Source organism: Telmatherina bonti, assembly GCF_933228915.1.
Source record: "Telmatherina bonti genome assembly, chromosome: 12".
Lineage (NCBI taxonomy): Eukaryota > Metazoa > Chordata > Actinopteri > Atheriniformes > Telmatherinidae > Telmatherina > Telmatherina bonti.
The window spans coordinates 29458459-29746816 of record NC_136610.1 but is presented as its reverse complement, the minus strand read 5'-3'; the positions used below and the strand labels follow the sequence as shown (position 1 = coordinate 29746816).

Genomic DNA, 288358 nt, shown 5'->3' with positions numbered 1-288358 from the left:
ATTTTAAACAGAAATGTCAATACTTGGTCGGGCTTCCTTTTGCATGAATTACTACATCAGTACAGTGTGGCAATGGAAGCGATCAGTGTGTGACACTGCTCAGGTGTAATGGAAGCTCAGGTTGCTTTGATAGCAGCCTTCAGGTCATCTACAGTTAAATCTGATGTCTCTCATCTTCCTCTGTACAATACCCCACAGATTCTCTCCCCACAGAGTCCAGCTTCAGGCCACTGTGGTCACTCCTTGTGAAGCTCCCCAAATTCTTGAATGGATGTTGCATGACAATCCTCTCAAGGCTGTGGTTCTGACTTTTGCTGATGGACCTTTTCCTTCCACTCAACTTTTCATCAATATGCTTGGATACAGCACTCTGTAAACAACCGGCTTCTTTAGAAATGACCTTTTATGGCTTTCCCTCCTTGTGGAGGGTCAATGATCCTCTTCTGGACATCTGTCAAGTCAGCAGTCTTCCCCATGATTGTGTCGCCATCTGACCCAGACTGAGAGACCATTTAAAGGTGGAGTATGTAAGATTTTCAGTATTTTCTTAACTAAAAAAAAAAAACTACAATCATAATTAGATAGTTTATTTTTAAACATGTAGGTTCCAGTCTGTCCATATTTGATGTGTTCTTAAATTACAAGTTTAATTAATGACAAAGACCCTTCTTAAATGTTTGCTTACCAGTAAAAAAAAAAAAAGTGTCATTTGTCGTCATTAATTAAACTTGTAATTTAATAACGCATCAAATATGGACAGACTGGAACCTACATGTTCAAAAAACTTTCTAATTATGATTGTAGTTATTTTATTAGTTAATTTTTTTAGAAAATATTGAAAATCTTACATACTCCACCTTTAAAGGTTTAGGATACCTTTTAGGATACTGTACAATACTATTATTAGTATTATTCTTTTCTTTCCTTATATGTGTGTGTATTTATATGTATAGGTATGTACATATATTTTCTTTTGTTTGAAATCAATAAATTAACTAGCTATTATTTAGCTTCTTTCTCTTCACAGCTGTCTAATACATGCTAAGAGGCTTTATTTAATAATAATTGCTTTGTTGTACCATTTGCATTTGTTGTTCATTCAGGTTGTTCCTTTAATTTGTCACTTTCCCACATACTCACTGTTCCGTTATAATAAGAACTACTTTTGAGGCAGTATAACACAGCTTTGTCCAACGTAACATCAGGTCAGGTAGGTACCTGGGTCTCTATATTTAGTCAACTTTAGATTCCACCAAGTCTTGTTACACATTGTTTTGGTTGTGACGTTGTTGTCCAAGGTGGAAAAGGCCACACTAGACAACGCTTGAGAACCTACCGGATGTGATATAGTGTGTTTCAGAAGCCAGAAATACATATCTTGTATATTCAAACTCATAGCACCGCTTAGCTTTCAATATACAGCCTGTGCAGAGTTACTATCCTATCACATCATATAAATCACATAAGTAGTGGTACCAGCCAAGAAAGCAACCAGCCTGAACAGTTTCAAGATAGAAGCTTAGAAAAATGCAAGATATGCAACCAAAGACCATTTGATGAAGTCATGACATGGGAATTATTGCAGAAATTTTGGAAATATAAGATTTAAAAACAAACATTTAAATCAAGTAAAAATAGACATTGCCCAACCTCTGAAAAACACCTAGTCATGCACTATCTACAGTGAAACCTTTAAAAGACACAAAACATGCTTTGCAGCCGTTACTCCTTTTGGTTTCAGACATGAAATGAACAGAACCTGTTGAGAAACTGTATTTTGAGACACTTTTTGTTCTTCAAAATTGAATTAAGATTTGCATTTAAAGGAGGTTTGTACTTCTTAAGAGCCCGCAATAAAAGGGAGGGATGTACCTTATCTCTGCCTGTACTCCCGCTTGCTTTTATTACAGAGGTAATTTGCATTTTAATTCGGAGCTTGAACCTGTGTTTAATAGAATTAAACTGAGAGACACATTGACATGGTTTTCTGACCCCTTCAAGGCCTGTAAGTAGAAAAGGGCAAAATCACTCAAATTGTAGGTAGGCATGAGGTTGACCCCAGTTGAGATAAGCTCTATATGTAAACACTGGTTTCTTAAATGCCAATTATTACCATCCCCTTTTGAAAAAACTCTCCATGGATGCCGCACATCAACCATGCTGTGTTTTGCAGTTAATGCAGATATTTTGATGTAGCTCTCCCTAAAAGAAATAAAGGCTTTTTGCTGTAAAATAGCGCTGTGTTTTAGCAAAAATAGCCGATAACTCTGTATATGTGAAACTGAGAATAATCTTAACAGACGTTGGAAGATTTACTAGAGCTTTGTATTTCCTTTTCAAGTCAATATTAGGATAGACTATGGAGGAAATAAGTTGATATGGAGGAGAGCTATGAAGCATGAACAGCCTAGCTGTCAACCTAAGAGAAGGAGGACCAGACAAAATGAAGTTTGGCATGTTATAATTAGCGATGAAGAGCCAAACCAGCAAACAAAGCATTTCATCAGGCATACATCAATGCCCGCCTTCAATACTAAATACAACAGGTCAAGTGAGATGTAGCATGAGATGGTTATCGCAAATAATATGAATAGAAAGGTACAATTGGCACACAGGGAAGTTGTACAAACAATAAATAAATAGAGAGCACAGGTCTAGAAAGGTTCTTAAATGGCTTTTACGTACATTTGAGAAAATTTTGGATAGATAATGCTTAACAATAAATTAGCCTAAAAGAAAGACTGACTAATATGAAACAAAAGAAGAGACATGATGGTGTGTTCCAACTACCAAGGGATCTTATTACCATGGGAAGCAGAATGTCAGGGTATTTTGGGGAATGGCCTAAGCAGATGTAGATGTATGATGCTGCTTATGAAATTACAATGACCTCTTGTTAACGTTATGGACAACATTGTAGTTGCCCATAACCTCAAAAGTAGAGGGGAAGTGTGCAATGTTGTGTTGGTCATGGAGCACTAGACCAGCTATTGAGTTTTGAAAGGATTCTGTGAGTTTGTTCAACCACCAAATATAAAGAAGGCTTATAATGATACAGTGTGCTGTTGGAATTTCTTTTAGGATATGGTTTGTTGGATTCCTACAGGCTGTTCAGTCCATGTGATCAAAGTAGTAATTTGGTTCTTTTAACTGGCATAAAAGCAGCCATCTTTAGGTGTATGTTGGTATCTACGTGTGTCCTCAGCTCCTTAGTCCATCTGTTACCCTAAAAATCTATTTTGCAATAAGAAGCAGAACATGGACGGATGAATGATGAAAATAATAATAAAGTTGATTTTTTTCGAGTCACTTTCCACCTTGATAACAACATCCAGGCTTTGGCAGTGGGACGGAGGAAAAGAGCTGGTGGCTATCAGGGTAAGGCAAACCTGTCTGTAATTGCTTCGGACCATTCATCTTTTGTCTTGGGATCCATCAAAGTGTGTCTAGGGTATCATCAAAACTCTTGTATTCTCTTTACGTAATGCAGGTGTGTATATAGTTGGTCCCCAGGGACCACTGTCCTGTAGGTTTTATTGTTTCCCTGCTGTAACACATCTGACTTACCTTTCAGTGGCTCCAACAGAATGAAGTTCTACACATTGACTTATTAATTTGAGTTGAAACAGGAAAACATTGAAAACTTGCAGGATTCAGGCCCCATTGCAGAAAGAATCAGTGGTGCATCAATGTTCACAACAAGGAGTTGTAGCTGTAAACATGTTTGTGGAAATTATAGAATTGGTGGGAGGGGGGTGGGGTGTTGGAGCAACATTGTGTGCTTTATTTGTATGAATATGTGAGAAAAGATGAATGGTTAATTCAGTTAGGTTACATATTTGGGAATGTGACAGCTTATTTTTATTTTGATGTTAAAATTATTTTCATTTAATATTATAATATTGTAGTTATTATATGAAAAATTGCTGTTCTTTGGTATTGAAATGCCATTGGATTTGAAAATTGTGTTTATATACATGTGCACACATGCAAGTTTATGTTCCTGCGCCAACTGTACCTGCAGCACTGAATAAAACAGTTTGAAGCTCATCACTTTTCAAACTCAGTGGACTCAATAAAACTAATATTTGATGCTTTCATGCAGTTATTTTTCCTCTGTTAACTGTCTGTCAATGGACATCCATACAAGACATGTAAATGCCTGTAGACGTACCAAAAACCACTTTCATATTAATTCTTTAGCCGCACGCACACAAAGACTTACAGTGATCATTCCTACTTTGAACTATTTTAAATGTGCATACATCACAACCTTAACAAGCTTCTGTGTATGCAGGTATTTAATTCAGACAGTCGCTTCTGAATAACTTCCAGCTTTGCCTACCAAGGCTGCATTTGCATGTAGCTTTTTGACAATTTTTGCAGTTTCAGTTCCTTCTCTAATACAAATATGCACATTGCATAAAAATGCAGGTGGAAATCTGGAACATCAGGGATTTAGTGGAATCAGGGTAGCCCTTGTTTAGTAATTACGCATTAATAACATATCAGACACGAGCATTTCATTGTAATTTTTTAAAAATTTATATTCCACATAAAGATTAAGCTACATAAAATGTTGAACTAGGTCTTTTTATTGTTAGAACAACATCATCCTGCAGTCCTAATAGATGGCCTACATCCCTGCACAGAACTGGGCTCTGCAGATGGCACAGCTGGTTGGGTGAACAGATTTATAGGAACGTAACACAGCTGCAGAGGTCTGGCTATAATGCCATGGGTGTATCAGTGTTTGTTGTCTACTCATAAATGAAAAGTCTAAACAACAAGTTCTCACATAGTGAACTTAGTTTTGCTTTATTAGCTGGTTCTCAAATATTCACTGGCTGTGTCTGAAATCCTCCACTTGTCAATACTTACTGTTCTTTCAAGTAAGACCAAACTCTGAATCTATGTTTCATATACCCTTTATAGCAGGCTCAAAGTATGATGCAAGTTAAAAATAAGGCCAAAGCACTGACCCAGCAAAGACATTCTGTAATTATTTTACAAGAGAAAAAAAGCTTGAGATCGAGCAGACCTGCTGCAGCTCCAAAACATATATAAAGCCAAAACATTTTTTTCACATATTTTCAAATTTGTTTTACAAGTTTTTTAGCCATATGAATGAACTTATATAGCAAATTTATACCAGTAAGTTATTTATCTATCAGTTCAGTTTAATTTGTTACAATTTAGTGAATTAACAGAAGGTATTAACTTATCTATAATGTTTGGTTCTTACTTTGTTGTCTTTTTTGATTGGAACCACTGGCACTGACAAAACGTGCTCCTTAAAATGCTCCAATTTCCTTATAAACAATGAACTATGTTGAAGAAATTTGTGATTAACAGGTTGTTACCTGATTTACAATTACATGATAAATATGAGTGTATTCTCGAATTTATCAACTAATGACTTATTAACACTAGAACCGCCAAGCAGGTCATTTTTACCTCGTTGGCTCTTCAAACACTTATCTTTCTGTTAAAATAAAATCTCTATTTCTCCAAATTCATTACTTTTCCTGATATGGGTCCAATTAACTTTTAGTGAATTTTGGTGAGTGTGTGATCATAACAAAAAGAAACCCGAGCATAAATATCTAGAACCGCCGGCGGGGTCATTTCTACCGCCTAATGAAATGCATTGTTTTCATCTGTCAGATGTTTTTCGCGCCATGCCCATTCGCGCCACTCCCGGTTACTTCGTAACGCACGTGAGTTTGACAGCTATCAAAGATTGAGTAAGAGGGTTTTATGATCGCTGAATTTGAGAAATGAATAAATACAAAGATATATGAATGCCAAAGAAGCTTGGTTATTATTTCAAGAACTGAGTGACTGTGGAGGATTCTGACGAGACGGTGGAGGAATCAGTAGCTGGAGAAAGTGATGATCCGTCTCCTTTACCTGATAACGAGTCATCTAGTGAGTAAGAGGAGCTGATCACAAATCGCCACATCACACGTCGTGTTTGTATGCGAGTGAATGAAAAATAAGTTGAAGAGCAGCGTTTATTTATCTTACTGTAAAATTATTTAGAATATTGAAACATGTTATTTTGTTATTTAATATATGTTTTTTACTGTTTAGCTAGTTTTTTTAAAAGTCTCAATTATAACTATTAACATAATTAATGGAATCAAACAACTTCAAAGCATTTTTGCATTATTTGCGCTGTTGCAGCAGGGGGTGGTAAAAATGACCCTTCTCGGCGGTTTTAGGAGTATTGGAATGTTGGCGGTTCTACTGTTAACAAAGAATCTTAGTTCTTTGGGGGGCAACATCTCTTTAAAATGTTCTTTTTGGAATCATTAGACAGGTACTTAGTAATGAGTAATTAGTTATCCTAATCCTAATTAGTTATCACTTCCTTATTGTTCACAGCACTTGAACTATAATTATCAGTCTATTGATTAAACCAGGTTACAAGTTCAGGGTTATGAGTGAGTTACTGAAATGTACTGTAATTTAAAGAGTTACTAAAGTACTTAACTGCTTTGGGCAGTGAGGAAAAGCATAAATGAACTTTTGCTTGATATATGCTATTTATGAACCACCAAGGTCTGTACATAAGCCTACATCAGGGGGCAAGACAAATTTCAGGTCCTCTGTGTTTGGCCACATGGTGTGTAAGCCTTGGCAGGCTTTTAGGTCCCATCTAGTGGGTTACTATGTCCTCTTTGTGACATTTGGTGTGCCAGGTAGTAAAAATCTGTTGTGTTTCTATTGCATACATTGTTAAACGTCACCCCATGTAAGGTATTTTTGCGGGGTTTTAGTTGTGGTATATTAGTAATTAGCCAAATCAGGTGATCCAATGCTTTGCTTGATTATGTAAATAACCAACCAGGTTGAAGTAGGAGTCACCATGTACATGTTTTATCCTATACACTTTATATTATTACTATACATATTAACATGCACATGTTGCTGTTTTGTAGTGATTGTATAATTTACAAATACATGCGTAAAGTTCTAAAGCCGCTAGAAAAGACAGATTAGACACATTAGAGCTATTCTAGTGATTTTGAGCTGCTTGACTGGATTGACCCTCAATGTAATGCCAATTATAATGGAGGCAAACTGTGCTGTTCCCTTTATCTTCTTTTACCCCATTAAATAAAGTAGCATATTCCATAATATCATTTTGTATTTTCTCTGCACCCGTATAAACTTGAGATATTTTCCTTATTCTAGCTAATTTAGGTAAATGCGTGAAGTCCTAATAAAATTAACAACGTCCTTTTCATGTGAGCAAAGATGGAGGTTTAGCTGCACCTAGTAAAAGGCTGTCTTAATAAGGTAAACAAACAGCTCCACTAAGTCCTCTGCATATGTTTAATATATCAAGGCGCTGTGCAGTGTTGCATGTACATGTAAAAAAGGATATACACCATTCCTATGGACTATTTATGCGCACAGCCTTATGCATTGCAGATGGTACTGATTTTTTAAACTCAAATTTGCAATATCAGCAAGTTTTTTGTTAACATTTTGCTTTAAACAGGGTGTTTTATTAAGATTGGAATAAAACATTTCATTCTACATCTTTCTTTTTTATTTACATAAGTGAAACCCATATGCAACAAAAATAACAATCTATGTTTACTTCAACTATGTTGGCAAATAATAAAGAACTGACCATTGATGCAGGTAGTGACAAATTTTTCAGGTTGCTGTAGCAGCTTTTTGAGTATTGGTTTTGACATTCATTGTCCATCTAATAGTGATGGGAGGAGACACAACCAAATATCAGTCACCCTAGAGATCTCAAGGTAAACAAAATTTTTCACTTAAAACATGACCCTGCACCGGCAGTAACTATGACATTTGGTTCAGAAAGTGTGTAAGTAAAATTAGACAGAGAAAATAAATCAGTTATCTTGCATTTCTGTTATTTTGCAGACAAGCACTCTTAGAATAGATCATTCAGTCAACATATCTATATTTAGTCAAATTTCCCAGCCTTACAAGCATGTTATTAACATCAAAGCCTGCACCATCATGCTCTTAAAATATGCCTTTTTAAAGCTCAGAAGTCATCTGAGCAAATACATGGTAGTTTCACACAGTTATTCACTTTGAAGCTGCATCTTCAATGAGCACCTCTCCCTCCAATGCTGGTGAGCTGTGGGTGAAACTATCTTCCAACCAGAACACGCTGACATGATTTCAAATGCTCCCTCTCTCTCTGGATGCTGCTGTCCTCACCGCAAGCAGTTTAGAATTTGAATGTGTTCTGTGTTTGTTTTGCTGAGGGAGAAAATGTATGCACTCCAGCCTAGCATGATCTGAAGGAAAGTAGATTGAGACGGGCACAGCCTAGATCTATAATTGGAATCTGTTCTTGGATGTGAAGAGTTTGAATGCCTATTCTCCAAAACCCTCGCCCTTCCTAATGGGAAGGGAGCGCATGGACACGTCTTTGTAGATTTCTGCCTCTGTTTGGCAGGCTCAATAGAGGACTGCACTAAATATTAATGCTGCAGTGAAGAATTTCTCTTGGTAATACCACAAAAAGCTCTGATTTATATGGGTCCACATGTGCATTTTTAATTGCTCTCAATTCCTTACACTCCATGTGCGAGTGTCTATAACATATTTACAGTGGAAAATATGAAACATTAGTCTTGGAAAGTCATCATTACTGCTTACAAGCCCTTGTCTTTGTGCTTCGGAGGCCCGAGTCCAACATTCGCATTGATTGGCCCATTAGCAGAGACCCAACACGGAGCAGCCTGTGGTGCTAATGGCGGGCTCTCTCATTCATACAGACACTGAGAAATGGTAAGCCATTATAGCGCACATATTCTCAGCATATCCTGTCACTGCAGCCACTCATTTAACATCCATCCTCTCCAGTAGACCAATGATTGTTGTAGAGGGAAATGATACTGCATGGGGATGTTAACATTTTTTTTAGAAAGCCCCATGACAATATTACTCCTTTTCCACTTGTTTTTCCAACTTGTAGTCATGCGGATAAATATATCAAATATGGTCACTATTACAATTGACCCTCAGTGGATGAATACTTGTGATGGAATACCCCTCCGTAATGTACATCATTGCCATGGCTAAAACCAAGGCTGACATTTATCACCTTAGAGTGAATAAAAAACTTGAAATCTCTGAGGTCAGCCTTACTTTAATCTGTTTTGGATTATCAGAAATCCCCTGGCTTAGACAGATTTTGCTCTGTAAGGCTGAAAAAAATGAGAATGAAGCCCAAGCAGAGAAATGAAAAAGTACAGAACATAGGAGGAAAGGTGAAAATTATGGATGCTTTAAGTACACAACATAGAACATATTCACAGATACATTTAAAAAAGGAATACTTTTGTAGCAAGTATAAGTAAACAAAAAGGAAAAGGATTTATAATGAAATGTTTAGTTTGCAGTTTTTAGATAAAATGCTGATGAAAATGTGTTGGGAATATGGTTGTTATGCTGTTCATGTTCTGTTTTTCTGTTTGTTTGGAGATCCTACTGGCATAGTGCTGATTGGATGTTCCCCTCACCTGGTGCTACTGGGAGACGCCGCTCACCTGCTGCTGTTCGGCTCAGCCTACTTCAAGCCGTCTGCAGTCCACCCGTTGCCAGATCAGTACTCCATGTCCCGTCAGACCACCAGGACTTTGGGCTCATTAAATAAAGCTGTTACTGCTTTTTCTTATACCTCTTGCTTGCTTTGTCCTGGTTCATGCCTGATTATCCTAACAAAATGCATAATATGTTTATCATCTTTGACAACCACAGCCTCTAAATGTTTCGTGTAGATCTAGAAACTCATTCTGTCACAATTTCAATGTAGTCCTTTGAAACTTGTTCAGTTTCATAAACTTTCCAAAGGTTTTCAATGGAATTTCAAGAAAGAAAACCTTATGGGCTGGTTCAACACAGCCCATCCTTTCCTTTTAACCTTTCCTCTGCGCTGCTGGATGGGTGATCCAGGTCAAAGTCCTGCTGAAAAATCTGACCCCTGCTCATCAGAACCAAATATCTTAACACCTAGCAACATGTTAAACTTATTTAGAGGCAGCATAAGACTTGGAAGGGCTCATCACAAGAGGAAAACGATAATATGGGCATGCTTGGTGTAATAATGCTTCCCGTCATGTGTCCCATGCAACCATTCATCTTCAGATTTCAGTTATCAGCTCTGGTAAAATGTAACCAGCATCACACAGTGACTTGAACAAACAGAGCGTAAGGTTTACCACTGTATGAACAATATCTACATCCGTTGTCAGGCATTAATATTTCAGATTCATCTGAATCATATTTAGTGAGGAAGTATTTAGAAATAGTTTACTAAGCACAGTTACATAGGTGATGTGTGGTTTCACAGAGGCCATCGGCATACCTCTACTGTATTTCTGAGAAACATTCTTGTCTATGGAACCCCCTGTTTCTCCCTGTTTCAGGGAGTTGCATGTGAGATTTTATGATTTGATTGATGCAAAGCTTTTGAAAGCAGTGAGCACATAGGGTATAATCATTATGAACCATAATCAAACCAAAACTTAGAGGTAGCTTATCAACAGAACTCCCTGTTTATTGTTTTCTAGGCATAAATGTCATTTTTATTTATTGGGAGTTCATATAATAATTTTTAGTAAAATGGTCTCACTTTTTCCCTGTATGTAAACATTATTATCTTTGATAAGTTAAAAACAGATACTGTCTTTAGTTTCTGAGTGGCAATTCGCTTGAGACTGTACGAGCTCCCATTTTATGCCCACAGGCTGCAATAACAAGCTGCAGTGCAAACAAGTGCATGACTTTCTTCTGCCATGTATATTGAACCAGCTGTAAAGAAAGATCTGCCGCTGGGCTCAAAGCTGGATTGTTTATTGCATCTGCAGAACTCAGGGAAGATGAGAAGGAGGTTTCCTTTTAATAATTTGTTTACAGTTTTTGCAGACTGTAATTTGCAGAGAAACTGGAAACATCTGATGGTAGCTCAGCTGGTTGTGTGGTCTGCCGATAAGAAGGTGGCCCGTCTGAACTGGGTTCAAATTAGCATGACAATGCAGACTAAAGTGGCTTGGACCATCTTTGAGTGTGGTGCGAATGATTGAATGTCCTTAGTCTATTCACATCTGTACTCGCCGTTGTCCACCAAGGATGCATGTTTGCACCGGATCTGGACAACCCCTGGAATACTGTACCTCAACTAAGCATCTGCTTCCATTTTAATATTTTTACTTCCTTCCCACCAGAGAGAAGTCTGAAATATGATGAAACGTGCCATTTTATACTGTTGCTTGGCTTTCCTTTTCCATTGGCCTTGTTTTATATGTTTTATAACTTAAACATTTTTTTAAATAATTAAGAACATTTTAGAGGCTTCAAAAATAAATTAAATGTCAAAGATATTTTTACTGATGTTGTGGCCCTGAGTCTGCTGGTCTGCAGGGCTTCATGCAATTGGAGATACTCCGGAGCTCACAGGTGATTGGCTGTCATCCCTCGGCTCCACTTTTACCACCATGGCTCAGGATTGATGGACAACAATGCAAGTTTTTTCCCCATTGGCCACATATGAGGACACAACATATTTAAGGGTTGTTATCCCTGGGATTCAGGGCAGCTGTGTCTGGTTTGTTACTCAGTTTGCTACATTCTGCTTAGCATTGACTGCTAAAGAGCTGTAGATTTACAGACATTGGACTATAGTTTGTCTTTTGCCTGGGTTGTTTTGTCTGTAATTTCAGAATTTTGGTTTAGCTTTTGGAGTTTTTGTTAAATAGTAAATTTTGCTCCAGTCACAGGATGTTTTAAGTTGTCCCTCACTGTTTATCTGGTTTGAATCCCTTTGTAAATAAAATCCCATCTTTTATTGGAACTTGAAGTTGCCATTTTTCTGTTGTGTTGCAACCCCCTTTTCCCCTAGACACCACAGGGGTCGTAACAACTGAAACTAAGATAGGAAGACTATTGTAAAGCTTTGTAGCTGCTATGGAAAAATACACTATAATCCTAACTTATTTGTATTGATGAAAAAATCATTAAACTGTAACTTTCCAACATCCAAACTTCATGCTTCGGGTTCGTTTGACGGCACAGTGACATTTACTATACAGCAAAAACGTTATTATTGATTGGCGGTTGTTGTTTTACCATACATCTGAGAGCCCTGTTGATACTGAGGTTCTGTCATTGCTTTGTTGGCTCTGAATTGAGAGAAACCTGTGTGTTCTTTAGATGAGCTCAGAAAAGTTTCAGCAAATTTGGAGTTTTTGCCAGCACTGTCAAAATGTAACCATTAATTCAGAGAGAAATATGTGAAATTTGCATTTTTTTTTTTAATAGATAAACAACATGTTAGTAAACATGCCATGTTAAACATCTGGATGTGGCATTTTCTCCCTGAGAGAAACAGCTTTTGGGCCCTTCATCTTTCTTATCGATGACAATGATTCTGACAACTTTCCACCCTTACAATCACGCTTTAGGATGACCCATTTGATACATCACACAATGGCTTATTCATTTCATGGATGGCATGAAAACCAGCGTAAGGGGTCGTGCCTCAACAAGTTTGAGAATCACTGTTTTTTACAAGTCAGTAAAGCTAAGGTGAAATCATATCCTGGATGAATGGATCTACACAGATGATGGAATTAACTTTCTTTTTACCTATGGCAGGCTGCTCAGTGGTTACTTTCCTAAAAGCAATAAGGTTCCTGACTCAGTCCTGGATGGAGCCTTTATGTTCACCATGTGCATAATTGACTTTCTCCCTTTTTGCAAAAAAAAAGTTAATTGTTATGTTAAACAATGATTCTATTTTAAATTAATTAAAACGTGATGGACCCAAAATAGCATTTTGCAGGTATAGAAAATGGATATACAAACAAACATACAAGTTATTCAGCATGAAGTGGAATACGTTTGTATGCGGTTATTCCGTATTTATATCATAGTATCCAGAAGAACTCTGGAGCATGGTGACTTCCTTCCTGCCCCACACAACTTTGTCTAAAATAACACTGCGGTAACTTGAGATCACGACAATAAATGCTCTTTATATAATTTCACCAAAGGCTGATAGGAACAACTCTGTTGGTCATCTCTGCAGGTCCAAGCCCTCCTTCTTTAAATTGCTCAGATACCTGTAGATTCTAGATAGGGTGTAAGATGGATTCTGAATCAAACCTGATTTAGCTGATAAACCTGCAAAGCTTCTGTAATGTGTCTTTAAGAGGAATTCATTTGAAGATCTAACATGTATAGTGGTATTATAGGTGCAACATTGCAGTAAAATGTATAGGAGAATGATATTAGTTTTTATATGACATATGTGGTTATGGGAGTAGCTGCAGCGTTTTACACCAGCTGCAGATGAGCCAGAGAAACACTGGCATAAAGAGAGTAACAGAAATCAAGCCTTCAGGATATAAGTGCTGTGGTAACAGATCTGAAGTTTTTGAAATAGAGAAGCGGCTTGACTACAGAGTTGATGGGTTGATCAAATGCTAATTTCGAGTAAAAAATAACCCCAAGATCTCTGGCCTGTTCATGGAGGCGTCAAGAAGTTTTAAACTCTACAAAGATTTAACTCAATACCAGTGATATAGTATAGATTAGTAACATAATGACAAATCAGCGCACTGGAATATAAAAAAAATTTATATCTAACATCATAATACTATTTTGACACAGAAACAACATACAACAGGAGTGTGAGGCATATCTGTTCTCTGAATGACAGGAAGAGATACATCAGTTAATGGTGAGGTTCACAGACAGACAGAACACAGATCAACTGCCTCACAAAGTGAAAAGTGAGAGAAGTGCTACTTTGTGTACACAGCGATTTACTGTATATAGCCAGAGTGGCCGATGACAGCGCTCGAAAGGCTGTCAGAGGATAAAGGCACAAACCCTCTCCCATGTCACTATTTATAGTTGAGCCGGGCAAATGTCAATGATTTATACTGACACGTGTAAATACTGCTGTCACATTAATAATTATGTTGCTAAAACAGTCATGTAAATAGCATGCAGTGAAAATAATAGGTATGGAATGCTGTTCAGAAATGTCAATGATGCAGTGGAAAGCTGATCGGCACCCATGGAAAGCATTTAAAATGATTTCAAAGGTCAAGTAAATATACATGAAACTGCTGACTATGCTTGATCATTTCTGTTGCATCACATAAATCTAATGAAAATCAGCAGCATACACACCACGTATACATGAGGTTTATTAAGAAATTTAGATGCCCGGGAAGATACCTAGACCATCTGTTGTATAGCTGTTTGGTGAACTATACGTGACCTGCGTTACAATGGACACACCAAGAAAAGCTTGCCGATCAATATTTCCCTCACTAATTGAAATGCTTTTTATCTTGTTGGACTCACAGTGGAGTGTGTTTTTTGTGTGCGTTTGTTTGAGGTGCACTTGTATATTCATCCCCATTGCTGTCCACTTCACTTTGTCTGCCCTGTCCTTCCTCTTAACTCTGCCTGTGGAAGCGCACGGCTCTTTTATCAATATTTATGCCAGACTGCAATTTGGACTCAGGTCACGAGGATCCGCACTACTTACAGTGAATGCAATCATAGATCATCATAGATGTATGCCTTAGCCCTGAGTTAGTCTGACACTCTTTCCTCAGTCAACAGAAGAGTGTTAAGGTTATAATTGTGGTGCATCTCAACTCATTATTCTTTTCCACCCCTCTTTAATTTCTCTTTTGCCTAATGTATGTATTTTACAGTATTAAATATGAATAAAATCCCTCCTGGGCAATCATAAAGCTGATCCGTTTCTCCTGGATGATTCAGAAATAGTTGGATTTTCATGTTCAGATACTCTACATGGCACAGCTTTTCAAACTTGAAAGTCAAAATCAATAAGAAGAGTCACAGTTAATGAATACAGCAACTGAAAGTCTAATTCTTACATCAGGAGAAAGAGCAGACCAGTGTCCTGACAATTAACTTATCAAACATAGCCTCCAGAAATTTCTGAGATCTTAAGGGTTCAAAGTAGAAGCCATTCTGAAGAGGACAAAGACAGGGGTTTGTACAGTTAAGTCTCTTGTTCTGAATGGTATTCCATGTGTTTTACCAAGCATCCCATTTCCTGCAACTGAGTTCGGCAAATAACACGGATTTGAATGCACTATGTATTCAAATAAGTCAACAGAGAAGTTTGAGACAACCGTCTCTGCAGATGTTCAGTACAACAATCACAACTTTCTCAGCAAAATCTTCAAAACCTCCTCGGCAAGTTACATTGCAAATATCAAGTCCCCCCAACCGGGAAATTTTGTCCGAGGCTATGCGTGTGTGTGGTAATCTGCCAGACTTTCAAGTGCAATCACTTTCTGCTGGAAAGTCCTGCTCCTCATTTGACACAGGGTGTTACTCTGGAGCAGCAGCTAATTATGCTTGTCCAGTGATTTAACATTTGAAGGAAACAGTATCTTCAACGTTCAGGGAAATGGTTGCATCACAATATCGCTCAAGGGGATGCTTTTCTGTTTTTCTGGTGTTTTTGTTTTCTTGTTTGATGTTTTACTGTACGTCTGCATGTCTGTGTCTGGTGTATTTTTTATATATATATATATTTTTTTTTTTTCTGTTCATTTTTATTTGAAACCCAATTACATGCAAGTCATGTTAGGTTACCTGTAGCAAATCATCTTCTGGTTCCGGTCCAAGAATACACACAATATTTTTCATCTTATCCAAGAAAGAAAGCTTATCTTTCCAACCATGGTATTTGTACTCCTTTGAATTTCACATGTTAAAGCATATTTATTATTGATGCAATTTGTCACAGAGCAGCCCTAGTAATACGCTGTTTGTAAAGAAAGGTCAGTCTGTGATACAAAAGTATGACGTTTATCAACCCAGGTTGGATTTCCTCTTGCTATAAGTTAGCACAGCAAACAGTTACATGAAGATAATAAATACATATAGTTTTTAGTACAGGTCGTATAGAGCAATGTTTTAATGGCATAAGTAGAAAAAATGAAGTCTTTAAAATCAGAGGAAAAGCTGTTGGAAATTTGCATCAAACATGATATATGTGCTGACAAAAGCTGACCGAAAATGATATTCTGCTAAATTCAGGAGTTGGGCAATCCATGGGAGTTTGAGGTCACCACACTCTAAGATGATTTTCACATTTGAGTCTGCTGAACCTGCTACAATTGGGACTTTGGTTTGATATTTGGTTTCACAAACCAAACACTATGAACAACATAGTCCCTCCCTCACTGGAAGCAGTGATGCATCAAAATATTACTGAAGGAAAAATCAAGACAAAAAATGAACAAGAAAATTTTCTTTCTTATTTTGATATACGGCAGCTGTGGTTTCTGCCACCTAAATTATAGTCTGACGTTTTTAGGAAGACCAAAGTTTGGTTGTACATTCGTAACGCCTCCACACTAGGCAGATGTTCTGACTTCCAAAATCTACCCTGCATAGTAGCAGAAATACTGCACAGAAGTACACAACAACATCCGAGGAATTTGTGCTTCCTCAACATAAGACAATAAACATTTATTACACAAACTTCAAAGTTTCTTTGAATTGTTTGCTGGAACATTATTCTGTACATTATCATATCTGCTTTTTATAGATTTGCTACAGTTTGTTTGTCATGAGTATACCTGCATCTATAAGCGCATCACATGCCTTTCTGATGGGAAATTGTGATGCATAAGAATCTAACGTTTTGTGTCGCTTAAAACATCTTGCAAAAATATTTGACATGAAATTGATACTATACCATAGTAGTAGTCTACAGTTATATATTGAAAGCTATTGTAAACAATGGAAAGTCACTCATTCTTATTATCTGTTGACCCTTCAGTATATACTATATATATGTATGATGATCTCTGACATTTTCGTTCTATTTTTGCCACCATTTTCAAAGGTTGCAATGACTGGCACATACAAGAACAACACAATTAAATCTGTCTTTGTGGATCAGGATGAAGCTAATGAATACTGTCAAGATAAAGAACAGAATGACAAAAACATAATGGGCACAGTTTGCTGAATAGATCATTGTATACATTGCAATGTGAGCTATTATTCTTCACAATAAAAAATACCCTAGTATGTGTGGCACCTTCTGGACTGGACGGGACACCGTATAATTACAACCACAAATTATAGGTCTCAACAGAGTTTCATGTGCAGTTGCTCTACTAAAACAATTGTCCTTTTGAGGTCCATTGTTTTCTGGGATTATAATGGTATTCACAGTTTAAAAAGTACTTTAAAATGCTAATTTGCATTATATTTGTCTCTACATTGTGCAGCAAATGCCTCTCAGTTCCTGTTGTGAATCTGCTCCTCAGTGAAAGCATCTTTAGATAATATTAGTGATTGAAATTTGAAGTTTTTCAAGGTTTTGAAAATGTTTTACACTCTGTAAATAAACTCATCTCTATAGATTGTAGGAAGTCGACTCTGCAACTGTAATCAGGCGACAGTTTCTTTTTATTTATGCCAGTATGAACATTGGTAATCTGTAATGCCCAGTTTAAGATTTCATAGGCTGCCATTTGATGTCTTTTTATTTTGACAAATTTGGAAGTTGTAAATAGTGAATGTCCGTATTATATCCAGCAGTTTCATCAAACATCATAAAGCTACAATTCAGATTGGCCTCATCTGTATCGACATAGTCTATTAAAAAATGTGAACTCCACCAATTTCTTCAGTTGTATATAATCGGCTTCTTGTCACTTTGTGGCAGTTCATGTGCTGGAAGTAGAAAGGAACATACTCGCTGACAAAAACCAACATGCTAAGCTAACACTACAGTGTGACACTACACTACTACAGGACACCCTTTCAGTCACAGGACCTGTGTATGTCAAATAGATTTAACGGCAAATTTGCAATGTACCTTTCGGGGAAAGTATAATTCTGCTACCTTATTGATAATTACATATAAAGGCAGTACTTACCTTGGGAAAGTAAATGTTGTCATGTTTATGGATTAGTCCCATGTCGCTACTCAGTGGCTCTCATTTAAATCAGCCTTAATGACCAGTTGAAACATATTTATATAAATATTATAGAAGAGAATGTTAACCTTAAAGGTGGAGTATGTATTTCAAAATAAATTTACTAAAAAAAAGTAATTGCAATCATAATTAGATCGTTTTTTTAAACATGTAGGTTCCAGTCTGTCCATAGTTGATGTGTTATTAAATTACAAGTTTAATTAATGACAAAGACCCTTCTTAAATGTTTGCCTACCAGTAAAAAAAAAAAGTGCTTTTTGTCATTGCTGTTAATTAAACTTGTAATTTAATCAAGCATCAAATATAGACAGACTGGAACCTACATGTTCAAAAAACTTTCTAATTATGATTGTAGTTATTTTATTAGTTAATTTATTTAGAAAATATTGAAAATCTTACATACTCCACCTTTAAATGAAAAATGTACATTTTACATTTTAAACAAAGTAAACATTAATACTTTTAATAATTGCTATATGTTCACTTTATAAATTTTTTAAAATATATATATGTTTATTATTTATTCTAGATAAATGTTGATGATTGAAGTGTCTACTTTCTTCTTCTTTTTTTTTTTTTTTTTTTTAGTTTTTTCTGTTTTTTTCTCTTTAAAGTTATGCTTGATCAAAAACTAAGAGTTGGCTAGTTTAATGTCAATTTCTTAGTTTTTTACCATATATTATTACTTTTTCATTTTTTCTCTCACCCCAGGGAGAAGCTGCTACATCATATCTTGACAGACTATTGTCTGACAAAGTTCTTGCAGTGACCATAAAATATTCATTTTGTTTCTAAACTGAAATGAAAGATTTAACCATGTGTAAAATGTAATTGTGATGTTAGTTCATATAATGGGTTGTATATATTAATGGGATAGTTGTTAAATATATTATTAGCCTCAGAGAAACTATGTCACTTCTATAAATTTGAGTCACCAACCATATGACCAGAAAACATGAGCAATTTTTGTCCATGCTAGAGGATTTGTACTTTAACTGAAGCGTCACAAACACTTTCCCTGGTTGAACTGCCCTGGTAAGGGTAGTTTTTCTTTAAAATTGCTACTTGCTTCGTGGTCGCCTGGAGATGTATCAGCTCAGTCTCTGCATTGCTCTTGTATTGTCAGATTTAGCCTGTTCTTTCATTTCTCTGTGGTATCTAAAAGATGGAAGTTTAGGACTGATCTTGCAGACGGTGCAGCAAAAACAAATGGCAAACACTCACCAGAGCCATTTAAAATCGACAACTGCTGCTGGATGCATGGGCCAGAAAAGTGGAAAAGAAATCTTAGAAACTAGAAAAGCACTCAGAAAGCACAAACCTCCGCAAAGGCCCACAGTTCTAAAAAAAATTCCTAAAGCCAAATGGTGATCCGGATCACCACCAAAATAAAAATCAGTTCTTCCTTTTCACATTTCCGACAACCCCTGAAATTTTCATGAATATCTGTCCATAACTTTTTGACTTATCTTACAGCATAGAAACAGATAAATGCTGGTAAAAACCGAACCTCCTTAGTGGAGATATTTAGTCTTGGATAATATTGCTTGTTTACTTGAGCGTTATTACACCTAAGTTAGCTGGTTGCAGTATAACAAACACAACAGGAATGTTGAAGGCTAAACAGGAAAAATAAGACAGACATTGTAAGAGTCACACAGAGTGGAACTCTGTGGTTCTAATCTACTGGGTGGGACTTGAAGAAAGCTTTGTTCATCATTCCAGCCAACAGGAGTGGTTGAAATTTGCAGTTTCACCTGGGAGATCAGTTCCCGGACTCAGACACATGGTCTGATATTAAAGTCAGATTAATATCAAATACATCTCTTTCTTTATTTTCTCTTGTGGAAACATCCCTATTTAGACATTTGGAAAATACATGTTTAACCCAGAAGAACCCAGCATATGTAATATGATAATACAGTTTCTAAGACTAGACTACTGTCCTTACAGGCCTACCTAAAAAGTCCATCAGACAAAACCAGACACAGAGAGGCAGCATTCAGTTTTATCCTGAAAACTGCAGGTCTGCTGAAACAGCTGTTTTAAATCAAGATTAAAAACTTTATTTGCCGTTGTTTTTCTTTTTTTTTTTTTATCAGAATAGATCTCAATTCCTCTCACTGTCATTTTTATTCAAAGCATTTTTATTCCCTCTCTTTTTATTTAATCACTTTTTTCTTTTAAACATTTAGTTTTTTTTTAATGCTCTCTGCATCTCACTGTAATGCTTTAAAGGGTCTCTATGATGCTATTTCTAGTTTTCTGAGCTTGTAGCAGTGTTAGTGTTGAAGCAGTACCGTTTTTCTCATCACCTAAACGCACGTTTGCATTTTCCAGCACTCTCTACGTTCAGTTTCTATGGCGACAGAAACGATGGGTTTTAGAGAGTTTTTTTCTACTTTGAAATTTTAGGGGCGTCCTGGGGGAGGGACTCTGTGATTGGTCATCATCTTCTCTAGGTTGTGCATGTTCACGAGAGGTAAACCACACCCACCTTCACTGCTCAGTATAATTACTCCTAATAGTTGACCAATCAGACGCAGGACATGGGGCGGAGCTATTTGCTTGTTTCTGGCAGAGGCTGATCTGAGATGATCAAAACAAAATGAATGAAGAGGTTTTTGAAAAATGCTTGATTATTTCTTGCCCTTCTGGACTTCCAAATTAGAATGAATTAGACTGAAATGTGCATATCAGAGACCCTTTAGTGTTTTTATGTAAAACACTTTGAATCGTCTTGTACATGAAATGTGCTACACAAATAAACCTGCCTTGCCTTCCTGGCGATATTTAGCATCACTTTATGGTGTAAACTTTGTTCAAACTCCCGGGGAACACAATCTAATTTTTGTCTTCTGCCCCTAATGGACACCAGAAAAAATGGACACCTCGACAAAAAGGTACTTTCTTAAATTTACATTTTGTTAAAGGGATAACTAAAGACCTCCTACTTAAGAATAATAACCTTGACATTTCATCATGGATTGGGTTTTTATGTGTTAAGTTAAATGGTATTAATATAATTGATACAAGACAAATATTAGGCATTATTGACACACTAGTGTGTGATGTGTGTTTCTCAGAGCAACTTTCCCTTGAGTGGACTTGGGCACTTCTGCTACAGCCAAAAATTTAGCAGCAGTCATGTGTTTTCCTTTGAGACCAGTTAAATCTCTGGTCATCTGTTTAGTTTATGATGAAATCCTTCCATTAATAACTCGGAACAGTGTGCTTCTTTGTCACTGGTTATACCAGATTTCACGGGAGCTTTTTTTAAACTTTAAATTTTAGTCATAAAGACAAACTGAATTAAAAGTTGTTCTACTTTTCCTGTGTGTTTTACTTGATTTGTTATTCTTTGGCTGCAGTTTGGCAGGTCTGGCTGGAGATTAGAGCAGTTTTGACTAAGCTTATGACAGTGTAGATGTAAAGTAAATAGAGGGTAATACAGCAACACTTGCATTTTCTATGGTACGATAATTAAAGAAAATACCTGTCTATTGAAACTGCTATGATATCTCTTAGCATGGCAAGATGAGCCCTTGGCAGCAATTAAATTGTAACGTTAGCTCAGCCTGGGAGGAACAATGCTGCGTACACAGTTCAAGCTCTAAAGCAGTTGACATGTGAGAGATGAGCATGTTTAAACAAATTTAAGCCCATCTTACAAAAACATCCCTGCCTGTGCTTCATTTCATCACCTCAGGCCCGTAAGCTACTAGATAGGGGTCAGGTAGTGTTCAAATTCATCGTCTCAAGCTGCTGAAAACAGTGAAGAGCACCAATGAAGGGTTTGCCTGCTAAAAGAGAAAAGGGCTCCTATACATATTAAACACAGCCCTGAAGAAGGCTGTGTTAATGTCAGGTGTTCCCCACGGTGTAGCGGCATCAGGAGCATCTGCCTCATTTCAGGGAAGAGGGAAGCATTTTTTTCTTCCCACACAGTGTAGCACAAAGGCAGAAATTTAAGGGGAGACAACTGCTTTTCTACCTGAGGTATGAACAGCAGAGCAAATGGGGTTGCGCTTCGGTACAAGTTCACAAAGGCAGATCCTGATGAACTGCAGAAAACTGAGGAAAAGGAATGGAAAAAAAAAACATCAAGACCAAAGAAATGTCGTGATCAGGCAGCTCACAGGAAATCGTGTGAGACTGTAGGAAACTCTGAGCTGTAGGAGACTTTTACCTTCACCAAGGCCGAGGTCATGCATCCAGTGGTGTTTGTCTGTCTGTCTGTATGTCAGAAACATAAATCAAAAAGTTCAACATGTTTCGATTCAGTTTTCAGGAAATCCCAGAAATGGAGTTAGGAACAAGTAATTATATTTTAGGGATGTTCAAAGTAAATCTGTACATTTTTTAAAGAATTCTTCCAACAGGGAGATTGGGATATTTTTGCCATTAGGTCTCCTGGTTCAAAAATAAACCCCACAAACACTGGGAAAAAAAAAAAAAAATGTTGCTGGGCAGCTGGCGTTTTTTTTTTTTGTTTGTTTGTTTTTTTTTACTTAGTTTTCAAAGTTACTCCCTTTTGCCATCTCAAGATAAAAATATGGAGTTAACTGCTAAATCTAAAAAGACATTAGATAAAACCTAGTAAGCAGCAGCAGAAGCATGCTGCGCTGTTTGTGCTTTCTAATCATATTCATCCAACCCTAAACATGAGTTTTTGCTTTCACACAAGCCGGCAAGACAAGAGCTGTCTTCACACATGAGCATCACCAAAGATTTTCTGAAGAACTTGCAAATAATTTTGGTCATAACTTTTCCCACAGGTGCTGTTTACATGTGTGCTTCACAGTGTTAGACATGCAACCAGAGACAGGCTCTCACTTTTCATACAGGTAGGGATGCGTTTCACGTGAAGCTGAAGTAATGCTGCAGAAATCACCATCTAGGTTATAATAGCAGAAAAGTTCATATTGGGTTGATTTCTCATGTATCTGAGCATATATGCACAACAATGAAATGTGAGTTAAAAGCAAGATACAGGTCAGTAAAAATGAGGATGACACTGCAACTTCTAAGAGGACACACATTTTAGTCACACAGTGGCAATAAATTCTTCAGCAGACTTGCTGGTATGTTTGTACATGATCAGACTTATTGATCTGTTGGATACTGTACTTTAAGGCCTGGTGGAAAGTTAAATGTCTTTACACTGCAAAAGGAAGTATCTTGAGAACGGCCAGGCATGGAGAATGTGCAAAGTTAACAAAGGAAGGTCCCTGCAGACCTTCTCTAAAAGCACAACCTTGAATGCAAAGTATTTAGCAGATTCAGTGACTTTTCATTCATTTAAGACTTCATTATTTCTTGGCATCAGTCAGTAGCTCTGCAGTGGGACCGTAACTTTCTTTTTTTTTTTTATTCTCTTCAATTTTCCGTAGATGAACTGATATAATCTTTGACCTACTCCAACTAGATCTCACACTGCTCAGCTACTCATCTCTTGCTCCAGCTTGAGTCAACACTCTGGAAAGAAGACAGACATGCAGGGTGTGTGTTCAGTACATTGCCTGGCCAAAAAAAACGAGTCGCCACTGAATGAAAGGTCACACACTAATATTTTGTTGGACCGCCTTTGGACTGTTGAACTGCATAGATTGTATAGACATGGAAAATGATCAGGAAACACACATGAAATCATAGAGGTTAAAGTGTTTTTTTTCCTTCTAAATGAATACAAATTGGATCTTAAGCCTGTATCAGCCCTCACTAATAGTTTAATGGATTCTTAGATATTATTTTTTCCCTGGAGAATAAGGATCACAGTCACATTATGAAAATACACAGAAAATCCTCAGTTGTTGCCTTTATGTGACAGCTTTCCTGATCAATCAACTGGCCAAATGTGCAAGGTTTTATCGAATAAAACTTTTTAAGATACATATATATATATATATATATATATATATATATATATATATATATATATATATATATATATATATATATATATAATTACAGTCACACTTAGCAATCCCCAGCTTGGAGACAAAACAAAGTAATTCTTAATTTCCAGCAGTTACAAATGCCAGAACCCAAGGCGCATGGAGGAGGCAGATAAAGTTGTTATTGGCAAATGTCCTTGGTGCAAGCAGAGTGAGCGCTCAGTAATCCGACTGTGTTATTAGTCTCCCAGGACCCTGGGACTCGACGTTACTATCACAGGCTGGTACCATGTAGATAACACCAGCTCCATTCACCCTCACATCTACTTATAGCTAAATTGTCTGCAATTATCAAGAATGTGGAGCTTATTATTGCCCTCTTTTATTTGCATGCAGACTCTCACAAAAGCCCCAAAGTTTTTAATGCTGGACGTTTCATAACATGTTTTAATTTCCCATTCAGTCCTCTGGTAGAGCAACACTGATCCCATCAGCTTTCCCCTAAGCCTAAATTGACTGTAAAAACAATCAGGTATTGTTTAGTCTGCATTTTCTTTCCACTGTTGACCAGTCAAGAAAGTTGCAGAAACTTGAGGGGCAATTTAGATCTCAGTGTTTAAACATGTTTCAAAATTTTGCCGTGCACATTCATCAGTAAGTCGATAGTATTCCCCTGTTCTTGTGCTCACATTTGCTCCAAATATTTATGGCACCCTTCTATACTTCCCATTCAGTGTTAAGGGTTTCGTTAACTCTGGCAGCTGCTCTGAAAAACAAACATGCAAGGGCCAGTGCCCTCACTTTCAGCTGCTGTGCGCACAAGACAGAGTTAAAAAATAAAATATATAATAATAATAATAATAATAATAATAATAATAATAATAATAATAAAACACAGAAGAAAACCAGAATAAAAACCTACAATATGCTCCAGATAAGGCAAGCTGTCATGTGCTAGGGGAAACAGGTGAGGCCACGACCCTCTCTATCAAAACAATGACACTTGTGGTCATCTGAGCTTGGTGAGGGCCGTAACCTTGTTGTGGTTCCAACACCAGAAAAAAAAACGAAGAGGCCTGTCTGTAACCGTAAGTGTAGGAAGACATCAGGAAGCTGGAAGGAAAAACACATTAAAACTTATCATTTCTGACACAACATGCATTGTAGCATTCTCAGACTCATTTATATTCACTCTTCCCAGAGGCTTTTCTTTCCATTCACCCGAGCATGCCAGCTGAAAGGCGAAACTGAAATGAGGCTTATACATATGGGTAAACTGACATACGATTGGACCACAAGCAAAGTACACAGGAAAATATTTTCTTGAAAAATGATAAACATTAATATCCTGGGGGATATATAACATACTAAAGTGCAATGTAAGAAGAAACACATCGATCATATTACTTGTATTTAAAAATGTGGAGCCCATCGCCCATGCATGAGTTTAAGTATCAGACATTATCTCTTACAGGGAAGAAAAAAAAAAACTATCTTGTATGAGCTTTAGTAAGTGACAGCTACAATCTTACAGTAATGGAATTACAAAGCATGAAATAACAGCTGATGGTGCTCAAACAACTTCCAAGTGTAACTTTCTTTGGTGCTGGATAACGGTGAAGCGCTATCATGCTTTCATATCTAAATAGTCCTGTCCAGCTGAAAAATGAACACTGAATCATTTAACTGTGGCTCTAAAACAGACAAAACGCTGACATTTCATTTGCATAAAATGGTTACCTCACAGATGGGATAGTCATCAAAGACATCACTGATTTGGGATATGATTGGATGCACTCATACATTATTTAAAGCCTCAAAATAGTGAACCTTAAGATCTCCTCGAGCTGACATATTCTGGCTGACCTTTTGAAAATTTAATCTCTGATTACTTTGGACAGAAAAGAAAAATAAATAAAATAAAAATAAATAATGTAAACAATGAATAGTTCTCATCTGCAGCCGAGTCTGCGATTCACAGCTTTATTTGTTGTATGTAAAATACTGTTTCTCATTTTCCATGTTGCTGTTTTGACCAAATAAGCTATTTAAAAACAAGCCTGACAGACCTATCTGCTACTGTACTGACCTTTGAGAGCTGATACGTGTGAGTAGTCCAGCTGAATAGGTATGCAGGGTGTGTGCTTTTTGTTTGTGTGAGGTATTGTTCTGCATCTTATCCCATTAAGCTTGTTGTAAAATTGTTTTAATCTCTGGAGGGACATATTTGCTTGCGTCTTCCTTTCAGATTGTATGAGACATGTCAGTTTTCAGTGATTTTGCTGTTTTAAACAAAATCAACTAGTAATTTTTTTTATGAATGAACATGAGGGTAATGATTTCCAATAAAAGTGCAGCAGAATCCCCTTTTCAAGGAAACATTACACCTTTATGACTTGAATAAAGAAACCGTTAAATGACTTAAACATCCAGAAAGAATTGATCCATCCTCCACAATTTCCGATACCCAAGCTCTACCTGAAACAAAAATTGCACAAGTATCGCACAAAACTGTGCATTAAGATGAATAATTCAAGAGGATGTTTAAAAACTTGCCATCTTGCTGATACATGTAAATGGACTTGCAATAACTGTTTAAATATTCATGCAATTAAACACTGCATGCAGAGTACAGGGCTGAGAGGAGGTTAAGTCTCACATGCATCAGGTTAACTTTGAAATCCTTAAAACACAAAGGGAAGCTCACCCCTATAATATTTTCTTAGCATGATGTGCTATACATATACATTGTATATTTTTCTGCAAAACAAAATGCTCGGTCATTGCCACGAGCATGCAGAGTTGTTAATCGCCCAGTATGAATGTAAATGGGACCACTCCAGGAGATATCCAGGAGATTTTCTCCATAGGCGTAATTAGATGTGCATCTGCCAAAGCATCCCCTATAGAGAACCTGCCATGGGTAACATTTCCTCCCAGTGGATGCTTGAAGAAAGATAATTGGTGTAATGTTCATGCCCAATGTTCCAAGCTAATTAAAGCTCGGAGCACTGGCTATTCAGTTTTGCAAACTTCATAGCAGATTTTTTTAAAAGCATTTGTTCACTGGTCTGCAAAATTTGGTAAATTAAATCTAATGATTTTGATATTTAAATAACATATTACATCATTTACAATGTCCATTTTTTCTGTATATTCTCACATGTGCTTTAAGTGGAATTATGTGTTACGTGTGAAAAAATAAGTAAAACTAAAGAAATAATTATTATTTTAGGTGTTTCTCTCATTGGCAGGCATTGTGCCAGATCCTGAGTCAATTTGATGAGTTCAATCAGTCTCATGCTGTGACTGTTTTACCATAGCACTGCACTGAGATGTAGTTTATCTGTTAATGAAGCTCGTCTAACTTTGTGATAAACTTTTTCAGCATGAAAACATCCTTCAGTTTGTCAGAGGGGGTGTTTGGAGAAAGCAGAGTCAACATTACACATCAGGTTTAAAGGTTTAAAAGCTTGTGATGTTGCTAGAAAAGAGTAATTAGAAGACCTGATGAAATAAAAATGGCACATAATAGAAACTAAAATTCCACTCACAGACTTTACAGAGCTAAATCTTCAGACTTCATCACAGTTTTAGTCCAAAAGACAGCAGGTGGTTAATCTCAAGCATGTGTAAAGCAACATATCTCTATTTAGATATTTCCTGCTGTGAGGCTGCAGGGAAACCAGTTGCTTTCTGATTGGATGTCAACACAACTGATTGTCAGCAGTAAACTTGGTGATCTATGAAAGAGGCCACATAAAAAAAAAAGTATTACTGTTAAAATGATCACAGATCAGATGTTTGCAGACAATATAGAAAAGAAGCTAATCAAAATAACTTTGATAACTTTTTTTAATCAAAAATTCTTTGTTTTTCATGCAATTGAAGTGCTTTTTCTTTGAAAAGCAGCAGTGTTGGCAAAACAGATAATTACAGTGTGAGCGTGAGTGCAACAAACAAGCTAAGTGTGTGCAATCAGCAGCAAATGGGCCAATTCTAGCTACACCATTAAAACACACTTCCTCTATTGCAGCTTTGTAACTAACTCAGTACACAATTCCACACGCTTATGATTAGCTCATAATCTGGTTTAATTAAGTTGAAAGACTGATTGCAGATTCACCTTGGCACCTCAAAATACAATGCTTCAAACAAATACAGTTTCACATTTAGTAAATAACTGCTTTATTCGTACACTCGACATGAATTGTATAACCTTATATAAACACACATTTTCTACTTATATCAAATATTTTAAAAGAAAATAACAGTAGTGGATTTTTCTGTTGTTTAAAATGAAATGGCTTTACACTACCTGAAGGACTTGCTTCGTGATATAAACATATTTTTATTTGGATAATGACTCAAAATACTAATTTAATCACTGCAGATAAGCCAGCCAGCCAGTGCTATAGCACATAAAAATCATCCATCAACAAGCCTCCATCATGATCAGCTGAATTTGCAGAGCCACACTGACTTGCTGCAGGAACAAGGTCTCTGGTTGTCTGCGTCACCTCAAGATAGACACGAGGTGAGGCAACATTACTGGCATGAGCAAAGATGTGTAAGTGCAGCAAAAGAGCTGAAGCTGGCAATATGGCTTACAACTTACCTGTGTCATTCATGACTCCCTGACCTTCAAAATCATTAAGTAGATGACAGAATCATCAAGTGCATAAAAAAATTATGGACAAGCCATGTTTTTTTATGTTGGACTGAGGGCAGAGTGGCTGCTGTACTAAAGAATAGAGTTACACCTGGGAAATGTGTGTATAGTCAAAAATGATAAGCACAGCTTGGTGAGAACAGGTACAACCAGCTCATTTCCTCAATGACAAAAGCAATGTACCAGTCAGGAAAAATAAGAGTTGCCAACAAGGAAGCTTGTGGACAACCAGTTGCCAGCAAATAACCATTAACCATGATGCTGCATGCTTCCTGTTATACAAAACAATAGTCATAGATATGATGACCTGATTTATAATATATAAATGTTGCTTGGCTCTGATAAAAAAGGAAAAAAATGTTTTTTTTTGGGTGTACTCTGATATAGAACCTCATACTTCAATGATAAGAAGAAAACAAAAAGAGCTGCAGAAAGTTATCTTAGATTTCATCCACTTAATTAAGAATCACATAGTTGGACTGCATTTCTGAGAGTATCATTTTTTGGAAGTTTAAATGAAGTGATTACAACAAAAAGCCTCTTAGTCCACACACTTTGTCCCTCTGACATTTCTGCACAATATTTGTGTTTTCCTCTGTGCAACAATCACATATGTTGCATCAGACAAACTTAATACCTTCTGTTTTTGTGGAAGTAAATAGAACAGTTAATAAAAATTTGACAGATTTAGTCAGTTAATCTGTGCATTTAGAAAATTCCCTTTTACATGTCTAACCCTGTCTAAAGTTTGTACAAATAAAAAAAAGGGACTAAACGAAACCTTTTGCTTTTTTATTTTTCTTTGGTCAACAATAACAATCAGTGTTTTTTTGTTTCTTTTTTATTTTTTGTTTGTTAGTTTAGGAAGAAAAGGGCATCATGGAGCCTTCCTGTGATTATATACCCAAACTATGTGGAAGAAATGGGTGAGGCTGGCTTATTTCCACAATTTATTATGATTAAAATTCATGATGAATATTACTGACAAGTCATTTTTCCAACCATGCTAACAATGCTAACCTGGAAGTAAATGGGAGCTGATCAGCTAACGGGAGGTAGAAGGGCTAAAGCTAAGTCATGCTATTACAAACCACGACACTCCGTCTTCTTGCAGCCAGCTATTGAGTACCTGTCAATCAAAGGGACATGGCCCCAATTACACCAAACTTCAAGATAAAATTACAAAAAGGACTAAAAAAAATACCCACCAAGTTGTCATGAAGGTAAACTTGACCTATTAAACCTAAAAAAAAAATTGAACCAGGCTGTAAACCTGTTTATGTCTGCTGTGAAGCTGCTGTTTTAACATAGGAGTCTATGAGGATTGACTCCCTCTTGGAAGCCTTAGTGCACTTTGGAAAACGCTTCACTTTTAACCTATGGAGGTTTCTCTTTGAATATACTTAGCATGTTCATTCTTTCATTCATTTTCCTAACCACTTAGTCCAATTAAGTGGGGGAGCTGGAGCCTATCCCAGCAGTCTTTGGGCAAATAGCAGGGTACACCTTCTTTGTTGACTTCATTGAATACTGTTGCAACATAGTGCATAATCAACAGTACATCTCTAATTTAACGTCTGATTTTTCTTTTCACTTTTCCCACAAATGCAATCATATTTTTCTTTTGATAAAAATAAGTAGCTTCAATGAGAAAATATTAGGTCTGTAAAGAAATTCCCTTTGCCACCAGCCATTCACGATACCCTCTGTGCACATGATGTTTTATACCTCAGAGAAAACATACTCAGGAGTAAAGACTAAAAATCTATTTAGCTTTATTTCTAAATTAGTGTGTTGGATGAGCTGCATTTGATTAAAGTCTGATGAGGCTTCTCTTCAACAATTTAAGAGCTGTCCACCTTCCTTTTACAGATGATACAAAATTTATGACCAATAAAACAATAAGAGGGTAAATGCCCAGTTTAACCTCTATAAAGACTATTCAAGGAAACAAGGTGCTTGGCTGTAATTGCACGAGGGTGATTATGGCTTTTATTTAGAAGCATTGCAGAGAATGAAAATGAAACACCATTATCTAGTCCCGATTACACCCTTCTTGTCATCAGCAGGGTAATTGCCCACAAGTTCATGATCTGTGTATAGTACTGACAGAACAGATTTTAAAAATGACTGAAGATGACACACACACACATATATATATATATATATATATATATATATATATATATATATATATATATATATATATATATATATATATATATATATATATATATATATATATTGTATCTATATATTTATTTATTTATTTCATCCATTTCTTAAAGTGGCTCTATTATGCACATTTCAGTCTAATTTATTCTAATATGCAAGTCCAGAAGGGCAAGAAAAAAACCAAGCATTTTTCACAAACCCCTTCATTCTTTTTGTATTGATCCTCTCAGATCAACTTCTGCCAGAAACAAGCAAATGAGACAGAATATGTCTTGCCAGCAGGCTGTGTCTGATTGGTCAAGTGCTAGGAGTACTTATACTGAGCAGTGAAGGTGGGTGTGGCTTTCTTCTGGTGAATGTGCAGAACCTAGAGAAGATGACCAATCACTGAGTCCCTCTCCCAGGACGTCACTAAAATTTTGTATGTAGAAAAAATTCTCGAATACCAACTGTTTTCCATCGCCATAGAAACCAAATGTAGAGAGTGCTACATACATACATATATATATATATATATATATATATATATATATATATACATATATATATATATATATATATATATATATATATATATATATATATATATATATATATATATATATATATGAACATAGAATGTGGAATTTGGTGCTTTATCTGGTGTAGAGCTCATCCATCATAGGGGCAACCACAGTAGTGCCGGAACACTATTTTAGAGTGTATGAAATGTTATCAGAATGAATGCGGTGTTGAGACTGAAACAAGAAAGTGTTCAGTAAGCTACATAGCTCACAGCGTACAGCCACCTGTTAATATTCCTGTTGTTTTTGTGTTTCAGAAGTGGATGTAATGTTTTCCACACTCATGCACACTTGGAAGTCCATTCTGTTTTCAAGTGTGCAACACATTGTAAAGAGAAAGAAGAAATAGCTGAATCAAATAAGGAAAGCACATCTGCTGGGACAAGCAACCAGAAAGTATTATCTGGATAAAACTTTGTTGCCTGTGAGCAACGGAAACATCTGATTGAAAAAAAAAAGACTGATATGTTTTAAATAATACAGTATTAAGATGTTTTTAAAATGAAATGTGTGAACGGTTACTTCTAAAATATATATATATAAATATAAATATATATATATATATATATATATATATATATATATATATATATATATATATATATATATATATATATATATATACACAGGGTGGATGTCACTATTTACTGAAAATTATAAAATGTATTTAGTTTTTTGTTTCAATTTTGCAGCTAGTCTACAATACTTATTTTGTGGAAATACTTGTGCATTGGTATCTAAGCCAAAAGGAAATATAAAAACTTTATTTCCACTTTCACTTGTAGGGAGAAATAAGTTCTTACCTTCTTGATACTGAGGTTTTGCCAAAGGGTCATATAGAATGGGAATACTTTCCAGCAATGCTCTCTGATAGCAGAACTGATGAGGACAGCAGACTGAGCACTGCAGCAATCTGGCCTCCTTCAGACAGGCTCCATGGACATCAGCAACGAGATCTCCATTACTCAGTTAAACTGTGTCTGAGAACACATCCTTACTATTATGTCAATGTCAGGGGCTTAATGCTGATTCGTAGGGCCGCACAAATCCCAGCTTAACCTCCAAGCCGGAAGACCTTTTAGCAGTAAACTGTATGGCAAACTTCATGTCCAGAAGAAGAGGTTATGTGATTCGGCTTCGATAACAGAACCACACAGATGTGTAAATCCAGATACTGACATACACAGGCTAGCTGGCATACCACAGGACCAAATGAGATCCGTTTTTTTTTTTTGTTTTTTTTTTCTTTTTAAGTAATTGCTATCACAGGAATATTGCAGCTAAATGTACATTATTTAAGATATTCCACAATATAGAAAAAATATGATTCATTACGTTAACTGTCAAATTGTGATTAAACATGAGTTGTGTTCATTTCTCAACGGCAAACAAAAAAATGTCTTAAACCAACTCTTTCTTTCTCAGAGATCTAGTCCTAAAATCTGAGTCACTATTGTTGAATTGAGCTTTGTGTGCTGCAGTGCGCCCCCACCCTTGTCTCACTAGTTGGGCACTAAGAGCTGCAGTGTTCTTGGAAGAATGAGCATTAAGCCATTGAAGGGTGTGTGAAGAATTTTTGACTGCAAGCCCTTGTGTGCCGCCCAGTGGTATCCCCCTTCTTTTGCAAAAAAGAAGCCAATGAAAATATTGTTTGGACTTAGAAATACTAAAATTAACACAAATTTATGATTTTCTCTTGTGAAAGCTGATAACATACCAGCAAATCCACCGCCAGTCGGATTACACCTGAGTTGAACATTTCTGTTATTTGTAAGCATTATATATGAGGGTCACTGATAAGATGGCTTCCCTTTTTAGATGACTTTATTTTATCATACAGTGTTATCAACATGTTGGAGCTTGCATTCGCCGAGTGGTGCTGCAGATGCTGTCATTGCTCATGAAGTTTGCAGAGCCGTTCAGGCTGATTATGAAGCCGTGTGACTGAGACACGTTGAGGCATGGTGCCGGATATTGCATTGCATCTTGTGTGAATCAACAAGGCTCTAATCCTGGTGAACAAATGTGTCCATGTGGAAATGGGCGTCTGGTGAAAGAAGTGCAATACAGCAATCAACAACAAGAAGGCATGAGATGAAAGTTGCTCTCTGGACAATGGCTAGGAGGGTTTACGTGAATAAATTGCAGTTAGGCGAAAGAAAGATTCTTGTTGAAAGACTTCCTCAGCCACTTCCTCAGTACGGGGGTAAGCATCAAACTTTGAAATATGATTAAGCATTTGGAATTCATAAATAATCAGTGACATGGACTCTGGGTGGCCCAACTGCTCACAGCCTGCGTCCCTCCACCCTCAGTGTCTCTGAGGAGTTATATTTTCACCCTCTGGTTTGCGTGGATCTGGCTCATTTGATGGTCTCACATTCATTTCCTTTGACAACAAAGTCCTCATCTGATTCATCTATGTTTTGAAGAGTCCTTCATTTTGGCTTTTTTTTTTCTTTTTACCTCTTAATGACAGTCTGGAAAGGATTTAGAGTATATAAGCAACACAGAATATAAACACTTCTCTTCCAAAACACCGTACAAGACAATTACATACAACAAAACATGATGGCAGAGCAAGCCCTAGCAACTTAGGTGCCCTTAGGCAAGATTATGGTGGCGCCAGCACTACTTTTATACTGAAGTCCTCCCTTAAAACTAGTTAAACTTACTGGCTCTGCTCTTTCTTTTCATGCTGATATGATTTGCTGTCCCAGCTGTCCCTCACTGTTCAAAGTACTAGCACTTCTGGCTAATGCTAGCTTGTATCAAAGAGTGACACTGACAAAGTGGATGTCTTCAGTCTGACGTTGAGCAGTAAAAATTGAAAGGTGGACATCAGAAGTTATTTTAGAGTGAATCAGTGTAAAAGTTTAAGTCACAAAAACATTATTTTTGAACTGCTACTGCGACATAAACAATGGTAATAAGGTCAAACAACGTTTTCTGAGAATGCATCAGCGTGTTATTTAATTCGGGTGATGGAATCAAAGCAGCCAGGCAGGTGAACTTCAGTTTTCTGAGAAATGACATGGTCTATATATAGTTAGCTTAAATGTAATTGAAATTATAAGCACACTGAAATGTTTATCTGACTTTTACTATTATTGTGCAGGCTAAAACAAAAAAGACATTTTTGTCTGGTACAGATCCCTGTGACAGCCTGGACCATATTAGTTCCATGTTTCTTTTAATTTAAATTTTAATTATCATGAACATCCCCTCAAACATCACAATATCTGTACAGTTAATGCATCAAAATGACCACATGTAGATTTTCTTTTTCAAAATTCTACAAATTATTATACATACCATTGCTACAAATAGTGCAAGTTTTATTTCATCTTTGCATTCTATGGGTTAATGGTCATACTTTCCCTGGAGGGTACATAAAGTTCATGAAGCCACGTAGTGAATTTCTTTTGCTGTATAAAAGTTGTTTTGACATTATTAATGTGAAACACACGCCAACAGATGTTTTTAGCTCATAAAATCAGAGAAGTCATCAATCAAAAAACAAAACAATAAAAGAAAAACCTTACTGTCATCTCTGAATTTAATATTTTGCATTATAAACTTGTGCTTGCACAGATGTCCCAACCACTCAGTTACATGATACTGCAAATAAACATCTATCATGAGTGCAACAAACACTCGCATTTCGGGGGACTTATTCAGTAGTTGTGCCAACTGAAAAAAAGTAGGATTGGCTTCAACCCTGTTGCTGCATTATCTAACTTCATCTGGGAAAAGGCATCTCTTGTAACAATGTGAATGTGGGCAGAGTTGGGTGGTCTAACTCCATCTTCCAACACAAGTAAAAAACACAAACAAAAATAAAAACCTTGAGGTGAAAAAATCACCAGTCAACTTCCACAAGAGGGAAATAGAGTGAGAGCTCTTTGTGAGAAATTACTTTAATTTCTGGGTGTATCTGGGATATTATATCTAATCAGGGAGATGTTGAGTCATGAGACTTTATTGTTAGCTTGCTCAGACCAGAAAGAGTGAGTGAATCATATTATTGTAATTTTTGTCCGATCAAACACAATTATTAAATTTTCTATTCTCCTTGATGTGCATTATTGCCTTCTACAAAACAAGCAAAAAGAAACACATGGTTTTTTTCATGAGTTTAGTTTTTATTGTAACCATTTCCATCCATCTTTTCTCAATAATGTGGCCTAAATGTAAATTTAAAAAAGAAAAAGAAAATGCCAATATAAATTGTCCACTGATTATACTAGAGTCCAACTTTACTAGAATAACTGTTGATGCACATCCACTTCTTTTCCTCAGCTGCTTTGTTTCCTGCATGTAATATTTTCTCTGTCGGTGTTAGCTTTTTCAGCAGTAACTTATGGCAAAGTTGATTTTGTTTTTTTAAGTTTCTCAGGAGTTGAATCAAAGTTGAATCTGCAGAATTATCCCTATTATTCTTCCCAGAATAGGAAAAAAAAAAAAAAGAAGAAAATCACACACAAAACCGACATGAAACAAAAGAATACTTTACTGACTTCCCTCCTAATTGCCACATTCTCATCTCCAGCTTTAAAATCAACCAAAAATACCAGCTAATAGTAAAAGCAGTAAGCTGTACTATGCAGATAGCCACTTTCAGCCTTGCTGGTGATGGTAATGACGTCTTCGCTCCATTCCTCAATACTGAACGCCGTTCTCTGATAAGAGTTCCCCTCATTAATCTCACATCTATTACAGCGTATCACTCAAATACTTTGCTTCCTCCTATTCTGTACACCCCCGGTCTCCGGACACACTAGTTAGTTCATACTTAATATTCATCCCTATAAATCTGGCAGATATTTAAACTGAGACTGGATACACTCTGACAATACCAGTTCTCACTCACCATGACTTAATCTCTTTCCAGGTAATGCAGAGAGAGGGGTATAATTTCTTTGAATTGCAGGTTTATCAAGACACCCTCTTCCTGATAAGAGTTCAAGAGAGTGGTGTTAAAATATTGAATGTTGTCTCTCTTCAAAGCTCAGATAGTGGAATCAAAGACAATGAAAGATGGCCTTGGTTGATAATGTAGGACGTGACTTGAACTAATGTGCTTTGACAAAAAAGATTGCTAATATGTTCTGACATGTATGTTCACATAAACTTTTTTTTTTCTTAACATTTCCAAGTCAAATTAATGAGAGTAAAGCCAGTGTCATTTGAAATGACAAATGGACTTTGAGCTTCATCATTGCTTATTGTTAATAAAAAAGTCCTTCATTTCCTTGCATGTGCTGTGAAAGGGCATGCGAGTAGCGGCAACTGAACAGAGCGGGAAATGGGCCCAAATGAAGCGCGTCAGCAAGCAAAAATAGGCTGTACGACGTGGAGATATTATAAGGCATTGCTCCAAGGTCGTGGAAGCCTTGGTTTTGGCGCAAGCAAACCACAGAGACAATGAAGCGTTCACACAAAAATGTAAAATGGCAATGATACCAAAACAGAGACCTGTAAGATGTTCCAGAACAGTTTCCCAAGCTAAATGGGGTCCATGCAGGAAATGTATGAAGAAAAAAAAATTTCTGGAAAAGCTGTCATTTTCTTTGGTTTTTTTTTTTTTCTTTTTAAAAAAATTTAGTCAAATTCATTAGTTTTTTTTTTTTGTTTTTTTTTTTTTTGCAAATATTAAACACATTAAAACCCCTAATGTACTTTTTACCAGCCTAAACGTCAATCATCCAAAAATCAAAGCAGCTTTTCTCAAAGCAGCAGCCTAATAAGGTATTGCACAACACTCCAGCTGTGATAGTTACTTTCTTCTTCTGTCTTTTCATGCAGCTGAACAGGTCATTCTATGCTAATATTCCCTTTGCTTCAGTTAATTTTGTTTTTGGATCACTGAATGGCTTTCAGAATAAGCCATCTGTTCCATCTTAATGTACTTCTGGCTGCAAATTAATTTTTTGATGTTCTTAGATCAGCAGCGAGGATGGTTGGCTGACCCATCACACTCTCATTGTAGTTTCACTATCATATTGTTTCTGACCTTCTCAATGCCAAGTTAAAAAGCAACAGGATCAGCTTATAATGGCTGTTAGAAACTTATAGCACAATCTAAATGTTGCTAAAAGTGCTGGTTTGGTTTGTGCTATGAGGGGTTGGAAGCTGGTGTTACAACAATGCTCTGTAAAGCAAATAAAAGTTTAGGTTTCTGTTGCTCTATTGATGAGACAAGGAACAGTTCAACTTGAACATATACTTTGGCACAGTTGTGGGAAGGAATGGTTGAAGATAAAGGTCTCTTCCCTACGGTGGGTTTCTGAGCTCGTTCTTGCAAGACATTCTAAATCATTTGGTAGAAAATTGTGTAAGGGTCCCAGTCATGACCGTCCCTGGACATAGGTGACTGCTGGAAGGGATGTACATTAATTCAACAAAGTACAATGACTGCAGTACAATTACTTTCTCTGATGTATTTATTTAACAATTATTAGATAATATTCAAATCTGTAGCGAGTAGACCTAAATAAATGCACAGTAGAGAAATGGCATAAAGATGGTTGCATTTAAACAGACTTCTTTACAGACAGGCTGTTTTATGTGGTCTTGTTTCATTATTTATTTGAATCATTATTGCAGCTGTTTAGTGTTGATTGCACCGTTTTACATTATTATAAGATGGACACTGGACTTTTGCGCTAGCTTTAGTTTTGATAAGTATGTTTCTGCGTTGGGTGTGAGCAAACCTCCTCTTTGCCTTGGGCTCCTGCCAGCCCAGAGCCGACCCCGCAGTGGACACCTGCAAGGCTATAGCAAGATGGACAATGAAGTATGGTGCCAGTGAAGAGCACAGTGAACTTGCTGGAGCAAAGACCTCACCAAAATCCTCACCAATCAAAATCTGTGATGAAGGACAATTTTTCTGAAAAGGAGGTCTACAAACATTTTGATGGGTTTAAAATATGCTCTTTTTTCACAGAGTACTGCTAAGATGAAGGCAAAAGGCGGAACAATACAGAGGCTGAATAATACAATGCAGAAGTGCAGCACCTGGACCGTCTGAGGCCATCTGTATCAAAAGGGCTTCTATGGATGGCTTTGTTTGCTGGGAAAGTCAATTTTGTTTGGTGATTGTGCAAAAAAAGTCAGATGCGAATCACGATTTAGGCAAACTATAGGAATATGTTGTGGCCCAAAGTAGAATTACACAGTCGAACATCTGATAGAAATATGGTTGACTAAAGACCACTAGGATCTGATGCAGCTCCATGGTTTGCTCTGTGATGGAAACAGAAGTCCTCCTGCATTAACCAATAGATGAGCGAGTTTTCCTTATTTGTCATGACAAATATTAGAAGCTATGTTGCATGTTCTGTGATGGACTGCCGAGCTGTCCAGGGTGTACCCTGCCTTTCTCCCAAAGACTGCTGGGAGAGGCTCCAGTTTCCCCATGACCCTTAATCAGACTTAGCGATTAGGATAATGAATGAATGAATAAATGAATAAATGTTAGATGCCATGTTGCATGTTATGTGATGGACTGGTGATCTTTCCAGGGTGTACCCTGCTCCCCGTCCAGCAATTGCTGGGATAGGCTCCAGCTTTCCCATAACCCTTAATTGGACTTAAGAAAATGGATGGATTCTACATGTTTCCATTTGGACATTAGAAGTAGTCAGGAAAAGAAACATGTATCAATAATTGTTTTATAAATGCATCACAGCCATCTGAATTGAAACTGAAACGAACTGTGATGTGCTTAAAGATTGCTACCCTTATCACTGATGTTTTTCCATTTATTCGCATACTTTAATTAAAAAAAATAAAAAATAAAAAAAATAAAAAAAAAAAAAGAGGATACTGATAAAGTAATAAGAACTGGTAAGTTTCCATTGCTGTGAAGGGAATCTACTGAATCTATGGCTACAAGCTGTTTGTTCCAACAAATGAAATAAAAAATGAAAAAAAAAAAGAAAGAAAAATGCTTGATTTATTTTTTGTAATAGATTCTCAAATCAAATGATTCCTTTAATTCCAGGACACATTTTACTGTCAATCTACATCATCCTCCAGCTGTGTAAATTAAATATTTGGTATGTTGAAAAACAGCAAGGATTATGACACTGAGGATTAGGCTTAACCAGTTAAGCTCGCCTAATCAGAGCATGTTAGACATGATTGGGGAATGTGCTCAGGTAAAGCTCTTTTATTAACATTTATTTCAACCCAAAGAATACAAATAAATTGAGAAAACCTCCTACACCACTTGTATGCATTCGCTTGCTCTGGTGAGAGATGGTAACACTATAGGATTCAGAATCCGGCCATTCATCACCGGCTGCGGCACCATTGTGCGCTGACACAGCTAGATTGCTTGAACACCTCAGAATGGATGTGCAGAATTTGGTTGTTAGTTATTAAAAGGTAGGGGTTTACAACAAACACTGAACTGCCCTTTTTGTTTTTTTCCTTCCCTCTCTTCTGCTCTAGGGTTTACTGTGCTGGACAGAGGGCTAAAACAGAAGAATGGCATATGGAGCTCCAGGCTGTTTGTTGAGGCTTATAGGACTGCTAGTGCTCATAAGCCCTGGGTTAAAAGTGTTGAAAGAAAGACAGACTGTGCTGCATTATTTTGTTCCAATATTCTTATTGTTTAAAATGACTCAACTGTTTGTTTACATAACAAAATACGCCGATGCCAGGTGACAGGTTTGCACATGACTGCACTGGCTTATGTATGCACATGAGTGCATACATAAGGACACTCATCCTTGTGACATAAAACACATAGATAAGAACTAACCAAACATATGTTTAAGAATGATTTCTATGTTATTTACTTGATTTTGTGTGCAAAGTTATATAATTATGACTCACACCAATTATTATGCCACAGTGGTTATTTAGATAAGCTTGAGCAAAGTTAGAGTTAAACGGATGGGAGTCTTACATGGTGTAGCGGCCCAAATGTTGGATGGTGTTGATCCATTAGCTTTTACATATCCACTCTTTGGTGATGGAAGGGTGCATAATGCCCTGTGACAGCTATGAAATAAAGTAAACCCAGCACTGCTGTGAGCAAGTATTTATCTATAAAGTCTTACATTTTGATGGCACAAACATTTAAAAAAGATGACAAGCGGCCTATTTTTTCATCTTGAACAAAATATAATTTCACGCTGGATTAACTACATATTGACCAGAAGTGAGAAAAAGTAGTCTATGGACACAGTTGAAGCCCATGGGCTAGGAGATGTTCATCAGTTCAGTGTGTTTCTGCACACTGCTGAAGGAGAAAAGAGACAGAGGCAGGAGAAGGGAAGTGAGTCTGATTTTGACTCGTAACCTGAGGGCTGCTGCCGTATGCTTAATCTGGAAACATTACTTCTGACATTGCAGTCTACATTGCCACACACATCTATGATTAAATTCAACTGCTTTACATTTTAATTGCTTTATTACCATGATCAGCATATAGGAAAGGCTTATAGGTTATTGATAGTGAGACATCCCTGCATAAACTCCATTACTGAAGCACACAGCTGCAGACAGGGCATAAACAGAAGCTGTCAGTCATGCAATAGTGCATGAATCCAGCCAATCATGTATTGTTGTTATGTTTGTTGTTACATATAATACAGAATTGGGTTTTTATTGTGAGTTGCATTCAAACATATGTGAGAATCACTGGGTCAACTTGGCTTTGACAATTCATTTGATTTGGAGCAGATTTGGTTGCCCAGGAATGGAAATATCTGATGCACGTGCTGTTTGCTGTTCTAATCAACAGATTAAAGCGTGTATTAGGGGTATTCAATTTGGTCCCACAAGGTCTGCAATCCAGCAGGTTCTCCATGTATTCCTGTTTCAAATTAAATGGATCTAACAGCCTATCAGGTTCTGCAAAAAGTTTCATTAATATAAGTCAGCTGTGTTGGAACAAAGATATATTAAAAACCTGCTGGATTGCAGCCCTCGTAGGACCGAATTTAGTACCCTTGTATGTTGCATCAGGAAGAATGTTTACAACTTTCGGTCTCTTCACTTCCCAGACATTTAGAAACGATTGTTTAAAGAAGAGGAAATGGGATACAATGATTAACATCACACTGTTCCAACTTTCAGACACAAGTTAATCTTATTAAAATTTTTGTGTTTACATGTTGTTTATGTTCTACTCTTAATTAAACATAGGTTTAAGTGTTTGTTTTTCAGCTGGATAGCCCTGCCTTATGTAATAAGGGAATAAAAAATCTAATTTAAGTAAAATTTAAGGAATCACAGTATCTACTGAAAAATAATTTCCAATCAACTTAGGTATAACTCATGAGAATGTCATTTATTTGATTTAATCTTTTAAATAAAACTGTGCAGAGAATTACAAGCATTAATACAGCACTGATATATACCTGCCACCATCTTCTCAACAGAGGACACGCCATGTAGTCTTGTTGAACCATTAAACATATTTAGAGTTTGCAGATGCACAGTCTTTTTAGAAAATGACATTACAAATAGAAAATACATTTATTCAGCTTGTGCATCATATTATTATCATAGAGAATCCAAATAAGTATTTGATCATGTGCATGGGACTAAAAGTACCAACTTCAGTTTTGAACTTTGTGTATTTTAGTGCTGCACTGTCAAAAGAGTTTAAACCTGGCTCTGTTACTGGGACAAATATTGAAAATCTAGTTGCTTTCTCATCACTAAACTGGGATTTAAACAGTGTACAGCAGCTGGGATTCATGTGGGATCGTATGGAGCTGTCCTTTTATGTCGTACATCTGGGGGCCTCGGGCCCTTGGTCCTTTACGCTTAGAGCTGGGGCCAAAATCCATGAAGGTTAGCTGTAAACTGACCAATGACATATTTTTCCATCCATATCATGACGTGGAAAATTCACATTTCAGAGGTCGTGGTCAAAATTAGATCATTTTCCATTCTTACCAACAGCAAGCAGCATGTCTCTAAAACAAGAAATCCACGTTTGAAAAAAAAAAAAGTTGCAAGACCTCACAGACGGAAATGTTTCTTTGAAATGTAACATCTGTTCTGTTACTTTCACTTGAGCAGATTTGAATTATTCATGTCTAAATTTGAGGTCATGCAAGCAGAGAGCTGTGCAAATGTTCCCCTTCTCATTTAGTTTGTGCCTCATTCTGTTGATTTTTATGAAAGGGTTACGATTTCTTCAGCTGTACGCAAAATAATATTGAATGGCCCTGGAAAACATCGCCGCTCCTCTCACTACTTGCACCAATTAAGAAAAATACAAAACAATTTCATGGGTTGTATCACAGGCATCAATGCCAGCCACACAGTGGGGAGACAACCCAGCTTTACCTGCCAATTTTCTGTTTTAGTTGCAAAATAAACATGAATGTTAATCACATTAAACAATGCGTGTGAGATGTTATAACATGCATGAGATATTGTTCTTATGAGAGCGAAAAGGAAAATAAGACTCATGTAATGCCATCTCCTATGAGCTACAAAGTCCAGCAGGAGAAAAACCAGCAGAGACCGTAAATAAGAAAGGTCTAAGCCATTTGAGAATGGTTGAAAACACTATCTATTATTTCAAATCTCCCTGAAACTTTTTGATTTACTGCTGACATAAGTTGTGTACCAATTGAGGGTCTTACCTGTGTGTCTAAATTACAAACATGAAGGCAGCCTGGACGAGCTCTTTGCAGGCTAAGAGGAAAGTGTCGCTCTCTCCTCTGGCTGACAGCTTATCCTGTCAAGCTGATGTTAACTTCAGTGAAAATTTTTTCTGGTTGGATGCATGCAATTAAATTCATTTGTGGTAAATGGACACAATGCCGCTGTAGTCCCAGCTTGTCTGCTGGGACAAATATGTGTATGTATATACAGTTAAAAAAACAAAACAAAGAAAAACCTGCACTAAAACTCTGCTGATAATTCTTTTCTATTAGGCGCGCAATGAATTCTGGGAGGAAAAAGATTTGTAACCAAACAAATTGTGGATTTGAAGGGAGGATAGGAAGGAGCCTTTGAATTTGGACAGCATTTGGCACGTCACAATGACGTAGGCAGCTGACAAATCCATACTTCGAAGTGTGCAGACCGTGAATTGGGACACAGCCATTGAAGTTTAAGACACTTGTACATCATGATAACTTCCATTTCCTCTGGCCTCAGTTATCACAAGAAACTCAGTTCCTGCTCTTTATTGGTTGCCACTTGAATGATTTAGTTATCTGGTTGCAGCAATTAGTGATTTGAAATTGATGGAGAGAAGGGTCTTTTTGCTGAAGAGAATTTGCATGTCTGGTTCAAATCAAAAAGCACATTTGTCTAAGAGTTGTGAAAGGTATAGTTTGCATCAACCACGCTTCTCCCACCTGTATCCTTCCACCATAAAGTGAGAATCAGTAAGTCCAACCCTGCCACTAATTTTATATAGTTAGTTTCATAACAATACCAACAGCATGACCAAAATCCTGTAAAGATTAGGCAATGTTGTTGGTTAAGTCTATATTAAACCACATTATAAGTCTGTATACAGCAGGAATGTGTGTCATGCAGATCTAGCAAATGTGGCAAACGTAATCATCATTTACTACCTGGCCCAAAAAGAACACGTTACCACCTGGTTGTAACAAAGCAAATAGGTTTCTTATTGGATAATTACTCTACTGGCGATTATCGTTCATCTGGCAACAAGCAATTTAACCCGAACAGATGCAATGAGTAACTTCTCATATTTTAAGCAACCATGTGGAAAGACACATCCTGTGGTTGGAGAAAAGAAGCTAGTCTGTTTAAAAAGGGTCAAATTATTGCCATGAATTAAGCGTCTAAGGCAGTGGTGTCAAACTCCAGTCCTCATGGGCCGGTATCCGGCAGGTTTTTGTTGTTTTCCTCTACCAACACAGATGATTCAAATCAAATGGATCCAGTGGCTTCTTGTCAACCTATTTATAAATTTCAGTCAGGTGTGTTGGAGCATGGAGACAACACAAACCTGCAGGATGCCAGCCCTGGAGGGCTGGAGTTTGACCTCTGTGATCTAAGCCCTTGAGGGCCAGCCTCCTGCAGGTTTTTGTTGTCTCCATGCTCCAACAAATCTGATTGACATGAATGAATAAGTTGGCAAGCAGCTGTCGGATACATTTGAGTTGAATCAGGTTTGTTGGTGCAGGGTAACAACAAAAACCTACTGGATACCATCCCTCGATGACTGGAGTTTGACACCCTGAGGAGATTGCAGAAGTTACTAAACTTGGTCAACAGAACTGTCCGACACAGTATTAAAAACTGGAAGGAAGGTGGGGAACTATCATCTTTGAGGAAGAGATGTGTTTGGAAAAAAGCCAAAGGGTGATCATAAATTCATGGTGAAATCAAACTGAAGAAAAACACCAGTAGAACTCAGAGATAGGTTTAATAGTGAAAGTAAGAGCATTTCCACACGTGCAACGCGAAGTAACTCGGGGGATTCAAACAGCGGCGGATCCTTAAGAAAACCACTAAACAGTGAGACTTGTTCGGGTCTAGGTTCAGCAAAATTGCATGACCAAAGAAACGGGGTCAGCTGACTACCTGAATGAGCAGGTTATTCCATCAATGGATTTTTTTTCTTCCCTGATGCCACAGGCATATTCCAAGACAACAAGCCAGGATTCATCGGGCTCAAATTGTAAAAGAGTGGTTCAGGGAGCATAAGACATCATTTTCTCACATGGATTGGCCACCACAGAGTCCAGAAGTTAGTTCTATTGAGAATCTTTGGGATGGGCCAGAGACGGTTTCACACAGCTGGTGGACTCTCCCATCATCACAACATGTTGGTGAAGCATGAATGCAAAACCAAATAGAAACATATCTTGTCACATTGAAGAAGCTTATCAAAACATTGCCACAGTGATTGTTGCAATAATCAAAGCTGAAGTTGGTCCAACATGTTTGTTTTTGGTGACAACTTTTTTTTTCCTTTTGGCCAGACAGTGTACTTCAGCTCTGACAGACAGTTAAATCAACAATACTTTGACTGATAAGTTGCTTGCAGGAAACACAGATGAGGAGGCACAGTATATGATTAATACTCATACTCCAAATATATCTGATCTAAACAAAGGTACCAAATGTAATAAAAATCAGCTCCAAATCAGGAAATGTTTACATCAGTAAAATAAAAACTCAACAATTCAATTCAACTTTATTTGTATAGCGCCACTTCACAACAACCCTGCGATGGACTGGCGAGCTGTCCAGGGTGTACCCTGCCTGTCGCCCAAAGCCAGCTGGGATAGGCTCCAGCTTCCCCGCGACCCTGAATTGGAATAAGCGGTTTGGAAAATGAATGAATGAATGAATGAACTTCACAACAATGTTGTCACAGGGCACTTTACATACACAAATCAACATACACAACATTTCTAGCCAATTCATACATATCCTATAATAGAAACCAACTGATTGCATAGAGTCATGACTTCGATCCAACAAGTGTCATTTTAAATGGTATTAATTGTTATTTTGCATTTCAACCAGCTTTTTTCCACCACGAGGAACAAACAGAAAAAAGTTGTCCTCATATTTTCATTGGACGAACTTGTTGCAACTCCGTTCTCCTGTGCAAGGAAAAGTTTTAAACAGGTCTCCTTTCAGGGGGTTCGGGGAGATGACCAGTCTCCTGCAGGACAAAGTATGTGTCTTTTTCATTTTAGCAGGCTGATTTAAGTTTAGATAAATTCCAAAAGCAATCCAGAATAAAGCAGCAAACTGTTTTAAATAACTCAGATTGTACTCCTATAATCTATGACGAGTTGTTTGTCAAGCAATCTCAGCTTGATAATTACTTCTGTATAGAATGTGAAATCATTGCTTTGTTGTTGACATGCTGTGTTAAGCTTCTCTTTCTTGCTCTGCAGCAGAGTTCACACAAAACATTGCAGACGGCTTGAAATCTTGCCGACATCACGTGCAGTAACTGTTCGTAACTGGTGCTGCGTTGCAAGAAGGGGAAAGAAAAAAAAAAAAATACGGGCAATTACCATGCATCCACCATCACAGTGAACAATTTCCATGATCACCAGCTGCTGCCTGTTAGCGTGTACACCTGTCTGACTAAAGCCTCATGCATGGTGGAAGTCACAGTGGCAGTCAGTGGCTCTGTGCCCTCTGACTGCTCCTAGTTTTCCTAGATTTCTGCTGAGCTGACAGGCAAGACACACAGACCAGATGGTCAGGGCCCAGAATCTGGGCTTAGAGTTTACAAGGCCACTTCCAGAAGTGATACATGATGATAATAAAATGGATGATTTATTAAAAGCTGTCGCATCAAATAAATGCCCAGTCAGCAGAATTCCATGGTCTGACCTTGACACCTGCACACTGAGTACAAACAAGAACTTTTGACTGATATTATTTATTAATAACTTCTGAGACTTAAGGGAGGCATTTAATAATTTAATTGTTTAAGAGACAATGAGAGAACATGTAAGACCTCACATGTCTAAGATAAGGTGAGATAAGATCAACATCATAGGGGTGATTTGTCTTGGGCACACAGTACTGGTACGACTGCATAACAATGTAAAATGACAAGACAACAGATGCAATATGACATGATCAGTGCAAAGTAAAATATAATAAAACAATTGAAAAAAGTTCAGAATATTGAGCAACACTGTGTATAACGTAAATCACAATGCAAGAAAGAAGGTAAAAAAGTACAAAAGAAAAACAAGAAAGTTTTATTTGTTTGGATAATGCACAATCTTTTTTTTTTTTTTTTTTTTTTTACAAGAAGCGTGGCCAGTATTGAGGGTATTGATGGAGCCATAAGTTATTAATTGACTTTGAAGTGGACATAATTTTAACTTACTTTAACTCAGTATAAAAGCTTGAAAACAGAGTTTTCCTCTTAGGTGTATGAATAATGGAGGAACTATACAGTAACTCTCTTTCCCAACTCCAGAGATTTGAGACAGGTTCCTCGAGAAATGGAGGAAGTCATTGGCGTCTACCAGCCTCAGGTCAAACTCATCAACACGCTCTGCATTGATGAAAGGGGAGCTGAATGCTAATGAAAGTGTCCTTGCTCACTCACATCGAGTTAGGTTATCTGTCTTCAGATCATTTGAGAGGAACTTAACTACTCAGTGTTTTAACTTTTTCACATTTGTTCTCTCTTTATTTAACTCAACTATCAAATAAAGAAAAAAAACTTGTCCATACAAAGGTACCTGAATACTGTAACCACACAATTATCTGGTGACATACACACATCATGACTGTTTCAGCTGCATTAAATTTGACTTTTATTCACCCCAAAAAATACCTCAAACAATCACTTGGTGACTGCAATATATATATATATATATATATATATATATATATATATATATATATATATATATATATATATATATATATATGGTTTTATACAGATTCATGCTCCCCTGGTAATGTTTATAATCACTTTCCAGCCGTCCTAACATGAAGATGACATTTTTGGGATTGTGGAATTCCTTGATGAATTTCTTTGACCTTTCCTCTTGTGACACCAGCGACTCAAACCTGTAATTTAGTTTACTTTGAATTCTTCTTCCACGTCAGCAGACAGCTCTGGTTCCACAAACACACCACACAGTTCTTCTTTTCCTGAGCTATGATGCTTCCTTTGGTTTAGTTTTTTTTTTTTTTTTTTTATAAACTTTTGTTGTAACATAATTCTTGAGTAAATATTTCAGTAGATAGATTTACAGCAAAATAATACTGTTAAAAGCCTCAGAGGTTCTACCGTTTGCCGTTGTATGGCTTTGATCATTTGCTTTTTTTTTGGCAGCAGACCGCATCACCCGGCTCTCTGAACAATAAGAAATATGGCAGAAACTGATCATATCACAGTTGTACCGGCCTCCACACAATGATCTCAGTTTAGGATCTAGTTTTAGGTTTTATATCTTGTCTGTCTGAACAAAACCCACAAGAACAGCTTTGACATTCCTGCATCCCTGCTCACAGAGAGGTAGGAGTGTTTTTACCCAAAAGAACTAATATAATAAATAATAAAAAATAAAAAAAAAAGCTATGTAAACAGGCCTGCAGTGGACTGGCAAGCTGTCCAAGGTGTGCCCTGCCCTACACCCAAAGACTGCTGGGATAGGCTCCAGCTTCCCCACAACCCTTCATTGGACTAAGCGGTTAGGATAATGAATGAATGAATAAATAAATAAAAACAACAACTCATGACTTTTTGGCTGCTACTAGGACCGCTGCTGATTTTCAGGCACTATAAGCAGAATGTTTCCCATCAGACATATAATAGAAAATATATTTCACCCACTACAAAATTATATGTGCATATTATAAGTTATTTTATGCACAAATTTCCACATATTTAAAAAGTGACATTAAAATTGCGGACTTGCCTACAAACTAAGAATGAGCATTAACTTAACTTACTTAACTTTCTTCTCTTCAGCTTTTCGAGGTCTTCTCTAGGCCTTATGTAACTGCTGATGTTTATTTAAGTTGAGTTTGAGTCATAGTCGAACAGAAAGAGCCACTGGGAAATGAAGGGGGCCCCAGAAGACGATTGGAGAGCAAACACAGTTAGTAGTTAATCTTTTTTTTTTTTTTTTCAAACAAATATGGTCACTTGTATGACTTGTATGTGATTTGACATATGATTATCATAGGTCTAGATATTATTATTTATATTTGATATTATTATAAGTGTGCAGGTTTTTTCATTCACCCTTTTTTCCCCACATCCACTGGCACCTCATGTCCTACATGCAGGAAGCTGCATGGTGAAAACAGCAATTATCACTGGTTGAACACATCTTTGCTTTTATCATGCATGCACAGCTAATTTATTTTATTTTTATTTTATCTGGTATATTGTGCATATTTACGCATGATTTGACACCGCTTTGGCATACCCAGGTTAAGGGCACCTCACCTAACACGAAGTGTAAAGCACTTTGACTTGTCCATGTACATATAAACAAGCTCTTCCTTGCCTATTGCAACCTGTCTGCTGTCTAACTGCAATATTTGCAAATGACTATGATTAAATTTCCAACACTTAATTACCACCTTTGTCAGCCTTATTACAAGGCTGTTTGGGAATAAACAAGTCAAAGGAAATAGCTCAGGTCGATGTAAATGGTTTGTAAAGATCTGAAGTGAAGAGGTCACTTCAGGAAACCAGCCGGCTTGAATTGTTCTGTATGAAGGAATGTGTTGAAATAGTGTTACTGTATTACACTATGGAGTTCAGTTCAGCTTTATTTGTATAATGCCACTTAACAGCAATATCATCTTACAGCCACTCACAAATAATGAACATCAGAGCATTGTTTTCATGGGCAAGCATCAAATTTAATATATTTTTCTCTTCAGCAGATGAAGAAAGACGTCGCTCAACTGTCAAACCAACTCAATATTTGTACAAACTTCTCCCTTCATACTTGCTCGAACTGTATTTAGGCACGTTCACTATGTTGTTCTTAAAGATCGCACAACCCTCTTCATCTGGATTGTGTTTCCTGTTTGTCTGTGAGGAATGCCCGCGTCTACGGAGCCACTTGGAGGATTCTCCATGCAGAGGATCAATAGAGCGTGTGATATCTCCCAAAGGCGTTTTGTCAGAGACCTATTAATAGGTTAAAGGGACATCCTCCATCCCCCAACACAAAACACTCCCAACAGCTACACCCCCCTTAACAACTGTCCACAGATGGGTGAACCTCTCTTTTGGCGTGCCCACTGAAAAGGCGATGGGTAGTGAGCCATGATGTTGTGTTTATTTGAGGGGCACAGCGTGGTGAGATGCTAGTTTCATACCAGGGATAGGACTCCTTTTGAATTGCAGAACACAACTCAGCATATGATTGGGATCTTTTTCAACATTGCATACTACAAATAATCCATTTTTTTTTCTGCTGCAAACATGTGACTTGTCTTTTTACTGCATTTGCTATTTGCAATAAATGAATGAAATGTGTGTGGATCTCTACACTGGAACTACACCATATACAGCTTCATTTAAAATACTTAAGGATGTCTAATAAAATACTCAACTTGATTGCTTTTGTGCGTCATAATTCAAAACTTGGTATGCCACCCACATGTAGTGTAAAGCAGAACAGATGATGGATCGCTTTTTTCTCACTGCTTACTTAATTCCCTTCAGGCTTGTTCTGCATATGTCTACATTGAAATGGTACTTAAAAAACAAATAAGCTAAATTATGTAATATGACAAGATTTATGATAGATATGATAGAATTTATTAAGTGGTGCTTTGCCTCTTGATATCGGTAATATTATCTATAAATCTGTAAACAGTGCATAATATCTGTTTTTATGCTATAAGTAGAATTGTGTTAGAGTTTATCAAAGTCTGGGAGTCATATTTTGTCTCCATCCTCAATTGTTAATAGTCAGTTTCAACAAGAAAGGAACCTGGAGAGTGGAGCCATTTACACGGGCACCATTATCCTCAATTGGGGGTGCCCAGCAGATACTCTTGAACACAAGTTGTCCATCTATCGGGATTTTTTGTGTGAGAGTGTGCAGGGAGGTTAATGAATTCACGTGCAACCATAGTTAAACATTTGCAAGTCAGTTGCAAATACTGCAAATTAAATCTTCTGAAAAAGAAAGCGTGACGAACTTTTACGTATTTCAATTCCTCTCCTTTTTATTAAATCCAAACCTTCTGAAACTGAAACACAATATGAGACGTATTTGAACCCAGATGCATCAGCAGAGTTTTCTCTGCTTTTGTACTCACACCAAGATATGAGCATTCAATGTGCATTTCACCAAAACCCACGCAACATCACAAACTTCTGCCTTAAGGACATCAAGGCGAGTTGGTCTGATGGCTTTTAGCATCTTTCATGGGGTTACTTATCTTTACCAGAGACAACAGCGCTGGTGAATATCATACTGTAGCTTTGTAATCATACCTGTGGTAAATATTTTTTCAGTAACTCAACAAATATTAGCCTCAATGCCTCTTTTTTAATTGTTGTTAGTTAAAGAACTCACCAGTAAATGTTTGCTAACAGAATAAGCTAGTGTCTTTTAAATTAAATATGAATCTGAAAAGCTTTTTTCACACAGGTGTTTCACATTAACCAATGTACATTTATTATGAAAATGAACAGTAAATCACTTCAGCGTGCGTTGTGAGCATGCAGCCTTCTACAAAGTACAGTAAGCTAGAATTGTCTAGTTGTCCATTGAATTCTAGATGCAGAGGGTCTATGCAGCTGAAGGGTTTAGTGCTCAGTTTTCTGCAGAGGTGCTGTGTATTACTTGAAATGCATGAACATATGTTAACTGTGACTTTGTGCCTGAAGGCTTCAGTTAATCTGTGCCAACTAAAACTGTTAAAGTGACTTTTTCCCCAATACCAAATTTAATTGAGCCAATTCTGGTCTCCTTTCATGTAAAATGATGTCGTCTCGTATGGTGCACATTAATGTTTATGGAGTGCCAAAATCATTTACTACTTTTTCCATAAGAAAATACTTAAAGAGCTGCTGCAGCCTTAATTTTTTTGCATTCGTCCATCGTTCTGTCTTTTTATGAAAAGCAACATTACGACTGGCTTGTGAGAATTTCTATTAGTTTTGCACAAATCACTGAATGAATTTAGTTATTTGACAGGAACGTGCACAGCAATACTTTGATCTCAAAGGAAACACATTTTGTGCCAAGTTTGAGCAAAGGTCCTAAATATTTTTATGATTTAAAAAAAAAGGAATATGACTCAGTGATTAACTGTTTATTTTATGGTTGTCAAAAGCAACTCTTTCTTTCCACCTGTTCTGTTCTTACAATCATCAAACGCTTTATCATAGCCAATGCAATTGATTATATTAATAAAGCTAGTAATAGTAAGAGGTAATGTTTGTAATGCATGCCAAAATAAAAGCTGTTATATGTACTGTAGATGTGATAAAGTGAGATTTACTAAACTGCATATGTAAACAAATCAGGCAAAACCTTTAAGCTCCAGGTGGTGTGGTAGGAATGTCTAAACAATAAAACAAGAGGGTACATTCAAAGCAATGCCAGCACCGAAAAGAAAAGAAACATTTACTATGCAAAGTTTTGAAAGCTACTCATAAATAAACAAGTTACTTGTTTGGCTGATATAAAATATATTTAAAAAAAAAAAGAAACTTGCTACTTTTATTCATGTCTGTATTGTGAAAAATAATCCCAAGCGATGCATGTCACTGTTAACTAAGATAACTTCTGTCAGTTGTTTGCGAACAGTTGCGTTGCTACCATTAGTCAGCAAAATCAACGTGAATGCAATAAACTGTAATCAGAATTTCAGTTTTAACACAAAAAATGTCATCATCAATAAATTATCAAATTTGCATTAAACCTAGAAGGAGCATGCTGGGAAAAAAAAGAGGTTCATGAGAAGACACATATTCAGGTTTGCAGCTCCTAGCCAGGAATTATAGAGAGAAATTGTTGGGTGGTATCAGTATAATTCTTAATACGTCTGACCTTTAAAAGTCAGAGTGTTTGGTGTCTCTGAAGTTTCCTTAATTTCATGTGAACTTAGTCAGAGTTAGTCTAACACAATTAAAAAGAACAAAAACTTGTGTTTTCAACATAGACCAACTTTTCAGTCTTTGTAAGATAGTCACTTTTTGTGAGTATGATGCCGAAGCAAGCGAATGCAACATGGACACAGACACAGGAACGAAACCCTACCAGGGGGTAAATGTGGGGGTTGTCGCATTCCTACCAGTGTTAAGATCAGGCCAGTGCCCTTGATCTCTGTATGAACACTCAACATGCACAGACATTATCTGAATACTAATAACACGTAATGGTTAGTCCAGGGACCACAATGGAGAATGTCTCCTTGGTGAGGTCAGTGTGCATGATAATGGAAACCTTTTACTCAATAATTAAGTATATTATTAACACAATAAATCTAGAAACATAATTAAAATAGACCGTTGGAATGTAAGCAGGAGAAGATTATTGCATAGGCTAAGGTTAGGCTAATTTGTCAATGTGAATCTGTCAGTAATGACAATACTAACCTTGATTTGCTCTTCTTGGAGTTCAATTAAGTCTGTGTGATTGCTCATATTGTTGCTGCATGTAAATCAGCGTCTGCTTTCACTGCTTCTACTTTTGATACTCTGCACTGCAAAAAAGGAACAATGTAATTACAATGATAATGCACAGCACCGCACAAGTTTCTTTCCTGAACACAGCATTTGTTCAGGTGTTTATGCTCTGTTCAGTGTTATGGATTTACTACTATTTGACCTTTATCATAGTTTGCAAACCACCAAGCAACTCCTCCAAACCAATACTTGCCATGGTTTCCTTGTTTTTAATGGAAATTTTGTCAGAAAGGAAACTGACTCTTTGCATATTCCTCCTAAGAGATAGATACTTGCTATCAAGCTATCAATCTGTGTACCTGTGTACCTAATAATAAATCAACAACATAACTCGGCAAACTGAAATTCTGCAGCTTCCACTTCTTATGAAGAAATAATATATTGTACCGTCTCAGACAGATATGAAATGTGCAAGTCAGATGAATGTTTTAGAAGAAGCTGTAAAGTCATTTGCTGGCTGGTCTATGGAAGTTGAGCAGAATTTGCTGTTTGTTAAACGTACTTACGATGATGTTTACAGCTGAAGTCTATAGGTGAACACATCGGTATTTAGAAATCACACAACAAGGAAAGACAGGATACATTCACTTAGCTTTTTTTTAAAAGAGGTCCATGTTTTATTTTTTGCTATTCAAAACTGAAACTCTGAAAACTTTACCCCTCTTTCTAAATATCCAAGTAGCTTAGCTCTTTAATCCTCACACGCTGTACATTAGAATTTAGTCAAGCCGTCAAAATAATTGAAACTAACTAAATATCTTTTCCCCTCCCTTCTCTTCCAGGAGAAGAACAACAGCAAGCTGTTAAAACCCTGAAAACCCTGTGGTGTGTCCATCCTGCAGTATGGCAGAAACATAGCCACGCAACTTGGCTCTGAGGCAGAGGATCAGAATCATTTAGAGCAGGGGTGCCCAAACGTTTTGCCTCAAAGGGCCAAACTGATTTTATTTATTGTTCAATAGTTAATACAGTATATTTTTCCTATCTGGGAAAATAAAATGTTACATAAAAAATCAACATGGCAAAAGAACAATAAAGCCACAGTTAAAGGGGCAAGAAACAATAATTACAGACACTAAACTTCAACCAAGAGCGACATGTCAACAAGAAGAAACTGTGCATGTTGAACAAGGCAAGTTACTGATACTTAGAGGGACACATGAAGTTGATCTTTGGACATCACCAGTCTCTCCATGTTGAGTTGCACCTGGCTGAATGACAAGATGAGGATGTCACTGAGGTGTGAGTCAGTCAGGGTCCCTCTGAGTCTGGACTTATTGAGGTTCATGACACTGAGAGGATTGTTTTTTCATCAGGCTCTGCAGCGTAATAATATGAACAACTAGCGGGCCAAAAGCAAAGTGCTGGCGGGCCGATTTTGGCCCCACACTTTGGGCACCCCTGATTTAGAGATCTGAATCACCCAATGTTGTGAGAAAACAAACAATTCTCATTTTTAGGCATCCCCACTATAAGAAAACCTAATTAATGGAATTCCATTGAGCATGTGCCCATACGTCCCTGAAAATTGGCAACATACATTAATCCAAGGTGGGTCTGACTATGTTCTAAAGAGCTTTCTGTCATGTCAGGAATGTTTGGCTTCCTCCGTCTTTAAGTGTCCCATAAATATTAAACAGGGTTGAGGTCAGGTGACTAATGAGGGATGTTCATGACAGTCAGCACTCCTTGGGGTTCTTTGGCCTGCAAGTGTGTTTAGGGTGGTCTTGGGGACATTATACAGTTGCAGTATAAATCTCTACACAGAAGGTAAAGTCTAAACTGAGAAACTGAGCAATGCTTCTTATATATATATATATATATAGTAGTGGATAATATGCAGGTGTATCACTTCAGAATAGCAAACACAGACAAATCCGTCCCCTTACATTACTGTTACAAACTTAAGTCGGTTACTGTAGACCACAGACATCATAATAGGCTAAGCCAGTAGTAATAAAGTGTATAAAAACTGTAGGCTTTTCATTTTGTCTGCCATGGTTCGGCCCACACCTGTACTTTGGCCTGTTTCCCCTCCTGAGAAATGCTGTTTATTTCAGTACTGGTTCTTATAACATTCACAAGCATCCCTTTGGTTTTGCCAATAAATTTCAAGCTGGCAGAGTCATCTGAAAACTCCAGCAGATAACAGTGTGTCCTGTTGTCATCTAGAGGCTGTAACAAACCGTTTTATTTTAGGGCCATGTCATCTCCACCATACAAAATGTTGTATTGGAGCATACAGCATGATGCTTTAGCATCAGAGCCTTGGCGCCCTGTAGTATTAGATGCTGACAACAAATGTCCTTTCAGTGTTTAGACATGAGCAAGTGGCACGGTGTTCATAAAGATATGGCAAACACAGGAGAAGTCACAAACTTTAGAGACATAGACATGAGTTTCAGTCACCGCTGGCTTTGTAAAGATTTCATGACCACTTGGTTAGTTTTAGACAACATCATATTTTGGATACAATTAGACACTAATTGCAACTTGATTTAGTTTTTCACTTAACACAACTTGGTTTGAGTTAAAGTGAAATTACGCTCGGGTTCAAAAAATCCAAACCTTTGTATTGTTAATCAGGTTGTATAATAAATGTACCCACACACTACCATCCCCCAGCATAATACTGACACTAAAGAGGTCCTTGTGCAATCCCTCATCATGCCATCAACTCCAGGTAAAATGGCAGTATCTGACACCTCCTTGACAGGCTGCTACAGTTCTCCTACACCACTACACCATAAAACCATGACCTTTTGTTGAATCATCTGCAGACAGCTACAGCTGCTCTGAACAGTCAGGGCACAGTCAATGGACACCTGAGGGTGTCATGGAGTTTCTCGTACAAGGATGTTGACAAAAGACCCTTTGGGCTCTCTGGATTGTGATTCAGTTTTTGTTTGCCTTGGGGATATTTCCCACAGATTCTATCAGATCCTATCAGTTTGAAATGCTGGGAGTTTGGAGGGCGGGTGAAAATCGTGTGTTTTTTGAGACTTTCTTGAGTAGTTTTTGCCGTGCCACTTGGGAAGGCTGCTACTGTAATGGAATGAGAAGACTCCACTTGAACATTGTACTGCGATGGTCAAGCTTTGTATGAGGATGATTGATGTATGCCACGAGATAGTACTACTGCAATTTGAATTTCAGCAGAATTACATGACTATGAGCCAGCTGGGATAGGCTCCAGCTTCCCCGCGACCCTGAATTGGATTAAGCGGTTCAGAAAATGAATGAATGAATGAATGAATACATGACTTTGACCAAATTTTAGTATCAAGCTTTAAATTAAAATGAGCAGATTTACAAACCGATCATACTGAAGCTAAAGCAGCAGCGGGGGGGAAAGATCTGCACCTCCTATGATATGGCATTCCCCGTTGAGTATTGGTCCAAAAACTCCACACTCTCTAGCATCAATTATAAAACATCTGTTATAATTTGTGTTCTCCAAGCTCAATGACATCATTACGATAATATCAATGTCATGCTTTCATAATTCATAAAGCTTCCCCAGAGCCACAAAAGGATATTATAAAGCCGGAAATTGGTGAAATTCTCCTTATTTTAACAAAGTCTACATCCCATGATGTGTCAGTGGTTTCAGTTGAAGGACATAGATTTGCTCTTGACCAGTCAGAAGGATAATCTCATGAACTGTACCATAATCACTATTCTCCAGCTCAGTGTAGCACAACAGAATTTGAGTGTGTGTGTGTGTGTGTGTGTGTGTGTGTGTGTGTGTGTGTGCATGAAATCAACAGTGAATATCCAGTTTAGCTGACTTGCGCACATCAGACTGCAAAGCTGCAGCAAGTCTCAGCGACTTTTCTTTGTAATCCAATGAAAGTGAAGCACTCCATCAAGGAGAAATTGAAAGACGAATGTGACAAAAAAAAAAAAAAAAAAAAGAAAAACGAGTTTGTGGTAAAGGTCTGATTCATAACAAGGTTGACAAAGGGGCATCTATTTCAGAAAAGGCTGTTATTTTCATTTATGTCTACAGAGGATAGATTGGTTAGTGTGGAATGAGAGAGGCATGGGGCAGCTTCATGCATGTTTCCATTCCCATCATCCTGTCATGCTTGTTTCATGCTACTGAGAGGCTCAAACCCATCAGCGCATTATTATTCAAGTATAGCTGTTGTCTGAGTCAAGGACATGGGCATTATCAGGAGAATAAATTTCCAGCTTACATCAATAGAACAGCGATATCTTTCCCCGCCAACGTTCAACATAATGTATCTCATTATTCTAAAAACGTTTTGCAAGGTTTTAGTTTCAGTCTGTAAGTTAATCATTAAAAAATGAAAATACTTACCAGGTGGCAGGCACTTACAGAACATCAAAGTTATTTGATTGCACGTGGAGTAATGCATTGGATGCTACATTTGGAAGGATGCAGAATCAGTAATGCTAAAACTGTGTATTTCATCATGTTGCTGAAGAGAGGTTGTTTGATGTAAAATGTATGTTGGACACACTGGTGTTCCAGCACTGTGGGTGGGAAACGCTCCTCTCTGCTTGCAACCAGTTTCACTCTGTAAGAAAGCAACCCTGTGCTATTAGACATGTAAATGTAAATTGCAGGTAGGCGGTTCTGCTTTTCTGCCTCTTGAGCTGTGCAGACTCCAGATTAGAAGACCAGTGCCACCTAGTGGTTTCATTCAGAAGTAAAGTTTAGAAACCGGAGTATGGTTTAGTTCAGGGCTACTCATTTCAGTCCTACTAGGTTATCAATGCATTCCTGCTTCAACACAACTGATTCAAATGAATAAGTTATTGCGTAGAACTTCAAAGATTGTTGCATGCATTTAATATGAGTCATGTGTCTGGAGAAGGGATGCAATGAAAATCTGCCAGACATGGGCATGATCAAAGCTGCAATCCTACCCCAATCTTCATTGTTCATTCCACACATTGTTAGACTAAATACAGTATTTTAAGAATGCAGCGATGTAGGATTTCCATAATGAGGACTGTGTGGTTTAAAGATGTGACATTTTAGCACTTAGCTTATTTAATTTAGCTGCTCCACCAACAGTCCTAATGCTGTAGCATGACAAAATAACTAATTTATGCATAAAAAAAACAATAAGTCAGATATTTTAAATAATTTTGTGCCAGAAAAGCTGAAATGTTTAGTAACTGCTTCAGAGTTTGCATCCTTTTCTAATTAATCTTTGCGTAGACTTTAAACAAACAGCCTGTTGTGGGTTCATGATTCTTCACATGTGTCATCTTGCAAACCCACAAAGCCATTCTGGGTTCATCAGAATAATTATGTTTAGTTGCACCCCCAGAAGTGACTCACAAAAGAACAATTATGTTCACAGTGAAATTCAGGCATACAAAAACAGGCATGTATGTTTGCCTTCCTTTGCAAGTTTTTTTAGAATTTATTCCAAAAGCCTCATCAGCTCAATCTATATATGTGCTGCATTAAAATTAGAGTAAAACAACAGCTCAAGACTCAAGACTTTCAGCAAAAAGGGAGGGGACTAGTAAAGGAAGCAACATAAAATATAAGTAAGTCAAGAAATACACTCAAGCATCTCAATGTGCAGCCTTTAAAAACACACAAGGATATTCTTTCACTCCCTCAGGCTCAAATAAATCAAGAAGCAGTACAGTAATGCCATGAAACAACTCATGAATTATACATGATAGGCTATTTCCTTTTATGTTTTTAAATACTCACTTGGCACTTAAAAAGGTAGAGTAGCAATGAGTTGGTTCAGTAGCTGATAATAAAATTGTTCTACTTCTCAATACAAATTGTCTTGAAATGCAAATGTGTTTCAAACAATGTTCAGCAAAGTGCATCTCCTCACACAAATATTTGTCAGCAAAAGCTTAATAAGGGAAAGGTTAAATCAGGATCTTTAAGTGATGCACTTTTCATGTCTTACTTGAAAGCTGAAGGTGCAAATGAAATCCCCACTCAGCAGAAGAGCTCCTGCTCAGACTTTTGCTTGTCACTGGAATGAATAATCGAAATGAGGAACTGATTGTCCATTAGGAGAAACTAGCACCTCTAATTTGCTTGTAGAAATGTGTCAGAAAATAAATTTGCATATATATTACTAAAGCTTCAAGTTCTAAGTAGCTTGGGCAGAATTCAAAATGGTTTAGTTGCAAGATTGAATTATATGCTAATTGAATCCATCACTTTTTTCGTTTTTCAGATATACATTAGATTGAATTGTGTTTCTGAGAGGCAAAAAAAATGGATCAAATCACATGTTTTTGTCATTGTGGCTCAAAATAGCTTAAAAAGATGTCATTTACACACTAAATATCATTATCCCTATTATATTAGCTCCTATTCTAAATATTTTAGCAGTTTCTGACTGAAACTTGTGTCTCCTCTTCCTTCTTTTTCCATGTATCTAATCATTCTCTTCACAACGCACTGTATTGTTCAACTCATGATGAATGACCATGTTGCTGGGCTGCCAAGATGGTTTCTCGCGGAGACCACATGAACGCCACACTTTCAATACCTCCCCAGAAAGATTCATTACAGCAATTAAAGTTGCATTTTCTCTCATTCTTCCACAGAAGTCACTCCTCGCAGTCGTTCCAGCCTCTCAACAGAAGCAGCGGCTGCTTCAGTTCCGTTGGCATCGGCAGCGCCGTGGCTAGACTGGTTTTCTATTTTTATCGAGGTGGACATCAGCAGCTCGGATAATCAACTCCAACAGATTGCTCTCTGAGAAACAAATTGCTTCATTTAGGCATGAAAATGATTGAGCAAAAGGATGACAAACACAGCGGAGTGCATTTATCAAAGCTGTTTACATGAGACACAAATCACAGCTGCTGGATCTACTTGAAGAATTGCTTTGTTATAGTTACAATTTGTCATTGACATGTTGCATTTACTGAAAAACAAATCTGTCAGATGGTAGTCAAGATGGATTCAATAAGTCAATTATTACCTCTGAATGAAATTACAGAGAACTCTTATGTCTGTGCTGCACATGCTGGAGGATTACAGATCAAAGTATTAGCAGGTTTAAAACATACTCTGACTAAACTAGATGGAAGTTTTAAGGCACAGTTAGTTTGTCCTTTACCAATTAGATATCAGCGTAGTGTGACATGTGATGTGCAACTTTTTACCTGTATCTACAGGTGACACATGACAAACAAGAATGTGAATAAGTGAGAGCAGAAATAATTACATGCAGATGCTCAAGGAAGAGTTTAGATTTTAATTCTTAAACAAAAATGTTCAGTACTGATATTTTTAAATGTTTTATACCTTACAAGTACTTGAAGATCTTTAGAGCTTTAAAAAAAAAACAAAAAAACACACTACTTAACTTTCCGACATTAAAACTTCTTCCTTTGTTGTTTGATGGCACAGTTATGTGTATTTCTGACTGTCACTGCCATGAAGCATCCATAACTGTCAATAACCGCTTTACCCAACTTTTTCTTCCAGGACCCACAAAGATGTTGCTGCAAATTCCAATTTATGCACCGAGTCAAGTGATGGCAAGCTGATTTAAACATACTGACTGTTTTAAATAAACACTGTGGCGGACTCAGCAAAGAAAGGTAGGAAGACATTAAAGAAAGCAGTTCAGAATCCAGATAAGACTCCTAACCCTTTATGAGGTAAGTGACTATTTTTGATCATTTTGTTCTCTTTCATATTCAGCATTAAACTTTTTTTTTGTTAATTTAACAACAGAATGGATGTCTTGGTACATACCAGAAGGACAATTTTAGGTTAAAATTTCTCATTTCAAGGTATTTTATTGTAGTGCCCTATGAAGGGTGAATGGCTGGAGAGAGCTGCAGGAAACAACAGATGGATGCTTAGCTGTTTCTACGGGGCGCATCCCTGAGAAAATCTACAAGAGGAAGTTCTGCAGTGCATCTTTAAATACTCATTCCCCAGCTGTTTTTACAATAGGTTTTTTTCCTAAGTCCTACTCGCAAACATACCTTTTTTTCTGTCTTTTTATGTATGCTGGATTTGCTCATAGGGTATACGATATCCTATGAACACTCAAAAGAACTCTGAGAAACATTTGCGTGTCAACATGTTCAAATAAAGTCAGTGTTAATGTCTTCTGTTGTTCAGTCAGTTAATAATCTTTTTTTTGCTTAATCTGGAAATTAGATTCTGCATTTTACCACCTGGGATTTTACAAGAGTGCAGTGAGCTGACATGTTTTGGTTTTTGGGGCGCCATCGGTGGGTTGAGAGCCTGGCTCAAGGAGCCATATTGGTTCATCTCTGCTGGTACACATGGGACTCAAAACTGTGTCCTCCAGACCCAAGTTCTCATCTGTAACCACTTCTTTTTTTTTTTCTTTTTTTTTTTCTTTTTTATAGCGTCAAATCACGGCAATGCCATCTCAAGACGCTTTACAGACAGAGGGGAAAACATAATGAAGGCCAGTTCATAACAGCCTATATAAGGAAACCAACAGATTGAGTTGAGTCCAACTCAATCTCCCATCCTGAGCAAGCACACTGGCAACAGTGGGAAGGAAAAAACTCCCTTTTAACAGGAAGGAAACCTCCGGCAGAACCCGGCTCAGGACAGGCAGCCATCTGCCTCTGCTGTGTGGGGGGAAGAGGACAGAAAGACAACAGACAACAGGAACTGCTACTCCCGGCCAGGGAGACCTGCTGAGACAGGAGACATACATGTTAATGATGCAACACTGTTGGGGGGGTAAAAGAAAGAGATAAAGAGAAAAAGAAAGAAGCTCAGTGTATCAGGAAATGTCCCTCAGCAGTCTAAACCTATAGCAGCATAACTAAGGGATGCTAACCATCCCTAGCTATAGGACTTATCAAAAAGATAAGTCTTCAGCCTAGTCTTAAAGGTGGGGAGGGTGTCTGCTTCCCTAACACTAACTGGGAGCTTATTCCATAAGAGAGGGGCCTGATAACCAAAGGCTCTGCCTCCTGCTCGGCTCTTTGAGACTCTAGGAACCACAAGTAAGCCTGCAGTCTGCGAACGAAGTACTCTACTTGGTATATAAGGAACAATGAGGTCTTTGATATATAGTGGTGCCTGGTTGTGGAGGGCTTTATATGTAAGGAGAAGGATTTTAAATTCTATTCTAGATTCAACAGGCAGCCAATGAAGAGAGGCTAAAACTGGAGAAATATGATCTCTCATGCTGGTTCTGGTCAGGACTCTGCCTGCAGAATTCTAGATCAGCTGAAGGCTTTTCAGGGCATATTTAGGACAGCCCAGTAATAGAGAGTTACAGTAATCTAGTCTTGAAGTAACAAAAGCGTGAACCAGTTTTTCTGCATCACTCCAAGACAGAATGTCCCTAATTTTGGCTATATTACGTAAATGAAAGAAGGCTGTTTTAGTAACCTGCTTAATATGTGGGCCAAAGGACAGGTCAGGGTCAAATATTACTCCAAGGTTTCTCACTGTAGCACTGGAAGCTAAAGTAATGCCATCCAGGTTCATTACAAAACCGGAAAATTTAGCTCTGAGTTTTTCAGATCCAACGAGAATTACTTCAGTCTTATCTGAGTTTAAGAGGAGAAAATTTCTAGACATCCAAGTCTTTATGTCTATGAGACAATTTTGTAGCCTATTGGGCTGATTTGTTTCATCTGTTTTAAAGGATAAGTATAGTTGAGTATCATCTGCATAACAATGAAAGTTTATTCCATGCTGTCTAATAATTTTGCCTAAAGGGAGCATATATAGCGTGAAGAGTATTGGTCCAAGTACAGAACCTTGAGGAACTCCATGACTTACTGTAGTTTGGGAGGAGGACTTGTCATTTACATGAACGAACTGAAGTCTATCAGATAAATATGATTTAAACCAGCTTAACGCTGTACCTGTAATTCCAATCACCTGTTCTAGTCTTTGAAACAGAATGTTATGATCGACTGTATCAAATGCAGCACTAAGATCAAGCAAGATAAGTACGGACACAAGTCCTTTGTCTGAGGCCATAAGAAGGTCATTAGTAACTTTCACCAATGCTGTCTCAGTGCTATGATGAGCTCTAAATCCTGACTGAAACTCCTCGCATAAATTATTTCTGCTCAGGTGGGCATGTAGCTGAGCGGAAACTATTTTCTCCAGAATTTTGGACAAAAATGGGAGGTTAGATATAGGTCTATAATTTGCTATCACCTCTGGATCCAGAGATTGCTTTTTAAGTAAAGGCTTGATTACAGCAGTTTTAAATGATTGTGGTACATATCCTGTCACTAAAGACATATTGATAAGATTTAGTAGTGATGTATTAATTAAAGGGAAAATGTCCTTAAAGAGGCTCGTTGGGAGAGGGTCTAAGATACAGGTGGATGGTTTAGATGAAGCTATTATTTTAGTTAATTCAGAGGGTTGAACAGGACAGAAACTATTTAGACACAAGTCAGATCCTGGTTCTAAGGATGCTTCGGAGACCACAACAGGCTCAACATTATAGGTAAAAGGAAGAGTAACTAAACTATAACTCTCCGTAAAAGGTATAAATTTATGATGTACTGCATTATTGATGTCAGGGGCGTGTGTGAGAGTTATAAATGTTCTCTGTCCTGTATGACACTTAGCTCCATGTTCCCTCATATTAGAAGGAAAGATGTGAAACAATGTTGTGGTCTACAAAAAAGTTTGTGAACCTGAAAACTAAACTTAAAAAGAATTTTTTTTATGAAAATAATAGTGGGTTTTTTTCTCTTTTCACTTTAAGTTAATGAAATTTAGTCAAAGTCTTATTTAAACTAAGGCTTATTTCCACATGTTTGAACAGGAACATGTAACCTGGAAAACCACACCAGAGCTAAATATCCATAATTCATCACACTTTTCCATTCGGAAATCACTTGTCACTAAATAAAAAGCTTGTAATTCCATGTGGCAGTAGCTTGTCATTTTTATATTACTTTTCCTTACCACATAGCATGCAATGACTCATAATGGATGAATTTACATGTTGAACCTCCAGATAGCATTAAATTGCTCAAGTTGTATTTTCAATTTTCATACAATACTAATGCTGACTGTGTTTTTTTATATGAGCTGGTTTGTTTCTTGCCTTGGTTTTTCTGACAGCATAGTGGGTCGCGAACACTTGGTTTTGAAAATAAAATAGTGTGCACTTTTCAATTTTAGTGTAAAAAGAAGAAAGATGATCTCAGCACTTGAAAAATAATATTTGGAATCTGTCAAGAAAACTGTAAAAATATGACACTGTATCAAAGGGAATTCATTCTCATTATACATAGTTTTGCTAAAAACTATGCATAAATAGTTTTAGTAAATCTTCTATCAGCTATATGTCATTGTGATGGGACTGTAAATGGATATGTTGTATCTGAAAGATTTTTTCTTTCTGTTTTGTGGCTTATAACTGTGTTATTAAATGAGACTCATGCAATTTGTTTATTTGACCTAAAATTTAAAGAATGTTTTAATAGAACGTCAATTATTGTGCATCAGGTATCTTTCTGCACAAACTGTGGAGTCTTGACATACATTTAGTTTTCATAACAAAACAAAACAAAAGAGACATGACATTGATCCACCACAACACTTACAGGAACAAGGTCACAGTTGGTCATTTGGTAAGAAATGCATGTGAATTTGATCCGCCTTTGATTTCCGTCTCATTTCTTACCAATAGTCAACATTTCTAACCATGTGAATATTTTCCCAACCTCAGCCACAGAGCCTTGTGAATCACTTGTTTGTCAAAACATTTTCCAAACATAAACATGGAGTTAGCAAATCAGAAAATACTTTTCATGTTATCCATTTTTGGAATAATCATTCAGATTTACAATCGTGGCATGGCCGGCGTGATCATCTTTTCCATTATGGCTGCTTTAAGTTTCATTAACCGTATACTGTTCTACTGTCACAGTATAACAATGGTTTGGGGAGGATCTCAAATCAAAAGTGATGGTTTAATCTTAGGAGAGTTTAGCATGCTACCCGATCTTTGCACAAATTCTCTGTCAACATTTGCTGTACTTGAGAGATGATTATAAAACAAGCGAGAAGTCTTTATTTCCTCTACCTGCTTCTGTCCTTGAGCCTTTCCTCAGGCTTTAACCCCAGCCCACACAGATTGACACCCCAGAGCCTCAATCCATAAGAATGTACACAGCAGGCTTATGCAGCTGTAGAGACACTGATGAAAAGAGACTGAAGGTCGAATGAGAACTGTGCTGTAGAGAATCTGATTTAGGAGCAGAGTTTCAAGATAACTACAAACAGCTTCTCCTAAAGGCGAGACCTATGGTTTCCAGCAGACTTTACTGAGCGCGGTGAGACCGCACAGAGCTAAACTTTAAATGTTTAATACATTTATCAGTCATAAAACTTACACATTTACTATGCATTTCAGGTTTTGTTCTTCCTTTTCCTTTACAAAGAAGACCATATCATTTGGTTCTCTCACTTTTAAAAAAAAATTATGCCGTTAGCCGTCGTGTTTATCAGAGCTTTGAGAGTTTACCACCACCCTCTGCTCGAGTGAGATTTCATAAAACATTGTCTGTTCCCAAAACAAAGGCTTAGAAAATTGGCAAGAAGATCAGAGAATAAAGTCTGTTTTTCAAAGAGTGGTGTGCATGCTTGAGAGATTTCTGCAGAAGTCTCCTCGTTTCCCTGGAAGCAGCATTACATCCTATTCACCCAAACCCACTATACATTGAAAGAGTCCAGTTGTTGCCCCCGTCGGGACTGACTGTTTCTCTACTTTACAGTTTTAAGGTGCTAGATGAAAATCTTCTCATTCTAATCAGATTTACTGTTACTAAAATAGAAAAAAAATGTTATTTTATCATGGGTTTGCGAGCGTATGAGCTTTTGCTTAATTTGAAATGAAATTTTATTAGATAAAAGCTAATCTAAAAAAAGATTTTCTTTAAGCATATTTACTATTTCAATGACCCTGAATTGGACTAAGTGGTTAAGACAATGAATGGATGGATGGATGGATGGATGGATGACATATCTTACAATTGATTGCTGTACTGATGTCTAATCTATATTTTTATTTTGGGACCATCATTAGATTATCATATCAATGTAGACTGATTGATTATTAAACCCTTAGCAATGACATCTATGTCTCAGTTTGACACCAGTTCATATCATCAACACACAAATCTTTTTAAAATAGCCTGGTTTTATGTCTCATAATGGGTCTCAAAGAGTATAAATGAAAAATTAAAGATGAAATACAATAAAATAAAGTAGAAAACATAAAAATGTGGGAAAAAAACATGACTCAGGATGTGAATCGTGATTCAGACACAGCTTTTCTATTATCAGTTTATCGCAGTAAACTTGCTTTTGAGCTTCTCAAAATCTGAAGTTCTTATGAAACCAGCAAGTTTTCATCAGCGCTACAGGCCTCAGGTTAGACATCTGCCAGCCTGACACAGCACAATTTGTTTCAGAAAATATTTGACACTCGCTAAGATTCTGTATCTGTCAGACCTTAGTTGGCTTAGCTATAAATTGCTTTTTGTGAGACAAGCCCAAAGCTCCATTACCCTCGGTGGAAAACCATCTCATGGAAGGAGTTGTCACCTTGAGGCTGATCTGTTCTCACGACTGTCTGACACCGTTCCCTCGCTCCATCTCTCTGCCTCTTCCTGTCTCTATTCTTCTATCAGCATTTTCCATCTCTCTGACCCCTCACTCTGCTGTGTGTTTGGATCAAACTCCTACTGCAAGCATTTGTGATTTTTCAATCGATTTCAGGAACAGCTCCTCTCATTGTTGCCAGCCTGTCAGTCTTCAGAGCACCCACTGCTGGAGGGAGTGGATGCTGAATCCATTAAAGTCAGAAACTGATAGAATTTACCATTTACATGCAAGTCTGAATAACGCTCCATGACCACAGAAGTACTTTCTCCCCCTCAGTGCTATTTTAAGTGTACACCAACTTGGCTACAGGCTTAAAAGCCAACTAAAATGCAAAGTAAGTGGTGACACACTGTTCACTTTATGGAAATTAATTCTATTTTGTCTGCAGATTCCTTGATAGTATGTGATGAGAATCTGGAGCAATGTCCAACTTTCACCATGATTGTATGCCATCCTAACAGCACAGAGTTCTTCATGCATCAAATAAATCTGTTTTTTCTGACCAATTATTTTATGAAATACCCTCATCTATTGATGATTTAAAATAAATAAGTAAATTAATAGATGAATACATATATATATATATATATATATATATATATATATATATATATATATATATATATATATATATATATATATGGACTTGTTAAACAAAATGAATGTTTAAAAGGGACGAGCATGAGGTAAACTTAAATATACTATATGATGCAACCTTTTGCAACAGCAGTATTCCACCACAGCAGTAATAACGTGTACCAGTAAGGCAGAATACAACGCTGTCATCTTAAACAATTAACATATTATTTCTTTTGTCTCTGATTTTTATGAGTATCAATACAAATCAGATTGTTAAAGCAACTGAGTGCATTAAATTACACATTGGGTTGAGTTGTTTTTATTTGTCATTTTCATTAAGTGACATAAATAACTTTTTTTTCTTTTGTCTTGATACACTTGAAATCAACAACTTTAGCAAAAACAAAACAAAGAAAATTGAAAGTAATATTTAGTTCATTAGGTATAGACATACAGAAGAGGTCAATTCTCAAGTTTTCAGCTCACCCAAGAGTAACATCTTGTAAACAGTTAAAAGCTAAATCTTAAATAAAACCACAATTGTGCTCATGTAGTGAAGGCCAGTTTTATTTTGTAAAATATCACAGTAGTTGGCTACTTAGCCAGCTAGATTCTGTGCCATATTAATAAAGCTCCAGAGAAGTAAAGAAATAAATTTTCTGCCCTCAACAGGACCATTTCCGCACTGGTGGAGCAGGAGGAAGCTGTTGGGTAATGATGTGTAGATCACAAGGAAATAAATACTCACAACCTAGAATTAACAAACCCTGACATTTCATGGACAGAATGTTATGACTTAAGGGTGATGCATATCCCAGTCTCATTAGGGCACCTCAGATGCTGAAAGAAATGATGAAGATTAGCTATATGCACTGAGGGTAATAGATGGACAGTCCCCAATAAAAACATGAATTACATCTGGGGTTAGCAAAAGTAAACCATAAACTAGAGGAAATAAAAGACGCCGTCGGGTTCATCAGCGCCGAATGAAGAAAATTAAAAAGGCATTGTAAATACACTTGCAAAATGAATGTAACAAGCTATTTATTCGTCAAGATGGCGCACTGGAGCTCAAGATTTTCAGTTTGATTAGAGGATTATAACAAGAGGAAAAGGATTATGAAGCGAATCCTTCTTAATTGGGTCCACTGGGTGAAAGTCTCAGGAACAATAAACTGCAGAGGATATAAAAGTCAAGGTGATTGAGCACAGAAGTAAAGCAGAGGAGGAAAAGATATTTACATGAGTTTTTGTTTCACCAGCTGACCGAGGTATAGATTTTCTCCAGGGCACTATCATACAATAATTTCTTTTATTGAAGAGAGAAATTGGCCCTCGGTATCTTTGCTGAAGTCTTCATCTCTCACCTGTGCTGTCTAGCATCATCTTTTCTGTTTGCTTTCTGTCCATTTTGCAACACAGAATACATCTACAAGAAAGGTCAGAGCAGACTCTACTTCTTAAGGAAGCTGAGATGGTTTAACGTCTGCAACAAGATGTTGCATATCTTCTATAAGTCTGTTGTGGAGAGTGCAGTCAGCTTTGCAGCATCTGCTGGGGTAGTAGCATCAGAACCAGAGACTTGGAGAGAATCAACAAACTGATCAAGAAAGCTGCTTCTGTGCTTGGAGTAACTCTGGAGCCACTGGAGCTGGTTGTCCAAAAAAGAATGCTGCACAAGCTGATGAAGATGATGGAGGATTCTTCACACCCTCTCCACAGCACAGTGAAGAAACAACAAAGTGTGTTCAGTGAGAGGCTTCTTCAGGTCCGCTGTAAGACTGAAAGATACAGAAGATCATTCCAGCCATCAGACATCAGCCTTTCCATCAGAAAGACCTCCTCTAATTAACAACAGTTATCTACTACAATATTGAAGTTCCCTTTGGGGAATAATAAAGTATTTTTCATTTCTTTTCATTAGAACCTTTGAAATTTCTCAAAGGTCCCATCCTAGTCTTCCTTTGTTTCCTGCCTGCTATGCAACAAGATAAAAAGGAGTATGTCCATGTTTGTCCTCTGTAGCATCAGCTGGAACTGCCTGAGTCTGTGGCCTGTGTCCATTCATTCACTGGATTCATAGCAAGCACCATACACTTGAAATGCTCTGCTTCCTTTCACTGCGTATGTGTCCTTTATCACCTTTACCATTTACCTGGCGATGGCATGTGGCTGCAGGCACCATTAACGTGATTCTGACAATGCAGTTACTTTTCCCTTTGCTCAGTACAGGCCTGAAGGAGCTGAACCTGAAACACTAATCATATAGACCGCTGCACTTGCTCACCTGCATTGATGATTAAGGGACGAGGGTCCCCTTATGGGGCAAGACAGTTGTGTTCTCTGCTAATGTTCTACACACAATAGTCCAGAATGTTAATTGTGTGAAAAGGAGCTTTAAAGAGGTAAAACTTCTTCAGCCTCATATTTCTAATTACCTTCAAGACCTGATAAATAGATTTGAAAGCTTTATCGTTAAATTGCTAATTTTATTTTGACATTACTGTAGCATGTCTTCACAAAACCCTGCTGTTGACTTCCCAGCAGCGTGGGATGGGCTACAAGGGCTGGTGCCTCTGGACTGGCAGACTGGGGTGGTGGTCCTCCTCTTCAAGAGGACTGGCTGGAGGGTGTGCTCCAACTACAGAGGGGTCAAACTCCTCAGCTTCTGTTGTGAGGTCTGTTAAAGGGTCCTGGAGAGGACGGCCCATCGGATAGTTAAACCTTGGATTGAGAAGGGGTAGTGTGATTCTTGTCCTGGTTGTGGAACAGTGGACCAGTTCAACTTGCTCTTCGGGGTCTTAATGGGGTAATGGGAGTTCACCTAACTGGTCTACAGAGCTTTGTGGACTTCTACAAGATGTTCAACTACATCCCCTGGGGACTCCTGCAGCGTGTGCTCTAGTATGGTACACTGCGCCTGGTCCTTGGACAACTGGTGTCTGAGCATTGGTCCAGATTGTCAACAGTAAGTTTCCAGTGAGGGTTCGCTTTTGCCAAGGATGTCTTTTATCACCAATTCTATTCATTTATGGAGAGAATTTCACAGCTTTAAGATCAATTATGGAGAGATTCCATTAGTTTGTTTTACATGGCAATCGTGTTCAAGAGCAGAAACTGTGGTCTTGTTTTAAACTGGTATTTTCTTACTATTTCTTGTTGTTCCCAGTGTCTCCCCCAACATTTTAACTATCAGGTTGAAATAAACAGTCATCTAGTCTTTGCCAAATTGGAAAAGCAGATGAAAAGCAAGAGAAAGCATTATACTTTACTGTAGTTACTGACTTAACAGGGTTAAATTATGAGGCAATAATGGAAAAGCAAAATACACCCAATAATTTGACCGTTTTTTCTCTGAAACAACTATCGGGATATGAAAATAATATTTTCGCAGCATGATGACAATATTCTCAAATTACAGAGAAGAAATGTGATCTGACTCTGTTTTAAAATAGTCATAGGGAAATATTTCTTTTGTCAGTTTGAAATAAATATTATTAGAAATTGCGGACACTAAAATGATTTTTTTTAACCTGTTTTTAAAGTCTTCCTATACTCATTACACCATTTAATCCCCACGTGTTTCAAGCATGTGCAGAAACAACATACACCACAGAATTTCTCAGAATGAACGTACAGGATTTTGTTTTTATTGCTGATCTGATCTTTAAAAGGCTGACATCCCCCACCCCCCTGAAGCACATTAAAAAAATCTTTGTGATTGGGACTTTTCAGGTCAACTGATATGCTTACATCATGTATCAAATATATATTTTGGTGGGATGTTTAATTATCTCAAAAATACTTAATGGAAAAACTACTAATGTTTTTTTTCAGGGTGGCATCAATTTACGTGCAGCTCTCTTAAGGCCCAACAGCCTTTCAGTTAAGTTCAGATCTGGTCAATTAGAGCATTACAACATTTTGATTCTCATTCGCAGCTTTGTTTAGGATCTATGTCCTGTTGTACAATTCAGTTTTTATTCTAAAATAGTTTGGTAGCAGCCATATATGATAATACTGAAGTGAATATCAATTATTAAGTATGTTAACTTAAACCTAAAATAGATTATGAAAACATACACTATCACCTTCAACTAAACTATGTATAATCCAGTATATATTTATGACAAGTGTTATTGAACAAGACAGGTTTTCAATGTACAGTTTAGTTTGATAAATTGACAATAACATGCAGAAGTTTTGGTACAGAAAACAAGGATGATACTTTTATATACAAGCTGTGTCGCTATTTGAAATCCTACATTTTTTCTTTTCAGTCAATTCACAGTTTTTTTTAAGCCTGTATACCCAGCAGTAAAATAATAAGCTGCCTTGAAGAAAAAAAAAGTTGCCACCAAGAAAGATCTCATACTGTTGGGCCGCCTTTAGCTTTGATCACAGCACACATTCGCCAAGGCCTTGTTTCGATAAGCTTCTGTAATGTTACGAGATTTATTTCCATCCAATGTTGTACTAATTTTTCTCCAATAACTTGTTTTTGGGTTTCGTCAAACTACTGTGCGAAATCTTCTCCAGCACATCCCAAAGATTCTCCATGATATCAATGTCTGGAGGCTGTGGTGGTCGATCCATGTGTGAAAATGTCTCGTGCTTCCTGAACAACTCTTTCACTAACTGAACCTGAGAAATCCTGGCATTGCCATCTTGGAATATTGCTTTGGCCTCACCAAATCCATAGGTGGAATAAGTCGCTTATTCAGTCTATTCAGGTAGTCAGCTGACTTCAATCTCGGACACATTATGTCGCTGAACCTCAGCCTGACCGGCTGCAACAGCACTGTTTTTTCTGATCACATTTCCTCCTGAAAGGAATCATCATTATCCTTCCAAATATGTTGGACAGTTCTTACCCCAGTTTTAGTTTTTGCAATGTCCTTAGATTTTTCCGCTTGATGCATGCCAATGCCTGTTAAACTGACAAACATCTTTTCCATGACTGCAGGAAGTGTCCTTTTACATGGCTGCTTGAGAAAGTGCTAGTTGCACTGGTTGGAGATAAATAACTTTCTGTCTGTTAAAATGTGCTAGTGCTGTAATTATCCAACCTCGTACCAATTGTATGACTACGTTGGTAGTGTATGTCATTTAAAAACATAGTTGTTCATTATTAACTGTATATGTTGCTGAGAACAGTCTGAAAATGATCCAAGTTCATATTTGTGGCTGCAACACCATTTCTATTTAACTAACGGTTATGCAGTGACACCTAGTGGTTAGATTTGGTTCAGCACTGGTTGTTTTTGCACATTAATTATGAGATAAAGAAATCATAAAAGAAAAAGGGGGGGAAAAAAGACTTAATTTGTATTTAACCTACATCATTAACCCCAATTTTGCCTGTATTTTTGGCTTCTGCAGTAACAATGACATTAAGTCTGCGTTTAGCCTCTGATCAGAGTGGATTTTATTGCTTTGAAGCTGCACTATAAGCAATAAAATATGGAAATTGCAGTAAAAAAATTATTTCATCCACAGTAAATGGGACTTTAAGCAATTCATTTTAAAATGGTCTAGTTAAAATGACAATGAGGCCAAATAAGAAATATACAGTGGTCTCTGTGTTAGTACTTCTTTAGGTCAGTTGGTGGTGCTGTCTGCCCATGCTTTAAAAATGCTGCTTTCAGTAAATCATGAATGACTGAGTAATATCCATTTATCTTCATGATAGATTCTGTAAGAAGGATGCAGCCCTGGATAATGAACATGCATATTTATGAGCTTTTCCACTCATGACTTAGATAATCACAGCACATTTAAGTTATGCTTTGCAGAAGCCAGTTTGCCTTCATTTCCTGGAAGCTTCTGTAGGTCACCCACAGCATGGAGCTCCCACCGCCAGACCTTTAACCCCACTCATTTCTCATGGGTCCTTGCAGCACAGAGAAGCATATAAAAAAATGGTAATTACTGGTGTGTCGGACTACCTGCATCTTATATCAACGAGATGAATCAAAATTAACATTTAACTGAATACTTTTCCACATGGGCTTAAACCCAGCATCACTCATCAGTTATTCAAACAGTTCCTTGATGATCCATGATTGTTTTTTTATATTTGTCTTTTAAGCAATAAGGCTCTTTTTTTTGTCAATTTATCTGTATTTCTGTGTCTCCTCTATATGTTGATTTAATCCTAATATTATAACTGCTACTACAGCTAAATATTCAAAGAGTAATAGAGAATGTAGTGTCCCTGTGCTCTGGGCACATCAGATGGAAATAGCAAAACTTTACATGGATTTGTAAAGTTTGGCAGGCACAATCTTGTGATGCTTAGGGATGCTTTGTACAATAAAAATTGTTTAATAAGTAAATACAAGCTGACTTGCAAACCTGTTATCGTTCAACTTATTTAACAATAAATTGAGTATTATGATAATGTTTGCAGAAAGAAGGAGCAAACCTTTTAGAAAAATCTGTTTTATCTATGTACATAGATGTATATTTCATAGATGATCAGCTCTGTATTGAATGTTTTAAGACCTACTAGGATTCAGATTTGCTAATGAGAAAAAAACTTCAATTATTAAACCACTTTAAAGAAAAAAAAATAATGTAAATTTCTCTTTTAATTAACAACATTCAGTAAATCTTTAGGAGGTGGCTACATATACAGTCATAACATCACAGCTTCTTTATTTACAATCAGCAGACTGGAGATATGTTTCAGTAAATTAGTCATTTAATGTGATGTCCTGCTGTTATTTACTGTTGCGCCAACTAACGTTGACTCTAATTACAGGAATTTTCTAATGAAAATACGTTTTTTCCCCCATGTAAGACCTTATATAAAATCTTTACTTGAATCAAAGAATCATTTCAGTCTGCAGCAAGTGTCTTCAGTTGCCTAGCAACTCCAGCCCTGGTGTGGACTAATGCTGTCTGGTGTGTGGAGGTAAATTGGGGGGCAATCTGATTTTGAAATAGGTTGAACGTAGGCGAGGGTCAAACTTTGTTGTTGCTCTAGGATAGATTTCCCAAACAGAGTTGGATTTTTGCTGTTCATCTGAAGAAATAAATAAATTATGTAACCCACAAGGGGAACTGTGCTTCAATTAAAACAAGCGGAGAGAGTCCAAGGTCAACAAAATCAGATGATATGTAGTGATGGGAAAGTAAGACTTAGCTACTGACAATGGCAGGTAAAGCTTACAAGTTTTCCCAAACAGTGAAAATGAACCATACTCGCCACCTGAGCAGCAATGTCCCCAGGCAAGCTTTGTGACTGTTCAAAGCATGGAAATTTGTTATGTGGACTGCAGTCATGTCCTCACTCCGTGCTATGTATAATTGCAGAGGTGGCTCTTACATGCACACATAAAATGCAAAAGCCTATAGCAATTGTTATTCTCCCAGGTTTCCTGCTTCTTGTCCGTTACGCTTCACTAAAACAGCTCCACATTGCCCTCAGCAAATCAGCTTCTCTTTTGCATCGCTCCTTCTTGTTCTTTGTTCATTAAAGTTTCATGCCAGATTTTTACTTTGATAACATATGCATATTGTATGTCATGCTACTGAATGCAGGTAGCATCACACGGGTTGAAGAAGATATGAAAGAAGTCCACATCCTTAACACTGAGGCTTTCAGATGTGATACTGCAACTTATGAAGCACTTTGACAGCCAGAAGGAAGACCAAATTCTGTTAAAAATCATCCGGGATATCAGGAAATATTAATTATTATTTGCATTTGCTTTTTAAATTCCACACATCATGTTTTCTGACATATCACGTGATATGGTATGTACAGAAGCGTAGAGCTGTCATCCTTATAAAAAAAAAAAAGTTAGGGCCCTAATATGTTATAACGTGATAGTTTATTGTAAAAACGTGAAACTATCAAGTTATAACGTGATAAGGCCCAAACTTTTTTGTAAAAAAAAAAAAGTTTGACTTGTAAAACTAGTTGCAAAATCATTTTCAAAGGAAAGAATATTAGAATTGCAGTATATCATAAGAGCAAAGGTCTAGTAAAAATTATTAGGCATAAGTGCCGAAGGCACTGCAAAGGTCCATTGAAAATGTAAGTGTTTATTATTATTCTCTTCATCCTCTTCCTCTTCCTCCTCCTTCTGCTCTATTTTTCTGGAAAATGAATTGCTTTTATGAAGGTCTGGGTATCCCAGAAACCTTAAGAAAATCTGCAAGGCTACCCCACAAAAGGGAAAGAGAAAACTTCTACTCATGAGTGTGAGGCGAACAGTGTTTCCAGCACCATCTACAGAGAATGTGCACTCAATGTGCTGCTGCTTTGTCCACCATTCTGGGAGAACTCTGCTTTTGGTTTCTAACGAGTGAACTGCATTTAAAAAAACATGCTGAAAATAAACTCATAAGAGAGGTGACTGGAGCTGCACCATGACATAACCAACACAGAGAGACAAACACTCAATCAGACTCACACTCACTCCTGGCAAGAATTTAGAGACCTAAAATCACCCTACTATGTCTTTGGATTGTGGGAGGAAGTCGGGAGAGGTTCCATACGGGAGCTTACTTGTGGTTAATATGTAAGAATAGTAAAAATAAGAAAAATAAAAAAAACTTGTAAGTATACTAATAAATTTTATTGGATTTTACTGAGTGTTTTATGGTCTACTAGGAGCTGTGATGGTTTCTGCTACAGGAAGCTCTGGTAGGGTGGTCCTTCAGCATAGATGATAGTTTAGCCAATTAGGCTAAAACAAAGAAGAAGTTGGATCCTTAGAAAAAATTGTAGTTTTGTTGGTAAAGTTACAACTGCTGTGTTACTGTGCACAATGAAACTTTTCATTAAAAGCATGTGTACAACAAACAGGAACCCACAATACGTCGTTTCACAGATCACACCTGTTGAGGTTGGTTTGAATTGTCAGTTTTCTCTTATTACCATATCCCTGCCCATTGCAAAGAAGTTCCTTGTATTTGCCTACAATTTAGCTGTACAATCCAAAGTAAATATGTTGCTTTAATCTGTGGTTCAAACGTGACTGAAATCCTGACCTTAAGATGTCCAGATTTTCTCAACACCGTAGTCCCTAAATAAGCCTAAATGACGCGCAGAAAATAATTCCTATACTGACTCATGTCACTCACTCTCACGACTTGAAAGAGGTTAAAATGGCCTTCATGAAAACTGAAATGCTGTGTTGTCAGTGGCAGAAACCATAAATACATAATGCTGCTTGCCCCAGGTTAGGGTACCGTGGCAGAGAGGTTGCCAGGGGACGAGGTTGCTGCATCGGCCGAAGAGGCACTGTAGGTGCAAAGGCCTTCATCACTGCTTGCGGCTTTAATTATCTCTTCTGATGTCTTTTAGCAAAGGAAACACTTTGTGATAAAAAGTAGATAATTCCATCCCACACTTCCTTGTGGCGGTAACTTTCAAAGTTATGTGGATAAATTTGAGGGCAGCTGTGAGTGTGGGTAACTTGTGTCAACAACATGTTGCATTTTTGTGCTGTTTTCTTTCCTTTTTAAATGACCAATCTTGTTAAGAAAATAATATCTGATATTATTTCTGTTATACTAGTATAATTATGTAATGGAGCCTTTGTGTAAGGTTGCATTCAAACACATCGTCTAAAACACTTTTTATAAGATATTTATTGGAAATCAGAGCTGCAGATTGACATTCGGCTAAGTGTTGGTGTAATTCGAGTCTGACTGCAGATAAATCATCTTGTCCTTTAAAAATTTTACTATCTTTTCATCCTTCTGATCCAACAAAATCAAGTAAAAGAAAGAAAGAAACTGTTAAGAATTTATTGGCTTATTGTTTTGAGCTGCTGTTTGTTTTTTAATAGAGGTGTTCTTCCTCTCCTTCATTTCGTCATCCTCTTTTCTACCTCATACTGTTTTAAGCCATGTAAGTTGTATTCTGCACACAGACTATTCAACACAGGGTAAAAGGTCCTCACCCGTCAGATTTATTTTATAAACCTACTGAATTGTATTTTATGTGTTTTACTGTTTATTTTACGTGACTCAACATAAAGCTCTTGCACCATCTGGGATACCTATAAAATTCAAGAGGAACAAGAGTTCAGCAGAAGACAAAAGTAGATCCTGATTTGAACTTAGTACATAATGCAAAAGCAGGTAAAGATATATGAACGGACTTTAAATATAAAGAAGTAAGGACAGTTAATTGGAAAAGCCAAAAAAACAGTTATTGTCGGCGTGACTTTTCACAGACGGAAATCAATAAAAACAAACGTAGAGTACTGCAATGTTTGGCCGAAACTGCAGGTTTTCTCCTTAACACATTATTTTACCCACCATATCATTACAATTTGTTTCTCAGTGGTATTTAAGATAATTGTTATTTTTATTTTTGGTATGAGATGTGATTGTCACACAATGTTACTTTAAAAGTACTGATATTAATGTTAAAAAATTTTTTACTCCGATTACAGTAATTGCACAGATCAAACTTTACTCATTGTTTCAGCTTAGTTAAGCTTTACTCTTCCGGTGTGTGAAGGAGAGTCAGAGCGGCATGAAAATGATTTAAAGCTGCCCAAATTGTAACAAAAAAAAAAATATTACAAGAAATCTATTAGTGTTTATTGTGAGGCCTGACAGGTTAAGTAATTTGATGCTGTCAAAGTCTGTGAACGCCTCAGCCTCTTTCTCCTTCTCCTTCTCCTCTCTCAATCTGACTTTTTTTTTCCTAAAGCTTTTTGATGCATTTGCGCTACTTTCTGCTAGCCCCGAAAAATCACTTTGTCACATAGTGACGCATCATTTCACACGCTGAATTTTTAAAAACTGGAACTGAAAATCCTTTCTCAGCATGCAACATCCATTAGAGAGAAAAATTATTCATATGATTCCCTTGCATTATTTATCACCTAATGAAGAAAAATATGTGCCACTCAAGCCATCACCATTGTTACCTGACAATACGTTTTTCTCCCAGGATTTTAGGTGTCTTTACAGGATCCCACTGTGGGAATTGACTTTTGATCACATAGTAATGGGATTTTAAGTGGCCTCCTTGCCACAACACCTCTGGAAAATCCACTTGATGGATGCCTGGTAAATCTTTTCGAGAGTTTGTTGAGATCAGCATTCCTTCTTTTTAGCTTTTTGCCTCACATTTGATTTTCTTTTGCGGGACTATATGGAAAGTTCTTTTGGTCTGAGGGCAGACATACATGAATAACTAAATCCAGGCCAGAACCTACACTTTATATTTTCCCTCCCATCTCATCTATTTGCGCCGTCGTTTGTTGCTGATGCACTGAAGACAATCAGTTTTGAAAGTTGAAATACAATATAAAAACAGCAGGCAGAATGTAATTCGGAAGGACAGAAAAATATCTTACAGCACTATCAAATGCATTTATTCTAGAAACATTTGTATGTGCTGAAAATAACTTTGAAGCGTCGAGCGGATATGGCTGTGTCAAATACAAACTGTCACAGGGTGTTAGAGTCAAGGTTGGCTTGACTGTGTATTGGGTTATGGGTTTTTTTGTCACTGCGCTGTGCAGAGGGAGCAGATGGAGCCTTTGCAGGTGGGAGAATCAGGCTTCTGTTCTGGGTAGAAGCTGCGAGAGGAGGAGCAGCTTATATCCCAGCCTCTCTAGGGTTCCTAATATCACAGTATTGAGGGTAATAAATGGACCTGCAAAGGCGACACTAACCGCATTCATGGTTCAGTGACTTGGTCACTCTGTTTTCTTCTCTTGTTAAACGGAATGGATTGTAATTCGTAAGCGACTCACTGTCAAAGTGGGGCTTACAAATTTGAGAGTGTATGTTTGTGTAACTCAGTGACATTGCTTCTCAGTGTGTGTTTGTTAACCTTGTCAAAAGCAAACTTTATGAACCTGGACAAAGGGCAGTATATGTTTACAGTGAATGTGTTTTTACAACACAATATGTGCAATAAAGATTGATTGTTTGTGCGCATACGGTTACATGTTTACCCATTGAGGTAAATACCACAGACACTGTAAATGTGCAGAGATTGACCTTTTACTGCCAACAAGTAGCAGCCACTTATGCTGTCGGTTCTCCATAACCTGCAGCTTTTATGGGTCACAAAGAACACTTACGTCGGGGTATATGCGTGGGAACGTTAATGCTTTTTGCGTAAACAAATTTAGAGCAATGCAGATAAACTTTACTGTGTTGTGGGATTGGAAGATCTGGAATTTTCTTTTGCAGCACCATGCAGACCCCTTTACTTTTGTTTACTCATCTACCTGTCTGGGTTTTCCTCACTTTGATAAATAATTGACATAGTCTTCTCCTTTGATATGTACTTACTTTAATGCTTTTTTCACCAGCCTTGTAGAAAATCTCGCATAGTGCTCCGTTCCTGCTGAGTTCAGAGTGCACCTCAGTGCAGGCAATGATTTCATGGCGACAGCCTCTTCAGTCTATTATTTATATAGGTTTCAATCTGTTTTCTTCTTCTTTTTTTTTTTTTTACATTTTTCACAGAAGTAAAAGATGAATAAGAAAACCAGTGCACCTCCAAAGACACCAGTATCGCCAGTTTTATAACAGTGTAGGCCTATATGTCACTGTCTCTTAACTTGTCTTTTGTACCTTGTATGTTCTATTATTTTTGGTCCAAAGGGTTTTAATGTGGTTGTTTTGTAGGATGTTGTTAAATGACACTGTGCACACCTCCTGCTCAAAACATTTGGTGGATTTTTGACAAAAAAAAAATACTGCCTGCTCACCGGAGCCTCATTTATTGTACGCTCCAGGCAAGGAGTATTTCAAAGTGAGAAATTGTTATTGTCCGTGACAAGTGTTGAATTGCATGACATACAGAACAGTTTAAAAAGAATTATACGTGCAGCATTTGAAGTGTTTAAATCCCCTGATGTTTAAAGAAAGAATCCGTTGTTTATGTGTTTTGTTTTTATTTTTATTTAATCTGTTACTTCTGTGCATGTTTATTGGATGGATTCAATTAGTACTAGTGGGGCTATGCAGCAATGTTGGCTAACTAATTATTTATTCATTTGTTCATATAAATAGAGAGCCATGTCAATGAGAAAGGTGGTGAGGCAAAATTTTCAGGGATGAAAAAAAAAGTTGTTTATTTTATTATTCTTTTTACTCTCTTTTTTTACCTTCCTTGTGCTTATTTGGTCACAGCCCAGATACAAAAGCAACTTGCTAATTAGTTCCGTCTGTTGAGGGACGGGTCGCCAAGTGTCCCCAGCCGCCATTACTGCTGATAATAAAAGGAAGCTCTGAGGGGATATAACTGGGCATTACAGTGCTTTGGCAGTCACTGCTAAGTGTGGGCAGTAATGACAACAGGCTTTGGTTCCTGTTTGTACTAAAATTAAGGGGAAAAAAATGTAAAATGTAAAAAAAAAATGTATGAAAATCCCACATCACACACTCCAGGAAATCCCCTCAAGGAAACACCAAGTCTCAGCAAAATTTCAGGAAGAAAAAAAACAAATAAATAAATAAAAAAAATTCTTTATTTGCATCTTTTTCTGCTTAATATACCTCAGTGAAGACAATTTAACCCAAAAGTGATTATGCATCCAGGCTGGGAAATGCGAAATAGCTACACCAACAGGACGCAGATTCATCAACAGCTAGTGAAAGTGATATTCTGTTGAAATGCAAATTGTTTGAAGGTTTTGTTCCGGAGGCATGCAGGGTGAAATTGGCCTTTAAACACATTGGCATATTAATGCATCCACTCTCAGCCCTTTCAGAATAACCATGGCATCATAATTGACTCATGGTTCACATGGCGATGCATGTGTAGCAGTGCCAGCTTTTCAGGATGCTCTCTTGGGCCTGCCTAATAATTGTCCTCACCTGGCAAGTAGTCAGCCTCATATAAGAAGGGTAGGGCAGTGATCAGAAACTACAATGCTCTCAGCACATGCTGGTTGACACTTAGTCTTAGGTGACTATTTGCCTTTGGGGAACTTTGAATTTGTTGTTTGACTGACTTTGGTCCACTGCGGTGGATCTGGACTTCTTTTATTTGTGTAGTTTTTGCACAGTATTTGTGTATGTTTCCATGCATGGGAAGCACATAAGACTAGCACCCCACCACTAGGTCTGTCTTTTTAACCTTTTTTCTTTTAATTCTAACAAAATACACATGTTGAATGCTACACCTCATTATGTAAGTTGGCACCAAAGTCAATAAATTCAAAGACAACAACCAGTTAAAAACACAAAAACTGACCCTCTAAACTGACTCGGTAGGTAAAAAGCTTATCTGGCCTCATCTTATTCATGCAATTTGATTACTCAAATCAAAGATGTGATGAAGCATTAAAGAACTGCAGGTACATGAGTCGAAGAATCTGTCTTTCCAACAAACTGAACCAAAGTTCAAAGAACAGTCAACGTTGGAGCCCATCAATAGCTCATAGATCCCTTCATCAAGGTAAAAACTGAGCTACATGCACTCATGTGGGAGACAGAGAAGGTGGATTAGTCACTGAGACAAAACAGACATTGTGTGGCATGCATCTTTGCCTCAAAACAAGAGACATTCACAGAGAGAGGGGCTGTGCAGTTCAGTAAGAACCCAAATGCACCACTGTATGTTCACATGGAAGTATATGGTTTCCTATGTTATGTCATGTATATCATGTATGTAGCCTCGAGTAATGTTACAGTATGTTAAATGATTTATTGTTAATTACTGCAATACCATTTGATGAGTGGAGAACCAGAACATCTTTAACAGCGAATGAAAAACCAATGACAGGCAAGCAAAATGGAGCATAGCATTACATTGACAGAATTTACATGTATCTTAACATTAAGAACGAAGTACGTACAGGATCCTGCATTCACTGCTCGTCGTCATTTTTCAGCCGTTTGTTGTAGAAATGTTATAAAGCTTAACGATAATTTTGTTTTGTGAAACAGGTTTAATATGCGCTAGCCTTCTTCTAAAAGCAGTTCTTCCAGACTTTATTTTCGTTTTTAACTTTGATCACATCTTTTAACTGAGTTTTGTTTATTTATAAAGTAAGTGTATCATATTTTCATTTCCTAATTCATCTTCCAATTTAAATTTTAGTTCAGAAAAGCGCTGTGTAACCTCATACTAAACTTGTTGTTGACATAGAAACAACACTAATCAACAAGCTTTCTCATTGTTTTCTTGCTGATACAATAAGCTACTTGCTCTTTGCTGTAATATTTAGAATTAAAAGATTAGATTCAAATTAAATAAGGTTAACACGGTGCAGGGTGTGTTGCAGGGTGCAGACTGCAGATGCATTCTTGTCTCAGTGAGTCAGCTCTGCGATTGGCATTCAGTTGAACTCCCTGCAAGATTTCAAGCAATAAATATGGAAATCTGATTTTGAGAGCCAAGCTCTTGTCTTGCTGCTTTTTGCCTATTGCACAGTTTAGTCAAGTATCACTTTAGCATAAACAGACTAACAGTAAATAGTGAGATTGAGGTTTTCACAGCTGCCAACTATTCAACATCATTTGGAAAACCTTTTAGACACAACAATTAAATGTTTCCAATTTGCAAAATCCTTGTTACCAACACTACTTTCCTTTGCAGTAATTATGCATGACAAATATGATCATTGGAACAGAGAAATTATCTGTGTACAATAGATTTTGCATGTTAGATTTAGGTATTTGGAAGATTCGTGGAAGGGAAAAAAAAAAATCAGTGGAGCCTCAGGCGTTTGGCACAAAAATATCCGTAAATCCCTTCTGCCACCCTGGGCAGTGACACACACTGTGACTAACCCTTTAACATGATAATACCATTAAAATTGTCATACTGAAAAGCATGTCCTAATAAATAGAGTGTGGTCGTAAATGTTAAAACAGAGCAACGAATGTTTGAGGAAACCATTAGTATTAATATCATACATCAGCTGCTTGATTAAAACTCTTTCTTTGCTGGAATACTGGAGGTCCCAGGGAGATCTCCTGATTTCTGAGTCTACATGGGGACATGCCTAAGGTGGGATGTTGCAATCAGCCTCTTCCTGAGACCCAATCACCAGAATGGGGGGAAAAGGTTTCAAAATACCACAAATGTGTTCTGCAACACAAAAAGCAGTTCAGACAGCCTGAAAAATGTTAAGCTTCTCTTGAAATCCAAAAAAGAAAAAAAAGAACAGCAATTAACCAACTTATGACATGAAGGTTATCATCCTTTCATAAGTGTGAAAGCAGCCTTGTTTCTGTTGGCTTGATTTTTTCTCCTGCTTTAATTTCTCCTTTTCTCACTTCAGTATTTTTACCTACACAGTTTTACACTAGTGTATGTGTGTGTGTGTGTGTGTGTATGTGTGTGTGTGTGTGCAAAACCTACATCAATCCACAGCACACAAATTCTCCACTCCAATTTATTAGAATTTCTACAAAATCCTTGAATCACCTTAAATCACCACATTTTCAAGGTTAAAGTTATCTACCCATAATTTCATTTTGCCTGCAGAGATGTTTTTACGTTGCATGACATGAAACTGTGCACAGCTAAGTCAGTTGGACCGAAGAGAAAGCAGACGATGGTCATGAAAGAGAAATCAAGTTCAAGTCCAACCTAAACTAATCTCCATAAACTTCTCTCTTCAGCTTTGGTGTTGTTCACATTTGGCATAGTGTTAAAAAAAAAAAGCATAACATGATGTGAATAATAATAATGATACATACACAGTTACAAGTTTGCTTTGTTTACCTGGATGCTTAATACAAAATTACAGGATATGAAATACGATACCATCTCACAGTTTCTTTACCATTAGTGTCACATTTCTACAGTCTGAACGTGTGGACATGTGCATAAAATACATTTTCTTCTGAGACTGGGAGGCATTTGATCTGCAAAGCAGTGGCAGAACAGGTCATAGCAAAGGTCATGAGTAGGATTGTCAAGCGCTGACATAAATGTAGGTCACAAGAGTAATCCCAAAACCATGTTGCTAATCACTCCAAATGAAGCAGAAGTTATTCAACGGTGCCCATATGAGGACTGTGTAATGCTCCGCACCGGACATCTGTTACAGACAGAAGTGGCAGAAGCCTTCAGTTCATCCAACCATAAACAACAGATCCTCCTGATTAATTTGTAAAAGATTCGACTGAAACACATGATGTCAGCTTAAAGCTGCTTTTGACAGTTTCACTTTGTTACACAATTTTACTCAGGAGTAAATCTAGCACGCTATAGGTATGTTTACAGATTTTTTGACCATATTGCTGTGTATATGGACCTGTAATTTCGAGGCATATTTTACTTCACTGCTCCGGTTCTTTGCATTAGGGCTGAAATGTTGCTGCATGTTTTTAAACATGAAAGTATGGGTCCAAGATTTCTATTTCTAGTAATGTGTCCCACGGACTAAGTGGGTTGTCAGAGCCAGACATGGCTTGTTTTTTGTGCATGACTGTAATTAGGTAATTTTTGGCTTACATCTTTGATCAAAGCATTGATTTTTTTTTTTTTTTATCAAATAAAGGATTGTTATTGTAACTGCACCCTTCTGAAAAAGTACTGCAGGAGGGATCCACTAAATGTGCAGACTACAGGACACAAGAGACAGTATGTGAACATAACACGTGTCATATGGCTCTGTGATTCAGCCATGATCACTTGTTTTACCATTAGAACTGTGTGTGATGCTGTAAATTGGTCTCCTCTCAGTGCTTTCATCCATGCATAAAGCCACTCCACCTCTTTGGAGACCCCATATAAAGTATTTTGCTGTGTTTTTGAGAAACTCAACCTTAAAAGTACCTGATCACAACGCCTGACCAGTCATAAATGTATTCTATGATTATATGCAATGTGAAGCAACATTATCTTGCTCATTGCAGTCACTTTCAGATCAATTCATATGAGAAATGGATTTTTTCTGATTATATTACAAGCTTTAATAAAATATGAGCTCATGGGGAACAGGATTTTTGCAGAATTTAAACCACAAAAGTGCCAGATGTTGTCATCCATTAAAATTTATTTAAGTTATTACAGCTTTTCCACAAAATCACGCAAACAGCACAAGTCAAGCCAGTGTGTCATTGCTAAAAGTTTTCATTCAAAATAAACAAGACTGTGGCACAAGGACACTGGAATGGTGATACATAGATGCTGATGCTGATAGATAGTTTGAAAGGGAAAGACTTACAAGGCCACCAGAAACACAATGCAGAGTTTAAAGTAAGAAAATGAGCTGCTTAGCAGGTTAAACTTCATTGCTTTGTGTGCTTATATCCTTTAAAAACATGATAATACAAGTCTAACCTTTAACCTTAGGGTAAATACTTAGTAAGGGTTTAATTATCTTTAAATGGCTAAAACAAAAACGTAAGAAATCACACCAAAAATGAAAACAAAGATTAACGTCAGTCTAATAAAATGAGTCTGATGACATTAGTTTGCCCTTTAATTTTGAGTTATATCATAGTGCTGTGCTGTTTTAGTACGAACTTCATTTGTAACTACTGAGTTTTCTAAAAACATGGCATTCTGATATGAATAGAGACTCTACTCAAATTAAACTAGATGTACAGCAAAGCTTGGAATCTTTTCATTCTTTATGACAATTCATTGGCAGTAGATGAACAGATTAACATTCTCGCTATAAAACATGGTTAACAAATAACAGAAAGCGGACGGCAGCCGGTTACTCTTCTGTTTTTTCAGTTTCCTCATTAGGGATGGAATCAGCGCTGCTGCAGCTGACCTCACATTAAATCACTGTGCATAATGAGGTGCAAAAAATCTTTCCCAAGCTGATCATTTTGCTATGTGCACAAGTTGCAATGTGAAATATAGAAACATGGAAAGTTAAATATTCACGTAGATTAGAAGTTTCACAATTAGGGGGAACATGTTTTCCATGTGCAGTGGTTGATGGTGCTGTGCTTAACATGGTGAGCCTCAGCCATGCTGATGGAGGAAGGACATTTGGTGCTTTTCCTCTATATTGTAAATTATCAAGGCTCTTTTTGAGCCATTTGGATGTTTTGGTTTTTTTTTGAGAGAAACCAAGCGACCAATCTCAAAGCTGGCTGTGAGCAATCTTTGTTAATCATTTTCAGCACCAGCAGACCAGAATTGGATAAATTCAGAGAAACTATTGATCTCTGGTTAGAGATAAACACGTAGCAATGGAGTATTGTGACAGCAGCAAACATAGAAGATTATTAGAGGGAAAACACAGAATGTATATCTGTAAATGAAAATGCTCAAAAGCTTAACATTTATAAAACAGTACTATTTAAAACTCATTTAGATCCACATATCTCGGATGTGTGTTCCTCTAATCGATTTGAAGTGGTAATCAAGTTGCTCTGTAAATATGTAACTAAGTGCAACAGAATAAGAGAAGGCCCGTTCAGAGAAAACTATAAACATAAAGGGGAGTCGAGGGACATATTAATGCAACTGGATATTAGGTTATTCCCCGGTTGTATTCTTTTTCTCATCTATTTCTTTCTTCCTGGCATTCAGTGAAGGTCTCCTTTAGACGACACTATCAAGGTGGCACAAGCAAATTTGCTCCAAGCTTAATATTTATGATACCCTTCCTTTTTGCAGGTCTTTTTGCAGATAAACAGCCATGGTCATCAGAATGTCAGTTGTCCTTTTCCCTGCTTGGCTGACTCTCTCGCCCTGCTGACCTGTCTTGTTTATTTGTCTTTTCCTTCTTGTATCGCTCACTTGACTGAAAAGAATTTGACGGATATGAGCTTTATTTGTTCAATGTTCTTTTTTGCTCTTCCTTCAAAAAAACTAAAAGAATGAACTGTTCTCCACTGTTCAGTAGCCTGTAGTTACCTTTATGTTTCATGACTAATGCTGCTATTATTTCAAAAACACATAACTTTAAAAAAAAAAAAAAAAAAAAAGAACCCAAATAAAATATTTGAAATTCAATAATTGAGATTGTTGGTACTGCTGCTTTTTTCTCCAAATTGTAAAATGAAATTCTTTGGTAAGAGTTGTTTAGTGGAAATCATCCAAAACATTCGGAAAGTATTTTCAACAATGCACAATATGTTCAAAATCCCATCTATGCCAAGGTTTGCTCCATTTCTCCTGAATGTTACAAACTCTCATATACTAAGCTGTAAATTGTCTAAACAAGCTGCTTTTCATATGATTATATTGCCGATATAGTTTTCAGAATGCAGTGGTGCATATATATATATATATATATATATATATATATATATATATATATATATATATATATATATATATATATACATACATATATATATATATATATATATATACATATATACATATATATATACATATATACATATATACATTTACTAGTTTCCTTTTTAGTTATACTTGTATAATTACTTTTGTAATAAATAAAGATGTTGTATCCTCATTCTTGAGCCATGGAGTGTGGTACACTGTGACATTGATTTGGACACCATTCACTGTTTTGAGACCGTAATGCTTACAGTGATGCTCACGCTGACTGCCTCAAGCTTCCTTCTGAACTCACCCATCAACCTGCCTCGGGTACAATATTCATCTATTTGTGACTTAGTTGACTCTTGTGAGGACGGATGACTTGACTTGTGAAGCTCAGGACTTTGCTCATGTCGAATGTTGCGTTTGTGAATGTCAGCCTCAAACCACACACACACACACACCCTTAAAGCTTTGTTGTTGCTGTTTCATAAACTGGCCATTTCATAAAAGGAACAGTGTATACCATCGGCCATGGGGGGGGGGGGGGGGGGGGGGGGGTGCTGTTCTATAATTAAAAGGTTTCTGCACACAAGAGTGGCATTAACAGTCATATGGATGTTGGTTTCTGTTCCATAACACAAAATCTGGTTGCAGTGATCATAGCAAACAATGAGCATTTAAAAAAAAGTTGCTGTAATAATTGCTGTCTTCTTCCACTGACTGTGTTTATATCTGTGTTTTCAACTTGAGTTGGCTTATTTTCTGAGGTATAAACTTGCTTATATTTACATTACGTCATTTGGCCTTGCACTGTCAGAAAAACACAATATAAATGCTTTTTTCAATAGCTTTTACCTCTGCTGGATTGCAAAACAAGAACTCGAAATATCGGGGGGAGATTTTAAAAGGCTGCTGCTCAAACCAAATTCCACCGTTTATGAATGAAACATTCAAGACAAAGTGTTAACCTCATTGCTGCACTTCTTTGGTACACAGCTTAAAAACATACACAGAAACATCCAAGGACAACGAAGAAGTGACATGATGATACATTATTGATCTAAATTGGTTTTAAAAGCCAATAATGAGAGACAGGCTGTCAAACAAGTTGCACAAATGTCAATAGACTCAGCAAACGGCGGGATAAACAGCTCCATGTATCCATCTGCACATTTATATAATTTAGAACATTGTGTACAGTCTCATGAGGAGCTCACAACAACTGATGCAATTGTTTAAAATGTAGAAATGAATTCAGATGTGTTTTTACTTTCTAAACAAGACATCTATTCGACATTTACTGGATACATGTCTTCTCCCCAAAGAGGAATTCTGTCATGTTCCACTCGAGTGATTTTTTTTTTCCCCCTCTCTTCAAAGTTGTTTTTCTTTCTTTTCTGTATCTGAATCAAGGCCAAAAGGGTAAACATAAACATTACAAATCTATTTGAAAGGAGCATTACGACGAGAAACAGCTGAATTGATGGGGCTTGCTTGACCCGGTTACACGGCATGAAACTCCTTTTCACACCCTGTCACTGCAGGCCGACTCAAATTGCAACATCTGTGTTATGAACTTTGAATACACACTGTCTAAAAGCTGAATTATTCTCTAAAGCATCGTGTGGCAGCTGCTGTGAAACATTCAGGTAGCAGTGTAATGATTTTTAACAGATTAGCAGAAGCTCAAATGATCCATCAGCCTCGTGTACAAACTTTTTATCGCATTATTTATTTATTTTGTGTAATTTATGTAAAGGACTTGATGACTGCCTATGAGTGCTGGTTATTATTCACAAGCAATTATACTATGATTTCTGTAGCTCTGGAGGAGCTTTTTTTTCCCTAGTGAAGAAATGACTCTGATGTCATAACGGTGTGATGTATAACAGAAAACTGGAGGCTGTAATAAAAATGTGGGCATATTTACTGTAGTGCTATTAAGTCAAAGGGAAAGCTGGTTGCATTAGGTCAATGCAACATTCTATCATTTTTGCCTCTCGTTGGGATTTCAGACATTTTCACCATTCCTCCTTTTACTGAACTTGTTCATAGTACTTCTTTATATTCTCTGCATACTATTATTAGCTTAAACCCACTTCTACTGCATTTAAAGTTGCTCTTTTTTGTACATCCATCCATCCATCAATCCATCTTCTGCCGCTTATCTGGGGCTGGGTCGCCGGGGCAGCAGCCTAAGCAGGGAAACCCATCCTTCTCTCTCCCCAGCCACATTTGCCAACTCTGCAGGGGGGAACCCCGAGGCGTTCCCAGGCCAGCCGAGAGATATAATCCCTCCATCGTGTCCTGGGTCTTCCCCGGGGTCTCCTAACCAGGGAGGCGTCCAGGAGGCATCCTGACCAGATGCCTGAGCCACCTCAACTGGTTCCTCTCAAGCGGCAACCTCTGGCGGTTAAAAGTGAAGCCTATGCGGAAGTGCATAAAACTGCAGTTCCCCCTTCATCCACTAGGGGCTGGCTCCAAAACAGAGCAAATTCCCATAGACTCCCATGTTAAAAAGGCCAACTTCATGGCAGAAATAGACATGTTTACAGCCTGGTTCAAAAATCCATTTTTTGGTTTATAGGTCAGGTTTACCTTCATGACAACTGTGGGGGGAGTGAATTTTTTTCTAACTTGCCCTTTTAAAAGTAATTTAATCTCGAAGTTGGTCATATTTAAGGGCGTGTCCTTTTGATTGACAGGTACCAATCTCCGCTTCAAGTCAGAAGAATGTAGAACAACCACAGTTTTAAGACAGTTAGCAACATGACTTAGCTTTAGCCCGCTTACCTCCGTTAGCTGGTTAGCCCCTGTTAGCTCCGAGTTAGGAGCAGAGGCTCTACTCTGAGCCTCTCCCGGATGACCAAGCTCCTCACCCTCCTCGCTCTCTTTTCTGTACATACTGTGCATATTGTAGCTATTGCACTTGCTGTTCTTTACACTTCTGATTAGATTCTAAACTGCATTTCATCATTCTGTATTTATACATGTGTAATGACAAAGTTTAATCTAATTTAAGCTTGTCTCTTATGGCTTCTCCAAAGCTTCACGGGACTTATTTTGTTTCCAGTTTCTCACCTATATTCTATTTTGCTCCATTTTGTTTCATTACAAACCGAAATGAACAATAAATTCAATAAGCTGCAACTTCTTTGAGTTAATTTAAGTGTGAAAGCACAAAACATTGGCTACTGTTATAATTATTAGGCTTCTAACTTGCCTGCTCAGCATGTGAGGAGCTCACCGCCTCCTCATTCATTAATTTTCTCCAGGCTCATGAAATTCCTCGCGCCTGCTTCTGTCATGTTTGTAAATAGCTCATCAGAATTTAATCATCGTTTCAACATGGAGTTCCTCAAAGGATGAGGCCATTTGGTGAGACACTAAAGAATGACCCATCAGTGTCATAAAATAAGGTTATTTTTGATGAGCCGTCAAGGAAGGCAGAGCAGATGGGCAGAGCGTAGTTAGAAGGCATAAATCGTCTGCTCCTTTTCGTGTGTGATGCGTGTGCCCTTGGTTACCTAGTAACTCTTCTCTCCATCTTCCAGTTGGCGCTCCCGAATATATTCATGCGGGACAGCGCGGCGCGCTCCCGCGAAGCTCGTGTTGAGCCGAGAGAAGAGTCAAGGCAAGAGCGTCAAAACGCACCAGGACTGGGAGGAGAGCTCTCCGCTGGGGTTAAAAATAAAACTGAATAAAATAATATGGGAGAAATCCGGTAATATGACAGCAGAAGGAGGATAATGAGAGTCGGTGTCGCTGCACAGGAAGGTCAATCCCGAAAAAACATCCAAGCAGTGTTGAGACTACACGGATATTTGGAGTACATAGGCTGCGAGCCCGACAGCAAGTGAAAACCTCGACACGGCCAAACTGCCCCGGCTTTTTATTCTGAGAAAGGCATGGGGGGATTTCCACCTCGACAAGGCAGGTGAGTCATTTAACGACACTTACATCTGTCTGCGTGAGTGGCTCTGGAGGATGGAAGGGAAATGGCCACATCTCAGTTCTTTGACTTTGACTTCTGTCTTTTTTTTTTAATCTGCGAAGATGCAGAGTTGTGTACTGAAATGCAACATCGACGCAGCACTGGTTTGGGTTTTGTGACTTAAGCGGACCAGTCCGAGTCCTGTTGGGAGATGTGGATGCGCATCAACATGCACTGTTTCTTTTTAACGCACTCTGGGAAATGGTTGCGATACACTAATCTGCAGACGTCAATGTGCTGAATGAATAAATTTAAAAAAAAGCCTTAGAGTAATGTTCAGGGGGCACTTGTTACTTGGGCATAAAGACATGTAGTGCGCGTGAGGAGCAGTGACGCGCAACCTCTCCGTCACTGCGCTCCCTGGAAGAAAATTCTTTTTTTCCCCCCCAAAAGAAGCTGGATGACTTTCCGTGGTGGAAAACCAAATGGCAAGCTCCAAAATTTGGGAGAAATTTAAGACAGATAGATTGAATTAAACGTGTGATTTCTGAAGGCGAGGATCCGCCGACAGTTTGTGGCGAGCTGAGTCTCCATCTGAGATGAGGAGGAGCAGAATAATCTGCCACAGGCAGACATGAGGATTCCCATTTCCCTATTCTTTTAAAGTTTTTTTTTTTTTTTTTTTTTTTTTAAATGCACTTATCTCTGTGTGTGCTTCAGTGCCGATTTCTCATTTAAAATTAATATTAATAAAAAAAAAAAAAGAAACACTCAATTTAAATCCCCAACTCTGAAAACTCAAGGCTCAACATTGAATAAATGGCTTATTTTAAGGTATATATTCAATTTAGCAACTAAAAAAATTTGATTTCCCCAATTTCTTGCAGCATTTTCATGTTCTTTCCATAAATTCAACCATTTTAATGTAACTATGACACTGGATCTTCTGACTCAGTTTTATTGTATTCCCCCATTTTTTTCCTCACACAGCTTGAAAGAAGCGTGGCTTAAGATTCATAAGGAGCTGCAGACCTCAAATATGTTTGTTCTCATACAATATAACATTCCTGGACACCATGGCACACATTTTTTTAATAAGTGCTCTCTTTGTAGTCAGTGTTAGAAAGAAGAAATAACTGCGAGTTGAATTCCAGAGAGAAAAGATGGAGGGAAATCGTCAAGAAGGAGTTGTCATGGTGATAAGTTGAATAAGCAATGCTTCCCCGTACCCTAAGCATTTTATTCGCCTTGCACAGCACACTATTGATGAAAGAGGGGCTTAATTGGTGATAATAACACACACAAGGCACACACATACCCACACACATGCACACACATATGGAATTCCTGCTTCTTGTTGCACAGATTTAAAAACTACCAGATGAAATTTGATTAAGACTTCTTAGATTATATTTTAAATGCAAGCAAATTGTGTTCAACCAGCGACTATGCGCGTTGCTAAAGGCTTGTTAATTCTGCCTTTGGCCTATCAGTGTTTGGATTTTAGTCCAGCAAACTGCTATTTTTCAAGTTCCCTGCTGTTTTAATCTCTACTCTTCGTTTCTTCTCTGAAATTTTCTTGACTACACTTGAGCCGCGTAACAATCATGGCAGCTTCGTTTTACGACAAACGCAGAGCTTTGGGTTTGAGCTGTGGGAGAGTAATTACAGGGAGTGTGGCTCGCTGAATGTGTTCATTTACCAGTCAGATTACCCTGGGTTGAGCCATCAAGAGGGGGTCGACATGCGATCACTGAAAGACACACACACAATAACACACTTCCTAAACACATACGTTGGAAAGTGCAGCATTGAGTCTGTTGTTTACCGATGTGAGTCCCTGGGCTGCTCAAGGAAAGCTCCATGAGACTCTGTATTGGCTGCAAAGGTCAGCAAGGCTTTGTCCTGACCTAAAGTGAATACACCTGAGTACGCCTTGGCCCGACTTAACATGGATGAGCCACTCGTTGGTCTCTGGCCCGAGAGGCCTCTTGTTCTTTAGCCTTCAGTTTCCTTTTTCAGCATGCTCTCGTTATTGCCCTCACATTCAGACACACCGACAGGAGTGTGCAAGTATATGCGATGCTGTGTGTGTTTACACATAAGTGAACCGACACACATAGGAGTACGGCTGCGGAAGATTATTCCTGTTTTCTAATATTCTTCATTGTGTTTGATGTGTTGTTTGGAAGCAGCAGAAGCGGGAGCCGAATAATTTCCCAAATGGTTACCGCTGACCTTCTGAAAAGATGTCAAACCAACGCTCACGTCTTCTGCTGCGGAAAAAAGCCACCGTTGTTGTAGGACTGTTTTAGCAACTTGCAGAGTCGCGGGCACAAAGAGAAAAATTCTGCAGGCCGCACACCTGGCTTTGGTTTTGAGTGTTTCTCTAAAAGGCACATGGTTTAGAGCCATCTGTCTGAACAGACTCAATTTAGATAATTGCAAGAGTAGATTCATGTAAGATGGAGATTTTTTTTTTTTTTTTTCACTTTATCACAATGCTACTAAGTTAGAGGCTCTCAGATTTTTTGACAGGACTACATAATGGATAAAATTATAAGAATTCTTATAAAATGAGGCGGAAAAAAAAAAAGGCTAAATCTGTTTAAACAAAACCAAACTGTGCATCTTGTTTGTGTGTCAGTTGCTCTATCATTGAGCATTTAGCATAATTACTCACTGACTCTGGGAACATCTTACAGCACTTCGCTGGCATTTCTTTTCCCTCGCTGGACTTCAAAGTGTTTCTAAACAGCTGAATTGATTTTACCTTTCTTGTTGACCAAGTGCAGTCTTTCCACTGTCTTGCTTCAGGATGAACTCCACCTGGCAGGGAGTCAGATGAGGCTTTTGGTGGGTTTACTGTTTTTAAAGCAAAAGCCAGTGATGAATTTCTAAAACCTGACATAATGATGGCATCATCGCAAAAACTAGATTGCAACACAATAATTGCTTTGTATCAGCTATCTTGTTTTCATAATCATTGAAAGCCAAAATCATAATTGAAAATCAAATTCAATTAATTGCACAGCCGCTCTGCTGCCCTTCACAGACATGGCTGTACTGTGACTAATGAAGGAGGATCAACTTGTCTCTTCGTATTTGCTCACGAGGATGTGCTTTCATCATCGTCAACTCACACCTTTTGGAACAGAACCACTGAAAAATAAAGAGCGACAATCCTCGACTTACACTTTGTTACACTGTTACACTCATCTTATTTAATGAAGAAGACATAATTGTTGAAAGTGTCTAAAAAGATTAAAGGGCTTTTGTGTGATTTACAAAGTGGTTTTGGCCCCAGGCACAAAGATATGCCTCAAGTCTCCTGCACATAACATATTTAATAGATATTACATTGTTCGCGGCCCAAAAAACATCTCCCCTGACTAACAGGTTTCTCTGCCAAAGACCAATGTCTGCTTAGTAAACAAGATTCTTTTGGACATCGTCGTTCTAACTACAAAGCAGATGTCACACAGTATGTCTCTGCTCACTGTCTGCCAGAAGTTATCTACTTATTAATTATTTATTAATTAGGCCAGCTACACTCCGTAACGCGCAGATGAAGCCCGCTGAGTTCAAATCAGAGTTTAAAACCAACAAGTTGCAGCAGCATGGAGTTGTTTTTTTCATCGTTGAATGAGAATTTTTCTTTTCTTTTTTAAAAATAAATCATAGGAAATAATGGAAAAATAGAGGGAAAGTCAGAGAAGGTACAGAGGCTGTGCTAATGTGGGCTCACATGCTCAGTGTGGAATAAAGATGAGCTTGTTTCAGTCATGTAAAACACCCCAAACAGCAAATCTGCTTCTCTGTTTGGAGGAAGTCGATCCCCAGAGGCAGTGTGTGCATGCTAGTTGACATTCCATACGCTGAGAAACTGTTGCAGTTTGATTTCTGCTTCTTCCTCAAGTCATACCACCAGTCAGGCCCCCGGTGTCAGATAATGTTCTTTTGTCAAAGTTTGTGGTGTGTTGGAATAAAGTTGGCATCTAAATGGAGTTTTGACTCTCAGGCAGAAAATAATAATTTTGGCTTCAGTTTAGCTAAGCTAATAGTTTTTCTTTTATTTTTATTTATTTGGTTTTTTTTTTTACTTAAGTCCCTTATACGCCAAACAGTTGCATAGTGGTTGGACAGTGTGGATCAGTGTTTGTCATCTCTTCTGTGTTGAGCACCATACACACTGTTGCAACCTGTTGTTGTTTTTTCAGCTGATTCAGCTGGAGAACTTGAGATTTTGCCTGATTAGTGTAGTTTCTCCTGATTTCCTTTGTCTCTGCCTCTTCCTGTCCTTCTCCACAATCAACAAGCCGCTGTTGCCAACTCCACCAGCAAAGCAAGGCCCTCACTAACAATGTCCTCAGATTTCACACACACTTGCATGGTGTAGTTATGCAAAAGCATAAATTACATTTTTTTCAATGCCCTTTACAGTTTTCCCTTGATAAATTCCCCATCGATATGTCCTCCTGCATAGGCTTAGATGGTATGTCCTGGCTGGCAGTTGTATGTTGTCTTTGCGGAGTGTTTTATGGCTGTATTATTTGCTAGGCAACTGAATAGTTACCCTTTTATTGCTTTGAGGCTCCTTATGTCAGCCTGGTGTATAAGATCTTTGGATTTCTCTTTCACACATTGTGCCATATTTTGTTAGTTACTCTTACCTTATATTATAATTTAGAGGTTAGATTAAAGAACCATGATTATTATTTGTACTAAAAAACATAACTTTTATTACATTTCCACATAAAATTTGCTGTTTGCCTTTATGTAACCAGGCGGTGGAAGAAAAGAACAGAATATGTGGTGTAGAAATAGTTTGTAAAATCCACTTTATCTAATATTGCCTGTGAGACAAATCTAGAAGTTTAATCCCGATTGTGAACAGCTGGGGGCCTATACATGTATTAAGACAGGTGATATCCTGGTTTCAGGTGCTCATGGGAAAATAATTCCAGGAAGTACTCTGGAAGGGGGAGATTGCGCATGCCAATGGTGAGGAAAGAACTTGTTAACCATCCTATGCTACTTGATAAGCAATCTGTAAAATCCTGTTTTATAATATATTGATTTTAATGTATATTTTGGTGTTGTTGCACTACTAGGAGTGTTGATGCTAATGAGAGAGAGAGCATATGTGTGTTGGATGTCATTGCATGTGCTCGGTAGGACATTTTTATTTGATTTTAAATGCTGTTTTGTAATTTTGCATGGGTAACATGTTATTGTATAAGATGGTTTGATGTAAAGATAGATTTTTTTTTATGTTTGGACAGCAATTGAGCAATTGTATTTAGACAATGAGGCAGTGTGGTGATTATTCTTTTTTTTTTTTGTCATTTATCCATTTAGGTGCCACTGCCGTATTGTAATACCAAATTAGTACCCATATTTAATATTTTCTGATGTATCACGGTTTTTCACATATTGTGAATCATCTGGCATTGTTAAATGTGCCTAAAGTCTGTTGGTGGATTCTTTTTTGTTTATCAGAGTTTAAATGCACTGGCAATAAAAAATACGGGAGATCAAGACCCCCACAAAGACGAGCTGTATTTGAAGATTTGTGTGTTCCTTTTAACCTTCATTTACAATTGTACGCCAATATGCTCACTTCTTTATTCATTTATGATATGATAATATGTGATACGATGGTTGTGAGGGTGGACTTACACACAGGGAAGCAAGAGCAGCAACTGTCTTCTAAATGTCCACATGTGACTCACAGACTCCTCCTTAAAATATCTGTCAAAAATCATTAGAGGCAAATCTGAGAAGGAGCACATCAGTCATTTTTCTTCTTACTTCATGGAGCTGACAGGGGTGAAGCCCAACCTGTTTGTTTTCCAAACGTGCAACTTAATCTGCACGATGCAAATTGCATTTTTCTTCCACTTAATCCACCCTGGAAATACAGAAAGAGGTGACAAGAAGTCAACACTTTCTAATCCCAGGGATGACAGTTAATGTCCAGGTAAAGTTGAAGTGGCAGAGTGTGCCGTCCTTTCTGTCAATTCCCACAGCTTCTTATCCAACCAAGCAATCACTAAGCCCCTTTCTCTCCTCATTTTCTTAACATGGAGTGAGTATTGTGTGGGTCTGGCAGGACACAGAGACAAGGGTCTGTCTAATTCATGGGCTAAATTAGTGGAGATAAGGCCTGAGTCAGTACCTCCAGCCTACCATAGATCCCCTGGGGCAGGCTCTTAAGGAGCTTAGTAAAAGCCTGTCGTATGAAGACATGACATGGAGCTGGTTAAATGGACTACGTCGGAGTGTCTTCCATCAACCTAATATTTATATATGGGTCACTGTCATTCAAGCTTTAATCCCATTCAATTTATTCAGTCTTGGTTATTAATTCCGAGTTTTAGGAAAATACAGCACCGTGTGTGTGAGAGAGGTGAAAGAGGATGTATTCGGGAATCACTAATGTCATTGTGCACCAAACTGACACAACACTTAAGCTCACTCAGAAGAGTATGTTGTGTAAAAGGATGAATGTATGCCACCAAATCAATAATGAATGCTGCTTTATCCGTAGTAAAGGAACAAGGAAGAACTCCTCAAGAGTCACTGGGTCACATTCACTGGGGAAACAATTAGAGGCTTCTTTGCGCTTCACACTGATGCAGCCCCCCCCCCCCCCCCCCCCCTCTTCTGCTTTCAGCTTCACGCATTTCTTCTTAATTTTTCTCAAGGGTCCAGCAGCATGTCTGTTCCGCTGTTGAGAAATTACAGACACCCGGCCGCAAAGTCTTTTCCAGGCAGAACGACAAAAGGCCGTGTCAGGTCTGTGTGATATATGCGTGGCCATGTGAAGTGGGAAGCAAAATGACGGATAGGACACCAGTCTTGCGGGTGTGTGTTAACCTCATAATGCTGACAGATTACAGATTTAAATATTTTAAATCTCACAGAGCACATGCTGCCAGTGATGAAGAGAGTGAAAATGACTGCAGTAATGCAAGAGATTAATAGAGATTCTTCCTCTCTCTCTCCCACGTACACACACATTAACACGCACAAACTTCCCGATGCTACCGGTTGGCTGCACATCTTCACACACCCCTGCTCCACAAGTAGTCTTGAATTCCACTTGCTTTATGTTCCTTTGCATAGTTGCATGTTCATCTTGGCCTTGTGGGTTTGTCCTTGATTCTTTCATTTGCACATCAACACACTACTCTATTATCTTTTGATTTTTTTTTTTCATTTTCTTGACAAATTCTGGTTGACATTAGGTCCAGAATCAGTGTGATGTTGCTTCATGTGACTTTCTCAGTCTTGGGTCATATTGTAAATAATGCATAAGCATTTTTTTTTATCTTTCATGGAGGAAAAAAGCATTTTGAAGCAAACTTGTCTCCACACTTTTCGCTTTTTACTTTTTGAAAGTACACAGAGAAGGCATTAAGCACAGTTCCAAGCTCTGTTTTTTATTTAGCATTTAATATTTCATCTCACTATTTTGGCCACAGAAGAGCCTGTAGAATTGCATATAATCTGTTGGGTTTTTGTTTGTGCCGAATGCGGTTTTGTCGGCATAATTTTGTTTCCAAGAGTTTATTCCTAAAACAAATCCTACCTTTTTTTTTTTTTATTTGTTTGTTTGTTTTTATTCCAGTGTATATGGCATTAAAAAAATGCTGTTTCCCTTCACACTTTTTCAGATAACCCTGTCTGAAACGACAGAGGAAGGACAAGAGAAAAATGATATCTTTCAATTTTTAAAATCTCCGATATAATTTATGAGCAATGGTAAAAGATAATCTCCTTCGGTCATTAACCTGCTAAATTTTTAGTTGCATCTCTGAGTGTGTGTGTCTTTTGTGTCTTCACACTGTGGTGGTATCTCAGCCTTTCCTCCTACATTCCACATCAGTTTTGTTTGGAGACTCTGGGTTGCCTGTAGGGCTACTATGAAAGGACGTGGATGTATGTGTGTTAAAATTTTGATGGGTGTCCATAGTGTCCTGTTCTAGTGGTGTCCAGTAATATTTATAAGGTATCTGTTGCAGCTGTAGCTCAGAGGCGGCAGAGGCAGTGTAGGATGAGAAGGTCAGCGGTTGGTTTCCCTGCCTGGCAGGTACAAATGTGGGAGAGGATGATCAGAGCTTCTTTCTAAGAAATGGATGAAGTGCCCCTTAGCAAGGCACCTAAAACCCACCAACAGTTCCTTAGGTGCTGTAACTGTAGCTGCCTACTTCTCAGGGAGTGTGTTTCTCTGCTTGTGGTAAATTGCGTTTTGCTCCTAGTTTGTGTTTGTGACTTGCAGATGGGTTAAATGCTCGGGTCACAATGCTCCTTGGGTGGGAGAAAACTGGCTTTTTTTTCCCAATACAGTGTTTTATAAGATAGAAGTTTCTTTTGTGAAACTAAACAAATCTTATGTTTATGCCTTGATATTACCAACATTAGGGCTGATTTATTTTAGTGCTTACATGTAGACCTGCTCCCGACTGTTGTGTATTTATGTCCCTTGCCAGCTTGGCAAAACTTCCTGGTAGCCTTTGAGAACAGAGAAATTTCTCCATCGAGCTTGGGGTCCATCTGTGTCCAAATTCCTCCCTGCAGCCTTCTTTCAGTGATACCATCATCACGCCATCATTCTCTTTAAGAACAGGCTCCAGGAAATTGACTTGATATTAATCTGGCAAAATTACCTAGAAAGGAAATTAGACTGGGGGAATTTCTTTTGCATTTATTGTGTTTTAAAGGCAAGATCCATCATTTTTAGGAGCTCTAGCTCTTTAATTGTATGAAAGAATCTGTGAGAATAGGTGAATGTATGAAATGCAGACTTGGGGTAAAAAGGAAAGATAGTTTATTTGACCTATTATGCTCATTTTTGGTTTGCTGCAGCTCATTACAAACACTCAGATCCAGATTCACCTGAAAATCTGGGTCATTACAGAAATAGCCTTGTGACTTACTCTCCCAAGATGGCAGCTCGTGATGAATTGGTGGCTGTGGGTCACTATAACAGTTGCTTGAGTGAGAAGTGAAGCTGAAAGAAGGAGCTCATGATTTTGATTAGTGTTTCATTAAAGAAAAAAAAAAAAGAAAGAAAAAAGTTTTGCTTGTTGAGAGTTTGGTGGCGTGGGTGAACACATAAGACGAGAAGGATCCTCTAGGCACTTTTCTGATCCTTTAAGTAGCACAGATTTGAGGGTTTTGCAAAAATACTACAAGTTATTTTGTTCCAAAAGCCCATAATTCCATATTATTTGTAGAAAGCTGTAACTATGTGGGATGCTCTTTGAACCCACTATATTTTTGTGAGCTGAAAGTCACAAGCTTGAAGTCTTAATGCAGCTCCATGTCCCTTTTTTTCATCCTGTAAAAGAAAAACCCGGAAAGTCATACATGCATTTTGTCTCCTGAGGAATTACAACATTACACCAAGAAAGCAGATTGAAACAAGAGACTCCAGAGATGTAGTCTTTCTTGTCATAGAATTGTCCAAGACCCTGTGTGAAATTCAGCATTGTTTAAGTATAGGTGTTGAATGACATAATAGTGGTGGGCAGTTCAGTCCTGAAGCTGAGGAGTGAAATGATACTGTTGGATAGAAATGGCTCTGTGAGAGTAGTAGAAATGGAGAGGGGATCATCGAGGATAAGACCAAGGACGGAAGGAAGAGGTGAGATTGAACCGAAACAAGAGGAAAATGGCTGAGGTAGAGAAAGGTAAGCTCAGATAAGCCTTTTGACAACTGAGCTCTGGGGTGGAGAAAGCCGGTCAAACAAAAATCTACTAAGTTTTTTTTATTCATGCTGTGGACAACCACAGCTGCTTTTCTTTTTCTTTCTTTTTTTTTTTTTAAAAGGACAACCAATACACAAACGGCAAGTATAAAAATGCATCTGAATTCCATTCCATTTCTTTTTATTATTGCCTTCTCTTCTGTATGACAATACTCGATGGAAGCAGATCGCTATCCCACATCGAACATGATTAAATGATTCAACATTTTCTGACATCCCAGAATTTGCCGGCATTGTCTTTTCTTATTCTCTTTAATCATGTCCTCTTTGAATCCAAACTTGCTTCGCAGTAATTTTTTGCATCTGAAATTCCACACAAGCCGTATAACTCCAAAGCAAACAGTGACAATAAACATTTATTGTTGAAGCTGTTTGGCTGCCTGGCACCCTGTAATATGTTCACTAATGGGATATTGAAGGGAGTTATTTGCTACTGCTGTTGAAGAATAACAATTCACCAGGATATTAAATTTGCATTCGTTGAGCCTCTTTTCAAAGACCAAACTCTCTACTAAAACTCCAATTAATAATTTAAATTAAGTTAAAGTTTTGTGTGTTTAACAGGCCAAAAGGCATCAGAGAAATGGATGTTAGCAGCACTGCGAGACTGCAACACTTCATCCTACTTGACTGAATGTTGAAAACATACCTACAGGAAAGTCACAAGCCAGCTTACACACACACACACACACATTTGAGACGCTGTACCCAAAGACTCCTCGGGGTTGATTCTAATGATACCCATGTGATTTATGCAGCAGATCTGCGATCAGTGTGTAATATATAAAAACCTCCAGAAGTGACCTAATAAGCCATGTCTTTGCCTTTGTTTCCCACCGTGCTTTTTAAAAGAGGCACAAATGAGGAAACCTTATCACAAAGGACATTGGAAATGTGACATATTTCCTCGGGCATAATTGTTCTTTGCGTCTCTGTGGCCCACATTACCTTCATATTGATGCTTTGCTGAACACAAATGACAAACAGCTGCATCACATGTAAAGGTCTTTTTTAGTCAAATCCATTAGCAAAGGTCCATGGAAGAAAAAAAACCTAAGAGCAGAATCTCCTGCTCTTTGCGTTTAATTGTTCAACACACTGTGAAAGGACTTGACAAATTGGGTTAAATGAGAATTCTCAGTTTCTTTTTTCATCTCAAACTTGCTCCCCTCACAAAACCAACAAAATGGTGCTAAAGATGAAAAGTGACCAAAACTGTAGAGCATGGATAAAGTGGCGAATGGCTCACTGAGGATATTTATGTAATCTTGGGGCACCAGAGCTGACTCAACCCAGACTCAGAGCTGCTGTTGCAGCGAGAGGCCCAAGGACAGTAGCACATTTTCTAAATCCCTTGTAGACACAGAAAGTTTAGACAAGCAGTGTTGCTATAAAACAAAGCCCTACCCATTTATCTGAACATCCCACACAACCCCTGGCCCAGATTTACAGCTCTGGGCGTCCAGGGCTCCCATATCTTCTGGCAGCCACTGCTTCAGATATTGATAGAAGCAGCAAGAATCCCACCCAGGAATTTTGAGCTGGAGGCCCTAGCTTCCCAAAACAGGAACTGTCCCTGAAAGACTATGGTGTAAATTATGTATGTGCTATATTCATGTTGAAAATTGAAATACATCTTTATTTATTTATTTTTAATACCTTTTCTCCTTCTGTGAACTTGTCTCGCAAGTATCTCGTGCTATGTGGCATTAAGGGTTTATGGATTGCTTGACAAAGCCAGGTCTTTGATGAGCATTCGTACTCCCTCAGGACAGATTGCTGCCGCTATTCCATTAAGATTGAAATGCCTGCTTGAAAACAAATAAAAACAGGGCCTCTTTCATCATTATATCTAAAGCACTTAATCCTGCATAGAGGCGAGTCTGCTCTATCCTGAAAAACCTTTTTGTTGCATACATCACATATGGATTTCCCTCCTGGAGAATGTTTGCATACTAACTTGCTGATGCTGACCTCTAGAGGTAAAGGGCAATCTTTGCCATCAGCCAACAATTTAGGACATCCTAAAGGAACAGATTGAAAAAAGTGACTTCTGGACTTATGGATTATGTGGTGAATGAGGTCTAGCACAGAGATAGAAAAGAGCATTAGTACGACTGACAAATGCTTTTTGTTCCTGGAAACCGAAAGAATTGCTGTTTTGCGATGTCATGCAAGTGAGCTTTAAATGAAAGCTGGATTTTTATTCCTGCTGAGTGAAAAATCTCTCATGAAATATCTCCTTTATTTTTTGTTTTTCCTTTCATGACCGGCTCCCACTCATTTGTACAAACAGACCCTAACCTACTCACAATAGTTTTCATGCTACTCAGAGTTGCTATTCACCACAGGGGTAAATATTGGTAATAGGTGATGTGCCATTTTGGTTCAAAGGACTCTGCTTTCAGTGCCTATGAAAATTGCAGTAAGGCCTTGTAGTCACATGAAATTTTACAGCAGGCATAGAAGGGGCTTTCATTGTTGTGTTTGCTCGTTGGAGAAGCTTCAAGGCTCTTCAGCAAGAAAACAACAATGGCCTTGTTGTTCTGTCTCCTTTGCATCCTTGCCTCGTAGAGGGAACATTTGGTGAGTCCCAGCTAGTTGAACTCGTATCGGCGCTGTTCAGGCTCAGAGGAATAGTTTTTCAAAGTGTCACCGTTTAGGGCATCACTGGGATGTCAGCAGTGAAATGAATAAATAATGTGCCCTCCAGTCTCATTTGTGGCAGGGGGATCTGATCCAATATGACTTTTTGCTCACGCTGTACCTTACATCCAGATGTTAGAGGAAAACTTCCCCCAGGTTGCTAATGAAACATAGAATAGGAGTTTTGTTTGTAGCTGTTCTGACAGAAATATTAAGAAGGAGACTGAACAGAGGCTGATAGAAGAGATTGTTTGATAAGAAGGAAAAAAAAAGTAATTGATCTGGAAATGGTGCCTTGTGTGTAAATGGGAATAGCACACATACGAGTGCAGATGCAGGATTTTCCGTCATTGCTTTGGGCTTCTTTGTGCAAAGTATGCACAGAAAAGGAAGAGCAATTCAATAGTAGCTTACAGTGTGTGTTGTATGCAGTTTTTGAGGAAGTGCAGACAACTCGAGGCCCAGTTTGCCTGCAGTGTTTGGACATGGCCTACTTCTAAATGTGCAGTCATTAATGTGGTCCTCTACTCTGCTTTAAGTACACAAATGGGATTTTAATTCATTGCCAGCGTTCCATATGCAAAGCATCTGTTCTCTGTATTGCATTCCATTAAATTCAGAGCTGTGCTAAATATGCATATGATGTAGATAAAATATTGTGGATTTCAGAAAGTGCTGAGATTGTACATGTGTGGACATTTACAACCTTGGGTACCCTCAGTGAACAAGTCTCAGGACATGTGTGTTTGGTACCAAAGTGGTCCACTCTTGTCTTGTGGACATCATAGTGCCTTTGTGTGCTTGAATAATGTTCTGCAGGAGACACTCTAAGTGCAATGTCTAGGACTCAGGCGTCAGCATTAATATCAGGGCAACCTCTCCTCTCCTCTTCTCTCCTCTGTGTGCAATGGCATGGGGATATTACAGCATTAAAACGCATGAATTATTGCCATATTGTTGGCTCAAAGTCAGGGACATGGACGTGTTTCTGGTATCACTGTGGCATCAGTCAAAAAACTAGGGAAGAATAAAGGAGAATTATTAAATGTATCTATCCCTACATATCATCAAGTAATTTGGCAATGAATTTGGATGCAATGTTTGTCACACGCTTGTGACCTTAAGGTGGCTCTCCTGTTTGATCCGAAGGCTGCCACGCTGTCATAGAGGCAGGTATTGCTGAGCATTCTGTGTCACAGTAAATGGATCCATGCATTTTGCAAAGACGGGTGGGGGAGACCAACCAGCACAATAACAATGGATGCATTACCTAATAGATTTGGCAGAAATACAGAGTTCAGGGTGCTCTGATAAAGCTGGGTTACAGTACTTTAATCAATCACTAAGAACACGAGCCAATTTAGGAAGAAGCCTGACATTCAAGATAGGCTTTCAGACAGGATTAGAAATGGTGAATGGAGAGTAAACATATCTGCCAGGGCAAGCTGAAAGGACTGTTGTCAGGGGACAACGTTCCCTCATCCATGTGTGATATTGAGGCATGTTACTACCTCACTGCACCCCCCACTCCACCTTCCACCCAACCCCACCCCTCTCTGTGTTTGCAAAGTAACATTCTGTTTTACCAGCTTGTTTCTTTGATTCTTGTGGGGGGTTTGTGTGTGTGTGTGTGTGTGTGTGTGTGTGTGTGTCTTTGGTTTTTTACACAGTGAATGCAGATGAGCGCCAGCAACAACACAGCGTTAGTCGCTTCTGTTGTTTATTCTTCCTCCAAGAAAGGGCACTGTCATTTAAAATGTCCCTCCGAGCTCATCCTCATCTGGATTCTCAGGAGTGACTAATAATAACCAGAATGTCAAAGTGAACAGACACAGAGAGGAGCGAGACATCCTCCTTTATAAACATACAACAGGGATAGAAAAATGCGTTCCCTCCTCCCAGCACGTCTTCCTCGCGTCTCTATTGCCAAATGGTCGTCAGGGCCTCTGTTGAATTTTGGATTAGCAATTAGAATTTGAGGATGTCGTGACTCAATCCTCGAAATTGTGAAACAGATTTAACCATTTTCCAAAGTTTAATTGCTTCCTGAAGGGAAAATATAGCCCTGACTGGAGCGCCAACCCTGGCCCCGTGTCCCATGCTGGATCAATGGGCAAAGCAGTCAGGGATTGTGATTGTGCAGGATAAGGGGATGGGTCCAACTGTGGTGATTGATATCTCCTTACTAATCCCTTTACATCTCCTCTAAATCCACCTGGCTCTGAATGAGCCTGTAATGTGATGTATTTAGATTTAAATGCTCAAGCCATATTTACATTTCCAAATGTAGATCCTTCATTTTTGGACCGAGGAAAACCAAGAAAGTTATTCTGATATTTTGCAGATTTTAATTTGCATTTCTCTTTATGCAGTTTTCATGTACAGAGCATTATCTTTTAATTGTCTTTAGATCAGATTTTCATTTTTTGAAATGTCAAAGATTGTATGGTAAATGGTGTTTCTGAATATTAAAGTATGATTAATTTCTTTAACACCTCTTATTAATGGCTAATAGAGGCCATCCAGCACAGTGAGCATTTGTTTGGTCTTTGTTTACACTGGAGATGAAGGTCACCCCCTCATTAGTACAGCAGCGTCTTTTTTGATGTTGTGATATACATAGTAATCAAGTGTGGCTCACATCGGTAGTTACTGTTGACCTTTAGTTAAAAGCACATCAAAGTCTGTTTTTTTTTCCAAAACTTAATTATGCTTCAATAAAACTCCTGGTTTCATGTCCAGTGGACAGGCCTCATTTAATCTGCTTTCATTAAGCTACAGTAACCCTGTATTTGCCCTGTGTAAATGGGCATGCATCGTCATATTCATGGGCCTATTAAGCCCTCTATGCACACCCTTACATTTTAACATATTAATATATATAACATTTGCAGGGGGTTTTGATGTCTGAGGTGCACTCATGTACATACTGGCTTTCATCTTTGTATTCAGAAACACTGCTTGTCACGCAACAACACACTTTGGCACCTCTCACTTCTCTCCGCAACTAGCAGGCATTTGCATGTCAATAACACCATTCCACCACTGTGCTTTTGGCATTTGAGAATTCTCTGCAAGGAAGCCAAAAGGTCTTTGAAAGGAAACCTCAGAATTGTGCTTTGTTGAATTCATGAACCCATCATTTTCTCAAAATTCATCTCTGCTTAATTGATCATCAATCAAAATAAAGGACTATGTCTCAAGGGAAGAGGGGAGGGTATTGCGGAGGTTTTGCATGTGAATTCTGTGACATAAAAGAAAAGCTTTGATACTTTTAGAGCTAAGCCTTTTAATTAATTTATGTACTTAGAGTAAGTCCAGGGTCTGAGAACATATTTCACCTGAATGTGAAAAAAAAAATCTCTCAGTATGCACATTGCTGCAGCAAATGCTAAGGCACCTGCATTATTAGCTCATTAATTTTACAGCCAGCATCTGGGTCATGTGTCTGCTTCTTATGTATATGATTCTCTGAGCCCTTTTACATTGAATGCTAAAGCTGATCTTTCAATTTCCACAAAGAGCTGCCTACTTACCTTAAATTTAGGCTCTTATTTAGATTATTAGGCCACAGAAAGACTCGTCTTCTCAGCTAACTTCCATTATTTGTTGTGCACATGGAAGCGTATACTCACATGCACATGTACACAGCTCTGATGTTTCACAGTGAAGCCCCATGAGCCTTCAGTTTGCTGTAAAAACGTGATTAATTCAACATTCTTCTGGACAAGTTGATCTGAATCTTTAATCTGTGTCTGAGGAAAACATAATTCAAAATGTAGTGGATGAAAGTGGCGAATCACGTGCAACTCGTTGCATTGCTTGGTTGCTTTTTGAAATGACGCGCAGCAAAGTCTTTTGCAGGATGATCAGCGCTTCAAAGGTCTGGCACTGAATGGCTCATGAAGGTCCTGTTTGCATTCTCCTCAGTGGGAGGTGGTGGATGCTGTGACATCTGAAAGAATTAGTTTTTTTCTCTGGCAGGAAATGTCAGGCAGATAACAGATATTAAGACACTGTAAATAACTCCCGTAATCACATTTTAAGATGTATACCGCACACAATTTATTTCAAATCATCATATTATTAGTGCTGTTCTTCTTCTTGCCCCAAATAAGCTGTCTTTCCTTTGAAATCACTGTTTAGTAGAAAATGCTACCCTAAATGTATATCTATATTTGATACTGGCTCTGCTATTTGGTTTTCAGGCCATCAACTGCAAGGCTGCTTTAATCCAAGAGAGAAAAGTCAATACTAGCCATATGAGCTGATTTTATAATGTGGTGCCAATGAACTTGGAACCGTGATTGTGAGAGATCAACTCCCTGTTGTAATTACCAGCCAGACCTCAATTAACTCACTGCAAACCTCCAGTTCATCTCTGTATGGTTAAGTTTTAATAGCGGCTTTAAGAAAAATGTTTCCTTACTTCTTTCCACTAATGCCCCTGTTGATCCACTTCGATCAATGTTCAATGCTCTGCATGCTGCTAATGCATTACGCAAAGACACAATTCAATACGGAGTTTAAATTGGAAGTAGCCAATTTATCCCAACTGATACCCTCCAAAATACAATCAGTCAGTGTGAATGTAGATTAGTTTTCTTCCTGCCATGAAAGCTCCATGAAAGACACTGTTTATAACCAAGTGAGCTGCAGAAGCAAACTGTAGTTCACATTTCAGGTTCTTGTCATGAACTCTGATATGCATTACATACATAAAGCCATGCCAGCAGTGTTCGGGTACCTTCCACTTTTCTGAATTTTATTAGAGAAGGGTCCCAGAAGGCTAAAAATCCATCCTCCTTTCCGCTGTAAGCCAGAAATTGATGTTTGTGCTGCCAAGTTATACGTGCTGTCCTCACAGTTGAGCAGATGAGAGGAGCTGCTTGAAATACCTGCCGAATTCTCTTTGGTATGCTCGAGTGTGTCCTGCTCACCGAGTTCATTCAAATAGCTATCTTCTTCAGAGGCGTAGGATCAGACCAACAACTTAAATCAACATTCAGAAAAGTTGCTATTAGTGACACATAAGATACAGAATGCAGATGGCTGCTGACACTTGATGAAATCTTGGTTTTTGTGGATAATTGGTCAAGTCAAGGAGCAGTCCAGTAACCAGCCTTGGAGCGTGTGAAAATTTGCTGTTCTTCTTTCTGATTCTTGGATGTTTTACAGCTAATGCTTGCATATATTTTCCCTGAAGGCAGTTGAGAGAAAATGTGGTGGGAAGGATGTGTAGTTCCAAAAATGATTAGATCATGCAGAAAGTGTATAGTCTGGTCATTATTTTTTCTTCACAAGTGCATAAAGACATGATTGTCTAAAGCTAAAAGCTAACACCTGCCTGTCTGGGTATTGTGATGTCATGTGATGTCCCCATGTGTTCTAGTGTCATACTACTGTTGGCACATTTACTCGTAGCTCTCTGTGTCTACCACATATTACTTGTATAATGCATTCATTTCAGAACTTGCGCTAAAGGAACTGACAGTCACATTTGGTCAAGATCTCTATGCTGTATTATCACTGATTTATCACTGCATTTAGCTTAAAAGATAAATTTCTCCACATTAAAGGACAACACAGCACATACAAACCACTGTTTGCTAGCTATAACCATCAGTACTAATGACATATTGTCCAAGCGGTGGAAAAGTAGTTGACTATCCCTCCATTTTGAATATGTTGCCAAGATGGCAAACATAGAAAGGGAGAATAGAACTTTGCACAGTCATCTTACTACCAATCACAAGTTGTATTATTGTTATTTGGAATACACTTTTGTAGTCAAAATACAGGATTTAAGTCACTCACGGTAATGTGTCTGCCTGTAGTTGTACAATCTAGCTGGCACATGGGTAGTTGATATAAATGACCACTTTGTTGCTTTCACATAGGAGAGAATGAGAGCTGCTTTTGATGGGTAAGCTGAAGGGAAAAAAAGTATTTATATATATATAATTATATATACATATATATATATATATATATATATATATATATATATATATATATATATATATATATATATATATATATATATATAGAGAGAGAGAGAGAGAGAGAGAGAGAGAGAGAGAGAGAGAGAGAGAGAGAGAGAGAGAGAGAGATAATATAGATAGATAGATAGATATAGATGTGTACATGGCCAACTCTGGTTTTTGGTTAAAATAACATTTTGTTGTACAGGCCAGTAATGGACGCCAGAAAATCATCTATGGTTCCAACAGACTGCAATTCAAAAAATTGCATGCTTCAATAAATCTCTCCCATAAGTAATTTTGGCATTATTTGCTTGTTGCATTCAGACCAGTGTCCCTTCTAAAAATGGCTCCATACTTTAACTGACATATTTATAAATAAGTAATTTTGTCCAGTCAGCTTTAGGGACCAGTCTCCTGTGCCACACAAGTATGTACCCTGCCATTCGCCTGCTGATTGCTGGGATAGGCTTCAGATTAAACAGTAGAGCAAATGAAAGAATGAATGTCTAGGCTGTAAAGAAGAATTTATCAGAAATATGCGAAATTATCTGTAACAATTATGAACAGAATTTTTATTGTGGTTTGGTTTGTCATAAAGATGAGAAGTTGGACATTTTTGGAACCTAGTTTTGTTTTTGTGGAAAGACCTAAATTCTGAGGATCTGCAGCCTTGTGTGTATGGTAGGATCAGAGTTTCTTCACATATTTACTTAAAACTCTCAGCTTTTGAGTTTTGTCAACCATGTAGATTTCTCTACTAAGGACATCCATTCTGCTCCTTCGCACATGTCTCCATATCTATTTCTCATCTACACAAGTTGTAAAGACAAAGTAGAAATTATAAACTACAGGTTTGATTATTAGTAAAGTCTTCAAGTTTAAAGAATTGGGGAAAATTAAACCCTCATGGAAGCTATTTAATTTTTTAATTATGTCATTTTTATCCAACTTATAAAAAGCATGGGTCTTTAGATTTTGTTTATGGTCAGCTAATAAGTAGCTTATATTAGTCATTTAAAACCTGTTGGACATCATCCTCACCTTCTGCTGTTTGGTTAGCATACTTTTCCAGTTGTGCTGGCAGTGATACAAACCCTCCATCAAGCAGACATATCCCACAATGCAAACTGCATCTGTGGGAGCTTTGATAATGAGCATGCCATGCACACAGACTTAATGTGTTTACATTCGGCTAGATTAGAGACGGACCCAATACTTGTCCCTGTGGTTCCTCGAATAATCCCCGTGGGTCTCTTCAGTGATGAGCTACTCTTGGTTTTGTCCGTAAGAGCGACTAGTGGGACTCAGCATGGATCAATAGGAGTTAATATGATGAACTGTTTGGGAAATTTCTTTGTTTATGTTTTTCTTTTTACCTTTTTTGTAAGCTCAGTCCTTCCTATTTAACTGAGTCGGTTAACTTTGATTAATATCCCTATTACCTCTCATTGTGTTTCCTAAATCATTTTATTTCCTAAAATGAATCTCACACTCAGCGGCATACACTCTTGCCAGAGAAACTGAGGCAATATATAGATGTAAGAATGGGCTTACTGCCTCTTCTTCCCGCTTTAGGACTTCTAGATCAAATCTAACCCTATCATTTTAGTCACAAAGAGCAAACAGTTGTTTCAAGCACCGTCAGCACCTAACAGAGAGGCCATCTTTTATTTGCAGTGCAGCCACAGAATTCATCTCAACATGCGCTCACCTGGAATCTGTCTTTATTTGGCCTGCCAAGCTCACCTCTCTGTGTTTCCTTGGCTGTTTGGCTGGTAATGATACTCACGGAGGCCTTTATTCAGCGGCCAAAAGATGGGATGGAGACGTGCAGCTTAGCAGGTGGTCGCAGCAGCGTCATCGTTGCTCAACGTCTCCTTTTTGCTTGTGTATAAATTTGTCAGCATCACTGCTGTGATTAGCAGTCAGAACGTGCTCCGTCTTTGTCCTTGATTTAATGCCAAACCTCATAAGTAATAATAACTGCTCAGGCCGTGTGTCTGACGAAAAAAAGCAAAGGAAATGGTGAGTGGGCCTTCTTTACTGTTATGGTGGCACCAGCTCTCAGCAGGAGCCTTATGAGGCCACAGTTTGGTTTTGACATTTAGTAAATGTTACTGCTGAAACATGCCAAACACCTTGATTTGATATGGCATGTTGCTGTATGTCAAGCCCATGAGCTTTAGGAAACAGCGGCCTTGTGAGAAAAGAGCTAAAGCACGTGCATGCTTTCATTACTACATGATCAGTTTTGAAATATCTTTTTCTATATTTTGAATTCATATTCTTAAGCAGACAACTTAGAGCTGCTTTTCATATTATTCAGGGATACAGAAATGAAAAGGCAGAGCTCAACTTGAAATGGTGGCTTCACATTGATGTTACTTTTCTAGAGCACAAGTGGATGGTGAAGACATAAATCAAATTTTTGATATCACCTCTTATATTTAAATAAGTCCAGCTTCGATAACTGACTGAGAACATTGGTTTCTGCCTTCTTATTTTCATCATGGTTCCTGTCTCATATTCTTCCCATAATGGTGCATTCTGCCTTGCTAACAATCCAATAGCTTAGAATTCAGATGTAATCAGTGGTTACAATTTCTCAGGTCAGGATGGCTTGCTTCATTTGAAGTTAGATGTTCCAGAGTACTAATGTAGCTTTGTGAAGGCCTTTGTTGCAGACTAGTTACTATAATAACAGAGTGTGGAGAGTCAGATGCTCCATCTGCTCAAAACTCTCATTGGTTCCTTTTTTATCAGAGTCCATTCAGCCTCTCTCTAAGGGATGTCGGGGCGTAGGAGTACATTTGGCTCTGTGCAGAGACTTTTATTGCAATGCAGCGATCGCTCTGCTGTAGGAGAACAAAGAGTCTTCTAGAGGAAGTGTGCACTGCCGTAGGCTTGGACTAAAATAAAGAGGAATAAGTCCATGTATTTTCTTCAACATATGGGGTCTGTAAAGGGACAACTTGCATGTTGTACCAGTGGGGCCATTTTGAATAATGATGAATAAGAATTGGACTAGCAGAACTGAACATGTCCCATTAATCAGGCATAAAAAAAATTGAGGAGGAGGGTGTTTAACGGCATGTACTCTGTGCACTGCCGTATTGCATTAAGGGCTAATAGCCCGACTTAGAGTCAGCACAGCACCCCACCCGTCCTCCTCCTCCTCCTCCTCCTCCTCACCCATCCCCTCCTCCTACCTCCATCACCCCAGTTGTATTTATTATGGGCTGCAAGGCCACGGTGATGAGACGATCAATATTTCTGGGATGATGAGGGAGAACTCATGCAGTCTCTCCCTCTCACTGTTCCTCCCTTGGCAGTGCTTCAGCAGGTAGAGAGATCAAAGCAGAGAGGACCTCTGAGATGCTGTTGGAGAAGAGACTGATGAAGTCCTCTTTGCCATGTGTCCTCTAAACACACACACTCCATCACCATGCCCTGTGTCCTTGCTGTGTCCTGATTAAAAAGTTTGACCCGATGTATTTCAGCTTGCGTAGAATTAGTGTTATCATACATGTGGCGGTGCTGCTGTTGCTGAGTGCAGATGTAAACAGAAATGGCTGTAGTTAAAATAGGAATGAAACATCATGTGTGTGTATCTATCTGTTTATTTATAGATTTATTGTGTGAACCTTTGAATGCTGTGTGTTGATGGACATCTTTTCTGTTCAGGAGATCGACATGTACTGCTCTTAACCTGCAGAAGTCATAATGGAAAACCAGAGTAGCTAGGCTGGATTTGCAGTGAAACAGTCTTTGAAAGAAACTTGACACATTTGCCTAACTAGCAGATATTTTTCATTACTTTTTTTTCCCCCAAAATGATGCTAAAATAGCTTAAGATACTGTTGTAGAGTTATCATGGTTATGCTGTTTGGTCATTTCAACTACTATAGGTAACATGTTATCATATTTATCCCCTAATATGTTGTAAAGCCCCACAACCCATAAAAATTATTTGTCAGTTATTAACAATGTTCATACAACTTAAATGAGCAGACTATCACTTATACTAGTGGCAGGAGATCTTTTGTATTGTATCAAGTCTTTGTAGTGGTATATTACACACTGGCTCTGAAGTAAATGAGATTCAAGTTCGAGACCACTATACAAGATTTTAATTTTTTTTCTCAATCATTCAATCGTTCTTGGTTAGGACACATGGTGCCTTGGTTGGTTTGAAGCTTGAAGTATCAGGCTCATTTTTATAATCATAATGAATCAGATGCAGTCAGTGGGTAGCTGGTCTGGACTAAAGACTTGAGTTTAACTGTGATTCTTTTCTATTTTGTTGCAGTACATGAAAGCTGTGGTTTTGCATAGTTTTGATTGAATAAGCAATTAGGAAGACTTAAAGTGGATGGGTATAAATGTTGATTGAACAGGAGAATTTACAGTACAGAGATGCAAGTTTCTATATATGGATGCACTATAGCAGATGTTAGCGTATGAACTGAGCTGACAGCACGCTGGATGGAACCTTTCTCCCTTAGCTTGGCGCGATGCAGCATGCATGATTTATTTATTTATTTATAGATAAATAAATACATTTTTGATTCATGAAATCAGTGGAGATTTCATCCTTGCTTCAGTCCCTTCTAACTGAGTTTCCGAAAAAGAAGATAAAGCATTTCTGCATCTTAATTATGAATGTCTTGTTCTTTTCCATTGTGAGATTTAACGTGCATGGATGCAGTGACAGACAGTGCTCACTGAAAATGGTTTTCAGTGTTGTTAAGCGTGTGCAGTGGTTTTCACCACAGAATAATGTGTGCTTTTGATGCAGCTCTGCCTGCAGGATCAGAAGTACTCTGTACAAGCTTTCTGACTTGTCTGTGGTGAACAGAAATCCACTGAATCTTGTCATGATTTTAAGAGTTTTCTATTAGTATTTATTAAATATTTTAAAAAATATATATATTTATTGTTGAGTCATTAAAATGTGCAAACAGTCTTTTACAGAGTAACTAAAGATGAAACCTTTCTGGGATGGTGTGTTTTCTTTCCCCTTTTTCTTCTCTTTTTTTGTACCAATTTATCTTTGTGAATTTATGCCAATTAAATTTTAATTAGATGTGAAATGTTCCAGGGACCTTTTTTTTTTTTTAAATGTGTTGCTGGCATATATTTTGAGCAGCTTCTCTTTAAAAATATATTAGAATTTACCTTTATGCTATTTTCAGTCACAACCCTTCAGAAAACAGTGTTTTAGACATGCCTTTTAGGACAAAGAACAGTATGATATTTATTGGTTTCATGACAGCAGTGTGGTGCAAGTCTAAGGGGCTTTGAGCTCTGGGATTTTAGAGGTCCCTTTTGATTGAGCTTTGTTTTTGTTAAGTGTTTTACATCTGCACCGAATAGAAATTTAGCAATATCAGGGGTTGTGATGTTTATTGCACAAAAGTAAGCAGAAGATGCCTTTAATACTACACTTCATAACACCTTTCAACAAAGGGATATGGCAGTAAAGTCTGTGAGGTTTTTTAGCTCTTGTGCAGGGATCCCACTGAGTAGGCAAGGGACTTTATCGGTATGACTTCTCTAGAATTTTAAAGCCTTTGCCAGCCTTTGGCCCCCAGCAATTCATGGCTTTTAGTCCCCAGATTGGATATGGATGGCTTTTCGTGTATTATAACATAGCAGGTCCTGCTTGTGCAGAAGTTTCCATGCAGCATAGGCTACACACACTTTTCATATACCCATGAAGTGAAGGTGGGCTCATCTGTTGTTCAAAAAAACTGTATATATTGTTTGTGAAATGAAGACTTTGATGTAGAACTGTATTCCAGAAGCAGGTAATCTGTCGAGTGTCGGCTGCAGCAGATCAGAATAGCTGCCTCATGATAACGGCACCTCCAGGAACGTCAGGATTGCTTTCTCTCACTGGTTAGAGGCCGTCCAATGGGTGTTGATACATTATAAATCATTTACACAGTCATTTTGGAATGCAATATCCTCCTTTAAATGCTGGCTTTTCTTCTCCATGGTTATTAGAGCAAATGCAGCAGTAGGCACACAAGGCTGAGGGGGGACCCTAAGCCAGAGAAATTGAAAATTGATCAGGCAGTATGGGGAGGTGTTGTTCCTGGCACCACTGGTTCACCCTGGGACTGTTGATTAGCATTTACTGTCAGTGAAGGCACCTGTGCTGCCTGAAGCCACAGCTCCCTCTGCCCCCTTCTTCTGTTCATCCCAAAACGCGAGCACTTGTGAGAGCAAACAAGAGGGATGAAATTTAATTTCCAATGTGTTCATTGCCACACCAGAGGGAGAAGCGGAGAAAATGCTCCATGACATTAAACAGGACAAGAAATTTTCATCATGTTATTATGTTTCTGTGGTTCCCACCCTGCTGCTGGATTTAACATTTCCTGTAAATATTTCTGTTTCCTCCACTGATGGCATAAATGTCAGCCTTTAAAGGAGAGAGTAATTACCTTCTGACAGTTGATGCCTTTCTGTTTTCAATTGTCCTATTAGTATTATTAGGCGCATCTTGACAAGTTACCCCACGGTTAATTGCAATATGGATTGATGATGGCACTAAGAGCTCTGTCATGTTTATGTAACTGGTTTATGCCATGACAGAAAAGGACTCCACGAGTCAATAAAAATGACTGACTAAAAATGGTGGGTTGTCAAAGGAACTGTCATTAATTTCCCTGTCCTCCTCTTTTGCAGCACTGGCTAGAAGATCTGACAAGCGCGCAGAGGACGGTGACTAAGGACCTTGCTGCGAGAGGACCTGCATAACTGCAACTCCTTCTCATCATTTTTGAGCTTGTGGGCTCCAAATCACAGCTGATGACTGTCCCTCAGGAGGTCGGAATACAAGGCTTAACAGCAAGCCTGTGTGTTTGCTGAGGGGGGGTGGGGTGTGCCCCTAGCTTGTATGTTGGTCATCTCCACTCTCTCTTGCTCACAGGGACCATGTGGTTTTCTCCAAGGAGAAATTGTTTCCCTTTCCAGAACTGGCATGGTGCCTACAGATACACAAATTTCAGACTGTCTTTATGGCTTTTAAGTTTTTGTTGGTGCTTTTCGGGCATGACAGGTCAAAACTACCACCCCACTGTGAATACACAGTACGGAAAACTCAGAGGGGTGAGGGTGCCGTTGCCTAGTGAGATTCTGGGACCGGTCGACCAATATCTGGGGGTCCCATATGCTGCCTCCCCCGTGGGAGAGAAACGTTTCATGCCCCCTGAGCCTCCTTCTTCCTGGTCTGGAATCAAGAACGCCACCCACTTTGCTCCTGTCTGCCCCCAAAATATTCACAATGCTGTGCCAGAGATCATGATGCCAATATGGTTCACCTTCAACCTGGATATAGTTACCACATACATACAAGATCAACACGAGGATTGTCTTTACCTAAACATCTATGTTCCAACAGAGGATGGTGAGTGTGTCGAGTATGAAACCAAAACTCTCCCTCTCCTTTCTCCTGTCTTTGCTTCCCCCTCCTTCTGTCCTTTCTCTTAAAACTTTGTGCCACTTTTGTTTTATGCGAGGAGCATGACTTATTGTCTGGTGCATGCAGTGTCCGTGTCCATCATCTCAACCTTTCATCTCCGTTAGATCTTTCATTTAGTCTGTCATCAACTCTCCCCATCCATGCCACTGTTAGAGGTTTCCTCTTTTGATGATTAAATGACTTCTCAATATGAAACAGCACATAAGTAAAATGAAATCATACAAAACACAGATTGGAAATACTTGGTGCACCTTCCCTCACTGTCTTGACTGCTCTGGGGTTATTAGCTATAGTAGCCTGCCTCATAAGTGAATGATTTCCTATAGGGTTGGTGAAATATTCTGTCTGGTTCATGAGAGGCCTGTGGCATCAGCCTGACCTATGTAAGACCCTTTACTCTCCATTCTTTATTCAGTTTTTGCTGCACAAAGAGCAGCATAACAGCAAATTTGTATAAAAAAAAAAAAACAAATGTATTTGACCATTGGGAGACTGACAGTGCTAAAGGTTTTGGATTTTGATACTTTAAATGGCCCCCATTATTCACCATTTAACGGAGAGCCACACAGGAAAGTGGGCTTGAAATGTTAAGTTCATGAAATGGGCAACTTTAAATAACAATTTTTTATTCTTAGAATGTGACCTGAAAACTTTGCAAATTCCAGCCTCCCTGTCTTCTGTGTGGCTGTAATGGGTCTTAAATAGAAGTGCATGTGAATATGGGCTTCTCGTGTCCCGAGGTGCAGCAAATTCATTCCACCATTTTGGAATATTTCTGCAGAAACACCCCAGATACTTGTCAACAGGTCCTCTGTTGTTCTTGATGTTGCTGAAGACTGGGTGGGTGATAGGGTGGGAAGGGAAGGCGGGAGAAGATGGGGTCTGACTCAGTCTGAGCTGTTGCATGTCACGTGGGATCTTTACCAGAGCTCGCTGTTATTTTGTAGTTTTTCCATTCATTTTACAGTCAAAAGAATATCCAAGGAATGTGCGAGGAAACCCAACAAGAAAATATGTAGAAAAGGAGGTATGTAAAAAAAAAAAAAAAAATAATGCCAACACCGAATGAGAGAGGAGGAACTGAGAGAGTGAAAGAGTGAAGAGAATGATGGGTGCTGCCTTCCAAAGCTGCCAGTATCACCATCCACCAACTCCAAATTCAAAGTGCTAATTGGGATGAACGTGGGACTTGTGACTCAGATCAACCTTGACATAAGTGGGAGAGATGAGTGAGAGGTTGCTGCATGTGTTTGCATGCTGTAATGTGCTTCGGCTGGGAGAATATGAGTCAAGGAGCAAGAAAGCAGGTCATGGAATAAATAATGGAGCTTTGTTGGATGACAGATTGTGATATCTGATATCATTTTTTACAACATTGTATGGTTTTTTTTTTAATGTAACTGTTTTACAAACACAGCTGCTGATTAAATCAGAGGCCTGAGTGCTACTTTGATTTTTCTTTAATATTATGCAGTGATATTTGATTTGGAAAGCAAAGAAATTCCTAGATCTGTCAGCAGACTTTGGCTGCACTTAAGATTTATTGAGAGTAACTGTGAAATACAGTACCTGAAAGCATCAGCACTGATTTAATTTCCCCAAAAATAAAAAATAAAAAAATAGAAGGCCACCTGTGTCCTCAGTTTATCATTCACAAATTGCACAGATTGGATGTGGTGAGGCTTTTGCTGATAGCTTTCAACCATCCATGGGCCAGTTATTCACACAGCCTGGCGAAGCAAAGTCCATTTCATTAGCAGCAGCTAAAATATCGCTGCTGTAACCATGAGGGCTAATATTCTTTGCGTGCCTAAAGGCAACTCTAGCCTTAGGATTTTGATTCTGCGCATATCTCACACCACAGTAAAGCTTCGCTTTCTGTTGGTACACCTTTGCTGTTGATTTCCACAGAGGCAGGAGGCAACAATTGCCCTCGCTATGTGAACTCGTACATCCTGCTTCGGTAAACCAATTTTGTTAGAGACAGACTGGCCCTTCAGGCACTTCTGCTTCTGAATTAGTCCCAGATGTGGAATATACACAGAAATATCTATTTAATATTCCCCTTCCAGTTGGATTTTTTCAATTATCTTCCCCATATTTGGTAATGAGAAAATATTTTATCATAATTTTCACGTGTTGGTTTTCTGACATGTTACTGTGCAGAGGTGACAGCGTAGTTTTTCTCTTGCTGTTTGCAAAGTTTCTAATTTTTCATTTATTGCCAAGTTGCCCCTGTAACCTTCCTTTATTTTTTAAAGTGATCATCTTGGTTTATGTTGTATTAAATATGCAAATGAAGACTAATTTATCTTTGTACAATGTGTGAGGCAACCTTTAAAGCAATCTTTGTGTTTGGTCAAATATTTCCAACGTGGCAGTGATAATCTTTTTAAAAGGAGTCAGAAAAACCAGCATTTGAATTCATAATTTCCCTCATCAAATATTGAATATTCCCATTTAGTTTCACTGAGTACATCTGTTTCATAATATTAAATATATATGCATATGTAATATCAAATGTATGTTTGTGTGTGTGGCGATATCCCACATATAGGCAGGTGATATATTAAAAGAAACATCATAAAGTTTGGAAAGAAAATACAGAAATAGATATAATACTAAAATGATTACTAGATGAAGAAATATGCCATACAGTACGGTGCCAATGTCGCGCTGAAAGAGACCACTTTCATCAGGAAAGAAAAGACCAATCAGAGAATAAGAGAGCATTCACATCCAGAAGACAAATGGAACCAAACCACACTAGTAAAGCATCTCCCACGGTCTAACACAGACCTCAGTCTGTTGGGAAGAAGGATTTCCTTTTAATTTGTCACCTATCTGTATAAGCAACACACACGCATGTGTAAAAATGTTTGTTCTCAGAGTTTCCAAACTCTCCCATACATCCCTGTTAATGCAGCAGAGTCATACACACTGTGCACATTTAAACATAACATTCCCAATGTTGTTTTTTTTTTTATTTCAGTGTGATTGATTTTCAGAAGGAAAATGGTGTATGTATTGATGACGTTCTTGTTTGATTGTTGCTAAGCAGCAGTTTGTAGTTGTAGCAGAAGCAGAGTAAATGTTCTAACATGACAAACCTTTTCAGCAGTGCACATACATGATCACTGCAAGGTTCTTATGAACAGTATTGTAAAGTATTATGTTTTACATAATATGGTTCATTTACATAAGCTTAAGGACATCAGTGTTTGGTTGATTATTTCTCCCCACTTGTTGTCAAATTAAACATTGTTAGGAAGCCTGTTTAGTTACCTTGACAAGAGGTATAATGTGCACATTCCAACATTTTGGGCAAACTTTGGGTTTCATTAAAGCACAAAATTGTTGTAGTTGTACTTCAGACTACTATGTGAAGTAATCACTATTGAGAAATAAAAATGAATATAAATAAATACATAAATACATGAATAAATATCTAATGCTAATAACAAGAACACAAATTATTAGTCAAGATAATAACAGGAACATTTTATTAATTCATTTAATAGTTTAAATGTACTTAATTTCTTATTTTTGAGTAGGAAGAAGGTTTTGTTGGAATATATGTTGGTATGTGCCTGACCGGATTCCTGAGGTGTCTGGTTTTATTTGAAGTAAGTCAAAAACAGGTTCCAGATGTCATTGAAAGCAGAAGTATTATTCTGGTGAATAACTGTCATTTTCTCCAGTGTGATGTGTTTCATGAGAAGGTTGGTTCAGAGACCGAGATGCAAAGATTTCTTAGCTTTAGAGAGGATAAGTATGTATGAGCTTGCATTCCCATTTAGTTGTTGGAAGTGTTGTTGCAATGCCTGAGTTGGATGTGAGGTTATAAAGTTTACATATTCACTTATTCGAGTCATCAATTTGATTTTTTTTTTTTTCTATTCCTTTAAGAGGTTGTAATGGATTGTTAGTGATATTTATCTTGGATTTGATTATAGAGTTTAATTTCAGGTAATGAAAAAATAGTCCTTTGCCAACTCCAAATTTCTAGACCAGTGCATTAGATGATCTAAATTGATTGCTGAAATAAGCGACAGAGGTGAGTAATTCCCTTTCGGGAAGGAGACAGGGTGCTTGTACAGCCGAAAACCTGGATTGTGCCAAATTAGGGTGTTGGAGTGTAAAAGGCAATTTTATCATTTTGTTTACTTTCCATCAGGCTTTCAGAGTTCAATTGATTGTGTTAATTTTGTGGTAATTTATTTTCTTGAATGAACTGGGTAAGAAAAGGCTAAGTTGAGAGTAAAGTATCATTGCATTGGTTTTACCTGAATCCATGAGTTGTTGTGAATGTCATCTCCATTTCATTAGGTATTATATTTGGTTTGCGAAGTAGTTATGACAGAAACCGGGTTTCTGTTTTTGTAAAATTGTCATGGATATTTTGGGCTTTTTATTCTTCCAGTAATTGGAAGTGCAGTAATTGATTTGAAGCAGTTGTCTGTAGGAGTTGATGGGAGTACTGAGATCTGAAAGTTTCATTTTGATTGTAGATATTCTGCTAATGAGTGAAAGTGGAAGGTTTGTTCATCCTTTAAGGTAATTTTCGATCATGTTTAACAGAGGGCTACCATAAAAAATATTATTGCTTAAATATCTGTTGCCAGTGTTTAGTGGAGGAGGGTTATTTTGAGCTGCAGAATCTCATGCTCCTTCAGAAAGTATTGTGGATTTTCCCCAGCTTATTGTATAGTTGGATAAAATCCATTAATAATCCAAAAGTTCCTTGAAGAAAGGTATAAGAGTCCTGAAAATGTAATGTATATTTCATAGTAAGCACTTTTGCAGGCAGCCTTCCCTTTCAAAATCCCAATTTGGGGGAGACGATGTACAGAAGCTGTAGGTACTCCACAACCTGATGTTGCAATAGCACAGATGAGGGCAGTCTGACTGGTCAGAGCTGTTTTAGCAAAATAAGGAGGGCCTACTTGATTTTAAGCAGGTGGTCATAATATCACTGATCAGCAGGGAACTGTGCAAGGAAACCATTTGATTCTTTGATATCAAAGAGGAGGTTCATTGTCTGCCATTAGCCTGAAGGAAAGCCTTTAAAATGTTCAGTACTGCCCTAAAAAAGATTAAAGAAAGGCTAAGCTTTAAAAAAAAAAAAAAAAAAAAAAAAATTAAAGATGCATAATACATATAAATTTATTTCACTACCATCGTAAATTGTTTTTATTTAGAGAAAAGGTTATGCACTTCATCCTCACAAAGCAGATTCAGCAGAACAACTGTTTTCATTCATGAACAGTTTTAGGCTTAAACTGGCCATGGTGTTATTTATAGAGACAGTGGCTCTTTTTTTTTATTTTACCAGGTTACAGTAGGATCATCTATTTAAAATGTCCAGGTGGGTTGTGTTTGAGGTCATGAGGAGGTGATCTGATATGCTGCATCAGCATTGTAGCCCACTATTCTCTCCCTGTCAAGTGGCCTAACAGCAAGTTTAAGGAGAACAAAGTGGTGACAGAGCTGCAGACAGCGGGCCTTGGTTATTTCACTCACTCATTTTCTCTAAGTTAAAGTGAATGGAGTGAAGAGAAGGGTAATGATGTGCAGGGACTCGAGTAAGGACAGCCTCAAACAGCTAGATTGGTTTGAAATGGGTAAATTTTTTTGAGAGGACAAACCCAGATGAGGTCAGTCTTTATATTTGTAAGAGGTTTAGATTGTTAAATTGATTGAGAAACTTTTAAGGGAGATCAGTAAAATCACATCCTTTTGATGAGACCCTCTCTGCGACGGTATTCTGGCAATAAATGCAGTCAGTGTGCTGTGTGCTGCCTGTTTACATAATAAGCACATTAATATGTCCCTTTCGCTGCTTGTAACCTGCCTGTAAAATCTGTCCTCATAGTCCTTCACACTGGTCTCTCTGTATTACACTGCATCTGAGAGACACTCTAAGATCGACCTCCCTGACTGCTAAATTCATCCCTCATCATGAGTCTATTTGAGATAAGTGCAGCAAAATCTGTTGTACGTTTTGGCTTGATTTGAACCACTCAGCTATCATTCCCATGCAGCCTTCGCAGGCAGCCGACTGCCATGTGCTCTGCTGCTCAGTGCCATCGCTGAACACTCCCATCACTTGGCAAACCTGTAGATTAACTAACCCACTAGAAACACTGGACATCCTCCCCGCCCCCCTCTTACCACGAGACCTGTATATGTTAGAAAGGTGAGGAAAAACTACTGAAGTATCTCAATCTAATACTGTCTGAGGACCATGATCAGTCAGTAACAAAGCATGCTAATCCCATTGGTTGGACATCTCAGCCCTGTCTCAGCAAAGGAGGGGCCACTCCCCGAGTACTGCGGAGGAAATCTGTACGCCATGCAGACAGGGCCGAAAACTTTCCAAGAAAACAAGAAGAAAAGATGTGTTGTGTGATTTGAAAACAAAGCAAATCCTGCTGCACCAACACCAACAACAACAACAACAACTGTTTGTTTAAAGAAAAATAATTGCATGCCTATTATCTAGTACAATTATCTATCTAGACCAATTTAAGACTACGGCGAGTTAGGACTGGAGCCAGTCAGCAGATCTAATCTTAGTGACTTGAGATGCAAGACGTGACCAAAGCAGGAAGTTTCTATTCAACTATTCAGAGGGCTCCCGCTGCTGTGCCATCCAGCTTCCACAGTCTCTTCAGTCAGTGTGTTCTTTTCTTTGTTTATACCAAATTAAAGGGAATAGCAGACATAGCCTGTGGAGTCCTAAAGCCTATTTAGAGAGAAAGACACAATTATAAGCTAATCTCTTGTTAGCATATACCTAGCTTCTTCAGCCCCTGAAATCATCCCTTTGGTTGAGTGACTTACTCCTAATGATGTCTGTGTGAGGGCATAAAAAGCTGCCCCTAAAAATTTTAGCCTGTCATATTAGGTGTCCCAAAAAATTAACATTGCTTTGACACACGTCATACATTTGTATTAATGCACCTGTCAGTGCGTTTGTAGAGATAAAGAAGTTAAAGGTACCCTGTGGACTTCTCCTGTCAGCATGCATTCCTCTAAAAAATCTCTCAGCTTCTATCTTTGAGAGTTGAGAAACACTTTTTTTTTCTGTTCCTGAAACATGTGCAAATCAGTTCTGAAAATATTTTAAAAATCATTTATTGTTTGGAACTACAGCAGCTGTGCTTTAGCCTTTATCTTGTTGCAGTTTTTACTTTCCTCTCCATTCAGCGACAAAGTACACATACAGAAAGCTTGGTGATGTTTTATGTCTTTTTTTTTGTTCTTTTTCTTTTCTTTTTTGTTTTCTATTTCTTTGGGAGCAGCTGAAGCACAGTGTGAGTTTTGGCTGTCCTTTACTGCAGGATTACAGCCTCCTTAACCTTTTAGCTGCATTCTCCATCATTCTCTCTCATGTGTCCCTCCCAAGCTGTTCCTTAACCTCTGCACTGGGAAACAGATTGAGAGAGATAGAGACAGACAGACAGAGAGAAGAAAGAAGAGAGAAAGACTCAAAACTCAAGACGAATCTGGGCACTCTGAAAGAGACAAATGGCCACCTGAGGATTAGAGACTGAATATAACTGCTCTAAATTGTCAAGGCTGCTACATTTCACATTTTACTAAGTCCCTTTCCACATCCTGACCTTTCCGATATTTAACTCCAAGGCCCATCTTTTGTCAGTGAACCTTTTTCCTGCAAAAGGGAAGGCAGTTAACATTCAGCCTTTCCACGACGTATTGAGTGAATTGTGGATTCAGTCAAGAAGTCTCTAGAGTCTGAAAGCTCTGTATGTATCTATGCGAGTTTGGGGTCACATGTGTGTGCACGCTTTGGTTTATTCACGTGAAATTACGGCCACTAGAATATATCATGTGTTTGAAAATTCCTCCCGCTGAAATGTTACATTTCAATACCTTTTATGTAACAAGTGTGCCCATCTAATGTGGCTTTTTTGACCTCATTTGACAGATGTGACAGGTTTCTATTTTGCCTGTCACTAAACAAGAATAATTGCTGTTATTCCAGAAACCACCTGTTTAGCTGGAATGCAAATTTTGACTCTTGAAGGCCGGCGATGACAAATATATACGTGTATATGAGAATAACACAGCATCCATTTTAAAGATGTAATTTTAGTTTAAGGAGACGCTCCTTCATGTTGCCGTCACATCAAAGGATTCATGGTCAAATATAGGTTTGCTTGAGTTGCTTGAGTCAGATATACAGATGTCACATGTCTTCAGTTCCTGTTATGGATGCAGCGTTTGATCCATACACACATGCAGACTCGCAGACAGCAAAATTCAAAGTGACAGAGGTTCCCTGTTGACACCTGCCATCTAATCTATGCCTGTCTAAAGCTCTATCACTCAATAAACCTGTTGTTTAGCCACGTCGATAACACAGCGCATGCAAGAGTAGGTGCAGCTGCTGGTTCTGCGCTTTGCAGTTTATTTTCGCTTTGCTTCTTCTGAGACCAACATGAAACTATGCAGACAAATCAGAAATGTGCTCGGCCAAAATGCAAAGCTATGGATATTTCCAGTCTGTAGAAATATAAAACAATGCATTTATATCAGCATGGGAATCTAGGAATACACCCTGTTGTTATTATCAACAGGTATTTGTTGTTTCTTTGGAATTCCCTATTAAAACAAATATTTACTGCATTACAACTATTTTTGTATTATTTTGAAATATGAATTCAAAGTGCTGTTCATTTCTAAATGATTCTTTGTAAATCTGCTTTTTAAATTTATGTTACAAATTGGTAACATGTTTTGGCAAATGACGTGGGATAAGGCAGGCCTAAATGACCAATGAGCAATCATTAGGCGGGAGGCAGGGTACAACCTGGACAGGTCACCAGTTCATCACAGGGCCAACTCTACATACAAAAAAGTTCCATTAGATTTTTTTATACAAGTACTGTGGAATGACAGATTTGCACTCAAAAAAAAAAAAAAAAAATAGTACAGATCTCATTTAAAAACCCCATGAAATTTTAATGGTACAAACTATTCTTAAACATAACTAATCAATAATAACACTGAAATTATTTATGGTCAGACTTTTATACTGTAAGTTAATATATATAATAATAATAATTATTATTATACATAATATTGAAAGGTATTGTGTCCTAATATATATGCACATCTGAATACATTTAAATTGTGTAAATATGGTAAAATAAGCATTTCTATGTGCCTTTTTTTTTTAATGTTATTGGATCTGATTTTATTATTTCTGATTTTACACATACACACACATATATATATATATATATGTGTGTGTGTATGTGTAAAATCAGAAATAATAAAATCAGATCCAATATATATATATATATATATATATATATATATATATATATATATATATATATATATATATATATATATATATATATAAATATATACACACGCACAATGTACTTTTTCATTTTAGAGCATTTATCATGCAACAAGCTTTTACAGTTGTATTAGCATATGCAAACTATAAACATGCAGACGCGTGTCAAAATCCTCGCCTTTACATCCACTACCCTCTTATTACCAGCTGAATGTGATGCATTTATGCTTTGGTTTTCATTGTCACATGATTGTGTTTGCATCTGAAGCTGACATTGTATGCTGTATTCTTTATCCTGCATTATTCATTATGATACAAAACCAATGAACGAACTGACCAAGGTCACTGAACTTACCATGGAATAAAAGGAAAGTCAAAAGGGTTCCCACTTCAGAGAATAAACGTACTCAGTAAATGTCGTGACACTCAGCCCTTTTACATTATGCATCACATTTTATTGCATCTACAGTATCAATTAAGGAAAAAAGGCAGAAGAGAAGGGAGGATAGGAGGGAGGAGATAGTCAGTAGTGAGCAGATGGATTCATGCACGCATCAGGATAAACCATATGCATACATGCAACATACAGTATACACTACATGATACTTACAAGATTGACAGTGTTTAAAATGGAAGGAGACAGTGTTCGAGGTGTTTATTACAGAGCTGCTTAGTGGGTATGTGCCATGCTCATAAGGTAACTTGTGTAAGAAAAAGCAGAGCAGCAGGGCAGAAAACTCTGCTGATAGTCAATTAAATTATTCTACTGAACAGCCTCATTTGTAGTTATTGGGATGATCCCTACTGATCATGAATCTTTGGGCTATTAAGGTCTCGAAGAATAAGTTAATAATTTGCTTCAGGGTGGTAAGAGGAACAATTTAATGTCTAACATGGCTGGAGACCACAGTATGCCTGGAAAGAAAAGAAACTTGTTAATTGTCTTTTAATTGAAGCCAGTAGCTGTGACTTTTTGCTTCAGACAGGGGTCAAACCCATCTCGGCTGATAAAACATTATTCCAAGAAGACTTCTCATCCCCTTGTAATAATGGCTGGATTAGTAAATTCCATGTCACTTGGCCCCGTTCTGATTTGTTATTGATTCATATTCGTACTGACCGAATGATTGCACAGGAGGAAAAGTCACCAGCAGCATTACGATCTACTGTATTGAGCACTGTTCAAGAGGAAAATCTGACCTGACAGGGCGCTAGATAAAAGGTTATTCTCCTAAAATAGCATATTTCTTCCTGGTTTTATCAGAAAACAACAGATTGTTGAACAAATGGATTGATAGATAGATCAGCTTAGTAACTGACTGGTATTGATATATTTAAGTGTTTATAGATTGCTGGTAAGCAACAACAACAAAAAAATCCTCATCAGTTTTGAATACTACTGTGTCACGGTGGATAAGGAAAGGATGTGCACATGACACTGGTGAACGTAACAACCCTGTGGGGGTAATTCTTTATGCCACTGTAACATATAATGAGAAAAACATATTACACATGGTTCAGCACAAGAAGACACACACAAATAACTGCACACATCACTGATTAGATGCAATCTTGAGATTTATTTAGATATTTGTACCTAAGGAATTCGCTGCCCTACATGCACACACGCAATTTGAAGCCCCCTTTTCAACAGACTTGTGCTTATTTACCATTTAAAAGAATTTGCCTGCAGTTTTTTTTTTCTTTTTTTTTTTTTTTTGTCTTTAAACAGAAATCCAACTTGTAAAATGATGTTTTACGAGTTATGTTTTCCAGTGATAATAAGAGTTTCTCTAAAGTCTGGTTAAAATGCACAGTTTTCCTTCAAAGGCCAATCTAAAAACCCAGAATTGTATTCTTTAACAGTTCATTTCTGAAGAACTCCCTAAGCAATAGGATTAGCTTGTTTTTTCTTGTTGTTTTTTTTTTTCCTTTTTTTTTTTTTTTTCTTCTGATAAATCTCTAAGGGTTTTTCTGAAAATGTCAGTGTTGTATGACTCTGCTTCTAATGTGCTGCAGTAACAGTGGAATTTTGTTTTGAGTTTATTTCTGCAAACAGTGTTTTTTTCCCCCTTTTTTTAGACTCAGTGTAGGTTTTTGATTATGTATTCTATTAGTATGATTTATGTGTCTGTGATAAGTGTGCTGTGCACAAAAAACTAAAAAGGGAAATTTTGTTGTGGGAATGCAGTTAAATGAACATTGTTTTATCTACGTGTGGTTTTAATTACTGCTGTCACTGAAATGCCTCTTTTACCATCTGTTTTTGCCAAACGTTGCTATTTTGAATTTCCCTGTGCCTCTCTATGTCTCTCCCTGCTTCAATAACAGGCGCCCATGCAAAAAAACAGGGCGAGGATTTAGGGGATAACGACGGTGATGAAGACGAAGGTATTTTCCATGGTGAACAAAGATCCTGCATGATTTCCTTCTAAAAATGTCACTGTTTTATGATCGTTTATGGATTATGTTTGATTTTTCTTTTTCTTTCCTGATTTCAAATGCCATCACCAAGCATCCCTATCTCATCACAATCTGCAGAGCAGTGTGGCCATAAAGAGAGCATGTGTGTGAATGTGACGGCTCTTCTTCCTTTTTTCCTATAAGCACCTAAATTCCAAGCCAGATGAGGTCTAGTAGCTGTCCAGATAACCAACCTCAACCAAGCCCAGATTGACTCGTTTTATTATCTCACAAAGTGACTGGAGACACTGTTATTACAAGAGTTGGGGGCAGTGGTTGAAGCCGCTTCTTAAGGAGTGGCCAGCAGCGGTGTTGGTGGCGATAATGGCAGAGGGAAAGAGAAGCAGCAGTGTAATATTAAATTGTTCGCCAGGTCTGCCTGCAGATTTAGATGAGGAGCGGCAGTTCAGGAGAGCTGCTGAAGAGGATTAGAGACGAGAGGTGTAGAAAATGGGAAGTTGCTGCTCAGCAATCGCATTGTTCACTCTCCATATTTATCTTGGGATATTCCTGGCTCAGGGTGGATCTCTGCCGAGATTAGAATGAGAGACGGTTCTTGTGCTGCAACAGAAACGGCTTAAGTCTCTGAATCTAAATCAAACCCTTGATATTGCCTCGCCCATGCCTCCTTTCGCCACTGTAGGGCAGGTGATGCAAGCATGATGTCAGGTATCAAGGTAAAGCCCTTGATTTAAACCCCATTTGTTTATTATAGATTGGATTTTTCTATCACGTGTATGAGACTTAACTGTGCATCTGGGAAAAGCTGTTTTGGGTGCACAGCACATGTTTAGAGCATATTGGATTTCCATTTAGAAGGCAAACTTAAGCACCATAGTAAATTTCCATATCCTTTCCCTTATTTGATTTTGCTGTTGTGATCATGTGTTCACGGTCGGTCCCATGTTTGTTAAAAGCTCACAACTTTACTGTGTTTTACTGGGAAGAAGCTACATTATAACTAGTTTTGTCAAGATTTTCAAGCCCTTGGTGAGAAGCTCCTTCCTTTTTGCCAGTGGCCTCTTCTCTCAGAATAAAAAAAAAGAGGAAAGAAAATCGTACAGGCCTTGATCACCGAACAGGAAGCGTTGCCATGGCATCATTTTGACACACAGGTGTTTTCTCATTCAAGCGCAGGGCAAGCTGCCGCTACCTCAGCCCAGTTGCTCTTTCTCTCTGACTCGATTGTGTGTATGTGTGCATGCGTGTGCAGCTTTATCGTCCTTCAGGCGAGCACACGTGCATCAGTATGTAGCCCTAAGTCCATTTAAAATTGCTGACAAGTGCCGATCCCTTTGTCTGGCAAGTCTTTGCATGCATACACAGTGGCTTGGTCTCCAAGCTGTTGTGCTAGACTAGCCCCACTGAAAATGTGACAAGTCTATTCTTTACTGAGCGCAACTAATGCTGTTTACAGAGCATCGCCGAGGAAGCACAATACAGTCCCAGCAGCATCTCTGCCACAGCACTGTAACTAATGCATGTGTGACAGAATTGGCCATCAATCGCTAAACATGATCCAGAAGATTTTCATTGTTCTGGTGAATGTGTAGAACTGTTATGGCCCATGATTTGATACCCCTTTTGCCTTTCTGTAATTCCCCCAGCAGAGAGGTCTTACCTCAGTTAAAAAAGCATCTCCTCGCTGAAGGATAGTTAGGTTCGCTGCACAAACCATAAAGTCCTTGTAAGCTGTCTTATCAGCTTCTGCTGCAGAAGTGGCTCCACTATTATTGAGGATAATAGCAATCTCTCCGTCTATAGTAATTTTAATGTGTACGTCAACAGTAGAAAATCACACATCTTTATTTATTTAAAAGACCAAAAGAAAAAATCAGGACACAAGCAGAACAAACATTCAAACTCTGTCGCTGGCGCACCTCTTATTACCATATTCTCATTCAGCTGAGAGAGCTACTGTCTTGTCTGGTTTCTCTGTGTAACCCCCTCCATCTCTCAGTCTGTTCATCCCAGCATTACCATGCTGTCTCAGTTGGCAGTCTGTCCACCCTGGGCTAATTTGCTCCCTCCATCCAATATATTGGAACTGCCCTCCTCCCTGTTGTAACCTCCAGACAGGTTCTTAAATTCTAATCCTGCTAAATATTGGAACAATAAAGGTTTATTCTTCTGTTGCCAAAGAAATGCAGCATATGTAAAGGAAGAGCGATGTATAAATGAACAATAAAAAGACCGTGGAACAGCTAATAAAACATTTGACTCACAGAACAAAGGGACAAGCAAAAGTATAAAACCGAATCCTTTTTAGTCTGTATATGACTTAATATTCCCGAGGCTTTGTCTTTCTGTGTGTGTCTTGCTATCTGTACGTGTGTGAGTCCGCCTGACTGTCTGAGCAACAGTCTAGCCCCTGGCACCCCAAATGCATTCAAATTCTCCACAACGCTCCCTTTAGCAAAACAACCATGTGAGCCAAGTTGCTGTGATTTACACCAGCCCACAATCAACACTCAATTTTACAGACGCTGTTATTGCACTGTAAAAAGCATTGCAAGCTTTCAATCACCTACCTGCTGTTGTTAGATAAAGGTGGGCATGTAAATAGAGGAAGTGAGTCTGTGTAGGAGCTAAATCTCCCAGGTGGAACATGGCAGTGGTATCGAGGTACTGTGCCCAGTGATAGGCAGCGAGAGGCGGCCATCCCCACCCCGCCTTAAGTGTCTTGCACCACTGCTGCCCCAGCCCACTTCCGCTGATGAAAAATAGATCCGTTTGCTCGTATGCCATTTGGCACTTCAAGACTCTAAGGAATGCTTCAGCCCAATGTGAGTTCACAAATGCACACATTTGTTCCCATACACAAAGCTTGCTTCCAAACACTAGAAGCAAGCACTGAAGACACACACATACAAACACAGACATACCCCCACCCTCAGAGATACTTTCCATCGTTTCTGTGCCAGAGAGCAGAGCTGAGCTCCACCTGCCTGGGTATTACCATTAATTCCATTGCACAGGCCTGGCTGGATCCCCATCCAGCAAAGTCCTCAGCTCAGCTCAGGCAGCCTGGAGAGTGGTAAATCGACAGTGGGGGCAATTCACACACCATTCTCTCCAGTCTGCCACTATCCTATTCTCTCTGATGTGGCAGGGATGAGGAATCGTGCCCCCTTGAAGCTCATTTATTCAGAGATCTTTGGAATGCAGCAACTCTGCTTCTTTCCAAGATAAGCATTTCGGCTAATGGCTGATCCATAGGGCATCGTTGTAGCCTTTTCAAAAGAAGAGCCAGAATCTAGTGTCATCTGGTGTTGTTTTTTAGATATATTTTGCTGTTAAACGTTTGGTGCAAACTATAAAGAAGCAACAATATATAAAGAACAATACCTTAGAAAAATATAAGTAATGTAGATAGTTTGACTGTTCTTAAGAAATGCAGACATGTTTGAGGGACTTGTAAAGTGTTTGTTGTTGTACTTTCATTAACCCATCACTGGTTTTGTACGGAATAGTATCGGATTGTGTGGCTCAGACAGCAGACTTTCTTAAAAGACTAAAGAGTTATTCTTTTCTTTTTTTTTTTTTATTAACTTGGGGAGTAAACAGCTGTCTGGGAGCCTCAGGGATGACAGCACCTCTACCGCTTCCTTCTCTCATCCAGATCCAGGCCAGCTGTAAGGGGCTTTGTCTATTAGCCTTGTAGGCTTCTCAGTGTCTTCCCTCTCACTTAACTCAGTCACTGTCGTTCCGCATCTCTCTTTTTTCTCCATCCTTCAAACTCGTACACGCACTATTGGTCCTGCTGCCAATATCGCATTTAACACACAAACACTGCAGTCAGGGAGCAAAATGTCACCTTCACACAAGGGTTATTCTTCCCATTACTTTTATTGTAATGATGTCAATATTCACAGAGGCGAACATTTTATACAACTTCTTTTTGTGCAGTATGCCCAATTCTGCAGTCTGATTTTTTTCAGTTACTCCTTTTTACATATACAACCTTTAGATTACTCTTTTTATGCTCACCCTTTATGAAATGAAAGAATAAAAAGTACTTCATTTGCATGGGCTCATTTCATTTATATAATTTATCATGGGCTCTGAAACTCATCCAGCCTAATTTAAATGTTTTAAATGCAAAATTTTGACTGTACAAACATTGTAAGAAAAGAAAGATGGCAGATACATTATGTGAAGCAATTTCAGATTTTTCTGCACTGAAGAAACATCTTTAGCTAAAATAAAAGAAAAGGCCTCAGACCAAGACTGGTACAAAACCAGCATCAACATTTGCTTGGCTTTTCTGAGATCAAGAGGAGCTCCAAGTTGGTTTCCTTCTGTTGGTTTTGGTCTGAGATGCTTGTGTCCTTGTTGCCTGATTGACAATTAGTCTTTTGTGAAATCCCCACTGGAAACTGTTTGGAAAAAGGGCAAGTGCTTTCTAAAAATGGATGATGACTGGGTGAATCATCATCAGTCACAGACGATTAACATTCACCAAGTTGATCCATTTGTAAACTCAAACTCATGATGAATCCAGTGCAGAGAAGAGAAAGTAAAAAATAACATATTTTTTGTTCTTTTATACTCTTCTTTCATCAGTAAAAATGTTGTGGTTAAGTGTTGCTAACCCCTGAGGAATGATTTCAAACCTCAAACATGTATAGCTGCCGGTATGCTGCAGCTCACTGTTAAGTTACTGTGGACAGAAGCACGAGTAATGACTGTAATCTCAAGAATGTCTCAAGAATCTCTTTGCCCCACAAGGTAAGTGCTCAGTGGTTCTGAATGCTGTATAGAGCACATCTAAAACATAAAAATAGCTATGCTGTAGCCATCTTTTATGTGCCTTCTACTGTGACTTCAAATCCAAAGAAGTCGTTTTGTTCCTGCATGTTCCTTTTTTTATAAGTTATTTTTCCCTGGAAGGCCCTGCTACACAGTGTGAGTTCATTTGGTCCAGTATAAAAGGAATATTAAGCAGACATTCAATGACATTCAGAACAATGTTAGACTTGTGCTCTTACACAAGCTGCAGCATGGTTCACTATAATTACCCTCCCTGTTTTGCAGGGGCCTCCCCAGACAAACTCTACACACTTCTTAAATGTGAGCATAGCCTGAAATGAACTTGTCATGAATGAGCCGCGACACTTGGCTGACATGAGCACTACAGTAGGTGCAAGTCATGTCCTGCCACATCTGGACCATGTCACCCCCCCCCCCCTGCCTCAGACCTCAATCATAGCTGCTGACAGCCACCATGTTTCCCCAGCTGTTGACACACTGAATGCCACCTACAGTTATCACCATTTGCCTTTATCCAGTCCAACTTTTCAGTATCAAGGCTGGCTTTTTGGGGCACCCAGCGCCACATATGTGGTTGACTTCTTTCACTGCAGTTACAGGCAAAGGTGGCTGCTCTGGGTGAGAGAGGAAATAAGATAGTGGAGTAAGGAATGAGCGCTCAGAGCCCTCCTGGTGGGTTTCTCTTGCAGCAGCAACACTGAGAGGCTCAGGCTTGAGTTATGCTTCCCACTGACACTCCAATCAGTCCAGAGGCACCTCTGAAAGGTTGTGCCCCAAAGTCCTTTTGAAAATTCATGCCCGGTGATGTATTTGTGGGTTTGTCTGCCACCACTGTCAAAATGGAAAACCTTCGATTTAGCCGTTGACTGGGCAATTGTCAATTTTTTTCCACTGATGCAATTACTTGCTGTTAGTCGAGTACGTGCTGGGAGTGAATGCGTGTATGCGACTGCGTAGCAGGTGTTGCATGATCTCATTTGTCTGGTAGAGATAAATATGTTAGAAGACCGATGTGACAGTGTACGTAAATTGTTTTTATGTTCACTTCATTTCTCTTTCCACATCGACTTTCATCTACATTTCCATCATTCACAGTTTCTACGTTTTGTTCCTCTGCATAACATGAGTTTGTTCATCTTTTTTACACTGTGAACTCGTTCTGCATGAAGTTTTGATGAAAATACATCCTGCTGTGCATTAATTAACTTATCTGTTTCTTTTCTACCACAGCTGCTGTTTATGTGTATGTTAATGCAATGATGTGTTTGCCTTGGAGAATCAGTGCAGCTTTTTAAGGTAGCTACTTAGTCACCTGCATCTCTAGATTAGCCCATGCAGTTACCAATAAAACACTGATCTGATTGGTTGAGACGAGCTACTGACTCCAAGCCATATTATGCTACAGCACAGATGCAAATGTATCCAGAAAGGATTGTTATTTTATTCTTTGCAAATCAAATTCCAGTTGGGATCTCTTGCATGTGTACTTTTTTTTTTTCTAAAATTCAGTATCAGAGAGAATTGTATATCCTATCTGTGTGATACCTCCCACGTCAGATCAACTCAATAAATAGATTAGAACAAGTGAAGCTTCAATGTTTTGGATTGCTCTACCGAAGGGATTTGACTGTTGTCATGGTGATACAATATGAATCAACAAAAGAGGTGACTGATAACATTGACATGACTAATCTCTTTTTTTCTTATTTCTGGCCCCTTGTTCCTTCTTCCTCTCTGCCATTCTCTTTGTATCTGTGGCCCATTTGTTTGAATAGCTTGTATAGGATATCGTTTTTCTGCCCCCACCCCCCCCCCACCCTCAACCCTCCACACTCCTCCCTCCCCTCTCTGACTGTACTTTTCATGCTCTCTCACCCCATGCATCCCCTCCTCCTGTCGAAGATAAGTGTGTGTACAGAGAAGTGTCAGCTATAAATCACATTTCACTATGTAGCCTTCTCAGATACCAGCAAGATAAAGGAAGCCATAAATAAGTCCACATCATATACAAGTTATTGCTTTGCTTTTAAACCTAACAGGCCCATGAATAACCGAGGGAATGGTGTAAAACAAAGAAGAAAGGAAAGACAGAAAGGAAAAAATAAATAAATTAAGGCTTAGTCCTGCTGTTGAGGTTACAAAATGCATTTACGTAGTCGTCCTCTATGCTAGGCATGCTAATGTAGAAAGGTGTATGACGATGAGGAGCGCCTGCAGATCGATGCAGATTAGACAGGATGTTGTCTCTTATTAGCCATTTTTCAGCATTTAGAATTTTGGCTTTCAGTCACCATAGCAACCAGAATACAATGCCACCTTTTTAAATCTGAGCTCATCGCTTTCAGTCTCCTTTTTCTTTTTCCTCCTTTTCTCTCTTTCTTTGCGCCTGTTTTTTCTTTTGTTTTTGCCTTTTTCCTTTTCCCCCTCTTCTTGTTTTTCCTTTTTTTTGTTTCTTCCTTTCTTTTTTACTTCCTCGTACCTTTCTATTCCTTTTTGCGTTCCAGTTTATCTTTATATCTGTCTTTTTTTCCTCTCTTTCTCACTCTTTACCCTCTTACCCCTTCTCATTCTCACCACTCTCAGGGCTTAGGATGAAAAAAACTAAAAAGGAAAGGCGAGGAGTTGGACAGAGATGGAGGGAAGGCGGGAGAGAAATGGAGAGAGACAGGGGAGAGTCTGTGAGTGAAAGCGATACAAAGTGAGAGGGGGAGACGAGAAGCTACACAGGACTCAGGCTGGGGGGGAAGCAGGAGTGAAAATGAGAGAGAGAGTTTCTTGTCTTGTCTCCCAGCTCGAGCTAGCTAGTCAGTAATTCAGTGTATTCCTCAGACAGAGGCTTTTTTCTTCCCTCTACCTCTAGATGTGCTTTATCTGGCTAGAGTGTCACCCCAGCTGGGTATCAAACCCTGCTTCTGGAGTAAAATAAACAACCCTTTACCAAAACTGAAGCAGAAATGTGACTGCCTGTAATTCCAAGCAGGTCTGTGCAAATAAATTGTTGCAGCATGATGGAACCTGTGTTAAAAAAAAAAAACCCACAGTGGTCCAAGGTAGCGTTGTGTAATTAGCCAGTGCGTTTTCCTCCATCACCGTCAAGCCAGATTAGCCTTCTCCCTGGATGGGAGATGTGTCAAAGTACCTCTCTTTATTCTCCCTAATGGGTTTCTGCATGTCTATATTAGGAAGTGGCGCCACTTCTGGAATGCAACGAGCACCTGCGTACATCCCCAGTAGTTTGGTGTTCATGAGATAAATGACCAGCCATATTTTCAGTTGAGATGGCCAATTATTGTAATAAAGCAGAACTTAAGTGGACATTAATTTGTTTTTCATAGTGCAGATTTGATAGAATATTGCATCCATTTCAATTCGTAGGCCAGTAGGCTGTGTGATTACAGCTGGTATCTGGGAGAGGGCAGTCAGTTTGTCTGTTTGTGACCACCATGTCCTGTAACTGCTGTATCTGAATCTGAGTTGACCCTTGATCCGAGTGAGTGGACGACAATGTGAATGTGTTAATGATGGCCACTCTTGCAGACATACGAGACACTGGCGCCAAACCTGTGATGGTCTACATTCATGGAGGGTCCTACATGGAGGGGACAGGCAACATGATTGATGGGAGCGTCCTGGCCAGCTATGGAAATGTCATCGTTATCACTCTCAACTATCGTGTTGGAGTCCTTGGTAAGCACATTTTCCTCTTTTCCCTTTTTTCTCCCTTTACCTCCTCTACTTCAAGGACATTTTTCTGGGGCATCTTTATAGGGCACCTAGGTGTAATGAGCACTGCTGATTGCTACATCTATTCTAAATAAGGCATAGGAAAAACACATACAGGACTGGTTCCTGTGCTTCTTGTTGATGTGGTGTTCATGTATCACAATCACAGTAATTGAGTCTGCTGAATGTGGGCTTGTTGTTGTGACTGGGATTTAGAATAAATTAAGACATAATTGTAATGAAGCTGAAAAAATGATGAGATGGGCGTGATGCTGGGGAGATAGAGGAGAAGAGAAGGGTCTGTTAGATCTCAGTTAGATTGAGAGGTTTTCCCCAAGTTAAGATGGGTGGCAGATTGACTCACACAGCTGAATCCACTTTCACACAAATGTGTGTTTTTGCAGGTGTGTGAACATGTGTTTGTTTGGGGGGTGAAAGAGTCTATCTGAATTTTCCCAAGTTAGAATGACTGTCAGCAGGGAGCAAATGATCTGAATAGAAAATGAAATGTCCCTCTGCTTGTTTAGTTGTTGACATATTGCTTTGGCTTCCAAGTTGTATGGAGCTATTGATATAAAAGTATAGCTGGTGTTATTCCATCTTTCTTCATTTTTAACACAATCCATGAAACCACAAATGGCACAAACTTATAAATGTGTTTTCCAGTATTTTTTTAGCATCCCTGTACCAACTTAGGCTCTCAGCCCAAAGTCAACTGAAGATAAATGTTAAAAGATCCCCTTGTTCTCATGGTTAGCTTAGCATTTTTTTAAAGCACTGCAAGACATGTCACCAGTTAAAACCATGGGTCAGCATTTTGCCTTGTAAGTGAAGTGCTTTACACAGTTACATGTTTCTCTCATGATGAATATAAATTTGTGCCAGAGACATGCAGTCAAGACTTCATGAGCTGATGATCATTACCAAAGTTTATCATAGTCAGCAAGTTATTAGTTGTTTACTTACATGTTGGCAAACAGCTACAAGTGATTCAAGATGATGAAGCTAAGTTAGGACTGAACAGGTTCATACGGGTGGGCAGTAGAGGAAAAATAGGAATCATTTGCTCTTTACAGACAGTTAACTAAGTGAATGGAAAGTATGCATTAATAAGAATGAACCGTATATGTTAATAAATATGTTAAACTCACCATCTACACCCAAAACTACTGATAGCCCATGGCTGTTCCTTTTGGCTGTTGTCCTTGTAAAAAGGATGTGTGTGGTGGAATAAAATCTTGTGGTTCTCAACTTCTCCACATCTTGTTGTCCATGATGAAAAAAAAACATAAGGTCTAGAGACTGACTTCTCGCCTGATGTCACTGGGTAGACATAAGAGTCTAGCGAGTGAAAACCTTTCATGGAGGCTTTTTTTTTGTAATTTTCCAGATGTTCTACACTGTTCCTGTGTCTGTTTTTGTGGCTTTATCCTAACTGCTGACCTTGATGCATTATGGAAGCGTGCACCGTTAAAAAAAAAAAAAACACAGACCTGGCACTTATGATTAGCAGACATGGATTATATGGGATGCATATGACAAGCCCTGCGCCACACCTGGTTTGAACAAAACAATTGACTAAAATTGCTGCAATTATCTCCGGATGCCAAGGTGCAGCTATACACACTACACACACACACACACACACACACACACACACACACACACACACACACAGTGGAAATTGACCTTTTGTAGTTCCCCATGGTTTTAAGTCCATTAAAGTTATGTATTATTAAAGACTATAATTCTTTATACAATAGTTGAAATTCTGTAGCTGCTGCAAGAGTGTACAGATTCATACCTTCAAATTTTGGGATTTCCAAATTCAACATAAAAGTGGCAAAAGGGTGAAGTTGAAACCTAAAGACACCCTTCCACAAACTGATATATATCCTAAATGATACCCTCTTCATCTTTTAGATATGGTGTAATACTGAGATGTTAAGGCAAAGCCTGAAGAGTTTTTTATAAGCAAGTTGGTTCTGCATTTCAGCACCTACATTTTTAACACTGCATTTAATTATGTGTCCCTCTGGTTGGGGAACACTCAGAATTCCCGAAGAGGAACCTACGAGTGTTGCTTGGGAGAAGGATATCTGGGTTTTCAGTTTCTCCTGGACATCCACCCATTTTCTTTTGCTAACTCAGACATGGATGGATGGATGGATGGATGGATGGATGGGTGGGTGGAATAAAGCACAAGCTAAAAGTAGTTTAAGATTATAGGTGGATTCAACAATGGCATTTGTAAAGAAAAGTCAAGCTTACCCAGAAAGCAGATACAATAGGGCCAAATTCTTACCACTTTTGGCAACAATGGCTCTATTATGGGACTATTAAGTGTTTCGTAGGCCACCTGATGTCCAAATCTCAGCTGCAAAGGTTGTGTGGGCCAATTATTTACAGGAGATGAATGGTATATGGACAAAAAATAGAAAAAAAAGAAAAAAGTTCCCATGTTCATCATAATGACGACATGTAGCCCATTGGGGCAGTACAGTGTGTGTTTAACTGGACAACAAAGGTTGTCTGGGACACAGCGAAATGAGCTATATTAATATTTCTTCTTGTTTAGTCTTGGGAAATCTTAATGGGGCGAAGGGTCTGGGTCACTAAACGGTCACAAGATAATAAACAATTGTACAGCTTAACCTGTGACAAGTTATGCTTAGCCCCACTGTCATTTAGTAGAAACAATCTACTGAGATACATCAGACTTTGTTACACACAGACCATGCTTGTAAGCCACATCAGTTTGTTCAGTTTTTTTTCATGGCATTTATTTACAACATGAAAAATATGGAATGTCTTTAGCTAAAAGAGCAGACTGCATCAGCTTGCTATTCAGAGAGCTCTACATGTCAAGAGCAAGAGGGTGAATGAGGAGTGCTGCTTTATCCTCCAGGACATTGAGATGATTGCTGTGGGTGAATCACAGAGGTACAACTACATTCATCCCAAGACTCTCTTTTTGATGGAGATGAAAGCGCTACGGCCTATCGATTTTGTCATCAGGATTGCTCACCCTGAATATGCTGTGTTTTCCTGTGTCATTTTTCTGGAGTATCCTTCTGAGCGTTGTAATCAGCCTTCAGGGTTGGAAGGTAGTCAGAACACTGGCTGAGCATGCTCCTGCTACTGCCGCCGGTTTTAAGCCGAGTGCATAAGCCTAATACAGATTCATGACCATATTTCTTTCATGGCACTTCAATTATGAGTCAGATGTTTCCTCTCTTGCTGCCACGTTTCACCAAATGTCATTCAACATGCATGCACACAAGCAACACATGCAAGTACCATGAGCACTTTCACATGCACACGCAAGTGCTCACATCATCAAACACACTATGGGCACAGTCAGCGAGACAAAGCAAGAGCAAACCACACACATGATGGACGCATTTGTATGCAGACACACACACATTCAAAAAGATGCAGGGTCATAGACAACAAATACAGCTCACAAAGCAGCTCTCTTGGTGTGCTCCCAACAGCCACTCTGACCAATGAATGGAGAAGAAGCGATGCATGTAGTTGAGCGATAATGTCCGTCGCTCTAGCATGGTCTGATAATCTCCCCATGGTACAGCTTTAAACTGTTACTGACACACTCATATAAACCAAATAAAAGCAAGGCAACAGAAATTACGCCATGATGGCCTAATTAACACTATGCTGTCAGAATTCAGTCACAAAATGGAGCAACAGAAATCAGAATTACATTTTCATTTTGCTTTATGCTTTCAGGTTGTTCATTTTTAAAGAGATGCCAGTGTCAGTTTTAGTGTGGATCCAGCTAAATCAGATCTAAGTGTGCCGGATTAAGTGGTTGTTTTGGACTCATTTAGTCTAACGTCAGATCATCCGACACAGATGAGAGAATCCCTCCTGGTCTTATACATCTATAGGTTCTATAAAGGGCAAATTGGTTACATGTAGAAATGCTGAATAAATAAATAGATGCATATTAATGAAACAGAGAAAGCCTGTTTAATTAGGCTGCTTAAAAGGACGAGGGAACAATGGAGGCAGAGAGAATTAGACATGATAATGAGTTTAAAGTGAAAGGAGATAAGGCAACTCCAACTGCATGTTTTGGCGCTAACGTAGCTTTCCCACCATCCCTGGGCAATCTGAACAACTCATTAATAATGCAGTAAACACTGTTTGATATACACACAACAATGTGAATATTTAACTCATCTTACTGAAGCAGTACGTCAAAACTATTATGCAACAGCAGTCCGCCATGACACATCTGCTGAAAGGTTTTAACTCAGAGACTAAAAATCATTTTAACAGCAAATTGAACAGCAGCTAACAGAACTAAAAATCCTCAAATAAATGCTTTACTTAGCTACCTCTGTCATTTAATTTTGGTGATACAGATCCTGCTGCAGTGCTATTTTCACCCTACATGGCGTTATAAATTTACTCTCAAATCAAGCAAAATTGAAAGACTTTGTGTGGGGAGTTTGAAGTATAGATTTAGCATTTAGTTTTGTTTTTTTTTGTTAGTTTGTTTCCAGAGGAGATGCCACAGTGGATTTTCTCTGCATTTCAGTGGGGTTTCAGAAGATCCTTATGGCAGCCACAGTAAAACTCAAAACTCATTAAAAAAGAAAAAGTAGTCGGGGCTCAGGTGAAATGCTGTGCAGAGAAGAGATGAACATGGAGACGAATTCTCTTCAGGTACTCTGATGTGTTGAATCACCGACACTCCTGTTCCAATTAAAGAGGGTTCTTCTATCACCCCCTTGCAGCTCTTAGCTCCACACTGCTGTAATGGTAATTATTGCTTCAAAGCATGGACCACAATTTTCCTCAAGCCCCATTTGCAAACTTTCATATTTCAACCTGTTAAGATGAATGAGAATTCATTTCAGATTTTATCTTTAATTACTTATTGACCCACTGCAGTATGATTATCTGCAGATGAATTATCGAGTGCAGAGTTTTACCCCATTCAGACGACTGTATGCCTGGACTCCCCGTGCTCAGGTCAGGGGTCTGAGGAGCAGAGTTTCTTTACTGAAGACAAACTGTTTAAATTTCTGCCCACTGATCTGCACATGTGGATGCGTGTGTGTAAGAGGCTAAGAGAAAGAGACGCTGTGCGTGTGTGGTCAAATGCACACGATGCACATGCAAGTGCCTAGTTGCTGCTCCTCTCTAATGATGTGTAATGAGTCCCAGTCAGAGGGGAGTATCTTGTATCACTGCTCTTTACAAATATAATTACTCATGGGCTCTCCGGAGCATGTCAATTTCTCAGTCCATTGGGGGGGGGGGGGGGGGGGGGGGGGGGTGCTTGGAGGGGTGGGACTTAATTACTAGTTTCCAAATGCATTAGAAATTAACAAAGGCTGCTTCACTTGCCAAAACCCAAGGTGAGAATCTTCCTCACAGCCAAGCACTCTAAAAAAGGAAAGTGGTCAAGTGCGGTGTGTACTTCCGAAGAGTTTTCACCCTGACAGGGTTTATTTGTGACCTTTGATGTTTATCTTCCATATCTCGCTGATCACAGCCTTTCTACAGTGCAGCCGTCACCTCTGCGGACTGCCACCTCAGTCTGTTCGAGGTATTCAGGCCCTCAAAAGAATAGTTTTAGATTCAATCTAAATAACCTCGACCTACTGTACTGTATGGGTACATGTGAAAGCAGCGGCCTCATCGCCGAAGCAGCAGCGTAGGTGATTAAGGATTGATTTATTGAATTGCCAGTTCTACTGGGTGTGATATGTGATTCTGCGCCTCTCTGTTATATCCCTCTCCTGAACTTAAAACGGTGACTAATGGTAGTTCAGCCAGGGATTTGAGGGGCAGAGGTGTATTTGTGGCTGTGTGTGAACAAAATTGAACAGGAAAATGCAGTCTTACCACTCAAGTTTGTACAGTTGTTTTCACTACAGAATAACAGCTGAGCTCCACTGAGAGTTGCGCTGCACTCAGTGTGCTCGTGGCCTCCTGACCTAAACACTGTACTCTACTGGATGTTGGTTAAGTAGTAATACTGTAAGATGTTCTTCTCTGTGCTATAAAAGCTTTAGCCCTTTTCTACTCTTTCAGTAAAGGACTTTATGCAAAGGGTTTTATGATATTATACCAATGGATAAGTATTTATTGTTTACACAGTAACATTAAAGGTATTTTTCTTTTAGTAATTTTACTCATGCTTTTTACTCATGTAGTTTAGTGCACATTGATCAGCCACAGCATTAAAGCCACCCCCAAACCTGATCCTTTCTTGCATAATGAGATACTTGGACATTAATCTTTTGGATCCAGTGAGGTTATGAAATGAAACCTTAACAAACTAGGTTTGTTATGGTACGTAAGATAAGGCTGAAATCATTTACATTGAGCAGCTCAGTCTTCTGTGAGTCATCTTTAAGCTGTTCCCGCATTTCTGTTGTGTCCATATGCAGCTTTTAAAGGATCGAGACTTTTTAAAAGAATGTGCTAGAATATAATCTGCCTTTGTGTGTCTCACCACTTATATCAGATGTCAGGATGGCAATTGTTTCTAAGTTATTATGGAGTTAAATTCCACATAATCTTGTATGTGGCAAGGGTGAACTGACTTAAAATAAACCCTTTGACATAAAATAAGTCTTTCTCAGTATGTGTTCGCAGTCTCAGTCATTTTGTTTAGTATCTGATGTATGAGCTCGGTGAAGAGCAAAGGAATTCATGAACAGTAGGTGGAAGAAAAAGCAAAGGCAGACTGCTTCTCTTTGTCTTGTATTATCAGGAGGGGAGCTGAGATGGATATTTACTTGTTTTTGTTGCCATTTAGATGAATTCATCCAAATTAAGCAGAGAACAAAAACATTTATTCATCCTATTAATGTCAGGGAGTGAGGGATTGAAGTAATGGTTTTCATGCTCCAGTCTGCAGCAGCTTGTTGATGCAGCTCTCCTACAAAACACTGCCAGGAAATTAACTCTTAAGCCACTCTTGCTCTACACACTCTTACAAACTTCTGGCACTGAAAGACAGGGCCAAGATGGGGCTATTGTTTCTCTGTCCTTGGCTTTCTACCATATCCAAGAAGATGTTTTCCCGGTAGCATGAAACCCTGGCAAAATATTGATTAAAACTGAAAGGGGAACATGCACAGTATGACTGAGCTCACAGAAATAAGGAAACATTTGATGTCAAACAACAGTTCCTCAACAGGAGAGTCTTATTTTTGTTTGACAGTTTTGTGCTATAGCATGTCTAAATATTTAAAGGTTTGATGTTACTGAGTTCTCATTCATTTGTTTTGAGGTTGCTGCGTTGTTAAAGTATAAATTGAAGCAGAGTACTGGGCTCTGATTAGCACATCAAGGGAGGGACATTTTATTTTCTTTAAAAAGATTAATGATTTCTATCTGGGTTTATTTAGACCACTCCTTTCATGCTGTATTTTGCTAAAATGTAATATCAATAACTGCCTTAAATGTCTCTTTGATTCCACTTATAATAGTTATTAATCATAAAAGGTTTTGAAAAAAAAAGTACACTTTCTAGCAACAAAGATACAAACATTTTCCTGCTTCTAAAAGCAGTTTCCATTCTTGGTTACTTTTCCATAAGTTTCCTTGTAAATATGCAACCTTTTATTACTGTGTACTGATATCAGCTTTGCAGCATACGGCAGTTCAGCAGACATGCTTTAACTCACTTTGTAAATTGTATAAAAGCCAATAAACAAAGATAATTTGAAGGTTCATGCAGATGGACATGAACATCTGGCTTTATACATGAGAAATATATTTCAATAAGGAGTTTGCTTTGTGCCTGCCCTGCACCTGGGCCTTTAGGGAGATTAAGATTAAGATTAACTATTGTGTCCCAGAGAGAAATTTGTCTTGGACAAGAGTCCTCCATCAGGTTGGAATAATTATTTAAAAATGAAACAACAAACAATTATGATTATTCTGACAAATTGTTGGTCATTCACATTTAAGGGGTTAAAACTGTGGCATTTACAGAGAATTTATATGGAATTCAACTAAAACAAAGGTTAAAGCCATGTACAATAAAAATAGGAAGATGGAATAAAGGGTCTTTTCTAAAGCAAAAAAAAAAAATATATATAACAAAACTTATAAAACCAACTAATATATTAACTAAACTCTAAACTCAAATATTACGTAGAGAGCAGATTGTGTAGCTGTGTGTTGAAGAATAGGAGGAAGGAGAGGGTATAACAATGTGATTATTGTCTGATGGATCACAATCTTCTATAACATGAGGTGATGCTTGTCAAGTAGAAAAGATCTATAACATAGTTATTACATGGACATACATTTTAGGACAACAACAACAACTTAATAAACTGTGAAAAAAGACAAACATGAAGTTTAAAATGAGATAATTCATGCCACCAAAGCTCCAGGACAGCAGTTAGTTAACAACTTAGACACAAACTCTGAACTTTAATCAGTTTTTATACAAACAAAACAGGTAAATAAATGCCATGAGTCAGTATTCTTATGTTTAGTTAGTGTCATGTCCATGTACATGTAAAAATAGAGAGAGGTCTCAGGAAATTTATCAGCAAGTTATGTTTTTATGATTTTTGAGAGTGATAAACTGCTATGAGATGGTTGTTAATTACAACTACAGATGGCAAAAGATCCATGTTTAAGTGTCACTTCCATGGATTTGTATGATAAATCTGTTGAAGTTTGAACAAAAGGATTTTTAAAATGTATGTTTACACTGACTGGATCCACCTAACATGTTCCATGTAGTAAGACGGATGTTTAGCAGTTGAGGAAATGTAGTAAACAGTCTAATGAAGAAGTAACATGGTGCAAAACTCTTCAGTTACATATTGCCTTTACTTTAACTGCTGTTAGATTTAAGGTTTGTATTGTTTGAGACTGAAAAATGTCATTTCTCCTGTTGTCACCGTCTGGATATTAGCTTGGTTTACCTGTCAGGATATGGGTCTGATTCTTTAAACTGGGAGTGCTGCGACCAATGTTTACTGTTGGTAAACACATTGAATACCTATAAATAATATACACAACCTCAGTCATTCATCTATTTTTTATACAGTACCTGCTTTATCCTATTCAAGGTCGCTGAGGCGGACTGAGCCTCCCCATCTGCGACTGGGTTAGAGACAGAAAATACCCTGGACAAGTCACCAGCACTGGGCCAACACAGAAACAATCTATAACCAACATGCAGGTTTTTGGACTATAGGAGAGAGAATCCACAATGTGTGAATACATCAGTAGCCAGGCTTGCTAAACCCCCATTCATGGTCGGAAATTAACCAGGCGTGTGTACAGCAGTATCGGGAATTAAAAACTTCAGATCAATGTCACAGTGCAGTAATCTGAAGAGTCCAAACCCTTTCAATCATAGTAGGGGGATCACCGCTGACAGCCGAGTGACAAAAACTAGATATTTTCAATCCCAGAACACTCAGAACACATGCCTGCATTCATCGAGAGCATGGTTTGCATCCGATGTGGTCGGGGATTCGACTTACCTGGGTAATGACGTTTTCATCTGATGCCATGAGTGCACAGGGAGAATATGCAAACTCCTCAACATGATTTCATATGCTGTGCATATGAATGTATCACTTTAGAAAAAGTGTCCTGCATTTAAAAAGTAGAATAAAGTTGAAAAATGAATAAAAGCTGCAGCTGTTAAGTGTAAGCCATCAAAGATCATTTTGTCATGTGCAACATGCAACATGCGCACTACTTTGCAAGTAAAAGTAACAAATCTTAACTATTCCTGCAGAGTTGGTCCAAGCAAGCTACAGTGACCCAAGCAATATGTATATTTATGTATATAAGAGCTGTAAAAGCTAGTAACTGAAAAGCTTGAAAACTACTGGAAATTGATTTGCTTATCATAAACAACCAGGTAAAACATGTCTCTGTGTCACATTTGTTAATCTAAAATCACATCTGCAGCACTGACTTTATAATATATTACATAATGTTAAACAACTGTATGTACGGCTTTTGCAATTTCAAACATTTCTACTGCTGATAATTCACTTGGAAAAAAAAAAAACAGAAAAAGACGTGCTAAGTGTAAAGCTGTTGCAGGAAATACAATGTATTTGTCAGAGTGGTTAATACTGACAGGAGTCATTTATCAAAACAGCTTTCAGAAAGCAAGACACTGTCACTTTTTTTATGTGAGGCTCAACTTTAGATAAGGTCAGGTAACAAGGCTGTCTCCAGGTTGGATAGCAAGGATTTATGTTTTCTCAAAGAAGCAATTACCTTTTGATCCTTTTTCTTTTTTTTCTTTTTAATTCGCATTCATATAAAAACAAAATTGTTTTCATTTGACATCACTGGCTACATCCACTTAAAAATCAATCACTGCAGAAAATGATATATGGACTCAGCATGATGGCAGAACTAAAGCAGCAGGTGAGTTTTTATATCAAAGTAGCAATTATTTGGTTTATTTTATGGGCTTTGACTACCCTACTAATAAGTACTAGATGCTATTTTTTTGTCCCTTTTAATCCTGCTTGTATTTTTGTCATTTTAAATCAGATTACTGGAAGGGATGTTACTTTCACAGTATTTCAAGGTGTGTCTAGACCCTTGCTCAGGATCATCGTAACAAAGTTGCACAAACATGTTCTACACTGTATTAACAATTTTCCTCGTAATGTTGTGACTTGAACTCAGATAGCCAGTTGCATTGTAAATGAGTTTTGTCCTTCCCCTTCATCCTTGAACAAATGGAAACAGGAACAAAGCTCATTACATTTCATAAGCATGACATTCTGGGAAACTGTGACATTAAGAAATTAATTTCTGTGGTACACAAGTGCTTTTCACTATGCAAAACAAGCTCTGCTGTAGCACTGTCCAGAGATGGAAAAAAAAAACAAACAAAAAAAAAACGTTTAGATGATTGCAGTGCTTTCACCAAAACAGTAAATATGCATTACAAAGACATCAAAGAGCTAACCCGACAATTGCTTTCATCTGGTCAAGGGGTCCTCTGCAGCATCTCATGTAAAAATGGAACACTTCACCCCAAGATGGCAATATGAAATGTGCAGATGGAAAAGCAGTTCAGTGAGGGAAAATGTCAACCTTGTGTCAGTGTTTGTGGCTGAGATGCTTTATTGCTGGAGGTTTGACCTTTACTGTTAGTGATGGAGGATGTGCTTCTTGTGAAGCTTCCGTTTGCAGTCGAAACATTAGTAAACATTATTCCTGTTCAAGCTAATAGCTGTAGTGGTTTATGGGGAGCAATGGTTAGAATGATAAGCCTGGTGTGGTGGAACAGTAGCTATAATCTGACCTTATATTGATTAAACATTTTTTCTTCATTTTTTTATACAATTTTTCGCTGGTTCTTATTTTCAATATATCAGAGTCGTATATAATGAATGTACAGTATTGAGTGTTGTCTGTGCAACTTTTCTCCCACCTTTGGACTATAAATTTACACATACAGACGTTTCAGAGTTTGGTGTGGATCCCTGGCCTTCCCCTTTGCTTTTAGAGCCAGATGCCCTTTTAACAGCTCTGCCAGTAAATCCAGGAATATATTCACACCGACTGTGACCCACTATACATTGGCTTGTTTGGACTGGTTTATTGCTCAGTACTTGCAACATAACCTTGATTTCTCAAGGACATAAATTGAAAGTACCTTTAACCTTTAATGTGCCATCACATTGCAAAAATATAGTATAGCAAATGAAACCGTTACAGTCAAGTGACAAAGAAAGTGCACACTTTTTCAGCTTCAAGCTTTTATATACTTGGACATAACAAGGGTAAGAAAAAACAAGAATAAAACAAAAAAAAAACATCCCAGTCTTAAAATGAGGTAAGTACAACCTCTAAAAAAAAAAACAACAATGCACAATACAATACAACACATTATTTTTTATTTAGTGAAGACAAAGCAAAAGTAAAGCCGGGTGCAGAAGTTTCTGCAGTTTGCTATTCTGGGGCATTCTAGTGTGTCTTAACACGATGCCATAGAAGAAAGACACAGAGAAACAATTGTTGCTCCCTGTTGGGGCAGCACTATTTCCAGCAATTTGGAGTCCATCATGCTGCGGTGAAAATGTTGTTCACAAGCGGAAAACATTCAAGACAGTTGTCATTCTTCTCAGTAGTCGACATCTCAGCAAGTTAACACTGAGAAGTTGGAAAACCCGAAGAGCTGCACTTGCGACTCGTTAGATCTCAGTTGGCGTGTTATTATACATGTCAGTTGAACTACAAATACACATATCCAAGCAGGGCTTGTTTGGATTGCTTTCCAGAGAAAACCTTTTCTCTCTTTAAAGAACATGGTAGTAAAGTTGAAGTTTGATAAAGATGCATCTGAAGAGAGCAACACTTCTAGAGTAGTGCCCTTTTTGCTCTCTAGATCAGGAAGGAGATGTTAGCCATAACAAACAGCACCATGGAAAAACCAAGCAGCATATCAGGTCACAAACACCTCATATTACTTGTTAAGCATGGGGGCAGCAGTTTGATGATTTGGACCTGTGTTTCAGCAACAGGCCATCAGGCACTTTGCAGTCATTTTACATGATAATTAAAATCAGACACGTGGAAGGAATCAGATGTTTTAATCTGATCTGACGTGTCTGTGATGCATTACTTATAGGATTTCATTCAGAGTACTTATGTACTTAGTGACATTTCCTGATATTTGTAAACATTGGCTTTTTGTTGAATATATCAGTGCCCACATATAATAAACATCCTTTACCTTGATTATACACTGACGTCCCACCACCAGACACCATCAAGTTTTCATTTATTCTTCTGCTCACGTTGTGATGCTGTCTCTTTTTAACTGAAGATGTTGCAAGATAAAAGCAGCACACTCCTTTTGCACCTGCACAGATGTAAAAAGACTAAAGAAATCAGATATACAGGTCTTGATGCATGGAGACATCGGAGAAAATATCATCAGTCATGCATTATGCTTTTGCATTTAGTCTTGATTTTTGTTGAATAATGGCACCCTAATATTTAGTAGAGATGTATTATGATACTCTTAGACATTCTAAACTGCATAAATCCAATACATCTTGTGCTTTTTAAACAGTTAATCACGGTGTTAAGCGTGTTGTTTTTAAATGATGCTAAACCATTGATATTACCAAGTTCAAGTGAATTTAAGCAAACAAAGTGAGACAAAAACAACAACAAAAAAAATGCAGCTCAGGTAATGGGAAGTGTAAATTACTGTTCTGTTTCTCTGCTGAAATATTGACGCGGGGAAGAAAAATCAATTAAATGAAAACAGTACATATTGCTCTATGAAGTCTTTGAACAGACATCATTCTGTCAAGAAATGACACTAGCAAGATATATTGAACAACCAGGGGTGAATATTTGCATTTCTTAGACTTTGATAACTTCAGTCTGTTCCGATGTTTTATTGGAATTCTTGTTTATGTGCCGTCTGAGGCAAAGCATTGCTCGAATGCCGTTTTGCTTTGCGCTCAAGGCAGGAGGATGGGGCTCCTAATGGCAGGACATCTTTTCTTCTTAGTGGATTTGTCCCTTAGGGATTTTAAACTTCAGCACCAAAAAAACACACTGGTTCCTTCTTCTTCCTTGGGGCAAAATAAATGCAGGCAAACTGCCTTACTGAACAAAAGTCAGCATGTACACCTTACCAATGAGTCCAATGCAGCATGTCTGATCCCTCACCCCTTCTTCTGTTGTCTACTTGCTCTTCAGCAACATTATGAAGGTAGAATTTCAGCCCAGGTTAAGTTTTGTCCATCATGAGGTGTGTCCAGAAACAGAAATGAAGTGTGTAAAAAGATATACATTTGCCCTGCAGGAAGAGCCACTGCCTTCATGTCTTGTAGGGGCATTAATCATAGCAGTGGCCAAGCCTAACAACCAAGGTCAGCAGTCCTCACTTGTGTGGGAAACACTCTCCACAGCTGCCACCACAAAGCGCTGCTGCAGAGGGGCAAAGAGAGGAGGGAGTCTGGAGAGAGCGAGGAGCTGAATGCTGAAATGACAAGGTGAAAGTAGGAGGAGGAGAACAGAGAGGAGAATGTGGCTGACTTCGAGATGACCCAGGGGGGCGTTGTAGGCAGCATGTAGCACCTCAGGTGGTTGTGAAGGAGATTGCTAAGCAAATGTAGGTGGACATTTGAGGATAATGGATTGAAGTGGGCAGCGAAGTTGTTGGAGGGGCAGATTAGGAGAATGTGTTGTACTGATACAGTGGGTGGAACCGCACTAATCAGATGGAGGAAGGTTGAGAGCGACAGTGTGTGAACAAGGTCCGGTCACAGTTCTTTTAATCACACCTCTCAAGTAGGAGTTATGTATTATTAAAATGGCACAGAACTGAGAAACACATCTGTTCAGAGAAAATGGTGCCTGCTTGAGGCTTTGAGAAAGAAAATTGCTGATGCAGGTGTTGTGAATATAGTGTCAGTAATCAGATATTTCACGCACGTCTCAAATGGATCCACATAGATTACAAGCAAAATGGATCCAATATTCTGTTTCTATTCATGCTATATTACATATTTATAATAATATCACTCATAGATGACAGCTAATTTTATGATTTGTGATTTGGCATAAAGCATAACCCCAAGGAAGCCTCATACACATTGTGTGTATGTGTGTGCGTACATGTGGATGGGAGGGTGTGTGTCGACTGAATAACTATGGAGAAAATACAATTGTTTTTCTGCTGAGGTGTGAGACAGAAGTTCAATATATCCTTACATCCGGTAGTTAAAGGAGCAATGGCTGCAGTCCAACTTAGTCCAACTTCATCTCCTTCGCTGTTTAGAGGTCTTGATTGGTATAAATTGATCCATGAGGGATTTTCCACCATATCCTTTGCCCATCCATTCTTTTCAACCCTATGAAGGAAGAGATACTCTGCAGGGAAATGTAAAGAATTAGAGGATACTAGAACGGCTTTGTTGTTGTAAGCCAGCGAACAACGGATTCTGTGGTCCCTATCAATGCCCGAATGCTCACGAAACAACTGCCAATCATGTTAAGAAAGGAAGGCGTTATCTCTGTGCCTGTCTCTTGACCTTGGAAAATAAGGTGTGATCCATTATGTTATTGTGGAAAGTGTAAAATAAACATAGGAAAAAGCAACCTAACGACTCCCCATAACTCATTGTCTAAATTTGTTGATGTTAGTGCAAAAATTATTCATATGAACACTTTAATGACCTAACAGAGATTGCTGGTTGGACAAAACTGACACTAAATTGCCGAGCTAAAGTCAGGGACAGATTGTTGTTGTGGTTTTTATGCTAATGTGTTAGGGTATGTTATCCCCAAATGCAGTGAAGAAGATTTGGTCTGCTTTTGGTCCAAACACTCATTTGTTGTAACATAAGGTTGCCAAGGGACACAATGGACACAAGTTTTTCTTTTTTTATTTTGTGTCAGCCCATCACACATCATAAAAGACCTGTACTTTGTTGAGAGATGTCTTGTACAAACACCATGTTTTGTTTGGTTTTTTTTGTACTTCATTTGTAAATGGAGTGGAACTCATCGGAGTAGTGAGCTAAAACAGAATGCAGAACTGTAAAGCGTCTGGTGTGATAAAATCTATTTTTGATATAAAACAATGCATGTCAAATGATTCCACATGGTGATTTTTGGAAACAAAACTTAACCAAGTAAGCAATCTGTAAAAAGGACAGTTCAAGTTCTTGTGAATCTCATATGAAAGAACTGCATGTGAGGCAAAAATCTTGTAATTACACAGCTGTTGCAGTTGCACCAAAGAACATGTATGTAACACAGTATACTATTATTATGGTCATGCCAAGTGAAAGAAAAACCTCAATTAGAAAATCTATGCAGAAAAGCCAAATATTTTACTGTTATTAATGTATTTTAATAAAGCCCTACTAACGATTTAAGCTTCCTGGATACTTTGGTTTGCTATACTCACAATACAGACTGCAGAGGTGAAGATACTTCTGGCCCAGGGGTGCCCATGTCCAGTCCATATGATCTACTATTCCGCAACCTTCAGATGCAGCCCTTCCCCAAGACTCCTGAATCAAATGAATGACTTGTTGCAGACAATTAGCAGAGCTGGATAACATGCTGAAGAGGGAATTTTAGCTATTTGATTCAGGTGCGTTGGAGAAGGGATGCCTATTATACAGTTGTGGCCAACTCTGGTCCTCCAGAGCTTCAGTCCTACAAGCGCTGGGAGTTTCTCTGCAGCGACACGCCTGACACAAACCAATGGGTAGCTAGGGGACTTGTGCAGAGCTCTTCACATGTCTGCTGAGCAGGTACGTGTTGTGAGCTCTAGCATTAGTTTGGCAGACACAAGCTGTGCCAGACACACAAATGATCATTTAAATGTGTAGGCAGGTTTGACTGCTTAATCTAACACAATCAAGGTCATAAGGGATAATTAAAAAACTTGCAAAGCTAGCTAAATGATTAAATAGCAGTCATCACAACTAATAGTGTGTTGACGTTTTTCTTCAAAAATAAGACATTGAAAATTGTTTAGGTCTCATGAGCAGGGTAATTTCTCCAGCAACATAAAACATAAAACAACATGAAAATAAAAAGAGTTTAACACTTAAAAACACACGAGCATGTTACCCGTACAAGCACACAACCCAACCCTTCCCCTGACTATTAATGCCAAAATAAAAACTTCTGTCTCTATATCTGGGTTTACACTGCTGTGAGGAAACAGCAGTCAGGAGCCGCCCCGGGAATGACCAACAGAGACACAACCACAGGGAACAGGCGGGCCGGAGTCCACACCACAGCCATATGGCTGCAGTGTAGAACCCCTACCAACACCCCCACCACAAAAACCCAGTCAAATAGGTGCAGCCCCTGACACAGAGGATCCCCATGAGGAAAAAGAAACACCGAAGCTAAAGAAAAAAAAAAAAAGGTTAAAAAGATAGAATAAAGAAATACAAGATAAAATAACTAAATCAATAATTCCATGAAACGATATAAGATTAAACCTAAGTAATATGTAGATACATAAAAAGTACATAAAATATGTGATGAAATTAGGTAAGACAATTATATATAAAAGATTAAAAGTCAATGAAAAAAAAAAAAAAAAAAAAAAAAAAAAAAAATATATATATATATATATATATATTTTTTTTTTTTTATATATAAAAATCAATAAACAGACAAATAAATAGGAAAAGAAGAAAAATTCAAGTGAAAGCTAAACTAAAAAGGTGGGTATTGAGCGTCATTTATTCTTTTTTCTTTCCTTTTTTTTTTTTTTTTTTTTTTTTTGCTGAGTGCAACTTTAGGTAACGGACAAGGTTACTTAAAAAAAAAAAAAAAAAAAAAAAAAAAAAAAAATCATAGTCACTAGTTACTTTTCCCTAAAAGTAACTTAGTTAGTAACAAATTAACAACATTAGAAATAACTGTTTAGTAGGGAAAGTAATTATTCTATTACTTAATTAAAAATGTTAGATATGTTCCCATAGATGTAACTTCTGATTCATCTGCATGTTTTTTTTCATCATAAAACTGAATATTAGATCTGACTAATGAATGAAATGAAAATTTAATGGAATCATTTACTAACAGAAAAACCATGGACACTGATCTCAGGCTGCTTGGAAATTGTGGTTCTCTCTTCTCCTCTAAAGAAATTCACGTGATCTTTGTTGCTTCCAACCACAATGAAGAAACTCTTTGTTTCTGGTCATAATGAATATTTCTCACAACTTTCTCCTCTTTTATCTCTCTGAGCGAAAAGTGATTCCAGTTTAAAACTCTTCCTTTGTTTGGATTCAACATCGCTGCATATGCCTTTTGGTGGTTTCTGTGTGTGTGTGTGTGTGTGTGTGTGTGTGTGTGTGTGAGACAATGTGTGCGTGTGTTAAGATGTGCACACTGACTTGACATTTTACTCTTCATCATTCCATCATCATTGCTTTGGCTGTGTGGCCGTTTCTCTTTGTAAAATCCCCGGTCAGATAACAGCTTTTTGACATATGCTGGTTAGCATATCTGTCACCTCATCACACATTTATATTCTACTATGTGCCAGTCCTTTACACCTGTTTTATTGTCTTCTACTTCTGTGCTCACATACACTGTGGAATAATATAATTCCAATTAAAGATGCTCCTTTTTACATGAGTTTGTGTTGTTTATATCAGCTAGCAAAACACATCTGCAACTAAGAATGAAAAGTGACCCAATAAAACTAAGCTAATGAGTGCTAACTAATAAAGCATTTACGCTGCTGAGCTGTAAAATAAATTTTGTTTTCATAACGACAGCTTCGTCTGATAAAAATAACCAACCACACAAGCCCGAATGGTGATTCCAGCTATATTTTCTCATACGATGAACATCCAGAAAGAAAGTCAGAAGTGACAGAATGTCACAAATGTTTTCTCTAAATGTCCACAGCCTCCTATTGCACCACAAGGTCAACGCTGTGCATGTGGATGCAGTTCATTCTCGGTGCTGCTTCATCTCTCTGCTGCTTACTGAGCAGAGTAGAAGCAGAGAGATGTGTTCTTGCTGCGGAAGAGAGACTTGGTTAATTCGGGTCAGTGGTGGAGAGAATTGTCCTAAAAATCAATTGATTTGTCACTATCACGTTTTTCAGAGAAAGTGACTGAGGAAGTAGCTAAAGCTGTTAGTAAAATCACCAAGCCGTCAATGCTGCAGATTAGAAGCATTCAATTTAAGGAGGATGTCTCTTACTTAACAAGTCTAGTGTCATTAGTCGACTATATTCCTACAATTCCTCACCATTCTGCATAAACTTTGCTGCAATTTAAACCAAGTTTCTGCCCCCAAATGCAATATGAATCATCAGATATTTTCAATAGTTTCTCAAAAAGCATCTGTTAAGAAATAATGTATCATTTAGCAATGATATTTTTGTTATTGTTGAACAAGATGCTCTTATATATTGTCATGGAGGACAGTTACTGCAGGAAAATCCTCCAAAAAAGGAAATTTAAATTCTTGTGTGCAGCTCAAAGAAACTATTTTAAATGTACCATAATTAATAAGGTTTAAGTCTGACATTTTCCTACATATTGAAATGTAAACTTCATTGCCAGTTTTGAGAAATGAAAAGCTAGCATGAGTGTTATCATTGGTTATGTTAGAGAGTTTACAATTAGAGGTAGTCTTGGATAATAATTAGAATCAGAAATACAGTACGAGTTTGAGTTTGAGCACATTTACCTGTTATATTTAATAAGAAAGTGTATCCAGACTTTTTACTGGCTCTCTACTTGAATAATCTCATTATTTCTGCTTTACAGTGCTCAAAGCTTTTATATACAGTCAGAAAACATAGTAAAAATAGAAAAAATAAACATCTAAGTAAAACAGAGTTAAGGAATAAAATAAATAAAAAACATAAAATAATACAATAAAGACATTAACAGCTAGTTTAGACACAATATTTACATAATAATAAATGATTATGATTTAGAACCTACTCTAAAGTGTACAATTGAAAGTTTATGACCATAGGAAGTAATTATTTGTGTATCGCAGCATGGTAGAAACAGTCTGTTGAATGTGTTTCAGAGGTTGTTAAATCTTTTATTTTATTTTATTTTATTAATATTTGCTTTTTATTTTTAATATGTAAAACACTTTACAATGCTTTTGTATGAAAAGTGCTATATGAATAAAATTTGATTGATTGATTGATTGTCCAGTGTGCTGTGGAGAGAGTGTGAGGGGCTGTTAAGTACTGTCTTAAACGTTTGACAGCATCCTCCTCTCTGACACCACTGTCACAGATAAATTTATTGGGACTGTTGATGTCAGCCACCTCCATCCTGCTGGCCCCAGCACGGAGCAGCTTAGAACGGCACTGGCCATAGACTCATAAAATACACCATCCAGAAAATGCTGAAGGTCCTCAGCCATCATGGAAAATAGACACAGCTCTGGCCGTTTCTGTAGATGTCTTCCAGAAGTCCAGTTTATCATCAGTAAGGAAAAGAAAAGGATTTTATTTAATTAAGGATCATCCAGTTTAGCATAGCCTCAATACAAAGAGAGTAATGGATGTGCTGCAAGTTTATTATGCTTATATTAAAACAATATATCAAAACAATAAACACTCGCAGGTATTTATAATCCTGCATCTATACTATTTACTCTTTTTTTTCTCTCACAACATGATAAAATGTGATTATAAAGATAAACTAAAACTATGTGTGAAGAAATGTCTACTTTGCTTGTACAATTTCAGTAAAGCCTTTAACAAATGCCACATTTCTTTTTAAAACCAGTGTCTGTTCATCTTTTCCGCTTAAAGAAAGATTTTTTTTTTAAACAGGCAAGCAGTCTTTGACGTTTAATTTATCTGAAAAATAAAGTTTAACAATGTTGTCAGAGCTGTGTATCATCTGAAACCAAAAGAGTACTTTAAATATTAATTTCTTTTTCTACATTGTGTGATTCATTCAGTGTTTAAATCTCCAAAGTATTCATTAATTTAATTCGCAATATGTCAAAATATTCTTTTGTTTACTTACTTAAAGCAGACTATAAAATTTTGATTTATCAGCTCGCAGAAACATGACTGGAAAAAGAGGATAAATCAGCACCCTGAAGGGAGACCAAACATGGCGTTTGATTTCAAAAAGTGCAACTCCATTTCTGTCTAAACTATATACAAGTACGTTAGTCGTGTATTTCAAAACCACTGTGTCTTTGTCTTGTTTTTAGCACATGTAAGATGAATTTGACTTGACTTTGCTGCTTCATGACTGGAATTCAAAATCTCACATCAGTGCAACCTATCACTAAAGTTAAATTAGCTTTTCTCTGTTGTGCACATAGAACAGCACGATCAAATAAAGTTATGTATCAGTTGCATTTTCAGCAGGAGAAAATGATGATAATACAGCATGACAAAGCAGCTTACTGAGGAATGAAGACAGCACTGATGTTCAAAAATTGATTTCAACATCACTTATTAAATAAGTTATCCTAACATGATTCCCCAGTAAATAACCAGAAAATAAATTGAAATTCCATCATAACATGCAAAGGGAATCCAGAACTAGAGTCAACCCCCATCTCTTTATTTTTGCCAGAAATTGACATTTTAACAAATAGCACAAGCTGCACGGCTCGACTTTGTCTGTCTGCATCATTTAATTTAGTTTGTTTTGTTCATCAAAGTATTAAATATGTTTTTGAAAGGTTCGACTTTCCAGCAGAACAGCTTCAAGAGTAATGATGGTCAATAAAAAAATAGTTGATAAAATAAATTATAAAGGATTATTTAAGTTATTGAAATTTGTCTGATACAGTTTCAATTAATATAATCATATTTTATAGGGTAACATATCGTATTAATTCACTCGTCACCGAGCACATCCGTCCATGGGTTTTGATAACTGGGGTAAAAAAAGGGACAGAGATAAAAATAGTTTCTTTCAGGCCGAGTACTACTGAACTCGCCTTCTCTCCTTACAGTGTCCACTCTGTACTGATTTTCAAAAAAATATGCATGAGATGCCTAATCAACGGCAGGGCTTAATTGAGATTAGTTCAGAGAAAAGAAAGAAGCTTTGTTCCTCACAGGCAAAACAAGTTCAAGGAACTCCCCTAAATACCATTTAAAACTGAAGTGAGTGTAAAAGGCTTCTGTTTACCTATTTTCTAATGATTAAAAGCTAAAAAAAAAAAAAAAAAAAAAAAAGTCAGTGTTAATAAATCTTGAATCTTCAGGAAGTTGCAGGGATTGAGTTGTTGGCTGACGCTTTCCCTGTGGATCTGTTTGTCTAGTTGATAATGGGCTTCTAGAGTGCATCTGTAATATTTTCATTAGCATAGTAACTGCACTTGGATATCTTGTTTCACCTGTGCGATATGAGCTTATTACTAAAACTCCATGACCTCACAGGTGTACTCTGCACAATGTGTGTTCCTTCCCCCTTTACTTCAAGGTCTCATCTCCTTCTGTTTTGTTTACACAAATGTGAACCTCGGTGAGTTTTTCCCGTATCAAAATGTATTAGTTTCTTCCATCGCTAACCCGATATAGCAGGCTAATAAAAGCATCAGTAAAGAATGCAATACCTGGCAGCCGCTCTGGGAATGGTTTTCTGCAGCGCAGCAGCTCTCATCTTGTTCGTAAAATTGCGGGTCCCACCGCCATATATTGGCCAGGAGCCCATGTGAATTGTGACCCTCATGCCACATGGCCTTTCCACTCACTGGCTGCATGCTGGCAAGTTGACCTTTATCATTAACCCTGCTGTGTGCTTGTCATTTGAAGTCTTTATTATTCACGCTTCCCTTTGGGTATATTGTATACCAGGGAGCGTGAAGGAGGGATGCTGCGCTACTTAGCACAGATACATCCAGCAATTATAGCACTTAGTTTCTGCAGAGAGTAACAAAGGGTTTGAAAGAACACCTTGTTGCAGCCATCTTTTATAGATGTAAACAGCAAATATAAAGCCCATGACACCTATTCATGTCACCCTGTTTACCAGTGTATGCATCCACATGCAGAGGCTTGAAATGACTTTGCCATTTTTATGTGCGAATAAACTGTACCACTAGCGCCCCATTTTGATGTGATTGTTTTGTCTTATCTTTTTACACTCTTCTTTTTATGCAGCAATTATTCCATGTTTCGACTCAACATGGCTGAGGCGCCGTTGACATTATTTGGACATTCGACTTCATCCGCTGCAGCGTTAACCACAGTCATTCTAATTAAACTCAGTTTGCACTTGAAATGCTTTAAAACATGTTCAAACACTTCAAAAACGACAGCGGTTTGATTGGACACATTTCTGCCTCCATCCTGTTCGCAGGTGATAAGAGCAGTGCCTGCAAAAGGAGTCAGCAGGGATGTATTTTTAAAAGTGCAGATTGTCAGTGTGCAATCAGACCAAGTCAATTCACATTGTACAACTTCCCTATGATATTATTCATGACTGTTTTTTTTTTGTTGTTTTTTTTTTTTACCCTGATACCACATCCATTACACCTTTATCACAACTATTTTTATTATCGCCCCGCTTTGCCACTTGCCGTCGCTCAACCTCATTCTGTTGCGTGCAGAAGTCAGCAGTCTTCACAAAAAGTAATCCACTGCCTATACTGATGGGTTATGATATAGCTCTCACCATTTTTAGTGCAGCAGAATGTGGAAAACAGACAGTTGTCACCCCACTTCTTTTCTGTCAGCTGTTCCATTTTGCACAAAAGACCATTGAAATAAATCCTATCAAATGACCAGATTAAGATAATCAGTGGCTGGGTTTTGGTGCAGCTATCGCTAGTCATTTCTATTTGTGAAAGGTGAAATATCATCTTTGAGGTAAATGATGCTGCTTAGCTCTTCATACTGCTTCCACGTTTGCTTGTTTGTAGTCCTGTCAAAGCCCTTCTCTGCTACCGTATTACATAAAAGTTAGCCAGAGGACAAATTACGAAATGCTTTCGCCTTGCAGAATTTTCCATTATTAAAAGCAGAGCAGAAGAATGCTATTCAGATTACAAATGGGAAAATTGCAAATGCATGCCCCCCCCCCCTCCTATAGCCTGTCTGAATCAATTGAACAAACCGGCATGATATTTGATGGCCTGTGAGCTCCAATTATTAGAGTAATATTATGGCTGGGGTAAGTCAGGGGAACTCCAGTGGAATTCCAATAGTGTTTGGGAGCTGTTTATATTGGTGCTAGTCCTTCAGGGGCTGCAGAAGGGCAAACAGCTCAATAACTCAATTCTTAACAATTAGCCCCTGACATGTCCCACAGAAAACAGATAAAAAGAACCCCAGTGGATAATATTTCTAAAGTATAGACATCATTGTTTGAAATGCCTAGACAGCATTGTATAAAGTTGCAGTTATGTTTTCTAAGTGTACTGATGAAATCAAAGTGGATAGGTATGGATTTGTTCACCTCTCAGCTGTTAAGGGTCTTTTTTTTTTGTCAGCATCAGCATGGATCTCATCATCAGCACTGTTAGCTTCTCGGTGTTCTGTCGAAAAAAAAGGGTGGGTGATTACAAACAGCCCACTTGCAACATTTACAATGTCACAATACATATCAGTCTCAATTATAACCATATTATACAATAATCAAAGTGGTTTCTGGACCTGGGAGATGGTTTTTAAATCCAACTTGCTCCCTCTCCCCCCCACCCTCACTGAATGCAGTGGACCCAGCAGAGTGACCTTGTCCCAGGGCCGACTTTGCTGCATCACCGCGGCCTGGTGTTATTAGATTGTCCAGGAAGGAGAAAGGTTGAAAAAGCATACACCGTCAATCTCCTCTCCGCTTGGTCTCTGGTGCATTTTCAAGAGGTTTGGGAGAACAAATAGAGGTGTCTATGGATGTTTGACTTTCATGTGCAAGTGTATGCATGATGTCTGCACGTGTCCAAGTTACCGTTCAGCCACCTAACAAGTAACTCGCAGCCTGTCATGAGGGTCAGGCGGCATTTGGAGTTGTCTGCTCAGGGGAAAACTCATGCTTCAGGGAATCCGTGATGAACTCCTCTGGGTCTTGATAGGCTGTGTGCAGTGGTTTGATTGCAAAGAGGTCATAGCTCTGCAAAGGAAGCCCCAGAGGCTGGCTAGAACAATTAGAAATATGTGTTTCTGGGTCACTGGAACACAGCTACAAGTCTGGTTCTATTTTTTTATTTTGTGTGGAACAAGTGGAAGTGGCTTTTCTTGGGCTTTTGTAAGATTTGTGATGCGATAGGTCTGTGCTGTTAGAACGATGTTGTGTTTGAACTGGTTTACACTAGCAAAATAGCATAGATCTTCAGGCTTTTTACTATAGGCTATACTGTATATTCTTATTTTTTATCTTCCGAAGTCTGTAGTCCTCGAGTCAATAGCAGGCTGTGCTGCAAACACAGCAGTCGCATTAGAAATGAATGAGCAGTAAGTTAACTAGTAGTACGCTAACCGCAAAGCAAACACAATCATCATTTCACATATGCTTAAAACAGCATGAACAGCACAAATGTAAGTAATATATCCCCGAAAATTGGTCTCACTGTTTCATAAATATTTGATGAAATCAAAAACTAAGGCTCAACAGACTAAACAACAGGCGCATATGAGATTTCATTCACTGCTCATGTAACACTGCTGTTAGCTTAATGTTTCTATTGGAGGTAAATTGCCATGAGCTATGCACCTCCCTCTAAGGCAGCATGTCTGTGCTTAATATAGCAGTAAACAAGTTAACAATTCTTGACAGCAAATGAAATGGATATGGCATCCTGGTAGTCAGAATTGTAACGATACGAATCATATCAGTTGACGTGTCAGATCATGGAAATGGAATTTAAACTTTCAAAATACATGTTGCCGCTGCCGCTGATTTGGGACATTAGGATCGCCAGAATCTGACAAGATCTAACGTCAATAACGTGAGGAGAACATTTCCCCACTTGTAATTTTTTTTCTTCCATTAAATATGAAAGAGCAAGGACAGGAGAACTCAAGCCGTGTCTCCAGCTGTTGCACAGAAGAAAGAATGAGGCACAGTGTGAATTATCATAACTGGTGTTACAGATTCATCAAAACAGATTATCACCTAACTCAATAATTTTGCATGGTTGGTTCATACCAGTCAACCCTGATAGCCCACCCCCATCATTTTAGACTTGAATTATGCATCAATTATTTCCCCGTTCCTCCAGACTGGGTTCCAAGTTTAGTCCTGTGTGATTTGGTATCCTCATTTTGCCATCTAAATGCATGTGCCTCTTAAGTTAGCATTTTATTCAGGGTAATAAAATGCTGACTGTGTGTTTTGTTTTTGTTTTTTTTTACCCTGCATTTGCAATTTCATGTAAACTCCCATTTACACTAACTAACAATAAAACTATGGACAAAATGACAGCATAATGGTATGCTAAGCAAATGGTTAAGTATAAATAGTCCAAGAGAGAAAGAACCTCTGAGACTTTTAAGAGAGACTATAGTGTCTTTGTTTTAAGATAGAAAGCTAATACACTTTCTCTGTGCAAACAAGTCAGTGTCCAGTGTGCTCTGCTAGTGGCACAGCTGCTGCTGTGCTTTATTCTCTCCATTCGTGAAAGGCTAAATTAGCCTCCTTTGGAGCTCATTTTGCAGAATTAAGGAGCTCAGAAAGGTCATACTTAGATCTCATTTGAACTTAATAGATGTTGCAAAATATGGTTTTGTTTATGCCTCCATCACTAACAAACTGTCAAATTTAGCAGGACCAACATTCAACTATCACTCCCAATCCCTCATTATCCAGAATGTACCTTCAGCGAAAACCTCAATTATCAAAAACGTTATGGTATTTTCCCAAATTAGTCCTGCAATCCACCGTGTGTTTGGCCACTAAGCTACCTTGTTAAATTAAATAAAGAATGAATTGCATGGGTAATTATGAAAACTGCTCACAAGCGGGACTAATGCTGCTGCCGGTTTAATTAGAACAGAGGCCTGCCACTCAAGGTTTTTACTCCCCGTGCCAATCCGAAAGGACAGAGTCGAGGATTCTCAGGCTGAGAGAGATAAGACTCAACTTGAGAGCTCAGTATGCTTCAAACCTGCTGCTACAGGTAGTGAGGCTGCAGGATTTTCAGCCACAGGCGGGGATGTGACTGACAGAGAGCCGCAATACACAGCATGTTACAGTTTTTCTGGGCTTGAGATTGGAGGAGCTGTTAACCACCTGTTTTCCAGCGTGAGCGTTATAGCAGTTTAGTTCACCTGTCAAACATAAGAAAACATTGTCACCGTAAATGGATGTCTCGATATTACAGCATAAAGCATTTACAGATATTATAGAGTTTTATCTATACAGTAGCACAAGCAGTAGCTGGAAACAAGTGAAGGAATAGATGTAGGGGTTGTGGAGCTGGGGGATGATTTGATCAACACAATTGGCTTCATTTCTGCTCTGCACCTGCTAGCTGTTTGCTGCTGATGCTGTCATAGAGCCGGAGGGCTGAGGGAGCGATGACTGAAACAAGATGTCCTACTAATAAGATTCAGAATCCTTCCTTCCATTAGAACGCGTCTGTTTCCCGCCCATTACTGGCATTGTTGTTGGGTCGGTAACCCACCCTTGTGACCTTTAAGTAAACTGCCCCTGAAGGATACCAAGTCAACAACAAAGCGTGACAGCTCTGAGATAGAAAAAATGCGAGTTCCAAGACGAGCAGAGATGCACATTCAGGCCAGACTGAGGAGAGGTGACACTGGCCTTGACTGCCCAGAAACACCACAAAGCAATCTGTATAATGAGTGGTTTCTCCTCTGACTGAGATGGCTTGTCATTTCATTCATACGTCGTAGCTCGATACATCCTTCCTTGTTTTATCAGCCCGTCTTAAGCCTAAGGGGAGAGTAGCAGACAGACATTGGGGATGACATGAAGAACTGATGTGTTCACCGGGGGGAGGAAATATGTACTGTATATTGGTTTTATAGTCTTTCATGGACAAAACATATTAAGTATAAAAAAAAAAAAAAAGACATTTAAATGTTTTTACTTGTATTTTTTCAGCTATTAAAACAGTTTCAGCACCATTTTGTTGAATTAGTGGTGCATATTTATGATGTAAAAGAGGCCTATGTTACTGTTTCACCCATATGTAGCGTGCAGCCATGGTTTAAACATATGAACTCCTAAATGCCTGCTATCAAATAAGGCAAAGAAACTCAATTAAGGGAAGAGATCTGGTGGGGATTGCATCAAATTAGGTGACTGACAAGCTCAGTAATCTGGAGCATAGAGCATTTTTCATCTAATAACTCACAGATGTCCTTGGAAAATGGAGTGTGTGGTGATGCTCAGCTGATAGAGAGCAGTGCTTCCTTGAAGCGGGTCATGTAGGAGTACAGTGACAATTTCTTCCGACAACGTCCCATCTTAGTCCTGCTCTGTCAGCACGCTCTTTAAAGCAGGGATGTCGTATTTAATCAAATTACCTGCAGGAGCTGCTCCTTCTTTTATTAATTTATTGAGGGCCAATGGGGGTCGGGGTGCATGAAGGAGCATGGAGTAGCTCCTTTGGGACGAGTGTGTTTGTGCTCTGTGGAACGTGAACCAGAGAGGAATGAGCTAACAGGAGCTGACACTGGCAACCGCCCTAGTGCTTGGCTGTGAGAGGACCAGTCGGCTTTTTCATTCGAGCCTCATTAGGGAAACAGTGAGAAGAGTCATCTGAAGCTCAGAGACAGGAGCTGGGTCTGGTGCTGCTGCCATTACATAGAAAAGTGGATCAGGTTTGACTGTAGATGTCATGAGTTGGAGGCTAAGAAGCTGTTATATTAAGCGATGGCGAGGCACAGCAGGAACTTATTCGGTTACATCTCCCGACAACAGGGAAGGATGCTGAATTACCGCTGTCAGTGAAGCATGCATGATTTATTTGTGGCCTAATCACATAACTCTAAGGTTAAAAACCCTAATCTAATTGCACATCAAAGCTGATTTTATCAATGAAGATAAAATGCTAGTGGTTAACAAACTGCGATGGCAGGAAAACTTTCAAAACTGGAGGTTGCTTTGTGTCCATCCTGTCTCGTCCCCATCATCTTTGCTCATGCTTTGACCCTCTGGCTCTCAGGTGTACCGTGTGTCTGGCCAGCCTATAGGGCGTGCGGAACAAAGCCACAGTGACATTTTATCTGACGGTAGCTCCTGTGGGGTCTGAGCCATGCTGCCGAACTGTCAGGCAGATTTCAGCGAAGAGAGAGGGGAGAAGAAAGCCAAACAAACATAGGCCTGGCACAATCTCCCATCGCCAAGCGATGCAGACGAGCACGGAGAGATGTCCTGAGGGACCGCGGAAGCTTGAGATGAAACAGAGTGTGATATAACCTTTTTGTTGTTGATGAAACCTAGTTCTTTAGTGCTGCTGGATTAGAAGAAAGAAGTGCAAGCTAAAATGAAAAAGGAATCTCTTCAGTATATGGACACCTTTACTGAAATCAGCACCACCATATAAAGACGAGAAGAAAATAAAGGAAATATTGTTCTTCTTTATAGGATATATGACTCCTGTATATTTCATGCCCTTTGTGTGACATGCAGCAACACATAATAACCACACTGCCTCTGTTGTCATCCCACTATGGAAATCCATCAACAAATGAATATGTGAGATTGAGCCAACCACCTACTGCTGCAAGGTTGAAGAAGATCAACTGAACGCCAGCTGCTAATGACAACATGTCATGCTTGAAATTTGGGAATAAGTCTTTTTGCTACAAATTAATATACACCTGCCACAATACCTTTTCTTTGAGTTCTTAGATTTTCGCAGTCCAGTCTTTCAAAAATTTATTAGATTTAATTGTCCACACATATAAAAGTTAGAAGTTTCACAGTTTGGGGAGGAATATCATGCATATTGTATGTGTTGTATGTGTGGAAAGTATGGCCCTGTGTGACATTAGGTTACATACATTATGTAGGTACAGTATACAGTCTGTAGTAAGTGTAAATATTGTGTATATATATATATATATATATATACGTATATATATATATATATACATATGTATATGAATATAATGTGATTATATAATTGATTGATTAATCACATTTACAACAGGATGTAAAAGTTTCTCTGGAATTAAATAATTGTTTCCAAAATATGTGCCAAAAGCCCCCTCCAAGTTTATCCTGTTTGTTTCTACTTTTGCTTTGACTTTCATTGTAAAGTAAATGTTTGCCTTCTCCCACAGTAATGGGGATTAGGGGGATTTATTTTGGCTATTATACATTTAACTTCATTTTTATTTTTCGCTTTACATTCCTTTTACAGTGTTGGGGACCTCAGAACTTGTTGAAGGTCAACCAGTATGGATGCATTGGTCATTCTGGTGCATATAACACACCCGAGCTGATCCCATAAATATAGATTTAAATTGAGGTCTCAACAGATGGCAGGTCACTTCCTCCTCTCCAGTCCCCAATTCTGGAGGTATTCTGTGATGATCCTGGTTCAGAGATGGAAAGTGTTGTCATCCTGAAGGGTGGATCTAGGTCTCAGATTCTGGAGATATGTGATCCCCACTGGCTCCATAATCTCCTTCTGATATATCTGTTTATTAGTTATGCCCTAATCAGATGCTATTCTTGTGCTGTTCATACATTTATTACTGGTGCACACTCACATGAAGCTCAAACCAGAAGTAAATAACAACTGGAAATTATTTTGAGGAAATTTTGTCTTATATTTCAAGAACTTACATTTAGCTGTGTTGATTATGCATAACAGCATAACAACCCCCTCACTTTTAATGTGACTAATCATGCTTTCAAATAATATATGATACAAAAGCAATTGGTATTATTTAAGGGGAGAAACAATCATTCATTCATTCATTTTCCTACTTGCTTCATCCAGTGAAGGGTCGCAGTGAAGCTGGAGCCTATCCCAGCAGTCTTTGGGCAAAAGGCAGGGTACACCATGGACAGTTCGCCAGTGCATCACAGGGCCACACAGAGACAAACAACCACTCGCACTCACTCCTAGGGGCAATTTAGAATAACCAATTAACCTAACATGCATGTCTCTGGACAGCGGGAGGAAGCCGGAGTACCCAGAGAGAACCCACGCATACATGGGGAGAACATGCAAACTCCACACAGAAAGGCCACTGTCCAAACCTCACCCCAGCCAAGGATTGAACCAGCAACCTTCTTGCTTTGAGGCTACATTGGTAACCATTATGCCACTGTGCAGCCCAAGGGGAGAAACAATCATAAAAAAAAATTCCCTACTTTTCGTACTTAGTTTACATTTTTTCCCAACTTGAACTTCTCCTATTTCTAACCATTAACAAGACAAGATGAAGTAGAAAAATACAAGGACTATTTAATTCATGTCTCATAAATGTCTCAGTGTTTTTAGAGACAGAGGACTAATGACATGCACCACCCTACTGTCTATTTATAAGCAAATATAGCAGCCATTTTTGTTGTCAAATAGCAAACAGTTACTTTGCATCATGCAGCAATATGTGACAGTCTTATGACAGAACATGGGTCACTGACTACATACATCATTACTTAAGTTGAATCTATTTATAGACAAGAAATGAGTGTGTAAAATAATGGCATCATGCAAACTTTGAGCATTTACTGTCATGCTACAACGTTTTAAGCTTCGGGAAACTATCCATGTTATATTCTGCCATAAGAACTGTATTATTCTCGAGTGAGACCCTCATCACAGCTCAAACAGAGCTACTGCACTGACAATATTTGTTTCTTCAACTCGCTTGTTGTGTTTCTCCGGTATCAGCTTTGAGGAACATTTGAGTGTTTTTAATGGGCTCCATGCAGATGTGGAGGTGTCTGATTAAATGTGTGGTGCCACAAAGCTCCACTCCCACCACTCGGGTGGTATTAACCTCCTGATGCTTTCACAGGCAGATGAAGAGATACCAACTGCTGATGTTAAGCTGGAACTGGAGCCGAAACCCCAGGAAGCTCTGATCAAATCCCCAACTTAGCGCTCCACTGTGCACTGCATAGCCCTCTTCAGTTTCACATTGCCCAGCCTGCCCCAGCTTAAAGCAAAGTGAATCCTCTCTCACCATTCTCCTGGTATGAAGAGGGGGAAGATCAGAGCAGAAAGAGGCAGAGATCAGATAGAAATAAAGAATGAGGAAGCAGACAGCAAGGAGGTGAAATGGTGATTTAGAAGTACTTTAACCTGGAAGGTTTGGAGGAGAATGCAGTTTCTTCAGTGTCAAAGTTCAGTAAAGATAGGGAGGAGTTGGAAACAAAGCTCACTGCCTTTAGTTAGCAGTTTCAGACCTCTGAGAAAGCACTTAACACTTCTTTTACAAGTGACAGACACTTTAAAATCAGCCTTGGCCCCATTGGTTAGTGGTGTCAGGCTTTTAAAGAAGAAAGCAAGTAAAGAGGTCAGACCTTTTATACCTGAGCTCAGTTTGTCTGAGCTGCTGCTCACACTGTAATGGCAGGTACATATCTTGCGCCTTCACAACAAAAAGTAAAAGCATGCTATTACCACCGTTCTAAGCAACTGTTCACTTTACCATTGTTTTGGCCTGTAATCAAATTGATAGTGTGGAAAACAAACGGCCAGTGTCCAGTCTTTGTTCATAAGCACACTGAGACACTCTGCCAGTTTTCACTGGCTAGTATGCCGGCCATAGACCTATTCAGTGCATTTGGCTGATAATATGCATGATAATGAGTGACTGGCTGCCGGGAGAGAAAGCAAAAGTGCTGTCATAATTGAGTTAGATTAATTAAAGATGCTCCACTGTATTCTTACAGATCAGTGCTTCTTGTTAGAGGGCTGTAGGCTGAGGCACTGGAGGAGGGGTGTGTTTTTGGCCAGAGTGTATGTGTTTGTGCATGTGTAACCTGCAGATTGCGGGTTAGCTAGGTTGTTGTGCGAGGAACTAATTGAAATGAGAGGCGATGTGCGAGTCTCAGCCAACATGGCCGGTCCATTTGTCAGGGTGACATCACTGCGCTCACACCCCATCCATCTCCTTGCAGCGCCACAGAACCATGCTCCTCCTGGTGATTAATATCCATACCTCCCTCACTGCACTGCATACCCCCCACCACCCCGCCACTCGCATGCTGCTCCACACACGCGCACTCACAAACAAACAAATACTCACACACACTCTGCTGGAAGCCTACCTCTTCCCTTGTGTGGACAGCAGCTGCACACTTGCCCGTATTCTCTGCAATGGCATCCCCTTTTAATCTTTTACATCGACACACACATACAAACATGATTCCAGCCAAAAGAAAATTAGTTTAAACTGTTACATTTTCTTTTTTAAAAGAAAAAAAAATAGAAAATAGAAAAAAAGTAAAAATAATGAATACTAACAGTCTTGGTTTAGAATAATAATTTAAGGGAGAAAAATGATTGTTGGATTCAGATTCATGTTTGTTGAAAAGGTTTAATTTTACTGTCATGTGCTAACATAAGTTTATTCCGTAGGTTGGAAATAGAAAATTCATATATGACTAAATCATTTTTTATGTCGGTTGGACCTTCAGTCACTGACGTTTTTATCCGTAATTAAATTTGCTATGTCATCACTGCCTTTGAGATGTTAAAAGATAAGGTCAAGGTGACCATGACTCAGCATGTAGATCGGTCATCTTCCAACCAGAAAGCTCGACTCACACTTGTCTGTTCAGCGAGTGTGTAGGAAAAGGAGGATATCTGCATGCTGTGTTTTACACATCTTATGCACTTGTTATCTTAATGTACATTGCCATGGCAACATGCTTTTTTGGTGCCATATTGTGATACAGCGAAAAAATGTTCTCACGTCTAAAAAGTCTAAATAACTGATGGTGCACAAAAAGTTTCCTATCTGTCATTCTTGAATATAATCATTGGAAATAATTGAGCACTTGCAAACACTCAAACAGACAAGGTTTGACATGTGAAACTGAAACAGAATCTTTTTTAGAGAAGATCTAGGACGATGATTTCTTATATCGCCTATTATATCTCCAAAAAGTTTGTAATTAACGCTGAATCAGGAAGAGTGTTGTCCTGGGGTGAAGTGTCCTCCTGAAAATGGGAGGACTTGAAGGTAACTGGCCCCTGTTTGGTTAAATTTGCTTATGCTCTCTCAGTTCCTCAGCAGTAAGGCTGTACATTTTTTTTAATACTCCGATGTTAATAGGTGCAGATCTGGGAAGTCTGGTAAAATGCCAACTGAGGTAGAAAACATCTGCTGCAAATAGAAAGGTAATGATGCTTATGCACTCCCCCATTGTTACCCAAGCCTAAACTGCTAATGGCTTCTGTTTGTACATATTGTGTGAGGTGCATGGGGGGTGTTGTAGATAGATACTTTTTGTTTTATGAAGAGGAGAGGAGAGGAGAGGAGAGAAGAAACTAAATCAAATCCTTTCTCAGGAGTCAAACTCAGGCAAATATATGACATTGACCATGTGAACTTCTGTATAAAAAAAAGGTCAGGCAGATTGGGTGGATTTAATCTACTTATCATCCGCTTGCTCCAGTTAATTAACTTGCAGCTGTTGTTCACCTGTTATTAATACGACTGTGATAATATCAAATGTGGCATTGGAGCCAACTGAAAATGCCAGAAGTCTCATAATAATTCAAAGTATAAGAGAGCTCGCCAAGTGTTAACTCGCAGCAACACAAAAGGTTTCAAAGATGGTCCTTTAAAATTACTCGGTTGTATCAAAGGTTCAATGAGGCAGACTAAAGGTGAACAGATAAAACTACGAAAACTAGCATCAGATACAGAATTTACTACATAAAGACTGCAAGGTCCGTATCAGAGTCTTCAGAGTAGCAATTCCATAGAACAAGATGAATAAACAACATTAAACCTGATTCTGCAACAAATCATTCTATTTGACTTCAGACATAACCATAGTGGTTCATGGAGTTTGATAATCTATTTTTTTATTTTTTAAGGCTGCTTTATATGCTTCAAAGTTTGGCTTTGCATATTTGAATTGTGCACCGTACACTGGCACGTTGTACATCAGTGTACTGTAGACATGACCAAAGTAAATGTGAACGTGCAAGATAAAGGCCCAATTATGCTCTATGCTAAAGATGGATACGGTGCATTTCCTCCATCTTCTGTGTCATTTATGTGCATAATTTGGACCTGGGGCAATGTTTAGCTGTACATATCTGATGTGTGACCCATGAAAGGAACAAAGAGGAACAAGAAGAAACCATGATATATTTAACGGCCGCACAGACCATAGTCGATTCATTTTACATTTCTCTCTGGAAATGAACATTAATATGATCTTCTCCACCATCAACATGTTTGTTCTTGTCTGAAACTGACATTGGGGCCCAAAGGTGAACTCTGAACCTTGCAAGGTTTTAGTGCCTGTTATGGAAAGTATCAGGGCATAAATGTTTGAAATAGACATACATAGTGTGTACTGTCGTCCTCAAAAGTATCCATACCCTCCCATTAAAGAAGGAAAAAAAATGCTGCATTTGAAATAAGCTGAAATTGACTAAAGTAACAATTAATAAATATTTGATGAAAATCATTACATTGTTTTCTAATTCTGGTTCAACAGAAATACTTCTTCAAAAAGGCAAACAAATATGATTAAATAAAATGTTACATCACTCATGAACTAATATTTTGTTGAACAATCCTTTGCTGTTTCCACTATAGTCAAGTGTTTTCTGTACCTCTCAGTCAGACTTCTGCACCTGTTGGGATTTTGCAGGTATTTTGTCCCACTGTTCATCGGAAAGTTGTTCTAATTTATCCAGGACCCATTTGTTTGTTTGTTTGTTTGTTTGTTTGTTTGTTTTTTGTCATTTTTTCTTCAACTCAACAAAATGAAAAAACAGTGTCTGATGTCACTATATTATAATTTAACAAATTTGTTGTTATTGCTCCTTTTTATTTCAGTCCCCAGCTATTTTAGTGACTGTTGTAAATTCAGCCTTTTCTTTATTGAAAGGATAGGAATAAATTTGAGCACTGTATGTACAGTCTGTATGTATGTATGTGTGTGTATATAGGGGCCTTGAGGGGATTCAGAGTGCATGTTTCTTAACAAATCTCAGCTTCTTGAAGACAGGGAATCAGGTCCAAATCTGTCCATAACCTTGCTGGCAGCAGCACTAAGTTTTGTAGCCAAAAATACAATACCCGTCTGAAGACACATAAAAAATCACTCAAACGGCACACACTACGGTGCTTAACTCAAGGAAAACAAATGTTAACTTAATTTGCTGCTGTAGAGAAACAACTTGGCAGAGTTTAATGCGTAAACAAAAATAAGGAGGCTGGTTGTGTAGAATCATGAATAAAAACTGTGGAATCCTACAAGTTCTTCTGTGGAAGGGTCAACCAAAAACTAAGCTCATTACAGCTATCTTGGCTACTCCAACCTGAGGAGAAGAGGAGTTGGGCTTTGAAGATCCTCTAAATGATGACCTTTCTTCCCTACTCTCCTCCACTGATGTGCTTTGATAAGTAGGGCTCTGATCTCTTCTGTGGTATCATAGCACATCACTGCACACTGAGCAGCTAAACTTTCTCACAACGCCTTCAAATTACATCATCCCAGCTTGTATGTCATGTTTCACAGTGTCTTTGAAGCTGTTCAGCAAGAGACCAAAAAGTGAGACCCTGAAGATGTGTCACTTTTAACAAAAGGTGGTGATTGCAATCAAGAATATAAATACTTTTCTAAATATCTTTTTTTTTTCCTTCTCAGGCAAATTGTCTTTAATGAAGTATTTACCCCATAATGCATGTTCCTTCAAGTGGAACAAAAGTGATGCTTAACCTCACAGTTGTGACTCCCAAACACCAGTTTCTCGCTCTCCTCTGTGGATGCATGCAGGCCCGCCTCCGCACCAGCTGTGAAATGCAAAGCACCCCTTCATGTAAAAGCATTTCGCTGTCTTTCAGAATCCTCTGTCCGTGCCATTATGTAAAAGGAAGATGCTGAGATATACAGAGAGGAGAGCGGGTGTTAGGTAGTGTGAAGAAAAAAAAAAAAACCAGAAAAGCAGATAAGAAGAACAGAGAAAGACACTGAGAGGAGGAAGACAGCAAACATGACAGAGATCCAGGAAAGGAGAGATGCTGAAGGCATGGCGGAAGAGAGGCAAAGGAGAGCCACAAAACTCAAAGCCGACAGCCTTTACAGTCGACATGTGATTGATGGAGTGGCGCTCAGATGCCAGGGGTCATACATATGCAAACTGCTCATTTGTAGTTCGTGCCACGGCTGCTGTTCACCAGAGCCCTTGAATGGTGTCGTCTGACCACCAGGACACATCAGACAATCAGATTAAGCAGCCCTGAAGTCACATGCAGGACGGCCAGCAGCTGCCACGTGCACCACCAGCTCCAACTTACAGTATCTGTTTTTCATCCCTGCCTGCCACTGCAGGCTCTTGTCTGTCTGCCACAGATCTGGGTTTTAGGGGCTCAGATATGTGTCAGATGGGCTTTGGTGTTTGTGCAGCACAGATTTTCCCCCTTGACATTTTGTTGGTTGTGTGTCTTTTTGTTGTTGTTGTTGCTGTTGCTGTTGCTGTTGCTTTGCACACAAACCACATTCACCAAGTGAGTGGCTCAGTGTGTGCATGTGCACGGCAGCACAATATGCATAATGCACTGTCCCCAGGATCATCCAACCATCTTTCTCCACAAAATATCATCAGTGCTGGTTCAAGTTGCTCGTTGCATCTCTGTGACATCAAGTGCATTTGAATCTAATGCTAAACTGAGGAATTACTAGTTTCTGGTCTACTGGGAGGGGCTGCACGGTGGCGCAGTGGTTAGCACTGTGGCCTCACAGCAAGAAGGTTGCTGGTTCAATCCTTGGCTGGTTTGGTCAGTGGCCTTTCTGTGTGGAGTTTGCATGTTCTCCCTGTGTATGCGTGGGTTCTCTCCAGGTACTCCAGCTTCCTCCCACCATCCAGAGACATGCATGATAGGTTAATTGGTCACTCTAAATTGCCCCTAGGAGTGAGTGTGGTTGTTCATCTCTCTGTGTTATGGCCCTGGCGAGCTGTCCAGGGTGTACCCTGCCTGTCGCCCAAAGCCAGCTGGGATAGGCTCCAGCTTCCCCACAACCCGGAATTGGAATAAGCAGTTCAGAAAATGAATGAATGAATGAATGATGATGGTCTACTGGGACTTAATATTTTCTGCAAAGATTTGCAGTTAGTGAGTGTGTTATCATTCGGTTTGAACTCGTCCAGTGTGAAGAAGCAGGCTGATGACTTTGTTGCCATTTGAGGCAGTCTAATGTTTTCTTTAATTATTAATTCCTGATGAGGCCAGCAGGAGTCAGACGCTCATACATAAATTCTTTTTAACCATTTTTTAAGTTTGATTAAGCTATCATGTTATATTCATTAATATGGAAATTGTAATTTGTTAGGATGACAATCAGAAATAAAGCCTTTCTTTTTTTTCTCTCTCTCTTCCACCGGAAACAAGGAGTTGATGTTTGGTAAATGGACTTCTGTGTTCAGGCTACCATAAAGAGGCTTTCTTGTGCTTGCACTGGTCTCTGTCTCACTCAACCTTCTGCTCTCAGATCAGTCTGTACTCCAGCCAAGCTATTGCCCGGCAAGCTGTAAACAGGAGCTGTGCAATGATCCAAGTGGCAGTCACCTTCATTCAGGGCCACGCCCCATTATGTGGCATCACACTCATTTCATCTACTCTCCCTTCTCTCCGTTTTTTGTTTTGTTGGGGATGTTTTTATTATTATTATTATTTCTATGAAACTAGAGAGGCTGCAAAAAAGAAAAGAAAGAAAGATAGACAGAAAAATCTTATAATCTCATGGGAAACGGAAGGATGAATCTCTGGGTATGCCCCCTTGCTCATCATGAGCCTGATACACAGGCCCTTTATGTGGCTGTGTGGAGGGTTGCCCCTTCCAGCCTCTGCTTCTCATCCACACCCCAGAGGCTCCCATTCAACCCAGGCCTGGCTTGGGGGAAGTTAGAGCTCTTTTGTAGTGGAAGATTCTTAGTGGGGGCTGTCAAGGCTGTGACTGTGTGGGCCTTTATTTGACCAGAAAATAAAAAAAAAAAATAAAAAAAGAAGAAGGGGGAGAAGAGATAGAAGGAGAGTGAGAGGCCAAGAGGGACTGGAGAAGGAGGGGTGGAGAGTTTGGACACAGACGGCGTTGTTAACAGGCTCCCCTAAAGGGGGGGCAGGATGAGAGAGAGAAAAGAACAGAACAAGAAGAACCAAAAAGCAAGAACAAATTCAACAGAAGTCAGAAAAACTTCCCCTCTCTTACGTCAGTGTTCTTATTTCCATTTTTGCTCCTCCTCTTTCCCTATACTTTTCCAAATCTGTTCGCTCCATCTATCCCAACAAAAGCCCACTTTTTAGCTCGATAACAAGCTTTTGCACTCCTCTCCACCCTTCCCCTCCCCTCCTCTCACCTTCCATCATTAGTTTATACACATTCCATTATCTGGGAGACCAGGCTAAGAGAGATGTCTGGGGTCAGAGCGATCATTATCATCACCTCTTTCCGCTACACTGTGAGTTATAGCCCGCCGTATAGGAAACAGACTTTTAAATCATAATCAATAGAGTTATATCAATGTGAGAAGTATGGCTAAAAGGAAATCACTGCCTCGGCTCTCGAGGAAATGCACACTCTTGGTTACGGTGAGATAGAGGCTTGCACGTATTGATAAAACCCGATTAAGTCACAAATGCTTTATGCGGCATCACACTCAGCATGCTTTTTTCTTTTTTTTCTTTTTTTTTAAACAAAGGAAAAATAATCTCTCACCATCGCTCTAGTATAGGAATGTTGTGGGGTGGAGTAGTGATGGGTTTTAATGGGAATGCCATTGTGTGATCTGTTTATGCACTTCTGTGTAGAAGCTGAGACTCAAAAAAGTGGATGCTGCTGTGGTTTGTGCGATACCTGACTCTCTGGTTGCGGTAAAGCGACAATTTGTAGCAACGTTTCCTTCCAGCGGGAGACACATACTCTTCTTGCACACACATGCAGACATACAGACACAATGTTTGCCCAGCAAGGACGATGCAAGGAGACAGGTGTGACCTGACCCAGCTTTGACCAAAACACAGTGTCTGCTGCCACTCCAGCTGAGATCAGGGCTGAATCTCCATCTCTGAGCTGCCACAAGGAGAAAAAGGGCAGTTCTTCACACGGCACAAGTGCACTACGCCGCTGTCAAGGAGGGACATTTTTCAGATGATAGAAAATCACATCATGTAATCATTGGAGCCCTGCGATGGACTGGCGCGCCGTCCAGGGTGCACCCTGCCTTTCGCCCAAAGACTGCTGGGATAGGCTCCAGCTTCCCCGCAACCCTTAGTCAGACTAAGTGGTTAGGATAATGAATGAATAAATGAATGAATGAATGATAATCAGTGGGAAAAGTTACAACTTTAACATATGAAGAAAGATACGCTTAATGTTGTCAACTCATATTGTTTGTATAAAGCTGAAGCCTTGTAAGTTTTATGTCTGATCCAGCTGACATGAAGACAAGCTAGATGCTCTATCTGCAAATCTTTGTTGCAACCACTGAGACAAATTTAAAAGTTACTCTGTCGCATGACCTTTTTGGAAGGGATGCTTATGTAACCAGTCACAAGCTCGTCTCAACAGGCCTTTTGAAAGAAATTTTGGATTTGGCATAAATGATTTAAAAAGATCAGTTAGATTTTTTTTTTTTTTTTCTCTTGTGTTGTTCAGCTACTGGGAATTTTCTCCTTTTTGATGTGCCGGTTTCTGTAGTCAAAACAAACACTTGTCATGCAAAGTCTCAAGCTTGATATCCAACACAGTGTCATACCTTTTGAAAGAAACAAAATCCCACTCCAGGTAAATCCTACATAGCATTTGTTTTCAACCTGAGGAGTTCATTCATATTGATAGGAAAAAATACCCATTCGCTGGTGGATCCAGACAATTTTACATGAGGTGGCAAAGATGGGACAAGAGGTCTAGACATGGTGGCATTAGTTGCATTTACATGGAGAACTTTTGATCCAATCAAAAGTTTAATCAGCATAAAAAGCTTTGTGTAACCACCTTAGTTTGTTCAGTCGACCTTGGTTGAAATAAATGCACAGATTGAGTCAGATTGAGTGGGGGGGTAAACCTTTCCAAGAAAAAGCATGTCCGCACTCATTCTGATGCTTTCTGTAATGTATGTGTTTTCTGCTTGTGCTTGAACCACATGACGATCAGATGACATGATGAGTTTCTGGAAAGATCTGAAAATGTGAGCAGTGCAGAGCTGAACTGTGTAGGATAAAACCTTTTAGTTGGAGTCTAAGTATCTGAACAGTCGAAACACTAAGCAAGTTGTTCAAGCTGATATTTGATAGAATTTTATCAAGATCTTTGGTCAGACTGATTTTAGTCGGCTAGAGGAAATATTTGTGGATGTAAATGTAGTAGTTTTTAATGCTCAGAGCAATGCAGTCTCCTAAACATCCAAATCTAAAGATACTGAAATATCGAGAACAACTAGCGTTCTCAGATGATCGTCTTTGTATTTTGATTTATTCGGAATATCTAAGTATTGACAGTGTTTTGCTGTTGTATTATTTGCTTTATATTCAGTCTTATATTATATTATAATCACTATGTAAATAAAAGTTGCTACATAACTGCAAGATGCATAAACTTCATATATCTAACGTTATTACACAGTCGTACATTTTACTGAAAACATGTCTTATAATTGTATAAACATTTCATGTCGCTGCACTGGAATTTTTACAAAGAATAAGCTACAATAAAGCATGGATCCATTTAGACAACTTATTATTGAAACCTGATTTTTTTTTCTAATTTTTATTATCCTACTTCACATTAAGGAGGTAAGCTGCTGTAACTGGTCAGCCCCACTGCTGATATTGATCAGACAGAACTGAAGGACTCTCCAATAGTTTAATCTCCTGTTTATTGTAATCAAAACTATCTAACTTGAAGAACATGTTTCAACGAATTACACGTGAGTGACAAGCTATTGATGGATTAATGGTCCATCTCCATGACCAGACACTCTGTTTATTATATATTTCATTTAACTTTATCTTTTAGTAATAAAACATCACCTGTGGAAACTGACTTTACATGGTGATGGCTTAGGGGCTCCATTCTGCCACCTATGTCTCTTACATGTCTGTAACACACCACCGTGTGCAGCATCAGAGTGCTGCAGAAGTCAGATCCAGTTTGATGCAGGGCCATAACTACATTTTTGAGGTGTAAAAATTAAATTTATAATTATTATTTTGTTACTGAGTTAATACTTCCATGTTATGGATGTGTTTTGGACTCACAAATGATGCGTTTTTACTAGAATAATTTAAAGAATCAACTAGAATTGTTCAGCTATTTAATGGATAATGGATAATATGTTTGTTGAGCTGACTGCGGTGCAATAATTATGTGCACAGACTTTTCTAATTGGTCAGATCATTTAAAAGAGACTTAACGGGAAACAAAGCTATTACATGAGTGCAGTGTATAATTGCATACTTGTTGTAGAGCACCTATGTGTTTGCAAGGTTTCTGTGGATGTGCGAGGTTTAACTAGTTTCCAGGTTGAATAATGCAGTTTTGCCCATAACCAGCTTGGCCAAACAATTCACAAGCACCCAGTTTCATTTCACAATCCCAGGGCAATGTGTAGGTGTGAGCTGTGAACAGAGCGACCGTGCACTGCACGTCTCGGGTTGTGTGCAGCTGAAGCCCACGCAGCGCTGATCAGACAGAGAATCAGCTGCTAAGTCTGGAAATCTATAGCTCAGTCCCCAGAGAGGGTCAGGAGCGAGAATGTAGATAAGTTGAACCAAATACATACCCTGGTGTTTCACCGCCTTTGTCATTATTAAGATAATCAGAGTGCTGTTGAACTTTAATTTGAGAGTCTAGAGGTGATTCAAAGGTCATTTTCTCTTCTCTTTACAGTAGGTGACAAAAAGACACATTTTTTAAACAACGCAGAGCACAAAAACTGCTGTAAATGTGAAAAAAGAAAAAAAAAAAAAAACATGCATAAAAACAATTACTTTGCTATCTTAATTGCTTTCCAAAGCAAATGCTTTCTGTCACCTTTCCAATTAAAACACAACCACAAGCTATGGTGGATGTATTTTTAAATGGTGCCTGCAGCATGTCTTGTTTAAGATACTGGATCCTGACTATACATTTTAATGACCAGCGCTGTTAAATTCAACTCAGCTAAACAAAAAATTTACAGAAGGCTACAACATTGAGTTTTATTTTGTCATGACAGCTGCAATTATTTACTTTTTGTCATGTAGTAATCCTTGATAATACAGTGCCAAATGGATAATGTTTGCAGTCTTTTTTCAATTAGGCGAACAGTTGTAGAGAATTCCATTTACATGCCTGTCCCGTGACATTTCTCAACCCACCTGACGTATACGCGGTGAAGTGTGAACCATTTTGCAAATAAAGGTTATTCTCGGAGAGTCACATCTCCTGTGTACCCTGGACCAGGTTGTAAAAGCTGTTGTCCTTTCGTTTCCAGACAAAGAATGAAGGGGCCGCAAGATAAAAAAGCTAAAGGAAAAGCTCTTCAGCTTGAGCCCTCCTTTTCCTCTCTGTCTGCGTCTGTCTCTGTTCCTCTGCCTGTCTCTTTCGCTTTCTCTCTGCATGTGCCCTGCTGCTCTGTCATCCTCAGGGATACATCTGAAGGAGACCATCTGTTGATCCATTTGTCTCTTGCTTTTCTTTCTGTGCCACAACCTCTCTACCACCGATGATCAGCCCTGGCCTTTCCCCTGCACGCCCTTTATGTTAGGACCAACCGGTCTGCAGGGCGAGGTCTGTCTCCTATTAGTGGCAAGGCAGCAGGTTGTGCCCGGATTCTTTTTAAGAATAAAATGAATGCACTGCAAACCTAAAATTTCTTTGTACATTACCAGGGAGAGCTGGATAGTTATTTGATAATGCTCCAATAATTCAGACAAAGCTCAAATGCAAAGCTCAGATAAGCAGGAAGAAAAATAATAACTGACTGCATGTTTAGTACAGACGTGTATATTCCCAACCTTTCTGATCCAAACATGGCCGAGTTTACTCCTCATCAAATACTGTATGTGAGGAGCCTGATTTTTCAAAGGCTCTACTGAATCCCAACCATGATCTTTTGGTGAAACACAAAGAGCAAGACAACTATCTTCACCACATTCTCAGAAAAAAGTACCTAATTGTACCTACATTCAAGGTTTTCTCTATGCTAAAAGATTTTGCTTTTGTACTTCCAAAAGAGTTCCTATTTGGATCCTTGTAGTATATAAAGACCAGTATTGCATCTCTGGTGGCCTTCTTGTTCTCTCATTTCAAAGGCAGAAAAAAACTTTGTCTCCCACCACATGTGAAGAAAAGAAAACGCTTTTTCTCTGTCTCACACACATTAACATGCCAATGAAAGCATCAGAGGAAACATGGGGTTCGCTATCTTGCCCAAGGACTCTTAGACATGTGGAATGGGGAAGCCTTGGCTCAAACCACAAACCCCAAATACTGAAATTTTCATGCATCTCTTTCAAGAAATAAAAGCCTTGAAATGTTTAATTCTGACAACTAGATTGCCAATTGAATCTTGTGTGAATGCAGCAGGTTACCGTCTGGAGAGGTTGAAGTGTGCACGTTTGTATGATGATGACATTTTCTGCCTTTCTTCTTGCCTGTATATCTACATATTTTCACGAAGGCCTCCAAATATGTCTGCTATTGACATCAAGTGAAATGATTATTGAAAAATCTGCAAAGTTTTCACATCATGCCCTGCATCCTGTTTTATCTACATATCACTTTGAAGTAAGAGACATAACTGTTTTTGGTACATAAACTACATAAGATGTACAACTAATGGTCCTGCACAAATCGGCTTTCTAATCTGAGCTTAAGTGAACAATGACCTCAGTAAAAATGCAGATTATTATTTTTTTATCGTTTTTTGCATTGATGTTTACGGTCCCCCTCCCCTTTGAAGACTTAAAAACGGAGTTTATCATTAAATGAAGGCACAGAGCATGAAATAGATGTTAGGAGCAATGCTGGGTTGTTGTAGGACCATCAGTGGAGTCTTACAAACATCCGCCATCAACACTTCTATCACTTGTGAAAGGGAGTGGGGTGTTGCCACACATGTCTCCAAGCTGTCACCTCACATGCATGTTCAGGGATTTGATGGACACTGAGTCCACTGTGGGGACTTCAGGGATTGCTTGCCTTTGATCTTCTCCTGTGACTCTCGATTACCCATCATTCAGCAGCGCTTAGGCCCTAGAGAGTAGCATGGAAAGGGTGGCATGTTTACATGGGCTCTGATGTACCCAAGAGAGATTCGCTTTCCTGCTCAGGCCTCATATGGCAGAGTACACTGACAGGGCAGAAAATGTACACAAACATTGCAGGCTGCTAATGTTTGGGTAGAAAGTATGGGGTGGGGGGGGGGGTGGGGGGTTGGACGTGAGTGGGGATAGCGTTGGAGAAAATCAAAATTTGTCAGATGAAAGCAGTGAAAATGATTGTAAATCTTATTATCACATCTTTTTCTCACTCTTTCCATACAGTTTTTTGTGGATGTGCAAGGTTTTCATCAGAACTGCTCAATACACAGTATGTTATGATTGGTGTTCACCTGGGGAGACGTGTCATTGATTTCCCATAAGGTGGAGATGACATGTGGTCGCACGCACTCCTATTTTACCAACAGCCATGTCATGTAATAAGTAATGATTGCTCTGCTCCTGTCACCTAGCATGATGGTTCTTATGACAAAATGAAGGTGGGGTTAGTCATTGCGGATAACCTTTGACGTTTTTTCTGTACCTCAAGTGCTCCTCTCATTGGAATTCATTGGCTCTCGCAGGGTGGGGTTTCATTTGATTGTTTGTAATTCCTACTTTTTGTGTGTTGCAGGCTTCCTCAGTACAGGTGACCAGGCTGCTAAAGGTAACTACGGGCTCCTGGACCAGATCCAGGCCTTAAGGTGGATCAGCGAGAACATTGGATTCTTCGGAGGAGATTCCAACCGCATCACTGTGTTTGGTTCTGGGATCGGAGCTTCCTGCGTCAGCTTGCTCACCTTGTCCCACCACTCTGAAGGTACAAAACAATAGGGAAACGGTGGGGGGGGGGGGGGGGTCTTATCCCTGCTGGTGTCTAGACTGCTTGACATTAAAAACTGGTGGTGCAGGTTGCCAGTTATATAGTAATGTATTCTACTGTTGTGTATAACATAGTAATTATTCAGGACGCCAGTATCTGCATGTTAGTATCTTCAAATATGTAAGATTTCAAGCCACATTTGGAGATTGGTAGTCCACTTTTGATCATTTTCATATATAAACTTATAAAATTAAACTCTTTAGAAAGCTAGATTAAAAAAAATATTATGTAATAGTAAACAGGGAGCTGCATTCATGCTCGAAGATACAGACACTCTGATGCTGTCCTTTTTCTAGGCGATGTTTATTTCCTGGCTTCTTTCATGCTACCTCACAATGAATTACTGCTCATGTTGGTCATGCCTTTATAGTAAATGCAGCATGCATGCATGACTTGGACATGCAGTAAACATCCCTCATATTTACGCTCCTTCAGTGCATCACTGAATTAGTAAAGAGCCTCGCTGCTTATATGCAGGTAAGTTCTGCAGGAAGCGTCTTGGCTCATGCAAATTATCTGTTTATTTGAGTTCCATCCATGAATGTCAGATTCCAGCTGCGTTCCTGCGAAGCCAAACGGTCACGGCATCATTGAAATAATGAGTCACATATTCATCCAACCATCTAAAGTCAGACTGTTTATTTTGCATATTATCAATTGCATCTTTACACTGAGGTGTTACTATATGGCCGTATTACATGGCTGTAGTGCGCCAATTGAGAGATCTTGACTTGAAGACTCACTCATACAGGCAGCTTGCTTACATATTGACAAGCCACAAACTTGCTGCTATGGACACACTTGACTGAAAATGTAACACTGGGCTTTTACTGTACATTAAATGGAGGTAAAGTACATTAAGGAAATCAGTCTTGCAGTAGATGGACGCCTCGTCCGAGACAGTGTTGTGGTCAGGAAGCTATTAGACGGGTGCACACTCAGTACATGCACACAGAAGTGCAGACTAATGTACGTGCCATTCATTTTCTTGTCACATGAGTAAAACTCCCGTTCGTGGATGTTTGATTAATAGACCGATGCATGCGGTGCATTTGAAGGAGGTCATTTGAGCTGATCTTCTTTGGAGCCCATTACTGTGCCAGGGATTTGCAATGTGTTTTGTGTTCTCCAATTTGCATTAAAGTGTTACTAATTGCCTTGATTTCCTCTGATGAATGATGACTGCTTTTGGATTGAATTTTTACCATAGATGCCTTTTTTATTCATACTCCATAATGCTATGCTCCATGTAGCATGTTATTATACTGCCAGTGAAACCATCTCCTCTGCCTCCCAGTAAATTGGATATTACCGGGTCTGTTTTTTTCCTCTGAATGAAAATGTATGCCCCACTGATGGGATAAAAAGGGAAAAAAAAGCAAGTAAAACTTGAAGGATCCTGGGAAATTGAAACAGGATGCTTTCTATCACGGCAGGACTTTCGCTGTGAACGTTACCAATGGCAATCAGATTTCACACAGACTCTCTCAGAGCAAAGATTGTTGTAATTATAGAAAGTTTAGGACTGGAGTGGGCTCCTGGATGTGACAGGAAATCCGAGTGAAGAAATGTCTTTTTGCACCTGCCATCAAAGCCTGCGCTGCAGCTAAAAACTGTTAGGATGCTCCTGTTGCCAAGACAACGCAATGAACAAGAGAAGAATCAAAAAGTGTGGATCTGCATGGCGGAGAAAATTGAAGTAAAAATCTATCATCAAATGAATGAAATTCAGTTTCATGAGCACACCTGGTCTCAGAAATGATTTCTAATCTGTGTTAGCAGACTGCTGCCTCTTATATTGACCTGAAATGGAAATTAAGTCAGGAAACAAGATTGTAAACAGTGAACAAACTGAGTATGGTGCATTTGAATTCTAAAGTAGAATAAGGTAACCCTGAATTAGATTTACATTCCTTCATGCACATGCGCTCACTCTTACATTTTCTTTCACATATACCTGCTCAGATAATGAAGCTCAAGTAAAAAAAAAAAAAAAAAATTATATCAATGATGACATTCAGTTCTCGTGCTCCCTGGTGTGTCTGTGTATTTAATGACAGCATTCCTACTCCTACTCTACACAGTCTGTCATCACTCCCTGCATAGACTTTCCATCTAACAGACTTTTTACGCCTATTGGTGCCAGAGTGACAACTTATTTGAGATGCTCCATACTCCTCCTGAAGCTTATTTAATAAGCTGAATCCTCCTATATCATCCCAGCCCTCCGGCCTTTCTCTTTGATTGCTTGCTCCTCTGGCCTGGCCTTGGTGGCGTCTCTGTGTGGGCGTGCCTTGGGCTCCAGTCACAGGGTACATCCATCACATAGCCTCTCCCTTCTGGCCTGTTTTGGAGCTGGCCTGGGCATCGGCTTTTGAGGGTTCGACTTTTTTAGACCTAGTCTGTGGTCTGCCCCCTCCATCTATTCCCCTCCTTACTGCACCCATCTTTCTTACAGCCTCCACAGACGGTAAAAGCATGTAAGGAACACACACTGTTTTTCCAATGTCCATCTCCTTTTCCCTCTCTCCGGGTTTCTGCTTCCCGGTCTGCACATGTGTGGCGTGCTGCTATTAATAAGATGGCTGCTTGTCTGCTATGTGGCAAGCAATCTAGCAGCACATCTGAGACTTTGGAAGCAGAATGGTCATTAAAAGCGTAGTGTCTCTCGGCAGGAGTGTTTTTGACCAGCTTATTAAACGTAGCTCAACAGTTGTGCTCCCACAGAGGGAAATCTCTGTCCTCATCATCCATTTCCCCAGCTTCAAAATGAAAACAGCAAAGGAAGTTCAGAAGCAAGGACATTAACCAGCCATTCCCATGTATTATCTATCTGGCATCGCACAGGCATTAATTGAACATGCAGATTTGGCTTTTTCCCTATCGCCTAATAATCATTATGATTTAAACAGTGAGATGGCTTCCCTGCACGTGAGGAGAATACCAAATAGCCAATAATATGGACATGTGTATTTGCACATATATCTCAGAGTGCATGCATATGAGAAAGGTGACACCACTGCTTTTCCATTCAGAGCCTATGGCAAACATACATGCACTGTATCAGTATGTGTATCCCATCTTTCTACATTTGTGCATGCAGATTTGACTGTTCACAAAGCACGCACAAGGGAAGGGCTAGTTGTAGAGGCGCTGAAGGTCATTTGGTTTCTTTTTTTCTCTCTCTCTCTCTTCCTGTAAGCAATCAGGATAAAAGCTCGGCTTCTGAGGAAGTGCTCCCCTTTTAATGGAATGTCTTGGACATTAAAGACAGCAAGTGTAGAGGATCCTTCATGCCAATGTCAGCTTTCATTTTTATTAAGACTTCTGGGTTATTGAGGACCATAAATACACATGTTAAATGCTTGGATTTTTATTGCAGCAGTGCAAGGAGTACCAAGACTTTTTAATGCAAGAACACTCCCCTTAGGAAAGACCGAAACCCCTTGAACTCTTAGTATAGAGAGCCTGGATAGGTGGGAGCTCAGTTTCAAGAAGAGGGTATGTTTTTGATTCAAATTAATGAAGGCTGATACAGAAGATGAATAAGGGAGGGAATATATTGCAGAACGTGTAGAAACTGAGGTTCTGAAAGACTGAAAGATTTTCCTCTCAAATCAAATCTCGATTATGAACTTCACTGACGGCTGCTGCTCAGTTGCTGCTAATTTTCCGACAAGAATTTATGATTCATGCAGATTTCGAGAGGACGTGATAGGATCTCTTTGAATTAATGGAATACTTGTTTGTACTGATAGAGCAAGATTCCATGGCTTCTATCACAGTGATATTACTCTGATGTAATGATGGCTCAAAGAAGCATACTGCCATGACCTTTATGAGAAAAACAGTACTGAAGTGTATAGACCAATGAGTCATCTAAGATTAAAAAATGGCTGAGACAGAAAAGAAAAATGCCACATTTTTTAACATGGCAGCAGCAAAGTGTGCATAAACTGTGAGTATATAACTGAATATTTGACGAAGTGTTCAGTCATTATAAGTATTTTGCTTGGCATGAGTCAGCTTTCAACATGTATATTTTATTTTTATTGTATATTGTATATTGTATATTATTGTACATGTATATTTGATCTGATTTAACTCAATAATTCAGCAATACTTAATTAATATTTGGTTTTGTTTGTCCTTTCTGGAAATTTCAGCACACAAATTAACACAGATGGACTGTTTCTCACATGTTTTTAATTCATGGAGTTACATGGGAAGGAACTATGACTAACAGCAACATTTCTCAGACCTCAACTCAATCTGCCCCTTTCAATCTCACTCATGTTACAGAATTTAAAGCCTTTGTTGCGACAAACACCTGACCTCCACCCTGACAGCCATTTACCATAAACGTGGAGGGTTGTAGTGTTGATAAAATAAGGAACATAAACACTATTGTGATACGAATAACATATAATCTATGGCTAATATACATGCTGCTTCATTTTTTTTTTTTTTTGGTGCAGAATACCAGGATGTGTAAAAGTTGTATTTTCTTTAATGTTACATCTAACAATGACCACTGAAAAAACCATGTGTGGGTTTCCTTTCTGAAATGAAATTGATGGGGTGTTCTCCTTATGGAAAGGCCTGCAGGCCTTCCTTCCATAATGTCCCTCCACTGAGTGCTCGTCATACAGAAGTACTATCAGAGCCATCCACGCTAAGTGTCAGCTCAGGCATCCGTCGCCTGTCTGGTTTAACCAGCAAATAAAGGGACCTTGCCAGAGGTGTAATATGAATTGGAGTCACAGAGAAAGATAGCTGCATAACCTCATCTCTTGGATGTTATTCATACACGATGCAGCTGCCATTGTTGTGCAAATGCCTTGTGCTTGAGAGAAACCAGGGACAATTGTCAAAGTTGAATAGACCCCATTTCTAAAGGTGTCAAAGGCATTCAGCAACTCGACACTGTAAAGTTACCTGCGTGCTTGGGGCAACAGAATGCCTCTATCTCGAGGTCTGATTTGGCTGTTTGCTGAAGGGTGTCTGTGCGTCTCAGGGTGTGAAAAAGGCCTATACGAGATGAGAGAATGGGGACGCGCCTTGTCAGGTGCCGTATTCTTCCACCGCGATTGACAAGAGCGATAATTAAACCAGGGGGATGCCATCTCAACGGAGAAAGAATGCTTGTATTTATTTATGCTGACTACTCGGCTTTGTTGTCTGCCATATATTGTGGCCTTCTTTGTGTGGAAAAGCAAACTGCTTTTAACAAGTGGCCTATGTGGCATTATTCATTCACTCTTTGAACAACAGGGACTTTGGCGCTTTACAGCAGAGTGAAATTGCTTCATTCTTACAAAACAAAGATGGAGGATTACTTACCAACTAGAAGGTATTACTGTCTTTTGAACTTCAGAGAAAATTGTAAATACCCCAATTCAAATGTTTGTTTTTTTTTCCCCCTTGCAACTCAGAGCCACAAAGATTAAATTAATCTAAAGCTTTGTCACACAGAAAACGAAAAGGGGGGGGCATGCACAGTGAATTGGGAGGGATGTTTTTTTAGCATGGAAAGACGAAGCTTCTCAGGTCAGATAGCCAGGTATGAGGTTAACACTCCAGAAAATAATATCCAGTTTGACTGTCCATCAGAGTACGGCAGCTTTAGCTGTCCCCCGGCAGAGCCAAGCAGAGGAATGAAGAATTGACAAATGGTCCTAAAACGGTGAAGGCAGTTTATTTAGGTACTCCAGGCATCAGTCTGTCTCAGCTTGCAGCAGGTAGTTGAGCCTATAAAGCATGGAGTTATAGGTGTTAAAGAGACAAGCAGCGGGTCAGAAAAGAGGCTGAGGATAATTGAGTACTTTAGTAAATCCATGCCTCCATCAAACAAGGTAATAGCTCAGAGCATTGCATATAGCTGCAGCCCCAGATCCACAACTGTAGGAATGGGTTTCGGCAGCTTGAGCGACATGTGGCGCACTGTCTAAGCAATATTCTCCAAGATAATACAATGAGACCCATCTGGTGATGTATTGCTGAGATTGCTTTTGGAATCTAATCGCAGCTGATGAACGAGGTGACTACGGAATATGTCATCTGTTGACGACCTGCAATCCTCTGGTAAGACGCTGGCAAGTCATTAGTTCAGGTAGATGCCATCTATGAATCACTCTGGATGAATCATGTCAAAGGTGCGTTCATACCACTCCTAATGGACAATGACAGTAGTGAGGGAGAACGTCAGCTGCAGCTCTGAGCTGCACCCCGGCGTTGTTTGATCCTGTTCGGCTTTAGATCAATTAAGCCAATAAGAGCATCATATTGCCTTCAGACTGTCTCGTCTGTTTCCTCTCTTGATTGGTCTAATGACTTGATGGTGGCTTCTGTCTGACTGTCTGTCTGTCTGTTTTCCTGCTACACTCATCTCTAGTCCAGCACCTTAATCTCTGAGGCATTTAATCGAGCTCTTCTTTTCTGTTTCTCATAGCAGTTTCTTTCTTTTCCAGAACACACCCTCCCCCACATCTCTCTTTCGTCTTCTCACCATGTCTCCCTCTCTCTGCCTCAGTCTTTCTCTGGCACCAGTGTAAAGCATCCATTATAGAGCGATGCATGGGTGTCTGTGTGAGTGGGAGAGAGGGACTTGGCACTCCTCCTGCCCCACCTGCAGAGGAAGCACAGACAGCTGAGCACTAGGGGCTCACCCCCCCCTCCAATCCCCTCCTCCTCCTCCGCCCATCTCCACATCTCTGCTGACCTCCCTCCTCCTCTCACACCTTCTCTAGCTCTCGCCTTCTCTCCTACTCTCCCTCTGTTCCCTGTTGTTGCACACATTGGCCCAATTTCTGCCAACACATTATGTTCACTCATGCTATTTTCACGTCATTTATCCATCCATGTTTTCTTTTGCCCTGTCTTTTCATCTTTTTCCTAATGTTCACTGCAGGTTTTGTAAGCGCGCCTCTTTTTCTATTAGCCATGATTGTGTGAGCCTGTATCCATTAGACATTCTGCGCAAGGCTGCAAGGCTAGCTAGATGTGTCGTTAAATAAACCGTTGTTCCAGTGTTTGTCTGCCAGATGAACAACTACGGTGTAATTAGCCGAACTTTCCCCTTTAGTGATGACCATGAGCTCTCTGTGTTTGCTTGTTGTTGCTGACAGCTCACCCCTGCGGTTAGCTAGGTCAGTCCTCCTGTGCCTGTACATCTGTTTATCTCAGCTCGGGAAAAAAAAAACTGTTCAGTGTGTCTGCGTGAATAACAGATGGATTCTGCGTGGAGCTGCTTTGACGGCACGCCATGCTTGAGAGCACCATCACGTTCCTTGTCAACTTTACAGGTTTGCAGGACACGTGATTCATTTACATCTTCTACAGAAGGGGGACATAACTAGCTGAAACTGTTTCAGGAGATTTTTCTGAAACTTTCCTTTGTCTTTCTATGTATTGTGACATCACAAATCATCTCAGGGATTCTTTTTCTTTAATTGACCATATTCAAAGATACATAAATATTTTTATGCACAGGATGTAACCCTGGAACACAGTAGTACAATTAAAAAAAGAAATAATTATGAATTTTTTACATATACATATATAATTTATATTATTCATTATATATTATATTATATTATATTATATTATATTATATTATATTATATTATATTATATTATATTATATTATATTATATTATATTATATTATATTATATTATATTATTCAATATACACCGGCACCTAAAAAAGACATAGGATAACACTAACAGGTCTCTATTTATTCTTGTTTTTTAAGAAATACACAAGAAATACAAGAAATAATAATAATGATGACTGAATAGGAAATCAGAAAGGGAAGTAATTGTTCAGTACATGACTATAAATGTTTAGGATTGCATCTTTTTGTTCACACAGAACCAGCTTCCTGCAGTCTGTGGACAGGGAAGATGATTAACAAGTAAAATTGTCTTCTTTTTTTTTTTCCAAATAACAGGTATATTTAAAAATAATAATAATAATAATAATTTTTAAAAAAGCCTGTCCACATAACCTGCAGCAGGACCATGCTTGTGTGATATAACTGATAGAATCCATCACAGAGTGAGGCAGCTTGACTTTCATGTATACCATCTGGATACCCGTCACTGATATAACATGCTCTAACTTTACCCTCTAAATGTCCATCATCTGAGCGCACGTGTTTACAATTTGTGACATTTAGTCATTCATTTCTGGGCAGTGCCAATCCTCTAGCCTTAGCTCTGAAATTAGCATAGTCTGAGTACAATGAAATCCCCGATGAGATATACTTCTGCCAAACATGCTGACAAGCAGAAACCTCCACTATAAAGAGCAGACAATGTGCAACCTGACGAAAAGCCTAAATCTTTAGCTTTCAAGCCCACTAGGCTGTAATAGAATTTAAGCTCAGAGAGGTAGTGTGAGCTGTAGATCCTGTGGAGTGGTGAAGAGAGCGACTTACCAAATCAAATTGAACTGTAAAGCAAATTTGCTATTTTACAACTTAAACGTCTCAAACAGGCACATCTGTGTCAAGTTACAACATTCATATGTCGCTACCATCTCCTGACTTGTGCAAACCATTCATCTGTTCAGCCTTACAGATAAAAAAAATTTAGTATAACAATCAAAGTAACATCTTTTAAATAGTCAAATATCTGAACTGCAGCTTAATCAGACGACTCATATGCATCTTTATGAGCGTAATATGACTGTAGATCACCAACATCAGGCTTTGATCCCGCCTTGCTTTATCGCAAGTTGATGAGGAAATGATAAGTGAAATTCTAACCTGTAACCTGTAGTTAGGTGCTGGGTTGGTGGAGAGATCTAAAAGAAAGCAACAGCATGCAGCATATTGTGTAGCTTAATGTTCCAATGCACTTGCAGCAAATATAAGGCAACAAGCAACTTTGCAGCTTAGATACTTTGATATATACCATGTACAGTGTGAGGCAGATCACATGGGAAGCTGCAGAGTAGTTTGAGTTGCCTGCCTAAAACTAGCTTGCAGGCATCACTTTATATACGGCCTCAGATTAGTGCAGGAAGCTTGCTTTTGCAGATATGAGAAAGAACGATCCAAACAAAGCTCTATGAGGCAAAAGGCAGGCGGACATCGGATTTGGGATCTATTTAAGGGAACCAAAGTTGATACCACGACAACATAACGAACTTGAATGAGGACTAAATTACAAAGCTTGTAATGAACACACAAACTGACAAAGGAAAGCTGGGAAGAATAGGAACAGGAAAGTGAAAGACTAAAGGAAAGCCCTCATTGTGAGGAATTTAATGACTGAAAAAGATGTGACGAATAGAAACTGAAACCAGATGTATCGAGGGCTGAAATAGACAAGATACTAGACTCAACAACATAAAACAGGAAGTTCCATGATATAAGTAAACATGACACAAAAAAAGGACACAGAACCCAAAAACCCACAGACCATGACAAACTTAGGCTTAATTTTTAAAGTAGTTTTTACTTGAACTCATTTTTAGCGGTGTGCACTCAAACTGATAAGTTGTGCTAACACTGAAGGAACTTGCTCTGGCCGGTTCTTAGAATCTCATCTGTAACTTGCACGTCACAGGAAAGCTTATTAAATTGCTGGTTGCACATGGTTTCATGCTTACATCAAACTTGAGATATAAATGATCCCAAGTCTGTCTTATAAATGGTTTCCCAGCTGTTCATGCTTCAACAATTCTTACTTCTATAAGTATTGGGTTGTTTTTGCAAACTCTGTCCAAAATGTCCTTTACACATTTTTTTATGCTACTGGCAAGCATTATTATTTGTGTAAAAGTGTGAAGCTCCCAAGTTTATTTGTATCGAGGATTTTATGTAAGCCCACATTATTTGTTCTCAGCTCATATATATTATACTTTTCTTCAGTCATTATTTTTCACTCTTATAAGCTGCAAATATGAGTTTCTCCTCTTGAAACAACAGCACTGTCTGAACAACTAATAATATCACTGTAAATCATCCACACCTTTTAGATAACTCCCAGAGAGGGTGAGAAGGATAAATAATGATGCACTGATGCAACTCTGAGGTTAGATGTGTGCTGTGTGAGATTTGTGTATGTTAGTATCATCTGTACTAACATAGCCCTTAAAAATGGCCAATGTGCGCCTCACATAGAGACAAACAAGATAAATAAACATACAGGGTCACACTTGTACCTTACAGTTAATGTAGAGCGTGTGTGTTTATTGGACTGTGGATGGAAGGTGGGGCACTGGGAGAAAACTCACTCAGGCATCGCACAGAGAAGCATCAATAAAAAAGTGAAAATGTAACTCTTAGAGAATCCACAAGGTGTTGAGGGCAGATTAACTAAATCGTAAAAGGCATCTTTTTTTCCTTAAAACTATTTATGATGAGCAGTTTAAAAAAAAAAAAAAAAAAAAAAAGGGGTGAAGTGTAGTTGTGTAACAGCTGAACAGAAAGCATTTTCACGTCTCACAGATCTCACTCGACGGTTCCTTAATATTCTCTGTGTAAACCGCTGAACCTTATTTTCAAGCTTTGATATAGTCCATCATTCACAACAGCTGTTCCTTTAAAGCTCTCGATATTTCACCAGCAAGGTAAATTCTGTTTCAGCTGAAGGTGAATCAGGCGCTCAGCTGATGAACAAGTGGGAGACAGACTCAACGCTGAAGCTAAACAAATAGCGTCTCTTGCTATCCGAGCGTGATGCTGAATCATATTTTGATGATATGAAAAATAGGCATCACTCCTGAAGCATTTCTTCTTGTTTAAGTAAAGGCTGTTTGGAAACCATGAATCCACGGCAGCATTATGGATGTTGACAAACTCATATGGCACGTCAGTAATCTTGATCGATGGCCACCTCAGTGGAAGCTGCTCGCTCTGTGGAGGATAATGAAATGTAGCAATGCAACGTTTCACAAAAATTTCATCATAGTAATCTGATCTTTATCCATTATAAATTTTATTATCACTTCTGCAGTGTTTTCCGCTGGTGTAACAATCCAAAAGAGTGTTTACTTACCAAACACACAGCACCACAGAGTGCATATAAAAATGTCTCTACTTGCCCAGTGTGCTATTCTTAGAGCTCCCCTAAGAGTCACTATCTAATTGGAGTCTTGGTTGTCTTATTGGTGAAGTTATCCTCTACGCAGGCTTTTTATGAGGACTTTGAGTGACTGTGATTCCCTGTCTGTGTGTCTGTGGCTGTTCTGCAGTATGTCCCGGGACTCCCGTTCATCGGTGAGGGCTTCATTAGCCAAGGATGGGAGGTGGCTGCAGAGAGAGAACAGCTGTTAAGCTAACCACTTGCTTTGTTAGCCAGCCTTCTCCGTATGCCTAACTGCCTAAATCCGTCCCCTAGCTGCTAATAGAAAACTCATTAGGAGAGGAGAGGGAGACCCGATGTGAAACAGCGCCACTGTGCAGCAGCCCTAGATTCTCTAACTCCTCCTCTCCCTCTGGTCTCTATTAAAGAGATGTGCAGAACATACCTTCCCTCTAGATCAGCCAGGTTTCCAGGCCATGTTGCCCTCTGACCCTGTATCATAGGGGGAGACAAGGAATGTATGGGTATCTGAGTTCTCCATGGAGACCATCAACAGCATCTGCTGTATCGAAACAAGGTTCTTATGATGAGAAAGGTACCAGATTACAAAATCCAAACGTGACAGACAAATAATAATCGCCACTAAGAGAAGCAGTGAGTGTGTGTACGAGATTCTTTTTTTTTCTCTTTTCCAAATTCCCCCTCAGTGGTACAATGGTAAATTATTAAAACACTGTTGATTGTATTGCTATAATTTGTCAGCAACCCAAAATCTCAAGTCTGTTTCTTTCTGTCAGAACTGATGAAGCTGGCAAGGAGGGTAAAAAGCTGCAACCTCAGAGGTGGCACTGAATATCTGATGCCATTCACTGGAGCAGCTACGGATCAGAGCCAAAAGAAACATTGCAGCCAAAACACATCCCAAGCAGAAAAAAGGGTTGCCCATGTTTGATTAAAATTCAAACAGGAGAAACATGTTACCACGGAAGTACTTCATTGTATTAACACTGGCCAGGCACTAACATTGTCCATGCAGAAACGCAGATAAGCAGCATGCGCAGCTTCATGGTGGGAGACTGAAAGAAATTGTGATGTATTGGAAGTAATGTGCTTGAGGCTGTTTACAGTAAATGAGTGAAGCTGCAGACCCTGCTATCACATGAAAATGCACTTGGAAAGAGCACACACGGGGATGTTCTTACCTGAGAGAAAAATGAGACGATTAATAAAGAGTAGCGTTCTCCTTGACAAGCCTTAAACATAACATAAGGTTGTAAAGCAGCAAAGTTGTACATCCTTCTAATGAAGGTATGAAGTTATGATAGAGGCTAAAATAGTTTATCTTTATGGATGAAATTATTGTTTCTTCTTTACAAGCTAAGCTATGCTAACCCAACTTTCCCAGCTGATATTATAGATTTTCTTAAAAAAAAATGTTTTTGAAGGTTTTTCTGAATTTTTGATGCCTTACTTAACAAGTACTATTTATAAATTGCTTATTTGGACCCTAACAGCTACATTTAATCCTTGCATGCATAGTTCCCACTACAGTCGACACAGATTTGTCAGCTGTTGTCTAGTATATTAATGGGTGGGAATAGTAAATTTTCTGTAATATGAAAATATTAAAACAATATTTCATGGACATTATTGAACATTCATTCATTCATTCATTTTCTGAAAGGCTTATTCCAATTCAGGGTCGCGGGGAAGCTGGAGCTTATCCCAGCTGGCTTTGGGCGACAAAGCTCGCCAGTCCATCCTAGCATTATTGAACAATGTGTAAAAATTCATTCAATAAATAAATAGAAGCATCATATTATTATGTCTGCAGAAATATAATAAAACTTAATGTACTGTTTTTATATTACTCACTTGCTAGATCCTAATATTACTGTCAGACAGTGTTTTCAGAACAGTAATGCTTTAAATTAAATTAAATTGAATTAATAATTAAATTATATTGAATTTAAAATTAAAGTAATTAAATGAAAAATTGAATTGAATTCATACAAAAAATGCAAGAAATCATGAAAAATCTAAAGAATATTACAAGATACTTCTAATATATGCTATTCAAGAAGTTATGAATTAAGATAATTAAATCAAATTCATTGTGGAAAACAAGAAAACTTCACTGAATATCATTCACAAGTCAGCAGATGGAGATTGTACAGTTGTCATGGCAATCGATCAGTGGATGTTTGTTTTGTCATGACCGTCTCAAAACCATGACAAAGAATCGGACATTCCACAGAAGGTTAAAGCTTAAAAAAAAATGTATTTATTTGGAGCTCAATCAACCTTCAAAGGAAACAAGCCAAGAAGTTTGTCAGTCAGTTATCAGTCGTGACAGCAAGTCTGTGCGAGTGTAAACCCAGTGAATAAGCTGTTCTGCAGCAAAAACGAATTCAAGGCTACGTTAAAGTGTGTGGAGTAGAGGGAAACTTGAAACCCATCAAAAAAAAACAAAAAGAGGGTTACTAATGAAACCCAAAGTGAACAAATGGATTTAAAAGAGCAAATTACATAACTATCTTCCCCAGGTCAGGTGTGATTCAATCTGCCTCTGACCAAGAAATCAGCTCTGCACCTTGTGTTGCAGGAGCCCACAAGGTGCAGTTGGGTCACATTATATATTGAAAACACCTGGACCTTGTGTTGGAGCATAAAAGGAGTCCTCATCCTAATTTTTGATGGGTTTCAAGTTTCCCTCTACTCCACACACTTTAACGTAGGCTTGGATTCGTTTTTGCTGCACAACAGCTTATTCACTGGGTTTACACTCGCACAGACTTGCTGTCACGACTGATAACTGACTGACAAACTTCTTGGCTTGTTTCCTTTGAAGGTTGATTAAGCTCCAAATAAATACATTTTTTTCAAGCTTTAACTTTCTGTGGAATGTCTGGTTCTTTGTCATGGTTTTGAGACGGTCAGCAGCACAATAACATTGTCACTTGATGTGGAATCTGTTTGCTTTGCCACTTTGTGAGTTTGTTTTAGGATCTGCATAATTTATTCATAATTTCATATTGCACATGCTGTGCACTTACAAAAACCCTAATATTTCACCTTTTAAGCACTGGCCATTTTAAATTGTTTTGTTGGTCCAGTCTTGGTGTGGAAAGACCTTAATTCACCTTCATTCATTGCTCCATCATCAAGCCTGCTAGACATGGCTACATGGGGCAATCTGAGGCTACGTTAATACTGTGTTTTCTGCCGCTTGTATTTAAAAATTCAGAAACACCATTACGTTTTGTAGCACCTTGAACTACAGTAACTGTTCTAGTGCATCAAACAACACAGGCAAGAACCTTAGCCCCTGTCACACATTCACTGTATTGCTTTCTTGGATCATTTTTGGTTGGTCCTGAGCACTTCATCATCCTGCAAGAAGTGCAGCTGTGGAGAAACTATGACGCAGCTGTCTAACCGTCACAACTCGGTCCTTGTTAGACCTGATTAAAATCCTAACACGTAATTATTTCTTCTCATTTCAACACATTAGCTTCAAGAACAGACTGTTTTTTTGCTGGCTAATCTATCCCACTTACTGCCAGGTGGCACTGTAACAAGATAATCAATGTCTTTCACTTCACCTGTTAGTGGTCATAAAGCTATTGCTAATGGGTGTGTACTAATATTTCCGTAATGCTTTGACAATCATTATGATGAATTCGCTGTAACATTTAAGACTTTTAAATTTTAATGCCACAGAGACATTGTGTTGATGGAAGGTGACAATGACACATTCTATGGCCGTGTCAGTAATGTTACTGGAGGCTCTCTGAACGTGTGCTGGGAAAGAATATACATGGGTGACATATGTGTCAAGTTTTGTGACATTAGTTACCGTTGAATATGTGTTTTCTTGACACAGAGAAAGTAAAACATGCCAGCATGCAGCCTGCATGATTGACCAATACACTCTGTCATGCTCACGCACACATAACTTATCACCTCAGGCTCGCATCAATACTGCTCAAACATAAATGTATGTGCACAAACACTGCAATATGCATTCTGAGCACACATCATGGCAGGTCCAAACCCGTGGGATTGACTGGCGCTAAAGGTTGTCTTGAGTAAATACCCCCGTCCACCCACTTACCCATCTCAGTGCACCTCACAGCAGCTCTGCATGCAGTCAGACATTAACACACGCACATGGATGGTCCATGTGTGCATCTAAGTCCACATCCTCTCCCTCTCTAGGGTATTTCATGTGGCTACAGCTGTGTGCCCGCTGGCACTGGCAGCAAGAGGCACAACAGAAGAGTTTAGAGAGGACGATATGGAAATAGAGAGACTGCAGTTACCATGGAGAGAAGGACAAAAAACATGAAATAAAAGGAAATGTGCGCTGTCTTACATGACCAATATCTTTTTTTTTTCTCTTTCCCTTTTTATTTCCTCTTCTCTGCCGCATACAGACGGGTTGGAACGTAAAAGACTGATAATCTGAAGTGTGACTGCTGAGGCGGAAAGAAAGGCGTCTATTGAATGCCTTTCTTACCTCGGTGAGGCGGTTACACAGCTGCACGGGCAGCACGAAAAGTTCAGCAGAATGCAGATGGATGCATACCTACAAGGACCGAACAACACGAGCAAACCAAACGGCAGCAGCGAGCACGAGCGGCTTGCTCATACTCACACAGAAACACGAATAAATAGTGAATGAGGCTGCCAGGATGGGGACTCACCATAGCTCAGCTCGCAGCTCTTTGCCCTTGTGCCGAGACCTCGGCCTGTCACTCTGTGTTTTACTCCCTGCACCGCCACTGCACTGTAAGCAGCCAACACAATTTTGGGTATTGAGGTGGTGGAGAAACTGTCCACCACTACTCATTTGGCCTTTTCAGAGCTTGACAGAAAGGACTGGAGGTAAAAATACATTGCTGTCTGCCCTGCCAAAAAACTGAAAATGGCTGGAGCGCTGCTGGGAGAGTAGAATGTACAGTACACTATATAGTGCTTGTTAATTGGCTGGCCAACCTGAAATGAGGTTGACGCAGTGCCAAACATTGAGATGTGTTCTGTCATTTGTTTGTTTTTTTTGTTTTTATTTATTTCTTCTTCATTTTAATTGAATATAATATATTAGTGTTTCAAATGGAGGCAGCGCAATAGATATTAATTACTTGTCCATTACAGTTTGTGACACTATCAATTTATTATCAGCTGGCTTCACCAATGACTGAAATTAGCTGTCACTTTTTAATATCAAGCAAGTCATCTCCATGCTTTATTGCCTTCATCACAATGTTCACTTCTTAAATGAGATCAGATGATGGCGATACACAAGATGAATGTCATACCAGGTTTTATCTTTGCAAAGTTGGTAAATATCAAAGGAAATGTCAGCATCAGTATCGAATTTCTAACAATCAAACGCCTTACAAGAAGCACGAATGTGTTGTGGACTGGAGGAAATAATAGGACTGCGGCCATATCATGATTTCCTGAAGTTCATGTATATTTGATAGGGCCTGCCAGATGTGGCCTTGGATGTGTATCGGCAAGCAATCTTTCTCACTGAGCTTGCAGAAATTAGATTTCAACTTGGGCCCAAAATCTAATACACAAGCTCATATTTACTCACAGTTGCGGAGCATCATGAGCCAATATGACCCAAAGCGAGGTGGTGGAGCTGCACAAAATGCAGTTAAATAAAACTGCTTTGAGCAAACTGTTTCCGAAAGCCGTGTATGCTTCTTTGTCGTGGACTAGATCAGAACGTATTGACTTAAACGGTTGTACGAGTAAAAACTGGCAAAAATCTCATTGATAAATGATTCAGTTATTTAAGGTCCTTCTGTTTTCTTAATTTCAAATATAATAGAATACCAGTTTAATCGAATATTTCTATCAATGGCCTGAGGTGGGAAACATCTGTCTTCAGAAAATCTGAGCGGCATTTCTACCTCTTACTGCTTATAAATGTTTTGCTGTTAGGAAATTTAATTCCCTCAAATCGCACTCTGAAATCATTTCAGAGCCTTTGTGAGCACCAGAACAGCGTCTGTTCGAGATGAAACGCTCATATGAGTCATCCAATACATTAAGATGCTTGTGTCTTCCTCACAATGAATGCAAAGTCACAGTTAGCATGCGGGGTGTCATTTTCCTGTGCAGGAGCCTCCGCCTGCCTCCAACACTCTCCAGGGACGACAGCACACACCGCGGAACTTCAACACTCTTATCGTCTTTTGCTTTTATTTTCTTTCCTCTCCTCTCTTATCCTCCCATGACCTCCCTTTTTTTTTCTTCCCTCCCTCTTCTTTTTGTCTGCCACACAATGAGAATAGATGACGGGAGCTTCATCCATATGTCTGTCTGTTTGTTTGTCCTGCCAAGATATATTTCTCGAGATTAAAGCGTGAATAAATGTGTCGTCGGCAAGCTTTTGTTGAGGAGGTCCAAACTGAAGGATCTCAGATTGATGAGCACTTCGGTCAACACATTTTTAATCTCCGTTACTGAAGTCAACATCTGAGCAGCTCACCATATTTTCTAATCAAAATAAAAACGTTTCATTGGCTTGATCTAGATCGGTTTTGCAGCCGATTGATCCTCTGTGTTTGAATGCTGAGTTCAGATAGGCAGCACAAATAGCTCTCAATTGTCGGGATTTCCAGTTGACTTGATATGCTGGGGACGAGCAGCAGCTGTCAGTGGAACTTTTCCAAACCATTTTGACAACAGAACATGTCATAACCCAATTGTCTCAACATCCACTTACTGTAAGTGGCTGCGGTGGCTAAAGAGTCTGTCACAGTAATTGACTCAATGGGAGTTTACAGTATGAAACATGAGGCAGGGAAGGAGGACAGTGCTCCCCCGAGATGGGCTGTTTTGACAGAGTCTCTCCACTGTTTTCGCTCAACACATCGCAAATGAACCGCTCACACACTGAACCAGGTGTAGACACATGCTGTAGATGCATACTTGCGCACACACTCAAAAAATGCACAAACCTGCTGCCATCCTCAGAGCAGCTAATTCCACATTCAGGGGCTGAGATCGCATTCAGTCTGGCCTCCCATTTCCAGAACCTGCTCCCAGTCTTTAATATTGGCCAAAAAATGAGGACGAAGGGGTAGAGAGAAGGGGACTCATATCCCTCCTATTTTTGTCTGTTTGCACGATGTGCCAGGTTGAATTAAACAAAGCCTGTCTGGCTCCTGGCTGCAGGGGCCACTGGCACAATCGGTAGAGCAGGAAGGAGTGGTGTCAGATGTTATGAGAGAGGAACACAGAGTGACATAGGCACAGCTAGAAGAATATGTTAACGCCGCTGGAGCCAGCACCCAGCACCCAGCCTGGCACATTTGAGCATGGTATTATAGTTAATCAGCTCAGACGTCGCTGCTGGTGTGACCACTGACCCTAAAAGACACGCATAATAGGAGGAGTCTGTCTAATCAGAATAACACTAATTCCTAGAGAGGAACAGGAATTGCAGCACATTCAAGGTAGTTGCTTTGTTGTGGTGGTTTTTTTTCTATTTGGTGTTCTATTTTTGTTTGTTTTTTTCCCGAAAGTGTCCTCTAGTTTTGGATCATTAATGGTGTTTTAGATTAAAAGAGTTGTTGATGTTAGTTGGGGGAAAAAAGGGCTACTGCCCACTTGGTGCTCTGTGTGTGGTGCCTAATGAGCTTCCTGGACTCTTTGTGTGTGTGTTGGTGTGCATGCATGTTGCACTCTGATACTATTTATGTGGGTGGGTTGAAAAGTATAACATTACTGTGGGTATGATCAGTGTAAGCTGGAGAAGGATTTGACTTTCCCAAATAAACAAAGGTGTTTAGAAGATGCACATATGTAGCAAAGCTAACATATCTGTACATGAACATCATGCACTACAAAACAAGACTTCTTTTTTTTTTTCTTTTATTTACTTTTTATGGCCATTTTTACTCTCTCAGATGCCTGCACACAAGTAGGCTTTGGATGTTGGAGAAAAGGGTTAGTGTAAGCGGCATGATTGCACCCACCTTCTGCTTTGAGATGGCACTGAGGATACCATTTCACTTTCACCTCAACACCTCAACAGCTCACAGCTAATTTGTTTCTGCAAGTCTTGTGGTTTTACAGGGTCTCTCTATCACTTTGTCTGTCACTCTTTCTTTACCTAGCTGCCTTTCCGCAGGGGGAAATACCCTTATGATAATTTGTCTGTCACAAATGCAACTGTGGCCTCCAAGTGGCTTTTTTTGGCTCAAAAATGAGTTTCAGCGATCCCATCTGGTTGTCAAAAGCAAGATGTTGACAAAAATAGAAGCTTCCCATTCTTTCCCATTTCATGGCTGAACTGTCATGTCTGACTTGTATCTTTGACCCTCCTTTGGCAAAAATGTTTTAGATATGAATTGCAATGAGAGATTTTTGCTTCTCTCAGGTGGTTTGTCTTCATGATATTTGTAAATGGATATTAAGACCATGCACAATTAATATTTTCTGGCCATAATGTACAGTACAATGGTGTTGATTTGGGTTTGTTTTGCAGCCACTTTACCTGATAGCTAGTGGTTTAAATGTGAAGTTTTTTCTATACCAAACTATTCCAGAGTCAAATGTGAGGCCATCTGTTAAATAGCCAAAACTTGGACAAAACTGGGTCATGTTCAAGATAATGAACCTAAGGACAGCAGCAAATCTACAATAAAATGAATGAAAAAGAAAAGAGGCAAGGTACTGGAGTGTTCCATTAAGTCCAGACCTCCGTCTAAGTAAAATGTTACAGTGGGACCAAAAGAGCTGTGCATAAACGATTACCCATAAGCTTCAAGGAACTGAAGGAATAGAAGAGTGGAACAAAATTCCTCCGCAACCATGTGAGAGAATGATAAGATCATACAGACAGAAAATACTTGAAGCTATAGCTGCTAAAGTTGATACAAGCTGTCGAATCATGGTGTGTACTTAGTTTTTTTACACCCTGCATCTACATATTGAGAGGAAAAATACATTGTGATATGTCATATGTTGTCGATGTGTAATTCCAGTGGAATTAAAAGCGCAAGTACTTTCTTTTCAGCATCACTGTAAATGAACCACACTTTGGGGCTGGTAGGCAATACAGATGGGATGTAAACTATGGCACATATATTTAGAAACAACAGGAGTCAGGTGTTTTCTGCCACTTAACATCAGCCACATGCACAATCCTCCAGTGAAAACCCCTTTCTGTGGGAGCTAAAAGCACTAATCATTTCCTCTCACCACACTGATCTGAAATCTATTTGTGGACACAGTAGGAGAAGAGAGTGGGGAAATCAGAAAACATCTTTAACAACTTGTCTCATCTAATGAGATTAGCAGAGCCGCTTACACAGTCATGACGTGGAGATACATGCAGATAACCCTGTAATAACTCATTATTCTCCACGTTTTCACATTGACGGCCAGTCAAGGCTCGCTGACAGTGTGTGTCATTGTTGTGTGTACACAGCTATCGAGCCAATCTAAGTACTGCCATGGATGGGAGTGAGCTCAGTGAACATCACCTAAAATGCAACAGCACAAAAAGAGCTAGCACTAGAAGGAAACAGAGATAGCATTCTCTGATTTTCAGAGGCTGTACCATGTGTGACACATGCATGAGTGCAAATGGAAAAATACACCATGCAGGCTCTCTATTTCTATCTGGTATGGCATGGTGGCTGAAAAGGGAGAAACAGGAAGAAATCAGTTCAGTGTGAATCCATGCACTCGCATGTAGTGATAAAAATTCACAAGTAATGTCTGTAAAGTGTAGAATACAACTAAATGAACAGTAGCTCTGCCGAAGGATGTTTATTTGCCTTGAATGTATAATAGATCATAAATAATAAGCAGTTGATGAGTAATTTTATCCTCTCTTCGTAAAATTTTCTATTTCTTGATTACAATGAGAACGTTGCAGAAATTGTATCTTTTAGAAAATGTCAGCTAAAAGAAAAAGGAAGAAAAGAAAGGAAAGGAAAGAAAAAAAACATGCATGCTTTGATTGCTTCATCCATTAAACACATTCCCACATGCTCTTCTGGCTTCTGGCGACTACAGCAAAGTGCTTAAAAGCTGACCTTACCTTTATTTAAGAGGCGTAAGAGATGTTATTTAGCCAGTAGGAAGTGAGTTGGTACATGTGTATTAATGCTTATGCTTCTCTGTGTGGACTCCATAACTTAATCACAAGGGATGCTCAAGTAAATGGCAGCATTACCCGTCTGAGAATGACAGATCCAATTTGCCGTATTGGACAATACAAGACAGAAGCACCAAAGTTTGGAGAGTGAAAAAGAAGTATTTGAACATTTCATCTTAATCTGCTTTACTACAAATGACAACACACACACGCTAATCTGAAATGTCCTGATTCTGGAAGCCCCACCAACACCAATCCCAGGCCAAGTGAAATTCTGTGATTTAGTCCGCGTGTGCCGTTTGACTAAGGTGTAGCGCACATGCCTATGACTAGCGGTCAGATTGATGAGTTTAAGGGGGAGTACTGACCCTGTTGTGTTCGTAGGGCCAGAGGGAGGTCAGCCTGTGATGATGAGGCCTGGAGTGTGTGATATTGACCAGTGGATGTCTCTTGGTGATTAGTAGGAGATATCACACTCACTAGGCTCAGATGCTCATCGATCCTCAAACCTGGGTACAGCTTGTCAATTGGGTCATTTTTATCCTTCTCTCCTTTTCCCCTCCCCACCTCCCCTCTTTTCTAATACCTTCATCTTCCTCTCTTCTCTTTTCCTCTCTCTTCCTCCTCTGTTCTGCTTTCCCATTCCCTCCCTCTTCCAACCATCCACCCTCATGGATCAAACTCTTTATCTGGCCTAAGCCACAGCCTGCAGGCAAGCAGGCGGTCTCTACAGAGGCTACAGCAGAAGACCAACAGCTTCAAACAACATTATATAGGGCTGGCATGAAGCATGTCTCACACTGATAGATGAAAACGCTGCCCCCTCAGACACTGTCTGTTTATGGACATGATGAAATACAAGCAGGGCAGTCCCTGTGTTTCAAACCCCACAGCTACTCACTTAAATATTGCTGCAACACCTCCTAGGATGTAAGTCAGGCTGTACATTTTCAACAACGTCGGCAACAGCTAACATTTGAGGTGTGATCAGCACAAAACGAAACAGTTTCTTGAAAGAAGATTGATTTTCTTTGGCATCTGTCCTGCTGGACTAACTGTTGTGGAACATTTCCAGATTAAATGTGGTGAAGAAGAATCAGGAGGTTTGGTAATATTCTTAGCAGCAGCCATTCAAGAGCAAGAAAAACATCATGTATTCATATCTCGGGCCATCTTGTAAGTTTTCTGTTTTTTTTTTAACCATCTAAACAAACATATTTCTCGAGGCAAACTTTGCTTGGATGTTTATGTGTTTGAAGGTACACTAACTCCCTTCAGCTTGAAGGAATCCAGGGACTGTAGCATGTTCAGTGACACTCCCTCAGAAGTCTGCAGCTTGTCCCTTTCCTGATTCCATCAGTATCACTTTGAAGTTGACAAGCGCTGTGTTAGGTGGAAATTTTAATGGAACAGAAAAACAATGTAGGTGTTGTTTCGGGGCTGCCAGACCAATGTGAAATTACCCGTGGACTAATGCATGATCAGACCAGAGGCACTTGTGTTTAAGTGGATGCAGCCTGTAGGCTGTAGCCATGGAGACAGCAGCTGTAACCCTGTGTTACAAGACTGCAAGTGGCCAAGGATGTACAATTAGGCAAATTTCATAAGTATTCGTATCCCAGCTGGCTTTGAATTTTTCACATGGGATTAAAGCTCTTCATATATCCCCCTAATTGAGAAGAACTATAACACTGTGCATTCCTGGAAGGAGATGAGCGTTAAGAAGAATACGGCCCTGGAAGAGAAGGAAAAATATGAGCTTGGGTGAAATACAGCAAGAGAAGCAGTGCAACGCTTATTGAGTGTGTCCAACTGAGCGCTAGCCTGGTTTGCCAGTAGACAGAGAGAAATGTTTGCAACTGAGGGGGCTCGTGCATAGTCCACGGGTCTGTGGAGATTTGCTTACAGTGGAGAGATGGTGGAGGTAAGATGGCTCAGAGGATTCAAGCTCCGCTGAACGCAGGCTTATGTCTAATAATCAGCAGGGAGGGACTCAGCGTGGCCCCTCGGAGAAGGAGACGGGGAGAATTCGATAGAGAGTGAGAAAAACAGAGCAGAGGAAGAGATTGAAGGCGAGGGAAAAAAGATGGAGTAGTTGTGGGCGAGACAAAAAAAAAAAAAAAGAAAAATACACGTCCCTGTGGCCACGTTATTTCTCTCTTGTGATGGCTTTTATGTGCATGAGAAGAATTTTGAGAAGATTCTGCTGCTTTACATATTTTTCCCCTGTTAGCTGTTAAAGTCATATGGAATATCGTTGGGAAAATGAATCACTCATAAAATGAAACTTGGCCAGTCCAAACTTTCAAGGTGATCCAATGGACGTTGCTTTGATGTTTGTGTATCTCTGCAGTGGTTTGCATTTTACAGTCACATATACAGCAGAGCTGGACTGATAAAAGCCACCCCTGATGCTTCAGTGCATTTCACCAGCTGTTCCACATTATAAAGGACAATCATTACTATTGCTAACTTCCATCATTGCCAACAGAGCATCCTTGTCTATTAGCGAAAGTTGAACATTCACACAAGCAATGCTACATTGCTGGCTCATTAGCATCAGCAGTTAATCCATACTGCTGTTGTCAAAACAAGGCCTAAACATTGTATTACCCTCCGGGTGTGTAAAAGTGTGTATTTGACTCTTTAACCATCGTCCCACCCCCAAGGTCAAGATGTTTTTTCTTTTTTTCTTTTTTTTTTTTATAAGCCGTGAATTATTTCCACAAGCCAAACCGCCAATCCAGCACCTCAACCGCATGCCCATTTAGTCGGTGTCTAGCGAGGGGGCAGCGCGGTCGAGGTCAGCAAACCGCAGCACAGAGGCGGCTGCAGGATGAAGCAGCAGCATTTAAGCAGGGGCCCAATGAGTGATTACCTTGGAGCTCTAGTCATAATTCAGTGTGACCTCAATCTGCCTGCAATGCTGCGGTTTGATGGATCTGCTCACAGTTTGGGTGTCGGGTTCTCACATGTCAAACATAGGCAGATAACGATAGGGCTATCCGTTGCTGTTACCGAATTACATATGCCAGATATGAATGTCGCACACACATGTTGATGGTTTTGAGTCCAGCCCTCTCTCTTTAATTTATCTGGATATTGAGTGAAGAATCATTCTCTACATAGATGTCAGAGGTAAACTAAGAAGTGTCACAAATAGTTAACCCCCATCATGGTGATGCCTGTCGTCTGTTGGTCTATTCATCATCTCTGTGACTTATCAATCAAAGTCAGCTAGGATATGTGTGCACACACTTGCACACACAGACATATACACCTCCCAGTGTGGATAATTAGTGGATTCCCTCAGTGGGTGATCCAGCCCGTGCTCCTCTCTCCTCTCTCTCTGACCTTCCCTAGTGAGCTTCCTATCACAGTGGGACTCATCACATGCAGCACTAATACATATTTATTGGTCTGCTGACAGCTCATGTGTGCTGGATTTATATGTTTCTCGACAAACAATAGTAAAACCTCAGTCACTCTTCTGCTCTTTCATCAACCAAAGCGGAGATAAATCCAGCAGTGTCAACCTGGCAGCAGCCCCCTCCTCAGCTGGCCATCTGTTTTTTGGATGCAAGTAGACATAAGACCAGGCCTTATTACATTCAAGCAACTCTCCGCAATTATGAAAAACAGATTTGACGTGCATATGTCTGTCAAATCGACTCGGCAATCACAGAAACTCCTCTGCTGGAAGCCGTTTTCCTGCAGCAACTTTGGATCAAAGACGTTCCGAAAGTGGCTGTGACATCGCTGGCAGGCATTTGGATTCAGGACAGGCTTCCTGCGCCATCGCTGCCTCTGTTTGCACACTGAAATCTGAGTTGGGACGTGAAGAGAGGCAATACCACTAAAGAGCATTGGGAGGAGAGGGGGAGGAGAGAAGAGGAAAAGAGGGGAGGGATGGCAGGATTAAGCCCCAACCCTCCCCTCTCTGCCTCCGAGCGGCCATCTTTCATCTTGCTTCTGCCTCTTTAATGCTTTCAAGTGGGTGAAACTCTCGACATCTGCTTCCGCTCCCTGGGACATGGCCCAGGCCGCCATCCTGCAGAGATGCGCATCCACAGGACAGCTCAAAGGGCAATGCAGAGGCAGGGTCACTGAAAAAGGCTGAGGGTCTCATCCATGAAGTAAAAAGTACATGGTGCAGAAATGAAATTATATCATGCCCTGAGGATAAATCAAAATGTGCAAAAGAAAAATCCATCCAAAGCACTTTTCACATCCAAACAGCTTTTTTTTTCAAGATCATAAAAAAAAAAAAAATGCTTCACCACAAAAATATCGGTTTTCTCACCCAAACTAATTAATTCTACTTCCTACTTATGAACAAATAAATGTAAATAGCTCTGTAAATAAATACTTTGTCTCTGCCAAGAAGAAATAAGCCCCCTGCTGCCTCTGATTAAGATTACCAAAGTGATATATTTGGCACGTAAGTCAGCTGTTTACCTCGTAAATGCAAAGATCTCAACACAGCCACCCACACTGGCGCAGAAATATCACCAACTCAGTCTCCATGCTTGTGTGTTTGTATGTCAGCTCTGTCATTGCAATTTTGGCTCATTTCATGAGATTTCTTTCTTCATGAGTGGCACTTTTAGAGCATTTTCATCTGCTAGGGGTTTGAGTATCATGAGTTCAGTGGTATTCTTTGCTCTGGCTGTAATAGTGCCACAAGTAATAAAGCAGCATGGTCAAACGGTCAAAGCTCTGCTTCTGATTTTTTTTTTTTTTTTTTTTTTTACTGAGATCAGTAAAATAGTATTTGAAAAAGCATATCAGAAAGACAGATAAGTGGAGGCAGGGATAGGCAGGCGCTGGCAGCGATGTGAGGAGGGCTACCCAAGACAGAAAGGATGTCATGCCCCTTTTGCTTTCTTGTCTGTAAGGAGAATTTTTCAAAGGGTACACAGTTTAATTATTTCTAGGGAAATCATATGTGTTATTTTGGATCTAGACCTCGTGAAAATTCATTTTGGATTTCTTTTAATACTGCACTGCAACTAAAATGTAATTTTATTCACCAGTGCACCCCATTATGCTGTAGATTTGTATGTCATGGTTTTTGAGCCCCACCCCCTTTAAAGTCTACTCACGCACAAACAGCAAATCACTACGTAGTATTACAAAATGCATGTTCTGCGGATTCTAAGATTTGATAAGATAGACGCATATCTATTTTTTTGTCATCCTCCAGCAGCAGACCATGGTCTTTTGTTCAGTTTGGCCTTTCATTGTAATCCACCATGCTGTATCATGTTGCTAGATGAAAATATGCATCGCAGCTCCTTCTCTAAATGTAAGAAGTAGGAGTCTAATATTATTTATAGCAATCCACCTACAAACTCCTGTAGAATTTTGTGATCTTTCAGGTGAAAAATGACTTTTAACTTATGTAAGGCATAACGGATGCCGGGGCACTGTGTCTATAATTGCAATGTTTGAGGTTCATCCAATCTAAGCCACCTTGAAAAGTGTATTATTACCGTGAAGGAAGGCTTAAATCAAACTGCGGTGCATTTCATACAAGAGGAAGACTTAATATATTTTATGGTATAGATTGGTTTCTCAGTTTTGATGCATCGCTCTGTTTGTAACAAAGCGTATTGACCCAAAGTGGCAGCATCTGCTCCTAAAATATACAATATTATTTCCAGCCAAGCATATAACCGAGGATGGAGGAGGAGAGGATGAAAAAGCAGTCCCGAATCCTCCCTCTGTCAGGGAGCTGTCTGGGAGACCAGGCCATCTGCACTTTCATTTTCACAGGAATGATTCCATTATTGTTCTGTGTGGCAAGAAGGACTTGTTCTGTCTGGCCTTTGTTATTCTTATCTTCTGTGTAGCTGACAGCCCACTTTTGATCATGGCAGCAACAAAATTAACAACTATCATGTAATATAGTGCATAACTGAATTATCGTCCCTAATAGCGACACATTAAACATCATCGTATCTCTTCTTTCTGTGTCCTTGTGCAGGTCTGTTTCACAGAGCTATCATTCAGAGTGGGTCCGCCCTCTCCAGCTGGGCCGTGAACTACCAGCCTGTCAAATATACACGTCTTCTGGCGGAGAAAGTGGGCTGTAATGTCCTGGACACATCAGACATGGTGGACTGTCTGAGGAAGAAGAACTCCAGGGAGCTGGTGGAGCAGGACATTCAGCCTGCGAGGTACCATGTGGCCTTTGGACCTGTAATTGATGGTGATGTTATTCCAGATGACCCCGAGATTCTAATGGAGCAGGGCGAGTTCCTGAACTATGATATCATGCTGGGGGTCAACCAGGGCGAGGGGCTGCGGTTTGTGGAGAACGTGGTGGATTCGGAGGACGGCGTGTCTGGAAACGACTTTGATTTCTCAGTGTCTGATTTCGTGGACAGTCTGTACGGGTACCCGGAAGGAAAGGACACACTGAGGGAGACTATTAAGTTTATGTACACAGACTGGGCAGACAGGGACAATCCAGAAACCAGGCGAAAGACACTGGTGGCTCTCTTTACCGACCATCAGTGGGTGGAGCCATCAGTGGTGACGGCTGACCTCCACGCTCGCTATGGCTCGCCAACCTACTTTTACGCCTTTTATCACCACTGCCAGAGCATGATGAAGCCCGCATGGTCAGACGCCGCCCATGGTGATGAGGTGCCCTATGTCTTTGGAATTCCTATGATTGGTCCTACCGACCTTTTCCCCTGCAACTTCTCCAAGAACGATGTAATGCTCAGTGCTGTGGTCATGACCTACTGGACCAACTTTGCAAAGACTGGGTGAGTACTCGTATCAGGATTCTTAATGAGCGATGGCTTCCATGATTTGACATTTATGCATTTTCTTGAAATGTGTAAGTACCTAGTATGTACCGAAATAATCAATGTGCTGTTGATATTTTTTCTTGCAAAGCAATATTTTAATTTAAGTTTTGGTTGATTTACCAGTTTAGATGAAAATGGCACAAAAATCTGCAATTTAAGCGATAATAAATTAGAAACAGCTGCAATATAATAGGAATGTTCCTCAGCAAAGGCCTTGTACCCAGAAGTGACAAGCTGACATTGTTACTATAAGTGTCTGACAACATTATGGAAGGGTCTCTACTGAAGTCTCTCTAAAGGAAGTATTGCAATCTGAAATCTCATGGGAGCAAACACATTTCCAAACAACAAAGGTCTATACATGAGTGACAGGTAGCTGCCATAGGAAGAGGGAAATAATGTTACAGAGATGGAGTACATGGTGTAAAGCATGGCTTTCTAAAATCAAACAGTGGTTAATTTTGCACTTTTCCAAAGACTGGCAACACAATGTCAAGTCACATTTTTTTTGCAAAGCTTTCAGACTTCCTTTGGGACCTTTAGGACATGCTAATGATTTTGAGAGCTGTGCACAAAAAGTTGTAAATACCCATGTTTGTATGACCGAGATGGCTGCCAGTCAAACAGGAAAAGAGAATTCAACACAAAAAGAACCTCTTTTTTTAAAAATGAAAAATGCTGCTTTAAGAGGAGACAGACTCACTGAAGTCTGAGTGGTCATTTTATTCACCAAACAAAGTTCATTCACCTTTGACAGTTGCCCTGCTCTCTTCTTGTTCTCTCTATAATTTATAGTAGCTCTTATTCTGTATTATCCAGCTCAAATGGATGTGGGTGCTCATCAAATCCCAGTGTCACATCCAAGTAGTGAAAAATCGACTGAATATTTTGACATTTTAAAATGGATTAATTGTGTGATCAGGTCTGATTAGAATCACCGATTTCTTTTTTAGAGTGATTTTATAAACACACCTATTATACAGACATTGACAGTAATGATAAAGCCCAGGAAGAAGGAGCATAAATTAAAAGACTCCTTTTTTCTCTTTAAAAGTTGTCTTTTCATATTTTTGTCATAAAAATTATCTAACGCTGTCAACTGCAACTATAAGCACCTTCTCATTATTTAATTCTAATTCAGTATCACAGGAGTTTATAGGTCACCAGCAGAGGTGATTCCTCTCTCTCTCTCTCTCTCTCTCTCTCTCTCTGTGTGTGTGTGCGTGTGGGTTTGGTATTACAGACTGAGTATCTTTATTTAAATTACAACCAAATGAATAAAAATAGCATCAATGCTGAATATATTATCTCACATTTTATTTGTCAAATGACATTTATCAATAGTCAAAATAATACCTGTGCAACAGCGATACTGTATCTTTTTTTTTTTCATCAAGGGAAAAGCCAGTTTGAGATTTTGTATGCATGAAACATAACACACTATCATCTTCGCATTTGTTGAGAGAAGTAAATACACACAAGAGGAAGCTCATGTTGGAGGTGTCACTTTCTGGAGTCAATAATTAAGTTGTTTTATCCAATAGACTGTTAGCTTGACTGCTAAGTGAGAAATTCTGGGCTCTGCCTGCAGTGATGGTTATACACATTGGAAAATCTTCATTTTATCTTTACTCTGCAACAGTTGTCTCAACATTTAAAGTACTTAAAGTTGTCCAATATATGTTTGTTATATATGTTGGTACAACACAATTTTGCAACCGTAAAAATTTGTTATCAAAGGCTCCGTGACAAGGAAATTCATTTAACAGCAAAATCCAGAAAACACCAAATATTTTAGATATAAGATCTAAGAAGATCTAGGATGTGTTCATCAAATGGCTTGATTTTTTAAAATATATTTTTCTTTTTTTTCAGTTGCACTAGAAGATTAGTAAAACCAGTGATCACACAACAGCAAACTTGCTAAGAAATAGAAAGTTGCAGAGAGAATTGCAGCTCAGTCCTGTGAAACACTCCTGTGCAGCAGGAAACAGGCAAAGCTCTAAAATGGATAGTTTGGGGCAGAAGAGGCATTTTTCAGGCTTTTTTTTTTTTTTTTGGCATTGGTGCATTTTTCCCTGGACCTACTGGGTTCTGCCTGAAGACCTGAGACATATTGAATCTGAGGAAGATTGAATGTCCCTGCTGACTGTGTAGTGTTCTTTTTTGTGTTTGGATAAATGTTTGAGTTTAGTATGTGTGCCAGGTGGCTGCCTTTCTGTAAATTTAGGTCTGTACAGTATCTGTCTGTCTGTGTGTGTGTGTGTGTGTGTGTGTGTGTGTGTGTGTGTGTGTGTGTGTGTGTGTGTGTGTGCGTGTGTGTGTGTGTGTGTGTGTGTGTGTTTTGGGCTGGAAATTCTATCTATGCTCTATTATACTGGAGCCCAAAAGACACAAAGACTTATCTGGGAGGCATATCAAACTCTTGCCCTCAGTATCGATTCCTTCAGCCAGGGACCAGTCGATCACTCGTGCCCCGGGTGACTCGCTCCCCACCATGCTCAATTTCACCCCCACCCATCACGGAGGCAGGCCATTTTGTGTGACTACTAGTAATCATTTCTAACAACTTAAATTTAATTTGACGATCCCTGTTACCAGAGAGGTATTGATCTCATCCTGAATGGGATGCTGACTGAAATCTTGTTCTGTTTTTATCTGTCTCTATATCATCTGCTGTCCAATCAGATGGCATTTCCATCCAGTCCTCTGGTTGCAAGAACCTTGAACCGCTAATGGCAGACTTGTGTAGATGGACTGATATAGGCTGTTTTTGCTCTTCTAGGAAGCACTGAGGTCCATCAGTGATACTGAGATTAAACAGCCACCTCGCCTGGCAGCCATCTTTTGTCAACACAACATTGTAGGCACAGGCTTAATTCTCCGCTCTTTAAAATATGTTATTTGGAGTTGCAAGAATAAACATTGAGATTAATTTTCATTTTAAAAAATTATAAGCTCTAAGAAAATAATGAATGTTTCTCATTTACCAAATCATTCTGAGCTTGGATCAGCTGAATTCATTTTGATGACAGCTGTCGTTCCTACAATCTCTCAGATTGAGCATAAAACCATGGGCAGTGAGTCTACCATTACCTTAACTTGGCCTTCGCCCTAGCACGATGCAAAAGAAAAAATGCCACATTGCTTTTTACTACTAATCTTGTGTCAGTTTTGTGGATTTTCATGTCTGTGATTAAGATTAGAAAAGCAGAACAGCAGGAAAATAAAATGATTCCAGATCTGTGCTTGCTGTTATAGAGAGCATCTTTCATATGGTGCGTTGCCTTAGCGTGACTCCAGACAAACGGATTACAGGCTCACCACAATTAGGCTCTCAGATGGTAAAGAGGTAGGGATTAGGTGCCAGCATAATGAAAAAAAACACTTTTCCTGCTCTACTGGGTAATTTACCCCATGCCATGAAAAGGGATGTACCACCAGCTCTTTTGAGGGGGTAGTGAGATAGTTCCCACACACTTTAAAGTTTATTCCCGTCAATTAGACCATACGAGGGGATGTAGATCTCTCTTCCAACTCTACACCCAACCCAATCTGGCTCTTGAGGACATACTTTTAATTAAGACCCAGCTGAATTCCCTTTGCCTTCTTGGCCTGTCCAAAAGCCATCTTGCCTGTATCTGTAAAGCAGCTCTTGCTCCCCTTCCAGATATTCATAATGAACTGACCCAGATTGCACTTCCTGCCCCGTCTCTAAATCGGCTGTAGAAACATGTGCGACACGATGTTGAGACACTTGGGCTGCATGTCAACAGTGTGTATCATAGCAGCATCCCCCCAAAGCTCTTCCTGTTCCTGGCTCTCATGTGTAATTTTTACTGGGTAAATCCCTTCTCCTTGCCTTTTTTTCCCCCAGTGAAACTGAAGCATAAATGCATACAGAGAGCGCACACAGCCCAATCTTCTTATACTGTACACATATGAGGGCATTCTTTGCTTAGAGTTGTAGATGTTTTAGATGGATTTACGCAGCTGTGAGATATTTTTCTGACTATAATATTTGTTTCACTATTGAAAGGCATTACAGTGCTACAACTGTATCGCTAAAAGTTTTGCCACAAGTCTGTCGGCTCCAACTTTTATGTCTTTCCATGATAAAAATGCAAGTACACTAATGTAGCTATACACAAAAACATTAGCTACATGCCTCAAAAAGGACAGAATTATATTTTTAAAAAAAACACACAGCACATCAATCATTATGCATCATTAGTGCTATAAATGTTGTTGTCCATCTGAGACTTCTTTTTATTTTTATGTATGGCCTGCTGGTGCTCATTTCCCCTGCTGTCCATGTGAGCTGTGCCACATACTGTGCAAGGCCATGCAAGATAGTTAAGAGCAGTGTGCAGTCATGTTTTGAAAATTATTTTCCCCCTGTCTTGGTATCTCTCACTGCTCCTCCATTCTTCCGTCCCTCATTATCCAGCACAAGAAAAATACTGATGCATTACAGTGACAACATGAGCTTAAATATGCAGCATTGATTGGTTTAGCAACAATGGCTGCCGAACTAACAAAAGTAACGGCATTGTGTCCATAGAGCAATTTAACTGCCTACACTATGATTTACAACACTGCTAGTTGAGTTTCCTTTTGTTTTCCTCCCACTTCTCACTCTAACATCCTTTCTCCAAAGGATTAACAACACTTATGCATCGGCTGTTTCTCCCGTCTGACCTCATTCACGCACAGCCTCAGTCGTTTCTGGGATTTTTTTTTTTTTTTTATTTGCTCTAGTAGTTGCATCACTCATTACTGACCTCCCTCTCTGTCCTTTCTCCGGATTATCCTGCAGTCTCTTTAGGCGTTCATTAGGCAACTCAACCTGTACCAACAGTATATGTGAACGCTTCACACTGTGGAATGGCACAGCCCCCAGCAGCCACCTACTCCATTAAATAGGCACTCACTTGATAGGAGATTTGTATCCAATATCCTGATTTGCATTAGAGAAGGTAAGAAAGTGGTGTGGCTTGTTAAGGGGCTGGCATGCCATTGATCGGTGTCCATGCTGTGCTCTGAATCTAATGAGAGATAGGTGGCAGTGGAAGAGAAGAGGAGGAAGTAAGATAGTTGTAAGATTTAAACTGAATATTTAAGGTAAAGTAAAAAGAAAAGGTGTAGTTATTGTTATTTACATGTGTCATTTAGATATTTGGACGCAATAAAAAGGGTTGAAATAGGGAGCAAATGCATGAAGGGGAGGTGTCCTGTTTGCTGCCACTCATCCAATCAAACAAATCAATAGAATCCATAATAAGGAGTGGTCCAAGATTGTGTCCTCTAACAGTCTAACACACCCCAAAGTCACAGCACCTCGCCTTGCATCACTTAGCCTGCTGAACCAAAGGCTGCCATTAAAAATGAACCACGCATCACTCAGCCTTGTGTCCCAGAGTGTAACCACAAGAAGGGTAAAGGAGAACAGGCTATGATTTGCCTGCTCAGTGCTAAAATTGCCCGTGCACCCTGCTTTAAGACAAAGCCTACAATCAGGATTAGTGTAGTTCTTTCAAATGGATGCCGATTGTTGTAAAAAAGTGTAAGGTAGTGCCATGTTGGAGCGCAGATCAGAATTAGCTTCTTACTTTGTGTTACCTGGTAAGTAGATAAACAACTGGAGGGGATGAATTTGTCACACAAGAGAAGCAACAATAACAAAAAAAATAAATAAACAATTTAACTTTGCATATTTTTCCAGCTTAGCAGAATCGGTGCCGCTGCTGAATTAATGCATGTCCTTTGTTTTATATTAAGCAGCTATACTCAGCTCAGAATTCACAGACCTTGAGTGCAGTGAAAATAGATTCTCGTCTTTTGCCTTAGGGCACCTAAACGTGTCTTTTCAGATTTGGTGATGGCTAGGTCTATGATCATTCAAGCGCTTCAAATTACATCAGGATGAAAAGGGGAAGGAGGTACATGGGAAACGAAAAAAAGAAAGAAAATGATATTCATTCTTACCCCCCTTATCTACCGTTTACATCAGTGCTTGCAGATAGGGCTTAGAATTAGTAATGAGTTCAGGCCCCATTCTGCCATGTACATAGGCAGTGCCAAGAGTTGAGAGTCGTGTCTGTCATCCAGGTGGCACAGCATCTTATAGAAGAGCTGTTTAAATCTTACATTACAGGACAGAGAGCCTTTTCTTCTATCAGCCTGCAGAGGCTCATTTCTTTGCCACACAGCATGTACAGCTTTGTGTAATCTGACAGGTCTTGGGTTCATGTGCAGCACTTCCGTGGTTGAAGAGGTCAATATGGCGGGGTGTGTGTGAAATAGAGTGCAAACACACACACACAAGTGCAACAGACAGGCATGGGGTGAAGCACACATTCACAAACTCCATGTCAGTCATAACCACAAACACATAGCAGCACTTAAACACCAAGGTCAGGAAGAGGTCAACAGGTCATCGATGTTGGAAGAGGAGAGGGTCAGAGGAGGCGATGAAGGCGATGGTTTATAGTACCACAGCCATATGAACACATCAGAGGAAATCTGAGAGGCTATTAAAACGCCTGCTTTTATGGGTGTAATAATCCCTCTCCTCTGCCTGGGAGTGCGCAGCTTCCACAGCTTCAGCGGCCATCCAGATTAGGTGGGAGGTATGAAAGTAGGCAGGCTATCATCTATTGCAGCGGAGTTCCAAGAGCCCAACAGAACCACAGACGCAACTTTATAGCACAGTCGCAACAAGGTGTTAGCCGTGGAGCTGAGTACATGCAGCAAACACAGTAAGACACTTACAAGATTTTTTTTTTTCACCTTCCAATTATAGTCTTTGGATGTGAGATGATATTAGCAAGGTTCAAGCGCAGTTAAGTCATCTTATCATCTCTTAAGGACATGGATATGCTTAAACCTCCCATGTAAAACACTTTCATTTCAGCTTGCCAGAAGCTTTTGCCAGTTTATGGCAATGTTTATAAAGTGTTTAAAAAGCCCTTAAAATCTTTATCCCGGTGTGATCTGCAGACTCATTATCAAATTTCCCTCTTCTGCCTGTTGAATAAAAAATGGTTCTATTTAAATCTCTGAATATTTAGCTGTGATGAGTTTCCACTGAAAAAGCACCAAAAACTTCTTAGCTCTGTTCACACACAGAGCTCAGAGCTGAGATTAAGGAACATTGTATTTACCTTTTTTCTCCTTTTTTTAATTTTAAGTTATTGACTGAAATATTTATTAGATAATTTAAAAAAATACTCCTGTCTTCTAAAAATGTTTGCAACCTTCAGATTCAGAAGGTAAAAGGCCACATTTGTTGCACAAGGTTAAGACTGGTTAAAGACAATAGACTCTATATAAAGAGATGGACGGAGCCTCTGTGACGTCACCCATAGGTTTCTGAAGAGCTGAATTGAAGCTCGGTGGGCGGTTCCTACCGTCGCCATGTTGGCAGCGTCATGCGCGTCGTCTCGCCCGGAAAATACAAATATGGGCAAAGAGGTGGAGTTGAGAGGGCAGCTGTGAGCGTCATGGTGGATGATTGACATCGAGCGAACTCCGAGCTTTCTGTAGCTAAAAGCTAACCGAGCTAACCCAGAGATAATGGGAGCTAACCAGCTAACGGAGGTAAGCGGGCTAAAGCTAAGTCACGTTGTTAACCGGCTAAAAACCGCGGTTGTTCTATGTTCTTCTTACTTGAAGCCAGAGATGGGTACCTGTCAATCAAAAGGACACGCCCCTAAATATGCTTCAAGATTAAATTTCTTTAAAACGGGCAAGTTAGAAAAAAATTCACTCCCCCCACAGTTGTCATGAAGCTAAACCTGACCTATAAACTGAAAATGGATTTTTGAACCAGGCTGTAAACATGTTTATTTCTGCTATGAAGTTGGTCTTTTTAACATGGGAGTCTATGGGGATTTGCTCTGTTTTGCAGCCAGCCCCTAGTGGATGAAGGGGGAACTGCAGTTTTATGCACTAACGCATAGGCTTCACTTTTAACCGCCGGAGGTTGCTGCTTGGTTAAGACATACTGAAAGTTTCATTTAGTTATTTGCAACAAAGTGTGAAGTCTCCATTTCTGAAGTTCCCCTTGTTAATTCATAAACCTGTATCTTTGACCTTGGTTGTATGAAAAGCCTGCGATCTTTGTGTTTAATACTGTATTACATAACATATACCACATAGATTTATGTTCTTGTATGAATACTAAGGAAAAGAAAATGACAGCACCAATAATGTATACTCCATCCTCTTCACTCTTGCAGTGTTCATTATAAAACTGTTGTTACCAGCGCATCATTAAAACTGCTGGCAGTGAAAGTGAATAGCAGTAACAGATTTGTTACAACACAATTGTAATGCTGAGGAACCTTGACTCCTGCATGGGTGTCACATCGGCATGTGTCACATTTCACAAACCAATGCAAAATAATTCCTTGATAACAGGTTCAGGAACCTGACAAAGAGTCAAAGAAAAATATGCCACAAGGTCCCACAACCCTTAAAATTCAACGGAGCCAAATACTCAGTGTCAAACACCACAGGACACACCTAAAGAGCCCATGTCAGTGCCACCACAGATGGGATTTAAACAGTATTAATGGTTGGTATGTTTTAACTGGTTGATGTGTATTATAGATGGTATGAAGTCATTTAAATTATTTCTGAACAAGTCCAAGCAGACTGACACCCACAGAAAACAACATAGATACAGTAAAAGGCAGCACAGCACTCAGGAAACCAGCATAAAATGAATCTGACATTGCATCACACAGCAGTGCTCTGTGCCCACATACAAATAGAGCAGGGTAACCTAGCAGCCCGCACCAGGCCGAGCTACAAAGGTCTTGTTCAGGTTGCTCCTTCTGACTCCACAGCACAAGGCTGGACTTCAAAAAGCAACCTAAAGTTGAGCAGCAGTGGGAGCAACTGTTCAAAGGAAAGTTGACTGTTTACTATTGACTTTGCAACAATTACCCAAGCATATGTGTGTGTAATTAGATAAGGCAGCCAGTTGTTCTCTAATGTGGCAAATCAAATTAACTAAAGATGCCACATTGATTTCTTTGTGTTCCCTAAATTATTCATCTTCACTTGCACTGAACCAGCCAGGGAGCCACCAAAGAGCATTTCTAACTCCACTGCACCAGTATTCCCTCATTCCCTGCACGCTCATTGTTTTGCAAGAACTTCCCAAGTACCTTTTTTTTTTTTTTAATATTTTAGCCATCAGAATTCAGCTTAATTGACCCTCTTGAAAAGAAAGCACTTTGCAGTGTTGCACAAAGGCAGAATTCCCATTAATTAAGACAGCTCTGACCTCCACGACTACCATTATGCGTTTGTTCAAAGGAGATGGAGTGGGAAGAACATTCGCTTGCATGCCTGTGTGATGGCATGCAAGACACTGCTGCAAGAATTCATGAAGCACGCAGGCTGCAGACAACCACATCTCATGCTGCTTCATTGACATCCTGTTTGCTGGCATGTTGCGTTTGGGGAGATCAATATGACCTTGCCTCCACCACCCGCTCCTTTGAAACTTAATTACTGATATTCAGCTACAAAGTCATCATAGTCTGGCTGTCAATATTCATTGGGGATCATTACGGGCCTAATAAAAGAGGTTATTTACGGGCTGCTCTGCTGACACCAGCCCAGGTCCAGGGATTCAGCTCAAGCCATCTCAATTTCCTTTCCTCTCTCCCTCTCTCCTTCTCCCAGATGCACTGACCTGAAAAATAAAAATTGACAGCAGAGAAACGAGCAGGCGAGAGGATGGAGGTTGAATTCTTCTGCCATGGCTTTTAATTCTCTTAGCCATGTTAAGAGTTTTTCAGTCTGTGCCAAATACAGAAGGGAAAAAAAAAGGATAAATGTTACCACATCCCCAAATCCCAAACTAAATTTGAACTGTGCTTGCCACCTACATTAAATTCAGATCCACAAGACGATACTTCATGACATTTGGTGGAACAGCACATTTTACTGTTCATTATTTCAACATCAGTTACTGTGCTTTCCAGGCCTCTCCACTTTGATTCAAGTTTCTCCACAGAAAGTAATTTAGTGCACACCAGCAACAATACCAGGTGCCACAGAGCTCCCACTCCTGACACTGTATGGCAACAAACAGTTGTGTGATTGTTGGAGATTGCTATATGTTAATTTGTTCAATAAATCAATAGTTCCACTGTAATTGAAATGGTTGGCGTGTGAGGCAAAAGAAAAGTGAAAAGTGGAACAGTGATCTCTGTAGATTAAAAGAGGTACTGCAGCTAAAAAAAAAAAAAACCTGTATTTTCACTCTCTCTCTCTCTCTCTCTCTCTCTCTCTCTCAAACAAATACACACACACACACACACACACACACACATCTCGTTCATCCCTTGCATCTTTACATTCACACATGCACACAGACACACTCGTGCACATGCACTATCTAATCTAGAGTTTAGATTAATATTGTCCACTTTCCATCAATGCTCTGGATGCCAGCGCACACTGTGCTGCCTTCCCTGAGCAATTAGTGGAGGGGCTCCACCAGCGTTGGATTATCAACAACAAGATGCCTCCTGACGCGAGCCCTAAAGCCTGCTGACTTATTCATATGTGTTTACTTTAAAAGCCTCTGCCCTGGTTTTTTGTGGGGTGGGCTGCCTCAAACTTGAAATTAGATCAACATCTGGAGAGATGAGGGATGAGACAGGCAGTCATATTCTGCTCATAAAGAGGTGGTTGAAAGGAAAGCGGGAGAACAGGAAGGAACATGAACAGAATATGACAAACTGGGAGAGCTGATAGTAGAGCAAACAACACCTGGATTGGTTTTTAGCTGCAGCTGTTGGCTAGTTGATGTGGGCTTGTGCTTATGCTGTTGTGGAGATCAATAATTCTCCACAAGGTGAAACCCTTTCATTCCAAAATATAAGCTGACTCATGCTGTTATTTATTTTTTTTTTTTGCATGTGCCTCCCAGTCCCATATGAAGTAGGAGCATGAATCCATCAGAATCTAATTTAACTCTACTCTGTGCATCTCTTCCTTGTCTGTAGGGATCCCAACAAACCAGTTCCTCAAGACACCAAGTTCATCCACACCAAGGCCAACCGTTTTGAGGAGGTAGCCTGGTCCAAGTACAACCCACAAGACCAGCTGTATCTGCACATCGGCCTGAAGCCACGTGTGCGTGACCACTACCGTGCCACTAAAGTGGCCTTCTGGAAACACCTGGTGCCCCACCTTTACAACCTCCATGACATGTTCCATTACACCTCCACCACCACCAAAGTGCCACCCCCAGAGGCCACGCAGAACACCTTGTCCACCAAGAGGCCCAATGGGAAAAACTGGCCGTTCAACACCAAACGACCCTCTATGTCACCGGCCTATAACAGTGAGGATAAAAGCTCTTGGAATGATGATGAGGAGACAGGGCCTCTTGTAGAGGACAACCCACGGGATTACTCTACAGAGCTCAGTGTTACCATCGCAGTGGGAGCCTCACTTCTGTTTCTCAACGTCCTGGCATTTGCAGCCCTTTACTACCGCAAGGATAAGCGGCGGCAGGACTCCGGCCACGGGCAGCCCAGCCCGCAGCGCCAGACCACCTCCAACGACATTGGCCACCACGCGCCTGAGGAAGAGATCATGTCGCTGCAGATGAACCAGACGCACCATGAGTGTGAGGCGGGGAACAGCAATGAAGGGGCACTACGCTTGGCCTCACTTCCTGACTACACTCTCACTCTGAGGCGCTCTCCAGACGACATCCCCCTCATGACCCCCAACACCATCACCATGATCCCCAATTCTCTGGTGGGCATGCCCAACCTGCACCCCTACAACACCTTCACAACTGGCTTCAACTCCACCGGCCTGCCGCACTCCCACTCAACCACCCGCGTATAGCTTTAAGGAGGCCAAGGGGCAGCCGGCGCAGGCGGGGGAGGAGGCAATGGAGGAGCGTGAGGATAAACGAATGGAGGAGAGGATTGTGTTTTATAAATATCACAGGGAGGGGGAGGGATTTGAGGGGGAGGGGGGAGGGAAGGGCAAGAGTTGGATTAAAACGTGCAGAGATTTAACTAGACTTTTACTATGAGGAGAGTTGCTGAAAGCTCTCTGTGGATGTCAAGTTGTGCAGAGCTGCCAAAATCAAACTGCTTCCCATCTCCTGATAAAGGGATGGGCTCTTTCTGCAGTCTTTATTTTTTTGTTTGTTTGTTTATTTGTTGTTGTTTTTTTTTCTTTTTTCTAAAATAATCATTTTAAAAGCCTTTTTAAGCAGACTGAGGAGATATCAACACTTTTTTCTTGAATTCATAACAAAAACAAAGAGAAGTGCTTTTTATTTCCCATTCCGTCCTCCAGCGGGAGACACGTCTAGAACAATGGCCTCTTCGTCAATATTCGTGAAATGTTTTTAATTGCTTCTTTGTTTTGTTTTACGTTTCAATGCCTTACAGAGCTTGTTCTTTTTGTTATTATTTCTACTCCCTAAGACTATTCCGCGTGGAGTGTGTTACAAGCAGATGAGACTCAAAAGACGAGAGACTGAATCCAGGATGGGAATCTGGGGGATAAGCAGATGTAGAGATTTTAAAACCATTTTGGTGACTTTTTTGCATTTTTTCTTTTTTTTGCATAACTTTCTGTTGTGTACCAACACAGTCACATAAATGGTGAAATCTATATTTTTGTTTTGTTTTGTTTTTTTTAGCTTGTATAGATATGATTTGTGTGGGACAGCTCTTGCCAAGAGATGAGAGGGCAGAGATAAATACTATGTTACTGTGATTGATTTGTTAAAAAAAAAAAAAAAAAAAGAAAGAAAAAAGTGCATCTTTTACAGCCAATCTATCTGTTTTAAGCTCTCTGATATTATCTCCACCCAGTGTGCACGTACACATGCGGCTTCGAGCACCAGTCTGTTTGTGTGCATGTGAAAATGATTCCTCATCTGCTGCGTGCAAGTGTGGTCAAGATGCTGAGATAAACGAGACACGTTGTCAAAACTTGCAAATGCAAGAGCTGTGAGGAAGTGGGTGTGAGTGTGTGTTTGTATGGGAGAAAATGTGTCTGTGAGAGTGTGTGTTCGTGCACCAATTTTTTTTACTTTTATTTCATTTTATTCTTTTTTTTTTAGAATTTTTTGTTTGTTTTGGTTTTATTTTTTAAAGTAATTTTGGGGATGATAACTTTCTCACGTTGCTGGTTTCAGTTTACCAACAGTGTTTTCTGCTGCGTCCCTGGATGTCTGTCCTTGCAACATAGCACTTTTGTTATTTTAAAAGTTATATATGTCTAATTTTTCTTAAAGATTACAGAATAAATCAATTATTTTATGTGTAAGAAAAAAAATAGCTAAAGATTCAACTGAACTAACTGACATGATTCCATTGACTTTGTAAGAGTTTCTCTTCAAAAGCAGACAGTGGCCTGTTTGCACTGACTAAACCCGCATCAGTGCACACTTGTATTTCTTTGAATATATATATAAATATGGGCATACATACATATATGTATAGGGCTTCTATGGAGATATCATTCCCACAGACAAAACAATTATAACAGTGTTCATTCCCATAGACAAAACAATTATAACAGTGTTCAGACTGAAAAGCACCAACACAAATAATTTCTGTGTATTGTTGTCGTCATTTAAAACATACCAAGCCAAGAACACCCGAAGATGTCTTTGTAAGAGCTCTATATGTATATTTATGTATAAAATATTTAATATTTATTTATGTATAACAGATGCATACATGCTGATTGTGCCATGTGCCAAATTAAAACTGTAAAAAAAAAAAAAAAATTAAGAACATAAAGTTTCACTAAACTTTTTTTCTCCCTTGATCAAAGTTTTTCTCTTCCCTTCTATGACTTTTTGTTTCCACTTTGAATGAGTTAAAGAAATACCCCACCCCAAAGGCTTAAGCTGTGTCTTTCTCCTGTTCCATCTCCTCCTCCTTTCCTTGTCTCTTGATGAAACCTTGAGAAAAACAGGCTAACAGCTTGGGGCCTATCTTTGTGCATAACTCCAGATTTTACTGTAATTCATGCAAAGTAGTGCTGCTGCAATGGGAGATTGTGAAAAGACTGCCTTGATGCACTCACACGCCATCCTATTATATGTTAATCTTGGGGAGAAAACTGGAGTTATTGATTCTGCAAGTAAAAATGACAATTTTCATTAACTATCTTGGTGCAATACAGATGGCCTCCTGCGTTACAGCAAAGTGAAGTGGTGTGACATGGCCAGTGATCCTACATCAACATTGCAGTTTTTAGATACTTCATCCAAACATTTTTATGAAGTATGCCATTACAGCTTCCCCTGGTGTTTAATGATTGGAGACGCAGCAGAGCGAGAAGTACAGTCTGGTCAGCTCATCATGGTCCCTGCCAGTAGCAGAAAGAGGGAAAGGGTTATGTGAGGAAAACCGCTTGGAGACAGATCTATATGACTCATCTTGTTTTGTTAATCCTGCCTTATATGGAAATTGCTTCTTCATCAAGACCTTCACAGACACAATTAAAAAATGGTTTCCACCTTGTCACATACAAGCATAAAAACATTACAAAATCTCAGTGAGAAAAATATTACTGCATTGATTACATTTTAATAAACAAGTCTATTTTCAAATACTCTGAAACACAAGATAAAAATGAGTCTTTCTTAATCAAATATGCTATTTAAAATCCCAGTCCAGTGGTTATTTATCTCAGACTGTGCTTCGCAGAACAGTGTGTCTTTTAGTCATGAAAAACTCAGACTCTTGCTATGCCATGGGCATTTCTTTGAACCACAGCAATTTTCAAAAGGGATGAAGCTAAATTATACATGATAGCATACAAGTATCAAAATAGCAGTTGTATTCCATTCCCTTTGCTTTCAACAATATAAGCTCCCCAGCTCACCACCAGGTTATAGCCTCAACTTCTAGCATCTAGGCTAATAGACTTAAAAGTAAGACCCCTAGCATATGCAGCTGGACCAGCCCTTCAAAGCTGCTAGGCTAAGCACAGATGCTAGTTATCATCTATCAGCTATATAGGCACCAGCAATGCTGACAGTTGCTAATCCCCTCAACCAGATGCCAAGCCGTGCATTTTTGATTTGGTTGAAATGGAAAACAAAATGAATGCACTGTCATTCTGATTATACTTGCATGCAGCGTCTGTTGTTTGGTATGTTTGTGTCACTCCTGTAGCAGCTGTAGATGCTAGCAGCATTTAACTTACTCTTGCTTCTCATTTAATCACTTCCTCACTACACATGCAAATAAGCTGAAAAGTCTCAAGTAATTTCTTTGATCTTCTGTTAAAAGTAAAACACGTAAACAGTATGGCCTCGCCTTTTCTGAGACGGTAGGTAGTGTTCTGCAGTTTCAAAGCAGAAATCTCCAACCGTTGCACTGATTGAATAAATGTTTGGTCATACATAAAAATAGTCTTAAGAACATTTTAAAGATTCAGCTGTAACTAAAGCTTGGCTTACCCAAAATGCTTAAAGTTAAGGTAAAGTTGACATTTGTGACAACAAACTATGTATTAACTGAGCTTTGCTGAAATGGGTGTCTGCTGACTGTAATGCGCTTGTGACCTGCCCAACGTGTGGCCTGCCTTTTGCCGTGAAGCAGCGGGGAGAGACTGGATGGATGGTATGAATATGTTCTGCCACCTTGATTGCATTTTTGGTGTTCTCACCATTGAACTATAACTAAATGGGGCCAAAATGACGTGAACCTGCTTTGGAATTAACATTAGTGCATTCCACCTCATTTACTATGAAAGTGAATATTTGACAAGTGGTCAAAAGCATAACTCCAAATGAATGCCTATGGTACGTCATACCTGCTGGATGTGTAAAGTTATGTGATTAAATCATTTGAATAAATTATAAATCCATTTTCTGTCACAATACAATTCAATATGTGATTCTAGCTTTTGCTTATTATTAATCATTCATACTTTAGTATCTGCAGACTGTCACATGAAGACAGTTGCAGATGAAAGTTCTATATATTCATAATATAAATATAAAGTGCCCCTTGTCAAAATTTATTTGGTTTTCTTTTCTTTTCTTTGGAGGAGGGGAAGGAGAAAGGGTCTGTTGGGGTGAATGGATCATGTTATGAATCAAATTGAACTTGCTTGCAGTGGCAGGAGGTCACTGTCCACTGGCTCAAACACAAACATTCACTGCAGCACACAACTAAATTTAAGAAATGTGACTTGAGAGTGAACTTTAAAAGAGGAGAAGTGTCATAGGAGGGCAACTTGTTTTTGTCATTTAATTTCCCATATGCCGTTAAAGCAGAGCAGATGTCACTGAGTATCAGCAGAGGTAGACCTGGTGACTTCTGGGACACAGTTTGAGGTATAGCCTGGTGGAAAAGTCACAAGAATTAAGTATCACACCAAAGGGGGAAAGACCATGGAAACTGCAGTCGTGCGGTGCAGCAAGAAAAAATAAGGTCAGACTCATTCTGCAATCAGATACCTGAAGACTTAATGAAATGAGTCCAAACCTCCAATGGCAGGAATCACCAACAGGAGAAAAATGGGACATTCAAGAGCGAGTCTCTTTACAGCCCAGCCGAGATTTGTTTGCAGTTCACTGAGTGTGTTTCGAAAGCGAAATAACTCATAGATAGACTGGAATACCCCGATGAGCTTTGTGACTGCCTTAACAGTACCAGAGACAAACCCAGTGTAGAAAAAGGATGTACCAAATTACACAGTGCCACCCGCTGGGAGAGAACTGCAGGCGTGTGAATGTGGATTTCCTTGTGTGCATGTGTGAAGATGTTGAGAGTTTTATTTCCAATGGATGTTGTTAACTATATTTTATCGCACCTTCTCTCTTATCCTCACCCCCCTTCTCACAAGTCTACTTTACTTTCTTCTTCCCCAAGTGTGCACAGATGTTTTCGCTTTTAATTCCTTCACACAAAATACAACCTTAGCAGCTTTCTCTCTTTTACAGGGACATGACTTGCCTATATCATCTTCCTTGAACCTTTTTCTAGCGTTTTTGTCATAATCTGGACAGCTCACACATTCTCACTCCTTCCCACTTTAATTGTCAAGACTGAGTGAATTTCTTTGCAAACAAAGAAGCTAATGAACAATATGGAGAAGCAGAGAAGCTGCAAGACACTGAGCCGTAACTCTTCTACTTTAAATTCAACTAGTCCGTTTTTCCCCAGAAGGGGAAAACATAATGGATTCTGTCTAAACATCAATAATCTATTATTTCCAAGTGAAAAATGCACTCTTGACAATTTTCCTCTTGACAAATTACTGGCATATTTTCCAGGTTTTCATGGAGCATCAGGCTCTGGAGCTGCATCAAACCATGATGCTGTAAGACATTTTTCACTAAAAACAAGCACTGCAGTCATCAAAGCCACGGATCTTTGAGCTCACACACATCAAGATGAATATTTTGTCTCAGTGTTGCTGTACAGATTTTTAAAGATGCCATTTTTCTTCTGCTCATGTCCATAGAATGTATTAACAATAATGCACATTGGAGTAGTCGAAAGAGAAAATATCTATCCTTTTTTAATTTTGTTGTGCTTCTCATAGAACTTGCTAGCTGGGATGTGGTGTAGAATTTGATTTAAAACCATGTTTCGCAAACCATTTAAACTAAATTCATCGAGGTCTTTCTGTGTGGAGTTTTGCATGTTCTCCCTGTGTATTCTCCACGGGGACTTCGGCTGCCTTTTGCAGTCCAAATACATGCTAGTTAGGTTAATTGGTATTTTTAAATTCTCTCTAGGAGTGAGTGTGAGCATGAATTACTGTTCATCTCTTTGCAATGGACCGTCGACCTGTTCAGGATGTACTCTGCCCCTCATATAGTAGCTGCTGGGATATGCTCTACCTTTTGCAACCCTGCATGGGAATAAGGAGGATGGCTGGACCGGCATGAAATGAGTATGTCTCTTTAACCACAAGGTCTATTTGAATAGTATTAGTCATAGTAATAGAAAAACCCTTTAGATTTGTTAAGATAATTAAATATCAACATATGTGTCAATGGTGAAAAATAAATGAAGATGGCTCTTGGCACTAATGGAAAAAGGCTCACTTAACAAAAAAAAAAAAAACACTTTTAGGATAATTATGATTATCCTTTTAAAGTGATGCAGCTGTAGTCCAAAACCTGAATCAAATAGTAATTCACTATGTGAATACTGTCTCTGCAAAGGTTGCATGAAAGATTACAATATTAGAGAGGTATTAATACAGAGAGTCTAGGTGAGATCTCCAAAATGGCTGTAAGTCAGTAGTGTGACAGAGCACACCCGCTCCTTCCTCCCAGTAGCAGTTTTGAGTGTAACTGTCAGCATTATGATGAGCTAAAAGTAAGAATCATTGTGTCTCAACAGGAAATGTCATCAATGTTGTGTAGGGAGCTGCATCACAGTAAAGACCACAGGAAGAAAATAATGAGCTATTGAATCATTTTTTACCCTTGGTTGTGAAATTGCTACTTATAATGTGGATTTGACCTAAATGTCTAAGATAAGATTCCATTAGCAGGCAAAATCAGGACCTGACTTCTTTTTCTTTTTCTTTTTATCAGAATAATGCTGTTTTTAACAAGTCCAGGGTGTTGTTCGGTATTTTGGAATAAGCTGCTATAACAATCAAGGACTTCCCTGAAATACATCATCTTGATGATTGAAAAACCTGCATATATTGTTCAGTGCTAATAACACCTTTTCAGATGTACAAGTTACCGGTGCCGTGTGAACTAACGTGCCTCCATGCCATCATGAATTCTGTCTTTTTAATTGCAGCCTTTGCATTCTGCCTCAGTCCATCTTAAATCTGCTTTGGTCAGAGAAAGCTGCTTTAGATGTGTGTTTGTGTGTGTGTGTTTGTTTGCTTGGTGGAGATTTAACTTTTGTGAATGCAATAACAGATGGTGTTCATTAATTACAGTTCACACAGGTGTTTCTAAACCCCTGCAATGATTTCAACCATATAGAATGATGTAGTTTTTAATGTAGTGCTGTCTGAAGATTACAGCCTACATGGCTTAAACAACAATAATTTTCTGAGCGCACAGGCAATGCTAAATTTTTAGATGAGACTTGCTTTTTTTAGTATTCCCAACAGTTCCCACAAGCCAATCGAACTCTGACATTTATTTGGAGTGTAAATCACGAGTTTGGTCACAATCTGTGACCATCCAATTTTAATTTTATTTGATTTAAGATCTACAGACCGATATAAAATGGTATCACAGGTAATTAAACACAGTTCAACAATAACATTTTTAATCCTGAGCTCAGGTATTTAAATTAATTCATTTTAATTTTAAAAAAAATTGTTCGTATAATATAGACAGACTAGTAATAAATGAAAAACAATATGCCAAAAGAACTCAAACTACAGCCAGTTTCTAAATGAAATTGTGTTGGACAAATGATTATTGTATCAATTTTTGCACAATGTTTGAATTTAGGATTGATTTCATTGGCTCATTCCCCATATGATGTATTGTTATATCCTTAAGCATATAAAGCCAAACATATCTTATTTGATACATACAGTTTCTGAGACATTTTGTATTACTTTATGGCAAAAAAAAAAAAAAATTTACTCAAAATCCTGTTGTGCACCATATAACACTGCCCCACTGGTGGACACTAGAAAGCAGAAGATTATGCTACAATAATTTTGATCTATCAAATGGTAATAAATGGTGAAAACAACAAAAAATTCAGATTTTGTTAAAGGGTCAAAGAAAGACTTAATAAAAATTGAAATTTTCTGCCCAGTGCTTCTAAGGTTGGGCTTCAAAAGCCATTCCATCTTGCTTTAAAGTATTGCCTATGTTGTCACAGCCTGAAGAAACATGCCTCTGTCCTACTGAAGTCACTGCTGTCCTAAAAGCATTAAAAAACAAAAAAACAATCCTAGCGCACTCGGTGACATACTTAAATTACAACAAGAATGTAGCTTTCCCCCTCATCCTTCCTCCAACTAGCAAAGCAATGAGACATGTTCCAACATCTTCACTGACACCAGCTCAACATGGGGGCACAGTCCAAGTCAAAACACTTCTGCAAAGTTGTCAAAATCATCCAGTTGTTGATGCCTCTATGAGTCTTTTCTATTTAAAAAAATGCTTTTAGGAGAATGTCATATGAAGCAAAAAAACATCAGAATGACTCTAAACCTGCAACTGTGGATACCATGTAAAAATAGAACTAGCTAAAAAGTAATGTGCTATTCTGCCGTTAAAGAGGCTAGTCGGGCTTTTATGGGCATACAGTAAACAAGGGTAGTCATCTGTAGTTCATCTAATACAAGCATTCCCACCTGCCCCAGGCCTAAAGCTGCTTGTCGACCACATAATGATCTGCCCTCTGCAAGATAGATGGCCTGGAGAATCCACTGAGGCTGCTTAGAGTAAAGCCTGCACGCTTCAAGTGTGTGAGGAAAGTAACAACAGCAGGCAAAAAGGATGTTTTAAGCCTCAATTGAGTGTCTATTCAGTATCCTGTCTAGAAAGCTACCATGAGAAGCTGCTTGATGGATACATTTTCCTACTAGATGGTCCAATTCTGGTAGCATGATAGGAAAAGACATCTCATGGTGACATTCACCATCTCCAGGATGTTTAATTCTGTTTCAAATCTGTCAGTCATTCACATGTTTATGTGGCATATTCATTGGTATTTTGCAAAGTAATTCAGCACCAGGTGAGCCCAGGTCTATCAATATCCCTTAGTTGCATCAGCTGGAGTTCACCATCAGATGGCAGACCACTAATGCCTCTCTTAGATGTTTGTTACTCGTTGTAGAGGAGGATTGCGTCAGTGGACTTTTGGTGTCAGAACTCTGCAGTTTGTGCTGCTCTGGTTCAGACTACAGAGGGCTCCCAGAAGATGCAAACGTATTTTATCACATTACAATGATTTCAGTCGTAGCAATTTGATATTTTGTGCTAATCTAGGCTACCAGGCATTTGACCGATCTTTCAGATCAAATACAATTCAATACAATTCAATTTGAGTATCTGAGTTTACTTAAGAAATGAGGGGAAAATGGGATCACCTTTTTTTTTGGAATTGTGCTTTAGAAATAAGTTCAGCACCCATAAAAGGTAAAATAAGCCTTACTTTTGTTGTCAAATTATAAAATGTATCAGATTAAAAGTTTTGACAGTTTGTGTTCTGGAGCATTCAGGTGAGTGCAAACACAAAGCCATGGAGGACAGACGTCAACAATGATCTTAAGAGACACAATTCTTGCTGTCCATCAATCCAGGAATAAGTGTGAGGCAATTTCTAAACTACTGGAATCAGTCATTCTATAATAAGAAGAGATTCTTCACAAGTGGATAATATTCATGAAAGCAGAATGTGTATTGCTAAGAGAAATCACAAAAACCCAAGAGCTACGTCTCACTCAGGTGTTAAACATGTTAAACATTACTCAGCACGTTAAATGCTAAAGTTTAGGACAGTACTATTAGATGAGGCACTGAAAATGTGCAGCTTGTTTTGGAGGAACAGAAATAAAAATCTTCTCTTTTCAGAGATTAGCTTAGTTTAGGTTTCAAGTTGCATCTAAACAAATGATATGACTTATACAGTAATATCTTTAGACAGAGAAGACCAAGGTGGCGAGGCTTGGCTGTAATACATGGAAGAACATTAGATTAAAACTAAACACAGCAAATCAGCACAAACACCTCATAAAATTAGTTTGTTTTGCAGTCACAGATCCTTGAAGTCTTATAGTCATGGAGTTGAGCATGAACTTCTATACAACAAAGCACCTTAGAGTTAATATGAGTCACTTTGTCCAGGAGCTAAGGTCTGGCCGACATTGAGTCATGCAACATCACAATGATCAAAAATAAACCAGCTGACCAGAATGACTTAAAAATAAAATAATTGAGATCTTATAATGACATAGTTACATTAAGGTGCAATGAAGTTCAGAGCTCAACCAACTTACAATAAATATTGTGGTTGAATTTAAAGAAAAAAACACTACCCACGATCCTAAACTCAGTTCAAGTTTCTTTAACCCTTTAGAGCCCAGCATGACATATTTGATACATGTAGTTTCTGAAACTTTATAAAACAAATGTTGCTCAAAACCCTGGAAATGATCTTCTGCTACCCAATGATTTTGATATATCGCATGATAATATATGATAAATATCCAACCAAAGAATTATTCATGTTTAGTTACATTTTGTTAAAGGGGAAAATAAAGATCTCATCATAAAATGTGACTTTTCCTACCATTTGTTCATGGATTGGACCTTAAAAGAACTTAATACTATTTCAGTTTATTCCTGCCAGAGTTGTGCCAGACTGTGAAATTAGGAGATCCACTTAATTTTTCAAAAGTTGCTTTTCCAGCTGTTTTGTCATATTTTTGTTCAGTAAATAATGACATAGTGTTATACAACATCTGGAGCTGCTTTCACATGGGCTGTAATTTTAAGACCTGGTAAGTACAGGATACAAGTGAGTTCTTTTACACATGACTGCACATCAATTGCCTTCCAGTGTGCATAATACAAATTGGAAATAAACGCGTTTCACATTTTGTAGAATAGATTTAAATTAGTTGTTTAAAAAAATATATAATGCAGGAGCCCTAAAGTCTCTTTTAGGGATTATAAAAATGGTGCACTGTTTCCAACCGTCTCCTGGAACCGCTAACACGCTCTGAGCATTTTCACAGCTGTAAAGATGCCCTGAGACCTCCTCATGTGACTGACAGCTTCCTAGCTTGCTACTTGACAACACTCTGTTTTAGGCCCACTGGGCAGCCTGTGGCATTTGCTAAAACTATGTTCACTCTCCATTCTCACATCCACATTTTCTCACAGCTTTTAAATTTCTCTTTCCCTCAGTCTTTTTACCACATAGATTCTGCTGAAATCGAACTTTATTCCTAATACATATGTGTTCGCATTATCCAAGCATGGAAACGTAACACTGCAGGAGTTCTTTGATGCTTGGTTTTTTTTTTCTTTTTTTTTTTTTTTTTTTGTTTGCTTGAGTTTCAGTAATGATTTCAAGTAAACTGAGTTGAAAGAGGAAGGGTGAAGTAAAATGAAGAAATCCCCAGTCTAAAGTGATGTAATGGCTCATTTAAAGTCCAGAAGGCTGGATGACTCACATTCCTTTGGACTGAACTCCTTTGAAAGGAATTATACTGGTTTCCTCTCACATAAAATAAGACAGGCATCAGAGAGCAAAACAGGAAAAGATATGACTATAGGTTGGGATTTGGATTTACGGAAGAGCATACCACAAAAATCCAAACAAATCATTAAGAGTTGTCCACTTGAGTAATGATGTTAAAATAAAGAAGCAGTTTTCTTGTATTTGAGTTTGTAGTACTCATCCAAACAGCTCTTAGTTTTATTGTTTTGTGGTGCAGAGAAACGCTTACTTTATCGGTAAATAATGCAGGAAAAGAATTGTCATGCTCAATTTTAATAGATTTCAGTATAGGAGGCAAAAAATGGGCAAAGACTAAAAACAGTGGTTCTGTGAGGCTGTTTGTAGGAGCTTGTAGTGGAAACTAAACACAAACAACACTCTTCTAAAATACTGGTCTTTAGTAATTGGAATGGTAGAAGTATAGACATGCCAAGTTTGCTCTGGAGGAGTGCCTCAGTGTGTTCACCATAATGAGGGTAAGATGTGCTTAGAAACAGAATGTATAATAATAGATTAAAAATTTTTAAAAATACTGTTTACTTTGCTTTGTCTAATTATGGAAACCCATGTCATTATTTTTGGTTTCAGACATACAAAAATAAACGTTAAAGGTGGAGTATGTAAGATTTTCTAAATTTTCAAAAAAATTAGCTAATAAAATAACTACAATCATAATTAGATAGTTTTTTAAACATGGAGGTTCCAGTCTGTCCATATTTGATGCGTTATCAAATTACAGGTTTAATTAATGACAAATGACAAAAAGCACTTTTTTTTTACTAGTAGGCAAACATTTAAGAATGGTCTTTGTCTAATTATGATTGTAGTTATTTTTTTTAATTTATTTTGAAAATATTGAAAATCTTAGATACTCCACCTTTAAGGACATAGAGAATAATAAAACTTTTAAATAGCTACAGCTTTGGGAATACACAGATTTTGATCATAGAAAACAATTATTCACACTAAGTGTAAATTGTTTTATTTTTCTTTCTCCTCTCAATAAATGGTAAGGCATGATCCAGTTTTGTTGACAACATGAATATATGGTACACAGTTGGAGAAAACCTCATCCCTGAAGCATCTCTGTACATAAACAGCTTTAGCTATCCTCTCTCTTCAAACACAGAAGCACCAACCGAGCATCCCTCCTTAACTCTCTGACAATCATCCCAGAATCTTGAACGAGTCACTGTCATAGTTAACTGACCTGACTGACAGCATTTGAGACTTCTGACCCAACATGTTCAGTGGCACTCAGTAAATGTCAGTATGACAGAAACATTCAGGACTATTTTTATCTTAGCTGGTGGTTTTCTGAACATCTAACTGCTACAAGTAATATATCACTCAGTCCATAACAACATTTTATTGTCACAGTCGTGTGGAGCTGGTGAATGTAAGAAACCAAACGCATCTTACAAGAGGAAGCAAAACCATCAATTTATCAAACAATATTTCAATTCTAATGAACTGTCAAATGAAAAAACAAAAAAGAAATTAAATAAAAATGAGAACCGAGACAGCAGAACACTGTAAACACATCTGACAATGATGAACTGGCAGAGAACAAAGGCCACGGAGGAGTTTTTATACTGACAGGGGCAATTAAGAAGACCCAGGTGTCCTGCAATTATGCAACAAAACACATGCAGAAGGGAAACTTATGGAGGTGCACAGGTACTAAAGTTAACCAACAACCACACAGGCGGTTTTTTGAAACCAATGAAAAACCTAAAATACTCTGAAAATCTTAAGAGGACATTTCTTACCTTGCAGACTAATAATTCTGAAAGTAATGGCCTCTGCCTAGCCTTTAGAGGTTTTTTAGAGTTATGGGATGCAATGAATGGGTGTTCTCGTTTTGATGAAGTCACTGATATATGATCATTCGACAAGTAATACAGTATTATACATAGCCGGGGAAAGTTTTCATTCAGCTGCAGTTGATCATTCAAGTTAAAACCAACTGCATTAAATACATTTATTTGTTAAGTTTTTAAAGTCGACATTATGTCCCATTTATGATATTTATAGCTAAAATAATTTCATGAATATTGACTTTTATTGTGACACTGCACACATGCAGATCTTGACCTCACTCATATGGCAGCCACATGAGGCATTTAGGTTTCTACTGTGTATCTGTGGATGTAATATCCATCTTTACCAATATCAAAAATGAAAAATGAAGCTTGGTTCGGTTGAATGCAGTGCAACAAGCTTATGTTTTAGGTAAAAAAAAAAACTCACCCCATTCCTTATATTTCTGTAATAGGGTACTCCCATTTAAATTTCTTTAGTATATTTAACAATTTTATACATTAGACAGACATTTTTAGTCTTGCATGATCATGGCTACAAAAGTAGTCCCAGTATGTGAGTATTTCACAAGATATAGAGATTGGATCATACTGCAAAAAAATTGCAGAAAAGAAAAAAAAAACTGAAAGAAAAACAGTCAAGGAAAGCATAAGTAAATTGTTTTCAGGACAAATCGGAAAACAGTCAGGTTCATCTCCAACAATATGCTTCAAAATATTTTAAATGTATGACTCATTCAACTTCATTTTAAGATGTAGATCTTTCAAAAGGCTGAAAAAAGTGTGTGTGTCAGCAGGACTGTCTCACTAATGTCCTCAGTGTAAAATTTCAATTTATAGGTGAAAACTCACACTTTGTAATCTCAGCAGTTGCAACACTCTTGTGTCTGTCTTTGACAGCTACAGGAAACATCTGCATCTGGATGGCACACTAAAATGAAAAAAAAAAGGATAATGCAACCAGGGAAGTGACTAAAATTAAATATGACTGATACATTTATAACCTCGTACTAAAAAATTAACAGGAAAAATGAACAGGAATCGTGATGTGCAAGTTTAACAATATTGTGTGTTGATAGATTCCTGCTTAAAACAAACATACCAATGGGGAAAAAAAAAAAGTCAATGCCACTACAGCGGTGTCCAAACTTTTGCATACAAATGCATTATTTAACAGAACACATTCAGCTCCTTATATGGTTCAAACTCTTCTTTCTGCTTTCTGTGAGCTCTGCAATAAAAACAAAGCAGTGATCTGAGTCCTTGATCCGGGCTCAGGGACCAGCCTCCGTTATGTAACACCCAGTCTGAGTCTGACTGTGTGTGTTGGGTAGTCTTGGTGGGGTGAGCGTGTTGGGCAGCTGAGCAAGCTAATTTCTTGGGAGAGCATTGTTAGCCTGGACCATTTGAGGAACTCACAGGGGAGAAGCGTTGCTGCAGTCTCTCATCAGGCAGATGACAGAAGACTACGTGCTCTGCATGCTGCTCTCATCTCGGCCATGATAGCCTCGCTGCACGGGCCATATCTCTGCTTCATTTACTCATTGTCTGATAATAACAAGTGTCTCCTTTTTGCTATACTCAATTACATCTTCATTATCCTGCTAACTAGCTTAAAACAAACCAGCACTGTGTGTGGAGATTTTAAGTCTGTATGACATTTATTACCAAGATACGCAAGTCTATAGGTGAGGGTTGTAAAGGGTACAATATTTATTAGGTCTTCATCTCTCAGGACCATTCATTGTCTCATCATAACATCAATTCATTTTAATTTACCAGCTAATGGACTCGGAACATTCATTACTTAGCCTGTCTGCTATCTAAACAACAACTGGCTGAAGCAGTGACCTCTCATTTTGGTGTGCTGCCACTCAAATATCTGTTTCATTGTAATGAGCAAGTGAACAATGGAGAGGTGTTCCCATAAGACAAGTTGATATATTACATCTGATCCCATGAAAGAGCAATCTAATGAGAATCATGCAACATAATTAACTGCTCATTACTTTCCATGTACATTGAAATGGCAATGTGGATTAGTGTGGCAGAGGCATCCAGGCTCCAGAAACAAAGCTGCATATCTGAAACATACAGACCTGTGCAGAAATCTTGACAGAAAAATGGAAATAGGTGCTGCAATTTTTAGGAAATGGAAAAGAAATAAATGGGACTAGAGTATGCAAGGCAGAGCTGAAGTTTATATAATTCTGGCACACTTGAGAGTCAATATTTCCTATGACCACTTTCATTGTTCAACACAGCCTGAGCCGTCTTGGACCGGGCTTTTTCTTATTCCTTTAAGTAGTCTTTGAGAATAGCTTTTCAGGCTTGTTGAAGGGTATTTCAAAGTCCTTCTTTTAATGCTGGCTGCCTTTTGTTCCATTCTCCATCAAGATGATCCCCTACCTCTTCAATTATGTTGAGGTCTGGGCTCTGGGGAGGATTCATCGTTCCATAAAACCTGTTGCCTCTGATTTTCAGTCCAGTTCCAGAGTCATTTGGCATACCTCAGCCTTTTCCTCCTCTTTTCCTTGTTTAAGAATAGTTTCTTGACAGCTAACCTTCCATGGAGACCGTTTCCGATACGCGTATAGTGGCGTATCAAACAAGAGGCCAGATCCATCTCTTCAGCCCTTGATCTGAGGAAGTTATTCAATTTCTTCAAGACATCTTTCTAACACTGTTTCCATATTTTTTTAGGCTTATAACTTATATTCACTGTTTTCCAAATTCCTCAAATCTAATCAAAAGAAACTTCACTATTCACTGAGATATGCCACATTTTTCGACACACTCAAGTTGTCTGTGCAGAAATACTATTTTGTGTCTCTCAAACTGTTAGCCTTGGTATTTCTAATATCTGCAACAAAGAAGTTAGAACAAATTCTGTCTTTATACGAAGCTGCTCGTGCCAAAGTGCCATGAGATACTATTTTAAGGTTCTTGTCCAAGTTGTCTTGATGTGTAGACACAACTCTGGTTCATTTCTTCAGTTTGGTGACTTTTTTGTGCTTGAATGATTCATAGGTCAGTTTTAAATGGCTTAAAGTGGCAACAAAATACACACATTCCTCTGGTCAGGCACATAGACTGGACCAAAAATGAGCAGAGAAAACTAGTGTTCAAAATCGCCTCCAAAGAAGTTTGACTTGCTGGAAACAAAAATAAAGAAATTTGGGGTGACAGAGGAATTTTGCAAAGCTTTATCATGGGAACACAGTGAAAACTGAAATTCCTTTCAGTTTCACCTGCACTACAGCATCACGTTTCCTGCATTGTTGCAGTTCCTCACCTTCAGTCTGAAAACAGGATGTGCTTTTCTTTTATGAGGGAAGTTCCATCGTGTCAGAGCCAAGTTGTTTGTTACTCTCCTAAACAGCTGTGGCCTCAATCAGTCATTCTGTCTTTTTCACTATAACAGAAACAGACAACAACGTAGAAGCAGGTTATTCAACACAGCCCCCTGAGTATTTCCCTTTTGTTTGAACACACTCCTTTTTCCTTTCAGCATCTTTCTGTTCCCATTATTCCTCTTAGTTTTACACTAACATCAGATGTGAAGCTCTTTTGTGCTCACAACTACACCAGGCAGCTCTTGTCCCGGTCAGCAGGGTTAAATAGTTGGCCAGATTTCAGAGCTGAACTTTGGGAACAAAATGTCCTTTAATGAGATGTAAACAGATACTATCTTACATGCTCAACTTCCTTTAAAAAACAAAAAAAAAAACAAAAAAAAAAAAAAAAACATATGCCCACTAATGTTGTCTACAGTGCTGTAAAAGATATTTGCTTCCTTTCTGGCATCTAACTATTTCACAAATTTGTCACACTTAAATGTTTTAGGTCATCAGAGAACTTGTAAAACTAGGCAAGCATAAACCAAATAAATACAAAATGCCATTTTTAAATGGGGATTTTATTTATCAAGTAAAAACATTTTCTATACATGACCCTATGTGAAAAGTCATGGGTTACTGTGATTTACCAGGTTTTTGGAAAGTTGAGTTCAATTTCAATGACCACATCCAGAAATCACTTAAATAGAACCTGTTTGAGAAAGTGAAGCAGGCTTTGAGGTCCGGAGAAGAAAAACACATCATCTAAAGAAATTCAGGAACAAGTTAGAAACAAAGTGATTGAAATCTGGAAAGAGTTACAAACTCATTTCTGAGGCTTTAGGACTCCAGCGAACCACAGACAGAGCCATTATCCACTAATGGAGAAAACTGGGAACAGTGGCAAACCTTCCTAGGAGTGTTTGGTCTTCCAAAATTACTCCAAGAGAGCGAAAACGACTCATCCAAGAGGTCACAAAAAGGACTCAACACTTGCTTCAGTTTAGGTCAGTGTTCAGATTCAACAATAAGAAAGAGACATGACAGCAATGGCATCCAAGGTGAAAATCACTACTAAGCATAAAGAATGCAAAGCTCATCTCATATTTGCCAAGAAGCTTCTTAATTAGGTCTACAACTTCTGAAAAAACACACGAGAAACATGGTGAAAACATGAGAAAATTGATGGGCCGCTTTGCTGTTTCAACACCTGGACGGCTTGCTGCGATTGATTTAACCATAAATTCTGCCATCTACCAGAAAATCTTGAAAGACAATCTTCATAATTTCAAGCACACTTGGGTCCTGGTCACTGACCTGAAACACACCAGTAAGTCCACCTCTGAATGGCTTTAATAATTAAGGTTTTGGAGTGGCTGAATCAAAGTCTAGACATAAATGCAACTAAAATGCTGCTGCTTGACCTTAAACAGGAAGTTCATGCTCAACACCTGCAATGTGGGAGAGTTAAAACAGCTCTGTGGAGAAGATTGGACCAAAACTCCTCCACAGCGAGATGAAAGACTCATTGCCAGTTATGGCAAATGCTTGGTTGCAGTTATTGCTGCTGCATGCAGAACAACCAGTTATTAGGTTCAGGGCAAATACTTTTCACATCGAGTCATTAGGACTTAAAGAGCTTTTTTCCTTAATAAATAAAATCACCATTTAAAAACTGTGTTTTATAAAAACTTGTATAATGTTTGTCTAATGTTGAAATTTATATGACAGTCTGTTGCATTTCAGTGTAATAAATTTGCAAAATTGTAGGAAATCAGTAAAGGGGGCAAATACTTTTTTTGCAGTACTGGATCTCCTCTTTTATCTCCATTGTTGTAGATTAGCTAGCTGTCTGGATGAACAATTGCAATCCAATATGGTGCTGATATTTGTGTTTCCCAGCAGGCAAAAGGTCTTCAAATTTCATCACCCTGAAATAAGAGGTTGGGTAATTACAACAACATTTCTCTCTAAATAATACAAAATGATGGCGGGTAGACTTTGTTCCTCATTCAGCCTCATTTCAGACACAGATGTGGCAATTTCTCAACGAGCTAAAAATAATTTTGGGCTACATCAGCTGTATTACACTGCTGATGTCCCATGATGTGAAATCTGAAGTCACAAGTTTAACAAAAATATCTTTCAAGCACAGCTTTCTCTGCACCCATGTGTGTTTCTTTGACAGCTGCAGGAAACACCTGCACATGGATGTCACTTGCTACACACTATACACTTAAAATGGCAGCAGAATATGAACCTGACTGTGTGACTCAAAGCAAATCAGTTTCTCATCTTCACTTCAAAGCTTAAAAACAGTTTGAACCAAAAAGCCCAGATGTGAAGTTTCATTAAAAAAAAAAAATCTAAATGAGAATTGTTTCTCACAGCAAAACTAATCCACTTCTGCTTCAAACTATCGTCATGTGCTCAAAGCCGAATTTGTGGTTTTCCTGAGTTGGTGGCTGAAGTGAAACTCGTAGCACAATCATAACAGACTTCCGGAGCAAATCGGCAAACAAGGATAGATGAATGAGGGGCTATTAAAATGTAGATTATCATACAAGCACTATACTATAACTGTGAAGGTGTATGCATAATAAGTATAACTAGTTTTCTGTGGCAAGAGTGGTGTCCTCTCTCATCCGCATTTAAAATACAGAAAAATCATGGTGTCTTTGTATAGTTGGAGACTAAATAAAAAACAGTTAAATGAAAAAATGAAAGAATGAAACCAAAACAAGTGAAATATATTTTAACTTTATTTACATACAAAATCACATATATGAAGAATATAAACTATAACTGTACACTGAAATGCCGGCATATAGACCTTGTCTATCATGTCAATCTGAAACCAAAGTGCCATCTGTAATTTTGAATATTGCAAAGCTCAGCTTCCTTAAAAATGTAAATGGCTATGAAGATTTAAGGCCCTTTACTGGCATTGCATTTATGGGAATTTTAAATGTGGCAAAAACATGTTCACTGTAATCTCGGCAGCATTTCCTTATGTGCTCCGACAGATGGAAGCTTTTGTGTATATTTTCAGGAATAGTTCACACATCCTGGACCTGATGATGCAGGGAAGTCGTCTTTCCGGGTGGACACACCATTGCCGTGGGGGGTGTCTGTGGGTGTTCCTGCATTTCGAAACGGAGTGCCCTTTTAATTTCTGAAGTTAACCTTTTCCCCTGAGGCGGCAAAGGGAGCATTTGCTCCATCAGATCTGCTCTGGCGTAGATGACTTGCTTTCTCTCTATGCTCACATCTCTGCAGAACAGGGGGGAAGGGAGAGGAGAGGGGGAGAGGGGGGAGAAAAAAAACCTATTTAAAAAATAAAAAGTATACAGGCACATCTCAACACATAAGCATGCATTGAATAATAGATGGAGTCTTGTAAAGATACAGGGGGGAGCAATGATTAATTTGCAACATTCAACTGTGTCTAGACTACTGATAACAGAGGATGTATGTTTTGTTCTTTATGTCTCCTGCCCGTGTACAGGGAGACGCATGTGCTCACAGGTCTCTAAAGCACACCATTCCTTCTGTGCTGATAGGAGGATCAAGATGCTCATGTAGTCGAGTATGCTATTAACACAAAAGGGCATTTAGTCCACCAAGTCCCCAGACATGGTATTTGCACATAAAAGGTGCTCAGAGATAAACAGGAGGAGGATAGTAAAGGGAAGAAAACAAAAGTGGGCTCTGCTCCACTCTCTGTTTCCAATGCGTAGGCAACGATATACTCTCTCTGTGTCTCTGCCACCATAACATAACTGTAACCGGCTGGCTTGTCCGCTTAGGCACAAAGAGAATAAAGAGAAGATTGAGTGAAATACATACCAGCAAGTTCCCGGTCCAACATGTCGATAAAACTCTCAAGTTCTTTTGTGTCTCCCAGCTTGGCTGTAGAAAGACAGAAGTGTTTTTTTTGGTTTTTTTTAAAAAGAATTGAAGGAATTATAGAAAAAAAAACAGCAATGGAAAATTTTTGATGGGGAAACACAGCTTAGTTTAGTGGCATTTCTTTTGGCTTGAATCATCTAGGCCCTAGAAATACATATTAACTAAACTGCTTTCCGACTGACTTAAAACATTCCTAGTCTCTTTTGAAGAGAAAAGTAAAATGAAAGTGCCTCTAAATCTCAACAGCTTGATGGATCCCACCAGGATATCTGTCGTAAATATCACAGCTACTCTTCATAAAACCACGCAGAGCAAATGCGACCTTCTGGTCAGCTTGTTGTTTTTACCCATTGAAATCTAACAGTCATGTAAATGTACCAGAATATAACAACACTCATTTATCTACACACACGCACTCATGCCTGAGCCAAACTCCCCACTACAAAACAGAAGAAATAACCCCTGCAGGAGACTTTGAAAGAGAGGTGCTGAGACGTCAGAGTCGCAGCAGGAGGGGCTCTGTTGTGTAAAAACAAAAGCGCTCTGAGCCTAATGTAGAACGTTTGTGTGTGGTTGTGATTGTGATCACAGCAAAAGTGATAGCGATCCCTGTAAGAACGGGGAGTATCTGGATGGAGATGGGCTGATAAGAGGCTGCAGTACCTTTCTGTGCCAGCGTTACGCCTGCTGTGTGAAGCTCCTCCTCGCTGGTATTCAGACTGTTTCCCATGGAAGCTTCACTGCCTGGGGGGGGGGCGGTGGAAGAGAGAGGGAGAGGAGATAATAAACACTTAGGGGCAAAGCATATAAATGATCAGGGATAATAACAACAACAATAGAACAAAATAAGAGCCCCACATGATGATAATAACATGTATACACTGATGGCAACTGCCTGTTTGTGAGTGACTCCCATGTGCCAGCTTCAAAACTTGAAAGCAGCATTGTGGGGGCCAACAAACTTTCAATAATAACACATGGGAGCAGGAAATAAAAGTCCTCTTTTATCTCATAATTGTCTACAAATGTGCAGCAATATGAGGGAATAAAAGGCTATTAAAAAAGATGGGTTATCCATAATTGCAGCTCATTCCAGAACATGGCTATTGTTATGAGAAGTACAGTCAGTTCTGGTGTACAGGAAAGGGATGTGTCAACTTGTATCACTGATTTCATGCAAATTACAAGCACCACACTGTAGTTATTTGACCTGATGAAGGAGCTCTACTAAGTGGCCACAGGGACAACATATATCGTAGCTCGTCAGCAAATGATGCTCCCATTGACAAAAAGACAAAAAGAAAAAAAATATATATATATATATATACATATGTATATATACATATACATACATATATATACATATATATATATATATATATATATATATATATATATATATATATATATATATATATATATATATATATATATGTGTGTATGTATATACTTTTTTCCTATCTTTTTTCTTGTAAATAATATATATATCCTTATATAACTCACTGTAATCAGAGTCCTCGACTCCACTGTCATCCCCCACCCCTGTACGAGTCTTGGCCTCAACCAGCACGTGCTGGTAAGCATGCTGTTTGCTTTGAGAGGGGGCCTTCAGCTCCTCCACCACATCCTGGAACTCCTGCAGCAGCTCACCCAGCTCCAGCTCCAAGTCTGTGGAAAATATGACAGCAGTTGGAAAGAAAGCATACACTCCACTGAGAGAAAATTTTGAAGCTCGTCTCAACTTATGTCATCAGCAAATTAAGAAGTAAGATAAATATAAAAAAAAAAAAAAAAAAAAAAAAAAAGCAGCCTATCTAAAGTTGTGGGTAATTTTGAGGTATTAAATATATATTTAAAGACCATAACTAAAAAAGCATGCATCTTTTTTCTTTTTTTACTTCAAGATTGTTTGAACATTAGAACTTATAAATAATATTCCTTAGAGGAAGCAAAAACAGCTTTTGATACTCTTTTGCCAGTAAGCTGTATCGAATAATTGGCAGACTAAAAAAAAAACAAGCCTAGCAGACAATATAGTATATAACAGAGACAGCTCACAAAACAACTGTATTAGATATATTACACCATAGATCAATTTATTGCCCTATACGATGCTGCAAAACAACATTTTATGCAACTTTTAAAATAAAGGCTCCTGCATAAAACAAGATGTTAAGTTCAACATCAGCACAACTTTATTTAACGTTTGATGAGAAAATAATAACATTTTAATAAAGAAGAGTGAACTTTGCAGAAAGCAATGACAATAACTTTAAATATCTAAGTCAAGCTAAAGATCTCTCATTACAGATGTGATGTTAGTAAGATCAAATAAAGATCTATACTGATTGTTTAAATGTGGCCTATTCAGCAGATGGACAAGGGTGAAACACGTGTGAAATTCAAGTTGAGTTATTTAAAATGTTCATTCTCTTTCTGGACCTGCGCTTTACATCCACTCATAGTGATGTAAAAAAATCATATTAGCATTCTTTTCAAGGAAAATAAAATAAAACGTGTTAATAGTGTTAAACTGATGCCCATGATCACTATAACTATCATTCAAAGATTAATGAGTCAAGTCTTCGCACTCACCGGCGTTAATGTCTGAGGACATGATGGAACGATGTAATGCAACACTACCAAGCTGCTGCTGCTGCTGCTGCGTGCGTTCAAAGCGGTTTGAAACTGACAGGAAACAAGGAGGTTTTACCCATACTCTGCAGCCTCTCAACCCGAGGACCTGACGAGCCAATCAAATTGCAGAAAACCCTCAGAAGTCTACTGTAAGTGGAAAAAAAAGTGGGTAGAAAGAAGGGAAATATCTGCGTTAGTGACCAAGACGGGAATAACCCGCTACGCAACTGAAGTTAAGGAAGTATTCCGCATTCTTCTGTAAAACTAAAGGAGGAAACTTTGTTAAATCAACAGTTTGTTGTCATTTGCGGGGTAATTAAATGTCAGGCAAGAGGATTTATTATACACTGGCACATTGTACTCTCAGATCACAACAGTCTTCATAAGGCCCGCGGTTCTTGACGGTGGTACAGATGCTTCTATAAATTACACTTTAGCAGGAAAAAGTCCGAAATAACAAGAATGTGCTCAGTGGGCGAAGACTGTTGCACTACACCGTTCTGTCTATAGAGGCCCCTCAACACTAAGACTGGGGGCCTGTGTGTCTATAAGTATATGGAAACTAAAAGCCCTCAGGCTCATGTAATAGGCCGAACAATAAGCCAAACATATTGTCCATGTGAACTTGTTCATAATTCATTTCAACATATATATATATATATATATATATATATATATATATATATATATATATATATATATATATATATATATATATATATATATATATATATATATATACATTTTTACATATATGTATTGTATATATGTAATGTTAAAACTTTTGAGGAAACAGTTATATATACACTTTTAGGAAATTTAATATTTTTTGATTGCTAAAACATCAACCCAGATTTTAGAGACTTGTCAGATAAGTCAAGTACAAAAATCCAACATCACCGCTTAAAATGTGGTGATGCATTTCATAAGCAGTTACTTTTTCCTTTTCTGTTTAGCATATATATCTGAAGATTTGTGCATCAAATTAAATTTTCCCAAAAGAAAGGAGCAGTAAAATAAACATATGGACAAAAGGAGGTTAGGTGTGGCTAAAAATGGATTAGAAGGAACTAACCTTGTGTAGACATATTGCTCAGGAATGACTACATAAATACAAGTTCAAGCTCATGCAGGTAAACCTGTTTGTTCCTTGGAAATGCCATGTGCTTGTTGGAAAGTAGTGTGTTGTAGAAAGTGTTGTAGGAGGGGCATCAATGAATTATGCCTTCAGCTCGGCAGGTTTAAATTGCTGCTTCGTCGTTGGTGATCACTTGCTGTTGAGGTACTTGGGTAACATGCACAAGGGCAATGGGCCATGGGACTCCTTATAATATGAACTGGACTGGACTGCTTCAGGTCAGTGAGTCAGAAGACATTATTGTTACTAGTTGCATCTTATTTCTGTCTATGCACAATAAAAAGTAAATGTATTAAATGCTAGAGCTCCTGAAAGGTTGTTGGATCAGATAAAGTAAGATACTATGTATTTTAACAAGTACTCTCCATTTTAAAGATATTATATTTTTATTTTAAGATATCTGCAAATATGTTAGAGAAATTGCCTTGTGTTATTTGTATGTGAGAGTAATTGTCTGAAGATAACTAAGAGGCATCACATTACCATCATTGCACAGTTGTCTGCTTTTCAAAGAGCTCACTCAGCCATGAAGTTTAAGCGTTGTCACTGTCTGGTAAAATATCTCCTTAACTTCTTTCAGGTTCAGATGAAATGCAATTGAAAACAAGTAGATTTTTAAAAGGAAATAAAGTGGTTGTTCGACTTTTTTCTTTGCTTTCTCCGCCAGAGTCTGCTGCTGGTGGTCCACATCAAGCAGATCACATGTGGCTCTGTACAGTTTTTAGTCCCAGAGGAACTGGAGCCTGGTACTCTGGTCGGATCACTGTGGGAACATTTTTCTCCACCATACCAGCTTCTTTCCCGGGAGTATCTGCGGATGGACACGGACACTGGGAATATCTATACTACTGAGCAAAAGATGGATCGTGAGGGTCTTTGCCCTAAGGAAACAAAAGATGAGGAATGTATTATTCTGCACAATGCTGTTGTGGGGCCCTCAGGAGACCTTATACAGTTTCCTGTGATCATAGAGGACATCAATGACAATGCACCGCACTTTGAAAATAGTGAAATTCACCTGAGTGTGCCTGAGGATGTCACTGTGGGGACAAGCTTCCTACTGGATGACCAAGCGCTGGACAGGGATATTGGCTCTAATGGAGAGCTGCAGTACCACCTTGAAGGCTCTGGTGGCGTTTTCACTTTAAAAGTCGAGGAAGACAGACTTTTGATCATACATGTTCGAAAAGCTCTGGATAGGGAGACTCAGGACTTTTATTTGATGCAGCTGGTTGCCACAGATTGTGGAGATCCCCCCTTAAATGCATCAGCAGCTTTGCTAGTCACGGTGACAGATGTTAATGACAACTGCCCAAGCTTTACCTCCGACAGCCCAAGCAGTGTCACCATCCAAGGAGATTCCCTAAAAAACATGGAGATCACTCAGGTCACAGCCACAGACCCAGATATAGGCCTAAATGCTGCCATCATCTACTCCTTCAGTCCCAAAGTCTCTCTGAGAGTCAAGGAGCTCTTTAGCCTCGACAGTCAAACTGGGCACATCAAACTTGCACAAGACCTCTACAGTGATAAGTCTGAGGAGTTAGTGCTGAAAGTGTTAGCAACTGGTCCTCACTGCCCCCCAGCAGTAACTCAGGTAACCATATCCGTGCTCCCCAAGGTGAACCAAGAGCTCACAATCAAGATCAGGTTCATAGTTGAACATCAAAACCAGACTATGGTGTTACCAGAGAACCAGCCCCCCACTGTCTTAGCTGTTTTAGAGCTTGAGGGTGACAGCAGCTTTAAAGGCTCATCTCTTGCCATGGAGGGTGACGCGCCTTTCTCTTTGAGCCTGCGGAATGGCAAATATCTACTTTCCACATCAAAGTCTCTTGACTACGAGATGAAACAAGAGCATAGCATTTCTGTGGTAGTGCATAGGAGTAAAGCTGAAGGATCTGTAATCTCATCACTGAGGAAAAAGATCAAGGTGCTGGTGGCAGATGTCAATGATAATGCCCCACATTTTTCTCAGTCTCAATACCAGTTGGAAGTGGAGGAAAACAACCAGCCCGGAATGTCACTGCTGCGAGTGTCCGCTTCAGACGCAGACAGTGGCAATAACGGCAGGGTGACCTACAAGCTGCACAAATACACGTCTGCCATCTTTAACATGGACTCTGTGACAGGTCAACTTTCTGTGTTGGTTCCACTGGACAGGGAACAGCAGGCTGTGTACAAACTTACTGTGATTGCACAAGATAGTGGCTCTCCCCCACTGGAGTCTCACACCACTGTAATTATTCATGTTCTGGACCAGAATGATAATGCACCTGTTTTGGGAACCCCTCATTTTATCTTTTTCATCCCGGAGAATGTAGCACCACTTGCACAGGTGGGAAAGATAGAGGTAAAAGACCCAGATGAAGGGGAGAATGGGAAGATAGGATTGCAGGTTGTTAACAGCAGTGCACCTTTTGTTGTGGATAACACACAGGGAACACTACGCACCACCACCAACTTGGACCGCGAGACAAAGGACCGCCATGAGCTCTACATATTGGCCAGCGATAATGGCCATCCGGTTGCTTTGACTTCCATTGCCAGAGTGACCGTCTTTGTGGAGGACATTAATGACAACCAGCCAAAAGTGATCCTTCCAAGCAGCAACTCTTCATGCCTCGCCGTCTCTCCAGGTACTGTAGCGGGTACTATGGTAACAAAGATCTATGCTATCGATGAGGACTCTGGTCTGAATTCAGAGATTACGTACTCTGTTGTGGCAAAAGAGCCACTGCAGAAAAGCAGTCCCTTTCATGTTGACTCAAGATCAGGAAACATCACTTTAACTCAGCAGCTTCTTCACAAAGACATGGGAATGCATCACCTGTTCATTGTAGTAAGAGACAGTGGGAAACCAACACCACTTTACACCACCGTCTGGATAAATCTGTTGGTCAACAACAGCACGGAGCACTGCTACTTGGACAAAGTGCCTGAATGGACATGGTCATCTGACTTGATTCAAAGCCCTTCAAAAGCTTCCATATGTGAAACAGAAACTACTACATATGATCGAGTGATATTTTTTATTAGCTTGGGCATGTTCCTGGCATCTGTTGTTTTTTCACTAACAACTTTTATATGTCTGAAAAACAGAAGTCAAACAAAGAAGAGGAGGAGAAATATGGTGGAGAACGAGATTCCTCTCAGACTCAAACATAAATATTGTGACAAATAAAGCAATCAAAAGAGTTATCTCACAATTCCAACAATAAAAGCAGGTAGAGAATTAAACATCTTCAAGTATTTGTCTAAGACTTCTTGCATTTCTGTTGCTCATTGCATGAGTCTGATCAAAAAAAAGATCAGATATTTGAAATTCTTGAGAAAGAGTCAGGTTTCTGATAAGGATTCTTTCAGAGTCGCCATGATAGGATAGAAAAGGTTGTTTGATAAGAGAAGTATTTCCAGTTAGATTTGTTCCTGATGTGTTTTACAGAATCTCTAACATTATAGATACAACTTGTCACAGGTGATGTATGCACTGCAGCCGCTGAAAGATTCAACATATCACAGCAGGTCACTGGTAAGATATCAGCATTGCCTGTAACCACTTTAAGGATTATTGCCCATGACCCCTGCAAGCAGGGAAATTGAAGTAATCATTTGCTAAGTTGATTGGGTCTCTCTCAGATGTCTGACTCTGAGTGATGGGGATTCTGCCGTATTAAGACACACAAAGAGGTTTAATGTTCCTTCAGTGGAGAAGTGTTGAAAGTCTACAAAGAAGTAGCCATGAGATGAGCTGAGGGAGAAAAGAGCGACTGCAGACAGGTGAGCAGTGGCAGAGGGAAAGTACACCAACATCTCAAGTCTCTGCCTCGCACACGTTACCTGATAACACAGCTTCTGACACAACCTGTTGGATCCCACCCAAAAGACACAAACGCTAACATGCAACATGTCTGAACAGCCTTATTACTGGATGATTGGGAAGAAATTGCACTGAGTTCAAGGAAATCTCATGTTGAAAATATGTATGTAGGGAACAATTGAGATCAAAAACAGGTTAAGCAACGCATTAAATATAAATGAGTCAGGGTAAGGTGTTTTCATATTTGGAAATGTGCCAAGTGGGATGAGTAATTGTTTTAGTAGTGAAAGATCAAAACTTATCTTTGTTTTTTTGCACTATTTTGAGCAATTAAGCAATCCTTCCAATGTGCCTGTGCGCAAAGCAACAGTTAAATGCAAAGAGAAATGGGGAGAAAAAAAAGAAATGCACAGAGATAGCGCCTGTAAAACACAATGTACAACAACCTGGTTAGTGGAGAACAAGGCTTGTATAACATGAGTGCTGCCTCTGAGGATTTCTGAGCTAGCAGCTGAAAAATAAATAATCTAATAGGAGGTGCACTGTGAGATGAGCTATGTTAACTGAGAACAAATGAAAAGCTCCATAACCAAATTGCAAATTAAACTAGCTGCTTTACAAGAGCAGTCACAGATTCAGTTGGATTAAAACAAATTTATATTAAAGCTGGTCTGCTGTATTTTTTTTCAATCAGTGTGTTCCAGACCTGCCTGACAATCATGTTTTTAAATGGTTTCTTTTTTTTTTTTTTTTTTTAATATCATATCATCTGTATAGATTATTTTTTAAAAGAAAATTACCTTTTGCACATCTTTTCTGTTGTGATATTGAACTACTGTTAAACAGAATGCTGTGACAGGAGAGAGTCTGCCATCTACTGGACACAGATGAAACCCAACCTGGCTGCTCTTTCATATGTTTGGCCAGGGGGTGATGATGAATCAGAGGACAGTCTCTCACTCTGCCACTGTCAGGTCGCCTGAAATCAGGGATGTGTCCATGCTGCATGCTGCCCTGCTTCACTCACAGCTCATCTCATTGTACCAATGTGTGTTTCTCTTTTTTTTTTGCCATCTTCTTCAACTGAACATATAAATTGTAGGTTAGAAGTTGGATTTGACCAGAGTATGGTGGATTATATATGAATGGATGCTGGGGAATTATGGATCTGCACAACTTTCTTTAAGAAAAAAAAAAAAAAAAAGCTGTTGAGATGCTGAAAATATTTTTCCCTTCTTTGCTCCTTAGATGCTGCCTGAAAGACTATATGGCTTTTATGTGCATTAAAGGTTTGTGAGTGCCATGTTAAAATATGACTAACAGGGCATGGCAAGGTAGGGAAGCATTTAAGACAGCAGCGATAAAGCACACATCAGATTTTACAGAACAGATTTCAGACCTTTCATGTTAAGCACTGTATCTCAAACGCTGCAGTCAGATAAGATCTGACAATTTCCTAAGTCCGAAGAGCATCACCAGACAGTCTACTGGCTACTCTCAGGCTATTTCACATCCCTTCTACTTACAATACAAACCAGAACATGGAACCTGTCTCTGTCACTTCTTTTCATTTTTTTTCTAAATATTTAGTTTTGCAAATATGAATGCACATGGTTTTTGTTTTCATATTATTCAAATTAAAGTTATCATTTGTTTAACTGTATCTGAATGCACACTGGATCAATAAAACATACTTTGCACATTAGTTGTAATTTCAGTCACTGCACATGGACTTGAGAAGAAAACTTTTCCATGGGAAGAAAAAAAAAAAAAACAGCCCACTTGTGTATTTGCATAAGAAGTCGCATTTTGGCTCTCATGCAAATTGGCATCAACAATGAACTTACTAAATGTCTGCAAGTTTAAGAACCCTGACCTCCTCATTATTCCCCGCCCTGAAGTTCATTGAAAAGCGACATTGTTTCTTTAAGATTGCACTAGTAGTCATCTGCGGGTCTGTCCATTGTTGGGGGAACAGAACGCGAGTTGAGATTGATATACGGGGGCCGAGGGCGAGAGGCGCATATCATCAGCGGACCAGCTGCGGTGCAGGCGGCGGTAGTCAACAAGTCCACAACGCATCCTTCCAGACATGGGTAAGAACGTGCAGCACCTAAAACCTGCTGCCTTTTATATATTATTTCCATCAAATCTCAATTTGGTTGTATGTGACTGCAGCCTGATATCAGGAGGACAATGAAAGGGCGCTGGGAGTTAATAAGTTTTTTCTTTTGGTCAGTTTAGAGGGCAGCTCCTCACCGACTGATGCGCCACTGATATGAGATAGATTTCATGCTTGAGATGGCAGGGCTACTTTCACTAGAGCCTTGTCGCATTTGCTTTCCCTCATAGTCTTTCTCAATTTCTAGAGAGGCGAACTTGGCCCTAAGCTTTGCATTTTCAAGCAGATTATTTCTATCAGTTTTTTTGGGCCATAAGTGAAACTCTGCAGGCCGCGGTGGGTCAGACAAACTCATGGTGTCTTGATTAGTTAATGGGGACAAGGTGTGTCTGGAGGCACGCATGTTAAGATGTTTTACATGTAATTTAGCCGATATGTTACTTGTTACTTAGGCCTGTATTTTGACTTCTTAGTGCACTTATGCAAACTTTGATCATTTAGTAATGGAAGGCTGCTGGGTTCACTGTGAAAAGTCATTTATCTAAATGACAGTAGTCACAGTTTCTGCTTCTCTCACCCAGACATAAAACAAAGCCGTGTTCCATTAAAGAGCCATCTATTTGCCCCTTCCTGCCATCTGTGTTTACTGTAATGGTACCAACCACAGTCTGTCTGCCCCCATTGTGCTCCTCTGTGTGGATGCAAGCATGCAAGTGTGTAATGGCACACATGTACACAGTTGCATTGTTTGCTTAAGTTTCCATCCTCTTCCATTGCTGGCAGTTCCCTACTATCATTTTCCCATTCCCGTGTGTCTCCTCACAAGGAAGTCTTGAGTGTGTGCATGTGTGTGTGTGTCAAGCGAAGAGGTTCCTCTGGCCTTTGTTTGCTTGACATTGGTGGCCCTTGTGCCCCTACGATCCTGTGGGACAAAGACTGTTGTCTCCCCAGTCACAAAAGCTGCCTCTCTCTGTCTCCCTCTTTTCTCACACTCCTCATGCTGTGCTGTGAATGGAGTCAGGGTGTGAGGTGGGGTCAGAGCAGACGCAGCCCCTGGCGTCCATCCAAACGGCACATCAGTTCGGAGGAAAATGCACAGCTCTAACAAGTGAACTTCTAGTTGCAGAGTGGCACAGAGCTGCAAAATGAATAGTGGAGAAATTGGTTCAGATTGCTGTAATCTTACATTGCCACTAGTAATTTCCATCCTTGTAGATAGTTTCTGTTTTGGTTTCCCAGTTTGTAAAATATTAAATATTTCATTTACTCTGGAGACTTGCTTTTCCAACTAATATAATTTTGTGTGGAATTCATCCCATGAAACAAATCTTACTGCACATTTTTCATCAGTTTCTACAAAGAGCACCAGTTACTGTGATAGTTTGCATTGTGTTCTTTTCTTTCTGCTGTGCAGTGCATCAGTTGACAACATGCCCTGACTTCAGGTCTGCTGCTATTTCTTGACTAACAGGTTGCTACGACTGCTGTATGCGCTGTTTGGGTGGGGTGCCATATTGCTCCCTCGTTGCCACACTGCTGTGCTTCTCTGGCATTGCCCTGTTCTGCGGTTGTGGGCACCAGGCGCTCACAGAGACAGAGAGACTCGTAGAGACTTATTTTGCCCGCAATCTTCAGGACTACATCACCCTTGCCTACATGTAAGCCACATTTTCTACATTTATATCATCAGTGATTCCTCTCAGGCTGAAAACTCTCATTTGAAGGCTTAGATTCTGCATAACACAGTTTTTCTCTTTTTTTTTCTCCCTCTTTCTATCTTCCTCATAGCATTCAATATTTCCAGTATGTCATCTACGGTTTGGCCTCATTTTTCTTCCTCTATTGCATTGTACTGCTGGCCGAGGGCTTCTACACCACAAGCGCTGCCAAGCAAACCTTTGGAGAATTCAGGAGCACCATGTGTGGCCGCTGCCTCAGCTCCTCGGTGAGAGGGCCTAGGGTGGAACAAGTAAAGGGGACAAGAAAGTGGGTGGGATTAATGTACATATCGTTCCCTGGTGGGTGCTGAAAAGTGTCCTTTAAGTGTCCTTTAAAGCTTTGGAGAGACGCAGTTATTAGTACAGTGTGTATGTTTGAGTGATAAGTAAAGTTTAACAGAAAAAGAAATATGAAGTTGGATATTTATTATCTTTCTTACTATGGTTTTCTTTGTACAGTTTATAGTGATGACGTATGTACTCGCTGTACTGTGGCTGTTGGTGTTTGCTTTCTCGGCATTGCCAGTCTACTTCTTTTACAACATGGATGCAACTTGCCACACCATTGATGTTCTGACTGAGACTCCAGCAAGTATCAACCAGCTCTGCGTTGATGCAAGGCAGTACGGTAATATCTCGTGCATGCTGATGTGTTGCTGCTTCTTCATATAGGCTGTATCCATTCATGGGAAAATTCAGATTTTTCTCTAAATTCTGTGAAGAGTACAGTTTTACTGAAACAGATGTATGAAACCAAAGCCTGATGTGACATAAATAGTAGTCATTCCTACTATGGTGCATATGGTATGGTGCCGATGTGTGCGTTTCTGCATTTTATTACCATACACTTTATTTAATATACTATTGCAGTGTTGTGATGCTCTAATGTAATTTTGTCATTATTTATATGACAATAAAAGTGGTTGTGTGCTTGCTATTTCTCACTTCAGTGGGTTAGCATGCTAACATTGGATTTAAATCAGCCTTAAAATTAAATTCTAGCTGTGGCTGATTCATAGATTTGTTCATATTGAACAATTCCTCAAAATGTCTACCTGAATGTGGCACCGGAGAAAAAGTCAGAAACATTAAGTAATATCTGGAAAGGAATATGGATATTTGGCTCACATCTCATAGCAATTCATTCTGTAATTGAGATGTTGCTCTAAAAACCAGAAATGGTCTATTTCATTTACACACTAAGGACTAGTAAAACCTATACAAAATCTCCATCGCAATCAAGCCAACATTTGATGAGATGCAAAGTGCCAACAGACCTGCAAGGCAACACTTCCACTGCTAGAGCCCTAGGGCGTAGCTGAAAACACGTCTGCAACACAATGAGCCACGGTGTCGTGCTGAGTAGTTTGTTTCATTACCATAAACATGGACACTGCTGTTCTTTTTTTTTTTTTTTTTTTTTTGTTAGTCAGTCCCTCATATCCTGTCTTCAGGCTGTAAACACTCACTAACACATCAAATGTGCAGTAATCTGCAATCAGAGAATGAAGACATGGTTATAGAAACAAAATTGTTTCTATAAATGTTGAGGACAATAATTGATCTTATTCAATTCATATAGGGAGGGGGTCTTCTTTTTTTTTTTTTTATTGTCAGATGATATTGAGAAAAAGCAACAAAAGGTGAGGACAAGGAAAAATAACCACAAATTAAGCCATCCAGAATAAATACACTAGGCTGAAAGAGATGGGGGTGGGGAAATTAAACAAGTGTCCATTTCCATAACAGACCCGATGTCTTTATGTTCCTAAACAGGGCTCTTGCCATGGAATGCAGTTCCGGGGAAAGCTTGTGGTATGACCCTGTCCAATGTTTGCAAAACCAGAGAGGTAGCAATTTGTGTTTTTTGTTTTCACATTTAATAATTTGCTTGACATGAAATGAAATGATCACTAATGAATGATGAAAATTTCTTCTTGTCAGTATCGAATGACCTATGACCTGTACATTGCTGCCTTCGCCGGCGCAGGCATCACTCTCTTGGCTCTGGTGAGTGAGTGTGCAGAGGCTGAGGCCAATTCTGGGTACAAGAACAGCATTATGGCCGATGTGACCAAGTGACGCTGAAAGTGTAGGCAGCAAAGCATTTCAGGCCTCCCTGACTGATGACTCTTGTACTATTGCGCTCTGTTCCTCTTTGTCAGCTGACACAAGCATCATAATAACGCTGTAATGTCTGGTGGTGTTCCAGCAATGCAGGCAAATGGTGCACCCATTATACTTACATGCTTCATTACAGAAGCTGTTGTGGTTTCAGCTATCAAGTTAAAACCATTAGCTTTCCAGTCATGTTTTGTTTGCAGAGTTCTGGGATGTTATGGGTTTTTCTTCTCTTTGCTTCTTTTTTTTATGATTCTTTCCTGTTTCTGTTCTATTCATAGCTCACCTATACTGTGTCAACCACCTATAACTTTGCAGTTCTACGGTATCTTGGGAGAAAGGGCATAGGTGCACGTTGTTAGGCACCCAACTTCCTGTCTACTTCCTGTCACCACTTTATCAACGACATGGGGGATCTAAAAGGATGACAACACCTCTATCCTCTCATCTGCACTAGACCACCTGTGATCATGGACTTTTTAAAGATCTTGTGTTTTTATATTTCTACTCATTATGAGGGTATTTGTTTTCTTCTTGTTTTATTGGTCTAATTGCTGTTTGGATCACAGGAAGCCTTATTTCCCTTGTCACATCAGTAAAATATTTGTACTTTTTTTTTTTTTTTTTTTTTTTTTTTTTTAAATCGTTGCTCACCTGAAGATAGTGTTGAAGACTAATTTCTGCTTCCCACTCCACTCAAGACACAGATAACATGCCACTAATGAATTAACACGTCAGTGATCAGCATTTTATAACATGTACAAGTAGTAGCAGCTGTTAACATAGAACAGGGGATTAGAGGTTACCATGGCTACCACCCTTCACATCTGGTTACCATGGTGGCAGACAAGCATGCATCTGAAGTCTCACACTGACCTCAGGACTTTTCTCACGGGCTGGAGAAAAGCTACAACAATGGAGAACTGCCTTTTTCAAAAGCTACCCAATAAGGAGCCAGCTCTGAGGGCCACCTGCGCCATGAGCCTCTGCCAAGGGGTTATATTACATGTCAAGGGACAGGGCCTTCAGGACAAAGAGATGGTTAGACCTCAGTCAAGCCTCAATGCAGCTCTTCTGGGATCACAACCATATGCACAGCTACACGCTGCTGCATGACCCTCCCACCCACCTCATCTTGAATAATAGGAAAGATGGATTCAGAGTATGGGGACTTAAAGGAACTTTAGGTTATTTCCATAGTCTTACTGACAAAGGGGGTCAGTGTTGTTTAGATCTAGTGAGGTCTGAAATTGTTTCTCATAACTGTGAGATTACAAAAGCACTAGGTGCTAACTTTATGAAGTAACTTTGTGATACTAGACCAAAACAGATGGCTGAGGTGCGTTCCTCCTGCTATTTCATGCATAAACAAGGTACTTTTCCTGAGAGAGAACCGCTTTTTGTCTCTAATTCTTTAGGAATATTGCTGTAGTTATTGTATAACACATTTTTTTTATGTTATTGTAGCCTAGTTCACTAATGATTTTAATTAGTAAAACTAACACTATTTTCTGCAACATAAAAGTAGATTATTCGTTTAGGTGAAATCTTACTTAGCTGTAAGTGGTGGATTTGCAACTATATGGTAGTTGTTGGTTTTTTTTTTGTCTTTGTCTCTTTGAGTACGGTATGTGTGCATGTGTCAGTTATGTAGGATCTGGTAATATGAATACTTTGAAGGCTGTATACACTGCCTTTTGGAGTCTGTGTGAAAACGCACGTGGGTAACTGGCTCCATACTCGGCTCCCCATCACATACAGGGGGCAGGGTGATTTGTTTGCTTCGTAAGGCTTTTTGTATTCTCTCCATGTGTCCACAGGTGCACTGTTGCCTTCACTTGGCTGTATACCAGGTGTATCTGAAGATGCTAAGGCACAGGGTGAAAGAGGAGAGGAGAGGTTATGACCTGTACAGGAGGATGCAGAGAGACAGAGGAGGGACACTGTGCTCCCCATACCCTGCAAACACATTTGACATCTCCTGACAGCACCTGTTTTGCTGCAGGAGCTTTTAGTTTTTCAGAAAAAAATACCTTTTTGTGAAGAGTTGCAGATTAATAGAATTACTTTGTAGTGTTTGTTAAATTGACTCCCTTCCTTATTTTGATGTTAAGTTGTCAATTGGTACAAATGAAGTTGGACAATTTGCTTTTCTGAACTGGGCTCAATACTTTATGCTTATTTTGTATGATTCCTGCATGTATCCAATGTCTGTATTAAAAATTTCCCCCTAGTCAGAAATTTTAAAATATGTACTTTGGAAAGTACTTTGCATTTTTCTCTGCCCAGGTCTGATTTTGTGTGCAGTGCATGCTTGATATCCTTTTAATGAAGGGAAAATAAAGATGCAGTGCAGGTTTCATCATTGTTTTTAATGAAGAGGAACAGTCATTGCAGTTTCTCTGATTAAAATATTCTGTCGTTCAGCGACATTCGGGGTTCATGAAATGAAATCCAAGCAAGAAGCACTTTCAAGTCAAATTTTACCATCCACATTTACTCTCATTTTTCTGTGATGATGGACAGAAACAGAACATTTGACAATGCGTAAAAAAATTTGGTAAAGGATTTTTTTTTTTCAATTTGGAAGAAATTTGTGGTGATTAGGGTACAGTCACAAAAACTCTACAATATCTGGTGTCTCCATTTGGTGTGATGCTTTTTTTTTTTCTTTTGTTTAGGCCAAGCGCTGGAGAATAATCCCTGCAGTCATATCCTCAGTAGTGCAAAGAGAGGAGTAAGGGAAGTTGTCCATTAGATCAACGCATAATCAAGATGAACAGTCTGACTTTCGCACAGCTTGAATCACTCTCATGGGTTGCGCACTGATCATGAAACAGATGTTCACTGTCATTTTTCAACATTATAAAATGAATGCACTTTGCAATTTACATAAGCCATTAATTTTAGCAGACCACAGAAATTATTACATTCATAAATATTACAGAAACATAAAAAATATATTGAAGGTTTTGCCACTGGCACATGCCAGGGTGTAAGATTCTCATGTAAGGTGGCTTTCAGGTAAACTTTGTCCAAATCGGATAAAACAAACAGTATTGTAAGTAACACAATGTCTTGGTAAATCACAAAACACATTAACACTGTCAAAGCTAACAGCCCTCATTTTTGCTTTGAGTTAACGTCAGCTAACCACTTAAATTTCTGACAATGCCCAACTCAGTTCACAGTAAAGTTTCCCTCAGAAGTTATGAGGAACAGCATTCATATAAATAAACCTTATCGTGAGCCTACCGTTTCGAAAATAACAGTACCTGATTGGATTAGATTCCCTTTCCCTGAATCTAATCAAATCTCTTATATTCACCATCAGTTTGAACATACAGTGAAATATCACAAATTTGTAACTCGGAAGGTAAACAGTGTCATCTGAGGCCGACAAATGAAAATATCAACATAGCACAAGTGGGTGCAACAACACAGTATTGTAATGAGAAGCAGAACAATTCTGTGCAGTGATCAGATGAAAACATTTTCTAAGATTTATTTGAAGAAGTGTAACAGAAAATACCATTTGGAAACCAAAATTGTAATAATACTGATTTGGTTTGAAGAATTAATCACAGATGAGTTTACAACTACACAGAAAAACAAACACACTCCGGAAAAACAATCACATCAGGCAGAAAAAATGAACATACCTGCAGCAAGTCAATGATTACATAAATACAGACATATAAGCACTGTGCAGTTGAAAACTAGAAATAAACAGTTAGTTGTTGGAATATTGAGATTGTTTCACTAAATACTGTTTAAGTGGAGAGGGAAGTGATGCACAATCCCCATCCTGGAAGTAATGACTCTATTCAAGCTATTTCACATTCACCCGAGACCTGTAATGACCGCACTGACAGCACAAGGCATATGTCATTTATCAGTAATGCACGGGGAGACCCTCAGGCAAGGCAAGGCTAAAAGACTGGAATGTTAAGGCCTACTACGTAATCAACAAGGCAGACACAGGATTACAAAGATGCCATTTATAATTGCAACCTCCTCGGCTCAGAAAGGAAACAACTTTAATCTGTCCCTGTTCAAACACTAAAGCCCAATGTAATTATTTGACAAATGTAAAATGAAAAAAAATTTTTTGAAGGACGGATATGTGCTTCACAGAGAAAAAAAACTATCAAAACTACAAGAGGCAGTACTACCAGAAAATAATGTGATAAAACTGTCCCTACCTGGCTAAATAAATGGTCCCAGGCTAAAAATAAATAAAACAAATAATTGTTGATTCCCTGACACATCCAGCTAGAAAATAGTGCAGAGACAAAACCATCAGTCAAATTAATGCATGCCACATTGGCTCGTACCAAGTCTGTCATTGCTGCAAAATTTAAAAATGACAATTCCCTTCCTTTTGAAAACAAGTAAGAGAATCTTTTTCAATGCCATTATTTAAAGTCATGTACCTTGATTTTATTAGCACAGCAATGCTGGGAGACCTCAAACTCAACAATGAGAGGTTAGTCATTCACACAAAGCGGTTGCGTTGAGAAATAAATAAGTTAATAAGAACTGATTACAAGATAATGCAATGTTGTAGAAGATAGTTTTAAAACCTCAGGAAAATCAGTATATGGACAGATAGAGCTGCTTCAAGATTAGCTGTAAACTACTGCAGAGTATTACGTTGTGCTCTGCAAGAGAGAGCCGATATATTCTCTCTTTCACTGTTTTGATTCATTATGTGAAGAAAATGCTTGATCACATTAGAATGTAGAAGCTGAAGCTGAGTAAAAGCATTTTGTGCAATATCATTCAAAGCAGATAAAGCACAAAAGATTGTACAAGTATGCCTTATCCAATTTGTTTGTACCTTCATATGAGCAATATTTTACCAACGAGACACCTGCTGAAACCCAACACCACCCTCCTCAAAGCAGCTCTAACTCATTCATATTATCTTCAGTGGATGTTGTATTCAGTACCTTGACTCTATGGTAAAGTTGTGTACCATAAACAATGTATCACCTGATCTTAAAACCTATCACACTGGCAAGTTTCAGCCAGAGACATCAGAACGAGGAGGAAAAGGACCTGTACTATCAGCAGCAAGATGTTCGAGAGGTTTTACGGTTACCATGCAGATCAATGGTACTGCTCAGTAGTGCATGATCAATCTGGTCCTCAGCAGCCAGAACCTCCCTGACAGCTGCCTCAAATGCTGCAGTCACATTAGTGTCATCTTTAGCACTGGTCTCAAAGTAAGGACAGCAGCCGTTCTCCTCACACCATGCCCGAGCTTCATCTTCCCCCACCTCCCTCTGATCCATGTCTACCTTATTGCCAAGCACCACAAAGGGGAAGCGCTCAGGGTCTTTAACATCAGAGTAGTACATGAACTCCTTCTTCCAGCAGCCAAGGTTTTGGAAGCTTTGCAGGTCATTCACTGCAAATGTAAGCAGGCAGCAGTCAGCTCCTCTGTAGAAGGGTGTGCGCAGCGACTTGAAGCGCTCCTGACCAGCTGTGTCCCAGATCTGAAGAGTAACCAGATGCCCATCCACCTCCAAGTCCCGGTTGAGGAACTCCACACCAATGGTATGAAAGGACTGGGAGTCAAAACGGTCTGTAACATAGCGATTCATCAAGGAGGACTTGCCTACTCCACCATCTCCCAGCAGGATTACTTTCAGAAGATATCTCTTCCCACTCATCCTGCTTCCTTCCACCCTGCAAGGCCTCCTCAGTGGGTTTCAGGCCCCTGCGCCTGGCGGCAGACCAGGGTCACTTTAACCTGTGAAAACAAAAGAGAGAAAAAAAAAACCACAAAAATAATAAACAACCAGGAAAAAAATTAAAAATATCTTGGGAAACTATGATGACTCATCAGAAAACATCTAAACCCGAAATTATTCAGTCTCCTGTGGTTTATTCCAATAAATCTGAACTAAAAATGTTTAATGAATAAAAGAAGAAAAGATGTTTCAAATGAAACAATATCAGTTTTAACTGGAAATGTAACTATTTATGGAAGTCATGAGACGTGTAATGGCAGACTAGTTTCAGCAACAGAATGAAAGACCGATATGTCTGTCAAAGGTCTTAGTCAGGCAGCACCATTTCTGTGTATTATAGGATACAAAATACTGAATCATGCTTGTAAATACAAACTTTTCTGTGGAAAGTGAGCATGTTTAAGTAATTGCTCTGAACATAAATATTAACTTATATATATATATATATATATATATATATATATATATATATATATATATATATATATATATATATATATATATATCCTTTTGAAAGTATATTTTTAAAGTCCTACGCCACAACAACAGTGGCGAGATAATAGTGACCCTGGACACGACAGCTGCACTTGCGCAAAACACAAACAAGCACAGCTTGTTGTCAACAATGCATGGAGGGAAAGTAACTTTGCCTCAACTCAGTCGTTGATGGTTTCTGTGAAACTGTGGAAGTAGTTTTACAGTGGAGACATTAACAAGGAACCGAAACAAGTATCCGACTCCAAAATGCAATGAGCCGTATGTGTAGCGATGTAGCAGCTTAGCAAGCTAGCCGGCTAGTATGACGGCTTGTTGACATCCCCGTCCTGGTCAAGCTAACTGCTAGCCTTAGTGTAAAAGCAGCTAAAACTATAATAAAGATGGGTTATATTTATCTTAAACAAACGTAGCAGTGTTATAATATGTGTTTTTAAATATGACATAAATATGTGTTTTAACTCACCTTGTATCTGACTCAATATTGCGAGGTCTGCCCTGGTCCACCGCATCTGACTGTGACTGAGTGTCGTGACGTACGCCCTCCCGTCCAGGAGTTGCACGTGCACACTGCCCAAGCAACATAAGGTCCTAAAGCCAGTCGGATTATTTTCCTTACTAACAACAAAAATACAAATGTGTAAGATGTGTGGATTGTCCAAAGGTATTCTTCTATTTCCTTTCTTTTTTTTAGTTTTAGAAAAAATGATGCAAAATTATATTAGTAACCCAATCCCCGGATTTTATACTTGCTTAGTCAGTGTCCACCAGAAACACCTAACCCTTATATCATATGTAATATTGTTTTTGTGAGTTGGTTTTCCAGTACTTTATGTTTCTAATTTCCCCCTAATGAAATGTACATTCCTGTATAACATCTTATTAATTCTATGATTTTTTTATGTTAATTTGGGCTCTGGCGGGCTTTATTTTAAAGTTGTGACAAGAGAGGGAGTGAGAAAAGTGATGGCATGCAACATGACACATGTTTTGTTTTGTTTTTTTAACTGAAAAGGTACACTAATTATTTTATGTTTCTTCCCATATCGGTTCTATTGTATTTAGAGAATATAAGCAAATCAAGAATTAGTTGTGCACTGCAATGGACTGGCAAGCTGTCCAGGGTGTACCCTGTCTTTTGCCCAAAAGACTGCTGGGATAACTCCAGCTTCCCCACGACCCTAAGTGAATGAATGAAAGAATTAGTTGTCAGCATTATAAACACAAATAATGTAGAGTGGAGTGTTTTCTGTTGTGTTACATATACCTTTCATTTAGTTATTCTTTTAGTTTTTTGGGTGTCTGAGGATACTAATGTTGCAGTTTTGCAAAGAGGATCTGTTAATCCTTGCTAAGTAAGAGTTTGCCAGTTCAGCAGTTCGTGATACCTGTTTCCCCTTCGTAATAATCCATATATTTTGAATCTGGAACAGATCTGGACTGCAGATGGGCTAGCCAAACACAAGCATTCTGTGAATATAAAGCTATGTTGTTACGAGTCGTATGGAACTATAGCTGTCATTTTCCAGCTGATGAATGACTTTCCAGAATTTTAGTTTTATGTGAGTTAGAGTGTGTATAAAATTCTAAAATACATCTTAGTATGGTTACTTTACCCATGTGCAAGTCACACATTGCATAACCACACATCTCAATGATACCAAAAAAGTATATTTTTCCACCACTGACACATAACAACCTGATGACCTTTGTCCAATTTTTCCCCAAACAAGTGTGTTATTCTTTTTTCTGTCCTTTTGAGAAGAGCTTGTGCTTAGATAATTTAGCATAAGTCTGCTGAGATGATTTATAGCTTCCGCTTCCTAGTATAATTTCAGGTTAGATTTCTGGATGCAGCATTGGATTTTAGTCAGCAATAATTGTTTTCAGAGTAGTCCTGTTTAAGCTCAACTTGGTCATATACTGACCAAGCAAACATTTCACATACAGTATTAGTTTACAGGCTAAAATGTAATGGTCACAAATAGTTTTTTAATTTGACCTTTTCAGGTTAGGCAGTTTTAGATATCCCCACACATGCTGAACCTCTGTACAATGTTATGCTCTGTGCTTTTTAAAGTTCTTTGAAATTATACATTGAGTACATTAATTCACAACTGGTTCATGATCCTCTGACAGAGTGAGCTGTGACCCATCCTTGGTTGAAAAAAAAGTCACTGTTGAATGCTCCTTTTATAACCAGTGCTGATACCCTCACTTTTCAATAATTAGTGTGTTGACTTTGAAGCATTCTAGAAACTTATCATCTTTTTTCTCTGTATTTTTTTTAAATGAAGAACAGAAATCAGAATGAACTTGAACTTTGGTAAAAATTGGATGGAATGAACTTTTAGACACCTAAGCTCTAAATACCCTGCAGGTTTGCTTAAATCGGGACGCTTATGTTATCTCAGTATTGTCTGAGGACCTTCAACTTGAGTGTCAAGAACATTGGACTTTCTCATTTTTTACTCTGGTTTTAAAACACAGTTATAGTATTGTGTATGCTGTTTACCTTCAAACACAATAAGCTCCCCAAGTTACTGCCAGAGAAGGAAAACTGTAAGTTATCAATACAGTCCACTTTGTAAATCATCCACTGTGAAACACTTGTAACACTTGTTTTTTTGTTTGTTTGGTTGGTTGTTTTTTTTGTTTTTTTTGTTTGTTTGTTTTTTGTTTTTTTGGCTTCCTGTGTAGTTCAGACCGTTTCTCATCCTCTGACACGACTATGAGACAACATTGTTTTGACATGACATTTGCTGGTGAGACTTGTGGTCTTTATTTAGCTCATTTTCTGTGATGAGGTTACTTGTCTCTCTGTGAAGCAACCAAATTTAATGTATTGATTTTCTGATCTTGTGCTCATTTTCCATCTGCCTGTTCGTGTTTTAGATGCAACTCGTCCAGTTTCTGCAAAGTGCTTTCGAGTGTTATGGCCCGTCTCCCTAGAAACTTAAAGTCAAGCTCAGAGATCCTCTCCACTGACATTTCCACTTAATGTTGATGCTGTGTTTCCCACTATCACAGTTTTGCTTGGTAAATAGTGCCCCACTTAAAACATGAGGTAAAAAATGTTTATAAAAGTTGAACAATGGCTGCACTAGATTTATACCTGGAATATTATACATTTATATGTATGTTCTCTGATATGCATCCTTTCTGTAATATATACAGGTTTGCTTACTGTTGAAATTACTATGTTGGATTATTTTAGTCTCTATTTATTTTTATATTCTGCATTTAATATTATTTCTTATTTTATCCCATGACTTGCATTTCTGACTGCCTTTCCCTCTGTGAGTTTTTGCTGCTGTTGCGCCATAAAGTTGGCGACCTGTCCCCGCTGCAGGACAAATACAGGAATGTTAAGTCTTAAATCTTGAAATGTCCTATTTTAATGTGAGTAAATTAATACGTATTTGAATTGAGAAGGCTCAGTCTATAATCTAATGAAATGATCCCTTAATGCAGTGGGATAATGAAACTTTCCTAAATAAAGAAGAAATATACTTTAGACAAGTGACAAATCATCTTTAAACATTAATTTGAAGTCCTTTATTAGGTGAATAAAATCTTAAAATCCAGCTTTCTTTTCAGTGTTGATTTTTCTCCCTTTGAGAGAAAAGATCCTAGAACAAGTGTACCAGTCTTTTCCGCCTATAACTTTAAAGGCCATGGCAGCTTGGACTATAATAGTTTCGTCTGCACTGTTAAATAATAAAAAGGGAAAGGATTTAGAAAATTATAAATAATTCACTTTTCTTTAAACAAAATAAATGAAAGTGGACCTTAATACAAGCTATAAAAAAAAAAAAAAAAAAAAGCTGTACTATACATTCATTTAAGCTAACAAAAGCCAACAAAATGGTTTAAAGTGGTCAAAAAATCCTTTCACTCCCCATCACACCATCTGGCACTGATTTCCAAATCCCAAAAAAAAAAAAAAGAAACGCCACACAGCTTCTCTCCCGGACATGGCATAAGCTAGCTGTCTCTCTCTATATATAACTTATACTAACAGATAATACACAACAAATTACTTATATAACAGCCATTTCTAATTAAAGAAAACAAAAACACATAAATGGCGACTACACACCAGCTCCTAATTCTTGACTACCAAGCAATTATTCAGCATTAAGGTACTTTAAGAGGCTATTCATTAGCTTACTCACAAAAAGCTTACATAGGCTGGAATTAAATCAATTAGATTGAACCACAATTCTAATATTTACAACTAATGTTCCTTATAAATGTGTATTCCATGCCTTATATATTAAACAAATCGTTATACAAATAAACCTTTTTCTTCTTGTAAAATCCAGTCTACAAAATACATCTTCATGACAATCTTCATGATGTTTTTGGCACAAAGGCAGACAGAGGACAAAATTGGTTCAAAGATTTATGTAGTGATGTGTTTTAAAAGATGTGTACCAAAGTGAGATGTGTTGCATGTCTGCTCATCAGTGTATGAGAATCAGTGTAAGTGAAGAATCAGAGGTTTCAGAACTTGACTCTGATAAGAATAATTCACTGTTGTTTTCTATACTGTCTCCACAAGAAGACAGATTTCCTTTTCAGAATTTTTCATTTGCATCTTGATTTGATGATGTCGAACCAATCGTGCATACGCAAATAGCTTCAATGAATAGATCTCCGTTTCAGCTGAGAGGATGAAGAAATGTAGTTTTCATGTTAGCATGTTCAACAGAAAAAATGTGTTTAGATTTTTTTTTTTTTTTTTTTTTAAAACCTAAATAGTTGCCATACTATGTTGGGCTTAAAATGTGTCATGTCCCTCCAACCTTTTGGTTATTTAGAGCTTGCATGCAGTAAACATGTATTTTTGTAAAAACACTAATGTAATTAAAACTGTTCGGATTTTGGACAAGTTAGAATTATGCATACTTCTATAAAACTCTTGAACATGCTAATTTTGTTCATTGTATTTGTATGAGGTTGATTTGTATGAGGTAGAATGGATTGCTGGACAAATTGTGGAGGGTACAAGTTTTGACCTGTAGACTGTAGGCAATATTATGAATTCATCTTAGAAGTGAAGCTCAACGATACACAAATACATTTCTCTTTTAGATTAACATATTTGACTGTGATCTCAAAAGCCTTCAGTTCTTCATCTATGGCACTGCCAAGTTCAACCAGCATGTAGAAGTAAGTAACCATAACCAGAGTGCTTCTTTGAATGGAAAAGCATTCCTGCAGGATTCTTTCCATGGTTTAGATTTGAGGCAGACGGAACATGTTATTATGCAAATCCATAAACAGAAAACAAATGATACTAAGTAAAAAGTTAGAAAAGACATTGAATAGCTCATGCTCTTATGAATACATCACCTGTTAAACACATGAAAAGCAACTTGATTGCACTTACAGGCACTGCATAGTGGCTTACATTACAGTTTAATGAAATTCAACCAAATGTAGCAAAGTTAATTGTACAGTCGGATAATGAATAAACAGGAATTTTGAAGATGTTTATTATGCTGTGGCAGTTTATTGAACTAAATTAGGCGGAATTACATTTTTATCTACTGAAGATAAAATTAAAGAAAGAAGAATTGCCAATAAAGAATATGATTGCAATAAACACATTACTGAATTATGGTTATAGGTTCAATGTAGTCGTTGCTTGCATTGGATTCTGAACAAGTATTTAAAACATAATGTTATGTTGACATTTATTATTCTCATTCCCTTTCCTCCCATTTAAGTTGCTACATTCAAAATAAACCTGTGAGCCTCCTTTCTAAATTGATCATTAAGCTTTAACTTGACAATGCTTTAGAGAATAGTTAATATAACAGTAGGTCATGCCAAAACGTGTTTGCAGAGAACTTAATATGAAATTTAACTTATCCTAAGAATAATAGCCATTATTTGTAAAGCAGTGAGTTCACATTATTCTGGTCATTCCATATAATATAAACCTTATCTGCCTTCATTATTACCACTTGCACAAACTATATAACGATGCAATAAAATGGTTTTGTGATAGTTGTGGCCAAACAATGATTTTCTTTCATTTTGCTTCAGCTGTATTGTGAAGACGTTTAATGGCGATGTTTTCACCTCTCACCTGTAGGTGGGGCTTTGCTCGCGTTTTGCTGGATTCGGTAGAGGAGGAAGAAGAAGAACGAGTCAACCGTAGAAGAAGAGTTTATTTACCGCTATGAAATAACTTCATCCCGTTATCCCTCCTCACCGTGTATATAATGTAATTTTAATAATTATTAAAGACGCCTTTATGTGTTTGCCGAAGTAACGACGGTAAGAAAATCTTTATCAAATTAGATATCGCTGTTTTCCTGCAAATATTCGAGCAATTATTTTGCAGTTTGTTTAGCTGAGTTTAATAAAGAGTCGCTTAGGTACAAATAGAGCAGCTTCCGGTAAATTATTAAGACTTGGGGCTCTTGTTGATAAGAAATCAAGTAATGCATGACTGTTCTTTTTTAACCTATAGATGGTCGGCAGGAGGAGGCTGCTTCCCTGTGTAGGTCTGGGGCTGTTTGGTGTCCTGTGCTGGGTTTGGGTCTCTTTCGCCTCTTTTCCTGATGAGCAGCTTCACGTGGAGGTCATGGATGCTGTGGATCGAGGAGCTTTTCAGCCACAAAGTGCTCTGTCAGATATGGAGTTTACCTCCATCGCTACTTACAGAGGACCTGGCAACAGTGACCGACGCAGTAATAAAGATCTGCCCATTATCCTGTGGTGGAGTGGGGGACTTTTCCCACATTTTCCTGGCGATACTGAACGCATTGACTGCACCACCTCCTCCTGTCTGGTCACAAGAAATCGCAAGGTACCAAGCATCCTTAATCCTCTAAAAGTCTTTCCTCTGACCAAAAGGAGATACATTCATGGGTGCATAAATAATAATAATCATCATCTCAAGTTGTTCTCATATTAATTTTTACTTTTATCTTGAAAGGTCCAGCTGTACAAGAGGACAACATCCATCATCTTTTATGGAACAGACTTCAGGGCATATGAAGCGCCACTCCCCCGACTCCGCCACCAGACCTGGGCACTGTTCCACGAAGAGTCACCGATGAATAACTATGTCCTCTCTCATGGACCAGGGATCAGGCTGTTTAATTACACAGCCACGTTTAGCAGGAATTCGGACTATCCCCTGACCCTGCAGTGGCTGCCTTCCCTGGAATATTTGCTGGAGCCTGTAGCTGTGTCTCTGGAGGAAAAGAACCGCCTGAGGAGGGAAGGCTTGGCGCCAGTGCTCTACATGCAGTCTCACTGCGATGTACCATCAGACAGAGACAGATATGTCCAGGAACTTATGAAATATATTGAGGTACGATGATAAGAAAGCAACTCCAGTTTCTGCTGTGTACTGTGTATAGTGAATGTAATTTTCCAATTAAATAAGAAGATCCTTCTACAACCCACATAGATAACCATAGGGGACTTTCTACAAGTTCTCTCTATGGCTTTATACAGGCTTTAAATCAAAACTGCATTAATCAAAGTAAATGTTGGCTGGCAGAAAAAGTAGATTTTTGTCTTGCTTGCAGCTATTGCGAAGCCTGCCAAAGGGAGAACTTTGCACAATATTTTTTGAGTATGAAGAAGCTGATAGTTTTGTTTGAAAATGTTTTGCCTGTGTAAAACCAGTGCACTCTCTCTCTCTCTCCATGAGGCAGTGAAACACCACATGGAAAGTAGGTATGATGTGTTAAATTTCATAACATGGGAAGCATGATGTTCTTTCCAACTGGTGGAAAGAGATGGTCATACATCTGTTTTGGATATAGTTACATATCAGCACGTGTAAGTTGACTGTTAAATGTCTGCCAACAAAGTATAATCAGTGCTTCATATTTTAAAACATGTCGTATTTTATCAGTATAAATCTGTTTCACAAATGTGTCCTCTTAACTGCTCACGTTTCTCCTTCTCCTCTCTCACCCATCCTTCATCTCTGTAGGTCGACTCTTATGGGAAATGCTTGAACAACAAACCTCTTCCAGCACATTTGGAGGACACAGCCACTGCTACTGGCGAGGAACCCAAATTCATGAATTTTGTAGCCCGCTACAAGTTCCACCTGGCCCTGGAGAATGGCCTGTGTCCAGATTACATGACAGAGAAGCTTTGGCGGCCTCTCCATCAGGGCTGCGTGCCCGTCTACCGAGGCTCCTCTGCGGTGGCTGACTGGATGCCCAATGACCACTCTGTGGTAATCATCGATAACTTCCAGTCACCTAAAGCTCTCGCTGAATTTCTCAGGAGTCTGGATGAGAATGATGACAAATATGCTCGATATTTAGAGTTCAAGGACCACAAAAGAATTACTAAATTCCGTTTGTTGGAGGCGCTAGAGAGCCGCGAATGGGGAGTTAATGACATGAGTAAACCAAACTACTTAAATGGATTTGAATGCTATGTGTGCGACCAAGAGAATGCACGACTGGCAGCAGAAAAAGCAAACAGGAAAGCCCCTAAGAGGAACCCGCCTCCTCGTCCCAAAATGGCCAATAACTCTCACATGGGCTGCCCATTGCCCAGCCCCGGATACGGAGATGTCCAAGACTTGCCTGCAGATGATGGGTGAGTTTGTCTAAAACAATTCCCCTCGCCAGGTGTGAAAGCCTTTCTATTTTTGGGACGTTAATGTGAATAACATCCCAAGGGAGGAGAAATCACCCTGTTTTATTAGTCTAATTAAAATATCCTCTGTGATGAGCCTAATCTGTTTGTATATGTGCCCACAGATGGTTGCAAATATGGCCTCAGGATTACTGGCAGAGCCTCGACCAAGCAGAGGGGCTGGAGTCTCTGATAAGACATAACGAGTCAGACCCCTCTCTGCTGTGGAAGCACATCCAAAACATTGCTGTGAGCAGAGCCAGAGGAAAACACTGACACAGGGCTTGAAACAAACAGAGGATGGAACGCATCCAGCACAGCCAGGAGGGGGAGGGTGTCCCATATTATGCATTCCCTCTATTTCAATGATGGAATGAGGTGGACGATACTCATATTTTTGTGCTTGAGACAAAATTCCTTTTTCATTAGTGAATAGTTGAAAAAAAATATTCTCTTTACCTGACATGATCCCCTAACTTTGCCAAATTCACTTACAAGAAAATAATCATTTAAAATGTTAAGATGGTAATTTCAGCTTATGATTAGCAGAACTGAGTTGTCTTTACTCTGCTTTGCATGGTAAACATCAGCTGCAGACAGTGCAGTTGTTTCTGTGAGACAGCTACTTATGGGAGGCAGCTTTCCACCGGACTGGTGCTGAGCCAAAGACTTGTCCTCTGTAGCCAGGCAGCACTGCCCAACTGTGTGTGAAGACCATCAAGACTCTAGCAAATGAACTGCAATCATTTCTTTACAGTTACGCAGCAGGTGGCTGATGGTCATTAGCTGAAGCTGCATTTACGTGCACTGCCAATCGAAGGGTTGATGCAAGGATTTTTTTTGCAGAGAAGAAGTGCGAGGCATAACCTCCCAGTGGGAAATCTCTACCACACTGGCAGAGCTGCTCTCAAGAACAGCATCACTCAGTTTTTGTGGTCATTGCCTTAGAATATTGCCCTAATGCTTTTTTATAACAGCACGCTAAGATGATCTTTATGTGCAATAATTTTCAATGTGATTTTCTTGTACATGCTGGAGGCTTCATGTGCTTCATAGTACACTACTTTTATATGTTTCTACCAGGATTTTATAAACCATTTTATTTACTTAAACCAATGAAACATGTGAACACATATTTTGTATCAACAGTAAAACGAATTAAACTTAATTTTGAACCCACTATCCAATATGAGTCTGTAGATAGATATGTATGCAACACTTCTTTGACAGACAAAATCCTTCATAAATCTAGGCATAAACAAGTTTTACCATTAAAAAAAAAACCAATCAAACAAAAGAAAAAAGACAGGATTGTATGCGTTTGAAAGAACAGAAATGTAACCTAATATAAGCTTTGACAGGAAGTAAGCTGGTTATCTTAAAAGCATGTGAAGTTAAAATGTAACAATACAAACTTTGTAAACAAATTTTTACTTTATAATTAAATGACCACGAAGGAAAGATGTTGAAGATGAAGAGCTGAGATTATCATATGGTGGCGGCGTAGCAGCTCTCGCAGTGAACCTTCCCGCCATGTAGGAACATGTTGTCGATGAGGTCTCCCATAGGCTTACTGCACACGTCACACTGTAAAAAAAAAAAAACAGCAAGCATGCCAGTAGAAAAAGGCATTATTAACATAGTATATGAACAGCTGCAGCCTTGGACACATGTAACACAAACTCTGTGGACTGGAAAGGTTTACAAATCATTTATATGTTTTTTCTTTTTTTCCCCCAGATAGTTTATTTTTGTAAAACAAAAATAAAAATCCATGGATATGAGATGATCAGGAGGATTTTATCCAAAGAGACAAGTTACCTTGAAGCAGGCAGGATGGCAGTTGATGTTAAGGTGATCGATGGTGATCTTGGCATTGTTGCCTACCTGCTCACCGCAGTACGTGCAGGTAGATGACAGCGCGACTCTAAACAAACAGATAATGAAACAAGTCAAGCCGACCGTAAACTGCAGAGTGGCTCTTTAGAACTGCAGCCCTGTCTGGTTGAATAACCTGTAATCTTTTGTGTGTATGAGGGAATTTAATAAGTGTAAATAATCCTTGGATGTCCCTGCTTAGCTTCCTAATGAGCGGTTTTACTGGAATTTCTGCTCTGCTTAACATGTGTCTGGTTGTGTCAGAACTTGAAATGGCGAAGCAGAGGAAGACTGCTCTGACTTAGAACTGGCTTAAAACAGGTTTAGGGAATTAGGCTGTTTATTAGTGGATTATGGTACGTAGGTTTACATCAGGACAGTTCACTCTAGTGCGAGAACGAAATAACCTTGTGTAGAGAAAGCATTTCTAAAAGGAAAAGAAAGAGATTTATTAAGTGCTGAAACAACCTGAACAGTAAAATAGTTTAAAAAGTCCTGAAGAGAACTACGATCCTTTTCTGAGATGTAATATGTGAAAGCATCTTTATTACTTTTGCAGAAAATGTAGAAAGGATTTCATTTAAGTTTTAGAAGGGTTTTAAGATTCATTGAATTGAAAAGAACCTGATGGAAACCAGTAAATGCAGTTAAAATATGACTGAATCCAGCAGGTGAGTTAGGAATCAAAGACGTGAGAATACTTAAAAAGAGAAAATAACTTAAACTTCACTCACGGGGTGTTCTCTAAATTTAGAGCCATGTATATTCATGGGTTTAGGGATTTCAGTCAATCAATCAAACCTTTATTTATCGAGTACAAGGCAACCAAAGTGCTGTACAGGTAAATTAAATATGTTTGCTGTTACCTTGAGAAACTGGAGGGGCTGCTGTATGAGTAATTGGCAGAGCTGGAATCCAAATAATCTGACGCACTATGTAAGCAAAAGCAATGAGAATATTACGATCAGGGCGTTATTTGATATCAGCATTATTAATTATTTAAATAATTCTTCGATCTTACCTGTCGGTGGTGTCTATGAAGTTATACAAGGACAGCTCAGAGGCATTGACATACTCCTTCACATAAACGAACCCCCTAAAACAGAGCAAAGCCGAGCACAGAGCGAGCTGAAATGCACAGTTTCAAAAGTTGCAACTTAAGTTTAACTTTCTAGTTTGGAAAATGGCTCACTTTTTTTCTGGTGTTGGAACACGCTCCTCCTCTTTTTCCACTTTCCTGGAATAGCTTACAGATTTGGAAACAGAGAGCAGCAGCATTAGTCTCATCTTTCTCTCACTGACAACAGGATAGTGATGGGTTATACAGAAGGACCTGTCAAGTACAGGCGCCTTCATTTTCTGCCATCGCTTGTTAATGGCAGGCTTTTAGCCGGCTGTGATTTGACAGAAGGACATCTCTTATCATCATCAATCTGACATCTGGAGGCTGGTAATTAGAGGGAGGGAAATGAGGGCAAATTGAAAGACAATGGCATAGCCGATCTTGTCATTAAACTTCAGTGATGGAGTTGATTTGGGAATTTGTCAAGAGGGAGTTTCATGTAAGCAGCTGTGCTCCCCACCTGGTTTGACCTAAATCTCTTTTTATTATGACGTCTATCTTACAGAGAGACAAAACTAGACCTCCCCGGCAAAAGTGGACAAAAAAACTTGCATGACCTATATTAAAAATGTTACACATCTAATGAGAAACTGTTTTTTTTTTTTTTAACACCCTGGCTTAGAATTTATAGTTAAAAAAGACAAAAGAGTTCCAGTTAAGGCAAGTGTCTTTACAAAAGAGAGAAAACCAACAGACCAAATAGTAGAAAATAACACTCCAAAGAAAACCTACTTCTATAATGCTGTGCCATTTTAACAAGATCATAAACTTACCGATCCATAACAGGCTCTGGCTCTCTGGAAAGTAAAAAAAAAAAAACTTGTAAGGATTTCGTTCTAAGCCACAGGCATCAATAAAGTGGATGCAATCCGATGAGAAAGAATTCTGGTTTTTGTGTCTGTATGAAGCAGATCTTCTGGGCTTTTGAACAAGTTTGGTGTGTTTGCTATTGTACTGCAACGTTGCCTCATCTTCCGTAATCACTGTAAACATCACCTACAGTAGCCCCGGATGCATTTAAATCTTTAAATCTTAGGTTTTTAATCACAAAATACAAGTTTAAAACAAAATCTTTCTCAACCTGATAGAGGTGATATCTGTGGTGGCCTGTGTGTCTTCAAGGCTGTCAAACACAAGACAGCCTTTGTAAATATGGAAGAACAGGTGAAGAACAGGTGAAGTTAAAAAGAGCATGCTTTTATGTTTATTTATGTTACGCGTTTGTGTTTAAAATGATTTGTAATCTTTTTAATAAGCTCAGCCATAAGAAATATACCTTTCTTCTTCTTCTTCTTCTTCTTCTTCTTCTTCTTCTTCTTCTTCTTCTTCTTCTTCTTCTTCTTCTTCTTCTTCTTCTTCTTCCTCCTCCTCGCTTGTCGTAGTGGTGATGGTATAGACTGTGGGTGTTGTCCATCTGTCCCATGGGGAGTCATTTTCAGTGGCTCTTAAGCAGAAATAAGAATGTATTTCATGACATGGGAGGATAGCAGATTAGCACTACGTACATTCTTTTAAAAAAATGAGGAAGAGGAGCCTCGAGGGGGATCTTTTTACCATAGCTGTGAAGGAAAGTTGTAACAAATATCTGACCTAATTTCATCAGCATCGGTGCACAATATCTTCTGGCTCAGCAAGTAGAAGCTATAAGAGCCTTGTTACTTCACCGGGGTGAAAGGAAAAGAGGTTATGGGGATAAAAGGCACCAATCTGCACCTGGAGCTTTCAGTTAAAAGATGACTTACTTTCTCTCAAACATGATCAGTGTCTGTTGATCTTCAGCTTGGCCTTCTGCGTCTGGTTCAGCTTCTTGCCTGGGAAAGGACATACATTGAAAGGCTTTTAGCTGGAAATGGACATGCACGGTTGGACGTAGACGAATGGAAAATAGAGGAGCGTGCTGTGTGGAAGTGGAAGATGGGAATCAAAGTGTGTCATCACCTCTCTTCTGTGTCAGTCTGCGGAGGTTCGCTCGCTTCCCATGTGCGTGTCTCAGACTGCTGAGAAGTTGGGCTAAAAGTGAAGAAAGAGGATGCAGGAGTCATGTCACGCCAGTTCCTGCAGCTTCACACTGGCCTCATACGTTACACAGAAATGCACTGGCTGGAGTTTAATACCTAGTGATGTCGGTGTTGATCGGGATTATGTCATTTTGAAGGGATTCCTGTCCGTTACCGCTCATGCTGTCAAAGATTCAAAAGAGAAAAACATTAGAATGCATTTTAAACCTAAAAATGACAAATCTGTATCAAGTTTTTTTGTTTTTTTTTTAAATATATATATATATATATATATATATATATATATATATATATACAAATGATGCATTTAAGGAATCCCTAATAAATACATAACTCATGATGATTAATGCAAGACACATGATGAACTCCTGTTGCTCACTACTAAATAATGATCAGCTCAAAGTTGATTTATGTGATTAATTAACACTTAATAGATCTTTAGTTAATAAATGCCAATTTAATCATTTGTTAATAATAAAATGTGTTTTTTTTCTTTAGTTAATAAATGCCAATTTAATCATTTGTTAATAATAAAATGCGTTTTTTTTCTTTTTGGGAGTTTACTGTGTAAGCCTCTTGTCAGTAGGTCATAAAGAAACAAACGCTTGCTTCTGATTTTACATTGTTTTGTTTTTCTTGAGTGCTTTCATATTTTTTTATGGAAAAATGTACAATTCTTCTGACAGATCAGCTCATCCACAAGCATGAAATTGAAATGCATCTTGTGTAAATGTGAAAACCAGCTTGTTTGCCTGCATATCAATAAAAAAATTAGGTTAAGTGTTACTGATTTCATAAATTTAGTGATAGATCTAATGTTTCCATTTCCTGCAGTTTCTCCAGTTTAGGCCTGTGATGAACTGGAAACCTGATCAGGATGCAGCCTCCCTCTCATCAAATGGATGAAGGGATGGGTGGATGGATGAAAGAACTGATTTGTCAGGAAAAAACAGTCCATTATAACTAAGAGCCAGTGTGCGAAAATGTTGCTCTACATGTTTAAGCAGGTTTGACAATTTCCACTTAAAAATTAAATTAATTATCAAATTATCAAAACTGTTTCCTAATTTTTTCCCGTTTATTGACGACCCTTTTTGTTCAACTCTGATGCTGAAGAGAAACAACAGTTAATACTGAGCATATTACATCATTTCTATGCAAACAGATAAAGTCAGTAAGCACTGACTTACTTTATGTCTGTGCTTAAACTTTTGTTCTCCTTGGATGACGGAGATGAACTGTGAAATAAATGGATAAAAAAAACAGAAATCAACATGAGCATATCAACAACTGCAGCGGCAATCTCGGAACAAGATTGCTGTGACGCTTCTCGTGTCATAACTGCTGGTTATGAATAATGATTATTGCATTAACTCATAAAAAGCAGCTGTTGTATTGATGAGGGCATTATGCGGAAACATGATAGTGTCAGGGCTGCAAACAGAGGTTGGGGTATAGAAACGTGGGAATTTGCATTATCATCGCCTTACCTGTTGATGGAAATATCAGAGAGGGGCTGGAGCAGGTCAGAGGAGCTGCAACAGAGAAAAGTGGCTCATAATCAGAAAGTGCTGCATTATGCATGCTGAGATGCTATCTGTCTGGCTAGAAAGCAGTCGCAGCTCCAACCCAATATGATTACTTGTTATGGGATGTGGTCCCTATCGGATATGGATCAAACGGATCAGCCAAGCTGAAAAACAATTTCACACTGATTTCACTCTCAATTGTCGGTACGGCCCATCTTGTGTCAGAGGAATTCTGATCACATTGACTCATAATGGAAAGATTTAATGCAGTTTGAATGGTAAAAATAGAGAGGGAACCAAGGCCAAACTCAATTAAAATCAAAATCTGGAATGTTTATGCTAAGTAGAAAGACGTTTCTGCTGCTAAACAGAACAATCAATGTACTTTTGCTAAAATAAATCAGTATACACAGAATGAATGACAAACGTCATACAGGCAGATATTTTACTAACAAGAATGCTACATGTACTTTGGCAATGAGAGAATTTGAGTTTGTTTTTTCTCTCGGTTCAAATAGAGGAACTAGTTTATAAAAACCTTCTGCAAGAAAACCACTTCAAGCATAAGACCAAGAAAGTATACCTACGAAAACCATAAAAAAAATCAACAGGGTCTGAGCATAATAAGATCATATAATTCAATGTGAGGATCAATAGCATGACATTGTCTACGAAACAACTTGCGCCCAGCTCTCATGGGGTTCCAGTTCCACCACAGCAGTTCAGTCAGGTCTGGACTGGACCTTTGCAACACTTCTTTTCTTTTTAAGCTGCTCTGTTTTAGATTTGCTGTGTTTGACATTGTTATCCAATTCCCAAACCCACATTTTGGAAAGTTCAAATCCTCATCCCGACAAACACTCAGCTTGACAGCTGGTATGAGCAGTTTGTGTACACTGTGTTTGGTTCCTTCAAAAAACATGCTGCTGTGTTTTACAGCCAAACGTCTTCACAACGGTCTGTACAAAAAACATTGTTCCAGATGTTTTGTGGTCTGTTCAGATGCAACTTGGCAAACCTAAGTCGTGCTATAGTTGTGAAGAAAGAAGAAAGGCTTTCTGTTTTGTAGCTGTTGTTCATTTTTCCTCTTGCTGTAGTTTGATTAACTCCAGTTTATTTGGAAACAACCTTATTAGCCTTCCCAGTTCGATGGGCAGCAGCAGTTGCTGGTGTCTTTCCTCCGTGGCATTATTTTGAAACTCAGCCAAACACTTTGGAGCAGAAAAACTGCAAGAGCTTCTACTTTTACAGAGGTGATCATGCTTGGTGATGATCAAGTAATCAAGTGTATTGATTAGCAGCGGCTTGCTACTACCCAACCTCCTAATTGCTACAGAAGCAGTTTAGTTTTTCCACACTGCCTCTGCATTTTGGCTTAGCTTTCTGTTCAGCAAGTATCACATGGTATTTGTTGTTCATTTCATGTTGTATTTACATTATTTCGAGAGTAGTTAAGGACTAGACATATACTATTAGGTCTTGTTACATAAAACTATAGAGGTGAAAGAGAGTGCATATGCATGTCTACTCCTGTAAGCTCTTATTGCAGTAAATAAAGCACTGTGAGTCAGGGACTATGGTTGTCACATGCGAGTTCCAGTGATCTGCATTGTCCTCTTGGTTGAGCGGTGGTGAGACAGAAAAGCAAGAGGCTGGTATGGATGAACGGCGTGATGAGAAAAGAGGGCAAGTAAAGGTTACTGTAGCTGTTCTCATACACTATTTACAGTGCTCGTCCATTAGGAAAGCTTCAAACCCACTCAACTATTTAACAAGTATGCAGACCATCTGAATATAGAGCAGACTTTTTCTTTGTGTACGCTGAATACTTTATGTCAGGAGTGATCATAGCTTTGGTCATTACAGGGGGTGTCTGAGGGGCCGATGCGCAACACAGATGCAGACAGAGCCAGCATAAATCATTACAAGGCATATCTCAGCAGAATGCACTTCTTAGAGCGAACAGCTCTGCACAGAGATAATTGTCTGAGAGCAGCCTGTCATCTTCCCCTACCTTTGTGTTTCCTTGACTGTCTCATCTGTCTGTTTCGCCTCCTCTCGCTCCATGTTGAGGCTAGTGGAAGTAAAACAAAGCCACAATACTAATCAGTACAGAACATTCTTCTCTATTTCCAGTCGCAGTGCAGATAAAAAGCAGTCATTTGCTACAGGAACCAAGGACTTTGTTGCAAACATAGATCCAAGAAGTAGATTTTTGGGTCAGACTTGAGGTCTTTCTCAAACATTTTACAACTTGGAGATGCTTGTGTTTGTGTGCTTGCGTTAAAAAAAGAACCACTGTATCCATTTTCAGCAAGGCAAGTTAAAGAGATATTTTGTTCGCTACTGACAAGGGAACTATTGATTTTCTACTGGAGAAAGAATTATTCTTCACATGATTGTATTTGCAGCTTGGAGGGAAAGAGCTCTTCCTGTACCTGTCTAGCCCACTAAGCAGATCCTGACTCCAACGTCCTGGGCTGGGGGGAACAGACGCTGCTGATTCCTCTGGACTGCGGAGGCGGAAAAAGGAAGCAAAGAAGTTGATGAACAAAGAGGGATTTGGGACTCAGATGAGACTTCAGAGTTGCTGTAGCGCAGACCAGTCGAGGCAGAGTAGATAGAGCCTGTAGGAGGTTCAATAGTGCCCCCCCATGGAAAAGATTCAAAGAGTTCCCAATGTGAGAACTGCTTAATTGCACAATCAGTAAGAGTGTATATTTAACAAACCCATCACTGAGGCCCAGGAGATCATCTGTTAATGGTTCGCCGTTGCTGAGTGTTGGAGCTGGCCTCCGTTCAACACTGCAGAGAGAAAAAAAATCAGTATATTAGTGCACCTGTTTTGGCAAATTAGTACATATATCTCTTCATCAGATATTTTTGTTCTGTGTTCAATCAAGCGTAATTTGAGATACGCTTGTAAAAATGTTACTCAAGGCTCCTGAGATTAGGATGTGTGTAATGTGGTAATTATTTTGAAGTCTAAACAATAGCAATTAAGCTTTATTTGTTTCTTGCCAAGTGATGTAATGCAATAAACGAGGGAGTTGTCGATTTTACCTGTCCTCTGTGTTGTGGCTTTCAGCAGAGCCTCCTTCTTCCTTTGCCAGCACCAGCTCATCACCCTTAAAGCTGGAGGGAAAATCAATTCTTGTGATCAGATGAGCATATTACTGCTGCCAGGAATTTCTTTTTCATTTTCATGCAGCTTTCATAGTTTTTTTTTTTTTTTTTTTTTTAATTTACCTGGATGAACTTGCATCAAAAGAAATGAGGGTGTCTGACAAGACAGTGAGTGTGTCAACACTGGAGCTGTGAAAACCGACGGACAACAAATGTAAAAGCAGGACAGTTTTCAGTCATGTACAAGAAAGAATGAGAGTAAACGCATCACGGATGTCTACAAAAAAAAAAAAAAAAAAAACCCGAAAAGCAAGTTTAGAGCTTCACTTTGAAAATAATGCAATGTTATCTTCCTCTGATGCAATGATGGAGGTAGTAGTTAAATTCTTTGCTGCATTTAAAGATCATATATGGGAAAAATATATTGATAATGTCAGCTTAATTCCTTTTAAGTATAAAAGTACTCCATGCAGATTGCATTACTTTGTTAGTGAATAATCAAAACTAATTTATTAAAAGAGCTACCTTGTGAAGTTTTGGTGAAAAGTTTCAACATTTCATATCTGACAGTTGAATATGTGACTTAATGTTAGACGGTAAGAATTAAAGTGGAGTGCCTTCCTCCAGTGTATGGGAGTGGAAGAATACAGTAGCATAACCACTCCCAAGTTCACAACAGGAACAATTATAAAACTTAATTTAATTTCAATCACAGATGTTTGATATGAATAACAGAAACATAACTTTTATTGTAAACTGACCTTGGTTCAAGAGGTTGCTTCAGTTCTGGCTCTAGTTTTGGCTTTGGCTCGGGTGCACCTTCAGGTTCAGGTTCAGGTTCTGCTTTTGTCTTCACAGTGAGGTCTGTCACAGACTCTGGCAGAGGTGATATTGGAGCAGGTGAGTCAGAGGCAGGAGATGTTGGAGTGAGAGGCGCTGATGAACGAGGCACTGAAACAGGGGATTCTGGGATGGACGAAGATGGAACAGGAGACACTGGGCCTGTTGGTTCTCCAAAAGCTGAAGGAGGGGGAAGAGTCGAGTCTGGGACGGTTGAACTTTGGACAGGAGATGCTGGTTTAGTCAACTCTGGGATGGCTGGTGGTGGGACAGAAGATGTTGGTTTAGTCGACTCTGGGATGGCTGGTGGTGGGACAGAAGATGTTGGTTTAGTCGACTCTGGGATGGCTGGTGGTGGGACAGAAGATGTTGGTTTAGTCGACTCTGGGATAACTGGTGGTGGGACAGAAGATGTTGGTTTAGTCGACTCTGGGATGGCTGGTGGTGGGACAGAAGATGTTGGTTTAGTCAACTCTGGGATGGCTGGTGGTGGGACAGAAGATGTTGGTTTAGTCGACTCTGGGATGGCTGGTGGTGGGACAGAAGATGTTGGTTTAGTCAACTCTGGGATGGCTGGTGGTGGGACAGAAGATGTTGGTTTAGTCAACTCTGGGATAACTGGTGGTGGGACAGAAGATGTTGGTTTAGTCGACTCTGGGATGGCTGGTGGTGGGACAGAAGATGTTGGTTTAGTCGACTCTGGGATAACTGGTGGTGGGACAGAAGATGTTGGTTTAGTCGACTCTGGGATGGCTGGTGGTGGGACAGGAGATGTTGGTTTAGTCGACTCTGGGATGGCTGGTGGTGGGACAGAAGATGTTGGTTTAGTCAACTCTGGGATGGCTGGTGGTGGGACAGAAGATGTTGGTTTAGTCGACTCTGGGATAACTGGTGGTGGGACAGAAGATGTTGGTTTAGTCGACTCTGGGATGGCTGGTGGTGGGACAGAAGATGTTGGTTTAGTCAACTCTGGGATGGCTGGTGGTGGGACAGAAGATGTTGGTTTAGTCGACTCTGGGATAACTGGTGGTGGGACAGAAGATGTTGGTTTAGTCAACTCTGGGATGGCTGGTGGTGGGACAGAAGATGTTGGTTTAGTCGACTCTGGGATAACTGGTGGTGGGACAGAAGATGTTGGTTTAGTCAACTCTGGGATGGCTGGTGGTGGGACAGAAGATGTTGGTTTAGTCGACTCTGGGATAACTGGTGGTGGGACAGAAGATGTTGGTTTAGTCGACTCTGGGATAACTGGTGGTGGGACAGAAGATGTTGGTTTAGTCGACTCTGGGATGGCTGGTGGTGGGACAGAAGATGTTGGTTTAGTCAACTCTGGGATGGCTGGTGGTGGGACAGAAGATGTTGGTTTAGTCGACTCTGGGATAACTGGTGGTGGGACAGAAGATGTTGGTTTAGTCAACTCTGGGATGGCTGGTGGTGGGACAGAAGATGTTGGTTTAGTCGACTCTGGGATAACTGGTGGTGGGACAGAAGATGTTGGTTTAGTCAACTCTGGGATGGCTGGTGGTGGGACAGAAGATGTTGGTTTAGTCGACTCTGGGACGGCTGGTGGTGGGACAGAAGATGTTGGTTTAGTCAACTCTGGGATAACTGGTGGTGGGACAGAAGATGTTGGTTTAGTCGACTCTGGGATAACTGGTGGTGGGACAGAAGATGTTGGTTTAGTCAACTCTGGGATGGCTGGTGGTGGGACAGAAGATGTTGGTTTAGTCGACTCTGGGACGGCTGGTGGTGGGACAGAAGATGTTGGTTTAGTCGACTCTGGGATAACTGGTGGTGGGACAGAAGATGTTGGTTTAGTCAACTCTGGGATGGCTGGTGGTGGGACAGAAGATGTTGGTTTAGTCAACTCTGGGATGGCTGGTGGTGGGACAGAAGATGTTGGTTTAGTCGACTCTGGGACGGCTGGTGGTGGGACAGAAGATGTTGGTTTAGTCGACTCTGGGACGGCTGGTGGTGGGACAGAAGATGTTGGTTTAGTCGACTCTGGGACGGCTGGTGGTGGGACAGAAGATGTTGGTTTAGTCGACTCTGGGATAACTGGTGGTGGGACAGAAGATGTTGGTTTAGTCAACTCTGGGATGGCTGGTGGTGGGACAGAAGATGTTGGTTTAGTCGACTCTGGGACGGCTGGTCGTGGGACAGGAGATGTTGGTTTAGTCGACTCTGGGACGGCTGGTGGTGGGACAGGAGATGTTGGTTTAGTCGACTCTGGGATAACTGGTGGTGGGACAGAAGATGTTGGTTTAGTCGACTCTGGGATAACTGGTGGTGGGACAGAAGATGTTGCTTTAGTCGATTCTGGGATAACTGGTGGTGGGACAGAAGATGTTGGTTTAGTCGACTCTGGGATAACTGGTGGTGGGACAGAAGATGTTGCTTTAGTCGATTCTGGGATAACTGGTGGTGGGACAGAAGATGTTGGTTTAGTCGACTCTGGGATAACTGGTGGTGGGACAGAAGATGTTGGTTTAGTCGACTCTGGGATAACTGGTGGTGGGACAGGAGATGCTGGTTTAGTCAACTCTGGGACGGTTGAAGGTGGGACAGGAGGTGTTGGTTTAGTCGACTCTGGGATAACTGGTGGTGGGACAGGAGATGCTGGTTTAGTCAACTCTGGGACGGTTGAAGGTGGGACAGGAGACGCAGGAGTAGGAGAAGTTGTTGCTTTTGTTGGTGGTAATAGTTTAACTAATGGGGTGTCGGGCTGCACCGAGAAGGCTGAGGCCTCAGGTTTTTGCTCTGTAGAGGCTGATGAAACACACTCATTGATGTCCACCTTGTCGCAACTTGGTTTTACACATTCAAGTGGGTCTTCTTTCATAACCGACTGTAGACAAAGGTCACCTTTCACAGGTTCTGGCGTGCTTTCCTCTGCCTTTAGAGCCTCTGGCTCATTAACAGCCAAATCAACAGATGTCTTCACGCTGGAGCTGCCTCTGTAAACCACACAAGCGATGAATGGAAGTGAGGGGGCCAGAATCACTCTTCATTAATGCACTGGATTAGAAAGATGGCACGAGACTTACATATTCTGTGGTTTGGGCTGAGGTGCAGTGGCAGCAGATGTGGCAAAAACAACAGGGGATGGGGACTCAGTGTTTGCAGGAGCTGGATTCTCAGCACTCTCTTCATCAGAAATCTCCACCCTGCATATTTACACACATACGTACATGAGCTGATGTGTAGAATCAGAATACAGAGGAACAAATACAGAAACATTCGTGTCGGGTTTGTAAACTTTATTTGGCTCCAGATTCTTGGCATTTACCTTGTAGCCACAAACGATGGACTGTTGTTGGCCACTGATGATGTTTCTTTAGCTCTGAGGTATTCCCACAAACACATACATTTCTCATTAATACCATAGAGTGCAGTATAAATAAGCACATATTATTAAAAAAGTAACATTATGTAGGAAGTTTCATTATCATGATATGTAATAGGTTGAAGTATAAGATGAGCATCAGAAGATTGACGTTAGACACACGTACTCATATTTCTTAGCAGCAGAAAGCACATAAGACCGCTTCTTGACTGAAGATCTCTTCAGAACATTACTGGCAGCCTCTGTCCTGTAAAATTAATCATTGTGATGTTAATAGAATCTCTTTCTGGGGTGTGTGACTTCAGCATGTGAGGAGAGTCTTACCGTTTCTCCTTTTCCTGTGGGCTAAGCCCTCCCTCCTGGTTCTCAGAAGTGGGCCTCACAGTATGGGGGGCTCTACAGAGTAAAAACATCATCATATACCACATGAAAATACACTCTCAGTCAGCTGCCGGCAGTCGAGTGAAAATCTGCACACTCACATTCTCTTGTAGCTCTCTGAAGGTTTTTTAGTGAATTGTGTTGTGCTGGAATGAAACAAGATTATAATTCATTTGAGATTTGGTAATTTGGGAATTATCCCTTGCTATGCTGTTAAACTCTGCTTTTTCAAGGAAAGAGGATTTTACCTAATGCCATTAGATGTTGTGGAAGAAGCAGGCTTGTCTAGCTTTGTGAAAATGCCCCTGAATGAGGGAAAAAAAAACCCCAAAACATTATTTACTTTAAATGATATGTAGTTTCATTTTCAGTGTCAACATTTCAACATGTCTTCTTGCTTGTGATTAGTAAAAGACACTTTAACATATCACTAGGTTTTAATCCAGGTTTTTAAAAGAGTCTCTTACCTGATCAGGTATCCTGGTGTTGCTGCTTTACTGTAAGATGACGATAAAGATGTGTTACCAGTATAGTCGTGTTTCTAAGAGATGGAGTGGGAAGCTTGGGAGAATCTGTGTTTACCTCTCCGTGTCAGATTTTGCAGGAGGTGGGGTGGATTGTGTTGGGGAGGAAACTGAACTTGTCTCATTAGGTGCTTCGTTTGTACGAATGGCTCTTACTTCGGCAATCCTGTAAACGACATACAAGAAATTCGGTTTCATCCACTCGAATGTGTTTACAATGGGATTTATTCCTTATTGAAAAAAGTGGCTTACCAAGGTTTCTCCTCTTGGGTTTTATCCTGAGATTCATCTTGACGCTGCAACCAGCTGCCATCTCCCTTCAGCTTGGTCCGGACTTTGGTAGTACGAAATACAGCTGCTCTGTTTCCCTCTGAGATAAAAGAAGTGACACACATTGTGGGTTGCAACTCATTCATTCATTTTCTGAACCGCTTATTCCAATTCAGGGTCGCGGGGAAGCTGGAGCCTATCCCAGCTGGCTTTGGGCGACAGGCAGGGTACACCCTGGACAGCTCGCCAGTCCATCACAGGGTTGCAACTCATGTCAACTTTATTTTGATTGAATAAAGCAACACAAGAAAATAAAACAATTAACTAGGAAATAAATGATAAAATTATAGGACATTGTTTTAAAATGAATTGAAAACAAGAAAATATTTGCATCTTAAACACTGTCTGCTTGAAAGCATATGAGATCAGTCATCTTTGGACTGACACAGAGCATAATCAACCACTTGCAGTTTGGTTTAAAGGCTAATCCTTTTTTTCTTGTCTTTTTTTTCCTCTTTTTTAAACGTAGGGTCATGTGAAGTACAAGTACTCAGTGTCTTACCGAGAGTACTTACTAATGAGTGCACTTCCAGTTTGGAGTAACATGAAGGAATCTGATGGAAAACTAAGTACCTATTTTCTGTCACTTGAAAGAAGGCCACTAGAAAAGCATTGTTTTCCAAAGACAAATACAAAGATAGTGGTATATTGTGGATTTTTTTTTGCACTGTGCCAATTTTGTATTTGACAGTAACACTGACTGGCAGCACAGACTGTGTTACACAGACATTGGACCATGTTGCAACACGGACAATATGACAAGGTAAATAACTATCTGATGAAAGAATCCACAACATAATGTTAACAAAATGCTCTCAAGTTTTTGAGGTTTGAGTTTATTTAGGTGGTGAAAAAGTCAAGCC

At 39.0% G+C, this 288358-nt stretch overlaps 7 protein-coding genes across 15 annotated transcripts; 4 read left to right on the top strand and 3 right to left on the bottom strand.

Annotated features, from left to right (window-relative positions):
- Positions 1-117120: 117120 nt before the first annotated feature.
- Positions 117121-223559, top strand: nlgn3a (neuroligin 3a; the record flags this gene model as incomplete). Of its 8 annotated transcripts, none has more annotated exons than XM_079249951.1 (7): positions 117121-117592; positions 118635-118694; positions 129336-129395; positions 137778-137927; positions 183425-183610; positions 210836-211625; positions 222704-223559. In XM_079249951.1, the coding sequence occupies 7 exons, from the start codon at positions 117121-117123 to the stop codon at positions 223557-223559; spliced, it is 2574 nt and encodes an 857-aa protein (XP_079106077.1). The 8 variants fall into 8 exon arrangements, with proteins under 8 accessions (XP_079106077.1, XP_079106078.1, XP_079106079.1 ...); XM_079249954.1 differs by having other exon boundaries at positions 117259-117592; positions 129336-129407; XM_079249953.1 differs by lacking the exon at positions 118635-118694 and having other exon boundaries at positions 117205-117592.
- A 19232-nt stretch (positions 223560-242791) lies between these two features.
- Positions 242792-246628, bottom strand: LOC306763641 (regulator of cell cycle RGCC). The gene is made up of 5 exons (XM_079250502.1): positions 246549-246628; positions 245457-245621; positions 244617-244697; positions 243891-243953; positions 242792-243314 (listed from the first exon to the last, which is right to left on the bottom strand). Exons 1-5 carry the CDS (start codon positions 246568-246570, stop codon positions 243307-243309), a joined length of 339 nt encoding a protein of 112 aa, XP_079106628.1. The 5' UTR covers positions 246571-246628; the 3' UTR covers positions 242792-243306.
- Positions 246629-247898: 1270 nt separating this feature from the next.
- Positions 247899-250896, top strand: pcdh20l (protocadherin 20-like; the record flags this gene model as incomplete). The annotated part of the gene is made up of 3 exons (XM_079250180.1): positions 247899-247946; positions 248396-250750; positions 250831-250896. 3 exons carry the CDS (start codon positions 247899-247901, stop codon positions 250894-250896), a joined length of 2469 nt encoding a protein of 822 aa, XP_079106306.1.
- Positions 250897-253523: 2627 nt separating this feature from the next.
- Positions 253524-259810, top strand: plp1a (proteolipid protein 1a). Of its 2 annotated transcripts, none has more exons than XM_079249522.1 (7): positions 253524-253644; positions 255142-255328; positions 255459-255615; positions 255848-256016; positions 257165-257238; positions 257333-257398; positions 259330-259810. In XM_079249522.1, exons 1-7 carry the CDS (start codon positions 253641-253643, stop codon positions 259492-259494), a joined length of 822 nt encoding a protein of 273 aa, XP_079105648.1. In that variant the 5' UTR covers positions 253524-253640; the 3' UTR covers positions 259495-259810. The 2 variants fall into 2 exon arrangements, with proteins under 2 accessions (XP_079105648.1, XP_079105647.1); XM_079249521.1 differs by lacking the exon at positions 259330-259810 and adding an exon at positions 257791-259321.
- Positions 259811-262581: 2771 nt separating this feature from the next.
- rab9b (RAB9B, member RAS oncogene family) lies at positions 262582-264314 on the bottom strand (the record flags this gene model as incomplete). Its single annotated transcript, XM_079249649.1, has 2 exons — positions 264233-264314; positions 262582-263270 (listed from the first exon to the last, which is right to left on the bottom strand). The coding sequence occupies exon 2, from the start codon at positions 263188-263190 to the stop codon at positions 262582-262584; it is 609 nt and encodes a 202-aa protein (XP_079105775.1). The 5' UTR covers positions 263191-263270; positions 264233-264314.
- Positions 264315-269950: 5636 nt separating this feature from the next.
- pofut4 (protein O-fucosyltransferase 4) lies at positions 269951-273570 on the top strand. The gene is made up of 5 exons (XM_079250574.1): positions 269951-270060; positions 270257-270595; positions 270725-271105; positions 271739-272361; positions 272526-273570. The coding sequence occupies exons 2-5, from the start codon at positions 270257-270259 to the stop codon at positions 272674-272676; spliced, it is 1494 nt and encodes a 497-aa protein (XP_079106700.1). The 5' UTR covers positions 269951-270060; the 3' UTR covers positions 272677-273570.
- A 234-nt stretch (positions 273571-273804) lies between these two features.
- znf185 (zinc finger protein 185 with LIM domain) lies at positions 273805-287560 on the bottom strand (the record flags this gene model as incomplete). The annotated part of the gene is made up of 22 exons (XM_079250179.1): positions 273805-273987; positions 274222-274327; positions 275145-275210; positions 275300-275374; positions 275471-275575; positions 275717-275793; positions 276749-276845; positions 277144-277212; positions 277340-277411; positions 277516-277581; positions 278910-278954; positions 279062-279112; positions 281387-281461; positions 281679-281753; positions 282012-282083; positions 282836-283094; positions 285780-285871; positions 286427-286507; positions 286585-286656; positions 286743-286787; positions 287224-287331; positions 287418-287560. The coding sequence occupies 22 exons, from the start codon at positions 287558-287560 to the stop codon at positions 273889-273891; spliced, it is 1950 nt and encodes a 649-aa protein (XP_079106305.1). The 3' UTR covers positions 273805-273888.
- Positions 287561-288358: the final 798 nt, after the last annotated feature.

What these genes read in the sequence shown, in the direction of transcription:
- LOC306763641 (XM_079250502.1), bottom strand. Translation starts at nt 246,570, where the DNA reads ATGTCCTCAGACATTAACGCCG. An exon ending in AGTCGAGGACTCTGATTACA is followed by an intron (nt 244,698 to 245,456) that starts GTGAGTTATATA and finishes CCCCCCCCCCAG; the next exon opens with GCAGTGAAGCTTCCATGGGA. An exon ending in CGTAACGCTGGCACAGAAAG is followed by an intron (nt 243,954 to 244,616) that starts GTACTGCAGCCT and finishes GTCTTTCTACAG; the next exon opens with CCAAGCTGGGAGACACAAAA.
- plp1a (XM_079249522.1), top strand. An exon ending in TACATCACCCTTGCCTACAT is followed by an intron (nt 255,329 to 255,458) that starts GTAAGCCACATT and finishes TCTTCCTCATAG; the next exon opens with CATTCAATATTTCCAGTATG. An exon ending in CGTTGATGCAAGGCAGTACG is followed by an intron (nt 256,017 to 257,164) that starts GTAATATCTCGT and finishes GTTCCTAAACAG; the next exon opens with GGCTCTTGCCATGGAATGCA.
- pofut4 (XM_079250574.1), top strand. Translation starts at nt 270,257, where the DNA reads ATGGTCGGCAGGAGGAGGCTGCTTCCCTGTGTAGGTCTGGGGCTGTTT. An exon ending in AACTTATGAAATATATTGAG is followed by an intron (nt 271,106 to 271,738) that starts GTACGATGATAA and finishes TCATCTCTGTAG; the next exon opens with GTCGACTCTTATGGGAAATG. An exon ending in GACTTGCCTGCAGATGATGG is followed by an intron (nt 272,362 to 272,525) that starts GTGAGTTTGTCT and finishes ATGTGCCCACAG; the next exon opens with ATGGTTGCAAATATGGCCTC.